The following is a 288,358-nucleotide window of genomic DNA, read 5'->3' as shown; positions in this document are numbered from 1 at the left end:
ATAGATGCTTGGTAACCTGCCCTGTTGTCTACAGTATCTCTTAATAAACGTGAAGATTCTTGGGTAGAACTGACCTGATGAAATGTGGATTAAATGCTCTTTGCATTACTACCTTTAAAATATGAAAACGTGATTGTTAACAGAGAATGGGATTCTATTCTTCTCACATTATCAAAAGATACATGACCTTCACATGTAGCATGTGGGTACATAGCATGTATGTGCTATGTGGGTAATAGCTTAAGAAATGTAACATTTTATACACCCCAACATGAAAGTAGTGGCATGATAAACTCAAACTTTATCCATTCACAGCAGAATGGAGCTATTCTTCTGTGGTGTTCAAATGACTTTCCACAAACTGTTTGATGAAACAAGAGACCAAGTTTTTTTTTCATATTCCAACTCTAGAAGGTGCGGAAACCATAAGGGGTGGGGGAAAGGAAGCTTTGGCCTCCACACGTTAGGTCTCTCTTTCCTTTGAACCTTCCTCCGACAGAGGAGGAGCGCACTAGAACAGCAGCACTCTGTTTCCTCTGTGGTCAACCAGCAGCTACTGGAACCTCATGCCATGCAGGGGCCAGCACTTTAGTTTATATTTAAACAAGCAATAATTCCTCCCCACCACTTCCACGCAATGGAAGGGGGGAAAAAAATAAGACCCAGTCTGTAATTCGCAGGAAGAGATTTTAGAAAAAGCGAACGGGCCGAGGCAAAGAGGTTGTTAAAACATAGAAGAGAAGGAGCCTGTTGAATGGAGCATGAAGGGTGTTGAGTGGTGGGAGCTGTGGGTTAAAAGAGCAAACAAAACATACATCATTGTCTCCGTGAGGTCTCAATCCAGAATTATACTGCACTGCAGCAAAGATTACTCTAGCAGCTTTGTTTATTTTAATGGATTGAAGAGAGTTTTACACACTGGAGCAGTAACTCTCTCATTTTAATCTGGATACACTAAACAAATTAAACCTACTGTTTGAGTGTCAATAGAGAGACTTGAATAGAAGCTTATGGGAACACTGACGTGATAATTAAAATCCTAGCAATAAGCTGCAAAGCCATGCAGGAGTCTTAGCATTGGCATGATGAAACTGAGGTCTGTTTTTACACCAGCCTCAATTGCAGAGTGCAGTGTACAGTGAGGGGGGGATAACACTTTTTTCACGCACAACAAACCTTGCTGCTTACTCAAAGTCCTCTTGTGCAAGGAAGTGGTTTGCAGCTCCATGTGAAAGAGAAGATATTGTTTTCCAGCGCTCTCCCAAGATGCTATTTCAGAATTGTCATCTCAACATAGTTAGCTGAACCTGTCATTTCAGTTACCAGAAATAAGATCATGTGGCCGTGCTTTACGAGAACAAAGGGAGCTGGGAAGGAGGAAATCGCAGCTTGAAAACGAGCTTAGGCTCTTTGGGAGGTTTTAGAGAGTTAGACGTTATTGCACTGTCTGAATAAAATCACATTCAACCTTTTTAAAAGCTAGTCAAAAAAAAAAAAAAAAAAAAAAAAAACAGGCAGCAGTGCACTGCAGTCTTGTCATTCTGTTATACTGTCTGTATTTATTAGGTTCCTCTATAGTAATATTCACAGTTGTACATATGTCAGATGATTAGGGACACACCAGTGCTAGTATTTATTCTCAGAATCTCCTCTTGCTTTGTTATTTCTAAGACTTTATTCATAATTGGAACAGAATGCGATTTTTGCACACATTTCTGATGATAGTTTACCAATTCGACTGCATCAATACAAAGCAATAGAAAGGTCAAATTTAATCATGGACATATTGCATTGTATGGTAATGAAACCAGACAATTTAAAATCCAAAATAGATTTTAATGTCATGTTATGCTGCCTCATACTTACATACAAAAAGACAAATTTGGAATGGAACAAAGTTAGCCTCCTTTCCTCTATTACGACACTGCAGTCCCATTGTGGCATTTATTTACGCAAGAGGGAGGGAGGGGATGGCATTTTTTTTTCATAGTGTAAACTGCGTTGTCAGCGTCAGCTTTTAACAAACGCAAACAAGCTCTGCACATGCTCCTGCTTTTGACTTTGTACCGTCAGACACCTAGACACAAAGAAAATACTGACCTGGTGGCTCAGTGGGTCATGGTGCATCTGTCATCTGAACTTGCTAAGTCACATCAGCATCCTGTTTTTGAATCTACTGCAAGCCTTTGTTGAAACGTTGTTCTACTTGCTCAGTCCCCACCCTTTCTGTTACGATGTTCTTTAAGCTGTTTCAGTAACGCAAAAATGGTAACTAATGGAGAGTTTGAGATTCTATTTAATCTAAATTTCCAATAAACCATTAAAGAAGCTCCACTGAGCCTAACTTAGATGATTTGTGAATTATTTTGGGTATGTTTTAACTGTATTCCTTTATTTTTGTACCGATACCATCCGTCATGTTTGACAGTGCTGTGAATCTGTGCCTGTTAGAAGTAAGGGTGGTCCATTTAAATACTTTGTTCAGGAATTTCTTACATGGGAGCTCTCATCTGCTACTTATAGCTTTATTCACACCATCTTGATGTGTCTCTGAAGGACTGCTTGGCTTCTCCATCTGAAGCTGAGCTTGCAGTGCTGCTAATTGGGGGAGTGTTGCACCATCGACATTCACAAGCTGTTAATGGCTTCCAGTCCACGCTGTTAGCCACTGCCAAGGCTCGACTAATAAGAATCACAGCTTCCCTCTGTTGTCTGGAAATACGGCACCATTTCACTTTAACTTCAAATTCTGTATGGTGCTGGATGGCCGGTCTTTTTCCCATAAATATTCTTCTCACATTTGTGACTGTTTATCTCTGCTGGTGCCAAATAAACCAAAGATACGCTCAGTGGTTATAAAAGCAACCTCGTTAGTAATCTGTGGCATGAACACAGCTGTGTATCAGCTGTATTTTTGTAGCCTGTGGTGCAGTCATGTCAAACCACTGGCATTTATTTTAAAGTTGTGCCAAAGGGACTTGGATTTTAAACACATGCACTTATAAATCTCATCACTGTTTCCTATGGAATACCCTTTATTCAGTGTGAAAACACTTGCAGACTTCTTTTACTATTTAATTGCCTTACCTTTGTGTCTACTCCAGCTGAAAGGGCTATATCCATCTTAATCACTTGTAGTCAGCTGAAGTATGCTCTATTTCTGCAACACACATGCAGCATTTTCAAGGTGTCTTCAGGGCAACACTCAGAGTTTGACATGTCTATTCTTGCAGAAAATAAGAAAATTAGATTAGCCACTTGATAAGCTTTTACACTGCCAAGAATTCTTACATTTTGAGCACAAGTAGAAAGTGGTTAATAAGACACAACCCACAAATCCCTGTAATGTTAGCGTCATGAAGTCTTACTCTTCCAAGAGCTGTTTCACACTGAATTCCTTTGCAATTCTCTCTCTGTAAGTCATCAAAGGAAAGATACTTTTTTCATTTCTGCCTTTCCAAAAGCTTAAAGACCCAGCTGCCAGCAGCCGATGTTTTCAATGCTCAAGCACAAGTGTCACAATGTTGCCTTCTACCTGTCAGTCACATAAGATTAGAGAGACCAGCAAGTTGACATGTTGGACAAACGCAACGTCACAAGACTGAAAGGTTTAACAGATTAGCCTCTTCTCTCGTGGGAAGACCAACACCCCAGGTATCAATCTTCTCTGTGACTGCTCGCTGTAGCCCCGGAGAACTGAGAGCCTGAAACAAATAATACTGTCACCAGCCAAAAGGGACAAATTTTGGTAGGCAGAGTGGGCAGAGGAGGCGACAGAGATGTGATCACGTTTGACAACCTAAAAAATGCTGTCATTGATTCATTTTCGACTCACACCTACAGAGCATATAGCTGTTTTCTTGATAAAATGTACCACTTCTCGACTTTTTATATGTGAACTTTTTTTCACGTTGTGAATCATAGACAGTACAAAAGTGTTTGGGACATATGTGTCCTGAAGTTATTTTATAGTGTAGATAACTACTTTCATGTCCCTATGGCATAAATAATATTGTTGAGACAGTTGTGTATCTACTAGGAAAATTATGCTTGTTTAAAGACTTTTTCTAGTGTGCATGTCCATCAAAGGTCTACAAATACAGGACTACTGTAACCTTTACAGTATAAATAACCCTTGTGTTACACCTACTTTTTTCTTTGCAGAGTGTATCAGAGCCTGCAGTCCCTGCAGCTCTCCCTCCATCCCTCCAAGATATTGAGGAGCTGTCAGAGGCCGTAGAAGGACTGAGCACTGTGGAGGAGGTCATGAAGTACCTAGAACCAGAGCGATGGCAGCTGGATATAGAGGAGCTGTACAAACCCACGTGGCATGTGCTTGGAAAATCATTCATCCAAAACAAGAAGGCCAGAGGTAGGCCAATTTGAATTTGTTTGATGCAACTGCATTAAATACAAAAGCTGCTAAATCAGTGTGATCATTTAGTGCAAAGGAAGGTAATGGTGGAAATAAGATGTAAAATAAGATGTATAAGTGTTAAATATTAAATTAATGAGGTTGTTGATCATCCAGGTAATGGTAAAGCAAAAAGAAAAAAAATTAAGTGCAGAGTTTCTTACTCTACAAGTTCATTTACCCTAGTTTCAGCTTTTTTGGATATTAAATTAATAACAACGACACTACTACAACTACATACTAATGTTTTAATGCCAGCTGATCTGAAATGGTTCTGATTATTTCTTTCGTGTATTTAAGGAGGGGCGGATCTGAATCAGCTAAGGGAAGACGTTCAACTGTACAGCTGCACTCCGCGGAACTTCTCTGTATCCTTGCGTGAGGAGCTGAAAAGGACAGATGCCATTTTTTGGCCTAGCTGCCTCCTGGTGAAGCGCTGTGGTGGAAACTGTGCATGCTGCTCTCACCGCTGCTATGACTGCCAGTGTGTTCCTACCAGAGTCACGAAGAAATACCATGAGGTAAAGATACACTTACAAACACATTCATTATTACACAGCATAAGATGTTACAATCCCTTGTGCCAAGATCCGAGGCAGAACACATTTAGAAGCCCAGTCCAACTCAAACCGACCAGCAGGCTAGCAGTCAGCTACGAACTAGCAAAAAACAAGAAGACACTAGCTAACTAGCCTAGCCAACAGCAGTAGGCAGTATGCGGCACATCATTAGGGTTTTCAAATGGGCACCTCCCTTCACCGATGTTTTGTTATGTTAGGCCCACGACACCTCAAGAAGGCTTAACAGTGATTTCCAGCGTCCTGGACTCACCCCATGCAGCCACCACACAACCATGTGACTTTCAACCACAAAGAGATTAGCATAACGCTTTTTATTGCTATCCACAAAAATACACAGTTGTGTCGGTCGGGTGTCCAAGCTACCTCTTTCCTCGGAAGGGGAGGGATGGAATGAGGATACAACCTCAAGGGTAGGGGAGGGTGGGGGAATAAGAATACAAACCCATGTTAGCGTAGGTGATGGAGACTGAGGATACAGGACTGAACCACGACCAGCACACCCAAACACAAAATCAAACCACCAAACAGTCTTACTGTTTGCCTCGCATAAAAAAAAACATCATACCCGTGGCTCAAAATGAACCACATAGCAACTACTAAAACTACTAAGTGAGCCTTAGATATAGCATGCTCCCCAGCTCATGTGTTTCCTCCTTAGCCACAGCCACTGACTTGCTCGCTCTGCTGCCAGGGACATGTTTACTGCGACCCTTTTCTCCTGCAAATGCCCCTGCGACCCTAGTGAGGATTAAGCGGTATGGGGAATGAGATGAGATAATGTAGTAATTATTGGGAAACCTGTGGTTTTCAAAAAATTAAATAAAAAATCACTTTACATTTATATATATTGCTGCAATTTTAATTCCAGTTAACTTAGAGGTCCATGACAGATTTGTGGTTTTGTCCTGTATATGCAGCCCATCTACTCTGGGTTTTGAAACTCTTTCAACAGAAAACCATAAAACCAATGGTAGGATATTAAGCCAACTTATTAACTTAATAGACAGGAAAAATATTCTTGAAAAGGCATCACATTTACTGTGCATGTCCCTTGATCCCATGTCCATTCCTTCACTTTGACTGATGTTTTCAATTACACATGGCGTTTACTATGCACTGTATATACAATTTGGTGATGCATGAGTTGTTCACAAGCAGGTCAAAAACTTTTACACCTCCTTTACTGTTGCAGTAATTCTCTATGAAAAGCAGTGCGTATAAAATTTTATTTAAGAAGATTCATAATGTTTTTGCAGTCCATCAAAAAAAAAAAAAAAAAAACGTGAATATGTCAACATAACATGTTGACTTTTTGTTTTGCTTTTCTACCACAGGTTCTGCTGTTGAAGCATCGAAGTGGAGCACGAGGCCTGCAGAAGTCCATGACTGATGTTCACTTGGAGCACCATGAAGAGTGTGCCTGTGTGTGTAAAGATGACTGGGACTGACCCCAGACATGTGTAATAGCTGCCAATGGAAGCTCATAGAAATGAACCTCTGCCGCTGTTCTGTATCTCATCCACTTCCACTGGGAGTTAACAAGATTCTCCCTTTATCCTGTTGTCCTTTCACTAATTGGATGAAGCAGAACAGACTGGAATCTAATAAATCTTCTGAGTGGATTTGACTGCTGTGGAATACCAATCACGTGCTCTGAGTGCATTTTAGAGAGACAAAAATTCACTGGAGCAGCTCTGGACTCTTGCTTATGTGCTCTGAAAGACTATTTTCTTCAGCTCCTCAAAGATTTAAAAAACAGACATTGAGGCATATTTGCCTGTTCTTTCTGAGTTTAAGTTAAGTCAGTGTGGGCTGATAGTGTCACAGAAAAGTGGAGCTTCCTTGTTCAAGTACTTTTTTATACCTATAAGTGAGCTGGCTGACTCCCTTGGCTCCTTTGTTATTACCATCAAGGCAAAGAAAGGTGCTTCATGATTAGTTTCCGTTTGCTCCTCTTTTGTCTTACACAGCCATGGATATTTGAAATGCATCACTAATGAGACTGCATTATGTGTAAATATTACATTTACATTTTTTTTTTTCAATACTATTGTGCCTTTCCTACCAAAGATTCTCAAGGACAAGATAAAGGCTGCGCATGAAGTATCAGTTGGGCCTTGCTCATTTTAAGTCTTCATTTGATCTATCTCAGCAATATCCAATCTGCTTGCTTCAGGAATGTCTAGCATTGAGCATTTTTTTTTTTTTTTTTTTTTTTTTTGCATCATTCGAGATTTGTTCATATTAAATATTTATTTGTTTAATGAAAGGGAATTTAGGTCCAAGATGCCTTTTTTTTGCTACTTGTGTCACTGTACAGTAGTATTAGCCAGCATTTTGATTGTTAGTGATTGTTACAATGCAATTTTGTCATGGATGTTTTTTCATGTTCTGTAGGCCATAGTTATTTATCTGTACTTTTGCAACAACTGTTTGTGTATTTTCTTAGTCCTCATCATCAAAAATAAATTCTCCCATTTCTAACTGAACGTGCGGTACCTGGAACTGGAAACAAACACAAGAAACACTAACACACCCTAACAAATCAATTTCCAAAGGTTTTCATACTGAAATATCCAGTGCAGTGTGTTTGCTGCACATGTAAATGTGAAACAGCTCTTATGTCCAAGTACACATAGATTGAATTTGTTCTCTGCATTTAACCCGGTTGTCGTTCAAATTGTTTAACACAAAGCATGAAATTTAATAAGTAGGTAGTAAGTGCTTTGCTCTTTAAAGCGTTTCTCTCAATGTAATCTGCAAGTTATTTTCAGAGAAATCACAACAAACACAAGTAAACACATGAAGACTGATTAATGGCCTGAAAGTGAACATAAAGGTCTTAATACAATAAATAATAAGACAGGAGAACAAAGAGTGCTGGGGGACATCTGGGGGCCTCTCTACTTAACCGTTTGATCCATACTTTCTTAGGTATTGACAGTTATGACAACCAAGCCCACTGCAAGGGTAGTGGGCAGAGGGGCCCAACACATGCAAAACATACACTGTAAATGCCTTCTCTAAATCTTTTGAGAATCACTGGCTTTGTTTTGGTTTTGTTGCAATGTATATAAAGGTATCATCTGCATAGAGTATTAATTACCAATTCAAGTTTTGTTGAACCAGCTTTGACATACCAATGGGACACTATTTTCAGCTGCACCTCTGCCAGGTCAAAATGACAACCTTCATGCTAACATTTACTGTTATTAATCACATCTCTCTGATTTTGAATATTGTGGTACAAACCTTTAGTCCATACCTTTGTGACATCACTACAGAAGTAATGTTTTTTCAAGTTGCAACTTGCCAATAAAACATTGTTTTCTGCAAACTGAGTAAGCCAGTTAAACTATGTGTGAGACAGAGAAAGATAGTGTCAGAGAGAATGATTTAGAAATAATCACTTTCCCTGTTTCCCACACTGTAATTCATTATTTTTGTTTTTTAGTTTCTTTTTAATATTGAAAGAGTTACCTGGATGCAGCATCAAGCACTACTCCCTTAAAACCTGTCGAGATTTGTTCTTTTCTATCCCACAAGCTCCTTATCAGACACAGAGCAGTGTTGTTCATTCTCCCTCTTGGCCATCAGGTCACCCAGGAGGAGGTTCTCATTTGTCCATCTCACACTGCCACCCTGGCCAATTATTCTGATCTAATGTGCACCCTGGCAGGCATCTGTGGTGACGCCAGATGCTACTGCATAAACCCGCCATCTCCCAGTGTGGTTTTTATAATATTAAACAGACTGGCTTCTTCTTTCGGTGCAATGTTTCTTTGCAGAGGAAACCTCATTGCACTGGCACAAGATGTGACACAGCATGGGCAGTTGATGTGGCCCTTGGTGTGTCTGTGTGCGTGCATGGATGTATAATTACAATCCAGCACTTGACACTCAATCTGCTCATCGCCTCTTCTGCTCTGAAACCAAAGCAGCTTCAGGCTTGACGTGACGTGTCGACACCTTATGCAAGTAACAGAATTTAAATTCATTGTGTCTTTGAAGAACACTGCAGCAGACATTTTAAAAGTAAGTTGTAAAAGTACCATGCAAACATAGTAGTGTGAACACTGGTTAACAGGACCACATACACTGCCAGTCAAACAGGTAGTATATATATAACTGAATATTACAAACGATTTCAAGTTTTTGCTTTGACTCCAATAATTCTACCCACATGCACTCGTTCAATGAAATCACACATCTAAACTAAATAAATTGTAGGTTTGACCTTCCCTCTGCATAACCGAATAGCTGAAAAGATTGCGCCTCCTACACCTCCAAACAAATAAATCCATTCCTCTGTGCAGTGCTTCACTGATGTAATACAGTATTTCTCCCTGACATTTCTTTGTCACAGCAAAGTGTAGGGTTGTTTTGGCCCTCAGAGGGAGCTTTCTTACACAAAATTCCTTGTGTGAACTCAGCAGTTGGTTATATTTTAAAATGAGTATAACATTTGTACACTTTATTCATATTTATTCAGGGCAGTGGATAAAAGACCAGGGTCACCCTTTATATAAGAAGCTGCCCCAGAACTGAAGAAGCTTCTCAGATGAATGGTGAAATGTCTTCTCAAAACGCCTTTTGGAAGCGGCCACAGTTTATTCCTTATATTAGTCTGGGTTGTCACAGTGAAGGGTGAAATAGGAGGGGGCTGGAAGGGGCATAAAGAATTGAGGGTTTGATTTTTTTTGTTTGTTTTTCTTTCAGATAAAAGCGTCAGTTTCAGAGATGGACTTATCAAAAGCGGATCGTTAATGCAGTATCCCTAAATACTGTTCTCTTTAATCTGTTTATTTAAAACAAAATCACTGCTAGGAACCGATTAGCATTCTTTAGCATAAGGACACCAGAAAATACATCTAACCCAGCTCACTAAATATACTTTTCTGGCAACCTCACACTGATGACAAGACTGTGACAAGTCACTGATCTGTCGTTTGTGTTTGCGAAGACTCTCAGTCGTCCAGGTCATGGTATATCCAAAAACAAAGTTAGAAAGCTTTATTTTGAGATCTGTCTTTGGCATGTAATCATAGCATCCCACACATTTGACTGTCTGTGCTTGCTCTCTTGGTATCTTTTTGATTGTTTCACAGATTTTTTGCATAAACCCCATCTGCCACTGCTGTCTGTCCAGATTAAAAACCCTCCGGCATTGTCTCATATCTCAACCACCGGCAAAAGCCAATGGCAGCAAAAGCTATGGTCTGCAGTTTTTACTTATTTCTGTCCTTTTCCATTGCTTCTGACTATTACGTTATTACACTGTTGCACTGTTTCATTCCAATGCTCTTGATCGTGTGACATTTTTGTATGTGTGCATTGATTATTCATGATCTCCTTGAAGAAGCTCCCAATAAAAGCGTGGGCTGCACATTGCTCCGAGCATACAATTACTAGAGCTGTGCCTGAATGCTAATGATGGCAACAAGTAACAACAATGAAAGACCGATGAAATGAAATGAAAGATTTTTTTCCCCCAAGTAAACCTGCTACTGTATTGAAAAATGTCCAAGAATCATGGCAGACAATCTCATAAAAACTTATAAATTCAGAACATTTGACCCAGAATAGAAGGTGTTACAATCCTGCACTATTTTTCTTCAAGTTGTGTTATTTCATCTGTAAAATTAATCAGTACAGCCTTTGCAAGGCTCTCACATTGGTAACCATCTATCTCCTGTAACTGGCAACTGACTATAAATTCTACCCTGCAGCCTCTGGATCGATCTCAACTTGGGGTCATTTATAACTGAGCTGGATCTTTGAGCACTGACTGATGGGGAAAATATGGCAGACCCATCCAGATGACATCTCCAGCATCCTTAATTGGTTCACAGCACACGGATGGAAAGGCCAAATTGACGGGCGCATGTTATGTTTTGATAATTATAGGGTGCTACAGAGGCGGTTTTCAGAGAACTCGCTGTTGTTGCTGGGAATGTGAGATCCTTGACTTTAGTGCAGTATTAATCATGGGTCAGGAAATCATTTAGCAAGCAGCACAACAGAGGAGTGCTCTATGTTAAATATACTGTAGGTTGAATCATTTGACAGATGTTTCAGCTTTCATCTCCTCATTACGTCAAACGTTTAACCACTCCACCTCACCACACCAAAATGAAAGGTTTTTACATTTACCCTGAACTCTGTAATACACCATCTATTAAATATCCTGCCATAAATCAAATATGTAAGCAGACAGTATATACAACAATTTTACCTGACTCAGGAATCACAGGCACATTGCACTGTACTTGAATAACAAGTTTGTACAGTAGATATTACACTGAAGTCACTCAATGTAAATTGTACCTGACGGTATCATGTGCCGTGAAAATTGCTCAGCTGATTTCTTTTGAACGCCATACTCCTTCTCCAAACAATTTGAAATTGTGTGTCATACAGCATTTCTCCCACAAAACACACCCACAGGATGTGGTGGCTGTGTTGTAGATAAACCTTTTGGTTGGGACTGATGAGCCCTGACAAGCCTCTCGTAACTGATGCTATTATTCACATCCAGCCGCCCCGCTGACAGCCATAAGGGGACTGCATCCTAAATAGAAGGGAAGGTCAAAAGCCACTTATTCCTGTGTCATCGAGTTAATTGGTAGTGTGTTTTGCTAAAGCCAGGGGTACATTTTGTGGCTATCTAATGATGACTTCAAACTTTTCCCTTTTTTAAACTTTGTTGGGCTTTTTAACAAGTCTGAAGGGTGAAAATGATAATAATAAAAACATATATTGTACATTTCCAGGAAATGAAAGACAAAATATAAGATACTTGACCTTAAGAAAATTTCAAACTCTGACACAGACACACGGTGATTAATTATATTAAGTATGCCTAAACCATGGCGTTTTATACATATGTAACAGAAGAGTATAGCACAAAAAGCGCTGTAATTAGCACTTTTTAGCTTTTTTCATTCAGCGTCTTAGCTTGAGGGCTCTAGCATGCTACTTCCATGGTTAACTGGGAGACTTAAATAGAACAGACATACTGTTAATGTTATTAGTTCCACATGCAATTTTCCTGATAAGCTAAAAGACCTGTAGTTGAAAAGGTTTATCCACTAAAGGTGTATACACATATCTAAATCTGAGTTAAACCATGCCAGAAAATCTGGATAATGTATTAAGCTGAGGTGTCATACCAGGTGAGTGATATGTTGTGGCCACATGGGTGACAGATGTGAGTTCCATATGTCTCTAAGGAGGGGAAGGTCACATAATCTCCCGGGAGCCTGTGAGTAATCATTTAGTTGGAGCTTCATGTGACTGCCAGTGGACCTGGATCCTCACAGTCCTCTGACACTGACAGATATCTACCCAGACTCCCCTTGACATGCTAATGGAGGATGTTATGATCGACTTCGGTGTTAAATTTACCACATAGATGTGGCTAATGTGGGAAGAGGTGAGTCACATATTATGTAAACTGTTTAATAGCCAATGTCAAGACATTTTCATGCATTAACAACAGAATGGGATGATCACTACTGACCTTCAAGATGATAGACTGTATATGAGCATTTGCCGAAATAATTAATATGACAAATTTGACTGCAAGCGACCTATATGACGATGACATCAAAAGCAACACTTTTAGCTACACTTTAGAGACTGGGGTTTGCGTCCTCTGCCCGATCACTACTTCTTCACAGAGCTGACTTATTCCTTTTATATTATCATTTTCATTTTACAGTATGTCATTATTTGGTTAGCCAACTACAAAGTACTGACATTTTAGACTTTGAAAAAATGTGGTTGTGGTTGGGATTAAACATTTCTCCACTAACCATGAGACAAGGGAGATTTGTGATGCTTTGTGATCAATTTTATTTTAGTTTTTGCATACCTCTTGAAAAAGAGAATGATATGGGATCTTTAGTATCTAATCCAAACTATTGTTGACAATGAAATGCTACACAGTTTTGACCCACATTAACTCACCAAATACCCACATTTTACCTGAAATAAACACTACAACAGCAATGTGCAAAAAAATAATTTATAGTGCAAGCACCACAATGCAGTCACTTAGATATATAAAAGTAATAACAGATTCAACTGTACAAAACAGACAGAATTTAATAACATAAACAATAAAATAAGAAGCAAATACTTAAATAATGACAAAAAGGAACAGAGTTCTCTGAAACAAGGTAACAAAAATGGTTTTAAAAAAACAAATATAAAGTTGAGTAATTAGGTCTTAATGTAATTATGAGCAAAAGCTTTAGTGAAAATAAATAAATCAAAATAAACTACCTTAATCCACACATTTGACTTTTTTTTAATGTTACTCTGTTCTTCCTTAATACTCCACCCATTCGTTAAAATCTGTGCAAGATGGCTTTTCTGGAGGCAAAGTCATTTATGACGTCACTGTATGAAATCTGAAGGGCGACTTGTTAACTTGTTGTTAATACTAATCACTGCCAGTCCACTCAGGAGTCCACTCAGGCTTTCTTGTGCCAAGAAATCTGAGCTTGGAAAAGCTCCGCTCTGCAGATGCAACAGTCGCAAGAGAGTGAAGGCTATCCATGTGTCTGCCCATCAGTGGACACAGTGTACAGTAAGAGACACTGGGTACATAAGATGGGATTTCGAGACGGAGGCCTGTAGAGGATGGAGATGGACCTAAGATGAACGCAAACACATTAATGAGGTACTCTGAATAAATCTACTTCCTTTTGGGTGTAATTCTTCCCATACGTAGAAATGAAATGTATACTGTATGGTGAGTTTGTCCTTCACCTGATGCATGTTTAATTTACTCATATAAATTACCAGCAGCAAACAATTTGTGCAAACAACATATCTCAAACTTAGGGGTGTAATGGTGCACATGAGTCACGTTTGCTAGCGTAACAAGCTAGCAAACTGGACCACACTAGTACAGGGTGACGTTTAATGTTTGCTATCAAATGTTCAATGTATGAGGCCAACCCCGACAATCAACTTAGTCACAGTTAAATCTCATTATCGCACAAATACGAACATGTTAGCATCAACATTAAGCTATTTAACTGGCCAGTTAAAAGATACTTTTTTTCTAGTTTTTAACTAGCTAGCTAATTTGCTATTGACGGCTACACAAACCTCTTTGATAAACATTCCATTCCACCGAGACCGATAAACAAACCTTTTCTCCTTTTCCCCTTTCTTCTTCCTTATTACCTTTGCCCCTGAAGGATATGTCCTTTTTTGCGACATTGTTTTGCCTCAACTAACTTACCTGCGCTTTGTATGAGTAGTGCGCACTGCATAGCAGGAGGCACGTTATTGATGGTTTGACATTTAAAGAATGGCTAGGCCTACATCAGCAGCAGCACTCTGTTGACATAAAAATGTGTTTTGTACAACAATATAGCTGTAGTTATTACTCATACCTGCAAAAATAAATAAATTAAGTTAGATTCTTTGTTAATTGCTCTTGGGGGCCCCCTAGTGGCTGTGGGGCCCTAAACAGGCACTTAGTTTGCTTATGCCTTGGGCTGGCTCTGCATTGGCACATGAAAGAGACTAATAGTTTCTAGTCTTTTCGAGTCATCTCTATTTCACCAAACAATGTCCTTTAATAAATTAAGATCATTAGTTCAAGATAGCGTGTGCATATATCACACATTTGTTTTAAAAGGCATCAGGAAATAGATAAAAGACAAAATAAAGCAAGATGTACATAAAATGTAGTAAAATATGTTGTAACTTTTATTCAAGTATGACTTTCAACATTAAAAAGCATAAAAGAGATAAGTGAATCTAATCTTTGCTCCCATCTAAAAAAAAGTTCTCAGAAGGAAACATTGCCCTGAAGTTAAAACTTTGGCATGAAAAATTCTTCCACAAAAAGAGGGCACACGATGTTGAATCAAGAGGAACTGTTTCTAATTGCGTATCTCTTTTTGAAATTATGGTGTTGAAACAAAAGCATGAATTTGAGCTGGATAGACAGGAAGGGTGAAAATTAAATCAAGGATTGTGAGAAAGCTAAGCAGCTTGCTTTGAAGGATGAAAGAGCTGAGCATTAGATCATGAACTGAACACAGCAAGCACAGGAGGCTTTGACCATCAATGAATTATTTTCTTTTCTACATGCCTGGACTTGCCCCATCGCCTCACTTTGAGTCACACACACAAATGGGCCGGGTCAAATGGTTTGAGCATCCTGTTTTCTTTTTTCAACACCGCTTGAAAAGAGGGTCACAGACCACATGTGAGGCACAACACAGGTCCCAGTCAGCAGTCCGCTAAATGTCCCATTCATGGTGAGTTCTTAAAAATCTACACGAGTGATGTGGTTGGTGGGGGAAAAAAAAATACAACGGATCGGGTCAGTTTACCCTCTGGTAACGAAGTCGTACAAATTTAGGAAACCAACCTTGGCTGATGACATGGGGCGTCTTCTTTTCTGCAGACCTTCCAGTCAACACAACATCACTCATAATCACGCAAGGTTACCAGAGAACATCCAGTATCAGTGCATTCATTGCTGATGCCATCAGTGCAAATTTATTTAAAATCAACCAAGCACACTGCACAAACTGGGAAGCTGTTGTTAAATACCCACTTTTCTGTTTAATGAGGCACACAGTAAAGGAGAGCTCTAAATAAGTCAGCCTTTCTCAGCTTCCTCTCCCTGTTAACAACGTAGGCACATATTTCAGAGCTAGTTCTGGGTGAAGCTAAAATAAACTCTCCCATCACATAACCTTATAAACACAGACCAGACAGTGCCCTTATAAGGAAGGGAGAACGATGTATTAACATACCACCTTTTTTCTAAAATGGTGGGTAACATTTATTTTGAAGGGAGACCAAACACAACAACAGATCCCCGCTGTCTGTCTCTGTCTGTTAAACTAATCCAGTTCTGTTCAGTTTTTTTACATTTTGAATAATTTCAGTACATTCGTCCATTTTTTATGTTATTTTATTTTTTTTTTTTTTGTCTTGCTTGGCCGTATGTTTCCCTGCAGTTTATGATCCGTGGTAGCAATTTCTCTACCAATGCCCGGTCTGGTCCTCAGGGGTTCACTTGGCTTTGATCGCCAGATGTGTGCTGTACCTCCAAGCAGTTGTTGGGGAGAGAAGTTTACAGACATTGCAGGTGATGATACAGTGCAGACCTTCAGATTTACTTCCTACTTTTAATTTGTGTTCTTATAATTAAGGAAGAAAAAATGTTTAACAAGCATCTGATTAAAAAAAATCAAGCTTAATGTAACATATTCAACAGTTTCAGAGGTTCAGGGGAAACTGTGCTTTAATAAAAATAACATTTTAATTAACATTACATTATTTGTCATGATAACTGAACAGCTTGTATCAGTCAGTCCCTCCTTATCAGAAAAATAAACAGAACCAGATCAGAAATTTTGATCTAATCCTAAAGTCAGCAAATATCTCTGAAAAGTCCCCCTGTAAATCAGACATCTGTAATATGATATGCCAGATTGATAAAATTCTGACCTCATTCCAATGCATGTACTGGTTAAGTTAATCAGCTCTGTTTGTAGCAGCAGAGTAAACCCTGATTATTTTGTTACTTTGTTACCTAAAACAGATTGTAGTGAATTGTATAGATGTCTAGCAGCACTGAGCAATGAGGCTTATGTGTGGTTTCAGTTATCAATGCATGGTGAATAAGCTAATCTGCCACAACATTAAAACCACTAACAAGAAAAGTAAATAACGTTGATCATTTTGTGAATATAATATTCTACTGGGAAACTTTTGGACCTGGCATTCATGTGCATACTTAGACGTGTAGCACCCACCTAGACCCCAAACTGATCAAGTATCCCCTCCCCTCAACCCATAGGACCCAAAGACCCCCCACTAACAACATTCTATTTCCAGACACCAGAGGACACCCTCAGAAGACCCATGTCCATTCTCTGATGAGTCACAACTGTTTTGGATTCACAAAGGAGACCTACACAATATTAGAAAGATGGTCATAATGTTATGCCTGATCAGTGTATGTGTCTACATGGTCATAAAGGTAAGAAGGTTCATGTCAAGTATTGCAGAAAATTGGAGGAGAATAATGAGTATGGGATATGAAGAGCTCCAAAGGAAATCTTGCATCCTGCTTCAAACAAAAGAAAGAACATGGCTACGTGGGAGGTGACAGACCTTACTGAGTTGTGTTTGATGATACATTCACTCTAGAAATGTAGACTTTGGAAGATCCACTCCCTTAACTGGGACTTAGTTATTGTTAAAGGGTTCAATCCTTCCATCTAATTCAGCTGAGACCTGAATGCTTGCTATTGTTCTGCGTAATGTCTGTGAACACTCCCTGATAGTGGATGTTGGCAATCCATCACTGTCTGTGGCTGGCTTGCTCTCTCAGCTCACTGGGCCGTATTCTTTGAACATGAATATATAAGGACTGCCAAAATGAACGTGTTAAAGCAGATTAGTCCACCACCACGATTAACCTGATTAAAAAAATGAATTAACCCATCTACAGTGCTGAATGACTCTGAATGTCGCTGGCAATGCATTTCAGGCAGCACGATGGCCTTTTCCAAAAAAAAAAGAACGAAAGAAAAACAAGACGGAACAGTTGGCTGACAAATTATTATGTACACTCTACAAGAAGGAGTTTTCTTTTTGCTGAAGCACTTCCATCTTAAATTACCACATTAACGGCAAGCACACGTTAGTCTGGGACTCTGCTAGCACTTTGGCTAATTACGACAAACCAAGACAAAGACAAGTTGGAAATGCTGGCTTGCAAATATCTCTCTGCATCCACTGTACTATGGAAGCCCTTTACTGCCACTTGATGAAAAAAAATATGAGATACTAAGTCAAAATTATGACATACTGAATCAAAATGATGAGATAGCTAAGTCATAATTATGAGATACTAAGTCAAAATAAGTTTGCTGTGTCTTAAAGTAACACTACACTTTGATGTGACGTTTGGGGTTTGTTTGAATAGGTCCAGCTGACCAATAGGCTCCTGTCATAATGTACTTGAACCTAAAGTGATTCCGCTCCATTCTCATCCTTATCTTCTCTGTTGCAGAGAACCTTCTGCATCTCTGCAAGGTACGTGTTTTCAGTGCCGTGGTCTATCCTGACTCTTTGTGGGCATCCACTGTTTTCACTAATGGCATCAATAAAACACCCCACAATAATTCAGTATTGCTGTTGGTTTTGAACGCCCCGAGGCATGTCATCTTTCAAGAGAGGCCAGCTATGCACCTACTAACACATATGCCGTAAGGCTTCAACTTGTCATACCCGTCCACATGCCAAACATTATTTGGACCATGTCTGACATGAATGCGGCGTCCAGACGGTTGTGCGCACAGAGATCGACCCCATTTCTGTATAGTAGTCCCATTAATTGGCGCACAGTTTCCCTGTCTGTGATGAATCCGGCCATCCAACATTTCTGGTGCATCCATCGGTATCCGTGCTGTTTGCCAGATGTTTGCTGCTGTTGGGATATTAAGGAGGTCACCTCTGCTTCATCTGTTTTATTCCATCTCCACCAAAGCTGGGTCATCTGCATGTCCTCTGCAAAGGTTAAAATCTCACGATTTGTAAACCCATGTCTGAAGTAGTCTTCAATGATGAGATCCATTTTCATTTTAGACTAGCTTTAGTGTAGCTACCGTTTCTTTTCGAATTTAGACTTTTGATCTCCTGATTAGCAGGCTATCTCATAATTATGACTTAGCTATCTCATAAGTTTGACAGTATCTCATAATTTATTTCATCAAGTGGTGGAAATGGGCTTCCATACTGTTCTCTGTGAGAGACTGTTCAGCAACATTGTAAATAAGAAGTCGTCAGCTCTCCTCTCAGACAATGTCAACAAGTTAGTTGGTCTTAGTAGCTGCTGAAAGAAGAGAAACAGGGCAACATTAATGAGGAGAAATGTTTGTTTAAAAGTTGTTTTGTTGAATCCGTTGAAGGTGTTTAATAAACATGTTAAGTGCATGTATATTCCCTTCTTTCTTAAGTCCGTCTGCTCATGCAAAATGAAACATGATTAAGAAGATTAAAACTGAATAAAATGTAATCGTGATTAATTGAAATCAATCCACAGTAACCCTGTGATTAATATGATTACAATTTTTAATCATTTGACAGTGGTGTGAAAAAGTGTTGGCCCTGTTCCTGATTTCTTAATTTTTTGCATGTTTGTCACACACCTTTCCAATCAAACTAATATGAATATTATAAATTATAAATGCAGTTTTTTAAATGAAGGTTTTCATTAATAAGGGAAAACAAAATCCAAATCAACAACTGCAATGAACCGTTTGAGATAACTTGCAGTGAATCAGCCCAGTGGAGGAATCTTGGTCCACTCATGTTTGCAGAATTGTTCTAATTCAGACACACTGGAGGTTTTTCAGCATGAACCATGCCACAGCATCTCAATAGTATTCAGTTCAGGACTTTGACTAGGCCTCTCCAAAGTCTTCACTTTGAGACCTCCAGGTCATCACACTACCACCACCAGATTTTACTGTTGGGATAATGTTCTTTTCCTGTTCTGACATGGTCATAAAGGTAAGAAAGTTATTTATACGTAGACCAGATATTGATTAAATGTTTGGATTGCTGCAATCTTAAAGTCAAAAGATGCTATAGCTTTGTTTTAAAAGACAGGCAATATATTAGTATTAAAGAATATTGTCTTCTTGTTGTCTCATGATGTAGAAACTTTTTCAAAAATATTGAAATATGGATGAAAAGGTAAACTGTTACTGCAATTTGTGCAGCAATTACTGTAACAATTGCATCATGTTTTCTTTTCTCAATAATGTGCTGCAGCAGCAGGAGCTCGGCAGAGATGATCATTTCAGCAAATTGATGTCATCCTTTTGTTGCAGGTTGATTTCTCACTGGCCACTGAAAACATTAATCACAACCTCTTGCGATATCTTCAATCAGGATTTCAATATGTGCTGTGATAGAATAACCTTTGATCTCTGAACAACAAAACACGCCCCTCAATCTAAAAGTTTACCTTGTTGTCCCTGCTCCCTTTTCCCCTCAGACTATCGGGCGTTTAACACACTGCACGATTTTTGTGCTATATTAACTACTATACATTTTTTTTTCTAATAAAAACATGTCTTTGAAGTCTGACTCAGATAAGATCAAACACTCTAATATAAAGCCGTTACAGAATTATGAAATGCAGAACGTGTGTGAAAAAGAAAAAAGAAATATCCACCCGCTCCTCTGTCTGAAAAGGCATCAAAGCCTTCTGAGTCCCCCAGGTATTGGCTTGAATAGGTTAAATTAACATGATAGGACTTGTGCATCAATGATGTACCATTGCTGTTGCACAAAAGCCACGTATTTCCAGCAGGCAAACCCTTTGCAAACAAGTCACTCTGTGAAAGCACTGAAATGATTCTGAAATTGCAAAACCATGTTTAAGAGCTTGAGGTTAATGAAGGTCAGAAAAACAAATGGCCAATGTGTTCATGTTAAACAAAAAAAAATCTGTGCTTTTGTTTCTTTGGCAACAAAATATTTTCTATGTGCCAAGCAGCATGGCACAGAAACATTTGACAAGGGGTCAACACTGTCGTCAAGCTCTGGATAATGGCACTGCAAATACAATAAAACATTTTCTAGCAGCGTAATGTGCATTTGCTTTTTGTACTGAGTTAGCTGTTAAATGGATTCTTAAGAGTGGTAAGATGGGTAGCTTGGCACTGATAAGCTGTGTTTAGGCCTGCAGTAATTTATACAGACTATTCAAGGAACAAGTACTGATTACACTGTACATTTTAATATGTTTTTGCTCAGCTTGCACACTGTACATGCACAGCAGTACATGGAGTTGACGGGGCGTAGAGACCATTTCATCTGAGGCAGAGTGTGCCAAGTAACTGCAGCTTAAATGAGGCTGTTTTTATTGGCTTCTTAGCGCTTGGCTCATGGTGAGTTTAGCTTGAGCAGGCATAGCCTGTAGTGTTAAATAGCTTGTGAGGTCCTGACTTTGCTTTCAACTTCAGTGGTGACTGAGGCAGTTTGTATTTATTTTACTCACACAACAAGTATTTATGTACCAACTAACTGATAAAAGCTTCACCTCCACATGTGTCTGAGGTCTAAACAACACTGTATGATGCATTAGCAGCTACTTGTACCCATGCACTCTGCTAATAGATCTCCTTTATATTACTGTGGCAAAAGTAATGGAGATTTTCATTTAAGAAGACCCCACCTCATGTACCTCATTTACAACTTAGTCCATCTGTGTTAAAAAAAGAAAGAAAGAAAAAAAAGCAAGCAAGAAAAAAATCTGTATTTAACGAGGAAATAACTTCAGCAAAGTCAGCTTTATGTGTAAAAGATGTGAACAATGTGTTTACCAAGCCACACTTTTCTAACAATTACAGAAAGCTCAATAGAAAAGTCCCCCGAAGACATTTTGTGGAGTAGCCTGAGGCGAACATTAAACCTTTTCACCTTATCACTGCATGATGCTTGGATGTGATGAATATCAAGGATGAGGGCTCATCGAATCTGTGTCACGGCCTCAGACGGGACAATGATAGTACCTGTACAGCAAATTAAAGTTTGCTTCTGAGAAATGTCTGCCCAGAAGGCTTTTATAGATCCTGGCTATGAGCTAATGAGGTCTTCAAACATCTTTTAGTTGGTTTATATTAATAATCAGTGTGGCAGTGGTTAGCACTATTGCCTCAAAATAAGAAGTTTGCGGGTTTTATTACCATGGGTCTTTCTGTCTGTAGTGTTTTCTCTGTGTCTGCCAGGTTTTGTCCGATGCTCCAGCTTCTTCCCACAGTCCCAAAACATACATGTAAGGTTAACTGCCATTTGAGTGTAAATGATTTGTTTACCTCTATTTGTTAACACTGTGACCTGTCCAAAGTGCCAGTTGGGCTCCAGTCCCCCACAACACTCTACAGGATGAGTGGTTATATTAATCCATGTGTTCTAACTCCAGATTATTGCACATTATTGTTCCCAATATGTGCAATACCAGAAAATAAGAAAAATCAATCCGAGGATCTTTATTTTGTTTTATCTGTAAGGTTCATACATATATATAGTACCGATAGAAGACAGGATAAACGACGCTGACTTCCACCACAAGGACCTACTTTAGTTTACAAGAGTGAGAGAAAAGGTGATATAAATTCTTAAATCAATTCCAAGAGGCTACGGGTAGCCTTTGTGGGGAAGAAAATCCTACTTTGGTAAAAAATCACTATCTTGAGTGCTCCAGGTAACGAATTCCCAGAATACCTCAGTGTCTCAGGAGAGAACTGGCACTGTGTGTGAGCAGTCAAACAAAAGGAACATTAGCGGAGGACAAAGTCAAACAGGTCACTGTCACTTGCCAGGATACCAGTCTCTCCAAGCATCACTCCAGTCGAAAGGGCAGCATGAAGATCTGCGTGGTGCCAGCAGCCATGTATGCACACGCTTACTCTCTGTGTACTACACGGTTAGCTATTACCTATGCCTTGATTAAGTTTGTGTGTGTGTCTGATTAACAAACACAGGCTTAAGCTGCTGTTTGATTCTAAAGTGATTATTAGACACCAAGATCCTTTTAGTAAATTTACTGTTTGTATATTGTTTAAGAGAATCCTGCTTGTGGTGAGACAACAGACTGATGATAGGGCAGAGTTTGTATAAAAATGAACTCTGTGGGAGGAAGCATGCAGGAATTGGTGGTCTGCCACTGCTGGCAGCGCCTCAGAGTGTTTCCACTAGAGATGCCAAATGGTTCCAGGTTGTGCCAAGAGAGCGATGGATCAAGGCGACGGGCCGTGGTATTCCCATGTCTCTGATCACAGAAGGTAGACTCTGCAGGGAAACCTGGGAAAATCCGGAGATGGGAACGGTTTCTGATTTGCTCCTTGAGCAGTTCTCAGACTCACCCGTGCTGCAAACCTCTGCGGTGCATTTTCATTTAGATCAAAGGGCCCAACCCCAATTCCAAGCATGCAAACACAGTGAAACATCTGCAGGAGAATTCATGATATTTCCTCTGAGGATTTTCAAAGTGGACATATTAAAACAAACCCGTCTGCCACACCCATGACCACTGGAGCTCTGACCACTCCATGTCCACATCTGTGCTGGTATGAAAATAACCAAGAATGGCCTTCTTAATCGTGAGAAAATGAGAACAAAGCCTTTTTTCTGTCTTCTTGGTGCACTACATCTTAAACGCAGCAGTACTGCGATAATATATTCATTGCAAAGGCAAGATATAGTCATTAATTGTGTGAGTATTTTACTCACTTTAAATGCCAATCAAATGGCGTTTTTTACATGACATGATCTTCATTATTCTGGCATGTGCTAAAATGTGAACCAGATAATGACAATATTCAAACTATATACAAAACATCTGCAATTATCTCATCCTTCAGACAGATTTCATTTTACATTTTAGGAAAATTATTGTTGAATTTCTAAATTTAAGACTAAATAATTCTAATTGTCATTTTTTTATATATATGTATAGGCCACCATTTCATTCACTTAAAAAGACAGAATCTATCTCTGTAATTACAATAGAAATGAGCCTTAACACAACATTCAGCAAACTCTAGACACTGAATACACTATCTCGACATAATAAATATACCTTGACTCTGCTCGAGTGCATTTCTATTTATTAAAAGGTTTCCTCTGTCTATTGATCAGGGATATCTGCAAACGCCTTGCTGGAATGGCGCAACATCCAGCTTGTCTGTTCAAAGCCCCACCCTTGCTTTGTTGGAGACTGCGTTGCTATGGTAATAGGGATCCTAGCTAACACACAAGGGAGTCAGTCTCTACATATAAGCAGAGTTACTGTATGCAAACGTCTCCCTCAGGCAACACATAAATGAGACTGAAATGCTGCCTGAGGGAATATATTGGCTGACATATACATGACATGAGTAAAGAAATGATTTCATGTCTCTCACTCACATGCACACACACACACAAACAGAAGGGAGTTACCTGTGGAAGGCATCTGCCACCGAATCCTGCCAAGCTCAGTGAGGATCATCAGGCACTTACGCAAGTCTGCATGTGCAACAATTTGTTCAGGGCCACACATTTAATGCTTTAAATTCAGGACAAACAAATGGAAGGCACAAAATTATAAATAGGCCACAATGAAAACTACAGGATGCATTCCCTGCAGTGTAGTAAATAAAAACATTGTTTGAGAAGCAGAGGAGTATGAAGAGCTTAAAGTCGGTGCACGAGTCGTTGTTCATCAGGCGCCTGTCAGGGTCTTTGATCCATTATGTCACACTTTTTATGTCAAAGGCTTTACAGAAGACATTAACATATTTAATATGTGCAGACAGGATCAAACATGCAGGGAGAACTGCCTCAGTTATATGTGAAAAATACTTCCGAACAAAGGCATGGAAATGTGAAGTATCACCACCTCGGACTCTGTTCAAGGACAAGTTTTAGTGTGGATGCCCCTTAAGCATCTTAGTCATATATTGACTCAAACATGAGAAGAGACCAGCTGCTGAGACTATGTGAAGGAAATCCAGCAAGTTATAGCGAAGATAGGTGAAATAATCTTTGGCAATGCAAAGTAAGAATGTGCCAAATCTCAATTTTAATTGAGTCAGTGACCAGTAGGAGCATCTGATACAGCTCCTTAAGTATTTCACATAATAAGCATTCATTTATTCATTCATTTTCTGTAACCCCTTGTCCTCTGGAGGGTCACTGGGGACCCTGGACAGGTTTTGCATCTCAGTGTTGCAAGTCCAGAGAGACAGGCAACCATTTACACTCACACCTACTACCTACTAATTTAGAATCAACCTAACGAGCATGTTTTGCTTTGGATGGTGGGAGGAAGCCAGAGAGAACCCACACAGACACAGGGAGAACATGCAAACCCCACACAGAAAGGCCCCGGTCAACACAGCACCCACAATTTTGGTAGCTTCTTTTTGAACCATATCAAAGTGGAAGATCACTTTGATATGAGGGTTCCCTTAAACCCACACTGCACAATTATCCCTGTTTATTTATACAATATCTTCATATGAGTTTCAATTGGTAACATTTGGGGAGGGAAATAAAAGAGGGTTACCAAGATAATCAGAGTCTGAGACATCCACTAGAAACCAAGTTGGCTCCAAAGTGAAGGACAGGCCTTCACTTTGGAGCCAACTTGGTTTCTAGTTTTAAAAGTAATTCGCTCATACAGTACTTTGCTTTGGTGCATATTGTTTTGTTGCCAGACAAGGTAACTCACTTGTATATTACCATCTGTAAATGTTTGAGAGTGTATTTGTATTTGAAAATTAAAGCCTTTAATGTCACCACAGCATGATCTGGGTTTACCCGATGCTTTAAGCCCACTATCAACATGATGAAGTTTGAGGCAAAAACCAAAGTTGTAGAAGTCAATGGTTATGGCCGGAATTGTATCATCATAAAGAGAATCAAAAGAGATGGGTTCAGCTTTGTCTACACTCACTGGACAGCGTTGTGGTGTTACTGGGTATAACAGCTGAAACACGCTCAATCTGACTGAAACTCCATGGTCTCTGGTCACCACATCACTTCTAGTCTCTTACAATGTGTATGTCGCTTGGTGGGCAAGAAGTGGATTACTTTAAATTTGGATGGGGCCGGCCCAGTATGAACTTCCATCCTCAGATAGTTTGTGTTTCTGTCAAGATCTAAATTCAAGGGATAGATACCATCACAGGTTTTCTTTAACAAGAGAATCAAAAACATGTGAGTGAATATAAAGGGGAGAAATATAGGTTAACTGGCAAATATAGTGAGGAAAAATTGTGAAAGCGGGAAAAGAACATTGGTGTTACTGCTGCCAGCAATCACACCGAGGAACATTTTATCATGACTTTAACATTTGATTGGAATACATGATATTATATTTATGGACCTCACACGGTTCATGCCTCCATAAAAGCTTTATGGAAGGAATTAAATCGTCAGCTACAGGGACAACTGAATGCCAGTTTGGCAGAGAGGAACTCCCAGCTTGGTAATTTAAAAAGAGTGGGTTTATATTTTTGAGATTGCAGCTCCGGTCCCAGACTATATAAATGGTTACCAGGCAACAGCGCTGACAGCAGCTGGACCCAAAGTCTCTCCTGCTGAAACTTCCTGCACAGCGGGATTCAACAGGAGGACATCAAAATCCAAGACAGACATTTAACTAAAACTTAGATGAACACGATCGTCAGACACACAGATAAATACATTTAACTGTTGGCTCTGTCCTTGAGTCAGGAAAATCTGCAACACAGTAGTAGTTAGTGGAATAATTCTACTCTTTGCTTAGAAGAAGACCTTACTTCTTAGTAGAACTTATTAGAACCACAGCAGTCCTGTGAATCCACTAGAAGCCTGCTCCTTATGCAACACTTCTCATTTATTAGTTGCTGTGTTTACAGGGACACGTGTATTCCACTCAATGGGAAAATAATGAAAATAAAGATGATCTTATGTAACCATTTCATTTGGAATACACTGAACTGATTGATAACCACGTAAATGCTCGGTATAACTCTTTCTATCTGGTTGGAATTAATCCACTCTTTCTGTGCATGGTTTGCCCGTGTGAGGTAAACTTCAGTTGTTCCAAATCTCAAATCACTACAGCCTGCATTTTCAGATAATCAGATAAAGCTTCCACAAAGGGAGAAGTTTCAGCAACTGGATAGTTCAGTATCCTAAATAATACATAATACAATCATTTAAATGACTGGTTAAGGCAAAAGGTCTATATGAACCACAGCACCTCTGCTGTGCCCATATTTTTTATCAGGTCACACAAAATAGTCCAATTTGAAGTTTTTACTGTGACAGACGGCCCCAAATGAATCTGGTCCCCGTCTCTAACTTCCAATGTTCCCTTAATTTATCAAAGTACTTTTTTCTTTTGATATGAGGCCATAGCTCAGATATAATGACATCATGCTTCAGATTTTTTTCTCATGGACTTGGCTCTGACATTATACGCTGTTGTGCCTGTGGCTGAGCATTGAGACCTGGAAAATCTGCCCATTAAAATGCCCAGAGATGTTTCAAGCCTCGTTAAAGACCCGCCGTCTGGTCAGGAGATAAATTCCACCCACAGCTTCTTCTTGTCTGTGTTTTCCTCCTTTGCCCTTTGTAATCATGCGCTCTCAGAGAATATGAAAGAGTGCTGATGGTTTGAAGGGGCTTAGGATGCTATTGTGTGTTCCTTACATCATTTCTCTGTGACTCTGCTTAAGCAGAGCTAAGAAGCACAAGTTTTGAAAAGTTTTAGATATTGTAATACTGTTTTCCTGCTATTTTAATTTTTATATTATCCTATTTTTTTTATTTTTAAAATTTTCCATGAAATGACTTTCCAATTAGTTTCAGCTTTCTTTATTCTTATTTTTATTTCCACATGATAAGATTAGAAAATGACAGCAGGGGTTAAACATAAGACATGTTTAAACCCTCGCCCGTGGCTCCAAATACACCATAATGTCAAATAAAATGTGATAATAAAAAAGCCTAGGTATGAATAGTATAATTTGCCATCTGATAGTGAATGCCATTCGTGTGGTATATTTAAACAGCTAAAAACCAGACAGCTAACTTTCTAAATGTGCTTCCAAATGTCTAAGGAACTAAGATGCCAGAAAAAGACAACTGAGGGGAATCGAGGGAAATAGAAACTGGAAAGAGACCCCTTACAAAAGGCTGCCATGCGAGACTTTAATGCTCATTATGACCAACAACCATGATTTTGCTCACAATTGGAGTACCAAAAAGGGATTATTAAAATATTGTGACAGTTTGAGTTTGAGTACAATGCTGTTTATTTTATAGCGGATGTGGGTTTTAGGCGAGCCAGCCAGGTTTCTCTCCCAGCATTAAAGATATTTAACTGAGTCAGTCAGTCGTTTTTGTTCAGTTTTGTTTTGTTTTTATCTCAAACTACGTACAAAGAGTGTCAGCATAAATATATAGACCAATCAATAACACACACAATAAACACACACACTCAAGTCGGGTCAGATACACAAGCATATATTAAGGCAAACCAAAGCAACCCAAATTTCCCCAGCCCCACACAGTCTCAAAGACCAAACCCACGACCCATAAATGTTTTGGTTCAGTTTTGTTTTTCCTGCGTTATTTCAGAATCTGTTGCATGTTGACATCGTTCATTTTATTGATTTTTTACCAACTCTTGTGATTGTGTGATGTGATCGTGTTTTCTTCTGTGTCTTGTTACCCTCTCCTTTCTTGTGTCTTTTGTCTGTTTGTCCTCCCTGATTAGTCACTCAACTGTGTCTCGTTATCCCATCAGTCCCTTTGTGTACATACAGTCCTGTTTCTCTGTCCTTGTCTGTTTATCCGTTTTTCTTGGATGTATAATCTGTTTCGCACCCTGCTTTCTTGTGTACCTCATCCTCCGACTACCCTTTCTTCTCTCGGTTGGATTACCCCTCTGATGGACTTATGTTTTGAACTTAAACTGATTAAACTCTGTAGCAGCTTCTCATACTGGTGCCCCTATTAAAGTTTTATTTGTTTCCTAAACCTTTGAAATAGCGACGTAGTTCATTGTCACTGTAGAGGGTATTAGGCTGTTACGGATTGTAAGCCTGGATGTTTAACATGTATTACTTTTACATCTGTCAATGTAGGCAACAGAAACAGAAAGATCAGAGCCATAAATTCCAACATGTTCCATTTTGCGTTGTATCTTCTTCTCCTTTGTTGTTATTATGGCTCAATACAAGGACAGCTTTGGAAATGTAGTCAAAGATCTTTTAAACACAGGAGCAGACTGGGGCGCAGTGGTGTGGTGGTTAGCACTGATGCCTCACAGAAAGAAGGTTCTGGATTTAGGCTGGGTTTTCTGTTTGGAGTTTCCATGTTCTTCCTGTATGTGGGCACTCCAGCTTCCTCCCACAGTGTGATTGGAGACCTTTCTAGGGTGTACCCGGTGTACCCGGTGCTGGGACAGGCTCCAACCCCCCGAACCCTCCAGAGGACAAGCAGTTACAGAAAATGAAGCCGAGCAAACTGTTATTGTTGAGCTTACACATCCTGTTATTATGTTCAGATCATGTTGTAATAGAATAAGAGAGGTGGTAATTTAACTGTATGGTCATTTTGGACCATACACAAAGTTTGTGGTTCTGTTAAACTTCAATGAATTCAAGAACACTCATTCATTGGGTTGAAATGTGTCGTGTACAACACGACACAATACAACACAAAACACCACAGCCTTCAAAATGAAAACACAGATAAATAAATAATTCTCAAACAAATACTGAATACAACCGATCTTGTGAATTAAGGTTTTATTGCAGGGGAATTATTTCAGAAGGCTTTTGGTTTGACAAGTGTACCTATTCAACTGGCAAGTGAGTGTACATTGAGATGAAAAACATTGTTTAACCTTTTTCACATAAATGGGACATGGTTACTTTCTAAAAATGCACTTTTTTCTAGCTCCTAAGAAAACATTCATCACAAATATTGGAAAATAAGACTAAAATCTACGAAAAGACCTTTAATAGATGTTTTAAATTAATGTACAGGAAAGAGTGGAGGTCATGAAGCGGACAATGGGAAAATAATGAAGGAGACTATTGCTAAATTTAACAGATGAAAAGAAAAAACATAGCAAATGCCTGTGGGAGGAAGACTAAGATGAAGTTCCTCCATCTGTGTTGGTGGCTGGACTCGCGCTGGGAAAGCACCTGTGTGAGACAGAGCCCATTACAAAGTCATTTCCACAGAGAGGAGACCACGAGTGGCCAATTAGGTAATTAGACCATCCTTTTTCTCCATGTCTCCCCTCTGCCTCTTCTCTGCCGCTACAGCCAACTAAGGACTGAAATTCTAAGCTTGAGCAGAGCGCAGTGTAACATCTCTGCCGAAAGGCGCAGCTGGGTGCACAGGCAAAAACAGAAGGGCAGAAGAAAGAGTATGTCATTTGTCTTTGTCAGTACACCATAGGAGTTGTTTACTCTCTTAACCCAAGTCATTACTACAGCAGACTGTGGAGAATAATTATGTTCGGATGCAACGTGCATTTAAAACTGGCCATTTCTTAAAATCAATTACACTTTCTCTTAATATCCAGCATTGTCTTTTATTGATATTAGCTTTTATTGTTTTCTAAGAGTGTTACAGTGTGCATGCAGCAAGTTTAGATACAATACCAATGGAGGGAATGGTATGACACTGATATGTAGCTTTGGCTCCATATGTCCATGCATGTCTTGTGATTCTCATGAAGGAAGCTAACATACAGAGTGGACAGCTACATCCACACACAAAGAGAGCATACATCTATCAGGCATAACATTATTACCACTGACAGAAAGTGAAAAAACACTGACTGATTCATTCATGTAGGTGTTACTTAGACATATTGTTAAGCTTACGCGTCAGGGGAAAAACTGGACTCAACACATACCCGTTGCGGTTGCTCGATTTATTTGTGAGTTCAAATAAGTTGGGGTTAGTGAGTGGATGGCAGGGGAAAAGGCAGGTGAGGCAGGGCTGGGCGCAGGGGCAGGACGACTGGACGATGGCACACTAGAGAATCAACGATGAACTGGCGACATACAGGCAGGATGGGCCCTCATATCCTGCAGACAGGGAGGGGGACTCGATGAGCCTGATGCAGAACAGGTGTAGCTCCAGGTGGAGACAGAGCCGTGCCCAGTCCACAGAGACAAACACAGAGGGGAGGGGGAAAACAGACAGAGGAAACCTGCACATCCTAACACATGTACCACCCACCTAGACCAGACAGGACACCCCCACCCCACAGCAATGACACTCCTTGATGGCAGCAGTCACCCCAGCAGGATGCAGTCTGACACAAACACACATATAAAAACTCTTTAGGAACAACTCAAAAAACAAGACGAACAGCACAAGGTGTTGACCTGGCCTCCAAATTCACTAGATCCCAAACTGATCAAGTATCTATGGGATGATCCCTCCCCTCCCACAGGACCCCATTAACAACTAGCTGTTTCCAGACACCACAGGACACCCTCAGAAGGTTCATGTCCATTCTCTGATGAGTTACAACTGTTTTGGAGTCACAAGGGAGACCTACACACATAGGTCATAATGTTATGACTGATCAGTATATAACTCTATTGTTCACTTACAGAAAGCATTGCATAGTGTACAAAACACTTCTGCAGGAGTCTTGCATGTTTGTTTACTCCCCACAAACAAGTCTTGACATTGAGCAGTTGCCAAGCAACCAACTGAGACACGAAGAAGGTGCTGTCTCTGGCTGATGAATAATCTGTCACATAATCCACCATAAAATTAAATGGTATTTTTAAACATTGGTGAATTTTTGCTCAGTTTAAACAAGGAATAATTTGCCAATTAGATCAGAATAAAATGAGTGCTGTGAGGCTATATTTGCATCTATTGGATGCGTCCAGGCTAAATTCTAATTGTCAAATACTTTTAAAGGTAAGATTCAAGATTCAACTAAAACATATAAAACATGTATGTGAACCTGTCCATACAATAAAGAAGCAAATGCCCACAAAAGAGAAATCTTGCTGATAATCCCTAACACAACAGACAGCCAAATGCCAGAGCTTTAAAGAAAACATCATAACTTAATTCCTGTTGTTTCCATTCATTCTCAAGTGTCGTCCAAGCAATGAACGATTATACTGACAAATCAATGACGCTTACTGAAGCAGACCAATTAAAAGTGACACTGAGCTCCCTAGCTTTTCCTTCTGTTCTGTGAGGTGTATGAAAGAATTAACAGAAGATGAACCTTGTTTTCCCTCATCATTCCTTCTGGGCTCTGTGACACTTAGTGATAAATAATAGAACTCAAATGCAGCCCGAGGGAGCTCTGAGAACACAGCAGCTCCCCAAAAACGGGCATCAGATCAAAGGATTAGCTCTGGAAATCTATGCATCAAGCTAATATAAAGACAGTGTGCTTTGGGTGCGTGCATGTGTGGGTGTGTGATAATCTCAGACCTATAAGTGAGCTGTCGACAGACCATATTAAAATGGCAAATGGTAGGTGTACCTGTCGCAGTAATTGAGTCACAGCTGATTATACTGCGTCGTTGCTGTCAGCTTGTAATCATATTTCACTTAAATGAGATGCAGAGTGCTGGTATTCATGCATGACTGTCTTCCACATACGAGGAGGGTGGAGTTTGTGTAAGTGTATGTGGAGGTAGAGGGGACGGCTGATGGATTATTAACCTTAACCCTAGCTATCTGGGATGCCACTAAACCCAGGATGTAGTCACAATACTAGTGTTATTGTGCACTTTCAGTATAGCGACTCATTCCCTGTAAAAGAAAACACCACAATAAACAGTATGTCAACTGTGTGATATGACTTCTACTGATTTCTCTGATTTCTGATACAGCTCTGGGTCCTGCCACCTGCAGAATTTCTCTGATGACACCAGTGGAGCTCATCACCATCCAGGGTCTGGAGGTGGAAATAGTGGACGGCTACAAGTACCTATGAGTCCACATGAACAACAGACCGGACTGGAGGGACAACAGTGATGCTGTCTACAAGAAGGGCCTGAGTAGACTCTACTCAGGAAGCTCAGGTCTTTCAATGTGCGCGGTGAATTACTTGAGTCTTTCAACCAGTCTGTTGCAGTGAGTGCCTTGTTCTTTGCTGTGGTTTGTTGGGAGAATAATACTGGGAAAAAAGACAAGGCACTCATCTTTTTGTAATACATTACTATACAAGCAATTTCCCTTGTGGATCATTAAATGTACAGTATATATACCGAACATATGTTAAATAGAACTGATCAGTACATCGAACATGTCTATGTCTATGCCTGCCTTGTTATGCCTGCACAAGCTGCTCTCTCAGTATAAAATCTGCAGCATAAATTATTAAGATACAACAAGAAAAATTCAAACTTGGCACGTGAACTTTAAAAGCATTCAAACATTCTTTGCTGTAGAATAGAAATAATAATAAAAAATAATAATTAATAATAAAAATGAATAGTATTTTTTAAACCATTAATGTGTATTGCTAAACTTCATGGTTTGTATATTTTATAACAACGGAGCCTTTCTAGTTCATTCTTCATGTCCTATTCAAGACCTGCCAGACTGTTAGAAAAAAACACAGTTTAAACATGCTCTCACAAAATGTTAGTTCTGTAAGTGAATAAATGCGCCAAGTCTGATGTGAGTCAATATGACACACAAACTAAATTGAAGCTAATTTTTGATTCCATTTGCCACGTTTTACTTTGTGTTGCATTGGCATTACTTTCTACTTCCAGCCTGAAGGAGTCACAGGAGGAAGACAGAAACAGCTGCAACCCATGCTTTCCTCCGTGAATATTTCCACATTGTCAAAATAATTCAGATTGGTATTTAGATGTCCACTTAGATGGGAGTTTCACGTCTGGTGTAAGTCTGGTAAGAAGTGCTTGCCAATGGACTCTGAGTCATCCCTGAGCTAACAGGATGAGATGAAAAAGCATATTGTACAATGTGAGGCTGCTGGGACACTGGTGGTGTCAAGCCTCAGATGAATTTGAATTCTTTCAAATGAATAGTAATTTGGTTTACATTCAAATAATCAGTTGCATTTTTGTATGAAGAAGCACATGTGGATCGCTCCTGAATCATACACTCTGTTGACATATTTCACACCTGAACAGTTAATGGCAGGTCCAGGCTGGATAATAAAGCCAAGCAAAATGTAAATTCAGAATGAATTTCAGTGAAACTACTGGAGATAAGATAGCTTGTCAGGACATTTGCACAAAATTCCACTGGAAGATTCCTTTTGTACTATGTGCTTCAAATGAAATTCAAATGAGCGGTGGATGCCACAAATTCTATGATGTGACGATTCAGGGCACCGTGCTCTGCTGCTAACCATGAGATACATGAAATATGCACACATGATCAAATAAATAGTGAGCGCAATTTCTGTCTCTCTTTTAAGAACTGGTTTGATTGAAAGCCAAGGAGGTACGGTTTAAATCTTCATTTGGAAACTGCAGTGTTCAACACATCGGTCAAAACCAGAGCTGCTGCAATCAAGAGCATAGCTTGTGTGCTTCTGTCTCTTCACATCAGTGCTTTTGTTAAAAGAACAAAGATGTTCCTGTTTCTGTGCGTGCACGAGAAACAAACATAGACAATTAAGGCCTCGCCCCATGGAAATGTTGCCTGCTAGAATCAAATTTTAAACTCAAGTCCTTGCCAGGATGCTAAAAACAACAGCTAAAGAGAGTTCTTACAATGCAATTAAGATATAATTAGTAAAATTACAATGTAGTAAAACTAGCTATTACCAACATGAGATATACACACAGACCAGTATTTGTCAGGGACAATATTTTTAGGGTAACTTACCGGCTCCAAAACAAATACCTTCAACCTAAAAGCATTACGCATTTAGAATTTCTGAGCACAATGCAGTAATCAAATATGGATATGAAGAGACTTACATGTTATTTGTTGATGTGCCACATAAAAGACAATATTTTCTTTTCCAAATGTTAAAAGTGACATAAACAGCTAAAAACAACAACAACAACAACACCACAGCAATTTACAAAAAACCCAGCCTCACCTTGACAGTCTCATAGGAAACTGAGTCGTTCACTGCTATTAGAGAGAGACTGGTTTGTTTGGAATTAATAAACAAGGAGCTCCTAAAATGACCTCATGTTGTAATTACGAAAGACTTTATTACTCAAATTAAGAGGGAAGACTGTTCTCAACGTTTTCTCTTACACTCTTGACAGTTAATAGTTTTTGAATGCACTGAAGAAAAATACAACTTGGAGCCATGACCACTGTGCAAGGGCAACCCAATCTCACTGACGCACATCTTCCTGTTTATAAAAACGCCATCAGTGCAATTGTTTTCATGATCACATCTAATAAATACACAGAAATGTATCTTGGCAACATTTAGTGCTAAATACAAATGCACTCAGTCGTCATTAGGTAACTAAAGCACTAACTAAAGCTGTCCGGCAACATGTTGTTGATTCAGATGTGTGGTCATTACTCAGCTATTCAGATTTTCTTTTGTGTATTCTTTTTGTTTTGTTTCTATTTTAACTTATGTTATACTTCTATTCTCTTTATACTCATCTTTACACTTTACACGCTAAATAAATGGTGATACTTTCTTACCTCACACATCTAAAAACTGAGCGCAGAAAGTAATCACAGAGGCCTCTCCTACGTATTCAACCACCCGCTGTCAAGTCGCATACACATATGGTAAGTCATGTGATATGCATTTAAAAGCTCCCCAAGCTGGTCATTTCTCCATTTAATTTGTATTATGTTGTTATAGTATACATTTTTTATATGAGTAATGGAAAATATCAGTTTAGATCACAAACATAAAGCGGGAGCTATATCCACACAAGTCTGAGTCATCCCTGTATCGTCATAGAATTGTGCAAGAATTATATTGGAGTTGCCAAAAACTGCCCCAAGAAAAAAAATTCTTTCAGACTTCTCTTTTCTTTTCGCTTTTTTGAGGTCAGAGGTCACGAAGAGCGTCAGAACAAAACCCTTGGCCATTTCTTACTTACTTGACCCTGGGTGTGATCACAGACTTAGACTTGCTGTTACCACGAGTGCCATCATTTACATCTAATTAACCGTGCCATTATCAAATTAGTCTAACAGTGGGCTATGCGCGACATGATGATGATACAGATTGCAGTAATGGTGTAAGCTGACAATTAAGTTTTCCTCCTGACAGCGGCAGCAGAAGCGTTTGGATGAACTGAAAGTGCTGGACGCCTTGACTTAAACTAATGCAGTTATGTTTCCACCAGTTTCACAGTGACAGCTACAGCCTGATGCTGGAGATGAGAAGTGTGGGTTTGTCCAAATCCTCCCTGAAGAATGATCACTGATGAAGAATAAAACACTGCCACCAAGTGGAGACATGCTTTACAACGCTGAGCCATATTTCTGTTTTATTATTTTTTTCCTTGCAGCCATTTTGTTCAGAATGAAAACATCACTAACATATGAAAAGTCTGCCCTTAATGTGGCTTTTCTGTCCGCTACTGACAGAGCATCAGGATGTTTGTTTGTCTGACTTTTTCACCTATTTTCTGCCTTATGACGCGCAGACGTGTGAATAAGTGTTTTTGTGTCGGCTGAGCTGTTTTGCTACAGTGACTGACTTCACGTTACAAGAAACAGGCTTAGTCGTTTCCTGTTTTCCCAGTCAATCCCTCTTTGACTCATTGCATAACACCGCAACCTCGGGCCGCCCTGCTCAGCTGACCTCTCTGTCTCCCAGCAGGCCTCCGTGTCTGAAAGGTGTTTGTGTGTGAATGTGGTCTGATGTAGTCAAGTGTGTTCTGGTAGCCTGGGGAAGCAGCTTATTGTGAAACAAGTCTGTTATTTAAGGTTATTTTAGGTAATTGGTCATTATTTAACGGCAATCGTGATTCAACACTGATTGAACACTGATGAACATTTCTGTCCCTGGTGATGTGGTGAGACCATGTGTATGGAGTTTGTGATGATACATTTAGTGGACATTTTAAGCAACAGGTATCTAGTGTGATATCTGATGAAACCGAGCTGTTCGGGAAAGTCACAGACAAGAGGGACTTTCTTCCACATGTACCAAATGACTGTGTGTCATTCAGGGTAAAGTTTTTGAGAAGAGAGTCACTAGCTGTAGTGTATGCAACTATTCACAGCCCTTTGCCAGGGAAATAGAAATAATAACACCGATAAAAATCCTCTCAGAAGATGACACATGATGTTGCCTCACAGTCAGAAGGTTCTGGGTTCGAAAGCCACTAGCTGGCCGAGGCCTTTCCGTGTTCTTCTCTTCAGAGTCTCCGGATGCTGATGAAGTGCCTTAAGAACACATGTATCACAGGTTTGATTCTAAGTTGGCTGAGTGTGAATGGTTGTTTGACAGACTGGCAACATGTCCAGGGTGAACCCTGATCCTCACCCAGTGACAGCTGGGGCAGGCTCCAGTCCCCCTGCAACCCCTGTCTGGAGACGATGGATAGACAATGGATGGACGGCAGATGACACACTGAGCACATTATATATGAGCTACATCTAATACACCCTTAAGAGTTGAGAGAAGGAACAGTGGATTTTTGCAGGAACGGAATGAGTCAAACTCTCTCATTCAGAAACAGAACTGCAGTCTGTTATTCTTTGCCAGTCACAGGAACAACATTTGATTAACCTTAATTTCTCAGATTCCAGACAACAGTTGGTAGAATCTAATATTATTTGCGCAGCTCCACTACAGCGTGTGCTCAGACTGTTTATGAGGGAGAAGTGCCAGGTATGAACCAGGGAAAAAAGGCAAAAGTTCCCTGTCTGGAATCATTTTCAGAAACCGTAAATAATAATGCATCATGCACGCGAATATTCCTATTTGGAGGGGTGCAAATGAGACGCTTTAAAAATAGCATTATTAGCAGTCATCAGTTCCTGCCAAGCCGGTGGAGACAGACACTGAAATGTGACCCTGGTGCTGCAAGTACTTTTGAAATCCCAGTTGCATAGCAACGCATCTCCATCTGCAGTTAGGCTTCTCTCCGCCAAAGCAACAACTGTCATTTTTGCTTCACATGCATTTTTATACAATGAAACTTTTCCAGAGAAAAACATATAAAAAACATTTTTTTTCATACTGCAGGAAATACGCGGTTGTGTCTTCCCTTGTCAGTTATGAGGAATTAATTACCACATATTGCATGCAGCATATGATAGACCTGCACTTTTAACATAGTATTAACCGGTTTTAAATAAAGATAAAAAAAAAAAAAAACATCCCTGATGAAGAGTGACTTATAGTTTTCTGTTAAGCACAGAAGGACATTAATTCACTTATCCATTTTTATAGAGTTAAGCTGATTAATTATGCACTGCAAGCCAGCAGCCAGGTCATCACTTCATGCTTAATTTCTCAGTTGTTGAGTAAACTCTTGATTCTCCTTTAATGAATGAAATCTTATTTCAGACCTCATCTAGTATTCAACATGCAGCCACATAGACATGCTGACTTGCGGTTTAATAACCATTAGTGTTTTAATATCCGCAGAGCATCCTACCTATACACACACACATAAATGATACATCCCTGCATGTTTTTCAGAGACATGTGGCCATAGATGGATGAAGCGAAAGCCATAGACACATACAGAGAATCTAACAGCTGCGCACTGATCACAATCACCAAATTTTATTTAACAATTAGAAAACTCATTGGGGCAATTAGGAAGAGACTATTGGGACAATGAGATTTCTGAATGCCTTGAGACAATTTGTTTCCCCCATTAGGAGTCTAAGAATGCTTTAATGAAATTTGTGGAGTTGCTGTGCAAGCAATTCTTTAAATGTATCTTACACCTGTGTATATATCTACACACACTGTAACACGCACAAACTCAAAACACAAGACAGACAGAGACCACTGAAGATGTAAGACTTAATCATTTACAAATTAATACATAAATAAAAATATTTTTGCCGCTGCTGAGCTTTCTTCAAAGTTTGCTACAGAAGTTGTTTATTACAAGAAAATCTTCAGTTTGTTCTCTTCAGGTACAATATGGCGAGTTTTGTTTTCATTTTTTTTCCACTTGGGAGATAATTCTCCAATTAAACAAGCTGCACATGCCACACAGAATAACAGCCAAAGAGCCTGAAGTACTGAAATAAAGTACTTCAATCTCACTACTATCTCGTGACACTAATTGAAGGGAAACTGGAAACTGTACAAAATTATAGAAAAGCTATACAGAATAAAACAGTATAAACTCAGTCAGTGACTTTTAAACTCAAACCTTGTTTTTTACTTCATGGGACATGCTATGTGTGCTGATAGCAGAATACCATACAAATTTTCATGTACAAAAGTGGAATGTGCACATTGTCCTGTAAGGTGCAAAAACCATAATAATTTTACAAAAATTAAATCCACTTCTATATCCAACACTCTCGGACACTGTTTCCTCATTTAAATGAGTGTTGATTCTGTACGATTACAGCAGCAGTGACACTGTGCCATGCCCACTGGCTAAAAACAAACATCTAATTACATCAACAAAGACATGAAGATATCAAGTCACACATTTGCAGTGATTCACATCTGGTGATGTGCATGATAATTTTATGCTATATTAGAGATTAGTCTCCAAAAAGTCAGCTGAACTGTTAACTTGCTTTTGTGTAATATAACTCAAAAAATCAACACATATTGTGTGTATATATTAGAAGAAATTTATATTTGAAAATGTTTCAGATCTATTCATCTATGTACAGCATGTTAGCATATAAACTTAAGAAGGCCAGATATGCAGTACAGTGCTCATCAGTGACCATACATGGAAAGCCACATGAAAATGTACACACACATGCACATATTCATATTTTATGGACACTCATGGGCCAAGTATCGGCCGAATCCGTATTCTGAGGATCCAGTCTGGCTGAGAGCCCTGTGCCTCTGTCTTGACACACTTTGACATTTTTGCTCCCTGAGGTCATCAGTTTGCTGGCCATGCCTGGATGCTCATCTAGCTCCTGGTATACTGTAGTTGCACTTTTTATAGTTCAGCAAACAAACTGCCGCCCTTGTGTTGCTTACTCTGTCGAGTCTGTGTTTGAGTTCGGTCTCAGAGGTTTCAATGAGTAGCATCCCTTTGAGGATGTTCAAGTGCCTACAGTATGCCATTTCTTGTACGTTGTCAAAGCAAATTTCCTGGCCTTAACTTCAGAGAAAAATAAAATTAACAGCGCCAACTAATGGGTTTCATAGGTCAAAACTATGGTGTAAAGAAAAACAGCAACACATTCTGTAAGGGCAGAGTGAAGGACTTGCAGTACAATGCAGGGTAAATAGCACAGGACAAATCAGAATTCATGCGCTGTGTATGCTTGATACATGACAAACACTCTAGCTGTCATACATATATTATGTTACATTATAGATTCAGATTATGTGAGGTCAGTGCACTGAATCTGTTTGCCATTCTGCAGAGTGGAATCAGATAAAAATCTATGCGCAGAATGTAGTTATGGAGAAATGTTTTTTAAAACTGCAATATTACAAAATAAGATGCTGACGGTATGAACTCCTTTTATAGGACCTTGATAGGAGGACTCTGACAGGGCACAATCTATTTTTTTTAACAACTTTACCTAAATAACAATTCCTTAAGCAAGATCCAGCTTCAAGTTCTGTGCTTCCCTTGGAGGCAGTGTGAAGGAGCAGCTTCAGATTTAATACACATTACTGCTGAGCGTTGCCTTTTTTAAAGGAGGGCATGGCTGTGCACTTGGCTGGAGAGCATGGACTCTATCTATTTTTATCTGGGCCCACAGAAGGGTTTCTGCATGGTAAAACTGCAGAGCAAACAAGTTGTTGCAATTATGCAAGCAAACCATGCAGAAAATCTTTTAACAATCATGCAAATTGTAGTTCCTTTGATTTATTTATTATTTAATTTATTTTCCAGACAGATGGGACACATCAGTGTGACAAGGTAGAGAAGAAGAAAGGCATTTACAAAGACATCTGCTGTTTGAGTTGAACTTGGGAAAATGGTATAATAGATGTAATTTGGGAAGAAAATGAACACACTGCATGATGTGAAATGACAAACTAGTCCGATATCCGGCATATTAGTTTCATCATAGCATTTTGAACTTTTTCTTTAAGCATTTGTCAAAACAGACATTTTCAGGATTTGAGCATCATCAGTATGTATGGCTCGGTGTGACTAAAACGAAATTTTGATGTGTGTCTATTTGTCTGTCTTGGAGAACAAATTACAGGTTACCACAATGCAACAGTATAGTGTAGGCGTGTGTATTGATTGCAGGTGCAGCAATGATGTTCGAGCGCCCTCAAGTGAAAAGTAATGGGAATTACATAGAATCAAAATAAAAACCTGTAAAATGGCTGTTCAAGATTCAAGATCACTTTATTGATCCCCGCAGGGAAATTGTTTCGTCCAAGAGTCTCAAGATAACAGAGAACATAAATGTGACCAGACATAGACATAAGAATGCGAGTCAAGGATAAAAATAAAACAATCTTAAATCTCATATATAAAAATCCACATAATTACATAAATGGAAATATATATAAAAACAGAAAAAAACAAAACAAAACAGAGATGTTGGAAGGTGCAGGTACTCCAATGAAGCAAAAGTTTAAATCAACGCGTTTCTGCTGCTATTGTTTCCTTTAGTTTTTATTTGGTTTCCTTCCTTGCATTAACGAGCGTATGGACTGTATTAAACTGAGTAGAAGATTGTTTTGTTCTAAAACAAAGGACTAATAAATTCTTGAATCCTCCCCCATCTTTGTACCCTACCCCCTAATGTTAGATTATTTTACTGCGGTTTACGATGATGAAAAATTAATGAATGCCTGAATGAATGGAGGTTATATAGTGAAGGGGGGAAGGACATAAATATACAAGTGTATATACACTTTCATAACCTCATATTAGTTCGTTGCATCTTTGGAAAATGCGTAAAATGTTGTTCCCTTTTCAAATCTATCTACCACTACTTGATAAGATCCTCTGGAGCGCAAATCAATTGCCACTAGGAAAATAAGGTTAGTGGCCCTTTAATGCAGTCTTATCCCTATATCCGGGTGTAACCCGCACTACGCATGCGCATAATCGAATCCCTTCTGGCGGGATTGAAAGCGACAACAAACTTTGTAGTTGTAGTGTTTCTCAAAGATGGTTGAGGGTCCGGGATGTACATTAAACGGAGAGAAAATCCGTTCAAAAGTCCAGAAAGGACAGAAACTAAAAGAGGTCAGAGGAAGTTTGACAAGATCAACGGTAAGTTGATATATGTCATGGAGCCTAGCAGAAAAGCAGATTAATAACTTAGCTGCCTACCTGGTTTGGAGGTCTGTTATGAAACACGAGTAAAGACAAATTACGCAGTTTTTAACAAACTTACATGTCTTTACAGAAAAACAACCCAGAGTCAAATGTCTTCCATTGTTTTTATGAATGCCACTACACCGGTGTCGAGACCCTGGGCAAGGAGCTCTTCATGTACTTCGGTCTGAGAGCTTTGAGGTAACGTTAACATAGGCATAACACAGCGAACACAACACTGCTCTTTTTGTAGGGTTATTGATAAAATAAGAACATGATATATAAATGAATTACTTATAAAATAAAAGGCATTACATATACATTCAAAATTAATAGGACCATTTTGAAACCCTGTAACCAATTGTACACATACAGCGTACTAATTACTTAATTAATACTAATAAATACTAATCTTACTTGAATGCTGCCTTGTTTGTTTGTAAATATCTGTCCTGTTAGAGATGCGGATTTATTTCCCCATTGTGGGATGAATAAAGGCATCTTGTCTTATTTTATCTTATATACCAGTAGATTTATTTATGTTTTGAGTGAAAATTCATCTGAAAATTGACAAAAATATCTCAAATGCCCAATATATGCAAAAAAAAAACATTCCAAAATACAATATGTTCTTGGTCAGCAGTGTTATACAACAACGTATAACTGTAACAGCCACAACTACAGCAGTAATGTCAAATAATTAACGACTGATAAAATATAACTGGTCCCTAATTGTAAATCAAAATGCTTCTAATATGAATGTGTTATTTTAATGATTAAATAAATGTTCATCCAAGGCCTTGTGGATTTCTACATATATAACTGTGCTGGTGTGAGCAGGCAGGTAGAGGTTTCGGTGTGACAGTAATAGTTATTACACAGTTGTCTCCATCCACTAAGCCACCTTTCTGTCCTTTTGTTGTCAAGTCGCATGTAACATGCTATCTTTCAAAGGAATTTGTCTTTTCTCTCTCTCACACATCGCATCCTCAAGAGTCCACTTCGGCATGAATGGATCAATGCGTATAAACCCTGCTGAGAGGAAGGATAGAACAGGCGCCGCACCGGTGCTGGAAATACACCTTACCAACGACATTGTGTGCTTCTTTGACAGCACTGTGGAAATAAGGTAATGGGGACACCAGCCTAGCGCAGATAGATTGAGGTGACAGAAGTTCACCTTGGGGTGTGAGTCTCATTCAGCGAGTATGTCCTACATTAGCTTGTGTCTGACGACAGCGGCTATCGTTGCATGAAGAATGCCGCCTTTTGGGCTCGACATTTGTCCCGATCATTGCCTGTGAGATCCTGCTGTAATGTTCTGCAGCCAGACGCACATTTATTTTCACCGTCTGCAACTTTCACCTATGGTGTCCCATCTCATAACAAACTAACCGAAACAGAATAAATGAAAGAAACTATTTTCCGGTGTGCAACCTCAAGAGAGCACCAGTTGACCTCATGGCACACTTGCTGTAAGAGTGGCCATACATTTTCTAAATTCTCCCAAAACTGTGTGCTCGCAGGTTGACAGAGGACTGCGAGCAGAGGGTGAGGGCCATGGAGGACTTGGATGTTTGCTCATCCAAGTTCAGCTTCTCCCGCTCTGAGGAGGCAGTGAGGAGCCAGAGCAGCAGGATGCTCTGTGACGTCCTCCTAGACCAAGCCGTGATGCCGGGAGTCGGCAACATCATTAAAAACGAAGCCCTGTTTGACTCGGGCCTCCACCCAGCCGTGAAGGTACGGAAAAGATGATGGATGGTGTTCAGCAGTGGAATAAAAAAAAAGGGCGGGTAAAAATGCAAGACAACTATCACAGGAATAAACCGTAGTTTAAGCCCTTGTATTACTGAGTGATGCATTGCAATGAGGACAATGAATTTAGGAAAAGACAAACGAGCGCGTTGCGGCAGTGATCAGCTTTCCCTTCTACGCCGCTAGGAAATGGAAATATATTCTGTTTACATGAACGTGCATTGAAAGTCAAGAATAACCTTTTCTGTGAATTATAACATATATTTCTAAAAAAGACATCGTTTAAATTCAAATCCTGATTTGGAAATATTATCGTGTAAAATGTAAAGGGTTGAATGCTTCACAGGGCTCTGAGGGAATATTTTCATTAAGCAAACTATAGAAAAAAAAAAAAGCTGAATTATACAGTGACCTATCCACTGCAGGCATGAGACACTTTGCAGCATAAATACTTCTATTACTCAGCTATTACCAGGGGCTCTGCTCTGCTAGGATGTCTGCTCTCCTTACAAAGTATTACATGGGGTACAGGAATATAGCACACTGGACCAAAACATTAATCTAGGACTTTTGGCCCCTTCTTCTTTTGGGACTATTGAATCTTTATGAGTTTCTCTCCATTACTGAACCCTCAGGTGTCCTGAAAGAGCAACAGGTACTGTTTTTACACACTGTCTGAGACTCAGTGAGGTCTTTACTGCCTTGACTACAATGCAATGTATGTGATTTCTCTCCATTGCATCATTTTAAATCTGTTTTTCCATTCACATGTGTTTTTTTTTTTTTGTTTATATTCTTGTATAATTGATTTGCGAACCGTGAAGCACTATTCCTCTCTGTTTTGGAATGAAGGGTGATACCTTTAAAAAAAGGTGTATTCACCCTCTGGCTGTGAACTCTAACCAACTCTGCTCTTCATTTTCAGGTTCAGCAGTTGACAGACGAGCAGGTGCACCATGTGGTGAAGATGACTCGCGATTTCACTCTTCTGTTTTACAAGGTTAGACGTTTGTATAGCAAATGTTAGTTAAAGTGTGTTTGTCGTAGACCTTGAGCAGCAGCTCATGAATACAGATTTACTTTTAACAACCCATTCAGAGCTACTCGCGAGAATAGATTAACTTAAAATTCTGTGTTGCCAATAAATAAGAGCAAAAGTCAAAGCCCTTCTATCTGGAGAATAGAGAAAACAAATACACCTTTGCATACATAATAGTGATGTAAGGAAATATAGTATTTTCTGTCTGCTCTCTTTATCCTCATCTTTTTATTCATTCTTCTATCAGTGTCGCAAATCCGGCTCTCCACTCCACAAACATTACAAAGTCTACAAGCGTCCCCAGTGCGGTCAGTGCTTTCATGTCATCATAGTCTGTCGTCTCGGAGACAATGGCAGGATGACTTACTTCTGTGAGCGCTGTCAGAACGGAGATCCCAGCAGGGTCGACATCAGGTAGGAACCCTTGTAGAGCTGAGAAGGTGTTGTCTAACACTCTTGCTAGGGCTGCTCCGTTGTTTTCGGAAGCACGTGACACTTAAAGATAGTAAATCTTCCACTATGTCTTTCCTTCAACATGTAAAGTTTGGGTAGAAATGTTCCAGTGACCGGATAAACCGTGAGATTCTCTCCTAACATTACAATGGGAAATCCTAATACACTTTGTTCCAAAAAATGCATCGAAAGCAACGTGGTAAAGCTCGGTGTCACATTTCAAAACCTAGTCTTTGCAGAAGTTCTAAAGCTCTTTAGATAATATGTTCAAATTCAGAGAGGCCATCTTTGCAGGCAGATGGGCTTGGCAGGGAGTGGGAAGTGTTATGGGGGGAAATTAATGCGCATATAAGGCTGTGTTTGCCAGACGGGGCACAGGCTCAACACCTCCTGGGCTGTGTTTGAGCAAAGATTTGCGAGGGGTTAGAGTCTAAAGCTCTTACAACACATTACACAGCTGATAAAGCAATCTGTGAGAAGTTTCCTGAAAGCCGCTGCTTCTTTGCTCCTCGGCGTCTGTTGGCATCGAAGGTTTGCCTTCTTGTCAGACATAGTCAAGCTTCATGTCAGAGCACCAAACATGTACGCTTGGAGCAATTATATGAAACACATTGCATTCTTTCATATCTTCATCCTCTGTTTGAACTGCAAGTGTTTGCCTAGTTAAAGTGTGTATGGTTTTTAACGAGGTTACAGTAATCATTGGTTTGATTGCATGACGCATTTTTAATATATGACGGTTTTAATATACGTTAAATAAATGAATTTATTTGTAGCCCATTCCTCTTGCGATTATAACATGTATTTAACTTTCATAAAACTTTAATAGCATATGATTTTTACATCCTGCAAAAAAATAATATTTGTTAAAAAAATCCTCCCGAGCAAAGAAAACAAACACTGGGAAACTAGTAGCATAAATAAATCCTGGTCATAATCATCATCATTATCATTATCACCCACTCGTCCTTGATGCAAGATTCTCCTCCTGACCTCCCATGTTTCCTTCACTAATATTCTAATTCAAATTCCCCTGTTTTAAACAGCCATTTTAATTGCTGTGAATAATTAATTTTTATCATCCTTTATGTATGTCAGTAAACACAAGAAAGCAAAGTTCCCAATATTAAAAAAAAAACAACCTAATTTGCTTTATTAAATAATACGCTCCAGTGGCGAGGTTGCAGATTTGCTACTGTCCTTTCCCCTCACAGAAACTATTATCACTGAAAATGTAACAAAATGCAGAAGGCTCTTTCTTTCTTTATCCGTTATGTGCTACTGTAGAATCATGGCAGCACAGCAGGGAAGAAGACCCTATCACTACTCTAGGTCACAGAAAATACAATAACACATGCATTTTCTGATGAGTCACAACTGTTTTGGACAAGGGAGACCTACACAATATTAGGAAGGTGGTCATAATGTTATGCCTGATCAGTGTACTTTGAAATATCATCTTACATTTCTTTAAAAATGTCGCTCTAAATCATGCACACTGGACCTTTAAAGAATTCATACGTACAATAGTAACGGCAGCAATTTATATCACATTGCCTGTGAGTAATGTGTTATTTCACAAGAATGAAAATGCACTCGGCCGCCTGTTACGCCAGTTATCAGGCACTCACAGTGCAGTAGATTACTACAGCCTTACAATAGATCCTACTCCCAAGAATTGTTTTGTTGGTCCTGGAGTTTGTGTTTTGTGCTGCTGTTAAACTTTACTGAGTGTAGTGTCAGGGTAGCGTCAGTGGTGAAGAAGGATTGCAGTCGGAATGATTGTGTACATTTACTGACAGATAAACAACAGAACTGAGTGTCAAGTTGTCCCGACTGTGTAGTAAATGTAAGATATTGTTTTTTAATAGATGATTTCTATTATTATGAATATGTGTGTGTACTGTTTGCTCGTCCAGTAAGCTCCCAGTCAGAAACAGTCTGATTGGTTGGGCCTACAATGGCCGAACCAGTGATAACGTGGCTAAGAAGGAGGAAGAGGACTGGGCCTGTCATCTCTGTACACTCATCAACCAGCCAACAGCAAAAGCCTGCGATGCCTGTTTCACTCCAAGACCTGAAGGTAACTGAAATGTTCTTACTTTGTAGTTGTTAACCTTAACAGAGCATAACTGTTAAGAGATCAAATTAAATTAGCTGCTGTTGCTGTTTAGCTAAAAATCCCATCTGCAGCATGACATCGGTGCTTAAAAACGTTTGGCCGAGACAGCAAACCACAAATGTTTCTGCTTTCAAGTAGTTCCAGTAGTTGGGTTTGTATGTTGCAGCGCAGATAACGAGCATGTCTGTCAGCTGGTCATGTTCCTCCAGCTGTCTTGAGCATCATGGATGAGTCAACTAGTGTTTGAATGACATTTCTTCGCTGTCTCCATTTCAACAACTGACCGCGGCTGAATAGTTTCCTTTCATTTTTATTTTATATGCTTAACATGCACTGGAATGTTTGAAATGTAAACTTTTTCAAATTATAGCTGGCAACTGAATAGCTGCACAAGTATCACTCCAGTCTGCCCATGAATCATTATGTGCCAGGCTCTCAGACAGGGGTAAATTGCTCACTATCACAAGGTGGCCTTAGACCGACTCCTGCAGTTGATTCAGATAACATCCCCACTCCAAACAAACATTTCCATGTATCCGGCTGCATTTATAGCATCCTCATGTTTACACTGTTTTTGTTAGAAATTAATTTAGACTACTGCTAGTCTAAAGAAAATATTTCTGACTATAAAGAGACATTTCCTATTCATTTTTGTACCAGAACAAATCCTCTTTGGTCTACTCGTACAATGGTAAAACATTCTCACTGTCAGAATCGGGTGAATACTTTTCACACAGAAGGACTGAGTTTGAACACAGTTGCCCCATTAAAAAAATGTAAAACTATATTTTTAAATTTATAAGTCACCAGTATTTTTTGAGTGTGATAAGTAGTGAATTTTTACAATGCTTGATAAAATCATCTCCAAAGAAAAACTGACACTTCCTCTCAGCGATAGCGTAATTTGCATCTGTGCATGTACATCTTCCACGGTGGACCACTGTGTATCGCTCAACTGAAACAGCCGGTGGTTAAGGGCCTTGCTCAAGGGCACATTGATGGTAGTTTCTGAGGAACTTAAGCATTATATTCACAGCAGTTAACGACTTTCTTGTCAGATCTCATAGTGCATTACCAAAAACACAGACTCATTTTTTGGATGCGAGGGTTTATTTCGGAGAATTTTTCACGAGGGCATCTTTAGAAACACAGATTGCGTGACATACTATTTGACTGCACAGCACAGCAGTATATTGCTTACTGGGATGTTTTATGGCAACCTAACCACTTAAAACTAACAACAACCTGCATTTTATGAGCACAGCCAGTGCATAAGAATGAGCTGCAGCTGCTGAACGTGAATTGAGTTACTCACTCTGGCTCCATCTCCACAGTCCGCAAAGACGACATTAGCACTGAAGCATCACCCTTCACCGCTGATTTGATTAAATACCCCTGCATTCCCTTCAAGAAACCACAAGAGGAGCTCAAAGTCAACTGGAGGTCTGCATTTGGGACGTCCACCCTTGTTTTCTCCGACTTAAGCAAGAAGCCAAAGCCTGTAAACTTGCCGCTCTCCCCTGCCGGCAGTCATTTGAATTCCTTGGCGGCAGAACGAGGTTTATATAAATACAGCGTCTGCCAAGGGACAACAAGCCCCAATTATGCCTCTGGTGGCTGGCAGAAGCAAAGTGCCGAGCTCTCCAATGGGGAATCACTGGCCTCCTACAGTCACCCATCCAAGAAAATGAGAATTGATCACAGTCCCTCTCCCAGTAACAATGCTCAAAATGGAACCCCCAACTCAGGGTGAGTGAATCTCTTACTTGGCTATTCATGAATAAGTTTATAATAAGAGAAGTTTTTTGCAACTTCAGGGAGATGAGAGGGTGGGGAAAAATCCTCTGACTGTGGAATTTTAATGCAACATTGTTATAAAGTAAAAAAGTACAGATAGATAAATAGCCACTGTAGGATACCTGGCATGTACAATTATTACCAACAGCCATCATCACACACTGCTGAAGAAAAGCTTGTTTGCTCGCTAATGAGTGTTGGTGTGACGGGTATTTGTGTTTCATGTTCAAAGTAATAAGACAGTTTTTTCACTTGTGTCAGGATGCGGCGAACAGAAGGGACAAGCCGCACCACCTCCGTATCCTCCAGTCCCAGCGCCCCTTGTTGTGCATCCCATCGTCGCCCAGCTGTCCTCAGAGTGGTCCACAAGGAGGGGGAGAATAAAGGACGACAGTTCTATGCCTGTTCGCTTCCCAGAGAGACCAAGTGCAACTTCTTTGAGGTAGAACTAGAAAGCAACTGGTCGCTTGCTCATTGTCTAGCCTGGTGAATTAATATTTTATCTTGGGTTTTTAGCCCACCCACAAACATTTAAACCAGTTACCAACGTCTTATTTTCACTGTTGCAGTGGGCAGACTTGAACTTCCCTTTTTGTCACCATGGGAAACGCTGTTTAATGAGGACGGTTCTGAAACTAGGACCCAACAATGGCCGGAATTTCTACACCTGCAGCTTTCAAAAGGGTAAACAGTGTGACTTTTTCCAGTGGGCAGAGAATGGACCAGGTGTCTCTATCCTCCCTGGTTGCTGATATGTTCAAGTCATATATTACTTCAAACTGAAACCTTGAATCCCATGCTTATATGAGTGTAAGTGTAAAGTATACATTTACTGGAAAATATCCATTAACTATATGACCTATAGGTCATGTCACCTACTTCTGTTCGCCACAATGTTAATCTAATAGAGTATGTGCGCCTATTTTTTAATGTGTCAATGCCATCATGTGAAAACTGTGATTAAATCTAATAAAGGATCCAAACAGGTCAACCTTCTTTTAAATAACATTTTATTCATGAAATCATCCGCATAAAAATACAGCATGAAGGCTGTTAATTCACATATATATATGTAAAAGAGACAGTCATACACCATTCAAAAGCAATCTACAGATTTCAGCATTGGTGTGCTTGACTCAGAGTTTGTCACCATGTAGTGGAACTGTGTGAGGCCAGGGACCTTGTTACAGGCTGCACCTGTGGAGATAAAGGAGGAAATGAAATGTTAGAACAGAAAAAAGTAAACTTTACAGCCCTTCATCATTATAGCCCCATTTACTTGCGGTACAACATGTGATTTTCATCTGCATGTTCTAACTTAGTGGTATTTCTTCTAACCTTCATCTGTTAGCATCTGTTAATCCATGTGTCTCATTACATTTTGATCTAATTTCCTGTGGTGCAAAGTACAAAGCATGTGTGCAAGTAGCATCAAAGGACACGTAGGGTAAATATATAATACTGAACAGTGTTAGTTGAAGGTTGTGTGGTTTCTAAAGCATTAAAAAACAAAGGTTTCAAACTGTGTCACTGTTGCCATAAGAATAAAACTATGCGCACGGAGCATGTTTTGTTGGAAGACTGTGATTTCAAGGTTGTTGGTGTCTAGTTAAATAGATGGACACAGCATGTTTTAGTGCAACCTTTATTTAAATAGCTGGCTTGCTCATACCTGACCTTTCCTAAGACTATACTATTCCTCGCTTTGAGGAATAATTTTATCTGAAAAAGGGAATTCACAAAATGACATCCTTTTTAGGGCCTAATGTTCATGGTCAGGTTTCGGCAGACATTAAAACTGCCGAAACCTGACCATGAACATTGCTTAATAATTACTTCAAGGTAAGGTCTTTTACGCTGCTTCTAGGCATGTGGCTTCTTTGATCTTGATTCAGTATCACTGATTATCTTTTATCTGGATGATAAGTTATTTTTAATATTTTCTTTTTGTTGCGTGCAAAAAAAAAAGTAGTATTTTTTTCTATTTTGTTCTTTTCTAAGTCTACTACAAAAGTTAACTAGGTTCAACTATAAACTGAAGCATGCTTTGTATGCATTCTGGTGTACTGTGGTCTGGCTACAGTGGGTTTTCTGGTGACTGTTGTATATGTCTACGTATTTTACATGTTGTCAGAGCCCACATCTCTGATGAGTGTCAGTACCTCTGGCAAGGTGCAGTACAGTCTGTATTTGACAACCCAAGCGCTCACCATAGTGACCTGTTGTGTTAGCACAGATGATGGCTCCAAAGAACTCTGAGTAATGCCTCTTGATTCTGGATATGGCCGACTTGCAGGCTGCCGAGGGATCGGCCCCAGCCCTCATCAGCTCCACGGCCAAGTAACTGTTGGCAGGATCACATGGAGTACACATGAGGCAAACTAACAAGTGCTCTCAAGGCCACCAACCAGGATGATGACAGTGATGTGCTTGAAATGATGGCGTATAACGTATAACATAAAAAAAACACTGAATAATGGCGATTTGGAAACTGCCTTGAAATACCTTATGTACTTGTCAGGTGTTCACAAGTGTACAAAATCAGCAAAGAGGGAGAAACGGCTGTAATTTATCATTATTTATAAACGATTTCCTCCTGTCAGTGTTAATACAAAAATACTAATCAGTCAATATACCTGGGTTGCAAGATAAAACGTGGGCAAGGGCAAACACTCTTCAGTCCACAAGTAACAAGCTCTCTTGAAAAACAACCTCCAATAGTTGCAGGAAGTGAGTCAGAGCACAATAATTGAAATAGGCAGCCCTTAGGTGTTGTGTGTGTGACTGAATGTTAAGCTGGGTGCAACTTAAAAGAACACTATGTGCGCTCACCAAACTATCCTGGATAAATAAAGCTTTAAAAAAATAACCCTTCTGAGACCGCCATACTCTCACAGCCTGGAAACAAACAGCAGCTTTAGTGAGATCTCGCTCCTTGTGTGGAATGTATAAATGACAGTTTTGGGGCAACGTACTCATGCCTCCGATCTTTATAACGCTATTTATGCACTTACAGCTTGAGGCTCACACCAGAAGTTAGCTGTTTAAAAACTGCTCACGTCACAAATGTCGATATTCTCTGAGCTATTTATTTCTGTCAAGGAAAAAGCCACATGGTTTCAGTCAACGCGTTGTGTAGAATTTTAAGTGCAGCACTGGAGATGAACGTATATTGATGACAGGAAAATTATTTTATATAAACATCGTAAGCTGTGGAACAAGTGGATGTACCTTATAGAACCATTTATTATTATTATTATTTATGATATTTACCTGAAGTGAAATTTTGCTTTGAGCAATCAATAATACATTTTGAGTAGCTTTTTTATTCTGAACTCAAATATAAATCCTATTTCATATTACTTACTGGACATGCCTTAATAGATGATTTTTTTTTTGGCGATAAATAAAATAAATCACGTACAACTAAAAATTTCCCTTTTGAAATATCCCATCCCATGGTTTGAGGATTTCATTTTCTCCCAGGCAGTAGTGCAGACGGTGACACAAGTTGTTAATTTGTTCGTAAAATGGCTGAGGTACCTGGGTAGAAAGCGCATCATGACGTCTCCATCTCCAGTGGCAGCAGCAGCACCTGCTAAGCTGTCTGCATACGCTCCTGATCCAGCAATAGGAGAGTCTCCAACACGCCTACAGGACAGGACGCATACCCAGGATTAAAATTTAGACCCGGGCCACATATGAAAACACAAAAATGGGGAAAAAGGAAGGGAACATATAAATATATATTTTTTAAATCACACATTAAAGCAGTAGTAGTGAGTGGATGTTAAAGCTTTAAGATTATTGTTAGGCACATATCAGCCAAGGCTCAAAGTCACAAATAACACTGCTTAATGTTTGACAATAGAAACATCTACATACCCTGGAATTTTGTGAGTTAGGCCATTGGTTGATGTACCAGCAGCCAGGTGACCACCATTATCAATAGCAATCATCCCTGGCACAGAAATAAAAACAGCGGTAATAAAACATCATTACATACACCATGTAGTTTCAAGGTACCACAAAAGTCCTAGCAGCTCCAGTTGCACTGATCAATACATGTCTTGCTCACACCCCATTAAAATGGGGGCAAGTAATTAATCCTCATCTTTTTTGATTCGATCTTTTTAGGACAAAAGCAAAAATTCTTCAAAAGACTTCAAAACTGAGCTGTTCCCTTATATCTTGCGGTTTAGTAGGCCTGTCTACGTTCCTTTTTTATTTGGCCTGTTACACTGCCATACATTCTCTCATACCTGTCTACTTTCAGTGAGGAGCTTAAACGCTCAACTATAAAATGCCTGAGGAAAGCTGACTTCAGTGTCAGCCGATAAAAACCTACCGATGGTGTCATGGGAGTGCGTATTAGCATGCTGTGCCCTCTTGTTCCAAGTCTGCGTTGCCTTGGGCCTGTAGGGTCCACAAGTCTTGGAAGAATCTGGATTGACATTCTTTTGACAGGAGATAAAACCACATCACTGTTTGTATAATGTTATCCTGGGCCTCAATTATTAATATAGCACACGAACAAGTCATGCTGATCTGTCAGCACTTTGATTTAATGACATAAAACCATGAGCACCACTGTCACCAAGTTTGTTTAGCACCTAATATAAAGTCATATACAGCAGGGAGTCTTGTATGTCCTTTGGCTGTAAAATGCCAGGTTTTAGTGAGACAAGGACAACCAAGTCTACCTCCTCAAGGAGGGACATTGTGTCTGCATAGAGAGCAAGATTGCCAATAACTGAGTGCACCAGCTTTGGCCTGCAGGGAGGTGTGAAAAGTTCATTCTACCCCTTTGATGTTCCAGGTGAGTGAAGTTCTGCTAAAAAGTGTCAGATTTAGAATTCAACAAACAGCTGCAACGCCCGAGTTTTGAAAACCCATGACAGATGTAGGTTACATCGGAGCTGAGGACTAAAAGGTCTACTTAAAGGTCTTTTAATACTGAATATGAATTGATAACTTTATTTTTACAAGGTGTTCATCTGCAATGCCAATGCATTATTCATAAAGGCAAGTCTGATATATTCCCGTCCATGAATTCCCTTCAGTTATGCAGCTACAGTCTGTCTCCAGTGACCTCAGCAACAATCTGGAGTTTTACTAAATAAGCCTGCCAAAGAAATAATATGCTGAAAATGTAAAATGGTGAATAATTCAATTGTTATGCAGATTTAAGCAGGTACAGCTGCAATTTCTTTAACTCAATCACAACAAAACATAGTTTCGTATTAGACTGTCACGATGGATACGTTTAGTATTCTAACCTTATGTGGATAATACAATCTATGGCAGCAGTAGTCGGTATATGCTTGCCGACCTATACTATATATCCTTTCCTCTTGATTTTAGTTTTATATCATAACTGTTGGAAGTTGTCAGAATTTCAGAACAGCTTTTTAAATGTTGATATATTTTACTTGTGTAAAGAAAATATGAATAGTCTAAGGAATCTTTGATGCTTGGTCTCTTAAAAAACAACTCAACTACTGTTATGTTGACTTTGAACAAGATTCTTAAGTCATTTTGAGTTTCATAGCGCATCTGTCTTTTGCTGGGCAGCCCCAAGTATAAATGGTGTATATTTGATCAGTAGAACCGCGGCTCCTCGCTGAGTGTTGGGGAAGTCAACAGGAGAGTTTTAAAGAACAGCTCCAGCTCTGCTGTAGGCCATCACCTCTACCACAGAAGCTGACTTTTTCCGAAACTACTTTAGTATGCTTGTCAATTTTTCCTTTTATTATCAATCTTTTAGAAGCATCATGCCTTTAGCCAGCACAAGTGAGGAAAAACACACTGTTTGATACACACACACACACACACCTTCCAATAATTAGGTTGGCAGTTGCCCTTCAGCCACTCTGAGAAAATATTCAGAGATTTGTTGGTAGTCAGGTCTTCTGCAATGAAGCCCATGCTTTCAGCAAACATAGTCGCTATAAAGAGAGAAGTAATACTTTCAGGTCAAGTTGCACATTGTACACCACTCCAACTTCAGGTTGTAAGAAAAACAGAGGGTCACACACAGGCATCTCATCTCATTTAGCCTTGGACGAAGGAGTACAAGCTTACCATGTATATGGATTTGAATAGCAGTGACCTTACTACTTCCTACAGGATGATGGTTCAATTACAACGAAAAAGTCGCTGGACATGTTGACATGCAAGCTAAATTATTTGCTAAAAGATACTGACCAGGCTGCAGCAAAACATTTTAATACTGGCCTTCAGTTTCCTTTAACCGTTTTTATTTTCCCCCATTTCTTTTCAGTGCTATCTAGTCCTGCCCTTCATGTTCAGGTCATTCTTCTGTAGCTCTGACCCATGCACTCTGATGACTGATGCTAGTCATTAGAGATTAAGGCTTACAGTACTCTCCGTCTTAAAGGCTTTGGCTGAATGTGAGAAGTAACTCATTGAGTTAATTCATTCAAATACAACATCCTTTTCAGATTCTTCATAACTGCACTGAACTCAAGTTTTTAATAACATAAACTGAGTTTTTTTAATGTAATATTTTATGAGAAATATTCCACACAGACCTGATTGTCCGACCAGCAGTGTATGATCAGTGTGCTCCATCACAGCTCTTGCAACTCCAATGGCATTCTTGATTCTTCTCAGGTCCGCAACTGCACCCACCTCCATTGTATCACTGCACACAAACAGTACACAGAAAACAGACGTTCCTGCTGGATTACTGGACACAAATATTATCAGCATCATCTCCATCCAAAGTACAAAAGGTGCACGTCTCCGGGACCTCTCTTGCCCCTGTCTTGTTCGTAAACAGCTGGAGAATAATACAAATAGAGTACTTTCTTCAATTGAAATTCAGTGTAAGCACGGCGCATCAGACTAACTTACCAAGGACTGTGATGCACAGTTCTTGAAGCCCCAGTGAAACGAATAGCAGAGGGCTGTTTATGTATTTATTTGTGTTTCCTGTAAAAATAGAAATAGGGAAGCCGATCCCTCTTCCCAAAAAGCTCAACCTGCTATGAATGAGTTCCAGTCTCCTGAGCAGGCACCCCCCATAGTACATGAGTCATCCTGATTCTTCAATTGTCTTCCAGAAAATGAAAACTCTGAAATACCATCAATCACAATAATCTGTGTTCATGGGCCAAATGCTGCTGTATAAAAGATATAAAGTATAAGGCATAATTAAAAAAAACTTCATGGGAGATGTGAGAAATACGCACAGTATTATGTTCAGTTTTCTTTGAGACGGTATTATAATGCAGTTGAATCAAAATAGCTGTCTCCCTTTTAGTCTGCCCTTTGTGGTGGTATTACAATAGAAACCATTACACTGGAAGGGTTTTTCAATATTTATCACAAAAAGTAAAGCCTGAAGAATATCCAAAAAGTTTAGTCAACTTTTCCCTGACAGCAAAGAACATTTTTACGGAGCTTGTATTTTTTTGCAGGACTGGTCTATTGGATTACTTAAAACTGCACAGGAGATTAGATACTTGCCGTACAGTATGTCTGCTGGTGATAGTTACGAGATTTTTTATGCAGCTTTATTGGACTGAGTGTGGGAGACTTCTACCCGCAATGTATTCATGAGTATGTAACCAAAAAAGTCAATTGTTTTTTTCTACAAAATGGAAAAAAAGAACATTCTATAATTAAATAGCAAACTGTTTTCCTCTTGTCTTTTTCATTGTTTTTTGTAAGATGACATTTACTTAATCACTTCTGAGAGTGCAAGTGCATTTAAGGACCCAATAATAGCAGGTTTTCAAATCCTAATGAGAACAATTTGCAGGAAAGGTCAACCACTTAAGTCTGTAAATGTTAAAGATACGTGCAACAGATGCAATTTGTAAAAAGTTAAACAATAATTACAATTACAAAAAATCTTACAAACATTTCGTTAAATTCCAATAACATTTCAACGTAATTATGTTGCATAACAAATGTATCTTTCTTTTCTTTTTTTTTTTTACCATACCATCCTCACTTCTAATACCAGACCGGTGTACTGCATGTTCGTGTTTTACCCGTTCATGATCATGGCGTCCAGTGTGGTCTCTCCGCGCTCATCTGGGCTCCCACCGTAGCCTACACTGCCATCGCACTGGTCCATTTCGCAGCGGGCACAGCCTGCCTCCACCGCATCCAACACCGAGCCACCGGACTGCAGGGCACTCCATGCTACAGGCACAATGAATCTTTCAGCATGTGATCAACAATGAAACAAATGCCATACCCATGACAGAAAATACAACCTCTGCCAGTCACATTATTGCAGCAGATGGGAAGGAAAGTGTCTTTCAGTCCAGCAAATCTCTATTTAGCAAAAAGTAGTTGACACAGACACTGCTGACAAAGGCAGCGTGCATTATGATGCAACAAAATCCTGTGTAATACATTTTACACAAGTTAATTCATGATAAATTAGAATCAAAATTTACACTGGGCAGAAACACTGAACAATAATATCTCGATAACACAATCTTGGAGACAGTGGCTTTAAATTGTGTTAAATATGCAGGGTGTGCTACTGAATTCATTAAATCTTTTTGCCAAATTTATAATCTGTGCTGGTGAGTTGCATGAGTGTCTGAGATGACCAGTGCGATGGCTTTTCATTAAACAGGATGCTGACAAGCATTTGGTCACTGATCCCCCAAGGGCCCATAGGGATCAAAATACCAACTGGTAGCACAGCCACCAGCTTGCCACAGAATTCTGAGACCGTTACACTGTGTTCAGTGGGATACTACCAGAAAGTCCTCCTCTTATCTTCTGAGATCTATCTAGCGATCAATTCTATTCAGCTACTAACTTCATCAATGGTAAGTGCTCTTGTCTCAGGATATAATTCTTTTTGTAATACTCTGTTGTTGTTGTTTTTTTTCCTTTCAGAAAAGACTATAGAATGGATGACAAGATTAGTCTGCTGTTATCAGCTGCTTCTGTAAGCCCCCAAAGGAAAAGAGATTTGCATGGGTGGATCAATAGTCCTGACTCACAGACTACACTTTTAAAATGATCACAGCCAAACTGAGAGCCGGGTCCATTTTTTTCCATTTTCATAGAAACCTCAGGGAAAAGGGTGACACATATCTGATGAATGAAAGGGCGTCCACATCTATCAAAATAGTGAGCTTTTTTTAAGTTCACTTTAATCAACTACAAGTCTGAGCTGTTGCTTGTGATGTTTTGAATACAGTTTCTCTTTTTCTGCGTGTGTGTTGAGCACCTGGTGGAAACCCTGTTGACAGATAAGTCACAAGCAACGCTGAAGTATTTTCAATTTCAATTTGAACATGTCCAATGTATCATCCTGCATGAAACCAAATAGTGTGAGGGCAGTTTCAGTTACAAAGCCGAGTCCTGCCCATTTCATATCCCCACCTAAGACCCAATGGACTAACATAATTGCTCAGATAAGCTCTAGTTAGGTCACAAATACAGTGGGGAAAAAACATATTAATAATAATAATGTGTGGGGAAAAATCCAGGAAATACTGCAAGGGGACATATGTATGTTGAATCAGAAATGAACAAAATACTCAAATCAGACAAAAATAAACATTGCAACCAGTACCTTTTCTATTATCATAAATTTATCTTTGACAATTATTCATTCATTTTAAATGCATTTATTTAAATGTCTGAAACCTTTAGGAGACGTCTTGACTTACGATCACAGGACAAATAAGCGCACACTTTTTTTTGAGAACCAGACTATAGTTGATATATTTATTGCTTCATTTATTTTTATAGCAACTCCATGAAACAAAATGTTGTTGTTACCAAAATATGTCATGTCACACTGTAAAGTGTGAGTGCAGATGGCACATTTAACACCCAAAATAACTGCAACTGTTGGGTTTATGTCAAATGTGTGTTACTTATTAACGTAGACTGTAGGCCAATCACTTAGTAAGAAAAAAAAAAAAGAAAGCGGAAGTACAGTATGCAATGTAAAGTTCTTGTGACCTCAACTGTGTAGACAATTATTTAACGTCCTGCACTTATAGTTATGTTCAAACAATCACAATTAAATCACGTACACAGAGAGACTTGTTTTTCTGGTCGGGAAGTAAGGGTATTATATTTATTCACAGTTTTTTAACCAGTGTCACATGACCCATGACTCAATACGCACGAGTCTTTTGAACTAACACATTTGAACACACGGCCGGTTATTAAATGGCCTACCTGCAACTGTTGCATCCTTGAATGGCCAAGTGTTGATAACAAGCGGCAGCGATGCGTATCCGGCTGGAAATACTAACGTTAAAGTGTAAATGAGAAGCGATACAAACATTTTGCCCTGTCGCCGCATGGACTAGACAATTGCACTAATTCATTTCATTGCCAATTTCACGCTGCCGCGACTTGAATGCTTCACCAAAGCGGAAGAAACTAAGCAAATAGCTTATTAAGACAGAATTCGCCTCAGCAGCAACTCGGTTAATGAATCGTTACATTTAAACTTCCTTGTTGTGTCACATGATGAGCGGGCGGTAGCGTCCTTAAAGGAGCAGCACACCTTTTTCAGGGTGGAGGAGAAAGGTACATACGATATAGCTGAAAACATGAAAACAATCGTGTGTATGTTGTAGTTTTTCAAGTATTAAATCAATGCATACCAAACTTTTGTCTCAAACATTTTTAACTCAAAAATATCTTGTTGTCAAGAATAATGTTTATTGATCCAAAGTACCTTCACTATATAACTAAGATTTTTACCCAGACAGATTTAAGTCATTTGCTGTGTTGCTGGGGAATATGAAGAACACACATAGCTAAAGGTTTTATTTTCTCATAAAGCAATGCCCTAAATAGAAGATGACACCTTTCTAAAGTCTTTGTTTTCCCTGCTGTATTATGTTCATAAAAATAAATTGCCTGGTCGTTGCACGCCGTTCACTCATACCTGCTGCCCAACGGAGAGATTATTGGCCTATCAAAGAAGGAACAAATGATGAATGTAAACCTTTAGATTTAACGCTTTGGATTTTGATTACAAGTCACTCATCAAAGTAAAATTCCCTTGGCAAACCGGTTTGGCATCAAGTCATCTGTTAAGTGTCATCTTTAATCATTTAAGCATATAAATCTATCCTAGTGTTCTAGCCGTCCTTTCCTCATCTCCTTCAATTTGCCTCCTGGTACGAAGCAGTTGATTGTGATAGAGTGGAAGAAACAGGTTGTGGTGAAAAGTTTTGGCATACTCTCCAAGCCATACCATATGGCACTGCCTTGACACTACATACCTCATGCTGGGATTTTCTTTCAAGTTCTTGGAATAACATATCCCAGCAGAGGAGGTAAAGTGTCCCTCAGAACAGAAAACCTGATAGAACTGGATCCTCTCATTTTGTACCAAACAAGAACAAAAGCATGGGCCAGGCGAGGAAACTAACAATATAGTCTAACCTTGAGACGTGGACGCCAACAGCATGCCCTCTTTTACATTATTCATATGAAAAATACAATTTTCACTTATATTTTATTCATTGGTTTTCCTTAAACAATGGGAAGTCCTAGTGAGATTTGACAGGTATCTGATGGAGGGAGAATGGATGAGAGAGAAAGAGAGTATTATTATTTTCACATGTGTTATTGATCCAAATTAAAGAACAGCAGCTAAAGGAATCTCTTTTTAATAATAACCTCATCAATCACCAATGTCCTTTTAAGTTCTTTCTTAATGTCCTTCATGACAGTCTATCAACATTGCCAGTAAGGGCGAGTGTGTTTCTGACGGACGATATCTGCCGTCTGACTGGCAGCTGCTGGCAAACACTATAACAGTATACAGCAGGTGTTTCAATTTATAGCCTAGATGGTAGGCCTGCTGGATTTTGGAGGCCAATACAGACAATATAGAATTAGAAAATACAGCAGGGTGACATCAGCTTTTTTTTTTTTTTTTTTTTTTTTTATTACACTGACATGCTTGTAACATGCGTACTGTTTTTAATGAATTCCTCGCCACAATATGCACAGAACAAACATGTTGTATTTGAAAAACAGGCTTTCACATTCTTTCTGTTGGGCAAACTTTATAAAGGAGTCACAGCATAAATGACCAAAAACACAACATCAGAATTTCAGTACTGAAGTTCTGTTTAAATAGCTGGCAAAGAGAGCGTTCTTTGTTTGTGCAACAATAATCAAAAAAAAATCTCCTTTGGGTTGTGTTTGATCCAAGAAAGATGCATCAGACCGAGTAGATTCTCTGAAGACATGGTAGTTTTGAAGTTGGGATGCTTATGAATATAAAAGATGGGAATCTTTTTTTTTTTTTTTTTGGTACAAGTTGAAATGGAGCAGTTTCATCCTTTAACTTGTCTTTTTTTTTTTTTTTTGGAAACACAGTCAGAATCTGTGATTATAAAACTGTGAACACGTAGCAACATTTTGTAATTCATTATTAATTTGTTAAAGAGCATGACCCTCTTTAGAGGGCCTGTTAAATGTTTCCAGTTCTCGCAAAGAACAGAGAATAACTGTGTTTACTTGAGGGAATACCAGGGAATCAGTAAAATTGCTTTTTGTCAGATTTTTCCTTAAACACACCATGCTTTTAAGTCGTCTAACACGGGAAATTAATTTTATTATTATTATCTGAAATGACAGCTTTGTCTATTAGCTGTGTTCTACCTTTGGTTCCAAAACAGATGGTTCGGATGCTTCGTCCGGAGACCTGGCTTTGTAACACAGTTGCCAATGGAGAAGTTCAGTTGGTAGAAGTGACAGGTCTGATAAAAGACATGTCACCTTTCAAAGGCAATAACTGGGCTAAAGTGCCAGTTAGGTAAGCTGTGAGACCAGCTGTCAGACCCAAGAACAAGCAGAAAACTCTCATGGTTGGCATAGTACGGGCGAGTCCTCGGAACAGATCTGTCTTCAGAGAAAACACCACCTAAGTCAAACTTCTGTCAATGAAGTGCTCCCACCAGAAAAGTTGGAAAGATTGAAGGTTTATCCAGTTTTTCCTCTGTAAAGCGTAGCCAAGAAACCCCAATTACCTAGCTTATTGCTAATTTATTTTCCACACCCTCTATGTCAAGTTTAGTAACTGTGCTATTCATATTCAGGCTTTCAACAATTGTTTGAGTAAGTTTTACTTCATTTTTCATGCATAGAAGATGAAAACAGAAAGTTAATACTGCATGACTACATTTATCTATATTTGATTCATCTTCTCTCCTGTCTGTCTATACCTTCTTCCCATTCTACTTCTTTGTCTTAGGCATCTATAAAGCTTGACAACACTATAGAAAAAAATATAAAGAACCTGTGCCAAGTTATAAAAAGGTAGCAATCCATTTTGTTTTTCAGATATGTTCTCAGAAAGAGTCCGTTTCTCTTGCACCTAGTGTCTTATTTAAGACAGAAACTCCTCAGAAATGTTGACAGGAAGAAATACACGACCCCGGCTCTTATTAAGTACAGCCAGGGCTGGGTTTTTCATTACGCTCATGTTTTCAGGCAGCTTTAAAATAAATCACGCAAATGCCTACATTGCATTTCACTGTATGTTAAATCTCTCTTGTCAACACGCTATCCTATATCTTATATCCTATCTTAGACTATATATACTATGCACATATGTTAGCAAAAGCCAATGTCATTCAATAACAGGGCCCTGTTTGAACCAATCCATTGAATAAACATTTATTTTTTAACTTCCTGTCATGTCAGCTCTTGAGATCATTTGAGCAAATCTGCATAGTCAGTCAGCCATCTACAGAGGCTTCAGGAGCTTAGATACAGCTGTATTATTTGTGATTGAATGTTTGAGTCTCCTGCAAACTAAGATTCGATGTCATTCAGTGTTTGCCTTTTCATTTAGTTGAAGCTTGCCGAACAGACTGTCAGACATGCCGGATTAAAGATAAATCCATGTATGCACTTCTAACTGACAGTCAGACTTCTAAGCACCAGGAAGACGCTGCCCAGTTACATGTCATGTACACTGTGCTGCTGCTCAGGGGGAAAAAAGACATGTTTCATAGCAGAGAAGTCTGTACGTGTGGACCACATAATGGTTTGTTGTCATGAGCTAGCACCGTCCGTGGGTGGATGAATGCTTGGGAGAAAGTTAACGGCACAACCGCGTTGTTCATTTTGTCTTGTACAAAAAACAAAACTGTTCTGGCACACTTAAAGAATCAAGAGTTTTTTTTTTGTGTTCAGCACAGGGTCACACAAAGGTACTACAGCTTTCAGATTTTATTCAAGGTAATTGTACAGCGAGCTATTTTAAGGCTCCGCTGAACTTTGTGTTATTTCACTAGCGCCTTAGCTAAAAAGCTTTCCCTTTTTCATCTTTTGAAATACACCTTTTGTGTATATCTATTTCTGTTAACATCTAACATCAGTAAAACATGTTGTCAATAATTTATGTAATTTGTGGAATATGGCACTAACAGGAAGCCGAGGCAAATATTCTCACACATGTACTGCAAAGATAGTAATAGAAAATCTATACTCTTAACCCAGCAAGTGGGCATCTTCAATATATACTGGATTCTCTTGTATACAGTATGTAATCAAATATAATGTACTCTCTTTAAATTCTGCCATCGAATGACAAATGGTACAATAAGCTGTCGTCCCTTTGCAGAACGTAAGACAAATGGCAACAGGAAATTTAGCATTACTGTAATTCATTTTCTGTTACTCTTAAAGGAGATTCATCTCTCAGGAGCCCATTTGAATAAAGTTGAAGAAAGAAGGCCCCCAAGCACATCGATGAAAAAGAATTTAGACTTGTGGATTAAGTCAGACAAAATAAATATATTAAAAGTATCCCTGCAAAGTTACATCTGGGACGAGGCGTCTTAATTCTGTTGTATAGATTTGGGTGCCGCTCATTACGTTTATTGAAGTAAGTCTTCACTTCTCCTTAAGTTGTCACAAGTGATAAATGTAAGCATCCTGGGAAAGGTTTTAGATGCACTTCGCACACCGCAGGTCTATTAAGGTCACTCTGCTGGGAGGCCGGAAAAGGCTGTTCAGACAAAGGCAAGCTGCAGAGCAGTGCTTATCAGTGGCTTTAGTGATCCAGCTAAGTCAATCACAATGTAATTGTGCCTGTGATCCAGAGGATGGGGCTGAAGCATTAACCACACAGTGCTATTCAGCTCTTCTCTTTATGGCACAGTCTGTCTAATAATAATAATTACGCTGCAGCCTTGTACACGCATGACAAGATGGAAGACCACTAGATACTTTCAATCAGATTTCCACTGGCTAAGGTCTGGTTGACAGCCTGCTAATGTGTCGGATCTATTTGAATAATAGCAAAGCAGCTATGAAAGCGTAATAAAAAAAAAAAGGAAAATGATGTTGATGTGGAACTATTCCTCTGGAAATAAAGTGTTGCCAAATAGAAAACTCTAAGGTTTTTCCAGTGTATTGGTTCCAAATGCTGTATAAACCTGATTCCTAAACACATTCACAAGATGCTTTAGGGGGGTTTTGAGATGTCTTTAGTAGAAAAGAACGTCTTGGTGAAGGTATCACAAAACCACAGGTATTGCTCCAGAGATTTAAATTCCTCTTCACGCATAAGAGCCCAAGAAGAGGCTCTTCTTCTTCTTCTTCTTTTTTTTTTTTTTTTTTTTTTGCAGCATTGGCAGGAGCATGTCTGTCTTTCCTTTTTCCCTCTCTCTATTCCCTGCTGCCTGAGACGTCCTGATAAGACACACTAGTGTCTGGGGAGGAGTAACCTCAGCGTGCTGAGGTGGGATTCAAATTGTTTGATGGAGTGACTGATTAACTGTTTTTTATTTATGTTTTTAACTCACTGCTGTTGCTATGGGACAAGTGGCCTTTAAAGTGGTGGCACTGGTTCTCTCACGCTATCTGTCTGTGGGACTAAAGTGTGACACTCCATTATAAAATGCTGAGAATCCACAACTGTTGCTAGTAGCTTAAACCTCAGCACTGTGGTGATCCTAAGACAATTTAAATTGGACTTAATTTAATTCTAATATATCAAGATGTGTTGTTTTGGATTTCAAAATGCAAAGGGACAATTTGTAGCCAATTGATTTTTACTATTTAGTTAATGAAGATTATAGGATGTGACTATAGCAGAGTTAAATTTAAGGACCTCAATGGCGTACAATCTACATAAAACTCAGAGTCAGAATGTCCTTGTAATTTCACCCAACCGTTGGACATTGTCTTTTTTAGCAGTCTTTATTCAGAACGGAGGACAGTTTTCATTAACACCTTTGTCACTCTGGCAGCAGGATCGTGTTCAGCGTTCGTCTTAAAGAGGAAACATGTCATCGATTCACTTGATGAGAGTGGGGGATAAGACGCGCAACAAGGGCACAGAGAAATAACCTATACAGGCTGCATACATGGACGATACTTAGTGAGATTAATCAGTTATTGATTTGGGACCTCTCCCTGGATTTACAGTACGGTGTATGGAATATTACCAGCCTGCATTATTATTTATAGAAGCAGTGCAATAAGAAGGCAAGACAAACACCGGTTTGTTAGAGAAAAGTTGTGCTGCTTTTAGTATTGAAGGTGACACTCACTGCACAAACCTGCACCTTTCTGTGTGTGTTCACAATATTAAAAAACAATAAGTGAGCATTTTTACTGCAAATGACAACATAAAAATCCCCACCTTGTAAATGTTCATCGCTGCCACTACAGTGAAGTGTGAATGCTCACCAGCTGGATATCAGTTTTATTCTTCAGCATAATGTCCTGACACCAGCCTGTTTATAATGTTTTGCATAATCCTTTTTTTTGCTGGAGAAAGCCAATCAGAACATGATATCCATTATTTGCTTAATGTTTGATGAGTTTGGGGTCAAGGACCTTTGTCAATGACTTTGTATCAGTGTGGTTCCGCACTAAAGAAGAAACACTTGGAAACCCTCAGTCGCTGACTCACAGAGGGAATACAGCCTCCCGTCAGGGATTGAGCCAACTACCTTATTAATTAGCCTTTGCAGCTTTAGGCCAACCTGCTAACCCATTTAATGAGTAAATAATTGCTTCTTAGGTCTTATGTCATCATGTCTTTTATTAATATGGAAAGTTATCTCAAAATTACTCTTGAACCCTCGGAGTGCCAAAACAAATTTAGAGCAGCGGAGAATTTGGCCTAAAGATCCGTCTTTGGGCTATAAATCTTGGAGGATTTGTTCCAAAATAAGATAAATTCCAGTTTGATTCCTAAAGGAGTTTTAGAATTGTCTAAAGACTTTTTGACAGGGGATTGTTATCAAATAATTGGAAAAGTACATCCAATTTAAATATCTTTCTAGAACTTGTACAGACAGATAAATGAAACATTCATCTCTTCCAGTTGTTCTGTTTTATCTTCTTGTTTTAACTTACTGGTTGTACACCGCAGGACAAAATAATGTATTCCATTTCCTGAAAATGTTAACGCTTTTAAACAAATACTAAAATCACATGCACAGTGATGAATAGTTTCTTCATCTGGTCCCCAGGGTCAAACTAGTAACATCTCAGTTGACATGTTGTCTTCACTATGAACAATGCCTGAGTGCCGTTTCCCTTTCAGTTTGGAATCAATAACTTGCCTTGGCTTCTTGATCTTTGGCTGTCGCGGAACTGATACATTACAAATCAATGTGGGTATTTTACGAAGTTGATATCTTTATTACGCTTCACTGATGTGAAGTCATTCATTTACGGTGTTTGTATTGACTTGTGTTCTTCAGCAGTTAATCATGTCATGAAGTGGATGTGTAATGTGTGTTTTTATGGAAGGCCCATTTAGCTCTGTACATGATCCACGTGCCACTACCTGGCCCAGCATCGACAAAAAGTCACTGCGTAGCTATTCTTAAGGGTGTGTGAGAGTTTGTTGTTTTTTTCTTGCAAAAACAAATGAAGACGTTAATGGTGTGTAGTAATTTTGTTTCCAGTGAGCTTCTGTTAGCTTTTTCTTTCTGCTTGAATAGTCAGTCTCCTAGAACAGACTGGGTTTTGTTTCAGGAGACTGTGGAAAACAAAAATGCATCACTAACGATTTCACGTGACTTTAACTTGCCTCTTTGGAACGGAGTACTAGTTCTGCTGAAGGGAAGCTAAAATATGCTTTTCACAATAATCGATTCATCACTTTGTTTCTATAAAGCAGACTTAAGTGAGTAACTTCGACATTATTCAAATTGCACAGGCTACACTACTGTCAGTTAAATGAGATTTTAGTGCCAACTGTGTAATGTAGTGTAACGATGCATATCATCAGCTTTATGAAGATCGCTAATCCTTGATAAATAACAATGCACCAGTTCATCAGCACATTAAAATAGCCCTAATTTACTCATTAGCCTCAGTTTGTACTCTACAGCCTCCTCTGCTCAGATTACATGACCTCTTTTCTCTAAACAGAAAATGAATAAGGCCTGGGTATCAGTCGCTTTCATTCACCTCCTTGCTGTATAAAATCTGTGCTTCATTTAGCCAGTGAAGTAATGACCGTCGGTGGGTTTGTAAATAACCCACTTAGAGAAAATGATCCTAGAAAATGTGATAATTAGCAAGAACAATAGCTTGATGCCTGTCTGTAATACTTCAGGGTCCGCTCCCCAACACGGTAAGGGTTAGGGAGTCATTGTTGTGCTGTTAGTGTCTGACTACTGATGCCAGAAACCTACATATGATTATTTTCTTCAGCTGTTTTGACAATGATGTCTTCGATGGACGGAAAAAAAAAGAAGTCTAACAAAAGGATGATTAGAGTTCGTGTCACACGCTTCAAAAAAATATTGCAGCAGCAGTATCTGCTGACAGATAGTTAAATAAAACTCCCAACCAGTCAAGGAATCTTTGGAAATGTTTTAAATATTTATGAGATTTTTTTTTTTGATAAGTGGTCAAAATGTGTGGCAACTTCATTTTGTAATTTCTGTTTTTTAACGTGATTACTTTTCATGAGGAGTGATTTTAAGTTTTAGAGTGATAGGACTTTTTTTTTTTTTGACCTGTTGTCATATTGAATTGTGACAAAAATACAGTTATTTAGGCAGTGGTGAATAAGTACAATAGAGAAATATGTGAAACAGTATTTTTAAGAAGTTCTTTTTTTATTCTCAACCTCCCGAACCCGTGACAGTGCCCAGGTAGTGATAATAATTAAATAGGACGCCTCTCAGCAAGCTGCAGTGCGTTTGTGGACAGTCCCGAACAATAGAAAATGTTTTGCTGCTAGTCATGCTGATGCCTAACAGCTATGACAACGGCTGCTTTGTAACTGACTGGTTATGAAGCAATTTGTCAAGACTCCTGACAACTTCTCGACTACAAATCCTGCAACAGAGAAATGTAAGTGTCAATCCGGCCTTTGAAATAGACAGACAACAATGAGTCAAGATGTATTGCTAAAGACTGTATTTCTGACCAAACCTAGAGGACCGCTGTGATTGTAAGATGGTATTTTTGGTTTAAGCTAAAATATATATAGTAGGATTTCTGTTTGAGGACATGTACCATTTATAAAATATAAAATATTAAACCTTCTCTTGCTCCACTTTCTCAATTGTCAGGTTTCTCTTTCTTCTTCTGTATTATTGTTTTATAGCATTGTTCTTTTATGTAACAAAGAATAACATGAATTAGATATTATACTTTTTAATTCAAAAAGTTGGGACATTTTGTGAAATAGGCTTGCACAAGGCTGGATGAGAAGATAGATATGCAGCAACAGTAGAGCCAGCAGCCTGCCGAGCACAGGCTGGAAACGGCTAGCTTGGTTCTGCCTCGGGGCAACAGGATCCACCCTTGAGCGCATAGTTAAACCGCATATCTTAAAACTGAAAAGTAAACACATCAAATCACTTTTTTTTTTGTGCCACGATGTTTATTTGCCTGCAACTCATGGGGACTTTCGGGCAATAAAACAAATAAGTATGTTAACTTACAACATGTTATTATCTGTTGGTATGGCAAACCGCTAACATCTTTCTGCTTGTAGTCAGCAGCCGTCTTCTACACTATATTGTGTGGAAGAGGAGCCTCCACTAGTGTTGGCACAATGTCCTGTTTAACTGTTAGAAGGCTAATGCCAATTTCTTTCAATTTTCAAACAGGAAACACGCACTTCACAGGTATTAGCTTGAGCTTTTAACCTCAAACTTTTCACTCAAAGAGCTATATTTAAAAAGTGCTGCATAACCCATCGCCTTCCGCTTCAGGCCATCAACTGATCAATTATTCATTATACAGTAAGTACAATAAATGCAGGTCAAGTGGAGTCTTACGGTCCTCTTCTTCAGTAATGGTTGCATTCAATCACTTGTCCTCGTGTTATTGTTACACACAAATTTCCTTTAAATCATGTCTGATTCTAAAAAGCTTTCTGAATTTTCTTTAGACTTCAACAGGATATTTTTTTTATTATTTGAAATGTTTTTGCTTTATATGTTGTTGTCAGAAACTGCAGTTTGACCGTGACATATTTCCAAGATGAAATTGAAGAAAAATGGCCTTTGCATTACTGAGCACAGAGCTCCTGAATACAGACTTGATGCAAGCAAGTGTGGTCTGTCTCTTCCTCAGAGATAACTAAATGACTCAAATGTTTTGTTTCAAAGCCATTTATTTACTTGGCAGCGTGTTTAGATACACTTGGGATGTGAAACTGAAAGGAATTTAGGGCGAAGTAATCAAATCAGCTTCAGTATCTTCTGAGCACTGACCACTGTTACCACTGCTTCCTAGAACACCACCAGTTCAATTGAAGTTAATTAGAATGAATGTTGGAGGAATTATTTGGACGATTGAGACAAATAACCAATTTGTGCACAGCAATTGAATTGTTTTGCTGGCAATAGAGCTTCCAATCAGGGCTGGACACCTCTCCTCTCCCCGCTGACTTCACATACCAAAAGACAATGTATGCTCATTTGCTTTGTAAAGATTTTTTTTTTTTTTTTTTTTTAGCCACACTGATTTCCAAATTCAATTTACGTCCAGTTTCTTGCCAAGTAAAAGAAAAGGTCCTCTGGAGTGCTGAAAGTATTGTAGTCCCTGTTTTGATCATTGTTTTCTTTCAGGTTGGAGAGAGAATTATTGATTTGGATTCAAATGAAGCTGTTGTGAAGGCAAGAGGTCCATTTGTCGAAACTCGCTGGCGTGCGCCTCTCCAGATAATGAGGAAGCACAATGAAGCATGTTAACTCTGTGTTCCGTCATCATCAAAGTCGTCAGCGGCGGCACTTTGATTGGCACCTGTCGTCAAATCAATGGAACTGACTAACATGTATGCCTCGCCATCTGTTTCATTGTCGTGCGGTATGGGTTTTTGAATAAGTGGGAAGAAGCTATGATAATTTTTTTACTCTGTCATTTTTTCATCTGACACTTTCATAGCGTGTTTTGCAGTGCAGCGCTGTGTCATTTCCAGTTCTCCACACAGGAAATAATGCATGGTGTCATGTTGGGGAGAGTGCATAAAATCACATGGATATTTATGTCTCCCTGTGTGCTTTATTCACACACACAGCGGGGCTGCTCTCTCGTGAACCTGCCAAATATAGACCCTCAAATCACCAGGAACTCACGCTACACTTTACTGAATGTGTCCATAGGTAAAAGAGGAGGCATGCCATTGTTTTATGAACCAGGAGTATGTGGCACAGAGATGAAACGCTTGAGTTAGTCTTCCCATGAGGGACTACCCCTTAGATCTTTAATTAGGGCACGGGAAGACTGGAAAATGTAATCAATCCTCTCACCTCTGGGGTTTCTGTAGAGGGAATATGCAATAATGTATACACCCAAGGGACGATATTTTCATCAATATTGCATTTAACAAATATGGTTTTGTTCTTGTGCGTTCACAATATCACAGGTAGAGTTGATTAAGTTTTGACAATGATCAAATCAGTGATCGATTATCAAAACCGAAATTTATTGAAAAGCATCTTATATGGATTGAAGCCGATTACTATTAAGTGAGAGCAACTCAATAATGGTATTGTGCTAATTTATATAGTGGTATTCAGTGCAATCGTTTTAAATGGCTGGGATGCTACAAGCCAGATTTCCTCGCTATTCAACACCCTGTAACAAACATCAGCTGAGGTTAGAACAAGTTTTTTGGAAAGGACACTGAAGGTGTCAGATAGCCACTTGATGTTTATGAGAATACAGCTGGGTTGTGTTACAGCCCCAATTAATGCATGCAGGGGCTTCAGTTTATGCCATGAGACGTTTGGGATAAGTGTAATTTATGGAGTACAGAGAGAACTCGTGCTCTGACACACACAGCGGGGGGTCTTTGAAAGTCAGCGGCATTTTGCTGTGGATGAGCTTTGAACCTCTTTCCCTGAAGCAGGGCAGGAATCAAAAGCTAATGCACCTTATCTACCACAGTGCTCCAAATCCGAAATTGTCTCAAACTGTTCGTTATTCATATCAAATTCCTTGTTGGGTGAGGAGCCCGTCTGACGTGGCAAGAGGTGGCTTCTTGTGATTTTCCTAACTGTGAGAGACATAGGAGAGACGTGTTCCCTCTCAGATTATTGTGAACATATGTCGCTATACCCGTAGTCCTCCAGAGTTGCATGAATTTAGCAGCAATGCTAAATTTAGCTGGGAAACTGGAGTGTGCGTTTTGTTTCTAGCTGGATGCTGTTTGACCCACTGATACCCCCCGCAGAGCAACAAAGATGTTGTTGTTCTTGTCAGATGCTCACAGTACCTAATTAGAGGGGAACTGGGATTGGAGAGAACCAAAACCATTGGCGTAGGTAGTTTAATGGGGGAGAAAAAAACGAAAATATATGAATGTGCACTTCTAAGAATTGTCATGAATATAAATCAAAGAAAACTGATGTGTGAGTCAAAGCATATGTGACAGAACTTCCCATGCAGGTAAAGCAAATTGATAGAGTTCAAGTATGTAACGCTGCTCTCCTTCTGCAGATGTCAAGGCTAACGAGAATCCTATTGTAGGAGCAACATCTCACCATGTAAACACATGCTAAACAGAGAATAGATCTCCAGCGATTTTAAGGAAAGTGACATTGTGGCATGTGTACATACTCACGGGCCCAGAAATGCTTCATTTCTGTTGATCACCATATTAGGAACCATTTATTCAAATAGTGATTGCATGAACTTGAGCCCAAACTTCTTTTGCATTATCTTATGACAAGAAGATGAAACAAAAATAAAGATAATGCCCTCTGATGGCATCAGCTACAATTATCTGTAATGGAGAGAAATAAATTAAATAGCTGCGCAAAAGAAACTGCGAGCAGAACCTATGATCTGTGAAATTCTGAATGTAGCCTTGTGGGATGCAGCTGGTAACCGTTTTTATCTCGATGAGCCTGAGGAGTTAAATAAACTTCATTAAGCCTTTTTCACTTGTACCAGAGCTGAAAGTTACTCCCTCTACACTTTCCCCAACCATAAAATCAGTGCCTTAGTTAAAATAAAACAACCCCAGAAACTGCATTTTAATGTGTTTCCCCCCTCGGCCTGTTTCAGTTCTGTTTGGACGGCTTGAGAATATCTTTGGATAAAATGAGAATAAAACAGTCCACCTTGAGTTTCTTCGGGCTGGCGCCGTGCCTAGCAGCCACAGTCTTCTGTGTTTTTTGTCTTTTGTTTAGATTTGTGTTGTTTGAGGAAAACACATACATATACACCAGTAGTCTGTTATCTAATGAATGTCACAGAGGCCATTTGTTACGGTACATTTAATGTCTAATTGAGCGTTGCAGTATTAAATCACAACACAGTTCGGCAGATTATTGAACATCACTGAGCAGGCAATGTTGTCACTGAGCTACCTAATGCAATTTACTAGTAATTGTAGATTCGTGTTCTGTTTTACCCGCAACAAATATTCCAATGTAAAGCAGGTTTCATAGGCCTCTGACACAAGCTAATATGCACGTTAGACTTGTTAACCTTTCAGATGGTAATCTTAGGATAAGTTTTGCGTGTTAAATCTGGGCTGATGATTACATTTCAACCAGTTACCAAAGAATTAACAGAAACAATTCTAAAAGACTTCAGAATTCAGTTGTTGTTTATTTATTTATTTTTCAGTTTGAAGTACAATAAATATACACCAATGGGTTATAATAGGGTTGCCCAATTTGAGGCCTGCGGGACCAATTATATTTGGCCTACGCCTTGCCCACCGTATAAGTAGTTTTCCCACCATCAGTGGGCGGAATCTGTGCTCGCTTGCTGCACTTGCTCTCATTAATACTATTTATTAGTGCACTTCCACTCCTGACCAGAGAATACAATTGCGATACATTGATGGTAGGGTGGCGCTGTTGAGCTCCTGCCAGCTCAAATCCTGTAAGATGAAGAAGACCAGCGGCCAGTGAGAGGATGCAGATGGAGCCTGGGGATATTTTCATTAGTAGGGACGGAGGGCCACACCGACGTACACGTAAACAAACACGCAAACACACACCTACAGCCAGAATGGCTAGCGAGGCTAACGAGTGTCTACACGGTGGAGAGCGGAGTGGAATGAGGACCATAATTTCCCAACAACAAAATTGCAGGTAGTGAAAATGCAGAGTGGCTAGTAACTTTGGGGAACAACTAGCGACAGTGGCTAGTGAACAAAAAAGTTAATGTCAAGCCCTGATTTTAACAGACTGGTGTTTAGCTGTAGTGGTGTTGTTATTGATATTTTAGTTTAGTTTTCTGTTTACTGTGTGTTCTACTGTAGAACTGTAGACTGACTGATCTGCCAGTTGTCTGCTAACTGGTACAGCGTTACTATGTGTTTTTGTAAGAGTCTCAGTCAACATACTGTAGTATTTACTTCTCTAATGCTTTTATCAGTTAACTGTATGGACTGATAGAGCTTCAGAAGCTGCTCTACTACTCTACCGATGGATGAAGGGTTTGCTGAGGCAACCATGAGACTGATGAGTGCGTCAATAAAGTTGATTGATGTACCTGCCTGATCCAAGTTCAGCTACTGCAATGCATTCTGGGATTTGTAGTATCAATGGTGCTCACACAGAATACTTGGGGGCCAATTCTGATAGATATAATATAATACAAGTGGGCTTGAGTTTGACATGTGTGCCAGAGGGTGACAGGGTTCGACCCAACTTACAACTTACAAAACTAGTACTATTGCATACAAAAATAAGGAAACGAATAAACGATTCAGTTCGGAATCCACTGGGAACAATTTGGGCACCCTTGGGCTTTAACATTCTGATCACCTACAGGTGAAGGGAACAACAAGTTATCATGGAACCTGTCAGTGCAGCAAGTGAAAGATTTGTTGACATGTTAGAAACTGGAAAACGGGCAAGTTGAAGGATTGAAGCGACGCTCTTGATTTGGTGGGAGTGGGGGGGTGCAGTGGTCAGCACCTATCAAAAGTAGTCCAAGGAAGGAAGTGTAGTCGACTGGCAACTGGTGCGTGGGCACACCAGGCTCACTGATGTATGTGGAAGGGTAAGGCCATCCTTTGATCCGCACCGCAACAATTTGTAGATCAAATTGCGTAGCCATAAATCATTCAGGATTTCAGTACTCAGCCCTGTTTGCTGACAAATGTACCTACAATGAGCACAAGCGAACTGGACCACGGAGCTATAGAAGAAGAATGACTTGGTCTGTATCATATATTTTTTTTTAACATCACATGGATAGTCGGGTGCGTTGCTTAGCTGGGAAACACATAGCACCAGGATGCAACAAGCACTCCCTTGCCATTGCTACTGCGGTGTGCTTTTTCTGCATCAATATTCTGGTGGTGGTGCGCATAAAAAACATTCACAAAAAATGCCATCTTTTGCAAAAGGACATTACATACTAATGAGATCCTCTATAAATGTTATACACCTCATGGGGGTGGTGTGCATCCGTTTACTGTATGTACTTATTTCACTTTAACAACAACTTTAGCCCTTGTTATCGTGTCATTTGCTATTTTTTAAGCTACTCTGATCACCCCTGGTTTTGGCAGAGTGTAGCACAAACTGTTATCACATGAATTTTCCCGGGAGGAAAGAAAAAAAATCTTAAACTATTTATTTCACTTCTACCTAGAGTCTCTGAAGTTTCCTAGTCAGGTATCCTGGAGGAAACAAGATGACATAATGTGCTGGTGTCTACCTTCTGGCTAAAGTATTTCATGTTGACAGAAATAACTCCAGCTCTTCCTGGCTGTAGAACTAATGTGTATACTTAAATCAAGCTCCATTTTTTCCTTAAGAAAAATATACTTGTTTTTTCTAGTTATCCAAGTTTCACATTGTATACACACCACAACCCCTTTGGCATCTATGAGAAATTTGAGTATTTTTATCTGAATGCAGTTCTCCAGGGGAGAGAGACTGCTGTGCGCCCACACAAGCCACCCTGACAGCCCTCAAACTAAGCAGCGGCACTGAAGCCGAGATGCACTTCCTCCGTTTGTGTCACTGCAACGCATCTTCTTTAAGGGTCGCGTGGCAAACGGGTCTGCCTCACACACAGGAACACACACAGGGCACGATATCAAGTGCTGATGGTGCGCCTGCAACCAAAAACTGCTGAAAAGTGACCCCAGCTGCGCCCTTGTCACCAACTCAGGGTAACAAGTGAATGGAAATTGGTTTTACCTGAGTCAGGTAATCATTACTAAATGAATTTGCTCCTGAGCCAAGGGTATAAGTGGGATAAATATATATCTCTGAGATGAATACAAATTTCACTTATGTAATGAAAGGCAGGCTTGGTTATTGATTTTGGAGGTTACACTCTGCATGCCTTTCAACACTGGCCTGTTCTACATTAGAATGATGAGTTTTCAATTTGGCAGGTGTTTACATGAAACTGTCAACAATTACAGCTACAGTGAGTTTAATGTTTTGTTATTTTTCTCCGGGCACGCAGGTCCTTCCGTCCAGTGCCAATATGCAAATCATTTTCGTTTCATGCATGCATAATGAGCATAAATGTGAATGTTGATTTTTCCTTCCCGTTGTTTTTGTGCACCGTCATCATCATCATAGCAGACACACATCACCGTCGTCTCCTCTGCCATCATCTGCATTCTAATCATCATTATAATCACAAATATCATAATTATTACGACTCCACGCGTGGCACAATCATTGCTATTGTGGCACACTAATAAAGTGGCAGAGATTCATTTCTCCATGGCTATGACTGTGTTCATTACGCCTCAATAACAGATGGACCCTGTTAACTGCACACGTCTGACGACTGCTGAAGTGTCGGCTTCAGCACACGGAGCAGCTGGGAGGCCATGGCCTGTGTTTCAGAGCTGGTCCGTGCTCTTCAATAATTCAACCCTTCCAGCTGTCTCATATCAGGCCCAAAGCTCCACGGCCTCCAAGCCCACATCAGAATTATACCAAGACTCTGCAGCGTACAGCTATAAACGGACCGTTGCATCAGCGTTGTTCCATGAAAAATCTATATCTTTAACTCAAAAGGTTGCCATATGAAGCCTAATGCACGGAATAACCTCGACCTTTTACTTGAAATAAACTTTCCCGTACACTCTGTTCCATTTAACTCACTTTCTTTATTTAACAAGTGAAGATATTAGTCATTTTCTCTTCAGACTTTTTTTTTTTTGTAAGGAAAGTTATCTTTAATTATTGACTGGTGCCCTGAAGGAGGGTGGTTAAAGACCCTTGAATTTATTTCTTTTTTCTCCTATAGGCTTCCTGCACGAAGAGAATGGATCTATGGATGTGGCATCCTGGTGAGATGAAAGTCTAATTATCTCTTGAGAAAACGAGAGGAAAGGCTTTTTAATTAGGACCCGACCGAATCTGCGCGCTGAGAATTTGTACATTGTGATGGATGGTGTGTGCATCTCCTTAGTGACTGCAGACAGAATAATAATCTGACAAAGGGGAGTGGACTGTGTAAAGCAGGGTGGCCGGTGAATAAGAAACCAGGGGGAGGAAAGTGTTCAGTGGAGAAGGTGGCGCTGAGGGGGTAAATTAGAGGGGTGTGCTCTGGAGTGTAGAGGTTGGGGTAAGACTAAAAGAGGTGTGTGAGGCTCAATCACATGATTCATGAGGCAGTGAAAAAGAAGGGCTTAAGTGCAGGAGAGAAACAGTGCTTAGGAAGGGAGAAGTAAATAAAATAGAGAGGTAGGGGGAAAAAAAGGAGAATTACAGAGAAATAGTGAGCAACAGAGCCTGGAGCTGTAGCCATGATTGGTCCCGTTCCCAGCGCACAGCTGATTGGTTAGCCTTCTCCACACTCCCCTCTCCTTGGCTCTTACCTCCCCTCTCATCTCAGCAGGGGGTCCCACAGTCGCCAAGCCCCTTAATGTTCCCCTCCACTCTTCTGCTGCGTGGCTGGCATTCAGAATGCATAATCACTATATAATCATAATCAATGTCTGTGCATGTGTAGGAGGAGTATAATAGTCGGTGGATTGAAACAGTTCTCGTGTTTTTATTATTTTTTTTTTTTCCTTTTTAACACAGTTAAATAAAAAACAAAAGTGGGTTGGTGTATAGAAAACGTACCTCCTGTGCAACAACCGCACTTGCATGTAAATTTACAAGGAGCGAGAGAACACATGATAACATGATTATGTCTGCACTAACTCGATTATAGGCTTGAAAGAGTGGATGTGAGCTCCGGGTACATTAGGTGTGCCTCAGAATTTGAATGCTTTTGGACGCCAGCCTCGCTTTTGTGTGCTGAGAGCGGCTCAGGAGAAGAGGTGATATTCATCTGTTCAAAAATAAACATGCAAGGTTCCCTGTTAAAACCAGCAGCTTATTGATTTCACTTCTGCAGATTCTGGGAGGCTCAATAATTGCACTCTACTTTTTCTTCATTAAAACTATTTAATAGTCCTCATATCTACAGCAGCGGGCAATCATCACGCCTGATTGATAATTAAGACAACTGAACGAGAAGATGAACCACCCTTGCACTTCAGGGATGTATTTTGACAAGCTGGTCTGGTCATGGGATTATGTTTGTTATGCTGAAGGTAGGAAAACAAATATTCAGACACCGACAGAGCCTGCATAATGAATAAGAATTTCTAAATAAATGTCAGGATGTGGACTAACTACAGGACAGTGAGTTTATGGTTGGGGCCCTCAAGGGATTAGGAGGGTGACTATAAGTCCTTGGGGATAAGGGCTGATTAGTAAACATGGAATCTCCTGTAATTTAATAGTTTCATCATGTCTAATTGTTCGTGTGTTTTGATCTAATGAACACTGTTCAGCCTCTAGCCTTCCTTTGTTAGGTAATAGAATGAAACAGCCTAAAAATGATACAAAAAAAATAAATCTCACGTTTTTGTTTATTCTGTCTTTGCAGGAGTCTTATATTTATTCAGTGCAATCCTAAATCAAACAGCAGATTCACAGGCGAGAGCTGACTCCGAAAACAGGCCGGGAAAGGGAAGCTAACTATGGAAACAAATGATTTGAAAAATTCCGTGGGTTTCTTTACATCCTAATCAAGGCGCTCTCCTTTTCTGCTCTTTTATTCCCGGGTGAGGACACGGTGACCTGCGCATGGCTGTGCAACTCCTCTGAACTCTTGTGAAGACGGATTAGTAGGATTCAGCCTGTCACGGCTTCTTTTGATGAGGCATAACACGATGGTCTCAGTTACCAGTGACTAAAAACGAGACTACTATTCTTTCTCCTGTCAGCGCAGCGATGATATGAGTTACTAAATGAGCAATTTACTCTAGCAAACTATAATTTTTGCTATTTCACGTCTGTATTAACTCAGATGTCCTGAGTCTGCTCCTGCAACAAGGCATTTAACCCCTCAGCATCAATAAGAATGTACAGTAATTAGTAAGCGGCACCATGTGCTCTTTGATGGTGGCTTTTAGCTTCAGATAAAGAAGTTCCAAACATGCCACTAGGGCATTTATGTTATTTCTGCTGTTCCTTATATAAGCTTTATTTTCCTGGATATTATGTCGCAGTGTCTCGGTGTGACAAAATAACTCTCAAACAGTTCCTACCACAGATGTCATTCTTGGACTAAATGTTCCACAGCTAGGGTCTGGTACTTTTACTTCAGTTTAGAAGTACTGGTACTGCACATGAGTTTTTTTTACAACATGCTTCAATGTTGCAACATTTCCAACATTTATCAGTTGTAAAGTTGCAGAGTATGCTAAAAACGAACTTCTACTGTATGACTGAGAGTTTTCATCCCTTTAATTGATTGCGATTGTGATCAATAGCCTACTAAAATGCACAAATACAGTGCATTAGCTGACCAATAACATGGTTCACTGCTGTTCAATGGTCAAATTCTGTTAACAGCCTGGTCAGGAGGTTTTCTATTCACCTGGCCCTAAAAAGCTTGGAAACCGGCGTCTGTTATCTGGCCAGCACATTCCTCTCAGAGGGTATTCGGGATTCGGACAGCAGTTTGGATTAAACCTGTGTCCAATGAGTGTGTTCAGGAGTGGAGGAGGAGATACAGTGGTCCGGTATGGCGAGCAGTGCAACACCTGACATATGGTGCAGGGTGCATGGGTCAGTTGTGGGTGGGCAGCTTTTACAAGACGGCACCAACCTGACGTCTGAAGCTGCAGCCAGTTACGGCTAATTGAGAACCGGTAGGAGACGTGGTCCACTCCAATAACTTTCAAAGCCTTTATCTGGCCAAGATGAGAAGACTGAGCACTCATCCATCTCAGTGAAGCATACTCCATGACACCGCTGACCTGTGCTTCATGGATTGTGACTTGGCTCTTGATGTTCAGTTTAGTGGCCGCTTACCTCAAAGCCTCCGCTCTCTGGCCTGGCCAGATGGAGCTGAAAGAAACCAACAGAATCAGGAAAAAAAATACACAAGCTGTGACATTAAATACTGGGGTCAGGTGAGAGCCATGATCACACAGATACTGGCAAACGAATGAGGGTCACTGCTAACAGAGACGGCTCAATGGGCACAAGGAGCACTACGCAGCGCTATGCACTTCTGGTTGCCAAGCAACTAAATGGGGGAAAACGTTAAAAATAAAAATAGGCGAGCAAAATTACAGTTCTTTGATTGTGCTTTACACAGAGAGTGAAGAGCTGATTAAATACTGTTAATATTACTCACCAGGTAATGTTACTCACCAGGAGTTTTATCCTTCATTTTATTACCACCCAGGTGAAGACAAGTACATTCCCTGAAATATATGCTAATTAAAATTTAAAGTAATAAGCTTAATTAATGACATCATTGGCATAACAGGTCATGCTAAGCCTCATTAGCATAACTGCTCATGGTTAATGTATCATGATTACAGCAGTGCTTAATGAAGCTCGTGCGCCTTTCGCTTCCTTTCTGTCTGACACGAAGTTCAGTGACCATTGCTGGGTAAAATAAAGCTACAATCGTTTGTTCATTTATGCAGTACATGTTATTTTAAACGCTTCAGAATCTGGAAACAATGCGGAAACCAGTGTATCCGTGTTCCCAGGCTGTTGCTGTTAATTTGTAGCCAGAACTGAAATTATGGTAAAAATTCCCTGTGGATGAGGTATTTACATTATTTATATAAGCAGATGTAGCAGCAACATTGTATGGTAACAGCTGAGCATTCAAAATAATCATTTACAGCAACAAATATAAGCAGTCAGTAGCAATATATGCTTTCTACAATAGCCATATATTAAAACAAAACGCCCTGAGTAACTAGCTGTCAACCCTAGGCAGTGAAATGACATGTGGGCGAACAAAAGTTTCACAAAACAGAAATACTCAGCGTAGCACTCGACCAAATGCTGTTAACCACTTTCCTCAACTCCCAACCTGGCAGTAAAATTTCTAGGATTTATCAATCACTGTCCCTTGAGCAAGACAAGTTCCTTCCCTTCCGACACACTCACTCACACAAATGACCAGTCAGAGGAAGTGTACACTGACTTTAGCTGAAAATAGATTTAGATGAACCCGAACTCCCGTAGTCTCAGCCATGGCTAGATGAGCGTGGAATATCTCTGGTATCATGTACGCCGGTCCAGAAGAGTCAGCCATTTCACGGCCTATTTCTCCCTCTCCCAAAACGAAATGGTGACATTCTGCTTTGTCATTGCACCACCACTCATAGCTCAGTAGGCCTCCTGACAAATTAACCCACACCCCAAGAGTCTCTCAGGCTCGTCACTGCTATGAATTTATCATGAGGAATGTCAGTCAGTCGAGCGACAAACTCAGCAGCAGAGATGGCACTTCTTTTCTCGCTGCTTGAGCTTCTCCCTGGAGCACGAAAAAACTTTTGTATCTAACATCACACACAATGCAATCTTTCCACCTATTTTTGGGATTTTTCACATTGTCTGATTGGGCTCATACAGAATAGGAAACAGCAGAAATGATTTTCACTTACAAACTGATTTATTCTTTAAACCTCAAACTTTTTGTCCACATTTGGCTACATGGCTGTAAACACAACACTGGAACATCTTATAATGCTGATGTGGCAAACATTACAGTTAATTTGGATTTCTGTTTATGCTAAATGTTCATCAGCCAATAGCTAACTTTGTCTGCGTAAGGTGCAAGCCAATTAGAATCTAAGAACTTTTCCTGAAAAACATCTACATGCTGTTGCTGAGGTGACAGTGAATTTAAACCAAAACAATAAAACCCAATACACTAACATTCTCAAAAGCTGATTAGCTATCTTTTTATCAGCTTAGCCTACTGATTTACTGTTGTCAGCACTCTAGCTTTATGTAACTATAAGGTTAGAGAGCTAGTAACCTGTGATGTTATAAACAGTGGTCATGAATGGCTAATTTCCTCAGAGAACCTGTCTGTGGGGTGGCACAGTGGCTCAGTGGTTAGCGCTGATGCCTCCCAGCAAGAAGGTTTGAGTCCGCATGTTCTCCCTGTGTTCGCGTGGGTTCTCTCCGGGCACTCCGGTTTCCTCCCACCTTTGGAGGTGGTTAGGCTAATTGGTGACCTTGCACGTGAGTGTGAATGTTTGTTTGTCTCAGTGTTAACCCTGTGATAGGCTGGCGACCTGTCCAGGGTGTACCCCGCCTCTCGCCCGATGCCAGCTGGGATAGGCTCCAGCAACCCCCGCGACCCTAGTGCAGGATTAAGCGGTACCGGAGATGAGATGAGAACCTGTCTGTAAATATGTTTATTTCTGCTGTGAAGTTGGGACATTTTTACCAAGACATTTTAAGTTGTTCGTATATGTTTTGCAAAAGGACAGATCATTTAATGTCAACAATTTGATATTATTGATATTACGTTATTGGTCCGTCTTGTTTGGGATTAAATTGAGTGGTATAAAGTTGCCAAACTAAAATTAGTTTGAAACTCCAGGATTATTGGGATTGACTCGCTTTTGAAGTCAGCTTCAAGTGGCCAATCCAGGAACTGCACTTTTTGTCACTTATCATTGGCTTCATTTTCCAGACTCAAAGGTTTTAGATTTGCATCAATATGTGCATACTGCCATCACACCTTAATTTTAAGTCATGATGTCAATTATTGCTAAGCCAGAGATGTGAGACTTAAGTATATGTGGAATGTACCGACGATGTTTTAACAGAAAACTGATGCCAGTGCTTTGGGAAACCCTCATTCCTGACCATCTTGAAGATGTGTGTTAAAATCATATAAAAACACAGTAGTAAACAGGTAAACCATTATTCTTAATCAGTCCACAAGGTATATGAAACAACAGTACACACAGAGCATCTGTTTTACTGTGTTACTGGATAATAACTCTCACTGAAACTGACCCAATTATGAATTAAACTATAAATACTATAAATTTTCGCTTTGATCACAAATGTGTTGTTTCCCTAGTGCAAAATACAATAACACATCAAGCTGTATTGATATAGAAAAAAATATTTTCAGGATATCTAAAGATGAATTATCAGTTACATAAACATCACAGAGTAACTCTGAATGCACAAATCATAATGAAGTAATGAAAACAATGTGACAGTTTCTATAGGAAGGGGTTTACAAACCCTTTAATCCAGATTAAAAAATTTATCACAGTGATGACAGCACTATTTTAGTTGGACACTAATGTATATGTCACTTTGACTAACCTCACTACTGTGACAGAAAATAGCTTGTGGCCTTGAAATTCCGTCATGTTTTAATTGTATTGGATACAGATCTGTCAGAATCCTTTCAGTGTTGATGAATACACTGAGTCAAACTACACGCCAGAGCGTTTGATTTTGAAAGGCTGTTGAGGAGCTTATCTCAGGATTTAACAGTCACATTTGTTGGCCGAACCTATGCTATTACTTTAATACAAAAACAGAAAGAGATCAGGACCTTTATTTAGACGGCTCATCTCCTCTCTCTGTTTCAAAAGCCTCTGTATCTTCGGAGACAGCGGATGAACCCCCTGTGAGCGCCACTCTCTGCTCTCCCACATGTAAATATTGATCCAAAAGACATGCATGAGAAATCGATTATTCCATTCAAACGCTGGTTCAGGTCAGAAAATATAAACAAGTTTGATTTTCTGCTTCACATAAGAACATTAGGCTTGCTCCAGTGTTATACAAAGTGCAAACTGTCCTCCACATCTTTATTGCACACAATACGCCTTTCTGTGCGCATGTGTCTGAAATTACGCCCATTCATGTGTACTTTTGACTAAATTCATATGAGCTAAATGGTAGAGTTCAGCAAGGTTGGCATTTAAATCTGTAAAGAATTGTTGCTAACGTGGCTGTATCAGAAAATATTGAAATCTTTAAGGTCTGTTCTGTGTCTAGCCGATAAAACATCTTGTTGTTCCTTAAGGCAAAAATGATGTCTTCTATCAAAGATTTGATGGTAGGCAACCTAATAGATGGGCATCTTTTCAGCCTCTTTTCAAGAGAAGGAATGAGAGAGATGATTGTCCAATCACTGCTGAGCATTAGACTGAACAAAGTACCATTGCCATGGGAGACCAATTTCAGCTCAATTATCTCCACTCCCCGCTGCTTTTGCCCTCTGTAGTGCTCAGCCAGGCTACTGTGAAAGTTCTTCTCATCTTGGAAAGATGTTGAAATAATTATTTTTCTTAATAGTAAACTTAAGTTCCCATTGCTCTGCTATTTTTAATGGGACTATTGATTCATCAGCTGCTCTGGCTCCCGCACTGTGCGCCACTTTCCAAAACGTGTCCATCACTATCAGACTTGATCCTGGCTCTATATTCCTGAGACAATTGTATTGACAGTTTGTCTTGGGATTTTGGAGAGAGAAATCAATTGCATGTCGCCTGTCAAGTGTAGATGTGAATGCTTAAGCCTTAAGGGGAGAAGTAACGCACACACCTACTCATACTTGCGTGTTAAGTCGCTGAGCATATGATGATGCTGAAAGCTAAAAAAAAACAAACAAAAAGGCTTCTGCAGGGGTTGGGAATAGTTTAATATTGCTGTGACATGTTGTGGTTTTGTTGTAGGCGATGTGTGGGGGTTCACATTCAGGACACAGACTGGGGTTTTAAGTGAAAAAGAACAGATTCGGTGCACTCCTGTTGGGGCCGGAGATGCAAGTGAGCGGTGGCTGGCGAAACTGGACAGCTCAAGGGAGTGAGTGGCTACCGGCGGTAGGCTAGGAGGCTGACAGTGTGGCAGGCGAGGTAGCGGCTGATGAGGCATGGATGAGTGCAGGGCAGGCTGGAGAAATGCGTGAGCAACAAGCCGGTGGTGGGGAAGAGGCGGACTGGCAAGCAGGCAGAGGCGTAGTGGATCCGGGGCAGAGGGATAACAAAGTATGCAATGTTTCCAAAACTGTTAAAAAAAATGCAAATGGACTTGCAGATTTCTTGAAGGCGTTCCATAACCCATCCAGTAGCTTCTTCAGTTCTAAGGGACTGGTGGAGGGTTGAGGTTTAAATGTGAAACTCTGTGGGTGTAGTCAGTCATCAGGTCATTGCTCGACCTGCGCCTGACCACCACCTATTTCCCCTTTAATAGAAGACTCAACAGGCACAAACACGGCTGTGCGATGCAGTCACCAGTGTCACCCATAGCAGCTGATCTCTACATGGAGGAGGTAGAGGCCAGAGCCCTTAACTGCTTCACAGGAACCACCTCCACCCACTGGTTCAAGCATGTGGATGACACTTAGCTTAACATCCAAACACAGGAGGTGGAACCTTTCACACGGCACACCAAACAGGGGACAGAAACATCAAGTTCATGCAGGAGGACATAAGTGGAGATAGTTTGGCCCCTTTGTAACATTTTTGGATATATTATGAGCTGAAGGACTGGGAACCTTCACAGACAATGTATGCAATGTATAATGAAACACCATGAAAAAAAGGCTAGATGGAAGAACATTAGTTATTAGACAAGCTAAGAGAAACTGATCTGGTGAGACATGGGATGACACAGTTTTTCAACTTTTTTTCCTGCACGCTGCAACATTCTTTGTGAAGTGCAAACTCTCTGCGTGCAGCGTGTCAACAATGGAACCCAATATGTTGTCCCAGCCTTGTGCCTTGAACTCTGCTCAACACCATCGCTGTTCATGGCACCAAATTTGAATGTTGTCGACGAAATGGTTTCTTACCTCGGAGATACAACAAAATGACATTCATGCTTTCATCCGTCATTACCGCTGTTATTATTGCGCTCTTGTCTCGTTTTTAGCTCTCGGCTGTGCAGCGGATTGTGGATGACAATAGGCACAAAATTATGCTGGCTTGCATACTGCAAAATGCAGCCAGATGTAGTGGGACATCCTGGTATTTTTGGAATACTGCACCTGCCATATTGGGACGTACTAATTTTTTTCCTGGCACACTAACTAGTGTAGTACTATGGGTTTCTGAATGCTGACAAAAAAATAAGAGACAGGGAAGCACAGAAGATGCAAGGGGAAAAAACAACGCGAAGGATGAAAAGGAGACACAGCTGAAACTGTGATGTGAATTTTTTCGAGTGCACTGGGATTTGACACCTTTGCTGTGTAAATTCAGTATGCTACAGGAGATGGTGATAATGAAGTTCGATGGATTAAATGTAAACCAAGGAGAGAGCCACAAGAAAGAAATCTACAGAGGAGATTAAAAGAAAAGGCACTGCAAGTAATACAGCTCTGAAGCTGCCTATCTTTACAAAATGATTCTTGCTTCTTAAGGAGACATTTCTGCTTGAACTCCAGCTCTGGATACAATAAAAATATGAGATGGAGAGTCATTGTATACAGTGAGGCGTAAGAGTCAAAAGAAAACAATCTTGTGCGGTGTAGAGGTGTATGTTGACGACTCGCATGGCATCTGTGCATGTGTGGTCTTGGTTTTCTGCACATAATTCCCTGAAACCAATCAGCATCTATTTTGACAATAAGTCTTTATTTTTTTCCTGTCAAACAACCATTAATTCCAGCTTTTCCCTTATAAAAGGATGTGTCACTTTTCTTTGTTCTGTGTGAACTGAACATCTTGAGGATTTGGACAGATAACTTGGGCTTAGGAATCGAAAACTCTCCCTTTTTTACATTAATTAAGTCGTTTTCTAGAATCATTCGACTGTTTTCGAAAAGTTTAACACGGTACGATCAACAAAATGTGATTACGAATGATAATACTGAAATCCTGCCCATCCGCATGTCTGTTAGCGCAGAATTATAGTGTTGACCTCTCGCTGTGAAAACAGAATTATGTTCCACCTGTTTTGTCTCATGAAAGAATTAAAACTACTGTACGAACTGCTCCTTTTTACTTCCCAGTTTCCCCCTGTCACCACAATGAACTCATATAATTATACAGAAGGAAAATTAGTGAAATTGGGAAGATGTTTACATCTCGAAGTAGCTCAATTAATCTCACATTAAGGCAAGCATTTCAATTAGATTTCCTGTAATGTGAGTGTGACTGTAACCAGATTATTCTCCCATATTGAAACAGACTTTATTTTGTCAGCCTTGGTGATTTCAACGCGGCTGTTGTCTAAACAGGAATGATACAAACTACACACTCGGTCTCTTGTTGTCTCAGAAAACCTTTTGAACGAAAGCACAAGCCCACTGTTATCGACAGGCTGACACACTGCAGGATGTAGAGGAGTCGATGAGGGTGAGTTCTGAACATAATAGACGTATATTTCGGAAAATTCTCAGACCCTGGATACCGCCTTGATGAATGGAGGTGTTATTTTTGTCAAGATGTGCTTACGCACGTCTGCAGTGACATGCAACTCACAAGACAGAGGAAATTAATCCTGAATGGATACGTCAGTAATTGAATTGCAGCTCTCGCTCACATTGTCATCATTCGCCAATAATGACAAATAATTGTCAAAAGAGGAACTATGTGGTTAATGAGTGTGCTCCGTGGAGCCAGGAAGCAGAGACCTCTCTTTTCCCTCTGGTTCAGAGACGGTGCCTGGGCTGAACTGTAATGGCCTCCTGTTTGCCTGTCACCAGAGAGGGGAGAGAGGAAGTTGAATTAGATACCATTTCCCATCTCCTTCATTGTTATTTTTGGTCAAATAACACATTGCTCTTCCACTCACAAGCAGGAGCAAAAAGCAGTTGGTTTGTAATCAATCCTATTGGAAGGGGACTGAGGAGGAGGAGGGGGTAGCTCGTTCTGCGCCTGCCGCTGTGCACAAAATGGAATAAATGTGACATTAGGGGCACGGGTATCATTACGTTGATGAATTACGGAAGGTATAACGATTATGGAAATTGTCATCGACCAATCGTTCATCTCAATTTATTGCAGCTCAGTGCCACCGTGGCCCGGCAGACAGAAATGTTATCATGTCAATAGTTCTGAGGGCTGTTATCAATGCCTGCTTCGCTCCCACAATGGCAGAGCAGCGTTCGTCTTCGTACGCCATCTATCGCAGTCCGGAGCTCAATGGCAAAACCCCCTAGATAGTTCGTAAGGTGTAAAGGCAAGTTAATTGAAAAATTGACCGGACACAGTCCTGGAGTGGTCATAGGCTGAGAGGAAGATGTAAAGCTGTCAGTGCTCAGCTGAGTTGATTCCAGCTTGTGAAGGGGTTCAGTCTTTACAGTGTTTCTCTCGGTCTCACTGCTGTCAATCCTGAATTAAAACTGCTCACGGAGGAAATGTAATTGTGTCTAAAAATATTTTGCAAAGTAATAAAACCGTCAGCATAAAAGAGCTCTGCCCTTTTTTCTGTTTACGACAAAAGTGGGATTTCTGATTACATTTCCCAGTTTAACAGTTAAACGGCCCAACCTACAGCAAGTAGAAAAATTAAAAATCAATCACCAAATTACAACGTCAATACTAAACTACAAATTACGCACACAGCATTAACGACATTGTTCTGGTAATTATGTCTTGGAAGACGGAGCAGTTGTAATATAGCAGCGTGCCACAACACGCTGAAGTGACTCCCAGAGAGATCGGTGGAAAGATATTGCTCTGTGCACACCGTCAACAATATCAGGCCACCTCAGGGAGCTTGTTAGTGCTCTGCATGTTTGCAAGTATTATCATAACACACCTACAATAAAGCGAGAGACATTTAAGCTCTTTTACTCACATGACACATCACATTCCCCTTGTTGAGAATATATATGAATATGATTAAACCCTTGACATTCATAATTTGCAGTGCAGTGGTGAAATTGGTAAGCCTCTGAGACAATAAATCATGGTTATGTCAAATGCGCTCATTAGACTTCAATTTATGAAAATTGTGCAGGATATGAAGATTTGCAAAGGTCCAGACTCAATGAAAGCCTGTGATGGAGCCCCTCTGGAGAGTTTTCTAATCGCTGCAGCAGGAATATCGCAGCGTAATGGAGGACATATCTCTTCATTAGCCCTGTGTTGGAGTACAGTAGCGTTCACTCAGGCTTTGATAAACGCAGTGCTGTTTTCTTACCCTGGCACTTTTAGCACACAAAAGTTGCCTACGTTTAACCAAGTCCTCTTGGAGGAAATGTTATTGCTTATTGCATAAAGGCAATAACCAGCTAGGGAGAGCATAATGGTGTACTTAGCTAACATTAGATCAGAATCACTTTTACTTGGACAGCACAAGGAATTCAGGAGTGCAGCAGCCATTGAGGTAAAGCAGGGTTATATTAGAAAATGATCCTGTGCCTGTTTAAACCTGCTTTTTATTGCCTAAACATCAGCCTTAAACCCTCTGCTGCAATACAAACAAATTGTGGCATATATTAGATGTTATAATCTAGTACAGTTCAGACATCTCTGGCACATCAGTGAACCACTGTTGGGAATCTTCCAGCAGTGAAGCTGTATCATCTTTTAATAGTTGTACTGTTGCATGCTCAAATCTGTTGCTTTACTAACAGCACAATTACTGTATTACGGCTATGTCTTAAACACATTTCACATTTCAATAAGCTAACCAAGGAACCGCCCAAAATGTTTTTGTTTTTTTTTTGTTTTTTTTGGTATAGTGGGGGGTGCATTCAGTGACTTTTCCTCTACTTGCTCTCCCTGGACATATGAATGAGTGTGATTGTGCAGCATGACATTTGACCACGTCATGTTATAGTCATAGACTGGTTGGAATGTATGGGTGTTTTCATTTTAAAAATAATTACAATTCCCCCATTTTCCTGGTCAAAAATATTATATTTTTCCTGGGTTGTTGATTGGAGAGCACGCATTGACGTCACTGCCGTCTGGAGCCACGCCCCCCTGAGTGGCAAAAACAAAGTGAAATGTATCAGTAAACACAGCGAGATCGATAGAAATGTGGATTATCAGATCAAATTTAGGATAATTGGACTCCGTCACTTTTTGCCACTCAGCAGCCGTAACCATGGAGACCTCAGCTTGCTGTGACGTCACATGCATGCCCTCTATTTGTATACATGAATATATGTATGTGTGTAAATATATATGCCTCCTTCTCGCGTCGCGGGGAGTGACATTACGTATGCGACAGCCACGTTTTCAGCATGAGAACATCGGAGCAGCAGAGAGATGCACCTAACGCAGGTGATGAGTTCCCCACCACCAAACAAAGGCTGGACTTTGGTGCAAAACCAATAAGTCTTATGTTTTAGAGGGAATGTTGCCTTTATATATATATAATCTTTATATATAACACGTTGTTGTTATATGTTTTGGGGGCTGGGGTGGCTGCTGCTGAATGCAGTTTTTACTTTTTCAAGGTAACTGGCAACACTGGTCTAAGATGTGTTTGAAGTTAAGAGTGGTTTCAATATTTGGCCAGCAGGCCACGTCACTGTGTTGAGTTTGATGTATTAATTTATTAATAATGGTCATGGTTAAAATTTTTAAATTTAGGTAAACAAAACACTACAGTGAAACAATCACTCAACAATCATCTGTACCAGTCCTGTTTGAAGAAAATATTAATACCACAGGGAGGAGCCTTGTTAATATGCAGCTCGTCCTCATCCTCACAAATAAATAATAAGAATTTTACACAGTTAAACATAAGATGGGACACTCCATAAACATCCTGTTGAATCCCCAGTTTTCAGACAACATACCATCACTATACCAAACTTAACAAGTTCCACTTGCTTCTACTGAGATGGAAAGTAAACCAGAGGTATCTTTTGTGGGGGAGTGTGTTTTCAGATTAAGGAGCAATTAAAAAGCGGCCTCTGGTTCTACAAAGCCTGGTTATGAAACACTTTCTGAAAAGTCTTTCTGCAACTTTGTATGCGCAATCATTTAGAGAGAATCTTTTCTTCCTTCTCCCTTAATGGGAGCTTTTTTGTTGTTGTTGTTGTCGAAACAAGTGTCCACAGCTCTTTGAAAAAGTTGCATGGGGACTCAGAAGCAAACACGCCATGGCAGTGTTACACAAGTAGTAAACTTCAGGATTTTATTGCTGAGAGAGTTACTGTGAAAAGCTGCTTTTGCGACTGTTATGGTGGGGAAACAAAACACAACGGTGAGGATAATCCGATAAAGCAATCTCATATTAAAAACACTTAACACTTGATAGAAATGGAATGAAAAGCAGCCAGCACTATAGGCCTATCATTCTCTTTAATATCTTATGTATATATATATATATATATATATATATATATATATATATATATATATATATATATATGGTGCAGTGTAATAAAATGTAACTATACACACACACACACACACACACACACACACATATATATATATACACATATGTAACATTTTATTTCAGAGTTGCTCAAAGAAATGCACAGCTTATTTCCTATTTCAGCTGAAATAGTACTTGTGGAATTGACTTGGACTCAGTTAAGATGGACTTGACACAGTTTCTGTTAAAGCAAGGGAGTTGGATGTGCGGTAATTGCGGAGGGTGCAAGAAGGCACACTCCCTGCAGTTAAGGAGCAGGCGACACACGGGGTAATGTAAGAACTGAGACAGTCCTGACATCGTTGAACCTTTGTAGGCTATGTCAGTGGAGAAGCTGTTTCATGGAAGGCTAAAGTGAAGTTTGGGCTCGCCGTCACTTTTTGCCACTCAGCGGCTGTAACCATGGAGACTTCAGCTTGCTTTGACGTCATGAGCATGCCCTCTATTTGTATACATATATGTGTATATACATATATATATCAGCCAGTTCTTGGTACTGGATATATTGCATGGAAGCAGGTGTAAATAATAATAATAATTACAAATCTGCTTGTTTAAACTTAAACAGGACAATCGCTCAGGTATTTTGTTGTGTACACTAATGTGTGAAGCACAGAGAGAGAGAGAGTCTATTTGCTGGTGTGCTTTGGTGGGAGGCCACAGATGTGGCTGATAATACGGGCTGATGTGTATTGGCCTGACGGATTTATTGGTTTACATTAGTCATACTACACACGTATAGTCATATGTTGTACACGAGTTTCAGCTCACATTATCACGTTGGTAGCCCTCTTTTTTTCTCACTTGTTCAGCCACAAGAAAGTGTTTATTTTGAGTAAATAGAGAAAATATGTGTTTGCGTTTAGCGCTATAGGTCACGCATGAAGCGACAAAGAAAAGAAGGCCACTTTATCAGCAGAATGGTTTGGCTATTATATAGATAGGCAGGACTGTAGGAACCTCGTTAACAGACCATATCAACTATTCCACGTCTTGCTGTACAATTAGGGTCATTTAGGTCAAACTGACAGGGAGGGTCCTGAAAAATAGATTGTATCTCCATTTTACAAGTGTCTCTTTGTATTTTCCATGTTTTCCACATATATATCAGTCATTCATTAATTCCTTCATTCCTTCATTCATTCATTCTACAAAGCAAATCCCTTACTCAAGGTTTCCCTTTTATTATTGCTTTCCCGTAGCACAGTTCGCTCCACTGTGATTCATCTGCCACTACGTACTTTTAAGTGCAGTTTTATAGATTGATGTAGGACACCACCACACGACTCATGAGAGAGAAAAAAAATTATAGCTGATCTGCTTTTATGTAACTATTGGTTAATTTAACAGAAGAAAAACAGTCTTAGCTTTTTACGTGCTGAGAATTGACCGATTCTTCGTCAACAAATGTTATTTCTGAGTAATGCAATGAAAAAGTGGAGCAATTAAACAGAAAAACAAATAAAGTCTTTCTTCTTTTCCTCCACTAAGTTGTAATAGTAGAAAGAGCTGAGCTGCATTTACCCCTCTCCAACCTTCATGGGAATATGCTGTAAAAAAAAAAAAAATCACTTTTAGTCTAGTCACTTCAGTAGTTTTGAAAATGTATTCCAGAGTTGGATTTGGTTTTATTAAGTTATAACGTACGGTGTCACTCTGCATACTTTCTGTCTGATGTCTGCTCAAATTCAACCCTGACAATTACAAAAGTGCGATGTATATGAAGTTGGAAGAAAATGAAGCAGTGCCTTCCCTTCTCCTCTACAGCTTCTGTCTATCTGACTGTCTGTCCGTCCCCCCACACCCAAAACAAAGTGTGTTTTTATCTCTGGAGGTTGTCCTTTTTGCTCACTGTTGAGCCTTTCAAATTAACTGAATGTAGTTCATGAGGTCTTCCACCGCTAGCTTTGATTTGCCACAGGTCTCTTGCCTTTAAGGTTGCCCATCCAGCCAAATAATTTAGAATGACACTGAGCCTGTTCGATATTTCAAAAGGTTTTTCATTTCACTGTAAGTCCCTTTTTTTAACCACATATTGAAAAATCTGAGCTCCATTTCTGCTGGCTTGAAGTAAAGAGTTGTGCATTTTCTTCTAGTGTTTTAAATGAGGAGTCTTGGAAAAAAAATCAAGAAAACACACACACACACACACACACACACAAATATATATCTATATATACTTGTGTTACTCAAAAGTCTAAAGAGCTTTTTATTTGAGACAGCGTGCTATTTTGGTAATTATCTTTCATTTGAGTGAAGATGGTTTTGTGAACGTCTGGTTTCTTGGGTTTTCTACTTCCCTCTTTCGACTCGGTGGTGCTATAGCCACCCGCGACAGTCAATAGATGTTCAGAGAGTAGCCTCAGAAGAAAAACCAAGGCCCTCCCACCCTGTTTCAGAACGTCCTCCGAGGTTTGAAAGCTCTGCAGAGAGGCATCCATCTCTGTCCTCGTTCACTGTAGGTGACTGTGAAATTTTTTAAGCAGCCCTCTGAATAAATCTGAGGTTGATTTACAAACATTTTCTCGTTCATTGAAGTGCTATCGTTTCTTTTTTTACTTTTATTTTTTTTAGGGTCGATATTATATGGTACTGTATTTGTGGATTAAATATTTGCTATTTTCCCATTTTCTTTTCCCTCAGTTTTTAAAAGGGAGAAAAAAAGTACTTCCCTTAAACCTCGCTGTATAACCAAGGGTGAAAGCTGTTTTGTCCCTTTTGGAAGGGATTCATTTCCACATGAAAAGAGAAGTTCTGTCCAATCCCTTTATACATGTCCCTTTAGTTTGCTGAACACAATAGTGGACTAACAAAAGCCAATAGCCTTTACAGTGTGGATATAATGCCCTGCACACATATAGTGAGCACATCTATTGTTGCTTTGGCTTTCTAACAGACGTTGGACAAGACAAGACACAGTTCTGAACACATCAGACTTGCTGTCTGACCCCTTGGGGACAAATTCCTGCATGCATAAGATGAGTAAGGGACTGTATGCATAATTTGTCAATGTTGCTTTTTTATACTGTCCACAGGTCTCTCTGTCCCTGTGGTGTGGCCCATCTGTTTTCTTGAATGATACTGTACATGTAAAACATACAGGGCTGACGAAAGATATGGACTTTTATTCTTTAATGTATGCTATGCTCCTGGGCTTCAGTGGTGAAGTTTCTGGTTCATGTTTTGTGTATTCAGGCACGCACCCTGCACGACATAAGTTGACTGGAGAGCAAATGCAGAAAATAATAAGGTAACATGTTCCTAGTGTGTTGCTACATTTAATTTCAGCGACTATTGCTGACTCGAATCTGCGTATGCGTCTAAAAAAAGGCACTGCTCTGCAGGACGTATAAATCAGGCCCTGCGTTCATGCTGATAAAACTGTGTCCTGTTTAGAAGCTATCAATCTATAATTTGTCTGTGGGTCATTTGTTTGGTACAAAGCACTTCTTTTAATGAATCTCACGTCTCCATCGCATTCAAATAGCAGCCTTAATGGTCTTTTCGCTGTGTACAACGCGCCGTGCTCTTACTCTTTGAATTTGGATGTTAAAAGTGACTGGCCTCCAATAGAGGGCACAGTTGACTGCACGGACACGCACCATGTGTGACTGGGAGAGACGAAAGCCTTGCTGAAGGGCTCCTAAAAGAAAAAAAAAGAAAGAAAAAGGAACACCGAAATCTGAATCAAGGATGGAAACAATATGTGATTTTTAATGGAGGAAGGACTTTTGTGAAAGAGAATGAAGTATTTACTTTGGTTTTAGGATGTGAAGGACTGTTAATCTATCATTAACCCTCTGGTGTAATGAACTTAAAAGAACCTTCATGTGGATGAAATGTGCGAATATGTTGCTTAGTAACTAACTTCCGCTTACGGTCTTGCTGCAGAAAACCCCCCAAGAATATTACAGGAGAGAGAAAAAAGTACTTTGACTTGAAGTAAAGTAAAGGAAGGAGGGATGTTGGCTTTAGCAGCCCTTATAAGAATCCCTCTCCTTTTTATGTTCTTTCTCTCCTCCCTCTCTTTTTTTTTTTGCATGCCCTTGACTGAAGATTGAATGGCAGAGTTGAAGATAGATTGTTGGGCAGTTGCCTTTCATGCAGATAATGCCATTTGATGGAGGCAAGTTTTTGATGTGCTCCGGGTATAATAGAAGAATCAAGCATCGAAGGCTAGGGCTGATTTTTCTTGGAGAAAAGCTGTCCTCAGTGATAACTTCATCACTGCATGTGGTCAGACGTGGGGTAAATTCAGGAAGGGGATTAAAAAAAAATGCCCAGTCAGAACTGCAGTAGTTGGCCCCCTATTGAGCCGTGGGGCCTGCAGACCATGGTTTGAAGGTCTGTGATCTACCATTGGTATTGTTATTCCTTCTCTCTTCTCCCTCCCTCTGAACCAAAATGCCTCAAAATGCCTTTCTAGTGGGATTAGCGGGCTACTGCTTTTGTAATTAATGAAACTCTGCTTTCCGTGGTATATCCTCTAAATGCTATCATTTGAAGCCTATCAGATAGCGTCTCATATGTTTTTCTAAATCACAAAGCCAATACAAAGTAAATGCGGTTTAGGCCAGGACTGAGAATGGCTGCAAGGCAAGCTGTACTAATCTCTGTAACTGGAGCTCATCAAGTTTTCACACTTACAAAGTGCTGAAGACCTTCAATTCTGTCTATGCAATCAGCAACTAAAGCCCTATCAAAGCATGCACATATGGAATTGAATGTTACTGTGAGACACGAGCGACCGAAACTATAGATTAGAATGACATTCCTTTATGGGCTGAACTTAAATTTTGCAGATTTATTGCACATCATGATCTGTTCGGTTAGAGATGGTTGATGGAAAACAGTGTGAATCAAGCTTTACTTGACAGACAGTCCAAAAGCAAACATTTTCATTTGAACGCCAAGTCCTTTAGGCCAGTGTGTTTATCTAACAGCTTAATTAACAGCTTGAATAACCCTTTGCTGCAAGTCTTCTGTGAGAAATAACACATTTATTTACATCAGACCGCTGTTCCCTTTGTCAGACTGAAGGTGAGAAATTCAGATCTGTGCGTTGGCCAATTATCGCTGCGCACACGACCATAGGTAAGCTTAATGAACAGCTTCTCTGTACAAAAGAGGAGTAGAGAGAGCAGGCTGAGGGAAACCAGGCAGGTGGGCTCAGTGGAAGCTGTGGCTCAGAGGAAATCCACCTCTGCTGTCTTATGCTGAATTTCTGGAACACATGTGAAAACTGGCGCTTATTTAATTGGTGGAATGGGCCATTTCAAGATCTAAAACTGTCTAGGTTAGTCCAAGTTTATGACAGATGTCAAAACTGTATATTTATTATTTTTTAATTTGATGAGGGAGGATTTTAGTTGACAGGTGCAACTGTTGCATGTTGCAGCACAGAGGCAGGAGGTCAGAGTGACCTCCTTTATTACGGCCTTACACGTGCATGTGCAACAGAGGCGAGGCAGAGCAAGGCGACGGGATGCGCAGCTTATCAGCTGACAAGTGCATATCGGACAAAAGAGCAGCAGAGCGGCTGGCGAGCCTCCGCATCATCACCGAGTGAGTTTTCTTTTTCTTTTTTTTCCAAAACAGCCTGCACAGCTGCTTGGAGACAGGAAACGTATTTACTGTGTGTTACGTCCTGAACGGGGACAACTGCATTGTTGGGAGTACATTGGCTGAGCGGAGCCGCCGGGAGGACTGAGAAGATTTGTGAACAGAGACACGTTTCACACGGAGCTGGCAGCTGAAGCTCACCGCTTCAAGACGCCACAGCGCAGCAAGTCTGCTTCTTTTTTTTTTTTTTTGCTGTTGCTGTTCCCGAGCCGTGCGGGTCAGCGCGTAATCGAGCCAAGAGGTTTTCTGTGCAGCGGCGAAAGAAGCGTCTGTGAAGAATTAACACTGTGCCAAATTGGACACGCGGTTATTGTGTGAGAAAAGGCACCGCTACGCGCTCTGCCCACTGCTGCTGCCTGCAAGTTTGGACTAAAGCGCACCGCTGGAAGTTTATGTGCCGCTGCCTCGGACGAGATAGCAGGTCAGTGTGGCGCTAGACGTGTTTCCATTTTTTTTTTCTCAGTTGCTCTAAATATAAGCGCTCCGCGTAATTTAAATTAACGACAGAATCGGTGGCCCCTGCTCGGTAATGATGTATAATGTGGTCTGTGCGCTCTATTGCAAGATCCCGGCTCCTTTGACAACATGATTAGCCGAAATCTACCGGGCTCTCTAAGCCCCTTCTCCCACACGTTGGAAAAAAAAAAAAAAGAATTAGATGATGCATACCCTGTGGATTCTTATCACATTTTGCTTTAATGAGTGCAACTGCAAGGTGCAGTGTGCATATCTGAACACACATTTAGGAAATGCCTGTAACCCAAAGTTTAATAATCGAAAAGATGCAGTTTGCAAATATCACCTACTGTCATGAGCTACAATAATCATTTTTTAGGGATCTTTGCAAATGTGCTTTTAGGCAGGGAGGGAAATTAGAAAATATTTAGTTATGGCTTTTTTTTCTTTTTCTTTTTGCCCAGTTGTGATAGTATGAACCTAATCTTAGTAATCTGTATCTCCTTTCACCTCAATGTCCTCCTCAGGACCCCTGACCAAGACCTGACACAGTGGTGTGGCACGGCTCCAAAAAGTGAATTTATCTGTACATAAAATGCTATAATAAAAGCCTGAAAGCTGCACATGTGGTGTAAATCTCCCAGAGAGATAACCCTGTACATCCACCAATAATTCAAGTGTCACATACACTAAACTGTACCAAATGTGTGGTTTGAGCCTCAGGAGGTGGAGAAACTTCATCAGAGCCTCTTATTGATTTGGACAGTGGCCTCTAGGAAGGTTGCGTATTGCACAGCTTTTCAAAGCTTCTTGGGTCACACATGTGTCGACAGGAGCCACGACTATTTGGGGCTGTGTTTTCCTGTATTCGAGAGGAACGCGTTGTTGCTCGACAGCCAAAAGATGGATCTACAATTTTGTAATCTGATTGTATTATTTTAAACGAGCATTACTCCAGGAGTATGAGGAAGTGCTGTTAATTAAACGAAACCGCTTAGACATCAGCTGGTTTATTTCTTCCTTTCATGTCTCTCAGCGATGTAACACAGTGACTTGTCTCAGTGCTTGGCTTGAGCCGGAGAGAAGCGCTGATCTGATTTCACTGTGGCATGGATCAGGCTAAATGCAATCTGCAAACACATGCATCTGAGTCCAAGTGTATCTGTCCAGCTAAATTTATTTATGGCTATTGTCCTGAGTGCTATTGAGGAACTGCAGCAGTTGAGGCCATTTTCTATTTCATATTCCATCTTTGACAAGCACCAGGTTCGTAAAGTAATGCAGATCGTCACCACTTCAGCCTTCGGTGTTGAATTATGCCCTTTAGAAAGCTTGCTGTGTCCCTCCTGCAAATCACAACATGAAAACAATGGCACTGATAGATATAAGGTGGCAGGTGGGTTGTGAAAAATAGTTTCGAAGTGATCGATATTTTCATAATCTTTAACCTTTCGGCTGTGCCATGGGCCACGTAAGAGCAAGCAGCGGCTTCAAATTACCAGGAAAACAGTCCGTCCTTCTTGTGCCAGGCTGTAAATGCATTACAGTGACACTTATTGGGTGATATTGAACATGTGGTTTTGTAGCAGGGCACCGGAACATGACTATAGCTTGCATTATCTTTTCTTTCTTTTCTTTCCTTTTTCTTTTTCCACGTCTGATGATAATTGAATTGGACTTTCCCGAATAAGCTATAACAATCTCTGCGACTAATGTTCTGGTGACTGTCACAGCGTCCTGATAAATGAAGTGTGTTGTGTTTACACTTCTCAGAAACGCACGGCTCCGCGGAGAAAAGCAATAAGCCGCTGTAGCCGTCCAAGGTGGAGTGTGCCATTATGTGGCCGATGATTACACATGTAGCACTGAGATCTTTAGGATTGCTGCTGTGACCCCTTGTTCAGGCTTTAGCCTAATGCCTCGGCATTAAACGTCACCGCCTTTTAAGTCCACTAATCAAAGCAGGTGACCACATTTTCTGATGCAGAGAGTGTAGGAAATTGTCGAGGTAATCTTGTTTATTTTTTCTTTTTAACCACGCTTGGGGCATAAAATCATCTAATTAATTCAGAAATATTAGAAGAGCTGTGTACACAACACAGCCACGCCATGTTCCTATCCTTAAGTAATTTCCCCTTTCATTATTCCTGGGGAGAATTTAATATTCTGTGTGATGAGATCTGCCTCCTTTAGGGATAATGCTAGCTTGAATGCTGGCCCTAAACAGTTTTATAGATTGTTAAGGAGCAATCAAGATGACTCGTCTCCGTCTGTAAAAAATTACTCCTCCAAGATCTGAGATATATAGGGAGAGTCGATGCACAGCCCTGCACCTATAATATCGCACCTTATTACTTGTGGATGCTGAAAGTGGCTCAGAGGATGACCTTAGGAATTATATCGTTTGATATGGCAAACAGCATCAGAGCAAACATGTGAAGGTTAATGCAGCCTGACAAACTAGCCACAGTTCCCTGGGCTCGACGGATCGCCTCCATGTCATATTTACTTTACATAATTCGCTGCCCTCTAATCTGTAACTATTAACACGCCGCCCGCCTGGCTGTTGTCTGCCGCACTCTCTTTCACCTGTTTTCTTTCTATGTACATTTTCCCTTCGCTCCCACGAGAGCAGCCAGACATCATGATAAATAGTTTGCGTGGAAGCAAATCGTGCCACGTTGCGTTCTTTCTGCCTTTACAGATGTAAAAAAAAAAAAAGAAAAAAAAAGAAACGAGCTTTTGCAACGGCGAGGCCACCATCAGCGGACAGCTTTGCATATTTGCTTTAATGACCCGAAGTCAGAGGATTACTTGGGTTTAGCACAGTGATGTGACACCTACAGCAAAGTTTACCCTATTTAAAATTTAAAAAATAATAAATAAATAAATAAAATGAAAAAAGTTGCTTGAGTTTCATGCAAGTTGCCAAATTATTGCTGAAAGTCACCCTAGGATTTGGGAGGGAGTGGATTGCATGCTCTTGAAATGTGCTTAGAGTAGGGATATTTAGTGACAGCACTTGATGCATTACCACTGTGGTCCTTAACTACATTGTATGCTGTACCAGGAAAAAAAAAAGCCATAAAAAAGGTGGTATAAATGTGAGCTGTTTTAGGACTATATATGCTTCATGCAAAATTGCTTTATGTAACAGATTTGTTTTTTTTTTTCTTCTCCCCAGTTCATAAATGTTTAATCAAATTAAAATATGGATGTCTGCAAGTGCTTGAAATAGCGAAGGATATAAATGGATTTTTTTTTATTAAGCTAAAGATTTTACTTAGTCTTAACTGTCTGCTCGGTATAATGTGAAACGTGCCATTTTATTGTGATTGGAAAAGAGACAGGAAGGTTCTCAAGGGAATAGCTGTTGTGCCTGTCTCGTGTTTTTTTTTTCTTGTTTTTTTTTTTTTTGTAGAATGACCTAATGTTTTGTGCATAACATAAACTAACTCTGCATCTCACCACGCGCATAATGTGCGCACGCATCGGAGCTGTTGATTATGTGCGTAGGTGTCTCAGCAGACAAAACGGCCGAGATGGTAATTGTCGGTGTGGACGAAGAAGCCGTCTCCCGTCCGCGTCGGTTAAAATCGAGAAAGGCGAATATCCGAGCATGACAGCTCTTGGTTTTGTTTTGAGCTCTCTGCCCGAAGAAGGCTGAGATGAAAGCCACCTGCGATTAGCCACAGGATGCTGTCCTGCTGGTCCAGCTCTGGGAGCAGCACCACTTCACGCGGTTGTAACCTACAGATTAACATTTATGGCTCAGCATGCTCGGCTGGACTTTCTGGGTCAAGACCAAGTGGCAACATTGAGGAGTGGGCTTGACTTTGTAACAGTACAACTCTCCCTTCATGCTCCGTGCTGAGCATGGTGGGGAGAGCCGAACAGAAACACGCTTAGCTGTGTCACAGGGAGAATAAAATAGAAATGTGTTGTGCGCCTTGCTTGTGAAAATTGCCGTGAGTGAATACCTGTGCCGTTCCTCGTAAAATGAAGACATTATATTCAAAGGTGCTGAATGTGAAAACAGGAATTGTTACATATTTACAGGTTTTTGTATGGCAAATGGACACTGGACACCGTGTATTGTCTGACTCGTATTAAAATGTTGATAGAACATTATTTTTTTTTTTTATTTGAGAACACGTTCACAGTTCTCAAAGTTGCCAAAAATCTGAGGACAAATTTCCCTTGCCATTTTGCGCTACGTGCACAAAGCAATATTAGGCCTGGAGGAGGCTTCCTAGAATAGCTTCGACCTGCCAAGGGCCTCAGGTCTGGTCTTTTGTGGCCCCTGGACAGCCCAGTGGGAAGTTGGGCGTCAGCTATGCTTGTCGATGGAGCCGCTTGATGGCCTCAATAATTCAGTTGACGCGACCTCTGTGATGCTGAAAGCCTCTGGTCTGGCGGGTGACGAAGAGCGATGATGGGGACAAGGCGGAGGCGCTGGTTCATGTGGGAACCCAGCCAGTAACACATTCTGGCTTTTTTTTTTTTTTTTTTTTTTATAGTCAGCAGGGTGAAGTAGAAGAAGAAGAAAATATTGAATATCAGACCATTGAAGAGTGTAAAACCGGTGCCTCAGAGTCAGTGTAATGGTATACAGGTCAGCAGTCTTTGACTTCCAACGGAGCCGTGTATTCAGAAGTCAGCCTTAGCCAATCGCTACGGGCCAGACTTTTCAAATTTCACCCCTGGAAGTAGAGAAACCAATGCAATGTGGTGAATTTTTAGATTGATGTTTCTTTTATAAGGCCTGCAGTCTCTCAGTATTCTGAAAGTGTGCCATTATGACCTACATATGCCTTAATACGCTGACAACTAGAGAATAAAACCCTCCACTCTTTTTATGTATTGTGTGGAACCAAAGACCTTATTGAGAAACACTCTCAGTAGATTAATGTAAGTAAACTGTAACATTTCAGTGTTCTTTTGTTTTCTTTCGACAATTGATACTCTTGGAGTGATTTATTTTGAATAGTTCACGTTGATATGTAACAGTCAAATCTCTGTTTGCTCAGATTTGGTATTTTCCAGCAGTCGCATGCAGCAGCACCGGAGTGTTGCATTCCCATTGCAGTATATTCACCACTGAAGCTTCCCCCTCATACTCTTCAGTCGTCTGCCACTATTATATGATTGCTGTGTATATTCCATCTCCCCCTGCACATTCTGAGAGAGGGAGGGTTAGTTTGTTGTACAATCATGTGAGATGCATTTGAATGACACCCAATGTCAGCACTTTAGAATACCTCTCTGCATTTGAATTTGAATTTTATCTGGTAGCCAGGTTTGTATGCTCCCAGCATTTCAAATGTAGCTTGAGTAATGATTTTCAGCCGCTATCTGTGTGCTCTGTTGATGGACTACAGTACTTCTGCAGATATCCAGATTAGACCATCAAGCAAGACTGATATTTGACTGAGTGCTGGTAATTAAAAAGGCACCGGCGTCTAAATAAATATGATGTCTACAATAATTCTTTTATTTCCCAGCATCAGTCAAGGTCTCCGACACAGTTTCTTTTGTTTACCAGATATCTTGTGGACCGATATGGTTTGAATTTTCTCCTTTCAATCACCCTCTGAGGCATTGTGATTGCTCCGTCACTTCATTACAATGCAGCTGCGGTATCACTACAATTTAATTTATTTCTGTAACAACGGCTCCATCATGGATTTGTCTGTAAACTGCCACAGGTCTGTGGAGTTGAATTTGTTTTGCACGGCGTGGAGTCAATTCATCGTGAGTAAGCATTAGATGACAACTGTCTCAATTAAGTGAATGCACACGAACATCATTACTTCCATAGATCCCCAGTTTGAAATAACACGGCGGTGATGCCAAATTGAGAGAAGAGCAAACACCGTCCTATTGAATTAAGCCTGCCTGGTGTAATTGGGTGTGTGATATGGAAGGGAGCACCTATTTTGATAAGAGCTGGGCTCGGTTTTGTAGCCTCGGATACAGATAAACTCTGTAGCCTGTGTGTATGAATTCACTGAATAACCTGTCATTACCATTTGAGATACAGGCGAATACTGCAGAAGAAACGTGATAAAGTCCTTTTTTATATTCCAATTTTCCACACCTAGCAATTATGTTTAACCAGAAAAAAAAAAAAAAAAAAAAATTGCCTGCGCTTGCGATTTTCCCAATAAAGATTCAATGAATATATAACTCACACAGTCACTGGTGAAGGGTTATTTAGGGGATTTGTAAACATCCATGCTCAGCTTGTTATGTAGTATCCTGGGACTGGGGGCATGTGTTTTTTTATGTTATTCAATTCAAAGATTTATTAACAAAAAGGAAAAAAAAAAAAGAAGAAGCAAACAATAAAATAGTTGGGGTTAGATAGTGACCACTAAGATTTACCACAGACAAATATGGACATAAGACACTCGGCTTTTTTCTTTTCCCATTATTAGTTTTTGATAGTCGCAGTAGCTTTGTTTGTCTGTGTAATGTACTGCAGCTATGGCAAATGAAGCTCCTAGCTCCTTGTGCATGGAATATCTGAAGTGGCTGTATCAGAAATTTGCATCACTTTACCATATTCCATCTGCATCATTCTCTAAGACAAGGGGATGAGCACAGAGCGAGATTTCATCATCTTTCCATAGAGTCTCACTGAGTGTAACAAGCGCATTCGTCACCACAAGTATGCTAAGGATATAGCTGCCTCTAAAATTTAATTGCCGGTAAACGCTGTCGTCATTTTATTTGCTATTTTTCCCCTCTCTTCCTCACTTTCTTTCTTTTAGTCTGGCTCTAAAGAAATGTAATGTTGGATATGCCAAGGTGTCACGGAAAGTTGGCGCCATTTTATCAGGTGCCCCCCAAAATTCACATGTAGGAGGTTCGGCTAATCAAGTGAATTGATATTCTTGATTATGATGTGTGTATTTTTGGGTAATAGCTCCACACTTCACGTTGCAGTGAGGGATTTAGGCATTGAGCCTCAAAAAGAAAGAACACAATCTGGTTCAGATGGCATCCAGAATTCACAGAGTCTGGGCATCGTGCTGCAGACAAACATTTCTGTGTCTCCAAAATCACTGGTGTCAGGGGGAAACAGGCAGCATCTGATGGAACACTGCCCTGGTTCTCCCTCTCCCCTTCTCCAAGTGCCGGGAGGCACAAAAAAAAAAGAACTGAAGAGAAACTGAAAGAGGAGTGAGAGAGAGAGAGGAGCGTCATGGAGGAAAGGGAGAGAGTCTCGACAAGATGAATTATGCAAAGCTGTCAGAGGCGGCTATTGTTGGAGGTGCTGGCTGTGTTAAAGGGAGCCAGCCCTGATCTCCACAAGCTCCATCAACTACTCTCACCGCTCCCCATGGCTGAGAGCCGTCTGATCTGTGCTCCGGCAAATGGCCAACATCAAGATGAGGGAGGGGTGGGGTAAGGAGGGACTGGCCAGCCCGCTTGGTGACAGGTGAATTGTCTTGGAGGGATACACCGGCAACGACAAGTACGCTCTTTATTACCATTATTTACGGAGGTCACCAACAGGGAGATCTGAGCTGATATGTACAGCCATTCTGTGGGAATATAATTACTGAACAAAGGCTTATAGTGAATAGTTGCCTTTTCAGCATTCTGGTAGGCAGGGGCTTGTTTTTCAGATTGCATTGTGTGCTGAAGTCAGAAGTGAGTGCTGGCTCACTTGTAAGCAGGTGTATTTGTTCATTAATGCAAATTTGCATAGAACTTCTTATCATGTCCAAGACATCTTAGACCTAGACATCATCATTTGTTTTTCAAAATGTATCCTTTAATCAGCATCATCCTGAAGCCTGTTGAGAAGGTGCAGCAAGCAAACGGTTGGTCAGCAAATTACTTTTAAGAAAAAAATGAGCGGAAGAGGTGTTGGACCTCTACCCAGACGGTGTCGCTGTTGTTTCTATTGAGTTGATTAGAGATACCGAAGCCATTTTCATCATGAGGTCCTGTGCTTTGATGTACACATATCTAAATAATGACCCAAAGGGAACTTACGCAAGTATAGTACGTGCCCCGGATATTTAAAATTTTTTCTTTAGCTTGTCTCTCTTTTCTTTCTATGGCACCTTGTTAGTAGACCAACCAGTATTGGTTCCACCATTGCCTGACAGTATTGCGGCATAGTTATAGTGTTACAGCCAACCCCGCATGATGATTTGATGGATGAGCTATGCAGAGTGTACGCGTGCGGGGACCAGGCCTCCAGGCTGCTGTGTCTCTGGGAGCTGGGTGGAAGTGTTCATCGTAAAGAGTGTGTAATCAAAATCAGAATTGGAGACATGGCAGAAAGGGCAGCGGTCCATGCTATTCTAAAAATAAGGCCTTTTTAAAGCAGTTTTTTTTTTTTTGGGGGGGGGGCTTTTGTGCATCTATTTAATAGTTGAGAAAGACGGTAATAAGGGTAAGAGAAAGAGATGGGGCAACCAGCTTTAGCCTTCTTTGCATTTGCACTTGCACTGCCTCCCTATCGCATCTTGTGGTGCAAAGTTCTCCTCCTCCCAGACTACAGGACATGATGGCCTGGTGCTAGCTCGTTAACACGCTTCCTCACATTCTGTAAACAAGTACAATTTATAATGTCGTGAGCTGTTCTTTTTAATTTTTAAAAAGGATCCAATTTGTGTCCTCGAAGGCCCCATAGCCACATTTTCTCGGTCACACTATGAATATTGGTTTCCTACGTGAACACAATATTTTCTGATAAGTAAGACCTGTTTTTGATGTTTTGTATTTTTGTATTTTTTTTTAAAACGTATTATTTTTTGGTTGTAGGTAAGGTGTCTTTTTTTTTTTTTTGCACCAGTCAAAATAAAATTTAGCAACACTTGAGTAGGAGTTCAGTGACAGTTACTGGTTTGGTTGCTGTCAATCAAATCTGATTAAACCAGCACAGCACAGTCCTGGTGAGGCAGACTAACAGGACCTCGAAACAGGAGTGTCACAAAATTATTCCTAAAGATATATACATATATATATATATGTATGTATGTATGTATGTATATATATATATATATTATTTCTTAGACGGTCAAAAGCATCTTTTAATTTATTTATTTATTCTTTCATTTGGTAAATGCTCACACTGAATGAACTAGAACCACACATCAAGTGGACTTTGTCCTTGAGGAATGTCACCACTTAATTTTCTGTCGATACTCTGCTCAGTTGATTCATTCATTAATGGTTTCAGTGCTAATCGGATGACTAATCGATTCAGTGTTGAAATTAGTAGAAATCTGCTCTCCATTTTAGCAGCCCCTGCTTGAAGCATCAAAAAATATCCATCTGTATTTTTGGTGAAAAATATACTGAACACATTTGCTTATTTAGCGCAGGAACACACTGGTTGGTTGGACATCTTGAAGAAGAGCTAGCTCTCCCTAGGTCATCCCTTCAGAACACCAAGATGGAGGCATAAAACATCCTTCTTTTTGTTTGATGAATAACGTCCTGACATGAAACAAGTGAATCTCGCTTAGACCCCTGAAACCTCTTGAGCTACCCTGAAGAGCCAATTGACTTGGACTCTTTCCTCCACGCCGTATTATACAGATGGTTTATGGTTTATGCTTCGTAGAAGAGCAGAGGTGTAGGACAGTACCAGGCGTCGAGGGGCCGATGCTCAACTGGCATGGGAGCCGTTGGGACGTGCGAGGAGCTGCGCCGCGTAGATCATGAACTGTCTTTTTCCCTGCCTCAGTGGCTCGCGAGAGGACCTCTGTGTGACACTAATTTTGCAGTGTCGACGGTTCCACTGAGTGGTCATGGGTGACTGACTGTCCTGATTCAACTGCGTGATCAAAGGTAAAAGGGAACAGAGAAGTGAGCGATACAGGAAAAGAAAAATTTTCTGTCAGATTCGAAATGAACTCCAAAAAAATTCTCTTCTCACTTAATCAGACACATCTTCACTTCACTGTGCTTTTGTCCCTTCTTACAGATTGGTGTGCACTTGTGTGTAATCTCAGGAGGGTAACTAGAGGGAGATTTTGCATAATCAAAGCAAGACAGACCGGCTTTTATTCTCTGCTGCTGAACGTAGTCTGGTTCGTACTGTATTGTAGTTAAAACCTTTGAAATTTAAGGCCTGCTGAAACACAATGGAACTCCCTTAAGAGCCCCTGTGACCTTTTGCACATAATTTAAACCACCATGAATGTCTTTCCTGTGTCCCGATAGTGGCCCCATGTGCAGCGCCTGTATACAAGCAGGACACTTGGATGAGCTGTGAAAAAGATGGCATCTCTGGGTCCTCCGAGTAATACGGGGATGTTTATAGAGGGACACGGCTGGTCACTCAAGGGCTTATAGCTGATTAGAACACAAATCTAATTCCTCCTATAGTGCAGGCTTGCGGCTCAGTGGGTAGGACTTGTAGCATTAGCCGTTGTTCAGACGGGGAATCTCTTTACAAGTCTATAAAGAAGAAGGGGATCGTAATCAGGGAGGCTTCTGGGCGTGTCCGCTTGAACTCATCCCATGCATTAATCTGCCAATCTGGACGGCTGTGTACAATTTCCTGAAAGTGATGAGCTGAGAGTGAGACGGCCTGTGGCATCGTAAAAACAAGTGCGTGGGGTGTAGTGTTGAGACTTGAGTGTCAGGGTTACGAGAGAGTGTGTCACTGATTGCATCTCAGCCCATCGGGAAAACAGAATGATATCAAGCAACTCTGAGAAAAGAGGAGGGGGAAAATAAGTTTAAGAGGCCTAGAACAGCTCACAATTTTCATTATCCCCGCATCCTGTACACTTTCTTTTTTCTGTTCATTTTTTTTTTTTATTTTGAAAGTCTCTCTCCAGGGCTGGTGCTATCTTGTGGTGCGATACTATGCTATCCTTCCTTCATTGGAAGGTTTTGATGCTTGATGTGAAACGAAGTAGGTCTCATTTGGGGAAAGAAGGAGTCTGATACTCAAGTCTTACAGCTCAGCCAAGAGAGAAATGAAATTGTGGTAGTGGCTTGTGTGACTGCGTGTGTGTGTGTCAGGAGGCAGTGAAAATGGCTGGTAATAAACACTTCTGACACACCACGGCTCCCATCCACATTCCACTCAAGGTTTTTTTTTTTTCTCTCTCTTTTTTTGTGGATTAGTCACATTCTCATCTCCTTGTCCACATTTTAGAGCACAGCAAGGGGGTCTTCTTTGAATTTTCAACAAGTTGAGGATTTTGAAACACTGATATACGTGTGTGTGTGTGTATATATATATGTGTGTGTATACACATATATATGTTTGAGTGCACAAAGCCAACATCCGCCTAAGCCTGCTGCAGTTCATGTACTCGCCTCGTTCGATGCATTCAGAGAGGCTGGGACACAAATCAGGTCATGAACAGTTTATTATATTTAATGCTTTAACTGTCGTGGGTTGGTGAATCAAAAAGCAGGTTTGCATTTTTTAATTTATTTTATTTATTCATTTATTTTTAGGTGTAAAATACAGCACAAGGTCAACTAGTATTACATTTTACCGTCCTAACACTGTGCGTCAGGACAGTTTCGTTACAATGTAAATCCAATAAAAACTGGTCACTGGACGAGGCTCGGTTTTTAAATGTACTCTTTATTTTCGTGGTTTTAGCGTGGAAATAAAATGTTGTTCACTTTATGATATTGGCAGCAAAACGCTCAGTGATTTAAATGGTAAAACCAAACCTGCCTGAATAAATACTAATGTAGGTTAGTAGGATCATATTATCGACTGTTTCACAGTTTGGATGAACTAAATAACCCTTTAATTCTTCCCTCCCAACGCCACTGGCTGATGAAAATTATAAATATGCATTTTACATTAGAAATGTGCTACTCAGCGTCTTATCGCTGCTGTTTTTGTCTCCAGATGTAGGATTCTGCCAAAGGTGCAGATATGTTTCCTCCTCCTTCCCTCCACCTCTGCTAGTATCTCTTGCCACGCAGGTAGTTTTGTTTTCAGGTCCTGTAAGCTCACGATGAATAATTTTCATTGCAGCCACTTTCAACTGGATAAATGGTTCTTGAGAAAAAATAAATGCTGCTTGCCTGTTTTGTGGATTAATCAGAGTAAGAAATACACCGCTCTAGAAACCACATTTGTGCTAGAACCGTTCAGTGCTGTGAGCACTGCAGCTGAGGTCCCTCCGTTAAATCCATTTTAGTGGAGTAGGTACAGCAATGTAGGACAGATATGTGAAAAAACTCAAGCCCTAACTATCTATATGTAGAAGCCAGAGTTTCAACATGTTATTTTATTCACTCTTCCGTCACATTCTGGTAAATTAAAAATTAATACGGTGGGTATTCATTTTTAATATTAGTCATTTCACGTGTTATTATTGCCCCTGTGTGTATCTGAACTAACAAAGATTAAACATGCATTTAATATTTCAGACTTATAATTTCATGGAAGTCACAATTTACATAAAAAAAGCAAAAACTCGTATACATGTTAAAAAGTCACAATCTGGGGTCATGTGTGACCTAATGACACAAAAAAAAAACAACTCGTATCATGAAAAGCCACCAGTATTTATTAATTCATTCATTCATTAATTTATTTATTTGGTAAACTACCCTGGCTTGTTGAGGAAGGAGAATTTTAAAATGAGATACACTGAGGATGAACTTGATTTTGAAGGCTGAGATGGGCGCAGAAGGAAAGAGGGGCTCTTCTGAGAGGGGAAGTTGTCGAGTTCACGGGTGAGGTTTCAAGGGTGGGGAGGCAGCGCTGGGGGTGGGGCGGTGAGAAGGGGATAAGTGTGTGCTTTTGAAGATGAAGCAGATGGATTAGTGTTATCTGAGCCCCTTGCTTCCTTTCCTCATCTCTCTTTTCCAGGTAGAGTGGGCGGCGGGCTGAATGGACTGAAGAAGTGACCGACAGAAGTTGAGACGTGAAGAAGAGGAGGAGGGTTTGGGGGGGAAATCGGTTACAGGACGAGAATCACAGTCGAAGGAGGGAGAGGAGGGGTAGAAAAAAAAAAGGGGGTGAAATAATCCAGTGGTGAGTGTCTCAGGAGAGCGTCGGTGGTGAAGGGGAGGGAGTTGGATAAACAGCATGCAGGCAGCATGGAAAGGGTGAGGGAGCAGCGGCCTTTCTGCTCGCTGTCCAAGAGCCAGAGGGACAGAGAGAGAGACTGTGACAGAGACAAGGATCGGGAGCGCCGATACACCGCCTCCTCGGCCGACCGGGACGAGGGAGCCTGCCGCGTGCCCACTCAGAAGTCCTACAGCTCCAGCGAGACGCTTCAGGCCTTCGACCATGACCCTTCACGAATGCTGTTCGGAGGCAGAGTCAAGGAGATGGTCCACAAGGAAAGTGTGGAGTACGCCAGGCCAGGTTAGCAAGAACAAATGTCTCCTCCGGTTATCCCACTTTATGATTTTTAAATGTCATTAGCTGATGTTCAGAGGGAGGGGTAGAGGGGTGAGCAGTGAGTCATGACACGAGATGAGTAGAAAACTGGTATATTTAAAGGATATGTTTCATGATTGTGGTTACAAAAAATATATATATGTGTATTAATTTAGAAGTTATTCATCGTATTTTCCTAAATGTGGAAAAGAAACTGCCGATAAATGTGAGAATTCAGTTTGTTAGACTCGAGTAAATACCCAGACACCAAAAACCATTTCCATCCATTTTCATCTGCTGATGTTTTTTAACTGTGTGAGGCTCCATTAGTAAATGAGCATGGATGCAGGGGATTTTGTTGTTTGTTTTTTGGTTGGTTCAAATTTTGTCATCTTCCAGTTTTATCTTCCACTTTATCTGTGCAGTCTTGACGAGAAATGGCAACCCATCAGCGTGCTAGACAATTAAAGCATATCAAACAGACACCAAATTTAGTTGTCCCAAAGTTTCTGAGAAAACTGATTGTGGGTTTGATGCAGTGAGCTACACTGACCTTATAAAATCTTCGTACCCTGCTGGACTATGTTAAAATAATAAGGAAAAATGCTCAGTAAGTAGCCCCCTCCCTTTAATTGGCCATTAGAACCTGCTCTAATTTGTGTAATTAAAAAGTTTGAGCAGTTTGTTCTGTTTTATGGCACTCCTTAGGCTCATAAGATTGCAATCAGAAAATCCATCCATTTCTCCCTTACATTTTCTGGGTGCTAATTGGTGTCCGTTTTGGAATTAATGGGATTATGATGAAGTTGTGGGAAGAAAGCTAGTTTTCTTTATTTCTCTTTAAAATCCAGACATTTAGCGTCAACGGGCATTTCTCATAAAATCACAGTAGATGTCAGATTTAATGTTGTGCCAAGGAAAGAAAAAAAAAAAAAAGCTCATTTAGGATAGCGTATATGCTCGTTGTGCTCCGTGTATGTGGTGGTGTGTGTAATGGCCATTTAAAATGCTGCGCTGAAGATGTATTAATTTAATTTTACTCGTCAGAAGATTCAAATATTTCAGAAGTTGCACAAAATGATGCTACAAAAGAAATTGGATTTTTTTTTCACTTTGCATGAAAAAAAAATGTCCATAAGGTATTATACACATCACCAATACTGTGTAGCATTTTTGTGTATATATTGCACTGACCTGTCAGACCTTGAAATGGTAAAAACAATATTAGACATTAAATACCATAACCCAAATAAAATAAATAAAATAAAAATACATTCTATAGACCCTAATATATTGGTAGTAAAAATTAGTTTGAGGGTGAATACTTGAATAAATATATTTGATGTAAACCTAGACATATTTATCCATTAATTCAAGGACTTCTTGGGGAGCTCAGCATAGGGTATTTTTCTTTATTGGCAACATGCCTGCGTCCTTTAAAAAATAATTATTTTCCAGATGCTGCGGTGCCTTTGAAGGCATCTCAAGTTATTATTTTATGTCCAATGAGCAGTGATTCAAGTAATTCCAAATGAAGCAGAAACTAATTCATGATATGTTTATAATTTGTTATGAAACAGTGTGTCTGAAACACTCCTCTGAAAATGATTAATAAGTAATAAATTAATTATAACATGTTTTTTGTTTTTTTCATCATTAAATGTCCCATAGAAATCGGTAATGTTGTTTTATTATTATTTTATTAAATGTGCAGTGTACAGATTGAAGCTGTGTGATTTGATTTGATTTTGATAAGTGCCAGGCAGCTTGGGATGGTGTTGTTAAAGCTTTTATATAACAATTACCCCTTCCATTGTCACCCTGCCCTCAAACTAAGTGTTTTTTTCTTAAGTAGCCTTGCTCTTGGCCATTAACCACGTTGTTGCTTGGTTTGTTAATTTTACCGCATCTGTCATTCGCAGGGCAGACATTTTCGCTGAGGCAACTTGGGATTTGTGAGCCATCGGCTCGCAGAGGGTTGGCTCTCTGCCCTGAGACCGGCCTCTCCCACCCGCTCAGCAGCTACTCCAGAGGACCGGTCGCCACAGAAAACCATGAACCTGTATCACCGGAACGTACCATGACTCTTTGGGGAACGGGGGCAAAATCTGGGCAGAATTCATGCCTTTCCAGTCGTTCTAACTCGGCGCTCACGCTCACTGACACGGAAATGGACAATAAATCGGACAATGAGATGGGTGAGTAGGGCACACGTTTCGTTCTTTTAACTTAAATCGTCTATTTGTTTGCAGTTCATGCTTCCAGTGCTTTTCAAAGGGGTGAAATCACTATGTGAAAGGACGAAGGGGGAAAAAAAAAAGGGCTGGATTATGGTTTGTGCTGGAGACAAGATCCTGATTGGTGGAAGAAAGTGGGAGCGTGATTGGTGGGGCTGGTATCTGGAGAGCCATTTGCAGCTGTCTTTGTTTGGATCAAAGGCGTGATTCCTTCCCAGAAAAGAATTCGGCCTTCAGATTGAGTAGTTGCTGGTCACCTGGTCCTTCACCACGGGGAGCAGGAGGAGTTTGATAAAGTTTCCCCATGGGCTAGCGTATAATCAAAGATAGCTTTGTGTGCCTTTCTGAGATTTTGCTTAGAATTCTGCATTGGTTGACTGGGCGTACATAATGGCTGATTAAATGGGCACAATGGTTTGAAGTGTAAATGTAAATGCTGGAAACCTGAGATGGCGGATTGCGGATCTCTGTTTGAAGAGGGCAAATCCTTGTTGCGTCAAATGGAGGCGATGCCATAAGATAGTTGTATTGTTGCAAAACGTACACTGTTCTTAAATTTTCACGTTCGTCCCGTTTGTTTTTTTGCCATTACTCCTTGAAAGGTTAGTTTACGGTTGTCAGAATCGTTCCTGTCAGACCTATGGCAGGTTTTCAGCAATCTACTGACGCAATACATTGCATCTGTTCCGCTCAGAGCCGACCTGTCATTAAATTTATCGTCTCAGCTGCATATACTTTGGTGTAAATCTTTAAAATGTATTTTCTGAAGATGATGCCCTGAAAGTGCCCCAGACATTGCACATCATTCATCATCATTATGGTGGGAGCCGTGGCTATTATAACAAATGCAATGTAAAGCTCTAATTATTTTAAGAAACCGATGGCCTCAAAGAGTGGCAGGCGGTTTAAATAATTAGGGTTGATTACACTTCCCTGGCAAGAACATTAAAGAGAGGGTAAAAAGGAAAATGTCTTGTGTTCATGTGCTATCAATTTTTATACTGAAAACATTGGCCACTGTCTGACATTTGAGACAAGTCATTTTCTTAATGGCAGTATTCATCATAGTGAGCTTGTCTCCGGGGGGGAGCTGAGTAAGTCTTTTACCTTTTCAAAATGCCATCAGAATTCAAATCCATGTATTTGTTCCAGTATCTGGCCTCTGCTTCAGCCATATGGACTGTGTATACATTTATGAGTCACTAAAAGCTCAGCGCCAAACTCAGAGGTGCCCGTAAACACAGTCCTTAGCTCCCCGCCCCAGTCATATTTGTTGGTGTGTCTGCCAAGAATGGAACCACATCGCCCGTCATCGCTTTATTCTCCAAGACGACACAGAGTCTGGCTGCTCTTGAGCTTTCGTTGCACCTGCCCTCCGACACTTTAAAGCTGCATGAGCACACACACACGCATTCACACACCACGGTACGCCCCTTTGGCATGCCTCCTCTGGAGTCGCTTTTGGGAGCGCCTCAAGAAGCCGCTCCTGATTGGCTGTGCTTTGTTCGACGTCCCGCTGAGACTCAAAGAAACTCACTATTGCCTCAATTAGTTTCATTATAGGGAAAATAAACACCTTGTCTGCTTTATGCCAGGTGCCGTAGCTCTCAGATACTACAAAAAAACGACATTTATTTTGAGATTAAATGTATTGTTGCTCTGTCTCTTCTTATTACTGCAAACGTTATTTTGTGGTTTTAAAAATTGGAACTATTTTTGGCGCTCAAGTCCTCTTCCATTATTAAAATTTTCAGACGGAGCAAAGAAAAACCTCACCACTGCTCCACCTCTATAGATCTTGGTTCTTTTTTTTTTTTTTTTTTTTGTCAAGAGGCATTGCACTTTTGACTTTCACTATTTAATGAAGCAGCTAAGAGAAATGACCCATCCTAAGTTTTCCATCAAGTGAATATGCATGCAGAAGCTCCGACAAGGGGCCGTTCAGCCCCACTTATTCATAAATGAACTCAATATTTCATTCTAATTCGCTCTGTTCTACAGAGTGTTCGACACAGGCAAGTACCAAAAAGCCTCGGCGCATGCACAGGACGCGGCATCTGCGAACACTAACCTCTGTGATAGAGGGGTCCACCTTTTGAAAGATGGAGCCGGAGGGGCTGAGAGTGGTCAGCTTGTCGGTGCGTGGCTTTTAATGGTCCACTTGGGAGCACACATTGAACAAGAGTGATTGTTTTGTGAAGTGATGCATTTGCATTTTTGCAAATAACATTTAACTGTGCGAGAACTGTAAGAGAGGACAAAGCCAGAAAGGCTGCTGTTAGTTGGGTTATGTGTGCATTAACTAATATTATTATATACTTATTTTGCTGTATAATAGCTTTATTTTTTTTCAGTCATATTCAATATTTACATTATTGTGCCCTCTAACAAGTTTTATCGGTCGTATGATTATTCATGAAGAGGATTTTTTTTTTATTATTGTTAAGTATTAAGAAAGGGGGATAATCTGCCAAGTATTTTAGATTGACTTTGCACTTAAAATAATCCCAAGCCGCCCATAGAATCCCTTGAAAAGAAAATTGATCTATTAAAGCAGTCGTTTCATTGATTTTGCAGTTGTGCGAATGACCATGTGATCCTGAGCAGCCCTTGCACATCGAGAGTAGACGACACCGTCTTGTTACCGGTTATGAACTTGATGCACCATAACTATCTTTTAGTACTTTGCTTCGCTAAGCAGCTGCTCCCCGTTTTCAGTATGTTTGCTTTCCTACCGTGATGTAAACTTTATTTCTGTATATAAATACACTCTCTGAGTTCCTTCATCTCGTGAAGACATAATTTAATATCGTTGCCTACTTGACAGTGAAGAGTTTGCTGTGGACAAACACACCTGCACATAAGCACCTAACACAAACACGCATGCTCACGCTCACTTACCATCTCGTTTTATATTAGCGCGGTGACATCCAGCAGCTGTAAAGTGTTGGGACTTTGTGTCTGTGGGGAACATAACTCAGCTATAAGTGGCAACATGGTTTAAAAAAAAAAAAAAAAAACACATGCAAAAGAACATGTGTGCACTCAGCACTTGAAGCGTGGCAAAATGGAGCTTTAAATGCAGATCTTTAAGGAATTCCTTTGAATTTTTAAAAGCACGTCGATTAGAAGGGAAATAATTACATCCAGCTAAAGCCCCATTTCCACAGCTACGGCACTAGATGGAAACTTAATGTAATAAAATTATTTCAGCAGCATAGTGTAAAAGACATTCACCGAGTCATAAAAATTATTGGAATCACTGGAGCCTTGGTTGAAGTTTTCTGTGAGCAGTTTTTTTTTTAAATAATTTGTCACTAATTATTATGCATATTTATTACACCGAGAAAAGTGTATTTGAAATATCCCTGTAATGCCTATTCAAACACTAATTGGTTTCATTTGGTGACCTTAATTGTGCTGGAAATTGTGTATCTTTCCAACTTCTGAACTACGTGTTTACGCTGATCAGAATGTGGTTCATTTGGCGTGAATGTCGGCGCCGCGCAGGCACGGCGTTTTCAAATGTGGTGTGGAATTCATTTAAATACCTTGAAAAATTGAAAAGGGATTACGGCACTTGGCCCTGCACCTTCACTTTTGTTGACGGGTTGGAATTTTCCCCGAGGAATAAAAGGTGGAATTCAGTTTTGTGAACTCGTTATGATTGAAAATAATTTAAATGTTTGATTTTTGATTGTGTTTACGATTTATCATCCCCAGGTTACATTTAGTGGCGCTCGGAGCCCGTCAGAGTTGACGCGCGCTGAGGACAATAAATGTGTAAATGAAGACGGAAAATGTCCTAATTTCAGAGTAGGAGCTGAAGTTTTCGTCCCCATCCTGCCCTAGCTACATGTTAACTGCATTTCTTTTTTACTGTTCTAACATGATGTCAGTATAGCACAGGTTCAGCTCTTGTTGTGATATAAATATTTAGATGAAGGGTCGTTAGGTCAATGAATTGCTGCTCTGTAAAAGTGAACACAACCATGGAGACTGATTCCTTTTTTCCACTCTAATGTTGACTGCCTGGCTTCAGAAATCAATATTATACCCCTCATAAAACATGAATGACTGCATGAAACAGAAACATAGCATGGCCCAGTTGAGTTGTATTCCTAATAGGGTGTGAAAAAGCTTGCACTTACTTGTTAGGTACTGCAGCTACAGAACTGCAGTACCTCATGACAGCTTTCCTCGGCTGTATAACCCGTTCCACATGGGGTTTATTGTTCAGTAGGAGGGGTTTGATGCCTGCTGACCTCTGGTTACGAGAAAGAGGCTTCCACTGTGATGCCTGTCATCCTTGGTTAAAGAAGCATCATTTGCTCTGGCCTGCGCCTTCTGTCCAGAGTCATTTTTGTGGGGAGAAAGTGTGTTGCTTTGATGTTTTCATGGAGGATGGCCAGTGGTTAAAGCACTTCCTTGTGTGTCTCTTCTGCTCTGTTCTTATCCGGGACTATTTGCGAGGGGATGCGGCAAAAAGGAATTTCAATTTGTCCAAGTCACAGGTCCACACCGCAGTCATACACATTTTACGACCGAGTATAGCTCATGGATTCATTGTGTGAACAGTGCCAGTAAAAGGTTAATTAAATCAGTAGAGGAGTTGTAGCAAAGTGTGCTGTACCACAGCAAGCACCAAAGGCTTTTGGGTGGGAGTATGAAAGCGTATCAGACATCCTCTAACATGCGTCTGTGTGCGCACGCATTCATGTTCTCTCACTTTGTGAGCCTCTCTCCCGCTCCTGTCTCTTTTAGGGAGTTGCGTGCGCACACACCTGCACATCTCACTTTGTTGCTCACACCTTGTTTCTCCGAGATTAGAAAAAACCAAGCAAAAGTGGCGACATTTGCGCGCACACGCTCGCACGTGGGACGTCACGCTGGCGGAGGTGACGCGCCATCTGTCAAACTCCTGCCTCAGATCTGCGCCTTTTATTGTGACAGTGGAATCAGAACATTGATCGTGGCGTGCAGAAATCCTCCCTCACCGCTTTTGTAATTCGACGTGGCACAAGCCGAACAAAAAGAAAAGATAAAAAAAAAAATTTTTATTTTTTTTTTGGTCAAAAGGGCCGGCCATCTGCGATACGTCTGAAGAATAACCCAAAGCTGGCAGAGAACACAGTCGTCATTTGTTAATAGGGGATGGAAAGGTGTCTGAGCCTTATCAAAGGAGGAGGTGTGCTTTGATTGCCATCATTTATTGTCATCACTTCCCTGCTTGCTGGCGCTGTCGCTGGTTAACATTGTTAGTGCTCGGGGTGACAGGGGATGTGAGATTTCAGCGTTGACATGCCGAGGTGCCAAAGCAGGTGCTGTGCTCATCAGTCATGTGGAAAAAAAATTCCTTCCTCTGTTTTGGAGTAATTTAGGGAGCCTCGCGGAGGTCACTGCCCCGTTTTTGTGCGGAGCAAAGGTCGACGACATCTGAAACAGACCTTAGAAACAACTGATTGCTAATACGGGAATTTATCCTTCAGCACCACAGTGCATTGTTACATATCTTTTTATTTTTTTGTGTGTGTGGGTGTGTTTTTGAATGTAGACACATCCTTGTGAACACATTAACGCGACAGCAACACATGGTGAAAAACTTCCAGTCACACCACAGCTACCCCCCACAGAGGAGATGATCTGATTAGACTTTCGAGTGTCTTGCCGTATAAATTTGCATATTAATAAGGAAAAGCAGTTTTTCTTTTGAAAGCGATCACTGTCACTATAATGCTCCAAAGATTCTGCTCCTGCTAACGGCCATGTGGAGACTTTTTTTTTTTTTATCTGCAAAGGAGTGTGTTCTTCTTTTAATGGTGTGATGAAGGTGGCTTGACATAAAGGGGGTGGTTTAGCATGTCTTTCCACAACCAAATTTGGATATCATGGGATGTCAACAACGCAAATAAAATTCAATTTCACTCTCTATTTGCAGAGTTCAAAATAGGCCTGCCCCTAATCATGGCATGACTAATTAATCTGATTATTCCGATTTTTAATACTATTAATCATGCTAAAAAAAATCCTCATTGTCTATGGTTTATTGTCCATTAAAAAAAAGGAAAAGACAGTACATAATTTCTCCCTGACTAATGGTTCTAAACCCAAATATATTCAATAAATGATTGTATGAAACAGAAAAAAAGGAAGATGCTCACATTTAAAAACCTAGGGAGGCAGCAGTTTACAAAGCCAAGAACCACTGTCCATTGTTGATGTCATGTGATTACTTACTTATTTACGTGCAGTGATCAATTAGTCCAGAAGCTGACATTTCATAATTGTGTCCCTAAAACGTCCGGAGTTTCAGTGAATCACTCACGTGTGAAATTGTCAGTTTTGGGTAAATATCTCATGCTCAGTGTGGTGTTGCACAGACTGCAAAGATGCATTTACACCTTAAAAAGCCATTAACGCTCTCCAACATCTATTTTCTGCCACCCGATCGTCGAGTATCAACATTTTCCCTCTCCAACTTAAGTTGCACCTTCTGCAGAGCGTCACACGCCGTACTGCCGTAGCTCGCGTTTGGCTTCGTCTAATCACTTGTGGTTGCCAGCCTGCAGGACATGTTATTACGATTAGGAATTGCTCTGCAGTTGTCAATTACGAGGGCCACTATTTACTGTCCTCAAGAGAAAATGGCTCATTTCATTTCATCACGCAACTTAATTGAGTGATTGTATTACCATGCAATACGGAAATAGTCGGGAATACATTTTATACTCTATGAATATCAATGGATAACAGTGCTTAGCATGTTGACCTGCTTGTTTTGTTTATAATTACATGCATCTCTGGTATCTCCTCTGCAATCAGGAGCCATGAGTGTGTTTCTGAACCCAACAATCCACCTTCAATCTCCTAAGATGTGGAGAGAAAAAAATATCCGCAGGGAGAAAGGGAAGACCTATGTCACTGATAATCAGTTTTCCTATTTATTAATTTAAAACCACACGGAGGGAGTGCAAAGGAAAAACTGATCACTTTCAAAAGACAGATGAACATTGAGGACAACCAAGATATAGTATCTGGCTCTTTTTGTTTCATACGGGCTGAAATGGATTTTCTTTCTTGTTGTAGATCGACACTGGGCGTTCAGATGTTGTCCCCAGACTAGACAAAGCAACCAATTTATTTTGGTTTCATGTCTTCCTTCTTTTACAATCTGCTTTTTTCTCTGCCATCTTGGGACACAGGAATATTTGTTGTATATTGTCATGGTGCAGTGGCGTTAACCTTTGTGCTCCTCGGTGTTGGAAGTTGACAATCAAAAAGTTGGAAGTCAAGGTGATTCTTCTGTTAAATATGCCGCAGGTTCACACTTAAGGACTTTGTTTATTGCGTCCAACGTGTCCTCAACTGATAAATAGATGCAAAAACTTTTGGTTCTTATGAAAGAGGTTTTCTAGGCAGCAGTGGCATATTAATCATAAAGCCATACTGAAACCACTCTCTTCTAAACTGGTCCATTTATTTGACAGAATATAATAACGGAAATATGTGGAAAAAACATTGTGTTAATTGTATTGAGCTGCTCTAATTTTCTTTTTGACACACGCAATTAAAACACACATTTTTACTGCATATTATGCCACTGGATCTTTTCATTTGGCGGTGGAAATGTCTGAGCCTTTCATACACATGAATAAATGTTTCATTACAGGGCCTTGACTTCAGTCACTATTTCAGGATGTTTTCGTCATGTGAGCGTTTCATCTAGTTCCAACAATGCCACAAATCAAAGGGGTTCAGTCTCAATTTACTTTTACTCTATCAAATAGTCTGCAAGATTTGAGTTAATACGGCGAGAGATTTTGATGATGAGTTTGTACACAGGGCATAGCCTGTGATGTGCACAGAAGTATTTAAATATAAATCATAACGGACATGGCTTCTAGTATCTGGGCGCATGTTCCCAACTTTATCATTTTAATTTTAAAACTACTTTGAACCCAGCATTCTTGATGTGCGACCACATGAAGAAATGAGGAGATGAAAATGTCGATCGGCTCACCTGAGTTCCCTTAAATTATAGTGCACTCACAAATATTTTATACCCAGTCTGGCTCTCAGAATATATACAGTACAAGCTGTCAGAGGAAGACCTGCCCACGCTACTCAGGGCTGAAAAAATTCAAACTGTATTTTTATCTTATAAAACCGTCCTAAAAGCTTTTGTTACTATCACCACTATTGAGAAAAAAAAAATAATAATTAAAAATATATAAAAAATGCAAAAGAAATTCTTTATGGTCTGCAGTAAAGCTAAAGCCTATGCATGTCTATGAATTGAATATTTTTTTCTTTTGTATTTTACTTACTAAAGCCTGAATACCACATATGTCAAAGTAGCACCTTTAAAGTTAAATAAATTCATATTTTATATTCTATATTCCACAGCCTTTTCTCAAAACTGTGTTGGTTTGAGGGACTGCACGTCATTTCCTCAAGTGAAGCGGTGTATTGATCAGATTTTTTCATGCTGTTTTTAAAGACATTATAGCCAGTGTGTACATCTGTGGTGCAGATAAAATGACAATTAAGAGCAGCATAAAAATGTCCATAAAATCCAGTCTAGACCCGTTATTGCTGGCATGGGACATTTGCGGCTGAAGCATATTAAGTTTTTGATTTAATCTTGATGTTTTATTTAAGTAGTCTAAAGCTGATATGCGGCACATACCGAAATAGAAACAGAACGGCCGGAGAATATAGACTACTAATGAAATGTCCTGTTGGCTCATGTGGAGACAAGGGCGGGAGGCAGGGTCACCTCTTCGTGTTCGTAGCTCTCTCCACACATCATTCCTTTTTCTGTCACTCCTCATGAGCGCTGAACCGCGAGAGGATCGGCCTAAAATAATCTCGCTCGTTGATATTTGCATGAAATCTTGGCAGTTCTGCTTACTGGAGTAGTGGCTTCAAATCACCTTGTAAGCTGTTCAGGTGACAGGATTTTAAAGCCAGATGTCACTCCCTCCCAAAATTTCCAAGTGTGTTATCCGTGCTTAAAATAGTTTATACGACAGAATAAAATGGATCACAGTTCCATCTGTGGGGCATTATTTTTTTTTTTTTTTTCCCCAAGCCATTTTTGCTTTTCAGGTGGAAAAAAGACCTTCTAGTAAAGGACATACTTCCAGGTATATAAACGGGCTGATTGGAAAGAAGGTGATGGCGCAATGAAATCGGCAGGAACACATATACACCTACGCTCGCTCCCTTTCCTTAAGGGAGAAAGGTCAGTATCCAGAGGAGGAAATGGTGAGCCATTGTTATGATTGATCACACGGCAAGGTCCAGGGAGGACACAGTGTCACTTTCATTGTCAAACTCATTATACGACAGCAGAAGATTCTCCAGCCCTGCTCTCACGTCCTTTAGTAATGTGAAGAAGCCCTTCCACTGCATGCAGAGACGAGACGGGCACGTCGAAGTGCAAAGCCAAGTGAAATATGCTGAACACACACAATACTTTCACACCACACTCTGTAGTGGGGAGAAGGCAGAGCTCCTCGACAAGAAAAGAAGGCATTTTAAATGAGCAGTGCGGCAGTTCTCTCTCGGAATATTAACAGTAGTAACGGACAACTTACAGACAATAAGGAGAGCTGCCAAATCAATTAAAATATAACAAAATTGAAGTCTTGTAGCCAAAGGCAGCATGCACGAGGTTTGGAAGGATATTCTGGTCCTGATTAAAAATGAATGGTATCAGAATACATAAAGCTTTCTGGCCAAGCGCCCAGAGCAAAGCATCCTGAAACTGTGGTCACTTCAGAGGCAGGGGAAAGGCATTAGGTATCCAAGCTATGAAGGGATACTCAAGTAACAGACTGTTCTCGGTTCAATTCATCTAATCACCAATGCAAACCTAAGCACTTTGCAGATATAGATTTGAGGCCAACGATTGATATTGTATACCATGTAAACTGATTCATGCTCAAAGAAAGAAAACACATTCTCATGTAAAAGGGTCTCTTCTTCGCATCCTGCCTCCACCATCCAAGCCGGCCCTTTTATCTCGGTTGAACACAACCCAACACCAACAAACGGAGCATGAAACAGAATCCTTAATTTAGTCGACAAAATCTTATTTTCCCTTCAAAATGCACATCTCTAATATTACAATCCTGGCCCGGTAATAGGTATGACTGTGGTTTGCATAATAAAATTACTGATGAATCAGTAGGGTGCTGACATATTTCTTTACTCTGTTCATCTTGCCTTACATTAGCTGTTTGTGATTTGAGAATAGGTGATTGGATTAGGACAGACTTCAGTGCCCAGCTGTAACGTAGACATTTTCAGGTAAAATAAAACTCAATTTTAATCACAGCTGAAAATCTGTGTTGTTTCACTCATGGTTTCTGCTACAGTGGATCCAGCACGGGGAGTAGAAATAAAATGATGCCCCAGAGAAAGGATCATATGCTGCTCTTTGATATTAATTAAATAATTCAGGGTCACAAAAGGGCAACAAGCTGTTGACTCCTAACTTCTGGACGCTCCTTGTTTTTGGATTGTTTTGCCTCTTCGGTATTGATCCTGCCTAAAGGCTTCCAAGAGAGGTGAGGGCCCGTCTCTGCCAAGAGTAGAGGTCACTCAGACAAATTGGCCAGGTTGTCTTTTAGCAGCTTCAGGGTCAAAGCCCATTCATCTTATTAGACCGATGTATCCTTTTAGAGGCCTCAGCAGCAGGATTAGACAATAGAACAGCGCTGGGGCATTAGATGACAGACCATTTGGCAAATAGGTTAGAGCAGTTTCCACCTATTGTCTTTTTCACATTACCCGGAGGAGCTGTCTGCAGAGTTTTGCATGGCAGCTGGAAAGAGAGATTCACTAAAGATCTGGATGTGATTTTTGTGAAGAACGCCTTTACAAAGGGAATATAGCACAACAATATTTCAACATACAGTATGTCGATTCTCACTGTTGTCAAAGACTTTACATTTGTGCTTAGTGTTTTTCAGATTCAGCCATTTTCACCTGAAGGAACATAACATTTTTTTTTTAAATGAATTCTCTTTTTCACTTCTTTTCATTCTCTTCAAGGGGCCATTTTTCTCCCTGCAAAGCAGAAGCTTTAATATCAGACAAAATAAACACATAAAACCAACTACAAATAATGCTAAGAGTGAATCCTTGCATAAGCTTTTATTAAAACAAAGCACATCAGTGACAGCGTAAGATAAAGCCTGGTCTACATCCTGCCATCATCTACCATGAATATTAGATGATCAATCAGAATTACTTGTCAAATCATTTTAAGTGCTGCAACTAGCATCAGTATACATAGATTTTCTAGAGTGGTATTGAAAAAAAATAGCAAAAAATACACTCTTCAAGAATACACAAAAATACTCCGTTGAGTGTCTTAGATGTCCTGAAGCCCATATTCACATGTAAAGCAGCGGTCTTGAAGATTGTCATTGAAATAAATGTCTGTTAATACACCATCTGTTGCAGAATGAGGTGACACAAGAGAGAGACTGAGGCTATGGCTCACTGACTCAGTTTAATGCAGTTTTTATGTACCGCCAATAACGATTCAAGTTGTTTCAACGGATGTTTTACAGAACTCCAAGTCTAATGAGAGTATCACAATATCTATATATCTGCATTATTACGAACTGGGCACATGCGGCAACATTCTCGGAAAATAAATGCTGCATTAAATTATTGCTGATGTAATCTCTATAAATAGATAGATATGAATGCAGGATGCCAAATCGTCCTCACACTAACGTTGCTGCTAATGCAACATTTCTTGCTACTGCAGCACCACATTAAAAGTTGAGTCTCTATTCAAGACTAGACGACAGTAGTTTTTTCCCACTTTTTGATAGGAGATTAGTTTCAGATGCTGCAGGAAGTAATGGAACGAGGAGCTGCAGCCACAGTGAGCTGTTACATGAAGAGCTGCTGGCAAGAGGCTGTATGCTTCCGACTAATTGGATATGTAGCAACAGCTTTCACTGCACACTTAGCAGCACAAAATTAGATAACGACTGCTTGCAAAATTGTTGCCTCCCTTTATTACTGGAATGACTATACTTTGTTTTGCTGCCTGTGAGCTTTACTATTGACGTGCTGTTACCAGCATTGAAAACAAGGGTAGTTTTTGCTTAAAAATGACTTAAAAATGACTAATAATTATTATTATTATTATTATTATTATTATTATAAATTAACATAGTCAACACAAAATGTATTCAAAAATCTGTTTAAATCCAGAAAGAGCTCTACTACAGAACTAAAGTTTAATTTGATGCGTCGCTCTTTTTTTTTTTTTTTTTTTTAATCATTTGGTATAAAGTGATCAGACCAGCCAGCTGGGCAAACACTCTGCAAAAAGCTCGCTGTCTACAGTTTACTTATGTCATGTTACATGATATCTGGCTGCTGAATCTCACAGTGGTTGCCATTTGGAGCTGAAAATGTGCAGAGATGCCCAGTGCAGATTTAAGACAAGTTAAATTTCCATGTATGTCGGCTGAGGCACTTGTTTCTGGTCAGCTTTAACTTCATGTGTGCGGAGGGAAAAGGATATCTAAACATCGGTGATTGAAGAAATTGTTACTTTGTTCAAATGAAAGCTTAGCCATGTGGAATCACATGGGAGCGTGACTCCACGTTAGTGTGTTGCTTCAGTTTAATTTTATGCTTCAGTACGTGCGGTGACTAAATGCTTGGTGACATATGTTGTCAAAATACTCATATTGACACAGTATTGAGTTGTTTATGTAAGGCTGCACACTGATCCCACCCCAATAATAGCTACAGCGGCGAGCCTCCGTCTTTCAATCATTGCTGCAGTGTAGCCTTTATGTCTGGTATATTTAATACATCGTTGAAGAAAGCCAAACGCGATGTCAAGATGACACACACAGTGCTGCAGTAATTGGATGTCCACCCTCCTCCCTCTGCGCTCCTCAGTATTGTTGAGAGAAAAATATGTTGGCTCTAATTTAAACTCGGCTTCTGACGCTCTATGCTACACTTACCAAAGCCACTAAATTACATTGACATTTTTCACTATAATGGTGTTACTGTGAAATCCTTTTTTTTCCCCCCTTAGTCTTCTCATAAAGACATTACACTAAGGGATCATTTCAAATGTTTTATAAAATGATGATGATTAAAGTATTACACATAGGATTGGCAAAACTATTTTTACGTACCTAGTTTTCCAGTACCAGGAAGATTTCTAGCCACTTCTGTCGGCGCCGGACACCGCCTCGATGATTCATGACCATCTCCAGTCGTACAGATAAAATTTAATGGTCCAATCTACCTGTTTACTCCTCACCTTTGACCCGTTTCCACTGAGCCGTTCCTTGTCTATTTAAGCTGCCTTTCAGTGAAACTACATGTTTTCAGATGACTTGAAGATGCACTGAGGAACAGCCAGGCTTCAAGAGGAGTTTCTTGGAGTTCTCTCTTGAAAGAAGCATGAGGATGACATTTGGGACTTCATTAAAACAGCTTGAGAGAAAATTCTTCATCCACCCTCTGCTGCATGACACAATATATTTACCGTGGCAAAAGAATATTACTCACAAATAATCCACTGCCACCATCTGCCTCGCGCACAAGCCGTTTTGCATCTTCGATAAAGTGCTGGTTGTGTTACTGATGACTCGCTCTGTAACATATTAAATCATCATGTCATTCTGTCCGGGTCTATCACATTTCAACGGGACACAACATTCAGTGTCACTGTGTGTTCTTGGTGATGTTGCGTGGTTGAATTACATGGAAGAGTGCTTTGATAATTGCTTTGAGGAATTCAATGAGGGCATCTAGTGGCTGGAACCGCAGATAAAAGTGAGCTTCCCCCAATTCGTACGCGGCATCGTTTCTTTCCTCCTTTCAGATTGTTTTATGTAAGGGTTTATTTTTGGTAGTAGTAGGGTGTACATCTCGCCCCTGTGCTTAGTTTCCATCCTTACACTCTCAGAGGTAGCTGAAAGCTAAATGAAAGTGCAATAATCGCTACCAAATTGAACATTATGCTAATACTTCCTGGGCGACAACATCAGTTGTGCAGGTGAAGCGCTCTAAGATTATCTCGGAGCAGTACTTTTAGTCTCCATTATACTTCATGAACAACATTCATTTCACCACTGGCTGCATACCAGGGTGGGCTATATTCTCTCCATCATTTAGTTTGTAGATGTTAGTGTTATATGCACCAGGTGCGGGCTGACAACTCAATGAATAATGTGTCTGGTAGTGGGGGAAACTCAGTCAGGGGAAGCCCATTCCCTGGACTCTCCATTAATATCACAGTCCACTCTTTCAGGGGATACTGCTGACATTTTGCTCTCTGTGTAATAGAGACCTAACCTTTAAGCACTGTAAGGAAGGAGTCATTTTTCATCATCCACTGTCCATTCTAAAAAAATTCTCCAAATAGTCTCTTCTATGCATCTGTCCTCATTTCCCCAGTACTGTTTTATACGTTTTTTTCCCTTTTAGGAATGTGCAGCAGCAGCATCCTTTTCAGGCAACAAATGTATGAAATGAAACTACCTCAAGTGAAAATGCAGCTGTCACACTTTCCCAAACAAATACTGAAATACGGTGTGAGTGTACAGGCCACAGTTGATGACTTGGATGGATGACCAGAGTACACATCTCGTTGTGTCCAAGTCTGCCTTAATTCCACAAATCCAGACTCAAGTGTTAAGCCGCCATAAGAAATACTGGCGGATCCCCTGTGTCCTACTTGAAGCTGAGTGGGCTGAAGGAAAGTCATTGTTTCAGCAGCCGGTAATGATGATTAGCCACAATCTGGGGGATCGACTGCACATCGGTCAAACGCGTCGACATCCTCAAAGGAAGAGATGGCCCACCGTCCTAGCTGCGCATACTGAGCAGATTGATCGTGTCTCCTGTGGAGATTTAGAGGAAATCTTTGATGTGTGCGTGGTAATAATGTGCACCGAGTCAGAGTTGGAAGAGCCGGGGCATTTTAGCACATTCTGATGAAATCTTCATATAGAAGATAATTTAGCTTTTTGATGCACTGCAGGACTATAAATACACACGGTGTCATTGAATCTCATTCCGTGCCTGTTTCTGCATCGCACTAGTCCTTTAAACGACTTCGCCCCATTTCACACTGTAACACAAGCGCACTTTTTCATTGTTACCCAACAACTACACAAGCCGTGTCCCTTGTTTCTCGAAACAAAAAAGCAAAAGATGTCTTGGGAGAAGCAGTCACCGAGGTAAAATAATAAATAGGTTGTAAAGAAGAGCAAGAAATAAAATCCAGAAATCCAGCCACCGCTGAGTTCCTGAGGGCTGCTGCTGGTTAAAATTTGTCAGTGCATTTTTTTTTTTTTTTTTTTTTTACAGCAGCTACATGTGATCATAATGTGGTAATTGGATAGCTCATTTATTTCACTTAGGTCTAACTGGAGGTCTCCACACTGAAATTAATTTTGCATGGAAACCTACCTTTGACATGATTGATGATTCGCAGAAAGGTTTCAGGTTGTTCTGCGTGTATTAAGGTGAGCACACTCACACCATTACACTGCAAAAAAAGAAGAAAAAAAAGAAAAAAAATTGCGAGAGTCTAATGCCGCACACAAATTGTGTAATTAAAGTCAATTCTAGAAGATTCCACTGATCAGATGCACCCACTGGCATCATGCTTGGAAATATTCTGCTAATTTGTTCAGACTTTACTGGAAATAGCCTTTATTATAGAAACAATGATAGAATCCAGTAAATCAGGGAAAAGTATAGGGTGTAGTGTTGCCATCAATAATAGATTGGAAACAAGTCTGCACTGATGGAACCTGAGGCCTTTCCTTTGTGGAGGTCTTAGTGCCGTAGCGATGCGTGTGAATAATGCATGGTCCCAGATAGACTCCAGCTCCCTCTCTAGCCCTTCCACTCACTGGCTGGCTTGCTTGCAGGATAGGGCGGCACTTTCCCCAGCAGTGATTGGCTGTGCCTTGAGGGCAGTGGAGGAGATGGGAAATCACCTGCCCCATTTAGCCATGCTGTGCTAGCTGCCTCGGCGCCCCACTGTTCAGACCTTTGTGTCTGCTGCTGGCACTCGACATTAGGACCTCTGGTTAACTTTAGTCTGGGATGCAGTGGCACAGAGCTGTCATTTGGATACTTATTATTGCCCCAGACTTTTTTGAAAGGTAAATCTACTGCACAGCTGCACTCCCGAGGTTCTTCTTTTTTTTTTCACCCTTTTCTTTTTTCCCCGACAGAGCAGGCACTGTGATTGGCAGTAATGCAGTGCCGCAGTTCTGCCACAATCGCGGTTGTTGCTTCTGCTTCTTCCACGACGTTCCTCACCTCGACCCCCACCCACCCACCCCCACCCCCTCGCCCGATCCACCCACCGTCTCCCTTTTCACTGTCTTTTCTTTCCTCTTTCTGCTCGTTTTCTTTCACACAACGACGTATGGTTCTGGTGCGGAAAGCATCCGCCACGTTCTCAATGATCCAGCCTTGAGAACCGAGGGGGCTCTCAGCGTCCTCTCACTCAGGGGTCTCGGTGGGGAGTCCGCTGAAGCTGGGCACCCAGTCCAGCCCCCCATGGAGCGAGAGCCAGGCCACGGCACCACATAATCCATATTCTAAAGGCCAGCTGGACTGAAACCATGGTGCTCAAGGAGAGCAAAGAGATCTACCACCCCCGCCCACATCCCACTCCCCAGTAAACTGAGCACCTCAGACAGCTTTGGCATGTCAAAATTGAAACTGCGCTGAATAGCAGCCATTTAGCAACATCCCTTTAATGGAAATAAGAGTCCGTTTTCCCCCATTCGCTCGAGATTTAAGCATATTATGTGAAGAAAATCCTGGACCATTTCCCATGTTGTTTACCCGGGTGAAATTTACAGCCGCATCTCACTGCGGATACCTTTTTTTTTTTCTCTCGTCTTCTTCACGCCCTCTTTGTTTGCACATGGTGCTGCAGTGAAAACACGATACATTTAGCATCATACATTTTTTTGGGAGGAAGGTGGGGGTGGTGGGGGGGGCTGCTGCGGATGGGTAACTGTGACTGTCAGGGGCAGGTATTGACATTATATAAAAACTCATTGATATTTATTTGTTGAGCAAACTAAACCCAATCAGTCTTCAGTTGCCCCCATTACTGCGAACCTGACCAACGCCTCTGTACACATTGTGGTGTATTCTATATTCCCTTTGTACCCTGTTGTCCATTGCAGTAAATGGTGAAAACCCACTGCGGCTCAGTCTTCATTGACACACGGTTTAGCTCTGTGTTTGTATGTTGGAGTTGTTGCACTCCACACGAGAACGCTGCAAACAACGTGACCAAACATGCACAAGCACTGTACAATAGCAGGATATTGCTATAAGAAAGTACTGTTGAAATCTAATAAATGATCATTTATCTGGCAAGATGATATTGTGAGTATGTCATTAACGTACCCACGTGGCTGTTCCTAGTTTTAATTCTACCACCTCACTAAGGCATACCTTGTGGGAATTCTAACGAGGCCGTTCGTTAGTCCCAAAAGAATTTAAATTGGCATCATCTCCAAGGTGTTCTAAAGTGACTAAAGTAGAAATGCTTCCCATCTTAAAATAGCCTGTCTTACGCAAGGTCTCAAACACCTTTTTTTCTTCAGGATGGATGATGAATATCATCATTTGGGCCACTCAATATGAATTTCACTCAAGACGTCGCAAACTGGGGCACTCGTTGATTACGAGGGCCGCCATCCAAACTCCAAACATATTTCCCCACTCGAGCCTGCAGGCGTGACCGAGCTCTTTGAGTCAACGTGAGGCTGCACTGGGAAAATGTCAAAGAAGCTCTCCCTTGTTCTCAGCCCCAGAGGCATCACTTTTGATGTCCACCTTCAAAGGGGCGTTATCAGTCCTTTGCTGTTTTAGTTGTTGGTCATTAATGAAAGTGGATTATTACAGACTGCTACGCCCACATGATAATTTATAAAATGAAATGCTCAATTGATTTTGCAATGAGATATGAACCACTGCTGCACTGCTGTGTGATTTATTAGCAGAAGTAGTTTACAGAGGGGCAAATTTCTAACAGTTTTTACATTTATTTAAGGACACGTGGGTTGATATTGCAAAGGAACCAGTGAATTGGCAGGGAAGTTCACATAACAGTGTAGATGTATTAAAACTCTACAGTGGCGTACGAGGGAAATGATGCAAAGAAACATGAACAAATAACTTTTCATTTTCAATCATTTAACTATGTATTTTGTGGAATACTCATTAATTTAATTGGCAGCGTATTGGGGTTAGAAGTCTTTTAAGTCAAACGAATTGCCACTTCTGCTAAAAGCTGCTATTATTTGATGTCTGAAAAGAGGGGAGTAGAAGTTGCAATTTCCCGCTAGCATATCTGCTAATACAATCAGCCTGTTCAACCACATATTGATCCAAATGCACTGTAATTAAATGGGCACTCCTGTAGATTTTATACATTCAGGCAGCGAAAAACAAGCCCTACCTGTATCTCTGGAGGAGCTTTCAGATGGTTTAAGAAATAACTTTGATGATGAGCCTTTTGGGCTCAAAGACCAACACAAAGGTTGCAGCAAACCTGTGGTATGTGGTTCAGTGGCCAAGGATGCTCTAAAGAAAGACACTACCCAGGTGCATAATGGGAAATACAGGATCCACGACTTGATATATAATAGTGAGTAAAAGTCTGAATATCTTTTGCTTCATTTTTTTTATCCGCTCTTTTTTAAAGTCTGTCTCTTGTTAGCTCCTCAACTTCATGAAAACGCTGGACTGAATGGCTCCGTGACCTGTTAAAGCTATGTACTGTATTATCATGAGGAAGCTCGGTTCAGAAAAACTGACCTTCATTCTTAACTTTATAGATGTTTTTTTTTTTATTATTAATTTTTGAGTTCAGCTTCTATGAAAGCTGAACATTGAACTGAACTTTAGCTTCCCTTTGTCAACGCATAAAGCACAAGACTGAGAAACTTGCTCACAGTCCCCTAATTGCAGTCTACAAAGTTTTCTGACTCACTCATAGAGGGCAGAGTTTGACGAAATATGCAGAGGTGGAAATGAGTTCGGTAGCTACACAACCTACACGTCTTAATAGGTGTTTCATTGTCTTGTATGCAAACGCTGTATGGCAGGAACGCAGAGATCCAGCACCATCCAGCAGATGGGTGCGGTAATGCTGCTAGCTGTTATTTATATTTCTCTTTATTTAGGCTACATTAAAAAAAATCTTCTAAGAAAGCTAATGAGGGCACGGCCATTTTCAGTTCACAGAGGACTGTGTGAAATCAACCGTTTTCTTTTGATCATGAGCTGCAGTTTGTGAAAGTTTGTCTTGTATCCAAACATTTTGCCTTTTTTTTTTTAACAGGCTGTCAAAAGTAAACAAACAACATTGACAACTAACAAGACGGGGTCAGAACATGCAGGGATGCCGTAGCTTCGCGTTGACGGAGACGGTGCGAGAGCGTGACGTTAATGAATTATTTTTGGTGTCCTCGTTGTTCTGATGTAGGAATCCTCCTGTGATCTGAATACCAAAGCATGCCGTAGCAACGTTTTTTTTTTTTTTTTTTTTTTTGATGCTAAACGTGGCTATATGCTGCTTTTATTGTGCGTCAGTGTGAGCCACATTTACACCGCGGCGTGTTGTAATGAGCTTAAGATATCATGAAATATTGAAATAAAAAGACAGACAAAGGATATTCATTATGTATGTCAGCAAAGCAAAGATGGATAGATTGCGCTTGGATGTGATTAATCAAATAATTTCAAGCTGAAGGAGAGCATCTAAAAGTGGCTATGGAGGTGTGCATGCTAGTAGTCGGTGGTCTCTTACGGAATCACATCCAGGTTTTGTGTCAGAGCCCGTCACTTAATCGTTTTTGGATACCGATCCACATTTTTATGTTTTAACTGAGGCAGCCCACCTCTCTCCCTCCCTCCCTCCTTCCCTCCCTCCCTCTTGTCTTCTGCCGCTGCTTCTTTTGAGGAGTAAACACACACGCAAAGCTCCTCAGCCTATCATCTGTGACCGCCGCTACAGCCAGACAGCGTAACACGATCCATGATAGAGTGGTGCAAATCGCCCAGCGCTCTCGTCTACCATCTCACATAAGGAGGGGGAGAAGCACATGAGATAGGTTGAGTTAAGAAAAAAAAAGGGAAAGAAGAAAGGGAAGGAGGAGGTGACGGAGAGCTGCTGGGAGAGTGCGGCAGCGGTGGCTGGCAACTAGAACGATGCCGGTGTGACTTTCCGGTCCACTAGGTTTTAACCCTTCTGACATCGCTTGAGTGCCATCCATGTGTGAGGGTGATAGTGTGTGGCTTGCGTAGCGGCGATGAGAAGAGGAGGAGATCCAGAGCGTTTGTAAATCCAATACAAAGCAGCATCGCAGCCTGAGAGGTGGACCTTGATACAGTAAAGCCTCTGTGGGGAATTGCTCCAGACATTCTTTAAGGTAACACACCAAGTTCATTGTAATCCTTTTACTATAAATGTACCACGATTAATCCAGATCTGGTTCACATTTCCATTTACTGTGTGTTATCAGTGCTTTTTTTTTTGTCCGGACATCTGTGCTCACAAATGTGGAGTTGAACCACATTACAAATGTCTACAACTTAGATGTGACGAAATAATGTTTAATGCATTACAAGGGCTGTGTAAAGGCAGCTCCTCTCTTAGCCCAGGCCTTATTGTTACTGCAGGAATCTACAGTCTATTGTATTCCTTTCAATCCCCTTGTGGATCTTCTTATGAGGGGGCGGTGTGTTGTATTTAAAATGGTACTGCAGCCTAACACGTGTACATTGATAATACAGTATCTCTCACTTCCTCATGGACCTGATCTGAAGGAATATTTACATTACGGATCAACTGAAAGCACATTTTAGGCTTCAATTGGGTCAGGTTGCTGTATGGTCACCTAAAGCGATTTTGTGCTTAATGTTATTGCTATTTTACCCTGATTAGCTTTTCACTCACATCATCAATACCACCACTTGATTATGTGGAACAAATGAAAGAGAAAGTATTTGAATATTTTATGAAATATAATTTTAGAGGATATTACTTTAAGCTGTCTAAACAGCATCACAACAATAAAACATTATCTTGGTTCATGCTCTTAAAAAAAAAAAAAAAATTCCTCATTCAACATTCAACAAGACATCCATGAAGTATTGTGGGTAATGTATGCAAACAGGTCACAGTAGGTGTTGCTTTTTAGGTGTTGACTTTTTTTCGTTGATTAATCATTTCAGGTTGACGTCAGGGCCTCGGAGACAGAGATGGATTGAAGTGCTTAGCAAACCAATAGCTACAAAGACAAAGAGTAATTGGGGTGTAGTGAGTGGTGGCCAGTGTAAGCAGAGCAGATGCATCAACAGAGGAATAAATCTGAGTGCTACAAAGGGTCATGCAGCGGTGGTCCCGCATATATTCACAGGTGACAGGTAAATACGATGAGGTAAATGCAATGTGGCTTTTCCTCTGCAGGCGATGCAGCTTATGAGGTATAACAATGAATTGTTCCTCGGGCCATGAGGCGATCCGCCGAGCAAATCGTGTGTATTTTTAGCTGCTTGAGTGACTGAGAAATAATTAATCGCATTGTATTTGTTTTAGCATTTTAAAGCTGTGGTGTCGGGGTGCTATTGTTTTGCTGTAGCCGGGTTTCACCTGGAGTAATTGAGGGGGCGGGCACGTAGCTGAGGAGGTGGGTTTGTTGTGGTTCAGCCACCGTCATGTGTGCCGGTGGAAATTACATTGCACAAGTGTGCTCATGTCCCTGGAGAAGGAGGCGAACACACCTTGATGCACGCTGAGTCGCGTCTGCTAGAGGAGAGGTAAAGTTTTAAGCGTTCAGCGCAATCAGAATAGGAGCGATAACTCCATAAATCACAGCGGGCTGATGGACCATCAATACTCCGCACAGGCTTTTGATGCATCGCTTTTCTCTGTGGACGACAGCTGCTCGGCACTCGCATTAACAGTGAGGTCTGAGCAATTTTTGTTTTAATTTTCTTATCTCCTGTTTCACCAGGCAACTCGAGCAGTCTTCTTTTAGTCTTACTGGCAAACGCACACACGAGGACGCCGAGGCCAGCGAGAGCCTGAGCCAACAAAGGCTTTTGTGCATTATGATGTGGTTTCAGGACCAACTGTTCCATAATTTATGTAATGAAAGGATGAACTGTTGTTTAATTTATGTAATTTGTGAATGAGGGGTTTGTTCTTGGTTCGAGCTCAGTGTCCATCCATGACGACCTCTGAATTTAAGCTTAGTTCTTTTATTGTTGTTTTTTAAAAGAAATTAATAGAGAAATTACCTTTAAAGACCTGCACATTTCAATGTAACAAAATGCATAAATGCATAAATTATTACTACGCATTCTTGCTTCTCAAGCCCTGCTCCTGCAACACAGACCACTTGCACATATGCTGCACATCCCCTCATTCATTCACTCATTAGATTACATTCAGTGATTCCATGATTGATTGAAAAGTGCCAGATTCCCCAGGAGACAAAGCTGACATTATTTTTTCCCCTACATTATCTGCATATCCATACTAAAATAATCTTAATAGTTTTTTTTTTGAAAGCATGTGGGTGTGAAATTGTTCACAGAGTAATGTCATCTGGGAGACAGTGAACCCTTGTTTTTAATTAAAACTCAGTCAAATAATGTGTATGAGAAAAGCGGCACACCTGAAAGCTTCAGCCAGTGTCTATTGGGAAGAGTTAATTAAAAAATGAAATACAATTTCAAGGGAGAACTTAAATGTTAGAATTAATAGATTATTGTAATAATAAAGAAAATACAGATGTCAAATGTAGATTCTACTTCTACTTTTTTTGAAGAGGGTATTGATTGCTGTTTTATCGTGGCGATGCTTAAATAACTGTGTTCAAATGTTCTTAAAGGAAAAAACTAGACTTTGTGTTTGAGGGTTGTTGTTCGCCTTGTTGCACAATCAAACTAAACGCAGACTGAAGGCTGATTTCACTTTGAAAACCGCTCAGGCAGGAAATATGTGCAGCAGCTCACAGCTCAAACCACAAACTGCAAAAAAGAAAAAAAAAGGAAAAAATAATTAATTAAAAAAATACTAAATACAATATATATATATATATATATATATATATATATATTGCCAAATGAATTACATTCAAGGATCCTATTGATTTAAAAAGTAGACTAACAGTGTTTGAGTTGCTCTTTGCCATTGTCAGTAAGAGGGACACAATAAAAGAATAAGAGAATAATAGAATTCTAATCGAATGGACCACTTATTTATTCATGCATATTTCCCGTGTCAGAGGTGGAGGAAATATTCCTATACTTAAGAGGCTCTTGTGCATTATTCCTGAATATTGATTCATTCCTGTGCAGGTAGAATTTTGTCGAGTTCAGGCAGAGATAACCTGAACTCTAATTTTGACTATATTTTGTATAACTGTAATTCAGTCCATCACTACACATCGTGTATTATTATAAAGCTGACAATTTCAGACTACACAAAAGGATTCAGCCACCGTCTGATACAGTAGATGTATTTTGATATTTGCACAAAATTCAGAATTTTTGTAAATTCTGAATTGAGCAAAGAGTGACTTAAGTAAAAGTAAAAGAAACAGCACCAGGAATACAGTGGGAGTAAATTCTAAATGTCACAATCCACTTTTTTTTTTCAATTTTGATTGATAGTCAGTTCAAACTACATACTTTGCAGAGTGACTCAAAAATGGCAACACGGCGGCAAAATAGTGGTAATATTTGACTTTAAATTGGATAGTTTGTTCCCAGTTCTACTGACAGACAATAGCTGCAGGGTTCTCTGTGCTTACAAAAGAGGTTTTGGTGTCTTGACCTTTACTTTCTGTGTATTCAGTGTTTGCTCCAGTCTGCTGAACTTGGTGGCGGGGCGGCAACATTATTAAAACAACCGGCTTTTTGTTCAGCGGAAATCAGTGATATTAAAAGTTTAGACGCTGCACTGAGTGTTACACCATCAATGTTTGTGTTTACGCATTGCTCAAAACGCATAACTGCGTACGTGGTTGTCTTGCATTAGTGGCCAGAATTCGTAAGATAATGATCATCCTTCCCTCGTGTAATGGTAATGGGGAAAGGCTGGAGCTCCTGTTCCTCAGCTGTTTACTGCGGACATTTACGGGTATCATTATCCAAACGGTGATGCCAGTGGGTGGCTACCGGAGCTGGAGGTGAAATAAGCCATTTAGCAGCTTTATGATAGCATCCCCCAGCCCGCGCTGTTTTCACATCCAGGGTCAAAGCTTAGCAGCCATCTAATCTCCCTCAGTCTCACAGCTTTCATTAGTGTGTCACTAGATCAATCAAGGCTGCAGCAAGCGCCAAAGTTTCACTCATTTTCAGATGAAAGGACATAATCGAAATACCTGTTTAGAGCATCGTCGCTGTTTGCCGGTTCCCTTCATGTCTACTTTAATCAGCATTTAATATGAATTCCGTTGCACAGTTCACATCTCTGTGAGATTATTAGACAGTTAAGATACAAGGATATTAACTAATATTTCAGGACAGGATATATTCAGTGTTCTTTCATGGTGAAAAGGAACTCGTTAAATGTTGGTCATGGGAAGGCGCTGTTTTGCTTGTCATTGATTTAATTTGTACATGTAAAATTCAAGTGTGTCTTATGGAATATTCAAATATTTACTACAGGTTTGTGAACTCTCCCTCAAGAGCTGTCAGAAGGCAGTGAGACGGTTTCATCCGCCAAATGCCAGCCTGTCACCACGTGGGCATACAATAGGACATGTCAGAAATCCTCGGCCCCTCCTTTGATCCGCCTGCACTTCTCTCATAACCAGAGGCAGTGGACGGGAACAGAGGCAAAGACTGGCTTTTTATCCCCCAATAAAAGGCCACTTAGGCAGATAGTTCTCCCCAGACTCATCAGCTTTGGTCTTTTTTTTTTTCCCTGGCACCACATGAAGGAATTTGTAGAAGAGGGCAAACATTTCATCTAATTAAGGATACCTTTCATATAAGCTCACCTCTCTTCTCCGTAATTTCGCTTTTCACCCGTTTCACCCAGCTCTTCCTCTCTCTCTGTCTCTCCTTCTGTCTTTTCTTATCATCCATCATAGAAAGCCCAAAGGTGCCCTTCGCAGTTACTGTACCTTTTTTGGTTTGCTCTTGATGCCTTTTGAAATCTTTGGCCTACCCCATGCTTTGATGTTGCCTTCAAATGGGTACTAAGCAAAACTTTGAAGTCACGACCTGGATGCGGCCAAGAATGCCCGAACCACTGCAGCAGCTCAACACCTCGCTAAACGTATTGTATGCGAGCTGTAAAGCGCTGCAAATCATTAACGGGCATTGCGATACGAGCGGCAGCATGTAGAAGGATTTTTTTTTTTTTTTTTTTGAGGAATCAGCATTATTTGTTTTGAAAAGTGGAGGGGAGAGGACGTGCGCACTGTCTGACTTTGTTCTATTTCTGGGGGAAAGCTGCTGAAGGATTACTGCAAGTGGCAGAGTATTCATTATTTAGATGGCAGTGGCAGGGTAGGGGAAGGGGTGGTTTCATAAACCACTTGACTGTGGCATGTGTGCAGCTATACCAGACACAAAGACAAAAAAAAAAAAAGTTTCTCTTCCAAAATTTCTTCTCCTAGCGAGGGCACTTGTAGCAGCTCTCTGCCAGAGAGTGCTGAGACAGTTGACACTAACTGAAACTGATGGAGCAAACTCAGATTGATGGAGTTAATGGATGAAATCGTTACGAGTTTTCTACGGGATTGCTCTCTGTATGGGCTTTGAAAGTCATGAAGCTCATCCAGCTGTTTCATGGCGCATGTCAGATGTGGTATTATAGTTTTACATACAGCATCTTTGCTGCTGGTTATTACATTTAAAATGCCCGAGTTGAATATCTGCGTCTGAAAAAAAAAAAAAAAAACCTTTGTTGAGCCTGGCTGATTATGAAATAATGACAGTTTTGTCTCCTTGCCTGGCTCTGTATACCCTCAAAAAAGATGACTGAATATATCTGCAGCGACATTTTGAGATGGCCTGAGAGAAAAATGTGAATCTGAAATGAGAAAGCTGTGACAGTTATGTGTTGCAAAGCGAAAGCTGGCACCCTTTCCCGATATGGAGGGACACCAGCAAGGAATTTTCTCCCGGCGTAACAGTAGCATCTCTATTGGCTGAAGTGTTTACCCTGACAGTTTCCAGCCTGGACGCAGAGAGGGTCCCCTCCGCTGTGATTAATGCACTGCCAGGCTGCCATGGTGGAGGATGTCTCTCGGCGGTCTCCTTCCCCTTTCCAGTACTCCTCCCTTATATTTCACTAATGTGACTTGACAATAAAGAGATTGATAGTGATCATTATGCTGCTCTCAAAGAGTAATGTCACTTCCCAGCATGATCCAGGAAGCTTCTAATTCAACTACTGCTGTGGGGAGCGTATGAGCAGTGATGTTGCATGGAGACTGTACATACAAGTGGCTACAACTGTGTTATGTTAAACCAGAACCAGTGACATTTCAGAATCGCCCCCTCCTGCTGTTATCGCAAACTCCCGAAGCACTGTTTGCATATTTAGCGTCGAGTACAATGCCTCAGGATGACTCTATCCAACTGAAGAGCTTGACACTGCAACTATTATCACGTTAAACAAGGGAATCGGTCTCTTACCTTAACACTTTGCGTGCTATATCACCATTTCAGCAGCACTCCCTCTCCAAATAAAGGTGTTAGGGTCATTTATTTGTTTCCCTCGCTCCAAGTCTTTACAGCTAGTTTGATTTGTTTATCTCTATGTATTTAGCCCCTGGCCCCAATCTTCTGAGAGAGAAAGAGGTTTAGCATTTAAATTGGTTGATCCACCGCACGTTTGCTAAACCTGTTTTTAAAGCATTACATTGATGAAAAGCAGGCGCTAATCCCTGCGGGTGTACGACCTTATCTGACTAAACACCTGACAATGAGATTCTATTGTCACTCTTGGAACACAAAGACTCGGTAAACGTGTCCCTCCATAGTTATTGACCTCTGCTGAATGCTATTGTTGCCTCAGGTGAGTTCACTACAGGTATGATTTACACCGTGAAGTTTTGAGAGAGTGTTGGTTTTGACCGCCAGGCACTTTGAATCCGCTGGAAACTTCACTCTCCCTGCCTCTGCACTCCTCGGGAAGTTGTGCGCCGCTGTTAGCCCGGCTGCCAAACACGTCAGTGCCCAGACCTACCGTACTAGCTCTCAGAGTTTAATCCTGAAATCTCCTGTATGCATTTCTCTTCTGCTTATATTCACACGAACTGATCCTTTAGTATCACACTTTCCATTATATATTTAGCCAGACAAGACATTTAGACATTTAGTCAATATTGTTTCCTATGAATATGTAGGAGGGAGGTGGCCTGCACCTGAATGTGGCAGATGTGATTTCTAACTAAATCATGGGGATTACATTATTGACAGTGCCTTGGACAAACATCAGGATGAGGTCATTGTCTTTCGTTATTTGCGCAAGATCTGAAGATGGCTTTAGAGCAAACAGGGCGTATCTCACTTGTGTTGAATAATTATTTTATGTGGTGAATTATCATAATTCAATATTAAACATCTGATCTTGATATAAGTTTAGTGCTGACGGGGGGAAAGTATGCTGCTGCGTGATTAGCCACAGTATCAGATTGAGTCCAGCCTTACAGATGGGCCGTAAAGTGTATCCTTTGACTGTGTGTACCGCGCGTTTGTTGAGATCTGTTATCTTCTCTCTCGCTGAGCCTTTTCAAACTGCAGCACACTCCTTCAGCTTTTATTAGCACAAGGGCTGTGTGGAAATGGAGTATCCTGTCATAATCCTGCTTCGTTTCCTGCTGCAGAAATTCCAAGTAGTCAAGGGAAAGGGTATTATGAAATAATAAAAACCAACATATGCCGATGGCTGATACCTGATACTGGGAACAAGTGTGACTGCGTACTGTGGTGTCAACATTTGGTTTTGCTGCTGTATCGATACGTCTTTTCACCGTTTAATCTGATCCAGAGTAAAGAATATACAGTGCTCTAATACAATATTAATCCTGGCCAGAAAACCTTTAATACCTTTAATAGGCTGACAACTTATGGTTTTGCTTTGCCATATGCCGCTGCTGCTGCCATCTCTTCTCTCAGATTTCACTTCTCAGCTTCCATTGTCAGTCTCATCTAGGCTTTTTATGATGTTAATTCAGATGGATGTCTTCCAGTGTGAAATGACTCAGCCGGGTGTGAATGCAGACCATCCTTTGCCTCCTACTGCTGCCATTTGGTGAGCGGGAGGAAAAGCATGGGGACCGTCGGAGGAGGCATGAGAAAGCTGGTGTGTTGACGACGCAACTCCCTTATCTAATTGGGGCAATGCAAACATGATTACGCAGGATCTGAAGAACGATCAGCATCTTCCACCTCGGAGACAATTCACAGCCATGTGTGTTCTGCTGTGTGGGAACTGCACCGGATCTGTTTAACCATTGTCGTTTCAAATAGAAATCACGTGACTGCAAAACACACTCCTTTTTCCCATCACGACTCATAACAAATATGTCTTAAATTACGGAATTTAAAAGCGGTTCAAGTGCTATCAGATCTTTTATGGTAGGTGGAACTGAAAGAAGTCATATATACAATTAGCTATTGGAGATATTAGACATAGATAGTTGTGTAAATATCAAAGTATTTTCTTGGCAAAAGAAATGCACCGTTGAGATCATCCATAGAGATATCAACCCTGATCTCTGTACTACTTACTGTTTTGACACGTACATTGTTATACTTAGGCTTTTCATCCATATATTAATATTAACTCATCTTAATTATAGCATCAACAACAACATCTTGTTCTGTAATTCCATAGTTTATTTGTGAGTTAGATTACTTTTGGTTCCATTTGCGAATAAAGACAATTTATTTACAGTATTCTTAAATTGTAAAGCTAGACTATAAGGTAAACTCAGCAGTGAAACTTGATAAAGCCTAAAAAACTGCACTAACTGCTTGGCTTTCTTGCTTAGTCAAAGGGTTTGAAACATTAAAATCTTGACCTTCTGTGAAGATGCATCTGGGGCATCTATGATTTTAGCAAATTCTATGATCCTCTTTAAAAAGGTTTTAGAAAATGCAACAGTTCAAGTATAATTAATTAATTTCTCTGTTGTGAAAGCTGTGCAAATAAGGCTTTGCTTTTGGAATTATATGATAAAAAAAATCCAACTGTCCTGCCATGTCTTTTTCTTACTTAACCTTTTCCAGATAAGACAGCAATGATGTGATGAAAACCCTTTTCAGTCCATATTCACAAAGCACAATATTTGATATCTTGTCTTAATTTAAAAGCCCAAGGTGAGCAATAAGCTAGCTCCCTAGTGTTGAACATTTCCTCCCTTTTAGATGAGTCATGACAAATTCACATCATGTTCCAAGCCGCACACAACCAAATTTGATGCAGTTCAGATGCAGAGGCGTGAGAGAGGTGCTAATTGATGCCTGCTGTGGCATGAAACGCAAATTGCATAGTTTACAAGTACAGCAACCAAACTGCAGACATGCACGGTCCTCTGGTGTCATATGAATTGGCTAAATGGAGAATGTGCACAGTGAAGCATAATGGATGCTACCTGCCATTCTGTTGCTCCAATCATGTTAACATTCTCACAAACACACAGTGCCACCCGCACAGACACACATGCTGTAAGACTATCTTTGAAATCTTGGCCAAATAAATCATCCTATCATTGTTAGGGCAACAATGTTTTAAAACCAAAATGATATTCTGAAACCTCTGATGCAGATTAAATTCCATTACGTAGACAAAAGTTTCCTCATCAGGTTTATTAGTATACTGCAAAGCCATTAAACAGCAATGACTGCATTCACAGCCATTAGGCCAAGTGATTTTTATTTTATTTTATTTTATTTTTTTGCCGCATATGCTATTAGCTGCAGTAAAAAAAAAATACATTTTGCATATCAGACATTTAGTTGATGTTACAATAAGTAGGCATGTAACAGTTCAGCAGCTAGAATGAAAAGATTATCTGCTGCAGAAGCTGAACTTCTGACCTTTTAGGACAGAATTTCTAATGTACAAATCAGTCAACTGTTGGAAAGCATTATCTGTCTGCTGTGCGTTTGATTGTTAAACTTGTTTTCCCCAGTCTTCTTTATTTTCATAAATATTCAATTTATTGCACACTTTTAAAAACGGAGCAGCTTTATGATACTTGCTCTTAGCAGGTGTGCGCAGGCTGAGAGATGCACAGCTTAGCCTTAAGTGTGTCTTATTTCACTGAGCTCTTTATAGAAAAAAGAAAAAAAACATGCTGACACCAAGTTATCATTAGGGCTTATTTTGTTCAACAACGAGATTATATCAAAATGGAGGAAAGAGCATGCCTGGTGAGAAGAAAGATACAAGGTTTTTTAAATTATACAACTGTGCAAAAGAAAAATTTGCTCTTTGCAAGATTTCAGTTCGAAGTGCCTTTTTTAAAAAAAAAAAAAAAATAGAAAATAGCTGCAATTACTACAGATTTCAATGACATTTGTCTGCCTTAAGCCTCATTTGGGATGATAAAAATACTTTTGAAAAATTTAGTCTGAACCGTCACCATTCTACTGAATTTCACAACTGCTGGATGTACTGATAGAATTGTGATGCCACAGGATGGCCAGTGAAATATGTGGTGTGTTTATCCATGTCCAGTGTGTTGACTCATGTAACACTAACACGCAAGACTTTGACTTTTATATGCTATAAGCAAATTTTAGCATGCTAACATGCTAAACATGCTAGGATGGTGAATTTGGAAACATGCTAAAGTGTTAGCTTTAAGAGCAGTTTTCCAGATAGCATGTTAGCATGGTGATGTTAATATTCAAACACTTGGCATAAATGCTAGCATAAAGGTGAAAACTAGCGCTGTTTCACTACTGCTGCTGTTTCATAAATTATAAACTATGCACTTCCTCATATTTTTGCCAGAATTTCACTTGTTTGAAATTGAACAACTGGAACAGAACATTCACTAGCAGACCATAGTTTTTTGTCAAATTTTGACCCGGCTAACTGTAGCTGGTATTTTCTTCTGCTAAATGACTGCTAAATGATGACTTTGATTCGACAGCAGTGTAGTGTTAATCCAAACACTGTGAACACTGTGTAATAGTCCACTCCATTTGCATGTTATGGTGGTTAATATTCTAGTTGCACTAGCTGCGTCTTCTTCAGCCTCTCCTTCCTCTATGGAGTCAATATGGCAGCCACTGAGGGTGAGACATATGTGTTGTTTGCCCAAATATTTTAACCATCATGGTACTCATAGTTCCACGCATGTCCGCATACTTGTTAGTATGAATGCACTTGTGCAAGGATGCGATTTAAGATGAAGATAAATCTACTTCACGTGTGAACTAGACCTTAGTCGATGGTGAACTGATGGTGCTGTAAAAGTGCTCTGAAAATCTACTGTATTTTAATTAGTAGTTCTGTTTATATTACTATCAAAATGTGAAAGGATGTTACCTTCAAGGCTGCCTCATAGATCATTTCTCCTTGGTGCCAAATATTTCTTAAACAAGATATACTGTAGCTCTTTTAAGCCAGCTATTTTTTTTTATACCATTTTGACACTTAATGAATATAAAGTGTTGCTCAACTAGGCTGTGAATGTGTGTGTGTGTGTGTAGAGTCGGGGGGTGGAAACTGTGGTGTGATGTCGGTTGATAAATTGTTGTTATCTGACTTGCTGTGGTGGAAAACTCTCCTAACATATGGATGGAGGATTGGATAAATCCGTTGAAGTAGGTTTAAGGCATTTTAGTGGCCGCATGTTTTGACATCTGGTCTCCTGAGGGTTTTTTTTCTGGCTGAAAGCATTGGCAGGGGGAGCACCAGTAAAAACCATAATAGGTCAGGACTTGTACATCTGATATGCTTCGATAAACATCAACAATCAGCCCCCATATCTCTGTGAATGTAATATATATATTTGAATCTGGATTACATGCTGCCAAGCCTATTACGGTTCATGGGCAACATAAATAGGCTGTGAGACATTCTGCTTTGATAAGTCCCAGCTTATCACCCACACATTCCATCCCCTCAAGTGTCCTTATTCAACAAATCTGGCAATACTTTAGGCAACCTTCAGATGTACTCATTTATGTGAACTTTCCCTTGTTTGTATGGGTATGTGTGTGTGTCCCCGCAATTCCTACTAAAGCAACCCTTGGAGAAACCACAGAGGAGGTATGTATGAGTTAGATGCCTCCTTGACAACACCTTGGAGGTAAAAATCAATGTCTGCCAAACAAAGTGAAATGTTAGGCTGCAGCCGATACATGACAGATGAGGCTTAGTGTGGTATTTTCTAAGGTGAATGAAGACTGGAACGCAGGCAGCCCTGTCTGTTGTTGTCAAGGAAAGCAGCATTAGACGGAATTTGAAGGACAGTACATCTGACTTCCCTGACTTCTTTTATTATTGATTAACATGATGTAGACGTGTGGGAGAGGCCCTCTTCAATAGAAGGGGACGAGGCTCAAAAATTAAGAACGACTGCACAGCAGATTAAACTTTAAAGGCCAGTTTCACTAATGAATTGTGATGCCGGGACACTCAAGGGACCTCCCCTCCAACTGGGGTCGTACAAAAGTACAGTCATCTTGATTAAAATGGATTGGTCCTCAGATGAGAACAGTGTCTCTATTTCATAGCATGACAAAAACTCTGTGATAAGTCACCATGTTTGACAGCTGAACAGCTCATAATTTCAGTCAGTTCACAGAGTTTTAGGTAGATCCTTGTTTCCTCAGGGCGGTGCTCAGGCTATGCAGCTGAATAGTGGCGGTAGAAGCACCATGGTTGGCTTGGCACATTAGTGAGGAAACACTGTGTTGCTACCTCATGCATGATCAGTCTTCACGACTCCAGCAGTGACCTCAGCACAGAGCCGTGGGCCATATCGTGTTGCTGATTGAGCATGCACCAAGCCTCAGAGGTTACGCGGCTTACATCTTAGTTCTTCTTGCCGAGAGAATCAGAGGGTGTTCTGACGAAAAATTCCAAAACATCACTAGTGCTGGAAGGCTTTTCTCAGTGTGTACGAGTGTGTGCGTGAGTGCGCATGTGTACAGGCTGCACATTCTGATGTGTGCTCGGCTGTACAATTTATGTTAACCTTTTGCATATGCCCAATGAGGATATTGCCATCTCCAGTAGCAACCCTGTAACACACAAGTTGGTGAGTGGTACAAGAATAAGCCAATGATTTGTTCTATTATTATTCTTCTCCTGTGCTCTGCTATGTGGCCAGGAGTAATGCAACGGTGGGGTATCAATTCATAGCCTTGGCCTCAGGAAAGCTCTTTGGAAAGCAGAGGGATTTTCAGTCTGTGTGCTGTAGCCCCAGCTCTGAAGGCAGACACTGCAACAAATGCTGGCTTTGAGAATTATATGTGGGAACGTTGGAAGGAGTCAGTAAGGGGAAGACATAATGACATTGTTTGCTCTTTGTAGTTCATTAGATAAAGAGACTTGGGATGACAGTGCATGAATAAATCATGACAAACTAATGTGTACAGTATAGGGTTGCACCATGTATTCATTATTGGTTCCAGCATCTTAAATGTTAGGGAAGGTGGTTTTCTTCCTTGTCTTAACACACGTATGACAAATACAGACAAACACAAGCTTATTTAGATATTATGTCATGTTAGTATTGTGTTATATATATTTTTTAATATAGACAAACGGCTTCAAAGGTGAATTGAGAAAACTTCAGATGTCCTTTTAAATAAAATAATGATGAATTATAAGAAATCTTTTTAATCAGTCAATCGTTCAGTTTTCTTTATTCCAAACCAGCAGTTTGTTGTTGTTTTTTTCATTTAAGTTAAATCCAAACCTTTTTTTTTATTTTGTTATGTTTTGTCTGCCTGTCTTAGCTCCACTTATACTCCACCCACTTTTGAATTAGCTGGGAGTTATTTGAGCTGCAAAACCATTCTTTGGGGTGACATCACAAAGGGTTCGTCCATCATCACATACAGTCAGCAGTAGTGCTCTATAGATAGCTCAATCACAGTGTAAAAATATCAACCTTAAGAGGACGTTAGACATATTTCATTGTCCCATTTGATAGTCAGTGTGGTGTGAAAGAAAGCATGAATCTCCTTCTCCTCAAATTTTCTCACAATTGAAGTGAAAATTAGTCATATCTGCATGTGGAGTGCATCCAGTTGAGAACAATATGCCAACAATTAATCAGGCAAAGATAGACTTTCCAATTTCTAGATGGATACTGCTTCCTTTGTTTGGTCCCTCCACAAACTGAGCGATTTGCACAGGAAATGCAATTATAGCGACCATTGGAAAAGACTGTGCCACTACAACCATGAGTGGTTTGTTTTTTTCCTGCAACCATTTTCTCAAGTGATTGGGGAAGCAAGCTCTAAATGAATGGGGAGGCACATGAATAGTTCTCAGAATACACGTCACATTTCAAGACGGTGGATACAACATTGTTTGTGTAATTGCTAATTCAAATCTATTTTTTAGTCAGAGGAGTGACTCACAGTTCAGCTGAACCGGACAACATTGTTTTGCTGTTTTTTGTTTTTTTTGTGCCGACACTCAGAGGTTTGGTGCAGTTGAAAATAAATTGCTTAATATCCTTCACAGAGCTTCTGGGTGTTTAAAAGCTTCTCTGCTGCAGCCAAGAAGGTCCTAACTAAGGTTTAATTTTTTGCTCTTACTGAAGGCTCAAACCATTCAAGCCACTACGCAATTTAGACAGAGTGCATGACTACTCTCAAAGCCAGTTCGATTCAAGTACGCACCGGAGAAAGATTGAAACTGGCAACTTCCTTTCAAAAGAACGCCAAAACAACTTTTCGAAACAGAGTCACAACAAAGTGCCGAGAAGAGACCCATTTGGAAGAGAGCATGTCTCTCCGGTGTCTCCATTTCCTACTTCCTTGTTGGTAATTTGTTTGTATTATACGTCCTGATACGTGGTAGCTTACTCCACGCTTCCTCTTGCTCCCGGATGAAAAAGGATGGTGCAGTGAAAGGAAGCGTCAGGTAGCTGTTGTTGTTGTTATAACAGCATATTAAAGATGTAAACAAACTGGCAGCCTGAGAATTTGTTGCCAGCATTGCCGTAGCAATGGGGACTGTAAGGTGGGATTTCAGATTTATGCCACATACTTGAGACTGGAGAGGCTGGTTCATTAGGTTCTCAGAGTACCGAGAAAAGTGTGTGGTTGACAGTCGCTATGCCGCTACTGGGGTGTATTTATGAAGCGTCTCTCATCAATATCTTTATATTAGCTACTCATGTGCCTATGTGAAAGATGTAGTGATTAACTCACAGTTCTCACTTCCTCACTTTTAATATTAAAAAAGTGTCTCTGCAGTCCTGTAAAGATGGTTTTGTGCGTGCCGGTCATTGTTCATGACTCATCTGATGACTCACTGAGTTTTCAATGCCATTAGATTACATGCATTTGGGTTATGATGCCACAAAGATGTTAAATGCTGCTTCAAATAAAAGGCATTCACTGCTTATCAAACGCACAGATCTACTTGTAAAGTACTAATTTCGCGTTTGGATATAAATTGCGTGTCGAGGGGAACTTAGTGAGTGGTTGATGAAGTTGTGTAAACACATTTCAAGTAAAAATTTCACAAACTGGCACACTTCCTCGTGTGTGACTGAGCGAGCGTCTTCAGCTTGAAGAAAACGCCGTGCGTTTAATGTCGGCGCTTAAAAGCAGCAACCGTGCCACCCGCGCCAAAGTTAGAAGTGGCAGTGTTTCATCTAGGTGTGAACACGATCTCTCTGGACAAACAAGGAAGCCAAAGCTGTCCACAGATGAATAAATACAACTAAGTGTTTTGTCAGCAGGCTAATTGTCAAAGCAGCTTTTGAGAAGGAGTGTAATTGCTATGTAATCGGAGAGCTGTCAGAAAGAACTGCTAAGCAGCCATCATCTGTATGATGATCTGCCATCTGTAGCAATGTCTGGGGGAGAGAGAGTTGGGGAGAGATGGACATGGTGATGTGAGTCTGCTTATATTCACAGTGCATTTTCAGCAAGTGTATTTGCAAATCATACATTTTAAATGAACGGCAGTCTAGAATATGCCTCACATTTGAATTGATGAATGCGTATTATATATGGGTAAATGGAATGTCTTTTTCCATACTGCAATGATTATGAAATCCTTGAAATATTAGTTACATACTGGTTTCCCTGCTCTGAAATAGCTTAAAAGAAATGTCTGTCTTTGATCAGATAAAAAAAAGAAATCATGAGAGGAGTGGGCAAGCCTGAGAGAGCAGTGGAGGTACTCTGGCAGGAAATATGATGGAATTCACACGGCTCCTTCTTCTCCTTTTTCTTAAAACCCCAAAGTCCCTGAAAATTGCCAACTCTCTTTGCAGACTAAATCCCCAAAACTCACCTAGGGCAAGGTTGTTCTAATGGTCCCGAAGTCCACTGGGTACAGCCCCTCCTTAAACACCACCACCTCACCTTCGGGGCTTCCCAGCGAGAAGCCGCTGTCTGGTTTTCCACTAAAGAATACGGCTGCTGGAGCCTTCAACAAGGCACCAGAGCTTTTCTGCAGGTAAAAAAAAAAACCCTAGTCGCTGATGAGATGAATTTATTGATTTGACATATATAAACATCCAGCAGGGTCCAAATGGCATGTTTTATCACGGAGTTCATCCATTATTCATTTCATATAAAATCAAACAGGGATTTTGTCTGGGGTGTCTCGTTTTGAACGTTTATGTTTACTGAAATTCCAGCTTTGCAGAGTGCTGCATTTTTTTATGTAATTGTAAAAAATATACAATATTATGAGAAGGGGGGAAAAAAAGCAGTGGCCTCTCTTAAGTTCTGTGATCTGTTTTGATGGAATTCTTGTGATGCACACACACTGCAATTTTCCTATTGGCGAAGGGCGAGCCAGTCAAAGCAAATGCCCTTTCAATTCCATTAGCAGTTGCATCAGTTTCTTAATGGAGAGTAAAATGGCATAAGACCTTTTGCAGTACTTACACAATGAATATGAAAAGGCTTTCACCGAGCTCGCCAAGCTTAGGGAGTGCAAAGCGGCTTTTAATTGTGTCCCGACTCGGTGTTGGAACATTATGCGCAGCATTCAAGGCTTGTCAATGCTTTAATCAAAAAACGATATTTTCAAAAGAGGGAACATCATAGAAATCTAATTGGCCTAAACACCAGAGTATCACAGAGTGGCATCAAAAAGTTCAAGAAAATGTAGTGAAATCTGAACTCCGCTTGCAGACATATTTCCAGCGATATCTCTGACATAATTATTTAAAACGGACTCGGCTCTTTTAAAGGGACCCGCCTATCAAGGAAAAAAGACGAGCAGAAAATAGTAGTTTAATGCTGATGGACGTTTTTGGTTCACTACTGGACTGAGTGCACTGTTGTCTTATAAACACAGTTTAATAAGGTTTGTCTTCAGGTCACAAACCTCGAAAAACAGAGTATTAAAAGGAATTAAACCCACACTAGGTTCTGTCCACGCCAAAAATAAATAAATAGAATAAGCAGAGCCATCATAAAGCCCCTTTTGATAGGTGCTGCAAGCATCATTAAGATGGGAATGAGTCTGTCATTTCGCTGCTGTCATGCAGTATTAATCACAGAAGTTCTTGAAAGCATGTTGCTGATGGAGATGATGACAAGCTGACGTTGAGGAATTATGCAAAGGAGGCATCCATCTTGATCTGATTTCAAAGCAAAGCCCCATAAACCACACAGCTGTTTCATCTGCCTTCCTAGTCACTGAGTCTGCACATTAAAGGCCAACTTAATTCCCTGTGTGTCTTGAAGGAAGACAATGCCAGTTTTTCCTAAAGGTTCATTGTTCGGTGGTGGTATTTTATTTAAACACACAGCGCAACACACGCTTTGCAGCCGATAACGTAAATCAAAGTGCTGCGGTGCCATGGCTCACCTCTGTCACTCTCAGAACCTCCAACTTTGGCAGTGAAATACACGGAGGCAGCACCACACTGGACTGCTGCACCGCACGCACTGCATATTACTCATTGAGTTGCATGGAATCGCACTGAGGTTATCGCTTTAGGTTTTCATGTTAGGCAGACCATGTCCCAGGTATAAAACTGTTTATCAGAAATTGGATTCAAACCCACACCTTCAATTGGAGACCAGAAACCACCTCCGCCCTCTTCTACTCAGACATACTGACACCCGCTGTGTGCTGGGAAATGGAGGACATGGTAAAAGTACGTGGTGTTAGGACGCACGCGTGGACGCTACGCAGCCATGGCCGTCAAAACCAGGATTTAAAGGATGAGTCATATGTGAAATAAATCATCCAATTAAAATTCTGATTCTTGAATAAATAAATAAATAAATAATATAAATAACCAAAATAAATAAATTAAAAATAAATCAAACATTTTACCTTTTGATCTTGACCACACAAAGATTAAGAGGATGATATATGTCTTGAACTGAGAAAAACATTTGCATAATTAATCACTCCAAGTCCACATGGAGCCAGGTTTCAGATCTAAATACTTAAAAGGGCAAACTATGTGTTAAGTCATATCTGAAAGGATGCAGGGGCCAGGGGAATTACTTATGTGTTATGATATGAACTGCAGCGGGAATTGATGTTTGCGTATATTTGACCACTTTATTTTGGTTCCGTTGCTTCTCCCTCAGCGTGATATTTAATTTGGTCTAATTGCTGAACGTTATTGAGGATAAAACAATCAATAATATTTTCTCTCTTCTGGAAATGTCCAAAACAGTGGCTGTTCAGGCTGCTGGGGTATTCTAGGTTAACAGTGAACGGTGGCATTGCAGTGTTGTTGCGTGCTTTATAGCCCTGCATACAGTGAGTTTAATTCACTTCATGGGGTTTTTATGTTCCCTCAGTCCATTGTGGAAATGCTGCATGTCGAATCCCACTCCTCTGGAGGTTTGGTGATTTTTGAGAACATTATGCTCAGCATGTCCTCTCACCTAAAAACAGTTCATTTCATTTTACAGTTCAGGCGTTCCTGTCAACGTGTTGATTCGATTGATTCAAGAGCGATCGTGAACTGATGATAGTGAAAGCGCTCACACTCGCCGCTGCGCTTGCTGTGCTGGCACTATTCCTGTCAACTGTAATACACCTGCATTGCACGCTGTATATTTTTATGGGTTTGAAGTTAGCCCAAGTTGCATTCCCACACTCTCAGGGCAAGTGTTACAGCGCTATCAAACTGAACAAGACTTTGAGATCAATATGTAGACATGAAGATAAATGGATACAGATTTGTGCAATACCTGCATGTGTTTGTGTTTGTATTGTATAATGGGAGGCTGGATTTTCTTTTTACAGGGATTGACTCATATGTGGGTGGGATAAAAAGATGATGTTTGCACCGCAGAACAAATCAGTTGTTTTATGTCCTTTACAAGCATGTGCTTTTATTCTATTTTCAGTGGACGCTGCGCTTATTTTAAGAGTAATCTTTTTGAACCTGATAGATATTCAGCTCATTTTTATCTTTAAAGTGATTATTAAGGGAAAAAAATGCGTCTTTTCTGGCTGTCAGCGTCCCACTTAGCTCCTTGTTAGATCATTTTTTTGTTTTTAACCCGTCTAATTGTCCCCTCTACTTAATTTCCGTTCCCCCTCTCTTTGACATTTTACTGTTACACTAGTGCTGATTACATGAAACATTTTTCTGCTGGAAAGTGAAGTGGAGCTTGCGGCTGCTGCAGGCGCGTACAGTGGAATAAAGGCCCAGAGGTGAAGTCAAACCAGCCAGTGTTGGTTGATAATCCACATTTCTATTACCCTACTTAGCACTTTTGTAATAGGGCTCACAGTCTAGCCCATGAGAGGAGTGGGGTGTCTTGTATTCTTTATCACTAAGTCATGGCGCCCTTCTCTTTTTCAAATGCCAGCAGTGCTGCAGCATATCTCGAGTTTTAGGAACTGAACATGGTGGTGTGCTGTGATGAGGGGATCACGTTTGATTGCGTCTGATAAAACTTTAATCACAAAATGGAAGAAAAAGAAAAAAAAACCTTCATCTGCTTGTGATAATTTTGCGTTTATGGACTTTATGGCCACATGCTGTTGCTTTGTAATTGCAGTCAGGAATTAATTAATCCTAGAACGGCCCTCTGCAGTAGCACTGTGCACTCTTGTAACTCCTCATTCTGCTCTGTTCTGTATCCATCTGTTAGTCTACCTACTTGTCCCTGTATAGATGAAATTGATGTTCCAAAAGATTATTCTATTACCTTGACACAAACCTGATAGAAAGAAAGCAGTTGCATTCTCTGCAGTCAGTATTCCTACTTTGCACACTAGAAGAATAATCTTAAAGTGTACCAACAGCCTGCGTGTACAGTAGCCTAAAGGTTTTTACCTCAAAGCGGTGGAAATGATTTCCTGACTCTGAATGGTATTCATGTTCCCTCCGAGCTGTGTGCAACCAAATGGCTCATTTGCCAGTATTGAGCAGCTTGTTTCATGCATTGAAGGGCACAAAGAAATGTGGAGGCACAAAGACAAGGACAAATATTACATGGTAATTAAAAGATCTTTTCAAAATGACTTGACTTGTGTTTAGTCGGTGGAGTTGTTTTTGTGCGTCCATGGCGTAGGGCACTTTTTCATCCTATGCATAGAAAGCAAAGGTTAAATGATGCACTGACCTCCAGCGTTCATATGTTCTAAATTTAGCCTCCTATAGGCTTTATAAACATTACTGCTGCCAACGCAAAAACAACAGAAGCTCCTAAAAGACTCGACCCCCGGATTTCTCAATGCTCGCCAAGCCTCTGTAAGGCTAGAAAGATGATGCCCATTTGGGGCTCATCGGAGCAGATCAGAATTGTCAGCACTGTGGATTTTTACCTTTTAAACAGGGAAGATGGATAGATAATCACCACATGCCATTCTGGGGGCCAATTACACAGCTTTGTGTGAAATTGGAAAACCTGTTCTCTCAGAGCTCTAATGGATGTTCTGGTCATTAGTTATTTGAGAGTCTTCTCTGGCTGTAATCAAACGTGAAACATTGCGTTAAGCGGCCATAAAGGAACAGCTGCCTCTCTAAGTGACCTTCTGTTTAAGAGAACCCAACTGTCGGCCGTGTGGTGTTTTGTGACAATTATTATGTGTATCGCCATAAAAAAGCTCTTATTTCCCGCTTTTTCTGCAGTGGTTGCATCTCGTTTTAATGTCTCGCTCTTGGTTGTATTTACTTTTCTGGGTCTCTTAAGTGTCAGGATGCTGTCATATCTTGCATGTAAGGCAGATGCAAAATCTAGCCCATATGCTGCGTCTCAGCAGACGTATGTCCGATTGCAATTGTAATCAGCAAAACTAAAGTTTGTTCCGTCGGGATTAGGCCACCGTCAAGAATACGTGAACTAATATTGCGACGTCTCTTTCTTTGTGCTCCTCTCCAGGTGACCATCTGTCCAGTCAGCAAGCCCCACCTCCTCTCCCGCCAGCCCCTCCGCCGCACAAGCAGCACCCGTCCATCACTTCCCTGAGCCGCAGCTCGCTGGCCAATCAAAGGAGCCCGAGTCCACCACCCACAGCCGGCCTGGCGGCTGACTTGCAGAGTACGGCGGAATGCGTCCAGCTGCAGGACAGCTGGGTCCTGGGCAGCAATGTGGCCCTGGAGAGCAGGTGAGTGACCCACGGCGACTTAACAGAAAAGCAGGAGAACCCAGGTCCAGATGCTTCTCAGAAAACAAAACGACGGGAAATAAACGAGCAAGTTACAGGCCAAACTGTCTGTTTAAATTCCACTTCCTTTTCACTGTTCTCAGACCGGTTCAGTCTCTAAATCTTAGATATTCTTTTTATTTGAGATTCGGATGGAAGGAAAGACTTACGATTCTGTTTTACTCATTTTATTTCATAGCTTGTTTGCCTCATTTCGGATGCCTCACATCTGCCGGCCTGTCTCATTAATCCTCTGGCACGTTTGATGTATTTGCGACATCAGATATGGGCTTGTATTCTTCACACTCATGCTCAGGGTTATCTATGACTCACTCGGTCACGACTGAACCAGCAGTTTGTTTTGTGTTGACAAATGTGACTTACCAGCTTTATATTTTATGCTGTGCTTCTGTGACTCCGGCACGTCTTTACAAACATTTGAAGGACCTGCACTAAACTCTTAAGCTCTCGCTAGACGATGGGGTTTTTTGTAGCCTTACACAACGAGACGCTTCTAACAGCAGGGGCCGCAGCACACACCCTCATTTTTCAATAGCTTGTGATTGTATTAATGTTTTTAGCGCCACTCCTTCAAACCTGAGAATGTCATAAAACGATAATTCAGTGCAGGATTCTAAACGTGTTTAAAGGTGGCTCGGTTTTTTTCAAGAACCGCACCTCATCAGGTTAAATTATGACGCCACAAATTGTGCCCGACATAATATAGTTCCAGCTGAGTTTGATAAATGCAGCCATAGTTTCTCCTCCGTTGAGAATAATGTTCACTCCTTCTTGTATGCACCTACAATTAAGGGCTGATTACTAGATTGGACAGAGCCACAGTGAGAAGGGGATGATTAGAGTGAAATGTGTGCGTATCAGAGAGCTTGCCAGTTAAAATCAGAGAGGCTATAACTTAACAAGGAACTCGGTAAGCCGGCCCAGTGTTATATCAAAATTTGCTGTGCAAGTTACTACTTTGTCTCATAAGAACCTCTGCCAAGTATTCCTCCTGAAACATCAGTTACATCTTTCTTAATCAGTGAGCTCAAAATATCCTGGCTAATGAAGTGTAGTACATTGCGCTCTGACTCAGAAATGGCCTCGAGTAGATGATTGCATTCTACCTTGATATTTCCCTGGCACACTGTGCCTCTTCTGAAGCTCAGATGAATGTAAACTTTTGAATTTGGTCGGCAGCAGCGTGGAGTAACAACCTCTTATGATCTGACTGAATCAATTGGGATATATGGTGACAGTTTCACTTTCTCGGGAAGACGCGGTGATTGAATACTAACCGCGCCGTGACCTTGAGCTGTCTTAGGTGTATCGACGAAACAATATGTGCACACCTATCATCAGCTGAGGCATAAATCACTATCACCACAGTGGACTCTAAATCAAGTGCTTGTCAGTGGGTGGGAACGAAGAGCCGCTGCGAACCAACGGGGCCAAGAGGGAAGACCGGGTTCAGCACATAATTACAGATGTCAAGAAAACCACCAGGTTGGGAAATGTAAACAGAAGCGCCAGAAAGTATTTATTAGGCTGCCTTCAGGGGGTATTGGGGCAGCAAAGTCCTGGCATAGCACATACGTAGGTGGCCTCAGGTACAGCAGGGGTGTGAATCCTTTTCTGAATCCTGAACAGCGACACTGATTTTATTTCTTATGCAGCACAGTAGACGTGGTCATGCGTGCAGACAGTAAATTATTCTGTACAAGGCAGTCGATTAAGAAAAGCTTCAAGTACAAATCACAATGTTATGATCCTGGTTAATACGTTTCCTGTGCCTCGACGACCTCCTTGAAAATAAAGCACTCATTTGACAGCAATAGGTGCTTTTACAGCAATTAGCAGGAATGAATTATGTGTGTGTAACCTCCTGTAAACGTGTTGGTCTTCAAAGCACGAGCAGGCTAATTTGAGTCTGTATCAACCAGCTTTCACAGTGAATACCTTTCAGTGTTCTTTTAAATGACTGAAGTGCTTCACTGCAACTATATATGTAACTACTGCCTATTAATATATGGCGAGCGAATGAAGTGAATCATATGTCAAAGCCATGTTAAAACACTGGGATTTAGTGGCACTTTACAAAGATGACAAGCCATTTAGCCAGTAGAGAATGTCGAACAAGGTAAACATCTGCGCGTACTGTAACTTTAGAAAAATTCAACCATATCGTGTTAATACACTTCATATAATTCTATGAAATAATTCCACTTCTGGTTTTGTTCTGCTTTATGGTAACCAAGACCACTCAATTCTAAGGGCTCAATTAGTTGGCAAGAGAGCAGTGATCGTTAAAGCATATTCTCAAGTGCTGAGGAGACATTCAGATCTAAAAAGTCTGCAGTACTTTTAATAAACCCCTCAGGTTTCACTTACTCACCACTTGGATTCACTTAAAGGGTCTTTTTTTCTGTGTGTGTGATATTTTCAATTAGAAATATTGTATTTAATTTTTATTATAAAATGAATTGCCATTTCTCTTGAGAGGCCAACCCACATATGAGGTAATTGTTCATGAGAAGTGCTTAATCCTTTGTTTAAAATAGATTTTACTAGTTTAGTTTGATTGAAATTAGTATTTTTCATACCTTTATGGTGAAAGCTATAGGCTCTATGTGTGCTCCACTGAATAAAATGCAGGTAGGAGTATGCCCTCGTATGTATGTCATTTGGAGCTCACTTCAACAGTTTCTTGCACTTAGATTCAATGAGATTCAACTAGAACAGTCGTGATGACATTTCAGAATGAGTCCTTTGAAGGCTTGCCCAGCCATACGTTGCAGTTATAAATGTACTGTCAATCCTCATTGGATTCTAGTGCCAAGGGAGTCCTTTGGTGAAATGAAATTATGTCTCAGCTCTAAAATCATCATGTGCCACAGTGTCCCACAGACATTGCATTTTCCTGATGGAAAATGTGTTAGAATTGTTCTCGGGGGCGAAGAAGAATAGCAGAGGTAATCCAAGCGAGTGCGCGTCTGTGTGTCTGAGAAGAGGTGTTTGTGTGGGGTGCACATGTAAATCATGAGTCAGAAAGTCATGCTTTACACCGGAAAGGGGAAATTTTCCTTTTATTATATATATATACACCAGCTACAGTGTTGTGATTACACCCGAAGTGATTAGTCATGTGTAAAACACCAGCCAACTAGCCTTTTGGAAAGGAGCTTGCAGCGATCGCTGGTTACCTGCCAAAGTGAATGGTGGTGTTGACAAAGTGGTAATCCTCAAGACGTATTTTTTCATTCCTTTTTCTTGGGTGTTTTCCTTTTTATTTATTTTGCCAAAAGCCTTGGTGCCAAGCACACATTTTTTTGTGGTGAATCCAGAGTTCTACAATATTTGCCACTTATTTTAGTCTGCAGTGTAAACTGCTGCTGCAGGCAGTGTGCAGTGTGTCTTTTCCGGATGATTTTTGCCAACACATGTGAAGGCTTTCTTGAACAGATGTACATTGCTAGATGTAATCTCAACAGCTATTCATCTTAAACATATTCACAAATTTGAGTCACAGCAGCAAAAGTACACCAGTCACCAGTACAGTTTGTCATCGAACGCGTCCTCACAGCAACTGTCCCTAAAAGTTGCTCCGTCGTGCTTGTATCATATGCTGTGTGCATAAGAGCTGAGCACTGCTCATGTCAAATCTAATCAAACTCATTAAGTATGATAAACTCTGTGTGCAAAAAGTCTTAGCACTCCGTTGGAGTGAATCAAGATGGCACCATGCTGATCTCTGTGGGCAGGATGGAACAAAAAATGCGCGGTGGCACTCAAATCCATTCACACGGCGCAGAGCTAGCTGTAGCACCTGCTAGCAGGCCCCCTATCGAGAGGGCAGGTGGTGATCCGGAGAAGAGACCATGGCGGTGGCAAGTGTGAAAACAAGTCACCTCAATGCCGAACCACATCTGTCGGCTGTTTTTTTTTTTTTTTTTTAATTTCTTTCCAAGCGGCCTTATTAATCCAGCTCTCACCTTGAAATGCTAATGCTAACGCAGAGCAGGAGCTAATGGACAGATTACATATTCCGAGGGCTTCGATTCACATTGTTTCCCGCGTGCTCTCTCACCACTACAGCTGGAGCTTAGCCATAGACAAATCCACCCACTCACTGTTTAGTCCTTTGTCCTCTGTGAGGATGTTTTCAAATGTCATCATGATGACAAGCAATGTTGAGAGAGCAGAGGAGACCGGGCTGGCTGCTGCTTTTGTGTTACAGGCTTCTCAATGGGACAGACAGGCGTGCACACAAACACACTGCCATCACACTGACGCACAGCCATTCATTTGCTCTCCATCCGTCTCAGTCTCACACTCACTTGATTGTCTCTTTTCCTTCTCCCGCTCCCTCTCCCTCTCTCTCCCTCTCTCGCCCGCACCACATAACATTGCTATCACTCGGGCTGGCTGGATTAGCATAGTAATGTGTCTTGTTGCATCACACTGGCTGTAATCAATTACAGCCGGTCATCCAGTGTCTATAGCTGCAGACACTTACACTGGTCTGCTGTTTGTTAATCATGTCCAACAGCATTTCATCTTTAGACCCCTTCACTCTGCTCTTTAGAAAAAACGAAGGGGCAGACATGAAACCTGTCAGTGCCAGAATTATTTAAAACGGCAAGTGCGATAAATGTCCACTTTGGAATTTGTCTTGGTGTCGCTGTTCACGCAGTTTAACCTTCTCACCTACAAAGCGGATTAATTGAAATATAACAGATTGCTCATTTTAAACCAGAAATTGAAATTTATTTTCAGTTTGGATGCTCTACTCGCCTGTTTTCGGCATCTCATTTGTAGCGCTACGGTGTTACAGATGGTGTGTTTGGTTTAGTTGCCTTGACGGGAATGCCATGCGAACATAATGTGCTCATAGCCTTGTTTAAATAAGAGTCCTCACAGACTTCGCTGCATTTATTTACTGGCAAAACTGTCTTGAGATCATCTCCCCAACTCGCAATAGGTATTCACCTTTCTCAAATAGAGTACATAACCCTACCAACACACGCATGCACAAACACACACGTCCATGTCCTTTTCTGTCTACCTCATCAGATTGCATCCACTTACACTTAACTCCCCAGATAGTGGTGTCTGTTTGCCTGCGTGTCTCGCTGTGCGTCTGCCGCCTCTGACGTTGCGCAAGTTTTGACCTCAATTCATGCCCAACTGCATATTACACAGCCTGCCGCAGCTACAGTACAGATTGTTCCAGACTGAGGGATCTGAACTTCGCCAGGTTGCATATGCCTGGTGCATTGTCATTCCATCAGTGAAATACTGTAACCTTTAAATGGAATCCCTGTCTGATCACGACTGCACATGTCAATCGGGGCATCGAGGAGCCAGACGGTCCAAATCTGACATTTGTTCTTTTAGTCAAAAATTGATCAGAGGAGGTTTAACTGCAGAGATATCCTCACTGGAGATACGAGGCACCTGAAATATCACTGGAAAATGCATAATGCATTATGGTGAGGGTTTGGTAATGTGCCTTCCTTTCACATGCTGTAGTGAACAAATATATGATTAACATCACTCAGCAGAATGTTTTCAGTGCATTTACAGCTTCCCTAAACCATGTTGATCCACTCTTCTTACAATCATAATCGGTAAACCTAGGATTAGTAAGTGTCACAAGGATTTTCAGTCCTAAACGGCCTCAGATTTTTTGCTCAATTAGCGATTCTCAAGCTCTTTAGCAAAGAATCACAGACGGGTTTAAAACTGCCTCCACAAAACTTACATTGAGACTTCACAGATGCCACACTAATAATTGATGAGCAAACACGACTTTATCAGTTTATTGGTGTATTTAAATTAGCAGTTTCCATGGCAACTCGGCCCTTTCGGGATCTACACAACACATAAAACACGACTTGTGTGAAACGCTGTGTAAGACTTTTAACAGAAAGTGCAAGATATGAGAAATCAAGTTTGTGTGTTATGTTTCCCATGTTCCCTGAAATGTAACTAATAAATTTTTAAAGCGGTGTTTTACAGAACTAAAATTCTACTCTTATTCAAGATTTATTTGTTTGCTGCTGCATTACACTCATATTTTATGTCTGGATTATATTGGTTTGTTTTTGTTGTTTTAAACTGTTTGACCTCAGCAACACTTTTAACCTGCTCAACAACAAAAAGGCATTTGGTAATAATCCCACTCTGATTTTTTTTTATTTATTTAAAAAAGTAACAAAGTTTTAGCAATGAAATTCTACAATTGTGAAATGGAAGAAAATTTGCAATGCATGGTCAATCTGTCCAATTTCCCTGGCTGTCCCCATAAGCCGGAAGGCATTTGGGTATTAATCTCTAAGTAGTGGCAAGAGTGGCAACAAGGCTTAATTCATTTACTTAAGAGCTTTTCACGTGGGGTTTAAAAGTTAATAGGACGATCACTCCATAGTGCATTTGATTAAACCCTCTTAATTACCCCAGGTATAATGGGCTATTAGCACAGGCCCAGTTGTAAAAGGGCAAGTGGGAGATTATTGTTTTTATGAGGCACTTCTTGTTCACCTTTTCCAATGTCAGAATTGTACTCGCTATGACATTATAACCTAGCTCCTCCTACGGTGTGATCCACACAGGAGGTAGGATTATTGGGTATATTGGGTTCTTTTACAATTTAACTGTTTAATTTAATTTGATCTCACATGTTGCTAATTGGAGCCAACTGGAGACACAACCAGGAACAAATTGAGGTCTGGTATCTGGCTAAAGAACATTTTGACAAAGTCATACTCATAATATGTTGCAGGAGTCTTAGATCAGCAGTGCTGTCTTGAATCCTAACTAACTCAAAATATAGCCATCACATTGTACAATAATCCGCTCTCCTGTTTTCTTTTTTTCTTTTCCCCTACAGGCACTTTCTTTTTAAAACGGGCACAGGAACAACACCTTTCTTTGGCGCAGCAGCCCCTGGTTACACCATGGCTACGGGGACTGTTTACTCCACACCTGCGCGCCCTTTGCCCAGAAACAGCCTGTCCAGGGGGGCTTTCAAGTTCAAGAAGTCTCCTAAACATTGCTCCTGGAAGTGCACCGCCCTGATCGCTGTGGGCATAGCCGTGGTGCTGTCCATCATTCTCTGCTACTGCATAGGTAAGCCTGAGATCCCTTCTAAAAGACAGTGCAGGAAACCACACCATTTTAATCTTTTCCCCTCTTCACATGCGTACACACCCTAAACTTTAGAGGTTCTGTCCACGTCTCTATTTCTGCCTCAGCCATAGACCACACATCAGTGCCCCCTTTCCTGATCTATTTTGCTGGAAGACACATTAGCCTCATCTGTTCATGGCCATGCTCCCACTAGCCTTTCACCTACAGTTGTCTTTCAAACTTGCAGGCTAAGTCTCCATGATAGTAATTGAAAAAATTCTCTTTACCCTCCTCACACTGCTCCATTTACAAGGCTCAGTCCCTGATCATGTTTGGAGGCATTTCAGCAGGTGAAAATCTAATCTGTAAACTGCTCACATTACCAGATATTCTAGGCTCAAACGACTGAGGGCTTTAACCAAGCATTTCTCGCTGGTTCTTTGTCTGGCAATAGAGGGAGAATTCCGAAACTGAAATCTTGTAATCTGAGCCTTCAATGACAGTATTTTCAGAATGACACGTTGCGTATATTGTGCAGTTTCACACTTTTAGATGCCAGCTCTATGCCCTGCTCTCAAGTCTGTAAATGTGAGACTTATCAAACAGCTAGACAGAATTAAATATACCCCTGACTACATGTTGTTATTGCCTGATGAGGAGGTGCAGCTCTACCTGTCACCTGCCTGCATGAAAACCAGTAGTTTTTGTGCCAGATGCAAAGTACTTTAACGTAACGGATTTTCAGAAGAGAAAGCATAACTCCCATTATCTGCAGTGGCATTAGGCAATCTTTGTACATGTCATGTGGTCAAATGGAACAAATGATAGACAAGCTGCCTGTATGAATGGACACGGCATGCCTCTTAATCTGTACAAGGTTTGATCTCTGCCAGGAGTATTTCTATTCCACTTCCATTTTCCTTTTTGCTGCAATTGCAGATGTCCTGATATGATTCAGTAGCGTCTAACCGACTAAGCGCTCAGTCAGATATGAAGACACGGTCCCATACACGTTCAAGACATTCCCGCCGGTTTCCCTTTGACAGGGGGCTGTGCATCATCCCTGCATTCTGATTCCCAGTTCACAGAACGACGGTCCATTCATGTCCTCTGGGCTTTCTGGTAAAACACAACCATGGAAGGAGGTTGAATCTGCATAGACGGCGATGTCAGACCGAAACACAAGTTCAGGCTGAACTGAACTCTCAAAACAAAGGAAACCCTTGAAATTTAAAGAAGACCTTGGCCCACAAAGCCTTTGTTGTACTCAAACCGAAACTCGCTTATTCTATCAAACAGGAAATGCTTTTATCTCAGCCAGGAAGATAAACTAATGCCCCTCCTTTGAGTATTAAATCCGCAGAGAGGGCTTGGCTTTCGAATTTTGTTGTTGTTGTTTTTTACAGCGTGTGTCAAAGCTGACTTCTTGCTAACCTTTAGAATCTTGACCACAGCAATAAACCCGTTACAGATTCATCTCTCCTCATGCCCTCCCTTGTCATCCAAGCCCTTAATCTTTACACTACGCCTTTCTCCCTGAGCGGATATATAAGTATTCATGCAGCTTGGAGGCAGGGGAAATGTGACACAGTTGTATAAGGAGAAATATGGCGATGTTGGGAAGATCCTATAACCAGTGTTTTATTGCTGAATAGAGAGGGGATAGAGAGGGGTACTCTCTTGGAGTAGAGGTCATAAATGTGGTATATCAATATTCATAATCCGTTTATTGACTTAACCGTTTTGTGACTTGTTGTGCTTCATGATCTTGTAAAATTAGTCTGAACGTGTACATATTGCATGGTTTATCTTTGCTTGTATGTATCTGTTTTTGTTTGTCTCCTCTGAGCTCAGTGTACACGAGGAAAATATGCACAAACAGTTATTTGTTCAGCTGTTGTCACTAACAGTTCCAGCAGATTGGATTCATTTACAACATTTTCATCCCAAAAATCACCAACTTGCTTAATTGTAGACCTGTCGGATGTTTGGGAATTGTATTTCTTTGGCTTGATTCCAGTCTGAGTGTGTGCTTGGTGCTTTAGCCGGCTGGATGCGGGGGACGTGTATGCATGTGTGCGTGAAAGAGAGAGTTAAACAGATGCAGCCCTCTGCCACTTGCCTCAGGTGGCTGAGAGTGTTTCCACCACTTCCTCTCTCTTTCATCCACCGCCAGTTCACCTGCCAGGTGCAATGACTCAAATAGCAGCAATGTGCACTCATACTTTAATACTTTTCTTCTGTCAGCTCGCACAGTCCCATTAGTACAAAGACAAGCTTAAAGACAAATACAGGAACACCTGCATCTGTTATGTTGAAATGGATAGTGTTTGAAGTTAACTGCAAGATATTACTCAGTTTGTAGCTCAGATTAAGATTATATATTTATATATATATCTATGACATGATATTTTATGAACAAATCTAACTTTTATCGTAGAAATATTTGAGGACATTTCGGGCAGAGCAGTCGCAAAAATTGGACCCTGGCAAAGCCACAACAGCAGCTCCTGAAATTCAAATGAGGCAAACCTGCTGAGGTGAGGCTTTTCCGTTCCAGCTCTGCAAACCGGCCTGATTGGAAGGATTTCAGCGATTGTTCGGATATTGGGAGTCCAATCAGGAACGGGTCCAGCTTTGATGCTCTGATTGGATGCGGAAACACCATGTGGATTTTTGGAAGAGCGATGTGCATAAACAACAACCAAATGTGGACGATGTCCTCGATGAGCATGGCTGACTAAATTGTAAAAAGAGGACATCAAACTTCCTTCATTTCTCTTGACAGACAAATATACACTATTGTGTTAGTAATTATCTTAATTGTATCTGTTGCTTTGTGCATACGCGTTTCCAGCTCAGGATAACACTTGTTCCCTGATCCTCGATAAAAAAGACATTTATTTTTAGATTGTCCGTGTTTTTCATTGACAGTTCTCATAAAAATGTTGACATAGCGTGAAGGTTTTAACAAGGCTGTAGCAGAAGAGAGTAGATGGTGCTGCTGCCTCCACTCATGGGTGGAGCAGCGTATTGTCTTGGAGAAGTGACCGCTTCTTCTACTAATCAAACACTAGAAACCTCCAGAGACTTAACACAAAGAGACACGGTGCTTGCTTCGATTGCCACAGTACTGGAAAAAAACTAAACAAGAAACAAAGCCTTTGTTGATTGATGCTGAGGTCGAAATGTTGTCAATCCACTTGAGGTTGACGGAGACACAATTCCAGAGAAAAGCAGCATCTTAGCCAGGTTCTGAGCTGGTACAGCGTATTTCTAGAAGTTCCCTGGGGACATTACTGGGGAGATGTCCAGAATAAAACAATGTTTGTCTCAATAATTTTGAGGCTGTTGAGCTCCAAGTTGCTGCTGGCACTCTGTGACTCCAGATGGGCCACCTCTCTTACTGGTAAATGAACTAATTATTCCTGCTGATGATAGCCATCACAATACTGTCACCTGCATATTTTAACAAGAAGTACTTGCAGAGTTCTACAACGGCTTCTCTTCTAATTTAGTTTCCTAGGTCGCTTAGACGAATGTTATTAATTTGCGTTATGGATCTGCAGCACACTTAGGTCTGTGTTTGTGTGCTTACGCAGAGCTAACAAGGCTGATGTTAACAAGATGTGGGAATTTGCTGTGAGGGCAACCAGGGGGATATTCCTGGGGCAATTTCGCAGTGCAAAAGTGTTGTGCTTCTGTACACTAAACACCATGTACATGTCAGAGTTCAAACAAACGTGTTGTGAACTTACAAATTCAGTCTCCCGTTCATCGCCACCGTAGATGTTCCACGGGGCAAATTTTGACATCAGCGATTAGAAGCTTGCTTTTCCAGCTTCTTGCCCGGGAAGAGAATTGCTCATGGACCATAAATATTAATTGAACTGGCCTAGGCTGCTTGAATAACTTATGCAAATACAAAAATTGAGGGCTATTCACCTCAGAGCAATTTGTTGATGAGGTAAGTAGGGCCTCAGCGAACTAAGAGCAGTGAAGAGGGGATCGAAGGCTCTTGGTTGTTCTGTGGTTCCTCCGATGCATGAGAGCTCGCCGCCGCAGCTTAAGTGACACCCCATTATTAATCCACAGAGTTTAATATGATGTCGACCCACCCCTTGCAGCTATAACTCCTTAAACTCTTCTGGGAAGGCTTTCCACAAGGTTTAGGGGTGTCTTTAAAGGAATTGTTGACCATTCTTGTGAGGTCAGACTCTGATGTTGGACGAGGCCTGGCTCACAGTCTTCATCTAATTCATCCCAAAGGTGTTTTATCAGGAGGTCAGCAGGCCAGTCAAGTTCTTCCACACCAAACTCACTCTTCCATGTCTTTATGGACCTTGCTTTGTGCACTGGTGCACAGTCATGTTGGAACCGGCTAGCCCTTTCTTAGCGTGACTTTTGGTCTGCTGCTTTGTTCCAGCCTAAAATATTATGTTATCATTAGATCTAGAAGACATTCACGATTTCAACGGGATGAATTTGGTGAAGACATGAGCTCACTATGAGTTTCTTATATGTGGTTCTGAGTGAAATGCTTTCTACTGACATCCAAGACACCTAAGGACTCATTTCATTGAATATTATCATTCAGTAACTATTACTAATTACTGTAACATTTGGTGAGATACAGAGTACATCCTTAAACACTTTTTGGATATACCATTACCTGGATGACTGAGAACCTTCACAGACATACAGCCAAATTAGATACATCCGTTAACTTAATAAACCCATGCTGGGACCGGGAGAACATGAAAACTGTTTGCAACTGTTTGTGGATTCAGACCCAGAGCCTTCTTGCTGTGAGAATGATGTCCTGTTTGCAACCAGTGAGCTTAGAGAGTTATTGTCTCAGCATTCATTTGCCAAAGTACCTAATGCACACGTTACAGGTTTTCTCAGGTAGCACCTCAGCCTGCTTTAATTTCTTGCTGTCTGTCATTTTGCAAGAGTGGGTGTCACAGTTTTCCCAGGTGAAGGTTGTTTCACTTTGGGTTAATGCTCCGTGTCCTCAGCTGATCCTCGCAATTTGTGACACAGCTTAGCAGACAGGGTTTTCTCAGGGTTCCTTCGTGGGTAAAAGCCAGAAGACGCTGGTCTGAGAACAGAAAATATTTGCTGTGTCTTTGGATTCGGTGTTGGTAACAAAAGAAAGTATTTTATAGCGGTCTTTGCAGATTATGTCAGGTTGCAGATCTGTCTGGCCATGAATGCGGATTTTTTATTAAATGTAGTAAAAGAGTCAGAACATTTTGAAATATTATCGGTAGAAATGGGAGCTTCTAGTGATATAGCAAATATGGGAAAAAAACGTAGATAGAAAATTGCACTTTTCACGGTGATCTTTTCACATCAGGAGGTACCGTCTGAGAAAATCGGACACGTCAAAACTATTGATGAAGCAGCCAGAAAATCTTTCTCTTACTCGTGTGATTGCTGGTTCACTTCACCTGCAACATAAATGGATTCTGACACCGAGCGTGAAGTTGGCTCAATGTGCCTAGTGCACAAACACTATCAGTCAGGGTTAAATCTGCATTATTTGACTGAAATTCAAGGATGCGCTGCACCTGTTTATTTGATCTACCAAGGACGTGTCATTTGTATTCTCACTAAATGGATGCCAAGTATTTTTTTTTTTATGAATAAGCTTTCAACAATACACACGTATTTTTTAACAAAGCATCTATTGATACACTGTCCATGCTAGTTTCCTCGTCTCTTGTTTAGTCTCCTTCACATTTGATATTCTCTCTGGCCCCGCATCCACCTCTCAAGTTATTTGCCGCAGTCGATATCCATCTTCCCAGAGAACGACGGGTGTTGGAGGAAAGTTGCTCCCGCAGATCAAATGGTCGGAAATCAAGATGCTTCCTCAGCATGTTCCCTGGATGGTGACTTTGAAGGAGATTGGCCCTCTCGCTGCGCTCACAGAAGCACCTCAGTTTCCCAAAACAACAAGAACGTCGTTTGATTGCATCCAATACTGTGACAATGAAGCAGGTTGTCTGAATGAGAGCCAGACACAGTTTAGTTATGTAAGAGAACTAGAGGAGTGCTGCAGCATCATACGCTCACACTTCCCTCTCCTGCTGCGAGTCTCTGTCTCAATGCACTGCTGTACACTTTCTTAAAAGTCTCTCACTTTCTGTCTCTTCCTCTGTCGTACTCTTTTACTCGCGTATCTGAATGTGTGTCCTTCCTGCTTTGTATGAGACTCGGAGTTCAAGACTCTTCCAGTGTAACTCGTCGGCTTGTCTGAAGTGAGAGCTTTGTGTCAAAATGGAAAGTCTGCCTGCTGCTCTCTTTGTTGCGCTTGCTGTTTGTGTGGAGACACTTAAAAACGTTAATGAACAGCACTCCCTAAGGAAACATGCCCCAGCAACAGGGTTACTAAGTATCGATTAAAATGACTTTGTCTGGCCTGTATAGGTGCCGTGTTGACACAAAAGCCACCCATGGCAGAGTAGCCGCTGAAAAGAAAATGGGAAGTAAAATATTGGACGTTAAACTTGTTATTTTCTGCCCGCATTTGGATCCATCCGTTGTGCACTCCCACAGGTCCTTTGTGCCTAAATGGCTTGATTGTTTTTGTGTGGCTGTTTGCTTATTTGTTTACCCATTTCTACAGCCAGCCCACGCAGGTTTTTTTTTTTGTGTGTGTGTGTGTGTACTTCACAGCAATGCACCTTTTCGGCCTCAATTGGCAGCTGCAAGAGTTGGACAACCAGCCGGCTTTTGAAAACGGCGGAGTTGGGAAGACGGGGCCCACTCAGTCGAGCGTAGTGACAGCTCTGGCCGCTGATGGTGAGGAAATAAGAATATTTAATATATGCTAAAACATAACATTAATACTGTTTTCTTGGCTTCAACTTACAATTGTGTTCTGGCGAACCGTCCTGGCATTGCTTCTTAAACATACAGTATATTTCACAGTGTGAAATTTCTATTTCACTGGTTGTCGGATGCACCTGGACTTAGCCTCAAACATCTAAACTTTTCAGAAAATAGCTCACGTATTTACAACACCAAAATACAAATGAAAGAAATCAAGGAGAGGTGCAAAAAAAAAAAAAAAAAAAAACTGCAACGAAAGTATATGGCCTCCACCTTCAGCTCACTGCCCGGCCTTTTAAAATTTACAGGGATCTTTCACCTGCTGAATATTAATTAACTGATTCCAGGCAGCTCTGTACTCCATAATTATAATCTTGGACCATTGTATATTCATCAACAGGCAAGCAGGCCATCTCAGCTCACCTTTACAGCAAAAGCCACCAAATTAATCTCTAAGCACACCGCAGCATTTAGAATGCACGGCCACGGAGGCATTAATTGAGTTGAGTAGGCCAGGCAAAAGCTCAATTGTTTATACTCGCCTAGATTTAAATCCTCATAAGTACTGCTAATTAAGATGGCATGAGGCAGGTTTTGGACTGTTTAAAGGCAATCAATAGCCAGCTATTATTCTCCCTAGAGGTAAACTTGGCTTCCAGTCCTCACTTTGACTGAAGCTAAAGTGACAGGAACTGGCCGCATTACACACACACAACACTGAGGACCCAAATAATGGAGGCCTGGAAAAAACAGATATAGTCACAGCCACAGTGCATGTGGCCTCACACTAAAATACTTCTGAAGAGCAGGGAGCAGCAAAGGTTGTGTTGTTTGTGTTGCAGGGCAACTTCTTTTCATCTCGCTGCATTCTGTCCTCGGCAGAGCCGTAGTTGGCAAGGACAAGAAAATGTTCAGATTTTTCATTCTCAACAATGAATTCTGTTCTTATAATAGCACCTTGCAGGTTGTTCATGTGACTATGAGTCACATTAGAACCCACCGACTCTACATCTTTGTCATGGTAAGGACACAGTTTAAGGATATCATTTGCCAAATTGCTTTGATTTGTTGTTACTGGTCCGGTAAGATAGTGCTCAGTATATCTGACAGATTCCATTTAGACCTTATCTGATATAAAGCCTTTCGCTATGAGTCACCAGGACCAAACAAAAGGTGGGAGATGTGGCCTGTTAGAGCCTTATAAAAAGGCAATTATATCTCATGTTCATGGTCATGTTTTTTTTTTTTTTTTTGGTGAGCAGTGCATCACGGACCACAGGGAACAATTACTTTCAATCCTGTCTTGCTTGGTCACTGCTCATTTAGAATAGATATGACTCTCTTATTGTTATATCCTTGCTTGAATAGAGGAATGAGATTACACTGAAAAAAGAATTTACGGATATCCAGAGATCAAAGACTTACACGATACAAAAGCACAGATTGCATTTTAGATGTGGCGATGAAGGCCTTTGCTGATAGCAACGAAGACTGATCCACACTATAACACCTCAGCTTTGCTGTGTTTATTCCTACGTAAAATCCTATTGATTTTGTGTCTTGCAGGACGGACTAGCGTGCTTCATCAGGAGAACAACTCCATCGATACTGGACAGGTGGACATAGGGAAGAGGGTGGGTCAGAGCGTCCCACCAGGTGTCTTCTGGCGTTCTCAACTTAGCATGGAGCAGCCACGCTTCCTCAAGTTCAACATCTCGGTACAGAAGAATGCTCTGATTGGAGTCTATGGACGAAAGGGCCTTGCTCCGTCTCACACTCAGGTATAAAGTTTGTCTTAAGTAGCTTTTAATGAAGTTAATGTTTTTGAAATTCTGTACATCATGGGAATCTACTCTTTCAGGTGTTATGTTATTTTACCCTTGCATTTGTAAAGTCACATTCACAAATTGTGTCTAATATATGATTTTTTCTCAGGACATGTCTTATAATAATAGACAGAATTATAACTTTGAGCATGTTGAAAGACAAGTAAAATGCTCTTGACGTACATGTTATCCATCTTATCCTCCCCTGGGATTTTGCTCTGCTGCGGTGCAACATTGGTTTATGGGTATTATGACACCAGTGGCTTGGTGGTTAGCACTGATGCCTCCCAGCGAGAGGGGTGAAGTTTGCAGTCTCCCTGTGTCTGGCGTGGGTTCTCCTGTGATAAGCCCTGTGATAGACTGGCGATCCGTCCGGGGTGTACCCTGCCTCTGTCTCAATGACAGCTGGGATAGGCTCCAGCAACCCCATGACCAGCGGATAAGTGGTAGAAGATGAGATGACACCAAAATGTGCACCATAAATGTTGTCCAAAATTTTATTTACAATTACCAATACAGCCTCAGTAATAGTGAAACAGGAAAGAGGGAGAAGACACATCTGAATTGGGTAAACATTATCATGTGACCCCTGTGTTTGATGAAATATGGTAGGTACTTATTACTTAACAAATTGTGCACACAACAGATTGGCACAACATTAAGACCAAGACGACCTCTGCGATTATTACAAATTACTAGAGATCCCCGGGTAATCCCGTGTGAGTACAGCTTTGCTTTGTAACTGACACTACTGGGTCACTTGACTTCCTTTAAGACTCCAGTATCTGGTCTGTGCCTGTGCTGCTCTTCACAAAAGCGTCATTACAAAAGCAAAATAAGAATCTTAAAGGCAAAACTCAGTAATTGACGACTTTTTTATACATATATATATAAACGCTTATTGCCACAGTGGCTGTTGTTTGGGTAAGTTACATAGTCTTGACCTCATCCTGCTTTTAAGAGAGTGCAAGCATAAAATCCAACAAATAAAGACATCCATAATTTTTTTTTTTTTTTTTTTCAAATGTTCTACCCTTTGCTCATCTTAATAAAATTCCATATTGGTTTAGTGTTGGCATCATCATAATATGATGTAATTTAAAAGGAATTACATCATACGGCAGATGCAAAGATGGTGTTTTTATGCTTTAATTTATATGCTTGGTGATTTGTACACCAACACGGAAGAGATGTCTCTTTAGTCCCTCCATTATTTTTATGCCATTTGGTGCAGGACAGGTAGAGTTCATTGGTTCATATTTTCTAATCCGTAAATGGCTGACTGCCCTGTGAAGTAAAGCTGTAAACTGCAAAACACCTTGGTCACTCGCTAAAACAGCCCATTATTATCATTTACATTTTTGAACACATAGGCTTTTACGTCCTCTCTCCTTTGTGAACCTGCCGCGTTTCCACTTCCTCTAAAAGTCTGCCATTTGCAAATTGAAGTGTTTCCAAAATGTCTGATGTGTCACTTGAATGACGTTTCTGGGCATCCGATTGTTCGATGACTCCTGGTGGTGATGGAAGCACTCAGACAATGACCATTTTCCACCACACTTGACTGCAAAAGCTCTTAGCTTCACCTTCTCGACATCCTTCCGTAGTAAAGATGGGCTTCACTCAAGTACAGACAGTTAAGGCCACTCTGTGATGGAAGAAAGTCCAATGCAGGCGACAATAGGTGAGCTGGGTTGCACTTTCAAGATGAAAAACAAAATCAAAGACCAAAGGGTACTAATTAACAAGACACTACATTTATGTCTCAAGCAATTGTTGTACAGACACAGGCTTGTCAATGCTGGACACTGTGTCCATTCTGGCCACTTCTAAATTACATTCTGTTCAGGTACTGGGGGCACAAATCAATGCATTTACTTAACTGAGCATAAAAGACCCCAATGAGAGATATTGACTGCTAGTCGTATTCACAGCTTGGAAGACAAGACAGCATTTAAGTGCAACAGCCTTTCCACCTTTCTCAAATATAGACTTCCTCCATCTCCTATTGAGTGTCTGTCTGTGCTGATACAAACCAGACGAGTTGGAAGAAACAAAGTTTTTTCTTAGGAAGTTGGCATTCAGTTGTAGGGGTTGCACTCAATCTAAAGGCAGAGGAATTTACAGGCTCTGAACATTCCTCCTCTGTCTATGGGGTGTCCGGCAGTCTCTCCACAGTCTCTTCACTGTTATTCACCAGTATTGTTGGATTGAGATGAGTTGGGGGGGACTTTCACACCAGTTAATCGAGATGTATGCACTTGGCCGGGGGGTATTAAGGCTTGTGGGATGAACTGTTTTATTACTTCCCCCTCAAGTCAACAACACAAAGAAGTCAACTTCCGCCAGGTCAATATCCCTAGCCCCAGCCTGCCCCCCTACTCCACTGAAAGGGGTTTAAATCACTGTGTGGACTTCACCTGCCCCTCGCTTAATGCACTCTCCCTTTCCTGACGTGTGCAAGTCAACAGAAAGGTGGCTCGTGTCCATGTTTGCCACATTCCTTTGCATTTTTTTTGTCCCAGTCCTTTAATCATTTGCACGTCTGCTGAGGCTGAATGTTGCATACATCCAGATTTAAAAGTTTATTCAACAAATTGTTTCCATGGCGGGGCATATGTGAATTAATGCAGGTTACAAAAGTTTAAAGTTATATGGTGCACAGTTACACATTCTTTGGCCCATTATTAAAAACATAATTATATTCTGAAATAGCAAAAATATCTTGTGTGTGTTTCTTTACTCTTACTGGAAGCATATTAGGAGCTGTCCTTGACGTGTTCATTCTGAAATTGCATTAGCTGTCTACTTGCTGAGGGAAACCTAATGGTTTAATGCACTGGAACTTTAAATTGAAATACCAATCCATTAAAAATGATGCACTTCTTTTTTTAAATGTGATATTTGTATTTATTATATTATATTAGAATAATATAATATGCCGTTTGTTTGTAAAGGAGTCTGCAATTTTAATTGTAAAATTCTTCTGCTGTGTGTCAGTCAAAAATCAATGCGCCAAACAGTCCATCAAAGCCTTCTGCAAACAGCCTCATCACGGGATTTAAATAGAGGCTCTTTTAAAAAACGGCTACAGTACCGATCTGTATGCATCACACTCCTCAGACTCTGTTCCAGGATGAATCCAACTATAGGCTCAGTACATCTGTGCAGCTAACAACTGCCTTAGCCAGGGGATCTGCTGTCTTCGTGTGTTGTTCTCCTCTGCAGTCTATAGCCTGTTTGGGGATTGTTGGGATGTGTTGCACTGTTTTCTACTGCAGTGCTCCGTACCCTGCAGCTCCAATCAAAATAGGGTTCAGGTGTTGAGCAGGTGCAATGAGAGCAGAAGCACCGCTTTGCTCGTTTCACTTGGCAGGAGTAACTTGTTAGTTCTTGTTTATCCCTTAAATAAATGTTTGTTTGAAAAAAAAAAAAAAAAAAAAAAGATATTTTTATGCAGGCAATGCATTATTGGGTGTCTTCATGTTTACTGTTCAGGGAAGCTACATTTATTAAACTCCAAAGGAAACACACTTTGTCAGTCACATATCTTGTCAATCAAGTCTACCACTGATACTTTTCAAGAAAATGAAAAAAAATGGCACAAATGTCCTTGAGAAGTCATGTTCCCCCCACTCTCATCCTTAGTCTGATACTTGTTATTTGTATTTTGTGTGTGTGCACCAGCAGTGTACATATATGAATTTGTATACACGTCTACATTATTGGTGTTAATTTAACAGATTGTAATAAACACATTGCCAGTGTGTCTGAAGTGCACTCCTATCAGAGATAACAATATATTTTTGGAATTTCTTTCAGTATTTCCCCCAGAGCCATATCACCTCTATCAGTATACAAACACCTCTGCGAACAGCTCCAAATAACTGTCACTGAAAAATCAACATTTCTTTTTCTCGGATATTTACTGCGCAAACAAACCTGTTCTGGCTGTGCCTTGCGTTACAACTTTGCAGAGTTCCTGTCAAGCTGTTAGGGAAATCACTGGCAGCAGACAAAACTTTTTGATCTCTCCTGCGTCTTTGCTGTCTTATTTAATTAAGACTGATGTTAAAATAACAACCGCTGCTTCATCCGCCGGAATCTGTTCTCTGTGCTTTTTTCCAGTATGACTTCGTGGAGCTTTTGGACGGAAGCCGGCTTATCGCCAAAGAGTATCGGACTCTGAGTGAACCAGACACGAGGGCCCGGCTCGATCACCCGGTCACAGTCCACCAGGCTGGATTTATCCAGTACCTGGACTCAGGGGTGTGGCACTTTGCGTTTTATAATGATGGGCGCAGTGTGGAGGCAGTGTCCTATAACACCATCATCCAGGGTATGGAGATGCACGCACATCTGCTTGTATGGTTAATGAGTGTGATTGAAATGATGTGTAATGACATGTTTGGAAGACTTTCATTCCTTTAAACAGCTGTGCCTGCGTGAACTAACACTTAGATTGCTGGGCACTCGGGCTGCCACGCAAACCAGCTGAGCTTTTCAAACTTTGAGCTACCTACGAGGCAGATCTCGGTTTTTATTGGAGGGTTGTAAATTATTGTGCTCAACACTATATTACAAGAGCACACACAGCATTGATCCTTCCCACCTAACAGCCTCTTCAGTGTTCTGGAGTCTGTGAAATTTCCTAGCGGGTTTTGAGGTGGGAAAAACGCTAAGGTTGAGTTAACTTTTGTTTTTTCTATTTCCTTTGGGGAGTTCCATTGATCCGGCCCCTACAAATATGAAGGTATCGATGTGTGAGGTCAAAATTGCCTGGGTCCGACAGAGGCTCAATGAACATCCAATACAAGCTACAGTAATAACAAAAAAGTTGGACCTCTTAGTGCCGATCAAAATGAGGGCCCCAGTCTTTTGGGGGCGCCCTTTATGAGCGATGGTCTGTTGAATGAACACAAGATCTGTCTGTAGGATATGTCAGATTAACTTCAACTCAGAGAGGATTTGAGCTGTAAACACTCAGGAGATTGCATGGCTTGTGTGGGCATGATCAGTCATTCAAAGGGTCGGGCTGGTGGTGAAGCAGTAGAGGAGACGGCACGAAAAGAAAATGTGTCAAGGAAATGGAATTATTTGGTCCAATTTAAAATGCCTGTGTGGCTTTTGCTTAACATGGCTTAGATGGGAACAGTCAGGCTGCAGCATGCTGTTATGGAGGCTTAGACCTTAGTGGGACATGGACAAATAGCTGGAAATGTATGCCATGCCTTATACATGCAGTGCAAATAAAAGATGCTTAGAAGCTAAATCCATTCAGGGGGAAATAAAAAAAAGAAAAAGTTTGGTAGCTTGGTTGTCTTGCAGTACTTCCTTAGCTGTACAGTTGTCAAATGTTCTATTAAGTAGAATCTCAGTTTTGTTCCCATATGACAATCTGATGAGTTATTAATAGTTGGACTTGCACACTACTGTACCCACAGAGTCTGTGACAGAGTGCACACACAACTGCTACGGGAATGGAGAGTGTGTGGCAGGATCGTGTCACTGTTTCCCAGGATTCATAGGACCGTACTGTTCCAGAGGTAATTAGTCACTTTTTTAATAAGCTTAATTAGAAAAAAAAAAATAAAAAATGTTTTTCTTGCCATACGCGCATGATATTTTTCAGATTTCTGTTGACATGTCAGTACGAATGAAGTAAACTGAATTTTGTACGGGACATATTTGCCTCTGTGTTAAATTCATGTCTCATGTGTACGGATTGAGCTGCTAAGATATGTTTGAGGTGAATTTCCTCCTTTCACTGAAAACCATCTGTGAGGTCCTTCGCATTCCGGATTTAGGTTCCTCAGCTCGTCCCTCATCATCTGATTGACTCAAATCTTAAACTGTACACATTGCTGTTCTTGTCAAACTGGCTGCATCTACAGGACCTTTGCTACATACATGAAATGCTCACTGTAGATGAATATCTATACACTAAACGTGCAGTTATATGTCAGAGTAAAATTTGCCTCCCAGACACTGCACACAAACTGCAGTAAGTCTTCTTTTATGTTTCCACACACAGTCAGACGTGTAGTTTCCAAACTTTACGCCAAGCTAAGCTAACAGCTCCAGCTTCTTCTTCAGAGCAGAGTTATTTATTTGTTCTTATTCTTCTCATCTAGCTGCACCAAAGGCTTTTTGTCGTCATTATTGCCTAAATGAATACAACATCATGATTGATTTTGAACTTACACCTGGCGTCTCTCCTTAGCCGCCTGTCCGGTGCTGTGTAGCGGTAATGGCCAGTACACCAGGGGCCGCTGCCAGTGCTACAGCGGCTGGAAGGGCACCGAGTGTGACGTTCCCACCTCACAGTGCATCGATCCACAATGCGGGGGACACGGGCTGTGCGTGGCGGGAAACTGTGTGTGCAACACCGGCCACAAAGGAGCCAACTGTGAGCTAGGTAATGTGAAAAGGAAATCTTCCCTCTGGATTCCAAGAAACAAGATGCAACATATTTCTGTGTGAAGCTCAGGGGGAATTGACACAGTCCATTGGTGAAACAATTGGTGTTTTCAACTCCACTAAGCGGATAATGCTTTGGATGCTGTTATTGATACCATGTGTATAAATTAACTCCCTCTTAGTGTTTAGACCACATCAGGGTACAAGCTGGAACAGGCTGTTTGGTGTCCATTGATGCAGTCACCTACTGAAAGACTCCACAGATGAACACACCTGTTAAAATCGATCAGTCAATGGCATCTGGTGGTCCTCCCCTTACTGAGAAACGGCTGCTTCTTCTTTCCTGTCAGCCAGCTCCACCTCCCCCATCACTTCTGTGCATTTAACTTTATTGATCCACGTACAGACAAAAGGCAATTATCAGCTCAGATTTACATGTGGGACTTGTTGACCTTACATGCGAGAAGCTATCGAGTTCACTTAATGAATATATTGTGGTTTTCTTGATGCAATATGGGAAAGCGTGCATGTTAGGGCTCTGGTTTGATGAATTGCTTCAGGTAAATAATCATTAGCAGTGTCCAAGAAGTCACAGAATTGCTCCGAGCAATCAGGTCTAGAGAAAGAACAAAAACGCTCTTGCAAATGATCCCTTGTTAGTAATGGGTTAATTATGTTGGTCATAATTGCCAATTATTAACCTAGATCAGCAAGTTGATCTGCAAATTGTTAATAATAATTGATTATATCTGTCTAGACGCTAATTGTGTAGCTTTTCCTAGTGCCTATAATGGAGCATAATTATGCCGTCAGCATGTTGGAAGTACCCTATAATATAGCGAGCGGAGCTAGTTGAACATTGGTGGAAAATTACTGTGAGCCACCACCAAACCCTGCAAAAAAAAAAAAAAAAAAAAAATCAGCTGCAGCTCACCAACCATCATCAGACACTCAAGCGTTTCCACTCTTAAAAAATGATTTTTGGCTGGGAGCAGGCTCGAAGTGGCCAGGGGTAAATAAGTAGGTATGATATCCCGTCTAGAAGTGGTAAACTGACATCGCTGTCACCCTCGCTGTGTGTCCCCAGTGGACTGTGTGGATCCGACGTGCTCCGGTCACGGCGCCTGTCATCATGGTGAGTGCCACTGTAACCCTGGCTGGGGAGGGATCAGCTGCGAGATCCTGAAGAGCACTTGTCCAGAGCAGTGCTCCAGTCATGGCACCTTCAACACCGACTCAGGAACCTGCATCTGCGAGGCCAACTGGACAGGGACCGACTGCTCCATAGGTCAGTGCACATTTTATTTCCTCTCCGTCACTACTGCGAAATGCAGAGTTTATACATGTTAAAAAGGAAATGTCAGAAAACATGAAAGATATTTTTCAGAAATCTCAAGGTCACATCTTTAAACTGCTTATTTTGTTTGAGTGCAACCTTAATTAACAAACACATTAAAACCAGAAAATCAAACATTTGAGAAAGTCTAACCAAGTGATATTTAACCTTTTAAGAAAAAAATAAATACCGATACCATTAACAACTTAATGAGAGAGTTAAAGGACATGGTCTTTCATTTATCCTTGCCTTTGCTGTTATCTCCACCCAAAGGTTGCACATGATTCATCTGAAATGTCTTTTCTTTTACTTTTCTCTTTTTGTGAGTTTCTCTAACAAGTAATTGGCCCCACATTTTTCTGTATGTAATCCAAACAAATGACACTCTTGCTGTGCACAGACACTGCAGACATCCAAAACAGCAGATGTATAAGCCTTTATTAACAGGCTGTAAGTTGGAAGTAAAACATCTCACACAGCGCAGTGTGTCTACATGGGGGCGTCTTATTAAAAAAACCTACGGGCTAATTAATTAACTTTGCAATACAAATAAAAATTAAATTATCAGATGTGTGATATATGAAACTCAGGTAATTCGTCATGCCTGCGTTTGAAATCTCATTTAGGGAACAATTTATTTTCTTAAATTAAAATGTCACAATTTGGAATATAGTCTTGGAATGAATCATTAATCAGATTTTTTTTCTCCCATACGTAAGCATGAATGAAAACAAATTATTCATTTGTGATGTCCTGTTGATTCAGCATGATGAATGGAAGCCTCACTGGTTTTTATTCCTCTCACGATGTACACGTGACAGTGATCGAAACATAACGCTTTCGTTTGGCTATGATTACTTGAGCGTTAGTATGCCACTAACAATGAGAATGAAAATGCATCATTTAACCACCTTAATAAGAAGCGACTGGTCCAATCAGAAAGAATTTAGAATCAGATGGAGAGGGGTGGTTCAATCCATTAATAATCGATTGAATAGGAAAATATCAGCGCGTAATAAACGTGTAAACACTTGATCTGATTGTCTCTCTCTGGTTGGAATAAATCCATTCTTCCTGCTCATGTTTATCCAATGTGGAATGAACACTGGTGACGTGACTTGTTTCATGGAGGGACACAAATGTTGAGGGACCAAACAACCAGTTGTTCAAACAAGTGTTTGAAAAGATGAACGAAGCCGAAACTGATGTGAGTGGCAGCCTTGGAAATGTGTCCATCTTGATTCATGTTCTTCTATTGAAGGAATTCAGTGTTGTCACTGTAGTTGGGAGAAACATTCTTCATCTTCTTCTGTTATATTCCTGGCAGATTCAGCTCTCCACAAAGGGTGGATCTATTTCTTATTGATTCTTTGCAGCATGTATATGTGTGTGTGTGTGTGTGTGTGTGTGTGTGTGTGTGTGTGTGTGTGTGTGTGTGTGTGTGTGTGTGTGTGTGTGTGTAGCACAATATCTCATCAGACCACTTTATGATGATTTTATGACGCATCCATCCAGGTGAAGGGTTACTTTGGAATATCTAACCAGAATCATTCAGTCAGCTTCATTCAAACTTTACCAGAACATGTGTGTGAGAAAATGCCATTTGGATGCCATTATGCAACATGTTTCAACTGATAAAGAAAATATTAAAAACAAAATTGGGTAGTGCCACAGCCAATCCAAGCCATTTTGTTGTAAACAAATTCCGTGCCACAGTGGTCAGATAACAGGTATGTTTACATTGCTGTTAGTCTTCTGTCCATCACCTAAAAAAAAAAAAAAAAATGTATCTCTGGGGGGCACTTAGACTTAAGAGCAAGAGAAGAATACAGAAAGGTGGGTGGCATAAGCAGCATATTGTGTAGAATGACAGGTCTGCTGCCAGTAACAGTAAGAGTGGTTGCTGCAGAGGTATCTATAACGATCTGACTTGCCCTGCAGATTGTTGTCAGAGGATAATCAGTTCCCAACAGAGTGATTCCAGACAACATTTCCTCTGAAGAAATGTCAAGGTTCCTAGCTTCCAGGCTAGACCTATTACCAATATAGCCAAGGACAGTATTTCTTATAACTAAGACGATGTGCTCACAATGTTAATAATACAGGCTCTAATTAAGCATAGCAATTCATGTATCCTCAAAAGAACAACATGAAATTCCTGTTAACACAACACAAACACTCTGAAATGCCTCAACAAGTCTTTGTTCCTCTCCAGGCCAGAGTAAGAAGGTAATCTGAACCGACTACAGGAAACAAGCCCAGTACAAATGTTGTCTTTGTTGAGGAGACAGATGTTGACATCTGATAGCCAGGAGTCACTCATGCCTGGGTAGTGTTGTATAACAAACAAAAGGACTGAGGAGAGAGTTCAGTTTAGACTATTAGTCATACTCACTTACTATATTTTGACTTCTTTACTGAGCTATGTTCACCAGAGAAGTTTAGTTAGGAAAACCGTTTGTGATTAGATTGGGTAAAAAGGAACTGATATCTGTTATTAAGCAGCATGTAACATTGTTAACTTGTGTTGATACAAACGGAAATACAAAAAGGCAACTGCTTCATTGTGTTTTGGACTAAGTGAATCAAACTGTGGGTGTGATCACACCTTCAAAGTTGGATAATCAACACTTGTAGCACGTGCCGGTTCTGAACGCAGCATATGTTAACACCAAAGCTCTGACTCCAGGTTACCTTTGTATGACCCAGCTTATGTTCTTCCTGAAAAGCATCAGAAACAAAAAATTAAAGGATTTACAGATTTGTTCAGGGCATTTTCCAAAAAAGCCAGAGTATCCTGTTGCAGCTACAGTTTCCTTGTCTTTTTTTTTTTTCTTTTTTTTTTATTTAGGAGAGATTAGACAATTCTGTATTCCCATCTGCTCGCAGCAGAACCTCTTCATTTGTTACCCGGTTTGTTTTCCAAGGGGTTGTGTTTTGACACAGGTAGGCCACATGTTAGTTCAGAGGCTGGCCCCTCCCATCTGTTATCTGTGGCTGAGAATCAGGTGATTTATGTGCTGCCCCCCCCCCCCCCAGAATAGACTGATTCTCCATGTGTTAAACCAAGAGAGAAATGCATACTAATTCAGACAATTAAAACAAGAAGTTGCAGTTTGTTTCTGTCAGTATAAAAGGGTGTTGAATGCATTTCTCTTGGCTGAGCCTCAATTGGAAATTAAAGCATAAGGAGGCTGAATGGTGCGTTTGAGATGATGGATGCCTGGGCAGACCTTTGGAAACAGCAGGTAGCCAGTTTGGTCGGTGCCCAAGAAGAAAGACTGATTGTGTTGGCAAACGGGTTTTCTTTTTCTCTTTTGTGTCTCACTTTATTTTGTCTTTTAATGAGAAGTAATTTGTTATTCTGTTAAAGCTTTCAGAATTTCAGACACAATCCTCTCACTCAGCAAGATATCTCGGGCTAGTCAATAGCCGAACTGACGAAAGCGTCCTCGGTGCGGCCCGAGAGTTGGGGAGTTTATCCACCTGGGTGGGTGGATTTTTTTTTTTCCTGTCGTAATTAATGCCACGGTTCTTCTTCAATTAAATAAACTTTAATTAACAAGTGCGTAGCGTGGATCGACCGCCCACAACCCCTATCCAGCTCGAGTCAGGGGCATGTTAAAGGCAGATAAACACTTTTGCACTAATGAAAAATTGATTGCATAGATTCTATGGGAAGGAGGTATTCCTTTGGAATCGAATGACTCCCCTCCAGAGGCATGCTTAATATTCTACAGTGTCGGCTCAGCTTAATCAGAACCATCCAAGGTCCCTCAATCGAAGAAAAACTCCATTCAGAGACATTCAGAGAGCTGTTACAGACGTACCTTTAATAAAGGGAAAGGGGATTGAGAGAAGCCAAAGCAGTGGAGCTAAAAAAAAAAAAAAAAAAAAAAGATCAAAATCATTCTTTACTTCATCCATGACTTGTTGTGTTTGGGCAGCAGTGATGCTGGCTAATTTGCTGTCCCTGAAGGCTAGGCCAAGTTCTCAAAAAGTCCCAATCTCTGTTATGAGGCTATTTAATTTTCCTAGAGAATATAATCATTTAAAATTGGAGGACATACTTTGAGCTACTTTCTTGTAGCACACTCAGGGCTGTCACCACGGCAGAGAGCTCTATAGGGCTCTTCTGTTCAAAACCTTTGATAGAAGCTCCCGGTTCCTGCAAATCAACATCCCCCATTCTCACACGAGAGCAGCCACAGCTCGTTGAGCGTTAGCTGTAGCCTGTTACCGTCTCATTTACACACCATCCATGGATCTGATCATTTAAATTTTCTGAAGATTGTGCAGATTCTTCACAGCTGCTCTGCTGTCTCTGATGCTGCACTTGAAGTAAACATGTTGATCTAACATCTCCGAGTCCAGACATAAGAACCTGCTTAAATCCACAACGCTCGCCTCAGTCTGCCAAGACTCAATGCAAATGAGCTTTCTTAATATGTAAAACCTGAAAAGAGGTTGTTTTTTTGCAAGTTTTTAGATACACAGTAATTGCAGTGCTTTATTCCGCTGGGCTTTTTGATTGATGACAGTTGGTTTTTAGTTTTTTTTTTTTTGTTTGTTTTTTGTCTTTTTTTTTCTTTTGTTTTAGTGCTCCAGCACATAGCGATCTATGAAATTGGTCTGATAAAGATTAGTAGCTGCAGTAACAAAAATGACCAAACAAACTGGCTGCTTATACATGTTTGAAAAAAACAAATCTTCTTTCTTCTAATTATCAGAGAAAAAAAAACTGATGTAATTTCAAATGGTTGACGATCTGACTGACACTCTCTAAAATTTGTATCGGAGGAAATTTTACATAAAACAAATCTATAGTGAGTCAAATACCACCCATGTGTCATGTCTTTCTTCAGTGTATTGTGTGGTTGCCACGCCGTGGAGAACGGTTTATGGATGAAATGTCAAGCGCTGAGAATTTAAGAGACTTTATTGTTGCCCACAACCCATAAAAGAAATAACACTATCTATCAAGATTAATATGATACTTTTAGAGGAAGACGAATGCCCTTTTTTCTATTTCTATACTACACGTTGTGTATTGTAGCAATGTGGCAGCAGAATAAAAGTTGACTGGGCTTTACATTTCGTCTGACTCTCAATGCAGTGACATTTTGTATGTGTCTGATTCTGCGCTCATTTAAAAAGAATTGTGTACACGGCAAATCCATCGAGATCCATAAAGCCACAGAACGCAGTAACAGTCTGACATGTGAAATGACTCAAACTTTCTTTTAACAGAAGGCAGTAATTTAGAGATGAAATGTGACCAGACTTTGCTACAATTGCTTCATAGTGTCGACGTTTTTTTTTTTTTTTTTTTTTTTTATAAAGCTGTGTTTAGGAATGGCGCTGAAAGCATGTCTTGTTTACAGTTAAACTTATTGGCCCAGTTTAAGTGGGGGAGCCAACACTTCTCAGCAGACATCAGCGTGTTCTGTGGTGGCAGATGCGTCTATACAAAACACAAAAATACACCAGTGCGGGAGAGAAGCGAAATAATTTACAGAACAGTAGCTACATGTCTCCGTGGCTTTTTGTTTTGAAACAGAGGTGTGTGTGGTTGACTGCGGCCCCCACGGCTCGTGCATCAGCGGTGTGTGTCACTGTGAAGAAGGCTGGACGGGACCAGAATGTGAACAGAGGGACTGTCACCCACGCTGCATCGACCACGGAGTCTGCAGAGAGGGCAAGTGTGACTGCCACCAAGGCTGGACGGGTGAACACTGCACCATCGGTGAGACTCTGTGACACACTGTCCACCTACACACACCACTTGACAGAAGGACTACAGAGAAAATTCATATATGGGCAGGTTTAAAAGTCCCCTTTGGAGTGTGAATGTCAGTTGGAAAGATACGGATCCTGATGCACTTCTGTTGCAGCCTACCGATCAAACAAATACCTCTTCATGACAGGCTAGTTATTTGCCATATTATCTTGTGCATAGAAGTAAACAGTTCTGTTTCTTGCAATTCCGTTTCCAATCATCACTGAACAAAACATGTGGGACAGGATCTCTCTATGTTGTATCTTTTTTCCCCCCTGGATGCTCGTCAGCTACAGCCACAGGTGGATTTTCAGGTGTATTCATCTTCGTGTCTGGCCATCTCTTCCTCCAAATCTCAGGGAAATATTGTCGTTTCTTATGCCACTGGCAGTATGTGTTGCATTTTTATGGATTTAAGCCTTCGACAGCATATAATGTTTCTAAAATGACCACCAAAACCACATATATATGTGTACTATCACATTTTAATTATAGGACAGTTACATTTGGTGATTTCTACTAACATTGTTAGTGGTGAATTTTGGTTCTAGCAGTTGCTTCTTCTTGAAATTCTACAAAATTGTGAAAACATTCATTCCCACTTGAATCAACACGCTACAAAACTCTAACTGTGAAAAGAATAGAGAAAAGGCTGTTTTGACCTGCTGTTGTCTCTTTTTTTTTTCTCCAAATTTTCTGTTTTGCAACACATTAACTTTGTAATTTATATCATGGATTTAGATATTCCACCTTTTAAACTGCTAAAGTGATGCTTCAGTATTAGCGAGTCAAGGGCAGGTATTTAGGGAACCGGAAAGCCACGGGTAGGCCTCTTTGGAATATCATTTTTCTGAAATGGCAGTGCTTCACCTGGCATTAATGAGGATAATGAGTTCTGAGATGTCACTTCCTATTGACCTTTAACTCAAGCGTCCTCGCCACTTCACCTTCTGTCAAAGGTCCTGTAGTTAAACCTTGACACGCCGCGTCAAACAGCATTCCCCCAAGTGTCATCTCCAACCTCTTTATGACGACACATTCCCCGTGAAACAAAGATTCGGCACTTGAAACTCTTGAACCCTAATTATGTATTTACAAGTTCTCTCTTCAGCAATCCCCCCATCCCCAGCGTAAATCCATCTCTGAGGGGAGAGGAGATTGCAGCGAAGGAATTGTTGGACGGGGTCACATTCCTGATCTTATTAATCTTTCCCACCTCAGGGCCGACTGTGCATCATCTATTTTCTTTTTCTTTCCCGGCTCCCGTCACGAAAGTAACTCCTTGCTTTGGACGCAGTGGGGATGAATAGGTAGCGCGTTACCTTTTCTTGGAGAACCGGGAGCTTATTTCGTCTTTCAAACCCTGAATAACTGCCATTTGCACAAAGCGCCTTTTAATCACATTACATGGTCAGAGCTTGAATAGCGGACTTCCTCGGCCATTCTTTTGTCGCAAGCATCTAGATCCTGTTTTATATGCAAGGCTTAACCTATTGTCACTGCTTTCTCAGCAGAGCAGTTTACGACTAAGGTGTTTTTGATTTGTCTTAGTGTACTGCCCGGTGCCCGGTCTCTGCCACGCTCTTGTTAAAATCGCTGAAGTAGAGAAGCATGATAAATTGAAAGAAAAAAAAAATAAAAATGTAGTTTTCTGCTTCACGGTGTATTCATATTAGAATGAGGCTGTGTGCGTCCTGACAAGCAGACAGTGAAATGTTTTGAAGCAGACCCAGATGAAACTGGCTCATGTGATCTGGAAACAAAGAGTGTTACAACACTCTGATATCAAGAGAAACTGTGTTTTTCTTCTTTGCGTTAGCCTGTCTTGCTTTGGCAAAGCACAGCAGATGGAGAGTGTTAACAGTGAATTTTTCACTGAGCACAACTTGCTTCGTTTAGACAAAACACACAGTTTCCATTCAATGCGCTTTTGTGGAATAAATGGCGATTTTTGACTATGGATGCATCCATGGTTGTGATTAATCACACAAAGCTTTAATTAACAGCTTCACACTAAAGTTAAATGGGCTTTTTCTCTTGCTCTAGCTTTAGAATAGAATAGAATAGAATAGAATAGAATAGAATAGAATAGAATAGAATAGAATAGAAAAGTGCCTTTTATTGTCATTATGTAACATTAGTGTAGCGTCGGTGCATAATGAGATTGAAGAGCTTTTCCTTTTCATTGCAGACAGAAACTATATATAGAATAGTGCAAAAGGTACTATTTACAATAGAGTTAAAATACAAAAAATATTGAAAATATATTTAAAAAAAATATGAGAAGAAACGTAAAAATATGTATTTTCCAGTGAAGACAGACAGACACCAGCATCAGTAAAACTGTATTTGCACAGGTTAAAAACAGAATAAACAGAACTGTAGCATGAATCTACTCTACTAAATGTGCAACTTCTTTCTCTTTTGTCTCCCTCTCTTAAGAAATGCTCTTTTCTTTTTGTATTGCTCTGCCTAACCCCTTCTTATATCCATTCTCTTTTCTATTTTATGTCTGTATGCCTGTCTGCCTACCTATCTGTCTCTTTCCAACTCCCTCTTGGCTTACATGTATAGCCCTGGATTCCAGAGTATCAGGTAAAAAATACTTTTCACTATGCTTGAGAATTATATTCTTTTTGCTATTTTTTTTTCCTGATCCAACTGAACACCTTTATTTTTGCTTTAAACAATGTGAACTCTGTTTAAAAAAAAAATTTAAAAAAAATAAAAATAAATGGGTGAGCTCGCAGCTTCCCTGCCTTTCAGTAATTTCAGTCATATCCTGTCACTCATGCTTAGTGTCAGCTATTAAGCTCAATCACCATAACTACTATGATTTACATGCACAGCAGAGAGATAGAAATTAGAGCAGAAGCTAACAACGTGGCGAAGACAAGGATAATCTTAGGGAAAACTTCCTGCAAAGCTTCTTTTGCAAATATTTAAACCAAGTTGGCAGGTACATTAGCTTTACGCCAGCCACCGTTTCCACTTTGTGTGCTCCCTGTGAGTTACAATAAGTAAATGTGTTTGTCAGTCTTAGCTCTCTGCCACCACAGAGATAAGTAATTTTCTTTTCCAAATGTTTCCCTTTCCTCGGTTGTGTAATAGGAGCAGTCAAGATAGGATATAAAGGTAAATTGAACCACTACCCCCTCAAGGGAGATTGTCACGAACAATCCCTCCCTGCTCTTTGTCTTTCCTAGCACGGCGTATATACACCTGTTTTATGTCCGAGTCGATCATAATGTTTCTGCTGTGATCCTGCTCTCCCTCAATATGTCCCCTCATCTCCTGTCCAGTCTCACACCAGACTCCACGGTCCCTTCTCCCCCCACCCCCTGTGTCTGCCAGATTAAACGCCCCGAACTGGTGTGGTTTAGTCATGTTTCAGCTCCCTGTCTTCACCCCCCACTAGAAGGAATGCGATCTGGCAGCAAGTGCACTGTTTTCTGTAAATGTGGAGACTCTAGATCCTCCCTCTTCTTCTCCCCTCTCCCCCTATTTACATATATACTTCCTCTTCCCTTTGATGTTGCTGTTACTTCACATGAGTGTTTCTAACATCTGCAATGGGCTATTCCGGCTCTAATGATTCTGAGGCGAAGGTAATGAATTTCCAAGGCATTGATTTTCAGCCTCTTGAATGGGATTTGAAATTCTGATTCAAATGCAAAAAATGGGGAAACTCTTCATTTTCAACTCACACTATGATTCATGCAACCTTAATGGAAGCCACTTCTTAAGAAAAACATTCAAAGTTTCATTTAAAGCGACCAAAAGAAAATAAAAAAAACACACATTTGCATTATCTCCTACTCTATTAGCAGCACGAAAACATCTTAGCAGGTTTCACCTCCATTTATCCCATGCATTTCCAACTTTCACTGTGGTTGCACATGCTTCTAAAACTCATGTGAAACGACTGCAACTCCTCACAGCCTCCCCCCATCTCCAGTCCTGTCAGAGATGTATCGTACTGTATGTTCACTCAATACTGTCTCTCCTCATTTTTGTCCCCCCTCTGCCCCTGTCCACTCTCAACGCCCCCTTCGCTCTTGTCTTCACACCCACTCCCTGATTTCCTTGATTTACTTGGCTGTCTGACACGAACATGATGTGTTGACAGACGGCTGCCCCGGGCTGTGCAACAACAATGGGAGGTGCGTCCTGGATCAGAATGTCTGGCACTGCATCTGCCAGTCAGGGTGGAGAGGGCTGGGATGCGACGTGGCGACGGAAACGCTCTGCTCAGATGGCAAGGATAACGAGGGAGGTAGGAAAGAAGTTAAAGCCTCAGACAAATTGTCTTTTAGCCTCGGAAAAACTTGCATGTATCTCGGATTGAGCCCGACAAAAAACCTGGCTTTGATGTGGCTCCTTGGTGACAGTACAAACAAACAAAACAAATCAATCATGCATAAAACATGACTGCAAAGAATATGTAAATGTAGTAGCACAGCAGATTGTTAAACAGCGTGATTTGAAATATACAGAAGATTGATTATGAAGTCTATATTTTAATACTCCACAAGCTGGACTTTTAATGAACTCCTTTTAGTCTTGACCGACAGCAGAACTTTTGAGCTTCATATAAGTTACTTTGAAATAGTTCACGTCAGGGCAGGATCTCCACAGTTGATGTAACGAACTTTAGTCCATGTTAGGAGTCATCTGTGTGAGTCCGACGCAGTAACGGAGACGCTCATGTTTCCTGTGTCAAATCTGAACGTGTTGAGGTCAAGCCTATCCTCCCCCGTCTTCACTGTCCTTCCTGTTTTCCAGATGGACTCATTGACTGCATGGACCCAGACTGCTGCACTCAAATATCCTGCCAGGGTCAGACCTACTGTCGCGGCTCTCCTGATCCCGCTGCCATGGCGGGACAAGGCCAGAGTTCAGCCGCCCAGCCCACATCTAAGAGCTTCTACGACCGTGTCAGCTTTTTGATCGGTCCCAGCGGCAGTCACGTGATACCTTGGAATAACCCTTTCAACAGCAGGTAAGCAGCTTAATGACTCGCTGACAGCTCTTTAATTATTTGCATCAAGTTGGTTGTTTGCTGTCTCATTACCAGCCACCTGTGTTAGTGCAGCTACTCCGAAACGTCAAAGAATCTCGCATCTCTTTGTCTTTGCAGTCAAAGTGTCAAGTGTGTTTACACTGGTTCGGCTGTCGCGGCCGTTTTATTTTCTTTACGAGTGAAGATTAAGTAGCTGAAGAGCAAACTTGTTCCTTGTTCAAAACTGCCCTTATCAGTGCAAAAACACAAGCTTTAGTTTGCTTACACCGACATGACAGGACTGGGTTGTTGTTGTAATTGGAAAGGAAAGTACTGCACAAGAGAGCGTTTCCGCTGCTCATGAATGTACCATATGTCTTATCTGAAACTTTTTTAATCATTCAGCGAGCCAGCCATCACACAGTGAATCTAAGACTGGGACACTTAAATAGACTCGTCTTTGATATTAGCTAGAAAGCCCGTCTTGCTTGAGACTGCTCTTCCAACAAAACACATCAAACTGGTGAGTGGGTATTTTTATTTTGTAAATTATCACTGGTTGAAAAATGCTGCTAACACATCTTGTTGTTGTTGTGCGATATATAAATGGGTACATTTACCACTTTGAGGACAAGTTCGTGTTTTTCTTTTTCTTTAGTTCACTACTGTTACACTGTAATGTTATTATCAGCCACAGTTAGACATGGCTACACGGGAGGCACTGTTAATTGTTAATCTGTTGGTCCGTCCACCACTTTGTCTAGACGGAAAACATGCACGTATCCACCACAACATTAAAACCACTGACAGGAGAAGTAAATGACATCTTGTGACAATTCCATGTTGTTCTGGAAAACATTTGACCCATGTGGATGTTACTTAGGTATGTAGCACTCTCATGACAATGGGTGGGGGTGCCTGGGTGCTGGGGTGAAGACCTGGCCTCCAAATCCACTACATCCCAAACTGATCAAGTATCTGTGGGATGATCCACTTACTGCTCTGCTTACTGTTATTTGCTCTGGTAGCATCCTCTGGACTCTTTTTTTTATTATTATTATTTCTGGCAATCCTTAAATCAAATCCTAAAATTAAATTTATTAGATTTGCATAACCATCTAAATAGATTTACCACATAACTGTAGAAATGTGCTTCAAAGACATTGTGAGGTTAATGGACAAGAAGCACGTGACGGTCTTCTTCATCTGGCTGAAGGCGGAGCTTAAGATGTTGATTGACAAGTCAAATGCAAATAGAAAGATCTTAGCCACTGATAACAGCTCCATCAGTGTGCTAACTAAGGAGACAGAGTTATATTTTTCCCTGAAACCTCAGTGAACTCCGTTCGGAATCATGAGTAGGGTTTGTTTTGAGAGTGATGGAGAGGAAAATGATTGCCAAATGTGTGCACAAGGCTTTGGGAATATTTCCTCCAATAGTTTAAAGTAATCCTTATGTAAATAGCATGCTTTACTGAAAATATAGAATGAGGCGATTCCCCCCAGCCGGGTTCTCAGTAATCCTCGTCCTCATTGTCTTGAGCTTACTGTCGATTTCATGTCTGCCAGTGGCATTAGCTCCCTTGTTCAAAATATTCTTTTTTATCTCTGTGTAGAAGTTAGTTTTATAGTCAAAAACAGCCTTTTAGTGTCTCTGCAAACATGCGTACCACTAAATTTGCCAAAATTAATTAACATTTTTTAACTTAACACCATCACAAACACTGCATGTGTAGACATCCTGTTTGAAGGCGTCACAAAAAAAGTAGAATTACTAGTGGCAGAGTTTGGGGACAGATTTAATTTTTTTTTAACATTCATTTGAGGTTATGGAGTGAATAATTTATGGACAGCCTTTGCAGAGTATACATTATAAAAAAACAAAAAAAATCTGTGAGGCACTGGAACAGTGCCAGAGGAGAAGACTTCCAGCAAGACTGGCGACTGTTTCGCCTGGTTGTGGAGTATCTGATGTCGAGCGGTGCAGAAACGGGAAACAGTTAGAGGTCACCCGTGTCCTTCTATATTTTAACAAGCCATTGTGCAAGCTGAGAAAAAGGGAAGCAGATTTCGGTGCGCGCTCGGGTTTCGGAACTCGGGAGTAAACTTGTCCCTCGTATTGCACAGAGAATAAAACATGTGTTGTGGTGTAGTGCCCCCCCTCTCCCCCACCCACCCACTCCTTCGCTCCACAGTAGTCCCCCCAGCCATATCACATGTTCCCAGACAAGTCTCCCACTGGGTTTTCAGATGGTGTTTTTCTACAGCCAGTGTGGGACAATGACAGATAAGGATGCATGAATTATATGATTCATTTCTGGGACTGCAGCAGGTGGCGCGACTTTGCGTTTGTTCGATGGTGGGTGGGTGGGGGCTGGGGTTGGGTTTGCGGAGCATCCGTCTGCCTCTCAAAAGATTAATAGAGACACGGGGAAGAAGGAGTGAACCTTCGCTGGGGCTCTTAAGTGGCCTTGTTCTTTGAGCCAGTAAATAAACGATGGGAGATGGTCGTGCCAGCCACGGAGCGGTGGGGGAAGTAAGAGAGAGGCTGAAGCTGTTGATCATCCCTGTCTCATATACGTAATGACCCGCAGATAAAGTGGCAAAATGGGGTGCTTTTTTGCCCATCGGTGACAAATGCAGAGGGGACGCTTTAAAAAAATTCTGCTCCATGGTTGAGAAGTGGGAGGTGATTAAATGTTGATGGAGAAATATTGCGTTGTCTCTCCCCCGTACCTTCAAACAAAAAAATGACTTTGCGTTTATGAATATAAGAGTGAGAATCAGTGTTAGACAAGCTCCACCTGAAGGCCCTGCAGTCACGTTGAATAATGGCAGAGGATATCTGAGGCTTTAATCATGTATGAATCTCCCGTGTCTGCGATTTATGAAGCAAAAATGGCAAAGAAAATACAGTTTTTTAGGTGAGAGCAGGGGAGTGGATGCTGGCGGTGGAGAGCCTTTTGACCACAAGCAAATCCATTTACCAGCAGGGAAAATCTGAGTGGAGAAAGTGAATGAGTAATGCCTTCCTATGCTAGACTAACTACCATAGAGGTGCCCTGAAGTGAAGCATTTAACCCTCTCTATCTGCTTCAGTGCCATTACTGTTTGGCCAGCAGTGGGAGGTGGGTTATATAAGGCAGCCACCAGGTGGGAATGTTTGTAAAAAAACAACCAAAAAAACGGATGCTGTTGAAAAGATCAGAAAATCTCAGACTTTTTCAAAACAGAAACAAATTTTTCTTCAACACAGCAAAAACCTCCAGAGCTCGGCTCTACACAGTGGAATATTTAGTATTTTTTGTATTCAGATTGCGTTTTCCTTTCACATCTACTTGTTGGTTTCACCTTTCTAAACCACCGTGGCGATTCTTTTCTTTTTTCCGAGCCCCTTTCATTTTTTTCCCCGTGTGACAGTTTGCCTCCAGCATAGCATTTTGTTGTTCTGAATTCCTATAAAGTGCCTCTTGACACGTCAGCCGCTGAGCTTTGCAACTTCTCACATCAAGAGGATATCTGTAACCGAGCTGAAGAGCTCATTCGAACACAATTCTTGTTGATATATTATCTTTCATCACAAGTATCACCACAGACATTTATCATGCCACTGAGCGCATGCCGTTGGTGACAAAAAGCTTTTTTTTTAGAAGAAGAAGAAGAAAAACCACTTGCCGCAATAAACCCGCTTGGATCATACCCTCTTCAAATACAAGTTATGGAATTTATTTTTTTTAATTCAGCAAAGCCAGAATAATAACAATACTGTGAATATTTCACTCCTGAATCTCATCTGATTGCCTCACTGTTGGGTGTACTATACACTCCATTTACCCAGTTGACTTTACTCAGCAGACTCGTAATTTAACTGTAAATCTTGTTGACTAGATAATGTGCTGCATGTTTACACTCTTTGCTTTTATGTACACAATCGTATGTGATGGCCTCACAAACTGAATTGCCCTGAGCGCCGTACGTAACATTGCACGTTGCATCTTGCAACGCTCACAATGAAAGTGTGAGGGGAAAAAAATGCATAATTTTTTTGCGTCCTTGTGGAATATAAATGTTGTAATATAAGTGCAAGATGCTGCAAAATCTTAACGGAGGCCCTCGTCCTCCTGAATTATGGCTTCTTAAAAGCAGTAAACAGACGCTGACAGGGGCTCTGTAAGGTGGAATTTTCATGAGTAACAACCACTGACATGTTTGTGTTCCTAACGGTCAGTAAATCATACCTCTCTGCTCATGCCGCTGGCAAAGGGATGACAGTCGTTAACAGTGCTGATGCCGTGGCCGCTTGTTGATGCCGGCTGGCGCTGTTTGTTTACTTGGCTCTTTCTGTGTTTGTTTGCCCACACAGCTTGGCGTCAGTCATCCGGGGTCAGGTCCTAACGGGAGACGGGACACCGCTGATTGGAGTCAACGTGTCTTTCCTGCACTATCCAGAGTACGGCTACACCATCACGCGGCAGGACGGCATGTAAGGGAGTACCTGTGCACACATGCAGCAGTGGGTGCATGAACCCGTCTGCGTTTACCTACGCTGATTTACATGTCTAAATAAACACAGGCGGCTCAGTCCACTGGATCAACTTTTGCCCTTGCGACAGTTTATGCGAGGCATGTGCTTCTGTGCCCTACACTAGTATGGAAAAATGCAGAGAAAGCTGTCCAACAATGACAGCACTGTCCTGGCAGTTATCCAAAAGGCGCACAAAACAAATGGAAACAGCAGCACATTGTGCCCTAGAACAATTCCTCATGCAAATGTCACAGTCGTGGAGGCCATTTTGAACCAGGCTGTTTAAAATGCATTGAATCAGCAAGGGAAGAATCAATCTGCCCGCGGTGTAGTAAAACATGGGATTACTGTCTGACCTTCTCCTGCTATTACCACAGACGGGTCTTTAATAATGGCAGCGCAAACACATACAAGACAAAAGTATGTCACATATTTCACAGGGAGGGTTCACCTCAGGTAGGAGCTTTATTTCTCAGATGGTCTTCGGAGATTAAAGATCCAGGCTTCTGTTCAAATCCAACAGACAGGCGCCATGTTTATATGTTGCCAGTGTAGAATAAAAGGCTTATTGAGTGGCAGAGAATTGTACAGCTGTTGTTATGAATCACAATCCTTGGGTCCCCAGATAGCTGAGGATTAGCTGATTTCTTCAGATATTCCGCCCTGTAACTCTTCTGACAAGGAGCGTGATAAATGGTCGGGGATAATCACACTTGGTTAGCCAACAGATCCGCTCAGTGTGTTAAGAAGTGGGAGGGGGCAGCATCAAAGCCTGGCCTCTTGCAGCTGTGAGCTCCCCACTGCCCAAAGTGGAGAGAGCTTGAGAGGGAAGCTGTTTTAGGTCAGCTGCACAGCTTGGCTGTTGGCGCGCGCGCTCGCGTGTGTGTGTCATTCTGGATGTGGGTACGTGCATGAGAGACGTGCATAAGCATTCAGATCTGTGTGTGTGTGTGTCTTTGTGCATGTGAATGCATGCAATGTCACCACACAGATGCTTTACCCCCTGGGTAGTGGAGCTAGCCGAATATATAGAGCAGCACATCAAAGGCTCGCCCTTCATTTCCAAACCAGTAACTTTTCCCTGAGTAATGTCGTACTAATTAGAACCAGTTCACCAGAGAAAACTCCCAAGACTCAACACTCAAAACCAAATTCAACCATAAAGTGTCTTCTGACACCACGCCTGATTGAACAAAAGTCATAAATTAGATTCAGTGAATGATAATAACATATGGAATCTGAAAAGAGGGAGCACACTTGATAAGGAAAGTTTTCTCTGCCATTGAAAAGGGATTATCAAGCTAGTCTAGGGATAAATATTTATTAGGCTGCTTTGCACTTGAAGGGAAATTCCAAAAATAATATCAGTCTAGGTCAGTGGTGTCAAACTCATTTTAGTTCGGGGGCCACGTACAGCCCAGATTGATCTCAAACGGGCCAGTAACACAATAGTGTGATAACCTTTAAGTAATGGGAACTCTAGATTTTTTCCATTTGTTTTTAATAAACTATTCTTCAAAAAAAAAAACACATTGCTGTCTGCTGTTCGGTTCTGGGTCTCAGTGTTGTGTTCTGTCCACTGAATAAAACGGTGGACAAATTCACACTTGGCAAATTAATGCTGCAGGCCAGATTTGACCCTCTGGTGGACCACTTTTGCCCCGCGGGCCATATGTTGAACCCGTGGTCTGGATTTTGCCCACCATGCTTGTGAAACTAAATACACATGTACATACATGTAATGAATATGAGATGTGGGAATGTAGCAAGGTTGCTAATACGAGGGGAGAATATTCACCAATATTTTGGGTGCAGTCATATGAATTAATGAATGAATTCTTGATGTAATGTTTGTCCATGTTTCCATTTGTATCACAATATGTTAAGGTTTGACCTCCTGGCCAACGGCGGTGCGTCTCTAACGCTGAGTTACGAACGCTCCCCGTTCCCCACGCTGCACCGCACCGTGTGGCTTCCCTGGAACGTTTTCCACGTGATGGACACAGTGGTGATGAAGCGGGAAGAGAACGACATCCCCAGCTGTTACCTGACTGGCTTGATCCGGCCCAACCCCCTCATCCTGGCCACTCCCCTCTCCACTCTGTACAAGACGTCTCCGGAGGACAGTCCAATCCTCCCCGAGACCCAGGTGAGACAGCTCTGACAGAGGTGACTTTGGGATGAGGCTTTTATGATCAATTGTAAATTTCATCTAATATCTGACTGTTTGGAGTGACTTTAATCATTTGACCCAGGTTTGATCCCAACATTACAGGCTGCAGTGTTGGAAATACACAGACACACAGTAACGATAATGCTGTTATCTTCCTTTTACCATGGGTTTTCTTGCTTCATTTTAAACAGAGTCAGATTTGCCTTTCACTTCGCCTTTGGGCTTTGATTGAATTGAGGCATCTCCCCAAATACTAAGCCATAAATTGTCTCAGAGCAACACTGATAAATTCTGAGGGCACAACGCATGGAGGTTACAATCCTCAGGATTTGGTTTGTATCCATTTGGCCCAAATCAGAATCGAAAATCCCTGAACGCAAAATGTGACTCCGCAGCTTTTGCTGTTTAAACATTTCAGAGTGAAATATTTCGGCGCAGTATTTGAGGGGAGGAAGTCCAAAGTGTTCGGACGTGTTTCTGCATGAATATAGCGGCAGTCTGAGGTGTGAACCTGACCAGGAATTGAGATTTGTCAGTTATTAGGAATGTGGTGTACAGGTATTTTTTTTTTTTTTTCCTGCAGACTCTAATAATGACGAATTAATTTACTGCCTGTGGAGGTAACTCAATTTGTATGTGGAAAATTGTAGTCTGTGCTGTGGGATATATTTGCAGCACAACACAAATTCATAATGTTTGACTGCGCTGCACAGTACTTAACACGATTCACCTCTATGTCTAGCAGCAGGCAGAGTTTCTTTTACACGGCAGCAAAGATTCGTTGCAACCTGCGGGTTAACATACAACATGCAATATTTCAAAATGATATTGTAATACATTACCTTACATGAATAGTATGTGTTATATAGAATGTAGAGTCATTCTCAAGTCATTAAATGCACACTGCTGTTACTTTTGTTAACTGTGTCTATAGCTCACACTGCTTTTGGCATCAGTCTGACAGCTAATTAAAATCACAGGTTCTTCATGAGCAAGTGGCCATACCCGGCAGTGACCTCAACCTGGTCTACCTGAGCTCCAGGGCAGCTGGCTACAAGCCTATTCTGAAGGTGCTCCTGACCCAGGACCGTCTCCCCTTTGGCCTGATGAAGGTCCACCTGATGGTGGCCGTCATGGGCCGTCAGTTCCAGAAGTCTTTCCCAGCCTTCCCCGACCTTTCCTACACCTTCATCTGGGATAAAACAGACGCCTACAATCAGAAGGTCTTCGGCCTGGCAGAGGCTGTGGGTGAGTTCCTGCTGTGAAGCTGCCGACTGAAGATGTTGTGTAAGCACAGGTTCACTGGCAGATGCTCGCGCTGCCTTCAGGCGGTGAACCTTGGATGAACTTTTGAAGATTGATTTTACTTTTTTAAATTGAGGATTATTTAGCGGGGGGACTGATTTTGTTACCGTGCGCAATAAAGATGTAGCAGGTGGTGTGAAATCCTGAAATCCCGCACTGCTGCATTTTTGAAGGCCATTGCTCTTCTGCTGACTTCTTTGTTTTGCATGTATGATATTTCAGCAGCTGTGCGCTGACTAAAATATTGCATATGAGGCAGTCGCCTGGAGAAAAACTCAGCAAGGACTCAATAGTCCCAGCGTTACCCATTGAAAAAATAGTATTTTGACCTGCTCATGTGTAACAGAATACTTTAATTTGTAATGATAATTAAGGTGCACATAATGCACCTTAACAGTGTCCTGAATTAAGATTTTTAGAGCTAAACTATTTTATTTAGAAAGACATATTAAAATACTCCCATTTACACGGTGCAGCAGAAACACCCTGGCTATGAAGAGGACCCATTCGTGTCACGTTTGTGATATTTACTATAAAGTGTTCCATCTGAACCTTTATCGTAAATACTTCACATCACTTTACACGCCATTTCTGTTTTATTCGCGTTTACCCAAGATAAAACAGACAAATGAGAGGAGACCACATGCTCGGTGAGACAAGGAATCCCCCACGGGTCTTCTAAAATCACCGCAGCTGGAGTAAATTACATAGTCAAAGAGGCAGTAGTACAGGCAAGTACAAAAGACACCCACAACGTGTAGCGAATGTGGTATATGCTGCAAGCCTCATTGCTGCTATAAGTGACGAGTTAGGAGGTTGCGGCCACGCTCACCATAGGCATCTGCTGTCGTTACTTTCAGTGTCAGTGGGATACGAATACGAGTCCTGCCTTGATGTGGTGCTCTGGGAGAAGAGGACGGCGGTGCTACAGGGCTACGAACTGGACGCCGCCAACATGGGAGGATGGATGTTAGACAAACACCACATACTGGACATTCAGAATGGTAAGTGCTGCTCGTCTATGCAGGACATGTTTGTGACTGTGGCGCAGAAACAGGCGGCCTCTTTGGGTTACAGTCAGGCGGTCCTCACCCTGAATCACTGCAATAAATACTTGAATCAAAATGAAATATGGTTGGTCATCCCATCTGCAGATAATAGAGGAGAGTTTTGAAGGGCCGATCATTCACAGTAATGACTGAATAAATCAGTGGGTAAGTCACCGGGGTGCAGGGTCCCTATGATTCCACACCACTTGGCTATTTTAGGATAAGGACGGCATTTTGCTGCTCGTGCAGGCTTACGCTTTTGATGAACAGCCGTCATGTTTAATCCTCGCATTAATTGAATAAACTTAATTAATTTTTCGCTCTGTCATCAATCAGATTCCCGTTAATCGGCGAGTACAATCAATGGACATAAGTTTGTCTTTGTCACACCAGCGCAGAGACATAATGAAACTATCAAGCATACATACTGCAAATACACCGCTGGGTGCAGTTACACAAGGTCACACTAAATAATCTGGAGGATTCAGTCAGTACACTATTAAACGGTTTCGGTATATTGGAGGCGGTAATATGACTGCAATTATAAGAAGTATGCCTCAGGGCCTCGGGGTTGTGAGCATTGTCAGTTCGCCACACTGTTGTTTTGACATTAAACCCACTCCGGCTCTCAGACGTTGTTCCAGTTGTCCAACATAATTTGTGTCCCTTTCATCTCAAAAATAGCCGAGGTCGATCCTTAGTTTCACATCTACTTGCTGTCAGATAGAAGTTTATGAATAATGTTTTTTCTAGGAATATATTTTTTTGTCATTTCTTTTTTTTTTTTTTTTTTTGAGGGCATTCAAATCATTTTTAAATGAAATTCAAAGATTCACTTTCATAGCCCTAAAGCTGGTTTCAGACTACAGAAATTTATCAGGCAATTTATCCTCAGATTCAGTCCTCCTGACAATCAGGAGAGAGATGCATAATTTTATCCATAGGGATCTTAAACCTCACCGCTGAGTCTATTAGTATCAAACGTGTTTGATATTTAAAATCGAGATGCTCTCCTAAGAAAGGGGGAGTATCGGCTTCTCATCATTTCTGGCATGCAACTACTGTTGATGGATATTAAAATTTCACCTCCAGTTTTGCTAAACCAAGTGTCTCCCAACCATTTTCTCATCTTCACTCGTTCAGCCTTCTGCTTCATTTTTTTTTTTTTCGACTGCAAAGTATTATGAAGTTACAGCAAGCTGTTGCACCACAGTCTCTGTGTGGGTATGTGCATTCAGCACTCCCCGATCTGGCACGATGCAGGATCTAAACTGTGTCCCGTAGAGTGCCGTGTGCCATTATTTCAAGTCTTGTAATGTGTGCAGTTTTGAGATCAGAGAGAGGAATGTCTGTGAAGTATGTAAATATGGGTATTTAACAGTGCAAGAGTTTTTTTTTAATAAGGACAATTGCATATATTAGCGTAAAAGCTCGGTTTGGCAAATGCAAATCTAATCCAAAATACAGTATATTTAGGAAAAATGGAAGCACATGTTTGTAATAAGTTTTCCCTTTATTAATGTGAAAAATAAACTTTAGAGTTCGTTAGTAGAATCACAGCCTCAAACCATTTAAATGGGACAGTGTTTGGTTCAATATCTGTGTGACGGAACATTTGTTGTAATCTATACTCCCATGGTCATGTCTGCCGTCTCGCTTCATTTACACTTCTGTATAGGCATATATAGTAAATGCCGTTTAAATGCAGTATAGCATGTTTCTGTGCAGACGTAACTGTTGATACTCATCCTCCTGTAAGCCATTATCAGATGAATAAAAACATTTTGGGAGGAGAATGCGCTGAAGAAAAGTAGATAAGCTCAGTTCCTCCGAACAAACTTTTAAATGTGACTTTTTTATTATTATTTTTAAAAGCAGAGCCTGAGACAGAAAGTGTAAAGTCGCACTTCTTGCGCTGCATTGTGTAATGTTAACATGACCATTATGTGCTCATCAGGTGGGTGGGTGGAGGTATCAGTATAAACAATCCCTACGAAAACATCATCAAGCAGTTAGTATGCCTTCCACTCCGAGCTGTGTGAGAGAGAGTTGTGTTGCACACCTACACTCACTCAGAGGTCGCGCTGTTCACCTAACAGGTAGCACAGGCGGCTTTTCTGACTCACTCCTGTTTGCAGCGTTTTGTTTAAGCTGCGACGAAGCCAACTCCTCAAAATATAGCGAAAATACATACAACTATTTATTTTTTGTGCGTTATCAGGCAGCAGGCTAGTCTTCAACAGTTTAGTGTGTATTGCTTCATGATGAATGCTTGCGTCAGTAATGGCAATGTCACCGATGCATTCGGTGTACGTGCAATAGACAAATGAATTGCTTGAAAATGTGGTTTTACATATTGTCATCCAAGTGCAACAGCCGATGCTCAAACGTCTGCAAAGCATCACCAGTAGCTGTACTGAGGCTGAAGTTGCAAATAAGGCTCAGTCTGTGGTTTTCGTATGTGTCCACGGTTCTGATGCTGAATTTGAATCGCCTCCTGTATTTTCTAAATCTCTATTTGCATCATAAAAATGCAGCATAAGCTGACCAAAGGAAATTCTCGAGGTCTCTGTGTGGTACCTCCACCGCCCTGATGTGTTGTAGTTACCTTTACAGGGGTGTTAACATGAGTCCTGGAACGTCCATACAAAGGCTCTGGCATAAAAGTACGAATCTTTTTCAACCCAAACTTTAAATAAACCACTGAGATTATTTTTGTTAGCAGATATTTTGGCTACCAGAAGGAGGTGTGCTTCTAAAGAGCCGTGCTGCTACAAGTCTGTTCTGCTTGCTTTCTGAATATGCTTTTATAGCATCTTCCATGCACACCTCCATTTGGCAGGGGCAACACTGTTCATCCCACAGTACTCAGTGGGTTTGCACAATAATATCATCTATATATTGTTCGCGTACAACGGTCTTCTTGCATCTCAGAGATTGCGCAAGCTGCCTTTTGTCAGAGATGCTTGTGGAAAACATGTCAGAGAGGCTTTGTTCAATCCTTGATGTTACTTTGTCCTGCTTCTTTGTTAAACATTAAAAGAATAGACATAGGAGCCCATTGCCGAACCCAATCTGTCAAGCCATCCAGAACCTGAAGTTTGTGAAGTGTGCAAAAGAACACTGAAATAGGCCTCTAGCCTGACTGCTGCTGGTGCATTGCGTTTTATCCCACCTGTCTCAAAGTATAGCACAGCCACCTCCAAAGCCTTCACTCTGGCAGCAACACAGTTGGAGTTGTAGTCGCTGTGAGGTGCATTTGTGATCAACAGATAGGCTGAGGGTGTGTGATATGCTAATGTGCGCTGCATCCTTTAGATTGAGCTGAACTGTGTATCTGAATTTATCAGGAAATCGGATGTTGCCGTGGATGAGGAATCATCATGTGCTGTGGAGTCTTGTTCTAGTACATGGAAACAGTGGTGACAGAAATAAAACAAGAACCAGATGGTGTCAAGATTTTTTTTTCTTATTCAGTTAATGCTGCAGCCTCCCCAAGGCCTTTTCACACTCTTCACTTGTTCTATTACAACGTCGCCCCAAAAATACATGGCAAAGGCTGTCTAAAATTAAATGGTTCCAAAATAGTTAAGCAAACCAGTGTTGTTCTGTCTCGTTTACCTCCGTTTGAAAGAAGCTCAATCAGTTTGCCAAAGGGTTTCATGTTGTAATCCTTTATTTCTCCCCAAAGACAGTGTGCTCTGAATCACGGTGAAATATTTCTGTTAGCAACTTTGGCAGGCTAGTTAATCCAGAGTTCACATCAAAGTATAAACCCTGTCTGTAATCAGATCTATTTTTTGCCCTCGCACATTCATTTTTATTACAGCGGTTGTGAGGAGACACCTGGTTTTATTCCCTTGCATTTTCTCAATCCAAACTGAATTATTCAGTCTTGCATTCAGCCATTTTTTGACATTTGAGATTTATGGCCCACGTGGGTTTTTAGGCAAGGAAGGCAGTCGATATCCTCGGCCGGCATGAAGATGAATCCAAATATCACTGTTTGCCTTCATTGCTGCTCCAGTATTGATTCTTTAATGCTGTAAACCCTGACTAATGTCCTCACCCAACATGTTAGCGAGCAGTGGTCCTCTGCAGATGCACCGTGGTTTAGCTGCAAATATTTGCTATTGCTCTTTGTTGTGACTCCTGCTTCATTTTTGCACCACTTCCAACATCTGAGGACTTTTTTTCTCATCGTTTCTGGCAAAAGCCTTCAACTTCTCTCGGCCTCCCCCCCAGAGCCTGTCAAACTAGATAAGGCAAATTGCTGGTGTCTGAGCTTTAGTCATGTCCTCCTGCCCCTCCTTTCTTTGTTACAAGTGGATATGCTGTGGCTTGTCTCTATCTGGTGTAACATACTCTGATTCTTCCTGGAGACAGCCAGAGTTTTAGCAATTTGGTGTATTTGGTATCTCTGAGTGTACTTACTGTACAGCTCTTGGATGTGCTGCATTTGAAGCACTGTGAGGTTTTCTGGCCACTTTTAGCCTCCATCAGGATCAGTGGGAGCCTGGCTGGGTGGTATCTCACAGAATGACACAGTGCAAAGGAGAACAAAGAAGGACAGGGTGCAATTAAGACACATTCCCACTCCTCCCCGACCAATCTCTACACTCTCTATGTGTCACCAAGGTGACATTGCTGTGGGCGCTCCAGTTTTTTTTTTTTTTTGTATCAGGTACGGAGGCACGGCCTTGCATTTGTACCATTAATCATCTTTGAAGCTGTGATGTTAGTATTAAAGTGTTTTTTTTTCTTTCTTTCTTTCTTTTCCCACTACACGATTCAAATTGGCCGTTTATCAAACTAATTATTATCTTCTGTAATAATTCGAGGGAATTGATTCAGTTTGAGACAGTTCCATCTCTGTAAACAGATATCTGCCTATGAATATGCAGCACCTGTACGGCCCAGACATGATTTTGGTGCTGGGAGTTTCCAGGTTTCCTTTCGTAGTCCAAGCAGCATTGACCAGTTACGTTGCATAGGCTTACATGCCACATGGAGACCAAGGTAGAGTTTCTTGTCATTCCCTGTCAACATGATGTCATGTTTGTAAAGCAAACACCCTGAACAAAACCTTTGCACTGGTTCTAAACTGTCTGGCTGCAGACCTCGTCTCTCAGCTCAAACTTGCGTTTGGGAACAGGCAGGCTTGGTCCCAGATATGGGTTATGCTTTATTCGTGTGTGCTTTCCACACAGGAAGTCTTCAAACATTTGCCATTGCCCACAGAGACGGAGTGTTCAGTCGATAACCGATTGGCACTGTGAGCGCTGAGAGGAATTATCTTTTCTATATAAAGTCAGAGTTTGTGGAGATGATTTTCTGCATCTTGCTCAGATATTCCTGTAATGACTCCTCTTCTAGTTTTCTATTTTCCACTATATTTTTTTTGATAGAAAATGGCCTTCGTGCTTTGTGCACATTTCATTCACAGTAATTTATTTTCTCTACACATTTCAATTTTGTATTGTTTTCAGCGTCTTTGTGCCATTATTCGAGAAATTGCACGCTGCTCTTAGAGTTTAATGTGTCTGAGTGTTTAGTAATGTGGTAAATGCTGCACGCCGTGCACTTACATTGCATTACGGCTATGTGTTTGCCGGATGGAACGATATTGGAATGAACTTGGAGCAAGAGAGACAACAGATTTTCATAGTTTCTAAAAAAGATTTTTCACACCATGCCAAGAAAAACAGCGACTTCTCTCTTCCACTAACTTTTATACAAATTTGAAACACGCCTCCACACATTCATTTACTAATCAATGAGCAGACACATCCCTAACGGCTGATCTATTCTGCAGCCGCACTTTGACTTGAAATCTCCTCTGCAAAATCTGTCGAGGGAGCGCAAGTTTGTTTCAGCCTGTGCAGAAAAAAAAAACAAAACTGCAAAATTGTGTTTCGGCTTTCTCACATAATAACAGCGCCGGGAAGGTTTGTTTAGAGTTTTGTAATTTTCTTCCAAACATAGAGCAGAGTGAAAGAAAAAAGAAAGCATAAAATATTTATGAATACACGTTTATGGACTTCAAAGCCATTTCAGTCCGGACGCTGTTGGAGTCCCTTTCTGAGCCCTGAGGTTCTGGATAGTCAGAAGCCAAATTCCCATCAGCACAGCTCTCCAGCTGAGACATCAGTAGCTTGATCCTTGCAACAATCATCAGCAGTAATGTGTCATGACCAAGTGTCCTTGAGGGAAGAAAGCAGAACCTTAATCTGCTCTCACTCTAAGCTGACGGCTGCCGTTGTGTGTGTGAGAAAATCAAAGTGAAAAAGTATAGTGTCAATAGTGTGGACTGATGGCAGGGGTTAGCCGATGATTGAGAAGTGTATTTAATCCATTACATTATGCTGTCTAATAGCCTATGGTAAAGCTCGTGTGCGCAGTGTACGGTGATGGGAGTGTAAACAGAGAGGAACACGGTGCCTTGTCAAAATGACCTCAGCCTTTGATTTATTTTTCTTTAAAGCACATCGTCTGCCAAACTACTTGACTGCTGTAGTGCTGCAACCGATCCGTGCCCCACGCACCGCACGGCATGCTGGACGTTATCAACGGCCCCGTCTTTCCTCAGAATGGCGAGAAGATGTCGCACAAATGTACATTAGAATTCCAGTCAGATTACACAGCTTGGTTGTTTTTTGTAGCTATGTTTCTCTGGTGCGGAGTCAACCTTTCAGCTCGCTGAGTGTTTTCATCACACTGTGTGTTTCATTCAGTGAGTCGACGCATGGATCACGGTTCAATTAAAGTCCCAAGGTCGCCCGTTTGATGGCGTCACACATAAAGCATTCCCCCGGACCTATTTGTCTTTGTTAGGGGCTCGTGTATAATGCTCTCGGATACAAAAGACGGATTGGTCAGGTCGTCCTGTCAAGAGTCTCGTCCGACCGTGCTTTCATTGGAATTCGCCCTTCAATCAATTAAATCAGTGAAAGGAACTAATCAGAGAAGGGACAAGCGGTAAGGCTGCACGCTTGATTTCACATACATCGGGAGTTACGATGGCCTTCGGTGTGGGAGAAGGACATTATGTGGCCATTCAGTGGTGTCATAGATCCACTAATTAGGACAGAGGCTGTGTGAATTCACACAAGTTGCTGGATGTGAATAATTAAGCGCTTCCAGCATGCACTTCTTCCCTTTGATGTGCTTTTTTTTTTCTCTTTGAAGAGAGTCCCTCTATATCGACATCCCCCCCCCCCCAAAAAATGTAGTTATATCTGCTTCTTGTTAAAATATTAATCTGTAGTTACTCACCAAATTTGGTGGGTCTTCAGAGAAATGCACTGTTGGAAGAAGGCACTTACATGGCACTGTATTTATGTTTACTCCCTCTTTGTGGCTTGGGGAGAACAGGCTCCCTGTCAAGTTAAAAAGAGCATTATTTTACATGAAATGCACTTGTGGAGGGTTTCCAGGAAACGCATCTATAGCGCTGAGTTGGCTGATGGTCAGCTGTTTGTCCCAGAGCCGCGTCTGCTCCCTGCACTATTTAAATCATGGCCGTAAACCATCATTTCTCACGTTGTGTGAAAAACATATTAGGGACGAGTCCTCAAAAGGCCTTTCACACCTCTGAAATATAACTGACTGGCTGATGGTCAAAGGAGCCACAGTACTTGGGATTACGGTTGAGAGCATCATTTTAGAAAATATGTTCAATTACTCTCTGCCAAGAAAATGCTGATCTACCCTTCTGAAATGCACTCTGATACGTCTGTGTGTGGAGCCCGGAGCAGGAGTCATCAGTTGGTTGGGCTGGAGAAATAAATACAGCACATGAGTCTTTACACCGAGCGAATCACCTCTCAGTGCTGGTCCTGTGCTTAAAACAAAGACGCACGAGTGAAATCAATTATTTGAACTGCTCGGTGTTTCCATTTTATTTCGGTCTGTCTAAAAGCCAGCGACTGGCCATTTGCCAGCGCCTGACATCGGTGAGCCTCTGTGGCCCTTCGTTGTAGCGGTGTGCCCTCCACCATTGGCACAGGTCGGACTCCCGTCTGCGGCTTTTCAACTGATTAAACATGTTGAATCAGTGGGGGAGCACGTCGGTCAGAGAGAGAACTCTGATTGGCTGCTCAGCTCAGCGAGCCAGTGCACCACGAGAGAAACAGAAGTACAAAGGGCACCCAGACGGCTTCTTTTTTGTTTGTTTTTCTCATTTTCCTTCGTCTAATTTGAACATTCAAAGACAGATATTTTCACAACAAAATGATCATTTTGAGTTAATGAACTGTAGACCAACTGTGTCATTCTGGAGAGTTTGAAGCTCGTCCTAGCTACCTATTCTAACAGCGAATAGTAGCCCTTCTGCTTTCTCCTTTTGAATGACGACTATCGACACCTGCTAGTACGATGAGTTATTTCCTCTTATGCAGATGAAGAAGATATGTGCCAGCTGGCCTGTCTTTCTTGAAGCATGTGTGCAACGTCTTGGTCCAACCACAGGTGCCGTGACGTGCTATTCATTGCTAGCAGTTCTTTGATTTAGGTTTGGTGTGTCCGTTACGCTCAGATGTCTGTTCCCTCTCGTGCATCTCAGAACGCATCCTGCTCAAATATAGCGCAGATAATGAGCCCAGCTCTCCACCATCAGTGACAAAATCATGGTTTCACACCTTCAAATGAGCGCTGTTTCATTTTTCAGGTATTCTTTACAAAGGGAGCGGGGAGAACCAGTTCATCTCCCTCCAACCGCCTGTGATTTCCACTGTGATGGGGAACGGACGGCGCAGGAGCATCTCGTGCCCCAGCTGTAACGGGCAGGCCCAAGGCAACAAGCTGTTGGCGCCGGTGGCTCTGGCATGGGGCATCGACGGGAGCTTGTATGTCGGAGACTTCAACTACATCCGTCGCATCTACCCATCTGGCAACGTCACAAGTATCATGGAGCTTAGGTAAGGCCGAGGCCTTGCTGTCACACCTTTCATGGATTAACCTTTTCATTTCTATGAGGGATTTACATAAAAACTCAAAATTAAAGAACAAGAGGTGATTATTTTAGTGTAAGTTCATTTGTAATTATACAGAAAAAAATATGTATTGAACAGATTTTTATGAAAAAAAGAAAAAGAAAAACAACAACAACTACATAACTGAAACTGACTCCAAAAATGCAACATGAGAGTAAAGGGAGAGGAAACTAAAATGGGTGTTTGGGCAGACTTTCAGTCGCACACATCTTCCCTTTACCAATAGAAATATGAAATCTTTTCCCTATCCATCTCCATAATTAGGAAAGACATCCTGTCTTCAGCGTGTAATTGGGATGATTTACGCCCTCATGCCAACTTGGCTTCTCGCAGCAATGACTCTGATTCGGCCAGTTGGCTTATTTTAAAGTGGCAGATGCTGATTAAATGTACATTGGGCCATCATCTTGCATGAGGCACATACATGACGAACATATGAAAACTGCCTTAAAAGCAACGTAGGTCACCACACTGTTGGCAGGTTGTTGTACATCAGGTTTTTATAAGTTCATATTAGGATGAAGAGTGTGCAGCAGAAATCTGTAACGGGTGAAAAAAATGTATTCACCCGCAAATGTAGCTGCACTGGGTTCAAAGTGTGTGTGGACTGAAAGCAGGGAGCTGCAGAGAAGGAGCATGCATCACCAGCAACTCTTCACTAGATAAATCATCTGTTTAAAAAATGTTTATGACTTCTTATGACTATTTTACTCTGTTCACAAGAAGAGGAGCAAAACAACTACATTTAGGACTTGCTTTAGCTTTATGAAATTTAGTCTGGATTTTATTTTGTTTGTCTTCACAGTAGATGGTAATACAGATATAAAATCATTTTATTAAAAAAAAAAACACTATGTTTTTATTGTCTGAGGAAACACTAACTGTTCAATTATTTTATGTTATATTTCAATCATCCAAAGACCCAAGCGGTTCCAGGTTTTGGTATATATCAAGCTGCATGAGTGGGATTCACTGAACGTCTTTCAGCTGCTGTTAGAATAACATCTGTATTTAGATTCTGGCTTCAGTGGTCAGTGTAGCAAGTGGCGCAGAATCAATATTTCAATATGAGCGGTCAGACTGAGAAAAGCAGCAGTAATGTAGGACAGGGTTCTGTCAACACAAGAGAACATGTTTTCCTCTCTGAGGGCTGGAACTTGGCGCCACGGTCCCACCTCTCCACTTTCTGCCGATCGGACTGTCACTGCCTGCCGCCTTCTCTCATGTTGATTCTTCAAGGGGATTGCTTTGATTTTCTGAGTTTTTACCTGTTCGATTATTTTTCCTTCGCCAGACTCTGGGAGAAAAGTGAGGCTTTTTAGATTAATTTTTAGCACTGGCTTTGCTGACTCCTCCTGGTTTCACTGAGGAACAACATAAAAAAGTAGCAACATCAAAAAAAAATATCAGGTTGAGCCTATAAATCATTGCTGTGACAAAAAATAACAACCTTGAAAATGAAAAGCACCCCTTCAACATGTATAAGTTTCATTATCTTGATTCTTTTTCCTCTTTTCCTGCTCTCTCTGTACCTGTCGTAGAAATAAAGACTTTAGACACAGGTAGGTGTGTTATTGTAGTGCATGTTTCATTGTATTCTCTCTGTACAATGTCGTCTTTATAAATATGAATAACTCTCCCTTTTACAGTCTTATTTAGCGTCAGTGATTGCCTTGTGTAATTATAACAGACCAATTATGACTTGATTACATTTAAACACGTCGACTGTCAGAATTATTGTGTGATTATTGACGAAGTGTAAAACTCATTGGAATCCTTTTCAAATTTAAAACGTGTATAAGTGCAAAATTAAAGGTTAAAACAAAAAGAAATGTATACAATTAACGTCTACGTGTATCGCAGGCTAATACCAGAGTGCTGCAATAAACAGTATCATTGTGAAGCTTGTAATTACATTTCCAGCAATAGTGTTTGGCAGATGTTCTCATCCAGAGGGGCTTACGCGACTGCTTTGTATTCATGATTAGGGAAGCGGGTGTCGCATCAAGTGAAGATGCACATTGGCGGCAATTAGGTTGTCCCAGGGATTAACCTGACCCCAAAAGCCAGAGGTGGTCCAGAGTGTAAAATGGAGCAACTTTATTAAGCTCGCTGTCAAGGAGCAATGATTGTGGTTCATCGGGAATTCAGATTTGCCTTATGTCATACGTCCCATGACATTTAAAGATAGAAACCGGAAATTCTGCTATTAAAACGTCTAAGCTATAAGTAAGGTAAAATAAAAGACCAGCAAGAAGCTTCACAATGTTAATATTTATTGTAGCATGCAGGTGTCTCATTTACTGCAGGATGACTGTAAAAGAAAGGGTCACTTAATGTTATTTTGGGCATTAACTCTTATTAGACGTCAGGTTTTATGACTCCATCTTTATCATTTTACAAAGATGTTTCATAGCCACATTTATTTTGCCATCACATTATACACTTGCAAAGCCAACCAGTATTGAGTGAGGCCCCATTAAGCTGGAGCACAACCAGGGAAGCCATGTTTACGACTGCACAGTAAAGCACGCTATTTTTTTTTATGATAACTGCCTCTGATTTGAGCTCTTTAATGATACTTAAGCACCTGCTATGCATTAACTCCGCCTTAATTCAATAGATCTCAAATAAAACGTTTGTCGAAATGCCACCGTCACACAAAATTATCATTTAATTGGCCTTTTTAAGTATAAAATATCAGTCAATCATGTGTGGTAAATGCTTTTGATTCCTAATCTTTGCCATGTTTGCTTTGTGATCCATAAGAGCTACATCCATTATGTGACGGTTCAAAGAAAGCAAATAAGCAGAACCAGATGCCATTAGTTGTTGCACTTTGTTAACATTTTCCAGTCATTTCTGTTATTTCCAAAGGCTTCTCCCCACAGGGGAGTGAGAACAAATGAAATGATCTGGCACACAAATCGTCATTTCTGCTTTGTATACTGGAACCCCACCGCAGTGGAATATCCTGTTAAATTTTGTTTGACTTCCATCACTTCAGGCTTCTCTGTTTTCCACTTTTTCATCCTCAAAGGCTCTGCCCTTTTCCCCCGCCATGGAAATTCTTCACACCGTTTCTCACGGCATTAAAAACAGACATTATTCCCCCTATGTTCATTATCCATGCACATGAGAATGTTGTTACTAATTTTAAGTTGAAGATAAGGTTTGTCTGTTAAGCAGCAACGCAACAGGGAAAAACAAGTTACGCTTAATTAGCAATTTGTGGTGTGTGTTTTAGAAAATAACATTTAGCGTATTATGTGACTGAATGTTGGTATTAACTTTATGCAATTTAATAATCACATTAGTCTCAAGCAAGTTTGCTAACTTCATTCCCCTAAAGCAATGTATGCTAGCATGGAAGAATCCACTCTCTTAATATTTTTAACACTTTTTTGTTAGAGGGAACATCAGACTACATTTAATTAGATCTCAGTCAGGATTTACAGGTAGTTTCAGGTATTGTGAGAGACTGATGCATGAAATCATATTTTAAAGGTAAATAAGCACAGTTAAATGAAAAGCAAGATTTTTTTTGAAGAAAAACACAGTCGATAATCACAGTGCGTAACTGAGCTATTGTCTTGGACTCAGCAACAACCCGGCACACCGGTATTACCTGGCAACTGATCCGGTTACTGGCCAGCTGTACGTGTCAGACACGAACTCCCGGAGGATCTACCGGCCGAAGACACTCACCGGGACCAAGGATCTGCAGTCAAACGCAGAGGTGTTAGCAGGGACCGGAGAACACTGCCTGCCCTTTGATGAGAACCACTGTGGCGATGGAGGCAAAGCTCCAGAGGCCCCCCTCACCGGACCCAAAGGTATCATTTAAAACTAATGAAGATGTTGTACTCTAATGGAAGGGCGGAACACGATGATGGGTTTCTCATTTAGGAGCGGCAACTGCCAGTTTAAAATTCATGTGTGCTTTGGGCTCTGTGCCCACTCCTGATTTTAATGAATGAAATTTCCTTGTGGTTTATGTGTTGAATTAAAAGTACGCTGGACTGTCTACTAAGAAATAACACTTTGTAAATTCTGTGCACTGCTGCTCCCGATGGAAAAGTTCCAAGAAGTATAAAAGATTTTGCATATCTGGATATTTCTGTAAACATAAAATATTATCATGCAAGACTTTGCACAAAGAGTTCTCTGGAAAGTACTCTCCGGGCCTTTCAAGCTTGAAGTAAAGGCTATCAAGGCACAAGTCGATCCTCGCTAGGCGCAACCTTTTGTCCACATTCAAATAGCACACGGCCATTTGTGTCATCTGTGGAACAATTGCTCACTTTTCCATAAATTCTCATGGAAGAAAAGGCTAGGAGGAATTGTTTTGCGCTAGTTGCTGCCCGCTCTGAATGCCAGGTGCAATAGCTCAGCTTCAGCTGGGTGATAAAGGCTTGAGTGAAGGCAATCTGAGGGAGCGACTCTAATGATGGAGTGGGTGGAAGCCGAGACCAGAGAAGAAACAGCAGATGGATGCTTCTTTCTTTTTTTTTTCTTCTCCTCTCAGACGTTTGCTGAACTCTGCTCAAATGTGACACTTTTCATCTGTCTGAGAATCTCAGACTGTCAAATAGCCAGCTCCCAAGGACTCACCGTGGGCTCCCTCAGCTCGTCAATGTTTCAGCAGAAAGCAATCTTGTGTGGACTGAGCCACAGGTCAAACCAAACCACTCACCTTCCACAGAAGCTTTTAAAGACTTCATTGAAAGAAAGAAATAATACTCTGAGGGTAAAAGTGAAGTTGTAGCATATTCGGAACATTTTAATCCCCCCCCCCAAAAAAAAAAAAAAAAAAACTAAAGAACAATCATCCACTTTCCTTGCAACTTCCTGAGATCAGCAGCTCTCAGAAATTGGAACCCAGACCTGCAGCATGTTAAACACAATGTGGAGAATGAAAAACGGTCTCGGTGCATGTGAGGTGTGGCTGAATTCCCATAGGTGCCGGTCTCTATTAAGCAGCACGGTGACACACAGAGTGATGTGGAGGCTGGCGTGGAGTGTTAATGTATTTTCCCAGTTTGGGACAAATGATTATTGCAGCTCCACACTGACTTGGCTGCAACTTACGAGTCTGAGCTGACACTCAATCTTTGGGACAATTTAGTCCACACTTGTCACCAAGGCAACTGCCTGTCGTTCACCTCTTTCATCTAAAACTGTCCAAAGCTGTCATTTCCATTCCCTCGCTTATTTATTTTTGCAAATGGCGCGCAGATTGTTGATGACTGCAGACTTCAAAAATCTCCTCAAAGCAGCACTCATTGACACCCCCACCTCCAGAGGTCCTTTTTAGACAGGCGGGTTACAAGACAGGGCAAGTGCATATATATACCGTATAAATACAGCCTTTCCCACTTCTGCCTGCGAAATTATTTAATACCAGAAAAGCAGCCGTTGAATTATTGATGGCTGTGCTTTTTGCAGTGACCTGAATAATGGGAAGGCAAGCTTGACACATGTATCCATCGTGTTCTGTCCACTGAGTCATGCAAGCAGAGATGCAGCCTATCTTGTGCGTTTTCCCGTTATCACAGGTCTCTCTCTTTTTCTTTTTTTTTTTTCTCACTCTCACCTTATTTCAACAGGCATTGCCGTGGACAAGAACGGGCTGATTTATTTCGTCGACGGCACCACAATCAGAAAGGTGGACCAGAACGGCATCATCTCCACTTTCCTCGGCTCCAATGACTTGACATCGGCTCGCCCCCTGACCTGTGACAACAGCATGGACGTCAACCAGGTGACTTGATGCAGCAGAGCCGGACAGCTGTTAACATAAGCCAGTGGCCTCGCGCAGAGTGTGTTTCAGTGCCGCCTTAAAGCCCCCATCCCTCTAACCCTCTTTCAGTTTGGTCACTCATCAATGACATGCCTTGTTGTGTAACTCCCCTGTGCAATATGCATATCTACACATGCACACGCATACAAGAGCTTCTTTACATGCTGCTCGCTCTGCCCGGAACCTTCTGCAATTAAATTTCAAATTGCAAAAACCGGGCACTTTCTGGGAATTTAAATAATTTCGGCAGAAACTGTATGCGCTCTTCTGACTGCTAATATTTTGTAGTGCGTTAATATCTGGATGTTTTTGTTTAATTCAGTCACATTAAATCAGACCTTTATCATGTGTGCTGGTGGCTTTGGATTGTCCCCTTTGCTTGTGTCTACTTTGTCACGGAGTGATCTTTAAAATGATGACTTTTTATTCATGTTTTTTTAATCCAATTTTTGTTTCATTCAGATCTTCTGTGCTGTGTTGTGTTATCTGCTTGATGCTGTTAGCCTGTAACATTGTTGCTGCTGCCTATCTCAGCAAGGACACACTTAAAAGGAGACGTCTGATTTATCTGGATGCAGATTTCCTGGTCAAACAAATGTCAGCTAAAGAATATCCATTTAAGAGATCTTATCCCAATACGCAGGGGCATTACTGGAATAAACCCCGGATTCCTAGAACTCTAACCATACTAACATAGTGCTCGGCAAAGGAACAACAGTGATGCAGAAATTTTTTTTTTTCTCGACCCAACAAGAGAAGAGGAATTTCTCTGAAAGCACAGGAGGAAAGCATGTGCTAGGTGGAGGATGTGATTTTGTAGGAAGTGGAGACATGAAGTGTTTACTGAAGAGATGAGTTTTCAGGTCACGGCGGATGATATGGAGGGAAGAATAATTACTCAGTTTGGGGGGCTTGTTTTGATGTGGCTGGAGCTGAATTAGTGTTTAGTGTTCCACTAGAAATTCGCCGGATGGAGGACACTTACACCGTACATGATAATGAAGCTGCACCCAGTAGCGGGTTCGCTGCACATAAAACCTTTTCGTTGACAGTACGTGACAATGGCCGGCTTCCTTCAACAAAATTTACTATCTACCTGCGAATGAAGCAACATAAAAGCTGCACCCAGTCCTAACGCACAAGGTTGAAGAATAACAATACCCTTCTTGCAGAGCAGAAGTGCAGATTTTTGTGCTTAACCACTATTGCGGTCCTTTGAGTTTTAAGATCTGACCTAAGATGAATAATGAAGGAAAATACATACTGAAGGGTTTTTTTTTTCATTGTATGAAAATGGATGAGTTCACACAATCCTCTACATCCTCCTTCTACAGAAAGTGAATTCTAAAGTGTCTCTAGCTGTTGAGAATGAAATTGCCGCGAGATCAGGTTCTCCCACCTCTCGCATTTTTTTTGTCGTTTTTAACAAACCAATTTACATTTTAATTAGATTTTTAATGTATTAATGCAGATCAGCTTACAAAAAAGAAACAGCACGTGGCTACAAACAAAACACTGCAAATGTAGATAGTGAAGGACCACAACAGTCAAAACCAAATGACCCTGACAGCAGCTATCACAAATTGTGTCCTATTAAGGGGTTAGAAAATAATAGAATGCATCAACAGAAATAAGAGCTGTGGAACAAAATTAAAGCGTGTTTTTGGCAACAAAGGGACGTGTAAACAGAAGAGAAAGCAGTCAGTGTTTGTGTATGTGTGTGGGTGGGTGGCAAACATGAAAGGGGTGAACATAAGAGAACATGAAGACAAAGGATTAAGCTTGTCACTTTTTGCTAATTAACCAAGTCATTTGGTGCGAGCCAATAAAGGCATGGTTTTGGCGGGGCTGTGTGATCCTCAGGCATCCAAGCTCGGAGAAATGGCTCAGCGCAGTTTAACTAGTGGCAGCCTTAAAGGCAGCACATTTTATTATTAATCACCCTGTGGAAAAGCACAAATCATATGTTTTGACAGTTTTGATGACACGGTTATGTGTTTGCAGGCCAGAGCAGTCATTTGTGCTGGTACAAATAAGCTTTTTTATTCACTGACATATTTCTGACAAGCTGACTTGGCCAGCGTTATAGCTTTGGCTAACATGTGCCTATTATGTACAAGACGTGGTTAATCCTGCTATTGCTTTCAATGTGCTGTTTTGAAAAATGTTTCTTTTGATTAGAAAATAAATAAATTGACAGCTTTATTTGCTTTATTTAATTGACTACCCAGTGCTACATTCGGTCTCGGGTTGTAGCACCTGGTCGTACATTACTTTATTCTGTCCAGTGACTTACAGTATCTATCGTCCTAATTCTTTATATTCATAGATGTGAGATGTGAGGGATTGCAAGCATCAGCACAAGAAGAAGCTATGAGCTAATGTTATATCCCTTAGGTTCTGACATATATATTCACTCTTCCTTTTCTCCCAGCCCTTTAAAGCCATCTAATATTTGCCGTGTTTGAACACTAATGAAAGAAGTGACTGTTCTGCAACTAAAATGTCACATTCTTGATCCCTGTAGCTGGTATACCTCATTTGTTGTGGAATATCCACCGAAATGCCAATAATCATATTTTAACTGTTTAGAATGAACAAAAACAACATCTTTAGGAAAAATACATGGTCTAGTTGAAGCTAGTGAAACCGAGGCAAGCTTCAAAGGAGGCAGGGCTGGGTCTTTGTGTGCTGAATATGAAGGGCGGCTACATGACTAAAATGCAGATGCACGTATGACTTCCTGAACTGCATACTCTTACAACACTGTAAGTTTCTCTCTGCCTACTGATCTCAGGCAACTGTGTAAATCTGGTATCTGCTTTGCCGCAATGTACGTGTGCATGTGGCCCAAAAATTCATCTTCAGTTTACTCCATCAGACTTGCTAGTCAGATGGTCGAACAGCTTAAGAGACGCCCTTCCCCCGACACATTTCCAAAGTGGGATTAGGAAATGGTGCATCTGACCATTTTTGTAACTTTTTGAAGCCAATAATCGTCATTCACATATAGCTCTGTGGAGGTGAGAAAGAAGTCAGGATTTGTACTTTTCTCTAGCTCTTTTTTTCTCATTCTTGATGCAACATTTTCTAAGAGAGTGTAACACCTTAAATGTGTACTGGAACGGCCTGTCTGAAAGTTTGCGTCAGTATACAAATTTTTAAGGAATTTTCCGTCTGCTTCCTCTCAATCATGGCTGCCTTGTCATTAGTTGCGCTAATCCAGTGATGTCTTGTTTTTTAGGTAATTTTGGAGTGGCCCACAGACCTAGCTGTCAGCCCCATGGACAACTCACTCTATGTTCTGGACAACAATATAGTGCTGCGCATTACAGAGAACGGTCAAGTGAGCATTGCAGCTGGCCGACCTATTCACTGCCCATTAGCTGGACTGGAGCGAGGAACGGCTGGTGGTCAAAGGGCGCAGTTAACCCCTCTTGAATCTGCTGTTTCTATTGCCATATCTTACCATGGTGCCATCTACATAGCAGAGACAGATGAGAGAAAGATGAGCAGGATCCGGAAGGTTTCTGTGGATGGTGAGATAACACATTTGGCCGGGTCTCCCTCCGACTGCGACTGCAAGAATGATGCCAATTGCGACTGTTACCAGACAGGGGACGGCTATGCCAAAGATGCAAGGCTCAATGCTCCATCTTCTTTAGTGGCAGCTCCAGATGGAACGCTCTACGTGGCAGACCTAGGCAACATCCGCATCCGGGCCATCTCTAGAAACGGGCCAACGTTGACTTCGAGTGCCAGCACATATGAGGTGGCTTCCCCTGATGCCCAGGAGCTGTATATGTTTGACAGCAATGGTACCCACCAACACACGGCAAGCCTGCTCACTGGCGACTTGAAATATACATTCAGCTACAGCACCGAGAACGACATCACAGCTGTCACTGATAGCAGTGGCAACACTCTGAGAATCCGTAGAGATCCTAATCGCATGCCGGTGCGTATCGTCGCACCTGACAACCAGGTGATCTGGCTGACAATGGGAACCAATGGTGGGCTGAAAACTCTCACAGCACAGGGTCAGGAGCTAGTGCTTCTCACTTACCACGGTAATAATGGCCTGCTGGCGACAAAGACATCAGAGATTGGCTGGACAACTTTCTACGAGTAAGTGTAATGGAGATTGGCAGGATCATTGTGTGGAAATGTTTATATCAGGTGCCAAAGTCCTATCGATTTACGTTGCAATTCGTTAAGGCCTTCTCAATCTGGAAACTAACCATAGCAAATTAAAACGAAATTAAAACACACATCCTACTTTTTGCATACTAACACAAATTATGTAAACAAATGTGCTTTGCATTCTGGTAAATACATTATGTTTAGTAAGAGGAAAAGTATTCCCTGCTTCTCATTCTATTCTGCTGAATAGGCAGTGTGGTGCTTTAAATGTTTTTTTTGTTTTGTTTTTTTTTTTTTTAGTTTGAGCTCAACAGCAACTACACCACCAATATTTATACCATTTTTATTTGAAACTAAAAAACCTCAGATGTTGAGCTATAGGCACGGAAATGTGTGCTACGTGTGTGCTTGCATGCGTTTAAACCTGTGCATGCTCTTTTTTTCTAGTCACACATTTCAGTAAGTTTACTCTATAATTGGTACTTACCTGAAAACTGCTCTAGGGTGCACACTTAATTGAAACCTAATTATAAAATTTGCCTCAGATCTTTAAAGTAGCCCAGTTAGACTTTAATAACTCAATGTCCTTAAAGTGTATTACATTGCTTTTATTTTTACTTGATTAAACCACGTGTTTTGTGTTTAATAACAGTACGTGGTTATAAAGTTAAAAAAGTAAAGTTGAACAGAAACACCTACTATATTTCTTGATAACAAGCTATGTGGGCTTTCTGTCATTACCACACTTTGTTTTGGTTGCATGGCCTCTCAGTGATTGGATTTTTCTCCCTTGTGTAATTTGCTGTCATGTCACATTATGCCATGAATGATATCCTGACTATAACTAAAAAAGCAAAGCATTCAGTTGAGATTATAATGACACATCAATCATCCAAATAATTGAATTCATTACAAGTCTGTGGTATTTTTTTTTATATGAAACTGATAGCTGATGAGATGTGTCACTCACCCACATTAAATATTTGGACTTTCCCTGGGGTTTGAACAGGCACCCCTTCACTTTCCGCTCTGAAAATTGAACATATACAAAAAGGAAAATGTGACATTTTAATTACAAGAAAGTCGATGGTCTTACTCAACCAGTGTGAAAGAGATGATAATTGAATGCACTGTAGCACTGAGGGCGCTCATACATATCAATGGTTTGTCATCTGATGCTCTTTTTGTCAAACAGCTATGACAGTGAAGGGCGGCTAATGAATGTGACGTTCCCCACTGGAATGGTGAATAACTTGTACACAGACATATACAGTGCTTTAACGGTGGACATTGAAAGCTCCATGACAGAAGAAGAACTCAGCATCACAACGAATACCTCAACCATTCGTGCCTTCTACACTCTGGCTCAGGGTAAGGCCTCTGTCTGACTCGGGCAGCTATTTCGTAAGCGGTTATTTGTCATTGTTTCAAGGGGTTGACGGGGCAGCGTTGAGTAAGCTTAAATCGTGTATTATTACAGCTCAGAAGGTCTGACAGACAACAGTGTAAATGATTACTCTCTCAATGTGTGGGTTTGGGTGTCAGGGAGACGCATCAACCTTGTAACTAAGTGGTTTCTACTCTCTGCCAGAGCCAGATGGTCCAGTTATTTCTGAGCATCATTCAACTTCATTCTTTTCATCAGAAAATTGTCTAATTTGAAACACTAAGCATTTTAGGCGCAATTACATTAAATCAATAATCACCCCAGGAGACCATCAATTAAAATAATTGCGGTGGTGTTAACTGTTTACCCCTGTGTTCTCAGTTTCTCGTATATGTTTACCGTCAACAGACCAGTGTAGAAGTAGCTATCAAGTGGGCTTCGACAACTCGCTGAGGATTACCTATGCCAACGGTATGGACACCCACTACCAGACTGAGCCCCACATCCTGGCAGGCGCTGCCAACCCAACGGTAGCCAGACGCAACATGAGCTTGCCAGGGGAGAGTGGGCAAAACTTGGTTGAGTGGCGCTTTCGCAAAGAACAAACCAGAGGAAAAGTTAGCGTGTTTGGACGCAAGTTGAGGGTATGCAATTTTTTATTCTCTTTTTCTTGTGGCACATGCAAATCATGAGTAATGTGTATGCACAATTTTTTATTTTATTCTTTTTTTTTCAATGGACTTCGTTATCTTAGTGAGGAATATAATATGGCAATACTGCGGCCAGGGATCAATAATAAATTGTGGCTGTGTCACTATCCTTAGAATAACCTTGGGAAAATATTTCTACACTCCTTTCCTTCCATTTATATTTATGAGTCACAAAATATATTGGTATTGTAGCACTGTATGTAAGTCCACCTCTTCTAAGTCCTGCTTCCAGCCCTCTGACACAGATGTTTGATTTATGATACTTCTTGAACTTAGCTTGGGTGGTTACATTGCCTCACAGTAATTTTCGTCTCCACTAAATTTAGGAGGTTGTGATTTAAGTGTACCTGAACAATCGCCAGAGTGTCTCTCAGTTTAATGAGTCTCGTGAAGGGGGCGTTAATCTCTGTGACAACTGTAGTGAAAATCTCTGTGAAGCTTAAAGAGCCATCTAAACAAAAAAAGGAAGTGATATCAACACTGAGAATTTCCTCTTGAAACTGCACCGTCGTGTAATTTGTAAGCATTATTTATTAATCATAAACTATCATCTCTAGCAGCGAGAGCTGTTATAGATTTTTTTGTCTAACCCGTTCTGAAATCTTTCCCACAGGTGAACGGACGGAACATTCTTTCTGTCGATTATGATCGCACCCTGAGGACAGAGAAGATTTATGATGACCACAGGAAATTCCTCTTAAAGATTATATATGACACCGCAGGCCACCCAGTCCTCTGGGTGCCCAGCAGTAAGCTACTGCCAGTAAATGTGAGCCGCACAAGCAGTGGGCAAATCAGTGGTCTGCAGAGAGGTCCCACCACTGAGAGGCTAGAGTATGATAGCCAAGGCCGCCTGATTTCCAGGGTGTTTGCTGATGGGAAGATATGGAGTTACACCTACCTAGAGCAGGTGAGAAAATAACATGACCAGGGGAAGAAATATGTAAGAAATATTGTACTGCAGGCTGGTCTTTATCGCCACAGGGTGAATTAAGACCTCAACAGGTCCGGTAAAGGTCACCCTGAACAGGCTACCTTTGCAATAATCCCCAAATCCAGTTTTCTACCTCTACATATTACTGTGTAATAAACAGAGGTTGTCTTTGCTAACTTAAAACGTACAAGCATAGTTTACAAGTTGTGTACATAAAAATGTGGTTGGAATCTGGTGCTACTACCTGTCCAGTGATCACATCTCTGTTATACAGTGATATGTAAACACACTGTGATTTATACATTGGCTTTTTTTACACTATGTAAGGGTTAACCAAGGAAATAAGGTGTCAAAATTATTTAACATGACCATCGCTGCCATGGTATCATATGGTGTCATATTTGACACCAGTTCTGCTGTAACACCCCAAACTACATTGTGCATAGTAAATTACTGCCACAAGACTGCCAATAAATATTTGCTTTAAGCTGACATTATGTTTAATAGTGTTCATGAGGTCTAGTAGTAACAAGTAAAGAAATTAATACATTTAAAATGGTAGCTGAAGCCTACAGAGACTGGAAACCTAACACCTAACTGTTTCTACCGGCTAAGGGTATAGTTGTGTTGCTTGGCAAGAAGTGATAGTACAATTGTCACATATTTAATGGCTGCAATTACTTTGTTTTCTATTCATATGTGCTACGCTTTTACTGCCAGATGAAAATGTACCGGTGTTCAGGAAAATGCTGGAGTATTTTGTCCATTCTTTTCAGGTAGTCTGCAGGTCAGTCTCTGGCTTTAGAACAACAACCTAGAATACACAATGACTAAACAATTGATTTGGGAGAATATAATCACATTTTTCTGCTCTTATTGCTCTTAGATGCCTAATAGATTCATTCTCATTCATGCAAAGTATACACAAGCCGTAATAAGTCATCAAAAATCATAGGACTGCCAATCTGTGTCTTCTGCTGTTACATGTCCAACAACAAAAGAGCAGCCCTCTGCTGTTTTTGTAGTGTTTTTTAGATTGCACAGAGATGCTCGGCTACAAAAACATGCAGAGATTTTCTCAGCCATTCCTGGCTGCATCCTTTCATTGCGTGACCTGGAGAGGCTATGTCAACACTCTGACATAAGTAACACAGGGGGCTCTGGGAGCACAAGGAACCTCAATGTAGTAACGGATGACTGGGCCTGACATTTTAACAGAAAGGGTGGTAAACCTTTGGTAGACAGGCCACACTATGAACTGCATATATTGTGAATTAATTAAACAAGCCTCTCTTGGTAATGGGAGAAGGTTAGAAGTACACACTGCTCATGTCAGATAGATTTGTACGGTATGTTTACCGTACTAGACAATCATTTGCTAGTGAACATTTTTAAAAGAATAAAAAATTTTCCACACTCTCCTCTAATTAACATTCAGTATCATTAGGTATAGTTTTTGACAGCACAATTGGTAGCTGCTATCTCAACATTGACAGCTAATGTTGTTTTTCAGCTTCCCCATTTCTCCATTTTTGAAAACAGGAAATCTCTGCACTTTACCTGCACTCACCCTGTAACTCATGAATGGCTTTCTCTTTTGCTCTTTTCCCTATAGTCCATGGTTCTCCTGCTCCACAGTCAGCGCCAGTACATATTTGATTTTGATGCCCTGGACAGGCTTTCTGCTGTCACCATGCCAAGCGTAGCCCGCTACACCATGCAGACCATCCGTTCAGTCGGTTATTACAGGAACCTTTATCACCCCCCAGAGAGCAATGCCTCAGTAGCTGTAGACTACAGCGAAGATGGCCTCCTACTGAGAGTAGCCCACCTCGGCACAGGCCGCAGAGTCCTGTACAGGTACCGTCGCCAGAATAAACTGTCAGAGATCTTGTACGACAGCACAAGGGTCAGCTTCACCTACGACGAGACAGCGGGTGTGCTAAAGACTGTCAACCTGCAGAATGAAGGTTTCATCTGCTCCATTCGTTATCGTCAAGTTGGTCCCCTGGTTGACCGGCAGATTTTCCGGTTCAGTGAGGATGGCATGGTCAATGCACGCTTTGACTACACTTACGACAGCAGCCTGCGTGTCACCAGTGTTCAAGGAGTCATCAACGAAACACCACTACCCATCGACCTTTACCAGTTTGATGATATCTCAGGAAAGGTTGAGCAGTTTGGAAAATTTGGGGTGATTTACTATGACATAAATCAGATCATATCCACCGCGGTCATGACATACACCAAGCACTTTGATGCACATGGACGTATCAAGGAGATCCAGTATGAAATATTTCGTTCCCTCATGTACTGGATTACTTTCCAGTATGATGATGTGGGCAGAGTCACCAAGCGAGAGATCAAGATTGGCCCCTTCGCCAATACAACCAAATACAGTTATGAGTATGATGTGGATGGCCAGCTCCAGACTGTGTACTTGAATGAAAAAGTTATGTGGCGCTATACATATGACCTTAATGGAAATCTGCACCTGTTAAATGCAGGAAACAGTGCTAGGCTCCTGCCTTTGCGTTACGACTTGAGGGACCGCATCACCCGCCTCGGAGATATCCAGTATAGAATGGATGAAGATGGTTTCCTCCGTCAGAGGGGAGCAGAAATATTTGAGTATAATTCCAAGGGACTCTTGGTGCGGGTTTACAGCAAGAGCAGTGGCTGGACAATTCAGTATCGTTACGATGGACTTGGACGCAGAGTATCAACCAAGACAAGCTTGGGCCAACACCTGCAGTACTTTTATGCAGATCTGAGCTATCCAGCCAGGATAACACATGTATACAACCATTCGAGTTCAGAAATCACTTCGCTCTACTATGACCTCCAAGGTCACCTGTTTGCTATGGAGATCAGCAGTGGAGAGGAGTTCTACATTGCTTGTGATAACACTGGCACACCTCTGGCGGTTTTCACCAGTAACGGCCTCCTGGTCAAACAGCTCCAATACACGGCATATGGCGAGGTCTACTTTGACTCTAACCCAGACTTCCAGCTTGTACTCGGGTTTCATGGAGGACTGTACGATCCCCTGACCAAACTGCTGCACTTCGGGGAGCAGGACTACGATATAATGTCTGGGAGGTGGACTATTCCAGATGTCTCTACTTGGAAACAAGTTGGCAAAGAGCCAGCTCCTTTTAATTTGTACATGTTCAGAAATAACAACCCCATAAGTAAAGTCCATGAAGTGAGAGAATATGTTGCAGGTAAGAAATTCTAGAAACACTGGTTATGATTATTATTATTAGCAAGTAATGCTTATGTTGGTCTGCACGTACATTTTATTTATGAATAATTTCATCTGTGATCATCAGGAAACAATTCAGCATCTGTTGCAGTTTCTCATATTTTTCATAGGCAGTCTCTAGACTTGCATTATCTTTCTATCAACCAGAAAAAGCAGCAAATGTTTCCATCAGTTTTACTTGAAAATGATCAGTGGCCAGTTAATTTTCTGTACAATCAATAAATCAATGAGGCTCTTACTTTGCAATAAGTGTCAAATTCAGGAGTTCAGAGTTCAAGACCCCTTGTTTTAAACAAACATGTCAATATACAGTATTTTACCTTTTTTTTTTTCTTTAGATGTGAACAGCTGGCTTGTAACCTTTGGCTTTCATCTTCACAACACCATTCCTGGGTTTCCTGTCCCAAAGTTTGACCTAAGTATGCCGTCCTATGAACTGGGGAAGAGTCAACTCTGGGATGATCTGCCGGTGGGTAAAATTAAATATCGCTCACATATAACTGAACACAAAAGCAAAATGACAAACTAATGCTAGTACAGAGAACCAGAAAAACACATATTTTTTTCCATTGTTTTCCTCTTACCTCAGTATTATGAAGCTTGCCATCTCTTAATTGGACCACTGCAATATATTTCACAGAATATCAGTTTAATTGGGACATATCTACATAATAATGAACACGTAACAAGAAAACGTCTTCTCTAGCTTGTTTTTGTTACAAGCTGAACACATTTTAATACTGTCTAATTTTATATGGTCTATCTTTGAATTTTATTATGCTAGATATCTTTGGTCTAAGGCCTTAACACAAAAAGTGTAAAAAACTGTCATTTGGGATTTATCTACTTTTTGCTTAAGAACACAGCTTGAAAACACCATTATCTTGGATGGGGGAGAAAACTCTCTGAAGCAGAGCAGTAGATGGTTCTAAATGGCCTGCAGAGTCAGGTTCTGCCATGTTCAAGCGTTAACGTTTCACTGCACTTCTCCTACAGTCTATCTCTGGGGTCCAGCAGGAAGTAACCAGACAAGCACACTCTCTCTTGTCATTCGAGCGTCTGCCAGAGGTCCATCTCAGTCGAGGTCGAAGAGGTGAAAAGTCTTGGCTGTGGTTCTCAGCTGCAATGTCTCCCGTCGGAAGAGCCGTCATGTTTGCCATCTACAAGGGCAGCGTCCACACTCACACACTTAACGTGGCCAGTGAGGACTGTATCAAGGTTGCAACCATCCTCAACAACGCTTTCTATCTGGAAGACCTCCACTTCACAATAGAAGGGCGGGACACACACTACTTTGTCAAGCCGGGCCTTCCAGATGCAGACCTTGCTGCATTGCACCTAACTAGTGGACACAAGACTCTGGAGAATGGTGTCAATGTGACTGTTTCCCAGTCCACCACAGTCATGGACAGTCGGACTCGGCGTTTCGCAGATGTGGAGATTCGTACTGGTGCTCTTGCGTTCCACATCCGCTATGGATCCACGGTGGATGAGGAGAAAGCGCGGGTCGTCGAGCTCGCACGTCAGCGCGCCCTGGCAGGAGCGTGGGCAAGAGAGCAGCAGCGAGTGCGAGATGGCGAGGAAGGGGTTCGCCCCTGGACAGAAGGCGAAAAGAGGCAGCTTCTGAGTAGCGGAAAGGTTTTGGGATATGATGGGTACTATGTGCTTTCCATCGAGCAGTACCCAGAGTTAGCTGACAGCACTAATAACATCCACTTTCTTCGGCAAAGTGAAATTGGGAAAAGGTAACAATACGAGGTGCATTTTCTGCCAAAGAGACTTTGTTTTGGTAGAGAGGTACTAGCCGATGAAATGAAAAGCAACTGTACATAACAGTTGCTTATATGTACCCTGAGTGTCAGTGTGTTTTTGTTTAAAAAAAAAAAAAAAAAAAGAAAAAAGAAAAATAAAGTGATCAAAAGCAATGCTGTGCATTGTGACCTAGAGACTACAGAGTACATGTACATCTACACCAAGCCTTAACATGGCAATTACAGGTCAGTTCCTCTGTAGCACAAGCCTTTTGGACTCTGGACTCTGAAGCAGAGGAATAGTGGTGTCTTTGAAGAATCCGTGAGGTAATTTAAGTGTTTTTTTGTTTGTTTTTTAAGTTTTCATCAAGAAATGTCTGGCTCAACAGAGTATTATAAAAGCAAAGGAAATGTTTACATTATGCATATCTGCACTTCTCTAGAAGTAAGAGACTCATGGGTTCACAGTCCTAGAGCAAGCAGTGTCCTTGAGCAAATATTTGTTTTTAATCAGACTTCTGATGTTCGAAATATCCTCACCAAACAACCACTAATGTATACCAGATTTAGCACTGTAAACATCAAAACATCAAACCGTCTTATTCTCTTTGAGATGCTTTTAAACGGAAAAGAAGAAACATGTACCCAATATTCTTTGTTGGAAAAAAAAGGACAGCAAAAGTATGAAGAACTTTGTCGGGGGGGATAAGGCACAGCCGTGTCTTGGATAGCACAGGGACACCATGTTTTGTAAATTATGCAAGAGTTTTATGGTGTTTTTTTAAGAAACTGAATCAATGTCTGTATTAGTCATATTAACAGTAATTTATGTTGTGTTTATACATAAATAAAGTTCAGCTGATTTTGATTTTATTCTTTTTATTTTAAGTGATTTTTCAGACATGGATTCTTTTTTTTTTGTTGTTGGTCTTTTTTCTTTTTCTTTTTTTAAGCTACGTTCCTACCAGTATGGCTAATGTGGGGCTTCTTCACAATGCTCTGTTTAAGTAATTAACAGAAACCTGTGCATGTAGTGACAAGTATTTACAAGTGGTGATGTATCTATAACATGCAGTCGACTATTACTTCCACTAAATTTAATGTTTATTGGGCATAATGCCTTTTGACTTGGCTTCCTGTCCAATGAATATTTCATCAACACAAATATTTCATGAACCCATCTCACATAAACAAGGTTACAGTGGTTTCAAATATAGATCACATCCATGTTCTCGGTAGGTATAATTTTTTTGAATGTTAAATGCACTCATGGATTAAAAAAAAAAGATATTTGGGTTCTTTTGGGTGTGTTGTTTTTTTAAGAACTGGAAGAAAGTTCTGCCTTTTTTATCTTACAAATCAAATGTTCACTTTTAAAACACATTTCAGAATTACATTAATGATTAAAACAGATCTGAGCAACAAAGCCAGAGAAGACAAATGAAGCTTTACTTTGAAGTCAGACTCTTGAAGCTGTTTTGAAGTATATAAACTATACTTGTTTTGTTTTTTTTAAAGCTGCAATAAACCTGAAATGCGAGCAGTTGGCATCAAACGTTACAAAGGGTTTTAGGTACCGGAACAATTACAATGATCAGACATAACATTATGACCCCTGACAGGAGTTAACAACGTTTGGACCTGGGATTCATTCATGTGGATGTTACTTAAACATGTAGCACCCACCTAGACCAGACCAGACACCCCCACTTCATAGCAATGACACTCCTTGATGGCAGCAGCCATCCCCAGCAGGATGTAGCCTGACACACACACACAAAAACACTTTAGGAACAACTCAGAAAACATGACGAACAGCACAAGGTGTTGACCTGGCCTTCAAATTCACTAGATCCCAAACTGATCAAGTGTCTGTGGGATGATCCACAGAGACCCCTCCTCTCAACTCATAGGACCCAAAGGCCCTCCTCCGGTAACCAGACACAACAGGACACCCTCAGAAGGTCCATGTCCATTATCTGAGGAGTCACAACAGTTTTGAAGTCACAAGGGAGACCTACACAATATTAGGACATAGGTCATAATGTTATGCCTGATCAGTGTAGATCTTAATTTCTTTGAATTACACTGAGGTTGATATTTTTTCACTGATCATGCTAAGAGCTACTCATCAAAGCAACGACTGGCTCTGATGATGGAATGCATAATTCGAAAAACATAAGAAAGTGGTTTCTTTTTCATAAACTTCAAACAGCCTTTTGAACTGAGTGGGAGCAGGATAGTCTTTGCTCTTTTATGCCGTTGTTTTTGACCTTGTCTCTGGTGGTCCAACATCCCCCATATTCTTTACACATTGTTTTTTTTATTTCAAATGTTTCATGACATATACAGCTCAACAAAGGTGCTTGTATTTGAACGCTGCCCCGCACAAAATCTGAAAAACATGCCTTCTCTTTTCTTTTCAGACTCCCTTAGGGTATGCCACCCTCCTTCAGTATATAATGAAATGTTTTATTAAAGCTCCCCTGTGAAGTATTGTCTCATGCGCCTTCACACGGAAATTAGGGCAAACTCATATGAACCCCCATTTTTTTATACATCCATGCTTAGAGACCAAAGAGACCCTGCTGGAAAAACATCCAAAATCAAACTCAGCTACGCCAAAAAAGAAGAAGAAAAAAAAACATTCTCCTAAAAGTCCTCTGATGCTCCCTAGTGGTACAAAGTGCATAGTTCAGAAAGTCCTCCAAATGCACACATTATAAAAGCAGCCGTCATTGTTCTCTGAAAATGTTGTTCCTTTGAGCGCCAGCTTCAAATAATCCAGTCAAATTCTGGTGATTACAGAGCCAGATGTTCACAGAAGAAAAAAAAAATCACTTCAGGTTAATTTAAAGAGACATCAAATGGAATAGTTAAACTAGTAATATTAAAATGAACCGCAGTGCTGCTGCAGTATCAGACTGTGACCGCGCCATGCACTGCCAAAGCAACAGTGCGGCATATCACTACGCAGCACATCTAGACCTACTTCAAAGGCTTATATTAAAGAGATGGCACGACTTTGGAAGAACATCAAAGACCCCAAATCATTGTGCAATAGCCACATCAGAGCAGCAGAAAAAAAGTCATCATGTTTCATGATTCAATAAAGCCTTTTTTTTCTTCTACACGAAGGTAGCTATACGGTATCACAATGCAAAACATGAAACTGAATTTACAATCTGCATGTCCCATCTTGAAAACATAACCCTAAAGCACTGAAGAGAATGATATGAGCTTCAGTTTGATGTTGTATGGCTTGAGCATATTTAAGTTGGAGATTTTAACTTAAGAGGCACGGTAACTCTATAAGGCATGGGAAAGAACAAGAATAAATTTTGCCCTGTGATTCAAATGCACTGCACCTAGCGATTTAGTGTTGGCAAGATTAGAGTCTGGCTCTGCGATTTAAAGGCAACATATAGCTGAAAGTATGGAAAGCTGCAGTATTTTATACTGAATGAGTTACAGAAGTGATGCAGCAATAGATTGAGCTTACACATATATATATATATATATATATATATATGCTAGCCACTGGTTTTAGATTTTTTCAAGCTCACAGTGTGGATACGATTTCATTACTACACACCGTGTGGACTTTCTCTTTGATACAGGACCTGCAGAGATAAAAATTCATTTCATGGACATAACAGAAATCGAACCTCATATTTTTTTTTTTTTTTTTGCACAATTTCCAAAACACATACATTTTTAGGTTGCTGAGCTTAATTGAATCTACTAAATCATATTCAAAATAACTACTAAATTAACTAATTACTCATTTTCACATAACAGATACAACCACTACTCTATGTGCAAATGTTGTACACAGGGGTGACAAGATGTAGGATGAAACGAGGGGCAATGTGTGAACTACAGCTCTTCCGAGGGACTTTGTTTTCTGCGATCACTGAATAATTACTTTATAATTTCCACTAACAAGGATTTCTTATGGAGACAACAACCATCTTGTGATTTTCCCTCCCACTTTTACACTTTACTTAGCTGTGTGTATCTGCAACTAGAAACTGCTGCAATAATGTGATATGCCTACACAGAGTCACGGACGCACCATCGGGATAAGAAGAAGAAAATTAGAGGGACCCCTCCACACACACACACACATCTCCCCGATGGCTATCTTTAGTCAAATCTTTCTATGAAAACCATAAATTGCCTAAACATATGTACGCCACAAGTTAGTGCAAATTGCAATCTAAATATTCTATAAATATATATATATACTTTTATTACAATTTGAGATTTTAATAAAGGTTTGCGTTTGATTATAACTGACTATTATTTATTAGGTCTAATCACCTCATCAGTTGTTTATGTAAAGCTCTATTTATCACAGTGGTCACAGAAAACATAATCCTGCCAAGATCATAAGCATTCAAATAAGAGGAAAATTCCATGTGTAATGGGGTGACTAAAACAAAAGGCTTCCTGTAAATGTATTGGTTTTCTTTAGCAATAAATATGTTTGATGGGTTGAAAATACAAAAAGATTACCTCTGAAGTAGAGACGAAAGCACGTCTAATGGGAAGGTGGATACTAAAAGCACACACATCGCAGGAAACTAACTGCAGAGTTCAAGGACTCAGGAGGTAGGTGAAAGAAAACTGTTTAACAAAAGTAAGCCATATCCCCTGCTTTCTTTTAATCAGTGACCGCAGACCTTGGAGACAACCCACAATGACACGTGTCCTATCATTGAGATGAACAGGTTTGTTAAAGCTTCAAACATCTACAGCAAGAGTCTCGTGCCGTATCCGGCTATGTCGTCCACTGTGCTCCCTCTGCACTAGCATCCCATTCATCTCAGCTAAATGGGAACAAGAACAAAGCATTTTGGGCTCTGCTTCTGCTCTTCTTGTTCCGTCTGCAACCCTATAATGGCACGCTTGTACCATGTCCCAATTCAGAAATAGCTGCTTGTTATCATCCCTCTGATCTTCTGAGGACCGTTGCACACACTGATGGGACTCTACTTGATAAGTCCACAAAGAGAGTCGTAAAAAAAAGCAAGGGAGTTAATGATCTGGTAGAGATTTAGAGGGAGCGGACTCCTGCTTCTTAGTTTTACACTGATGAAACTGGGTTAAGGGTTGTTCAAAAAGGAAATTACCTGTTGTGACTGTCAGTGTGTTCCAGTGTGGCCCGTGTGCTAGGGGGCAAGGAGCCCTTCATTATTTTCAACAGACCGTACCAAAAACTGTGAACGGGGACGAACAAATATTTCCCATGTGCCGTGTATGAAACCTGATATTACAGGCCTAGCAAGAATGACATTTTCAGCTTCAAACAAGCAGTGGACAGAAACACGCTCCAGCTCTAGAGGTACGTATATCACTTTTTTCCAACATACACGGAAAACATAAATAAAAACCCAACGTGAGTGTGCTTTACAGATACATTATGTGCATTCCACGTTCTCCAACCTAACCTTGGATACACACATTTCCAATGATGTTTGTTAGGGAAAATGAAATATTAACCAAGCTGCAAATATTTACAGATGAGTCCAGTGACCTAATGGGAGGCACCAGCTATCTCAGGAAAACACACTGTTGCACTTACGAAAAAATACACTGAGTTCAGGACTTTGCAGTAAATACATTTTCTGAAAAATGGTCTATAGGTTAGTCAGTAGAGTTTATATTAACATACCAAACTTTAACTCGTATTCAAAAAAGACCAGATGTGCTTGAGAAATCAAGTACCTCATACACGTGTGGACACAGAAAGTTTCAACGCAAAAACAACTAATTCTTAGCAATGTTGGCAGTCAGGTCATTTATCAGTGATGACAATATGTACGTAAGAGGTCCTTACGTAACTAGTACAATTTGACAGACATTTACAGAAAAACATGAGGTCCTCAAGTGCAAACACTGAACATGCCCTGTGACCGAGACATCAACATCCAAACCGAAATTTCCTGAATATGACTCATATGGAGAAGGCCACAAGCGGTGGAATACACTCCACGAGGCCAAAATCTTGTAATATACATGATATCAGACAATACTGTTATTTAGGCCATTTTCATCGAAGCAAATTGGATTCATTTGTTGTTTTTCCTCATTTAATAATTTAATAATTTGAAAAAGGGCCCAGTGACCTTCCTTTAAGCAGAACACAAGGTCCAGAAGGTAGCTCAGGATAAAGGTAAACAATGGCTCCATGGGGCAAATAGAGGCGGGCCGGATGACAACGTATGCTCATGACTGATTGGATAAGATATGTATTTAAAAACGTGGAGTGGGATGAACACAGTTTTAGTAAACAGTGGTCGAAGAAGAAGAAGAAGAAGAAGAAGACATCTTTGCTGCAACTGATCTGGATAAGTCATGAGTGGATGTCCGTACTTTGAGAAGAGGCATTTGTACGTTTGAATTGTCACTTGAGGATGTTTTTTGCATATCCTTAAATTTATTTTTCACTTTCATTAAGGCTTGCAAATTACTAATCCTGACGATGGGAAACACCAAGTATTAAAAGGCTTTTTCTCTTCGTACTGCAGGTTATTCAAAAATAAACCTCCCAAAACAGAGGAGGACGACGATGCCTCTCAGGCAGGGGTTAACAAGGCAAGCAAAGGAGGAATCATCTATGGAGACTACCTGCAGGTAGAAGACACCACTGATTGCACGTATCCATCTCCGTACTAGGTCGTGTGAAAGAAAGATAAGTAGTGAATGTCTAAGTCAAGTGGTTTCTTTCTTTCCGACCCTCAGCTCGATAAAATAGTCTCAGCCCAGGTACTGCAAAGTGAACTAAAGGGCAACAAGATCCATGATGAGCACCTCTTCATTGTCACACATCAAGGTAAAATTAGCTTTACATTGTTTAAGCTTTTTGTCTCCTCCTCTCGGGGAAATGAAACTGCTGCTTTTAATCTTGTATTCAGCCTTTAACATTGATTTAATTTAAAATGAATGTGCTTTTCAGTCCTTCAACTTTTGTGTAGTGCAGATAGATAGATAGATAGATAGATAGATAGATAGATAGATAGATAGATAGATAGATAGATAGATAGATAGATAGATAGATAGATAGATAGATAGATAGATACTGTGTTTACCTTCTACTGCAGTATTAAAATGTCAGTGATGCTTAATCTTTTTGTTTCATTTCAGCCTATGAACTGTGGTTCAAACAGATTTTGTTTGAACTTGATTCTGTGCGAGAGATCTTCATCAGTGGACATGTAAGTCATTAAGGGACAGAGGGGCTTGTTTTTCATGTGTGAGGTTCAACAAGACAGAGGGTAAATTTGCACAAATCAAAAGCAAAAAATATATATATGTTCTAGCTAAGAGAAGAACACACTAAAAAAAAGATTCTTTTAGACATGTGTATTGAATATACATCGCATTGACTCCATTAAAAATGAAATGAAACAGTCTGTTTTAGGAGTTGAGTCATGAAATAATAATAATAATTCGGTTCATCGCCCAGGCTGATCACACATTGCAGGCTGTAAAAATAATGATCCAAAACATCAAGATCCAATTCAGCAACTATAATTGTGTTAAGCTGTACGTGGAATCTTTCCTGTGATTAGCGTTTACTTTCCTAACATTTCCCATTCCTCCAGGTCCGAGATGAACGCAATATGCTCAAAGTCAACACTCGTATCCACAGGATCGTAATGATCTTCAGACTGCTGGTCGACCAGTTTGCCGTCTTGGAAACAATGACAGCCTTGGATTTTTTTGACTTTAGGTAAACTCATAAATAACTCCTGGGCCTCTCTGGGCCTCTTCAGCTCTAAAAATTTTATAAGATGCCCTCCTCCATGATTGTGCAGTCTAGCTGAGCTGTGTGCATGCATGCTTACTTGAATTTCTGTTTGTGTGTGTGTAGGGAATACCTGTCTCCAGCCTCTGGCTTCCAAAGCCTTCAGTTTCGTCTCTTGGAAAACAAAATTGGTGTCCCAGACAACCTGAGGGTCCCATACAACCGACGCCATTACAGAGACAATTTCAAAGGTCATGACAGTGAACTGCTGCTTGGCACTGAACAGGAGCCCACACTCTTAAAGCTGGTCGAGGTATGTCTGGCAACCACCTGCACAAGGTTATCAATACTTTGATTTAAAGTAGGGATACTATAAATATCAATCCCAGCTTTGTTGTTTCTTTCTCGTAAAATGTTAACCTGCTACTATAAAATTTGTGAAATACCACGGGCTTTTATTTCAGGAGTGGCTTGAGAGAACTCCTGGTTTGGAGGTGGATGGATTCAATTTCTGGGAAAGGCTGGAAATCAATATATTTGATGGGATGAATCAGGAGAAGGAAAAAATCGAGGTAGGAGATGTCTCCAGCTTCCAGAACAAACTTTCTTTGCTTTCCCTGGAGTGCACAGATGATTGACAGACACTGTATTTTTATTTGCGGGTGTTTTTTTTTTTCTTTTCCTCTCTTCTAAAAGAAAATGCCAGACACTGAAGAGAAGGAGGAACTGATGGCTGAGCTGGTCAAACAGAGAGAGCTCTTCACATCTCTGTTTGATGAAAAGCGTCATGACCACCTCGTCAGCAAAGGTCAGTGTGTAATCAGAGGTCAGCATCCTCTAGGCTTTATTATATTTGTTTACAGCTTAGATGTGACTCAGAGTTCTCAGTGGTATGCGCTTTCCTTTTTAAACTCTCCTTTTTAAAATTTCTTATTCAAGTCATTTATTTTTTCCTTTTGCAAACAAGGCGAGAGGCGGGTCTCTTACAAGGCTCTGCAAGGTGCTCTGATGATTTACTTCTACAGGTAAGCGTAGTCTTTCTTCACCATTAATTGTAGAGTGGAACACCGCTGATACTGTAATCTGTTAGATTTCCTTCCTTTTCTCATATTTATGCATTTTTACACCTTAGTGGTGTGCACAGCTTCACTGGGACATCTTGCTTAAGAACACCTCGGCGTTACTTCCTGAGGCAGTGCGCTCATTTATTCACAAGTCCCTTCAGTGAAACCCTGTAAATGTTGTATCCAAGTCATGTGACACCTACAGAAGATACTGTAAAACATTAGCAGTTTAACAAAAGGTGTGATAAACAGGGGTTTTAATACCTGTCATGTCACATGAGACTCATTACAAGCCTGACTCAAACAAGTCATCCTGCCTTTACTGGAAGGTGATAATTGTTGTATGTTTTTAGGTTTGAGGATGTCATAGATTTTCATTAAATCATATTAAATCTACTCTTACCCTCCTTTTAGGGAAGAGCCAAGGTTCCAGGTTCCCTTCCAGCTGCTCACATCCCTCATGGATATTGACACACTCATGACAAAATGGAGATGTAAGTGTTGTAGCCGCTCCGTCACCTTCTCTATAGTCTGAGCAGGAAGCAGAAAAAGTTGGGAGAAACAGGGTAGTGATGCTTTCATAGTTTGCCTAAGGGCAGAGTTGGACTACCAAGGGAGTTAAGAAGTTACTAGAATCCTACCTTCTACATCATTTTATCAATCCACCTTATTCCCATGAAATTATACTGATTTCGGTCTCAGTCATGTCTAAACAGCTTAAATAAAAGCCACACAGCAAAACCTCGCTCATACCCCACTGGATATTTCTGTTTTTTTTTTCTCAAGATAATCACGTGTGCATGGTACATCGCATGATTGGCAGTAAAGCTGGAACAGGGGGCTCATCTGGCTACCACTACCTGAGATCTACTGTCAGGTATGATTCTTTAAACTGGAAATCATTCATTTCACACGGCTGGTATCATAAACACACCAGAGTTAATTTAGATAAGGACAGAAAGGTGCTACTCTGCATATCTAAATTAACCTGTCACTTCCACCTGAAATGCACAAGGACGAAATGCTTAATTTTTCTGTGAAAAGAAAATGTGTGCAGCAATTTAACTTTCGATCAATTTGTAACATATGCTTAGAAACTAAAAAATGATTCTCTTTCCATTTAGTGACCGCTACAAAGTGTTTGTGGATCTGTTCAACCTGGCAACTTTCCTGGTGCCTCGCACCTGGGTGCCCAAGCTGAATCCCAATGTTCATACCTTTCTCTACATGGCCGAGTGCTGCGACAGCTCCTACTGCAGCAGTGAAGACTCAGACTAGAGTGCGACACATCATCTGTCCTGGCACTGGGTCATTTTCTCAGCTGCAAAGTCTGACTGGTGTGTGGGTGAATACAAGGTTATTAAAGAAACTCATTTTATAGATGTCGCCTCAGCCACATAAAGGTACTTAAGAAAGCCCAGCCGTATGTTTTCCCACTTTTAAGGAGAGCCTTAAATATATCCCACTACATTCAAACACATTAGCATATAATATGATAGTATTCTGACACGTAAATACAGAAAAATACTAAATGAAAAGTAACAATTATGTTTGTATATTTAAATATTTACCAAGCAAGAGAAACAAAAAAAAAGCTACACAATACGAGCACATTTTATTCTAATCTTTACTGTGAATCACAAAGTACTGCAAATGGCTGCTCAGATGCTCAGTTATTTTAATTAACTGAACTAAACTGAAACCAAACCGATCGATCGGTGATTGCTGTGATCAGGCCTTACGTGCGGGAATCATCAACGTGGAGGAGGTGTCAGAGAGAGAGTAATTTAGTCATTTACTGGGACGTGACTTTGGTGAAATAAGCAAAAAAGAAAGAAAGAAAAAATGACCACGAACCTCAAACACATTAGTATCTTAAACAGAACCATTTGCACAGCATAACTGTCACACTATAAAATATATATTACCATAACTGTGTATATAATGTTGTATCTGTTATGGATATGTTTTGTATAGTATTGTATATGGTATTAATTTTGGTACATATTTATGCAGTGATTAATGTGATCTGTATAGATAGTCATATTACACATAGCATGTATCTACCTTATGTATTTAATAAGATACATATTTTGTACAGTGAAACTATTATTGCGGTTTTGCAGTAGTGTGTGTGTTTTATTGATGTAATCCAACACGTATCATGGTATGAAGTGATTTATTTTGTTTTAGTGCTGCAAGATAGTGACATATCAATAAAAAAATTATTTAAAGTGACAGATTTCAATTTTTGCATTGGTAAACATACAAACAAACACATGTGATGGCTCGGACTGAGATTTACACAAAAACAGCTGCCACGTGATCGGCAATACCTAGGAAGACAAAAGAGAGAAGCATTATTAATCCCTGAGGGTATACTGGATGGAGCAGCACGCACACATACACCAAATGAAAATGATATATAAACAAAAAAAAGACAAGAGGCAAAGATCAAGCTTACCACAGATGTTGCCGCCAATTTTTATATAAACATAACCTGCGTTCCCCCAGCTTGTTCCCCAGGAGTTTTGCACTATCCAGTATGGAATATCCCCTAAGACATACAACGTGCATTTAAAGACTGAATTATTTACAGGGCAAAGGAGCACTAGTTGTGTTTGTGTGTGTGTACTGCACACACTTTAGACTGTTACATAATCATTCATATCGTTGTGTAATACCCAGAGAACACAAGTGCATGTGTGAAATAATTGATGTTGAGAAATATAAAATGCCAATGTGGGCAAACAATGTCAAGAAATGTACTAATACCACATAGTGATTGAAAAAATACAGTTTCAAAGCTTCATTACTTCGCACAAATATTTTTACACACACTACTCAGAACTGGGACACACAGAAACATGGTGTAACCTTGTTACATAAACAGAACTTCCGGGAATGTGAGGAGAAAGACTTTTCCACTCCATGCTAAAGAGGACTAACAGGATCCAAGGCTTCGAGGTGAAATCCCAAAGCTGCACATGATACTTTTCACATCTAATGTTATGCTTTCAATTCATGAGCCTGCAGCTCGAACACGTAAGACCGACGCCATGATCGGTGTCCCTGAATGAGGTGAGACTGCATGTGTCTCATTCAGTCCTTGAATGAGGTGAGACTGATTGTGTCTCACTCAGTTCCTGAATGAAGTGAGACTGAATGAGACACATTATTAAATTGTTGAGGAAATTATGAAACAAACACACAGGAAAAAACCCACCCTGTTAGCAGATTAATGATGTAAGGATTAAACATTAACTTAATGGCTCGATAAAATATTTCCCACTCTGTCTCCTTTTCTTTTACTTGAGGGTGTGTCTTTCATTCATTTAATGCCTGTCTGATTAAAGCTGATTAAGACGGGCGTATTTATAACATTAAATTGCCTGGTTGCAGCTAAATTACTTTTACAGTGCCTGGAATTGCAAAATTTATCAACCTAAATGAGCAAGTATTCAAGTCAAATATGAAGACCCTTTTTTTTTTTTTTTTTTTTTTTAACTATTATTCCCTCGCAGTCAAGTGTAGTGGCAAGAGGTACCAGTAGTGTCGTATCCAACGATCAGAACAGCATGGTTAGCTCTGTGGCTGGAGCAGTGATGCTGGATGATGCCTCCCAGGTAATCCTGCCAGCTGATAGCATCCACAATAGCAGCCAGAGGACCATTCTCTGCTAGATGACCCATCATTGCCTCCTCTTGACCACTGAAGAAGAGTAACAGGAAAACGTTTTCTTGATCTTTTGATTAAAGTCATTCATTGTCCCACAATATACTTCAAAATCATGATAGTTGGATTAAGCTTAATTAAGATGTGGTGATTTTCTCTTAAATTCAACATTCAATAATTTATGTTTTTTTGAAGACTCTCCTTTTCTGCGTTCCTCCTCAATTCTTCTGTCCTATCACTACATTACGTTTTCTAAGAATTGCACATTTTCTCATTTCTTTCTTTCATTCTCTGTTGCACATATGCAGCCCCCACTCTGTCACCCATTCTGTTCCTTCCCAGATGATTCTCCCTGGGGATATTTCCCCTGCCAGACTCATTACATATGGTCCAGGGAGCCCATGCCTGTGCCAAATCTGCACTGAATGAAGCCAATTGTCTCCCCATTCATATTGAGGTGGTGTCTTGTGCAGCTGAAACTTCATGACCATGTTTTTTTTTCTTTTGCTACATAGCAATAGTGATGTGGTTTAACCAGAAGGTTAAGACTTTCTCATGACACCTGAGTCTCCACCCTGCTGGAACATCCAATTCAAGTTGGTTGATACACTCAATGACTCAGCCTTTCACAAGGCTGTGGCAAGTAAACGGAACAGTCTTATACTGGATCAGTAGATAGCGGCTGAGAGTTGAACAGGAATTTAAGTAGTAGGCATGTCATGTACTAAGACTAGCATTTCTTAATTATAAGTATTAAGAAAACATAAGAATTATTGGACAAAGAAATTGTAAAAAAAAAAAAAAAAAAAAAAAAGGTCAGAAAAAAAATAATAAAAAACTAAATAAAGAAATGTAGCAGTAAACCAGAAAGCAGCTAATTTAGAAGACTCCTCTAATGCAACAAAAATGATTTCTTTAAGCGCAGTACAGAAACTAATTAATCAGAGGCATTTTTTTATTATTATTTATATTTAAAGTGGCTAGAGTTGGGTCACATTTGATTCCATCACAATGTTGTTTTCATCTGTATGCGGCATAGTATCAAACAGCAGCGGCACCCTGTGATTCTGACTCAAGTTACTGCTTTAACACATCAAAGGTGTATTCTGAGGCATTTATTGCAGCAGCACTGAATGAGCTGAAGTTGCCCAACAGTATAAACACCAGACAAGAGACTTTTGCAATTGTCCAAACATGCCAGAAATGAAAGCACCATTGAGTTTCCCTAAATCCTGTCTTGACATGAGATAACTGACTCTTGCTCTCAGTTTGATATGAAAGGATTTTAGGGTGGAGACTCTTGGTTCCGATATTCCTTATTTTTATAGTCACTATAGGCTGGTCCCTTCAAGGTTTCAATTAGGTTGCATTATGTCTTGATGTTGTTTGGATACCACTTTTTGTCTCCATTTCTTAACATAAAGAGCGGATAGGTTACAAAGCAATTAAAAATAGGAGGTTAACCGTTTAACTTAACTGATTTGTGAAGGAAAAATTCATCTGGACTTTACGTATGTCTATGGTTGAAAGCCAACGATCTGCTCAATCTTTTGACGGCACTTTTGGCCGGTGGAAGAAGACCACTGATAAACACCTCATATTAAAGAAGCAGAGCATGTTCAGTAGATCAATAAAGCCCCATTTCAGAAATTGTGATTGTTGTTTCACAATCTCATCTGTCCCTACATGCTCTATGATGTTTTTTACAGCTAGGTGTGCACCCATAATATAATTCTTTCTGTCACATCACAGCCCCTCTGGTAAGCGGTATATTTAGGTGTTCTAAATGCATTTGCCTTTTATATCTCTACAGGACCTAGCCTTTAGCCTTTTGCTTCCATAACTACATTCTGTCCTCACACCGCTGTGTCGAAGATGACAAGTTTTCCAGGTCATGACAAAGATTCAGCGTCCTACAACAGCAGCGCAGATCTGTCCTCAAGTTAACCGCTTCACTCTCCCTTTTGCAGCTGTCCTAGGCTTTGTCCTACTAAGCACCGGTTGATGAGCCACTCTGCCTGGATAGCAGTGCAGGCCAGCCAGTGGCATCACAAATCTCCGGCCTCTCCGGGCTCTGGCTATCCTCCCATTTCCTTGGCAAGTGATGTATTCTTCTTCTTTGCACCAAGAGAGTTCCGGAGATGATTGCTACTTGCAGATTTATTGCCAGGCGGGCAGCTCTCCTGTTTCTTAGTAGTCTTGTTAGTGCTAATTTGCCATGTGTTAGCATTCTCTGTCCCACTGTTCTGAGTCCATGGTGAAAGAGGCTTTTGCTGTTTGAGGCTATTTTTGCATAGTACTCAGAAATAATAATATGGTGGAGGCCTTGTGTGTCCTTCACATAATAAAATTGGTTATGTTGCCCATAATTTTGGCAGGAACAAAATAAGAATATTAACTAATAATAATCCAAGAAAAGCAGAGAGAAGAAAGCAAATTATACAAATACTGTGATTAAAAACAAGCATTTAAAAAATATTTAAAAATGAAAATCTAATAATAATTACAGTATAGCAAATAAGACTTTGTGAGTTATATTTAACAAAGTGCAGTATACAAAACTACAGAAAATAAATTATTTATTAATTACAAATTGAAAACTTGATAATAATGGAAAATCTGTTAATCAGAGAAGAAGCCATAGAAAAATACTTAATGAAAAACATAACAAGAATCACTGTACATGAACTGAATATTGGTTCTGTTCAACATTACACAAAAGAAGATCCTATTCCTTTTAAATCAAGGTAACCTTTGGGCTGAAACAACCCTGAGTCAAGGACCCCTGTGTTACTGAGCTACCCAAGTCTGTGTTGACAGAGTAAACATTATGATTATCATTGCATAGGACCAGTCCTATCCTCCCCCTGTCCTTGGTGCTTTATGAAAAACAAATAAACATTCCATGTGCTTTTCCCAAATATAATGTTCATTTTAAACCTTTATTAGTCAAAGATAACTTGCAAAAATGCCAGTCTTACCTGAAGTCATATGTATTAAAGTTCTTCACAGCAACGCCAGCATGTGACTGGGAGAAAAAATGGCAGATTCCCATTTTGGCCTTGTAGGGATACTCTGAATGAGGCACCAGCTTCACCCTGGTCTACAGAGAAAAGGGTTTGTGTTACATAATATACATAACACGTCCTCAAACTCCCTTTTACATAAAACTATGTTTGACTAACTGTGTTATTTTCACACCAGTCGTTATTTTTTCTATAAGTAATTATTTATTAATTACAGGCATACACATTAAGTGTGTTTATTTTACCTTGCTACTCGCTGTAAACCTTTTGGAAGAAACTTTTTCACTTTTTTCAAATCAGCTAATGATATACAAAAAAAAATTAAACATACACGATTTAACCAATTCAGAGCCTGTGATGTGGAGCCTCCATTACAGCCCGCGTTGTTGTAGGAGCAGTCGAGAACCTGCTGCACACTGAGCTGCTCCAGCTGCGCGCCTCCTATAGCATGAACAGACTGTATGGCACCAACCACGCTAAATGCCCAACAACTCCCACACTGCAAAGGTAAAATTATTGCGATTAGAAGAAAAAAACACTCTTATCTCACTTTATACAGAAGGGGAAAAAACATTATTTGATCCCCTCCACAAATCATTTTATAATTAAGACATATAGTCAAGGCAAAAGACTTATTTTCCACTGATTACTGGAAATGAATGACCTGTCCCTGTGCGACCTTGCTATACAACAAATACCTTTCACAAATTCAAATGTAAGTATCACTGGCCGTGGGCTACCCTGCCTCTCATCTGGTGACAGCTGGGAAGGGCTCCAGACCCCTGTAACCCTACTGAGGATAAGCACTAGCAGAAGATGAGATAACTAAATATCACGACCGTTAATATTAGACCAACACAAAATTTAGATTAAAAAAAAAAATCTATATTTCTTTAACACAGCATGTAAGTAAGAGCAGCCTGTAAGAGTTTTTAAAGACCTTCGGTACGATAATCTTAAGTGAGCTGGATGCTGTAGGTGACATATGATAAAGTGAGATGATCTGACCAGGCTGAACGAAGGATGACTAATTGTTTTCTGCTGCCATCTACTGACAGAAAATCATCAGATATACCATCCTACGTCTCAAAATTGAATTTCTGCTGCAACTAATGTCTTAACTTTAAGACAGACAAAAATGCTTTTTACACTATACTGCTACTATACTATGTTTTTTGTGATGGGTGGACTTATACAGTGCATCATTATGTAAGACATTTTTTTTTCTTTTTAAACAGACAAATCTATTTCTCCAAACAGCATCAAACAGCTGTGGTTCACTTGCTCAGCATAAATTCCCATAAATGTGATGAGAACCTGAGCTCCCTGTGTAAAAATCCAATATGTTGTTGTTCAATATGCTTCCATGGCTTCAAATCAATACTGAAACCAAAATCATTATTGCTTGGACTGGAGATAAGTATGCGCTGAGCACACAAAATATTAGGGCCATCTGCTCCTCCCTTTTAAACCAATGAAACACACTCAAGTCATACACAAGAAAAGAAAAAACTGAATCAAGAAGAATATATCAAATTTAAGTCACTTGATATTTTGTGTCTTTGTGCGTGGTACTTCATTTTATTTTCTATTTATCTATCCGCTGTGGAAAGTCAACCCAGCAGGTCTACAGCCAGAGCCAGTCGGGAAGGATATCTTTGGAGAAAAACTGCAACAGAGCCGAGTGGTAGGTGAGTGCAGTCATTTACAGATTCTCCCCGGAGCGCTAAGCCTTACTTGAATTCAAGAGAGTGAAATATATGTTATTATGCTGCCGTTTTTCCTACATGGGTTATGTCTCTCCCTTAGGACAAAAGTTTTACAGTGAGAATATCATCCCCGACAGCAATCTGACTGACTAAAGAGATAAAGGACAAAAAGAGCAAAAAATGACCCTTCAGCGAGGACGAGCAAGAACTCCATCTCACTAACCCTCTCACCTTTATGTACCCAGGTCCATTCTGCTCCCTGAACACAATTCTCAAAGGCTTAGTTTGTCATTTTCCCCCTGCTTCTCCTTGACCATTATTAAAGTCCCCCTCCACTCAAATATGTGTTTTGTTCATTGCTACTTCACGTGAATGTTTGACCTTCAGTTTGACATTACAAAACTGTCTCCCAGTGTATCTGCTGAAGGAGAAAGTCTCTTTGTGCTCAGTTTAATTGTGCACTCACACACTCCTTAGATGTCACCATTTCCAAGTTAGGAGGTGTTTTTGGTTTTAGTTGGTGTGTTCATGTGAATGTAGGAACAACATGGATGTAACGAACATCATGTGCTGTACTTTGTATTTTCCCTCCACCACTAGGGGGACAGGTGGACACGCCCCTTGCAAGTGACACAGCGGTAATGATTGCCAAGTATATTTGTATATAAGCGTTATTTTTTCTGTTACTAGTTACATGAATTAGCATAGTAGTTTAGTTTGGAAGCAAATCACGGTCCAGAGAGCGAGCTGATGTTTTGTGAAAACATGCAGCCTCCGTTGGTGCACACTCATCTTGAATTCAGTAAAGCAGGAGACACCCTGAGTGTTGTAGCTAAAGTTGTTGAAAAAAAAAATAACTGCATACTGGTGTTTTGTGAAACTTTCCATGAGGGAGAAGGACTGAATGGAAGAAACTGGGTGTTTTTGTGCGTCTCAAAACAACTTTGAGAAATGCATTTCCTCTGTACCTCTGAGGCATGAAAATATTTATCACTAGGCATCATACATTTTCTGTCTAGTAAGACATGAAACAAGCAAAAGGAAACACCTACAAAAATATGACTGACTGGTGATGATTTGTTGAATATGCATGGTCCTACACATAGTTTAGTGTACACTGTCAGTCAAGTCAGCTCAGTGTGCTGTACTGCTTTCCATTAAATGGCTTGATAAAAAATCTACTTTCTTTGAATACAAGCCAACTGTGACTCTATACATAATATACACTTCTACCTATACAGTATATCTATCATCTGTGTGTGTAAACCTTACTGCCAGTTGGTTCTGGACTGGTGCAACCATTGCTTTGTCCCTCCAGTCAAATTTGGCCGGGAGCCCCTCTGCACTTGGTCCAGAGAACAGAGAAGCTCTGTCATTCACTGCTCGCAGATAGAGATCTGTGGACAAGAACCCCAGTTCCAAGTCATTCCTGGACCCAAACATGCATGTAAGGAATAACCCTGCAGATTCAGTCCTCCAATAGGTAAGGGGATCATTTAGATTCAAAACAACCCACAAATCAAATTTAGAACACGTGAACACTTTTCACTTGATGCAGCTATTTCTAACTATTAATGGAAATGCATCTTAATCTGTTTATTTAACTGCACAGTGAATTCACTGAACGAAAACAAATGACGTGCACCTAATTCAGTTCTGCAAACCCACTTAAAACATGACAAAATTTTCCACTTACCTTTGAATTCCTCCTGTGAAAGGTCTGAGAACTGGTTGATGCCGTACTCGGCTGACTGTGGGTCTGTGGAAAATGAGTTCAGGAATGTGTGCCGCTGTGTGGCATTCTGCAATAACACAGATGACACAATGGTTGCAGTAAAGTTAACGGAAAAGGCAGAAAGGCAGAAAATAAATAAATAAACAATAAAATCCCAGGAAAATATAGATGTAAGAGAATCTGAAGAACAATCCAGTAGTTACTGTCATTGGATACTGGAAAGTAAGTACATTTCTCATGTACTATATTTGTACTTCCGCTTCATCATATTTACCACATAAAATCCAGTACATTTAAAGCATTTAAAAATTTAAAAAATCTTTGAAGATTCAAATCATACACTCAGCATTATGGTTAAACTATAGCTTAACCTTGTTAAAATTAGCCAACTACAACACGGTGCCGCAATAATGTATCAATTATTCCCACTGTGGGATAAATTAAAGGATTATCCTATATTATTAATAATAATAATAATAATAATAATAATAATAATAATAATAATAATAATAAAGCAATTTGAAAAAATAAACTGCAGCAGTTAAGATGTATTAAAGATCACAAATTACAACTATGAGTAAATAAGTGTAACTGACTAATATATTTTGTAATTTAGTTTTAGCTAAACATTAGCTTGTGCCAGCCACAATAAGGCAAGGGTCATGTCAAATTGAGCAAATATTGTGTTGTGCTTATTTTTTATCTAATGCTTTATGAAAGCAACATCTTTGTTTTTAGGAGTTGTATCGGTTCTTAACCTAATCCATTTTGCTGATAACGTGTAAGTTTAAAGGCAAGAATTTCCCTTGAAAGGGACTACATTTTAAATGCTCCAATTACTTTTTACTTAATCTCATAATAAATAAATCACATAGATATTTCCTGATATTGTATATCATTATGAAATTAATATAAAATTAGTTTTCTTATTTATCTATTATTGATTTTAAAAAAAAAGATACACCTCCTTAATTGGCAATGAGTGGGCGTGGCTTCATTTGACGCACGCTACGGTTTGTTTTCAGAATGTATTAAAAGTCTGTGAAAAGTTTTTACCCTCTTCTCTGTCTCTGTCTCCATTTTTTTATTTTTTTTATTTCCTACCTGAAAGTATTGTTGACGACGGTTAAATTCCTCGCTGCTGACTTCATACTTGCGGTGAAACTTCTCTCTGAACGAGCCGAAATCAACTGTAAAGTCATTCAACTTACGAGCTTCCCCCGAGCTGACATTTTGATAACACTCAGGAGAGACGAGTGTCCCGACAGCGAGTATAACAACTGTAAAAACCTGGCGAACCCTCATTTGAGGAAGAAGTGGTAGTTTTTAAACATGAAGAGGTTAAAAAGGAAACGCGTGAATGTTTAGAAGTTTACGGAAAAGGTGCAGGACAGTGCGTGGAGCGCACGCGCGGTGATCAAGAGGCGTTCCCTTGGAAACAGAAAGTAAAGTACAGAAAACAGACGAAACAAAAACAACAGTTTAAAATAATATTTCAATATAAGCTCTTATAGGAAATGTTTGTTGCTTATTTTGTTATTGCTTATTTTCCCTAATTTATTAGTTCTTAATGCAATTTTAAAGTGTTGTTATGTAACATTATTTATGTTATAAAATAAAGAAATGAGCAAATCAATTGTATGTTCATACAATTCAAAAAGTGATGTAGCCTAAGGACAGTTGTTTTGTTTTGTTTTGTTTTTTTATCTGTATTTCTTACTGTTGTCTTCCATTTTTGTTTTAAAAAAATCCATTTAGTTACTGCGAAATACTTAATGACTTCAAATATATGCAAAAAATAAATGAATTATTTTTAATAGATGCTAGTGTTTAATTCTGGAAAAAATTGAAACTAACAAGGACGTTTAAAAAATATTTTCAACTAAATTATTCCTAAGTCACTATTGTAATGAGTTCAAATTTATGCAAAGATGCTCAAAATATTTATTAATCACAACTATTCCAAATTAAATGCTGCATTTCAGCACTAAATTTGATATTTGTATATATTTGCATCGCATTTTTTTAATGCTATTGTGAGGGTGTAAAAAGAAGTCACACTGGATGTGAAACAGGTATGTAAGTTTAAAATTTATATAACTTGTGACCACCCACTCACAGGGCAGAATAACATTGGAGTAGCTGCACTCGGGCACAGTAGCAGCTGCAGAGCATTTTTTCCAGCCTGTACTTTGACAGGACGAGCCAACCAGTCGGTACACTGGGAGAAAAAAAAAAAAAAAAAACGCAGGCTACTCTCGTGCTTTTTGGAGTGGCATCTGATCCTGCCTTCACCATACCCAAAGCTCTTCTGTAACGTGCGAGAGGAAATAATGTCAGACCAAGCAGAGGAACTCACCAACAAGCCCTTCGCGGCCCAGTTGTCCAATGTTTACCTCAGCATCTTGGCACTGTTCTGCTTTAAGCTCTTTGTTAAGATCTCTCTCAACTTGCTTACATACTTCTACATTGTCAGAGGAAACCGTAAAGAGGCTGCCAGGATATCAGCAGAGTTCTATGATTATGGTCAACAGCACAGTGAGTACTATTAGACACTTAAACGAAGTTGTTTTTCTTTGCTGAAGGTGGTTTATTTGTCTTAGATATGATGAAGGCAAATTCAGTGACAGCAATACCAATGTGTTTACCCCGCACCCCAAGCAACATGTTTGTCCTCCGCTGTATAAGGTCAGAGGTTTCCAATAAAATCAAATGAACGAACTCCACACTCTTACAATTCCTGTTTACAAATGAGCTATAAATTCTGCATTGCTAATCCAATGAGTATTAAAGCCATTAATTGTGTTCCCATTAACACATACTCTAGATATGAACGATAACCTACTTTTCTTTCATTAGCTTAATAGCTCCTTATAAATCTTGAGCTGTACATTCGGTATTAAACGAAGACACTGTTGGCCCAGCAGCTCTTTCTCTCTAATGTATTAATAGAACACAGTCATGATATCCCCCCACCCCCCATCCCCCCGTCCTCCCACCATCCCCCACCTGCATCCTGCCCTAGTTTCCATTCCCAGCTATGCAGTCCACCCTTTCACACCCAGACAAGCGACCAAAACAACACTCCACATTCTCAGGGACAGGCGCTTCGAAGATTCACATTCTGGGCGAGGAGAGACGCGGCGACAACATAATCTGTAGCTATCATTCATGGGGATGTTTAATTTAAAGTGTATGCACTCCATGGAATACTAATTAGCTAAGCTCGGGGTATTAGTCATGGTGCTGTAGATATGGTCTTCCTTGTTCTAAGAATTCCGTTTGATGTCTCTAGCTGGTCCTTTGTGCTCGTATTTCAAATTAACGTCATTCAAGGAAAATAGGCTGCATGAATAAAATAGCATGAATTTAATAGAAATCATAAGTCTATGATTATCTTTCACTTTTAAATCAAATGGAGGAAGAGGATAATGATGACGAAAACGTGTGGAACGCATCGGCTGTTATTCTGGACATTGACTCAGGTGTACTTAATGGGATTTTTTTCCTGCATTAAACCACAGCCGGTTTCTCAAGTTTACATTAATTTGTCATTTGAATAGAGTGTGATAGTGCTCAGTTTAATGCATCGGGAATTTTCAAGCACCGTTAGTCACATAACCATATGCTGCTCTGTGCATTAACTCCTGGGGCATGAAGTGTATAAATGTGGCCTAAAAAGGTAAAATATCAATTTGGAAAATTCAACTCGTGAAATGAATTTCACGGGGTAGCTGTAATGGACCAAGGATGATGATAATATAGCTTATGATAAATACTTTAGGATTTGAGGATGAAAATCATTTCATCGTAACATCAAATCAACAATGTTTTCACTGGCACATAAAGTTGAATAGTAGGTGATCGTACAAGATAAGTTCCGGTGCTTCTGTGTCACTGGTACAAAAAGGTATATAGACTACCTGTGTGTTTAATGTACTGCAGAGGTCGTTTTTCAATATTATCTTCTTGCACAGTGTGTAACTTCTTCTGCTCTGTCTGTGACTGTAAAAAAAAAAAAAAAAAAAAAATCTGGAGAAAAGAATGTGGTAAATATTAATAAAGCCAGAGTAAGCACTGAATTCTTCTTTCTTACACAGGATCCTGGGCAGACCGCTCACCCCTGCATGATGCTGCCTGTCAGGGACGCCTTCTGGCACTGAGAACCCTCATTTTACAGGTTAGGACTAGACAATCCACCAGGACGGTTGTGTTCATTAACATCTGCACAGATACTGTATGTCAAGTTAACTGCAGGCAAAAGTGTTTTTCGGTCAGAGACACAGGTATTTTTTTTTTTTTTTTTAATGTTAACTGCACAAATCACTCTAATATCGGCAATAAAAACATGGAGAAATGTGGTGATGGAGAAATTGGAAGTTCAGTCAAGTGTTACACTTCCTAAGTATTTTGAGGTAACACTTTTGCACAATCAAAACTTGACCCACCGTGACGTTCCTCCATGTCATGCTCAGATCATCTGTTGTCAAATTGATTATTGATCAAATTTGTATAGAATTGCTACCTGATTCAAGATTACACCATAGTATACTTACTCAATGTGTCCCAAGAATTTTTTTTTTTACTGGTATATTCAGTAGACCCATAGTACATCAATTATTGATGACTTTGTGGACTGTGATGTTACACACAGCTGCAGCTGCTTGTTCCAACTGTTCAACTACTTCTTGAACACTAGTGTTTGCAGAAATGTTTAAATGCTCAATTACTAAATATCATTATGTGAATTAATTGATTTGAATGCCATGCAATGATATATAATCACTGTATGATGTGAGGGGGGTTTAAAGAGCTGTTGATTAATAGAGTCTACTAATATGTTTGCAAAGAAAAACTGGGAACAATCTCCATTTGGTGTTTTTATTTTCTTGTAGATGAAGAACTTTAAGCTGCAAAGCCCAATGAATTCCTTGTTCAAGTCAGGCAAATTCATGAGAAAGCTGTGATATCATTACAGGATTTCACATGGTGGTTTATCAGCCCTTTAGTCGCCTTACGTTGGATCTACACTTTAATTAGCAGGCTTATTAATCAGCTGTTGTTGAGATGAGACTTCACAGCACAGTTTGTCGATTACTGACATTAATGCCGTGGAGGATGAGTCTGTTTTAAAGGGGGAGATAAACCTTATTAGTGTTCTTGCAATTGCTTGTGTTCACCAACAGAGGTTGACAAAGGTCACAAACTGTTTAATGCTGCCTGAAATGTCTGCCGACGTTAAATATGTGTGGCTGTTTGATTCTGTTTCCAGGGTCACAATGTCAATGTTCTGACTATAGACCACGTGACGCCCCTTCACGAGGCCTGTCTTGGAGACCATGTTGCTTGTGCCAGAGCTCTCATCGACGCAGGAGCAAATGTAAGTCGCATACTGGCCTGGTGACTCTTTAATACTGCAAAGCTGCACAGGTCAAATGTAATTTCCAAGGCTGGGAAAATCTGGGTGGATATAACAAATGAGCAATGCGTCGCTCTCCATCTAAAGTCACCAAAGAGCTATTAAGCCGTCGTTCCCCTTCAACTGTCTCCCCAGGCTGTTGCAATTAGTCAGCTTGCATGGTTAAACAGGGCCTAAAAATAACAATAAAAAGAAAATGTGTTTACAGGTCAATGCTTCTACAATTGATGGAGTCACCCCTCTGTTCAATGCCTGTACAGTGGGCAGTGTCGCATGCACTGAAATTCTTTTGGAAAATGGAGCAAAATCCCAGAGTCTTGTGTACCATCCTTCACCGATACATGAAGCGACCAGCAAAGGTACATAAAGACGAAAAAAATCGAAACAACTCTGCATGGGAAAATGCATGAACTAAAATTTAGGATTTGTCTTACAACTACACAGTTTTGTGTGAACATGCAAGCATGCTAAATATAAACATGCGGTTTCAGCCAATAAATCTGTGGAGGTTCACAGACATACAGGTCATGAGATATCTAAAAACAGAACTGGACTTGTTTGGGTTTTCTTGAAGACGCGTCATCAGTTCTGAATGACTGAAGGGGAGGATTTTATTTGATGAAACTACAGGTGGCATGCACTTGAATGCAGTACAACTAGGGTCTGTTAGCAACCCAAAAAAAGAAATGATCTAAACTCCCAGGCAGTCACTCAGAAGTGAAGAAGCCATTTTTATAATGGTGAAACAAGAAAACTCAAGTCAGCCCACTTGTCTTGTTTTAACTTTGAGTTGTGCTAGTTGATGTACAATTTAAGTCGATATCTGTCATTTTGAATTACGTTGTTATATAACTTTCCTAGTTATAGGTTACACGCGATCTCATCTTCCAACCTGTATTTGTGTCTTTTGCTGCACTATAAAGCCCCTTCCAACAAACCTGCACTGTGAAAAACAGCTTTAAATATAAATCCCAACACGACCGGAGAGCTGCACAGCTTGGAGAATTATCTCGCACTGTCACTTACTGATTACTGTCCTCACGCTCCATTACTTCCAGGTCATTACGGTTGTGTGGAGGCTCTGGTGACTTGGGGGGCAGATGTGGACATGGACATCCCTCACCTGGGCACAGCTCTCTATACGGCATGCGTCTGCCAAGAGCTGGAGTGTGCCAGGAAACTCCTGAGGGAAGGTCAGCTCGCAGCACTGTGACGATCATTACGTCTCCATACATACAGGCACTTATTCTATATGAACACACACTCGCACAAACATGTGTTGTATAACGCAAAAATACATATAGCAAATATGTGAGTTTAAAATCCAGACCCCAAGAAGCATTTAAACCTTCCCATTTAAACTGAAGCTATATACGTATTAAAATAACTTAAGGTAAAGACTAAACTGCACTAGACTAAATTAAACTGCAAACCATTGTCTTAACTGGTAGTAAATAGCCTTAGTAAACAAGCAGAACAATTGAAGAAATTTAAATAAATAATAATAATGATAAAAATGATAATTTCTGGACAATGCAGTGGGTAGACAGGCATGTCACGTTAATTTACAAATGTTAATGTAAAATGTACATCACATAGTAATACCAACACTAACTGATTATATTTAACAATGAATGCATTTGAATGTGCAAACATTTGTCACTGTGCTGTGTCTGTGGGTTATCAACTTGTATTCCATACAGGTGCAAATGTACAGAAAGGCAAATCCATGGATTCGCCCTTACATGCAGCCGCAGAAAAAGACTGCACGGCCGTAGTGAAGCTGCTGTTGGACTTTGGCGCAGATATCAACGCCAGGAACACAGAGTTTCAGAGGCCAGTAGACGTGGCTCCACCCAGCAGTCTAACAGAGGGCTTCCTTCTGCTCTACGAAGGTATGAGTTGAGTCTCTGACCTTTGTTGCACTCCGATCATGAATTCGACATCAATCTTAAATAATTCCTCATCATCTCATTTTCAAAGCTACACCACGTCTACTGAGCCAGCTGTGTCGTCAGTGCATCAGAAACTGCGTCGGCCGCGACAGACTCCACCTTCTCTCTCACCTTCCCCTGCCAAACAGGATCAAGAGCTACCTGCAGTACCACTGACAGGCACAGCAGTCCCAGCGTCTGCCTAAGTGGGACTCCCAGAATTAAGCCTTTGACACCAACAGCACATTAACTCCACGAACTTGTCCTAACTTTCATTTTAGCTACCAGTCACCACAGTGAGAGCAATTAATTTGAATTAGCCACAGAGGGGCCACTGAGTAGCTGACAGTACCAAGCTGTGCTGAGCTGGCCTGTTTCCCATGTGTGGACCTGGATGAATGTGAAGCTGCTAAAATGAGCTTCCAGGCTTAGTGTTGCCTGGATTCATTACAGAGAAAAAAGTACATCATGCATATTATTTAATTTTCTTCTTCTGTGGTGTTTAGAAAATGCCTTAACAGTTTAAACAGCTACCCGAGAGTGATGCACTTTAAAAACTTTACATGAGATCATGATATCATATAAATGCACATTATATGTAAGGAATATAGAAGGAGTATTGTTGTTGTTTCACGTTTTCTATCTAATTCCCTGCTAGGTTATTAAAATTGGTTTGGAAACACAATGTATTTGAAATGTTTTTGCTTTTGCAACACACATACTGTTGGTGGCTGTGTTACTGGGGAAAACAAATTTGACCCATTTTAGATTTCTGAGCACTAGCAACTGCTGAGGCCAAACTAAATGGAAAATCTCAGATGTAAAGTATGAGCAAATGCACACCAGATGTTTATTTCTATTGCTGAGACAAACGCTAATGCCACAATTGCTCCTAATTAGTATGGATAAGATAGTCCGAACAGAAGTAGCAGGTTGGAAATATTCCTATTTTTTATTAATTTAATTTTCAGTACTTCAATCCTCTAGAGGGCAGCAAAGCCCTGTGGTTGTGTGTGTGCTTCCACAGCAACCAGACGACGAGCTTCAGTTGTCATGGAAACATAAACAAAAAGTGTCTAGAGTGGCTCGAAAATAAGAGCAAAGGCAGGTTGATCACAGATCAGTAACATTACTGGTTTGCAACATGCATGACGCCCAGTGTCCCAAAAAGACAGGCCTGCCGTCAGAAACCGTGAAGTGGCTGCAAAGCCTCCACATGTCCTTTTATCCGAGGAATGTGCGCAGGTGAGGCGGTTACTTTGGAGGGGGGCGGGACAAACAAAACGCAAACCTCTCACAACTACAACACGACTGTTGCTAGCTAATTTACTGGTTTTGCTGTTCGCAAGAGCAAAGATAACTACTGAGTAAAATTTTTTGTCAAGTTATTCACGGTTTGACAAGTGTTAAACTGCCTTGATGATTAGCATTAGCTAGCTATATGGATTATTAGTAATTTGAATGCATTTATCACAAAAGTAAACAGAATGTCTAATATAAATAAAATCAACAACTACACCTGTAAAACCGCATGCTAGCGTTTCACTATTGTTCATTTTGAAACAGAAGTACAAAATAGTTTCTTCTTTAACATTTTGATGGAGCATTGCTTCACTATATGTGATTTGTTTATTTTACCTGGAAAGGGACCCATTGTAGTTTCAGTGACAGTAGTCTTTCAGTGTCACACAGAACATATGCAGTTGGACAATGATATTGACGTGCAGAATAATCAAGGATTGTAAATAAAACAATATATCAATAAAATAATCATTTTAAAAAAGGCCAGAGGACCCTATGGGATTGGTTTTCAAAGAATGACAGCACTAAATATAGTAAATCAAGGATTTACGATACTTTCTATTGCTGCCCTTCTTAAAGTAAATTCCACTGGTGGAGACAGTATACTAAGGCTTTTATCTCTATTTTTCATTTCCAGGGATTTCTCCAGCGGGTACCTTATGGCAGAGATATTTTCTCATTATTACCCCCAAGACTTCTCAATGCATTCATACGACAAAGGAACATCACTTTCTGCCAAGCAGTGGAACTGGAGCCAGATACAGCGGGTAAGAGGAGGAATCCAAAAATATAATGAGCCGTGAAGGAATACTTCTTTACTCAGTTCAGCTGGCATACGAGTACATTCTGAAGGTAAATTTTGGCATGCCAGACTGTTTCATTTTCTCCAACTTGTTTTTGGCCATTGAATTAGCATAACAAGTTATTCTACCAAATTATTTTATATATTATTCTATATAGTCCAGGTTTGAGTCCAGCTCGGGCCTTTCTGGGGGAGTTTGCATGTTCTCCCTGTGTCTGTGTGGCGTTTCTCTGGGTACTCTGGTCTCCTCCAGAGATGCTTATTAGGTTGCTTGGTGACTTTAGGTGTGAGTGCGAATGGTTGTTTGTCTATGCGTTGGCCCTGTGATAGACTGGAGACCTGTCCAGGGTGTACCCCACATCTCGCCAAATGACAGCAGGGATAGACTCCAGCAACCCCCGCGACCCAGTGAGGATAAGTGGTAGTAGAAGATGACATGAGATGAGATGATATTATGCTATATAATTATTACTACAAAGAACATATAGACTTAGACAGAATTTAATGATTAATAAGGGAAATTTGTCACCATAGCTTTGTTGCATATTAAAGTAAACACAAGAAAGATAAAATAAAATGAGATTAAAGTAAAATAAAAATAAAAAGTGTAGTCAAAAAATTTACAGAATTAGAATTATGAAAAAACATACAAAAATAGTTGGCAAAAACTGTGTCCAATACGGTTGTTTGGCCAGTTGCATAGCAACAGCGGCATGGATTGTGTTATCGCATGGTGTTTCTCTCTCGTTTCTCTCGCAGCAGGGATCCAAAAATATTAAATTAAAAATAACAAAATAATAATACTAAAATAATATATACTGTAGTGGAGTACCACTGTGGCATTCATGTTACCTGCAAGTGGAATCTGAATCATGTGTCAAGATGTGGTTTCCTTCTTTGTTTAAGTGTTCACTTAAAGTTTTTCTAGTCCTTGCAGAAGCAGAATTTGCACTTAATGAAAGAAGCCATTTATGGAACAGTTCATTGTAAACCAGGAGCAGCTGAGCTGTTGGTGCAGCAGGTTTACGGTATTTTAACTAATCATAGGTAAGGCCTCTTACCTCTGTATGTAATGTCCCTTAAACTGATTTAAGTAGATGGTAGATTGAATACAAGTGTACTGTTACTTTGCCACAAGTTTCATTGTCAGATTTTTGTTAATACTGATGTGGGGAGAAGAAAAGCTATCACAATTTTTCACCTCTTCTCAGTCCCAGTGATGTTCAGGGTCAAGAGTTAGACTTCACCGACCAAGAGTACCAGAGCCTCCTACCCTCTCTGGCTCGCTCCACAGCGTCAAAATCCATCAAGAACAATCTGACAATCACAGAGATCATGGCCAAGCCTGACGTAAGCACAAATCAGATGAAGGCAGAAGTCATCCTCTTCAAACACCTGGTGCACAAACGTGCAGAGAAGGTTCTCAATCCTGGTGGGTCTTCTATAGGGAATTGAGACTTCATCTGCATGTCAGATTGAGTTACAATAACACCTTTCACATTGTTTATTGTAATAACAATAATTGTAAACCCATGTTAAGCATGTTAAATTGAAAGTGAGTGAGTGAGTGATAAGTGCATCATTTGCTGCATGGATTGTTTCTAATTTATAAACTAATTTATAATTTGACCATTTTGCTTGGGTGTGATTACAGAACGTTTTAAAGTGAAGTCCAATCGAAGGCAGCTGACAGCCAAATATCTCTTACCATCTAGCCAGGGTCATGACAGCCCTGCATTGGGAGTCACAACATCAAGTATGCCCCAAGTATTTTCTCTCCACATATACAGATTCTGCAAACATGCTCAAATGCATCATTTTAGATGCAGGGCACATTTGAGTAAAAGATGACAGCGATGATGAAAATGCGGAAAGTAGCTGACTGCAATTTTACTCTCCTCCAAGGATCATTTATTCTGCCTGTGTTTCAATGGTTATTTCAAGAGCTATAGAATTAAACATTGAATGCATCTGCCATGCTATTGCTAGCTGCTTATTAAAAACATTTGAAGTTATAACACAGAGGCCATGCACAAATGGTTATATTTCACTGTGAATTCATACTGTAAATTATTGAAGAGTTTGGCTGCTCTTTCCCTTGGGGCTGAATAACTTGTTTGATTTATCATTGTAGCTGTAGCTGCTTTTCACCCATCTATATTCCATTTTCCAGAGCTGCACACTTTGTCAACATGGAGTGGAGTTTCCTTTAAGGAGATAACAGTGCATCAGCCTGCCAGACACTCACAGGTTAACAATTAAAGAAACCAAATGCATAACAGTCCTCTGTCATTGCATAATGGGTGTGTCACTTGATGTATCTTATGTGGTCATAGTTCTGTAAATTGTAGCTTGTTTGTAACTATTATGTGACACAAGCATTTAGAGTACCTTCTGAAAGTCAAATGACTCATTGTTTGTAGTGGTTTATATAATATTACAGAGTACTTGTCAATATGTTTGGGCTGTGTCTGTGTGTACCAGCAGGTGGCAGCATTGTATCGTTCTCCTCAGTGGATTTTGCAAGTAGCTGTACCTGCACCATTGAGAAAAAGAGGACATTAATCAGTGTGGGCACTGTATATATTGTCCTGCACATCTGTTTGTGTTGTTATCAACACAATTGAGTAAAATCTTATCACTGCGACAAAGACACAACATCTTTTACCATCCTTCTTTCTTTATTTGCCATTAATGTTGCAATTTTTGTCACCCTTGACTGAAAAATGGATTTTACTTTTGCCTTAGCAAAACAAGCTATGCTACGTTTGATTTTGTACAGGTATTGGAACAAGTTCTTATTTCTGGTGCCAAACCCATTGAGATTGATACAGTGTACAGCACGATTGAGCTGTGAGGCTAGTGAAAAACGGACGACGGGATGATAAGTGTTTCTGGCTGACTGCCTAGCTTCTCATGTGGCCTAAGAGCCTGGGCTTTTAATACAGAGATATGACGATGCTGCAGTGACATGACACACCGACTATTAGCTGCAGATGACCATGAAATTTATTGCTGCAATAGAAACACACTAGAATTTACCACAATCGTTTGCATGGATTGACTGCAAATAAAATGTGGCAGCATACAACAGCATTCTATAAACTTTTTTTTGTCAGAGTAAATGTCAACATCTGACATTTGAACAGCCCATAATGTAGCTCATTGTTTCAGTGACAGCAACCCATCCTGTTTCCATGGTAGTCAATGGTCGGTAAAGCCTCTTTCCCTGCCTCCCTCAGTGAAGCTGAAAACCTGACCTCGTTAATCTTTCAGTATCTTTTGATTTCCCTCAGCTTGACTAGGCGTGAACACACATCGGCACTTAAAGATGGAACGCGCCGTCGCCTGTTGATCTCTGCAGGGCGACGAGCGAAGGAATTTCACATTCACTGCTTTACACTGAAAGATCCATACAGCAAGATAAAGCTTGAGTCAGAAGTAAGTGATGTACCGTGTCTTCCTTTTTATGATGCAAAATGAGAAGGGGTATTTTACATAAAAAGCAATGTACGGGGTGAGAGGTTGACGTTTATATTTATTCTACATCAACGCACTTCTTCTGCTGAGCAATATCTAAGGCCTGGTTGCTAAGGCAACTAGCAAGCCCATATTGGAGAGCGACCAGGACACACTAATAAGCTTACTTACGTGGTTCCTTGGCTCCTTCTGTTGGTCATAAGCACAGGCAGTGGCCATACGATTTCAAGCTGCATGAGCATGGATACTATTCAGTTTCATTAACACATACTTGAATTCACATATAAAATACATCTGTGATGAAAATTGAAGATGCCAGATAAATTATGTTAGAAACCAACGGTGCCTGAAATGCCCTAAGAAAGTGTTTCACCATCTGCTGATTTTTCCAATCAGCACCATGGCACCCAGTGTGAAGGAATCTCTAGTGGCGAAGGGATGGAGCAGGAGGAGGAAGGGGTCAGCGCTTTGTTGGAAGCACAGACAGGAACACGACTAGCCACGGGGATATTGTGAGGCTTTGCAAGCGGAGGATTCCCCTAGAAAAAAAAAAAAAAATGCCCTCCCCCATTCCCCCCAGCAAATCTCTCACCCTTATTATCAAAGCCACAGTAAGCTAGTGTGTGGCCGTGTTATCCAGGTCAGGGGTGGGGCACCTTGTGTGTCTGTATGTCAGCATCACCACACATCTGTGTGAGGAGTCATGGTGTACGAGTGTTCGTTCATCATCCACTAATGAACTGTTTTTATTTATTCACATACTTTCAATTTCTGCACAATGTATGAGTCACTCACAAGTGCAAATGAATATTATTTTTATATGAAACATGCAAACAATGCCATTTAAACAAATATCAGACATTTTCCTTGAAAGTGGATTTGGCCTAGTGGATATTGTAGTTTTTAAAATCGTTGAGAGTCGAATGCAGTACTGTAGTTTAAAGACTAAACTAATTAATTTAATTTCAGCGACTTGGCCTTAGCAAAAGAAAGTAAATACCACATCATACAAAGAGAAAGGTCTTTCAAAAACAACAGAGGGAAATGCCTCGCACGCTACACTGTTTTTAGAATAGACTCCAGTATGGTGACAGCTCAACAATAACTCAGCACAATGAATAACTAAAACCAGTATGACAGGAGGTAGGTAGCTGAGGTCATTATCTTACCACTACTGGTTTTTCTAAATGACAACAAAAGCCAACCCCCTGTAATGACCCTATCAGTCCAGTGGTTACACACACCATGTACTAAAACTGTTATTCTGTATGTATCAGCTTCAGCACCAACATTATCCGCTCAGTTCCAGTGGCTATCGTTTGATGTACACAGAGAATCTCCACACAGGAGCACAGAAATCACACAGCAGATTAGTGGTGTAGGCCCCTGTCAGCTTTATACTTTTGCAGAAGCTTCGACACATAAGTATGAGCAAATCTTAAGAACTACCCACAACAGAAGAGTATTAGGGTCACCTAGGAGGGAAAACAAAAATTAGAGGAGGAAAAATTAGATTTTTTTTTTTTTTTGCGTCGTGCACTGTGACTTTGAGAAAAAAGTCAAAAATTCAAGAAAAAAGTCAAAAGTAGAAAGTAGACCTTTAAACTGGCAGTACCATATGTGTGTGGTACCACCAATACTTCACGGAAAAGTATTGGGGCTTAATTAATAATTGATATTAAGAATTTAAAATTGTATTGTGATATTTTTTCTGTTATATTGCTGATATATTGATCGGTGCCATGTCATGTGGTGTGGATATTGTTACACATTGTTGCCTTGTCTGCTGAAGGAGGGATGTAAACTCCAAGGCTCAGGAGCGTGTCTCTATTTGCCCGTAGAGTCCTGAATCCGAGCACAGATGTGCTGTGGTTTGGGATGTCACAACAAGCGCACAGTTTATACAAACCGGTGGTACCATCTGTACTCATGGTGAACGCGAGGTCTTTGGCAGGATGAATAAACTGTGTGCGCTTGCACTTTAATGATCCACAAGGGAAATGACTTGGTCACAGTAGTTTTGTTGCACATAAAAGTAAACTCTCTTAAAAAACACAAGAAAGATGTGGATCTCAAGAAAGATGAGAAATGTGTACTTTGTAGTTCAGACTCGGGCAATAACACATCCAGGTATTTGGACTGTGCTTGGTCAGATGTGTACTGGAGACCATGTCAGTATGCATGACACCCAGTTTCAAATACCATACATGCAAAGAGTTTCACATGCCACCATTTTGTTACCTCGCTTAGTTAACAGTGACTTAAAAGACAGTTATTTAAATATTTTTAAAGTTTAAATGTGCAAATTAGGAATTTTATGATTTATTCACAAACTACTGTCCAAATCTGCATTTTTTTGTTTGTTTGTTTGTTTGTTTTTGTTTTTTTAACACAGTTCAAAAATCTTTTTTTTTTTCTTTTTGCCCCAGCTGAAATGGTTTTATCCAAAAACTGTACAGTGAATGCCACCAGAATGCCGTCAGAGTAAATTGTAAAGGACTCAGCCTGTGGATTGTGTACTTAGTGAGAATCACTAAGCAGCCATGTCCTATTCATATCTCTCCGGGTGTTTCCTGACTGCCACAGCTTTCTTGATGATGAGGTAGAGATCAACCATCAGGTAAGGTACAAGACCCTTGGACGCAGAGATTCTCAGAATTTGCTGACCATGATGAAACATACCTGGGCTGAGGAACTGAGAGCCTTTTTGGCCAGCGAGGTCTAGCTGATCTGATACGATCAGATGTGAACTTCAGTCAAGTTGAAACACTGCACAGGTAAGGTAGAGCTGACTGGGACAAGACCTTTTTGGGAGTGTGCATGCACAACCCATGGAGGGAATGTAATGAAATCACAAGCCTCCATTTCATAAAATAGGGAACGCATTCAAAAACACATATCAGCCAACTCATTTTTGGAAATGTGTTAGAGTGTTAGGAAATGTGCAGCAGTGACTGTCCTGCACAAAGGATGGCTCAAAGTTTAAAAGCAGCAGATCATCAGAACAAGATGTGTTACAGTGAGAGGTTATGATCAAGAACCCAAATGCAGGACAAAAGAAGCCGGCTAGTGTTAACAAAACAACACTAGAAGCAAGTGAAACTCGATCACTAAGCCCAATTATTGCGGCACACAGCACTAATATCAGCCTCATCTTCATCTTAAAATCAGTCACAACAATTGCATTCATCCATTTATTTGATGATTACTGAGATATTTCAGTTTGGACCATGGTGGACTACCTCACTGTTGATAGCCCCTTCCATCCAGCCATGCTCATTTGATTAATAAAATGCTATGCTCCTACATTTAACCACAAAGAGGCGTTCAGTGGATAGAGGGTAGTTAAGATGGCCTGTAAACTATGAGAGGCTAATTGAATTATTAATTAAATGTGTTACATTAAGGAATTGTGTTTTGACGGTGATATATTATTACAACATAAGAATAATTACCAGAAACATCGACCATCATAGAAATGATGGTGCTTTTCTTCTTATGGCTTATGAAATAAGCTGTCTGAGGCAGAGGAAGTTATGTCAGTGTATCTGTGTATTCATATTATTCTCAGAACTCTTTGCTTGCTTTCTTCTCTATTGCCTACCAGCTCTCTTCTGCAGAAGACCCCCCCCCCCCCCCCCCCCCCCCACCCCCACACACACACACACACCCCATCCCCCCAGGATCATGGAAGTTTCATCTAATCCACCTGTCTGATCAGCTATCCATCCACCCATCTGTCCATGCTCACATCAAGTCAGATTTTATTTACACAACAGTTTAATGTACCCCTTCCAATTATTCCTCTGTGCCTCCTGTCTGTCCATCCGTCCCTCTATCTGTCCATATTTTAGCAGAGTAATTTGGCTGCCATCGTCATCTGCCGTTTCTCTATTTTTTCTACCTTTATAAACGCTTTTATTTGACATGTTTTAGTAATTTATTTCACATTACTTCTCTGAGGACTGTTTTATCTTATTAAAGGATTTTGTGACCATGAAATGAAATGTGCTTTACAAATAAAAAATTATTCTTATTATAATGGGAGTGGGCATTGGAGAAACCTGCACGTTATGATCTGCTGTTTGGAAATTAAAAGGGTGCAACACAAAAAGTGGCAAGCAGCGTCAAGAGTTGCAATTCATACAGGTGCAGTGATGGTACCAAGTTGAACTAATCGGCAACACAATTGAGGCTACGACTACAGGCGATTGACATATGAAACAAAGAGGGTATATTTGAGTTGATGGTAAGAAAAGCTGGCTTCATCCACGCTACAATATTTTTATGCTGAGTTTGTTTCACTGAGAAATAAACAGTGAAACAAATCCAACATACAGGAGAAATATACAGGGTTACCTGGGTTACCATGGTAACCAGAGCTTTGATTGTCGACTAGCAACCAACTGCCACACTGTTTTGTTTTGAGACACAATATTTCACATGGCATTAAACATGCAAGTCTTCTTTTACAATCTTTAACTATTTACACACTCAGGGAGTTTACCAACAGTTGTCATTTCTAGGACGTGTAAAGCTGTAAATCTATTAAAGGTTTTTAATTAGAGCACAAGCTGCAAAATTTCAAGCCATCATACATCAAATAATCTTTTGATTTGAATCCCAAAATTCCAAAAGCTGGAAAGCAGCTTTGCCTCTTGTCTACACATGCGCGGTGCATTTATTTTATAGGAATCCAGTGACACCTCCTTGGTGATTGTATAATTGAATCTGTATGACTAATACGATTAAGAGAATCCCATTTTGAAATCAGATGCCCCCCCTCCCTTATTCAAGGAGAGATTGAGTTAATGCAGTAGAGCCAGTGCCGCGAGGGTAGGGGGGTTTGATGGACTTTACCATTCTGACTGAGAATCAGGGGTGCTGAGGGTGGGCAAGGCCAGTGATGGTGACCAACATTTAGGATCACGCCTGGCTACATGACCCAGTCTGAAGGTCTAGACTGCAGCTCAGCCTTTACCCCAGTTCTGCTTTCAGTGTAATAATTCCACATTCTCCACACACCTGCCTTTTTCATCTGCATACCCCTTTGTCACACATGCACTCTCCTGCCTACCATAGAGACCACCCTCTGCTCAATCCAGCCCCCCTCCTCCCGCCTTCTCCTCCTTCTCCACCGGGGACCAGGGAGGTTTTCAGCACTTGCCACGGCAGCTCACAATGAACAGTACCACAAAGACTCAGTGATCCCTCGCATCGCCCAGACACTTGACAGAAACCTCAACTGACAGGCAATCCCAGCGTTCAGTAGGGACATCTAGAGCAAGTGGGAAAGTGAGGCAGGAGATACAAAGAGGAAGTGCTTTGTGGATTACTCCAAAAATAAATAAGGTTTTAAGCCTGCAACTGAAACCCACAATTGTCTTTTAACGTAAATCTAGTCGCTCTAAGAACAACATCTGCACGATGGAAGAAGACATGGATGAGGGACAGACCCAGAAAGGTAAGAAAGTCTTTCATTGCATGTTTGTATGGATTTTTTTTTTTTTTTTTTTTTTTTTTTTTAGTAAATTTGACATGGATTTTTTGACAGGGTGTCAGTGGCGTCCCTGCAGAGACAAATGCACAAAAGTTATCCTTTCCCTCTCTGAATAGGGGAGCAGCTGTTTGGGGTAATTCCTTTGTCCACTGAGTATCAGCACTCTGCTGAAAAGTGCACGTCTGTATGTGCTGTTTGGGTCGACAGAGGGGTGTGAACTGCTCCAGCGAGGGCTGCACTGCCTTTGTTTGCCTGATAAGGCTTTCATGCTTGTCATGACGACTGAGAGGGAAACATGAAGAGTAAAGAACCAAAGCAAGCATCTACACTCATTAATCCATCAGCTCTCGGGTCCTGTCCTTTGTGTACAAATACCCAGATGTTGTATCTTGCACCAGTGCTTTGCGACATTCACTGTGGATTTGATGCAGGCTTTCCTTTCATGCATTTAAGACGGGCAGTGTTTGCTTTGTGCAAAGTGGAACTGCTATTTATACATCACCCCTGCACTACTTTTTTCTCTGCATGAATGATTCAGTGTGCGGTTGGTACTCTTTAAAGCAAAGCAGAGTATTTTTGTGTATATCCAGACTTGACCGATGTGACTGAAGTCGTTATTTTTAAGAAATCTGACATGACATGTAAACAAAGGTGGGCGCGATGCTCCCTCTCAGCTGTGCTTCATGTGACAGACATGGCTTCACATGTTTGTGTTTTCCTCCACTCCCGCCTCTCCTCCCTGCACACTAGTGCTTCTCACAGGCACACACACAGGCTGTAACAGTTGCCATGGCAGTGGCCGAGTGTGGTTATTATCTACTCTCTCTTCACCCACTCCTGCTGATGACATTTCAGCAGCACAGGAATAGTTCACTGTGTCTGAGAGTGTGGGAGGCAGAAAGACAAAAAGAGATGCAGAAGCAGATATTGAGTAAAAGAAGGGACAGTAAGAGGAGGTGAGACTGAGAGAGTTGGTGCTGGAAATCTTACCTAAAGATTTGGTCCAAAGCTTTTTAGTTGCCATGACTATGTGTACAGCATTCCTGCTTGGAGAGCAAAGTCAGTCAGCCTTGACCGTTATCTAAAATGTCCAACCCAACTGAAGGATGCAACCAAGCATTTGTTCATTCATTTGAGCTTGGACTGTTATTACATAATACAAACTCATGTACGAGCCAAAGTCCAGCTCAGCGTTTTGTTTTTTTCTGAACATCTAACAGATTGTAAAAAGGGGGTTACAGGTTTATTCAAGTACACCCAGAGATGGTTAGCACAAGATATTTCAGAGATACAGTTGAGTATTTTTTTTCCCGTTGCAGGTGATGTAACTGTTTTGCCAATGCAACTTGTTAGAAAGAGATTATAAGTCAAGGAAGAAGAATAGAGAGAATAGGGTCAGTCACAGCAGGAACATCCAACACTGTATAATCTCCCAATATCCAAAAACAGCTGCTTCTGGAGAGCTACGACTGTTCCACTACCACCTGTGTGACAAGCGTTTATGAAGTTGTGTCCATGCGTCAGTACACAAATAAGCAAACATTTGTTCTTGACCAGCAGCGTCATGTATTCTTTTGCCGTCTTTTGCCCCGTACTTTTAAATCATACGTCTTAAGCTGTTGTTTATTTTTCGTGTACCTCCATCAGATTACGTCATATCTGTTATGCATGTCACAAATATTATCTCAAACGATGTGTAAAGACTAAATAAAAGTGCAGTGTGAGTGTCTTTCACAGTATTGTATGGCAGAAGAGCTAAAGTACAGGAATACAAACAGCCACGTCCTATAAAAGGCTATTTGATTTGGAAGATTTGCGTTTGATTTCCTTGTGAGTGAAAATATGTACACTCACTGGATTTAAAGACAAGCTCCCTCTACTTTCCAGGCTCTCATTTCTCTGGAGATTTACCAAAATTGATAAAATTGCCATAAGGATAAGGCCTAGTCACCTAATTTAGTGCATCTGTAATCACATGATTGACTTGACAGCACATCTGCTGGTTGTTGAAGACAACAGATGCCTGGAATGTTTGAGGCTATATGAACATTAAAGTCACCGTGTCACATTTAGTTCCATTTCGCTTTAATTTCATGCCTATCACTCTGTTAATGCTGCAAACGTTTATAAGAATCACTGCTCGTATTCAGGTTAAAGCCCATATCCTACAATATGCTTTATAAAGCAAGAATAAAAGAATGCAGCAAGTGTTAAGCATAACATGAAAAAGTTCCAGGCTAACAGGCCACTGTTGTTGTGATGTTGGCCCAGAGCAAAGTTTTGTCCATAAAAGATCAAGTCAGAAGTTAAGTAGAAACTGGTGACTGGTAAAAAATAAATAAATATCTGCCTGGCATTGCAATTTTGAAACTTATAAATGTCAACATTGCTTCAGTTTGAAAATGTGACTGTTCTGAGATTTATAAGTTATTCTATAAAATGTTTATATATTACATATTTATGACATTCCACATCATTTGGCTTGTGTAACAGGCTGCAGAGATCATCCAAGTTAGCAACAAATTAAATAATAGGTACTTCTACCTCTGACGGGGTGCAGGTGTCAACGAGTGCAGTCGCAGCACGCTAATGCCCTTCTGTCTTCCTCTTCTGAGGCTGCAAATCTGAGATTATGAGTCAGATGCACCAGGTGGGCTCTGCTCACTTCAGCGGCTAGCCAAATATAGGAGAGCACTCTATGTTCCAAAGTGGCCATCGGCAACAGGGAGCAAACCAACGCCCTACAGCAACAACCAGGTTCTTACTATTAGTGCAGAAACAATTCAAGTTTTCCAAAGACATTCCATGCAAATAATAAATGGTTGATACAAGAATAGACTAAACAGCATTCTGGAGATAACTCCTGCACTCAATATTTTTAATGGCCGACTGAAAAAAACGAGAAAGGCACACCTGTTAGCGTTGCCCAAGCCAAAAATCTACTCTGCAAGGCACCGCTTGTCCTTCTGCTTGATCAGTTTGATCAGGATACTGACTTGGCGAGCGGTTACACGTTTCTCATTGATGTTTTCCCCCAATCAGATGAATTTCTGTCAAATGGCAACACAGAAAAAAACCCCAACAACATCAAGACTTTTGTTTTTTAAACGGTTCACTGAGTTCAGAGCTCCCACAACAAATGTCAAATTTGCATTCAGGGTAGGCATGTTGGATTTAGAGGAAGCTGCTGTGAACGTGGGTTTGGGGGTTAGGCTGGTTGTTTGCCAGTATATAGGACCACATTCTGAGTTATTTTTGTAGATATTATTCATTTGAAGCGTTCGTTCATTCCTTCTTATTTAAACAGCAGTATCCTCTAGGGTTTGTTATTTTGCGTTAAAGAGCAGCTAACTCTGAGAGAACTCGATTAGTATAGACCTCAGCTGAGAGTCGAGTGATGGCCTGGGTGCTGTTACGAGACTTAATAGCTTCACCTCAGAGCACAGTATCAGTTCTCACTGCTCTCCTCCTCATTGTTCTGACCGTTAGCTTGCACCCGGCCCAGAAGAAGTCAAGGGAGTTCCACCAATTGTTCCTATAACATTTATTGGAGCTATTAGTGGAGAACGTCTCAGGCTTTTCTTATTGTTCCCAGGAATGACGTCCTGGTATAGATTTTAGATATGACTTAACAGGTGTTTAAAATCTAACTGCAAAGATGATACTGTTGTTATTGAAGAGTGTGGTGCTTTTGCTTTAGTCTGTTTACATTTTTGAATTTACTTGTTTAGGCTCAAGACAGATTTGAAATCGCTAGTTTAAGAAGATTAAATAATTTAAAATTACTACTGATCTATTGTTATTGAGCTGTGACTTAAATCTGTGGTGCTGACTGCTTCTAATGTGGGCCATCGAGATATTTAGGCTCACTTCATCCTGGAAAAAGGAAACAACCTCCACGGCTAAAATGGAGAAATTGAAAAACATGCCTTATCTTTTCTGCGGAGTTTTTGACATTTGGCCCTCAGTTCCTGGAAAGACAAAAGACACATCCCAGCTCAGCAGTTACATAGTCATGTTCAGGCTATTACATCTCGAGAAAAAAAAAAAAAAAAAGTAGAAGAGGAAATCAGTAGCTGAGCTTTTTGGACCTGGCCTGTAATCCGTACTCTCTGCCTGGAGGGGTTATGGCGAGTAATGTGTTTCATTCACTATTGTCCCACTGAATTTGTTGACATACAGTAAGTGGGTCACGGCTCTGAAGTACCCGGCCTATTCTCAGATTTTGCACTGCGGTTGACATGGCAACCATGCTGGTTGATTAAACATGCGCAGAGGAGATGGGAGGCATGGAAAAAAAAAAAACTGTGCTCGCTAAAGGGGAAGGGGGGCTGCATTAAGAGGAACAAGGAAAGCAAGGAGACGAGTATACGCCCATTACCCTCAGACTGACACAGACACACCATCCCCCCACTGAGATCTCTCTCTCTCTCTCTCTCTCTCTCTGAGCGCGCTCACTGCCACCCCACCCCCATTCAAAACTCTTAACGAGGAACTCATAACTGGGAGCTCTATGCGCAAGAGAGATGCCGTGTACGTGAAGTCAGTCAACGTGCACCACACAGAAAATTAGTTTCCTAATTTCTCCATCACTTCCTTTAATTATTTTTTGTTAATTTCCTCTTCTAATACAACATCTTATTATTTCCCCTGAGGTTCTAAGTGGTACTATATCCCCTCAAAAAGAAAATAAATTACCAAAGTGCCAACAAAGATTATTATTGTGAGGTAATGTCTTAAAACATTAAATTCAATTAAATTAAATTGTCAGTTATGGATAATTTTGCCAACTGTGGATGGATATGTCAGTAAAAGAAAACAAGAAATATTCAAAAAGTATATGCAAGAGAAGTATTAGGAAGTATTTAGTGATGATTTTAAAAAGAAAGCTTTTTAGGCCTGAACTCCACCAGACTGACATTTTCTCCAGTGCAAATATTTTTGCTGTGTACTCCTGAGAAGGCAGGTGTTTATAGCCCAGATTACACTGTTGCCAACATATTCTTTACTGTTTCAGTTTCTCTCTCATGTCTTTTCTAAAAGACACAGAGGATAATGATAAAAGTGGTTTTGCTCATTTGTCTCGAACTAAGACACAACATGTGACACCGCATAAGTTTTCCTTTAATTTTTTAAAAATATTTAAGTAACTCAATTCAACAAAAGAAAAAAATGTTTCTAGTTTGTAAAAAAAAAAGGGTCAGTATTTGAAATTGAGTGTAATATTGGTTTAATTTCTTAGCTACATTCAAGCAAATGCTTTAATAATATTTTAATAGCTAAATAGTTAGCAGTGTAAAAATGTAAACAAATAATATCATAAGCAAAATATAAACAAAAATTTGTCCGAACCGGCCAAAGAGCCATATTTTGTTTGAAGGACGTCATTTAGATGTAAACGTTATTTAAGGACAACCTCACCTCCTGTGAAAGTTGACTGGCGGGGTGAGAATACGTGTGTGTGTGTGTGTGTGTGTGTGTGTGTGTGTGTGTGTGTCTTGCCTGTTGGACATGACACTGACAGATGGAGGAGAAGTGGGAGGTGGGAGGGGCCTTGGGAGGGGGTCATCCTTTCTCTTTGTATTAAGGAGACGCCTTCTGTTGATTGGGCTACGGTGTTTGGGGTCACATAAGCTTTGCTTTCCCCCTTTTTAAAAACAAACACACACGGGCTTTGTTGCGTGGAGGATAAAACTGAAATGAAAATCTAAAATCCCGTCTCTTTGTTCAACATTGAATCAAATGAATCCCTGTGAATTAATATTTGTAATCCTGGTCTTTGAAAGGTGCTCACTTAAAAATGTTAAGCGGAAAGAAATTATCATATGTCTTAATGTTTAAATATGTTATTTTGAAAAACATATAATTTTAAAGATGTTTAAGATCACATCTTTAGATATGTTCAAGAAAAGTAATAAAAAAATAAAATAAAAACCTGCATTTTAAATGTTTCCACAATGAAATCTATTGCATCATAATAAATCGCTTGGCCAATAGCAACTAAGAGGACACCAAATTCACTGTCATTGATGCAGCTGAACCATTTAAATCAGCTTACTTCGACGAAATTCCCAACTTGACTGTCAGTGGGTACTTAAAAGAGGAGTAGTACTACACCTAGCCAGATCAATTCAAATACACGCGACCCCTCATCAAGCAGGAGATCTTTTAGTTTTATTGCAGGTAACGTTGGGCTAAGCAGAGAGCATGAATAATTAATGTCCAGGGATTGTGCTCTGCTGCTCTGTGCCACTTCTAAATTATGGATCAAGCATCCAGTAGTTCTAAGAGTCACTATGCACCACCATTTTTCCCCAGCTCTGTCTTGCAGTCAGTTAAGATCAATGGAGGGAGGAAATGAGCTCCATGAACTGCTATGAGAGGAAGTTTAGTTTAATGCAGAGACGGTGATAAGAAGCAGCTGATGTCCTGTGGCTGGACAGAGACAAATCAAAAGTTTAAGAAGAAGATAAGAAAGAATAAAGCCAGACAGTTGTAACTGTAAAATAGCTATTATATTTACATAAATCACAAAGACTTTACACTATGCTGCACTAATTTTATCCTGTCATGTTCCCCTCTCTTTACTGAGTGCCAGGAGTTTCCCCTTCCACAAAATTAAGAGCAGACAACCAATAAAACATCACTCTTGTTACAGCCACTCACTAATACTGTCATCCCACCCAATAGCTTTATCTTTTTCGCCTGTTTCCATGGGAACAACACTTCTGTTCAGTCAAGTCATGTAGACCACATCATGTTTTTTTATAGCTTTCCAACTGTAAAATGAACTAGTTCCGTTATTTAGGTGTGAAAGAGGCAGCGCGGACACTGCGATTGCTGATGAGATTGGCACTATTGTACGTCAGGGAAAAGCCGATTACATTTGAAATGAAGAACGGGAAGATTTGCTGGTAGAAATGTAAATAATGCAAAGGTGATAAACCTTGATTGAGGCCACGACATAAATCATTTACATTAGCACACATCTCTCTTCATTTCTAGCAGTGGCTACAGCACCAGAACTCACCAGTGTGTCTCAGAGTGGACTGGATGTATTTGCTTAGCTGTTTAATGGAGTTCACTTCCGGTGGCTTCAGAAAGTTCTCAGTTTACCACGCAAGAGGCTAACTTTGAGAATTAATATGAAATTTGTCTGTTAGAGAGTACTTCAGATGAATGAGCAGTTGATTCTTACTCTGGCTTAAAGCGGCTAAATGTGACTGGTCTCTGTCTCTCACTCTTATCTTGTCAATAAACACCACTGCATCAATAAATCCTGTCACTGCCTGCTTCCTGAAACGATAAGGCAACTCCAGATAATGAGTCTGAAGGAAGAAGTGCTGACAGAATCACTCTCTGAGCTAGACAGTATAGAAGGCAAACACATGCAACAATACTACTTCAGAAGTAACAGATCCATGACTTTTAAGGCTTATAACATCACCACAGAAAGACAATACTCTGACCGATTCTTCTTGAATCTATTGTTATGAAGGTGAAGGTAAGTGAAAACCTTGCATGGAAGTCCGAAATGTTTCCGGTGCCGTATAGCAATACTGGCCTGTTTTTGTCTACCAAATTCCAAAACTGCATTTTATCTCCTGGCACTGCCCTATCCAAGCTAAAGGGTCCAAAGAAAGTCTGATATCTTGTGGCAACCCCCCCCCCCAACCCCTATTTTTATGAGCATTATCCCGAAGACAAAAACATCCGCATGTGTGTGTGTCACTTTTTACTTGAGACTATGGATTTGAATTGTAAACATTTAGCCGTTTCATCACCCATGGAAGAGGCAGCATCACCTTTACTGGCAGAGAGGCCCTATGAGTCACATGAACTAAGGTGTGAATTGTCATGAAACCACCTGTGAGCAGATATCTGGTGGCACTGTAAGTACCTGATGGTCCAAATGGCTCCAAAAGGTGAGGTGTGCCATGAATCTGATGTCTCTCGTCAGGTGAGCCAGTGGGGGTGTTGGAGAATGCTACAGACAGATGAATTCACAGTCCCACTAATCTGTTCAGTAGGGCAGGCTCCAGTTTGACACAACCTCCAAGGCTGAACAATGAAGCCAGGGTGGAAGTGCCAAAACCTGCAGCTCCTCTATTCACCACTTGAGGCTCGGTCAATACCTATAAACCTCCAACTTGGTACAAAAACAGTTTTGGTTTCTGTAGCTTATTTCCCCAGTGCTGACAACCTTATGGGGGGTATATTTTCCAGATCTCAAGCCCTGCTTAAGTTATTTAAAGGCCTAAGGTTATGTATAATCCAGAGTGACAGGTGGATGCCCTCACAGACCGCCAGCTGTCTGCTTGGATGTTACCCATCCATCTAGGTTCCACTTCTCTGATCACTTTTATATTAGTGTCAGGTGGAGTCGAGCTTCAAAAATGCTCTTCAGGAAACTAATGGGTGACGTCAGTGAGGGTTTAGTATATTATGACGTATGCTACTCTGATCTCTCAACAAGGGAAAGGAAGCATTTAGATGAAAATATATACGTGTGCCACCTTTTTAGACCTTTTACTTGAGCTAGTATTGGTCATAATTCAAAGTGTGCACCACAGCCAGAATATAAAACACGAAGCAGGGCACAGAATCATGTCAAAAAACATTGATTAAAAAATGAGTTATTGATCTTTTCAAAGCTGCAGATTCTAAAAACTGCAAAGGTCACTGGGAAACTGCGAATCAACCTTTTTGTGGACAAAACTGCTTTAGAAAAATAAAGCAGGGAGGCAGAAAAGACATTCTACAGTCTAGCACAGGATTACACCAACGAGGATGTAGATAATCTAGGGGAGCCTGGGCGAGGGTGGGAGCTGCAGCAACCGTCTGAGAGCTCACAGACCAGCAGGCGGACCAGCTACTTGGTATTCCACTCAGGTCCAGATCTGAGTCAGAAGCAGAGAGTTGAGTAGGAGAGATATTGCTCTGACTCCTGCTTTGCAACACAACTGAATACAATTCAATAACCACAAAACAATGGTACTGAAAACATCCTGAAATCTTTTGTCATCTTCACAACTGAAAGAGCAAACACAGAGTCTCTTTCAGGAAGGAAGACACCAGTGTCAATGCAGATAATCAAGAGGCGTGATCATTTTGTAATTGATTAAGAGGAATTCTTGGAAGTCATAAACATCGGTCTACAATGACATGCATGTATTGACTGAAACTGAGGAGATAAGAAGAAGTCACCAACTGATTCAGATCAGTCTGGCGTCATAAAAAATGTGTGGTTAACATACCTATGTTATACTGTATACAACTCTGGATTTATGTTGTCTTGTCTGACAAATCACTCACTCAGACGTCCAAAAGCACACACAAATACAACCACACGGAGACTCATAAATCTAAGCAACTCATATATACACACTTGCAAGTATGTGCAGACACAGCTTCTTAGCAATCTGTGCAACCGGAGATTGAAGCCGGACTCGAGCGGTTATTAGTCACCTTAAGGGCCTGCGGGCCTCCAGGAAGCTGTGCAAGAAGAATGGGGTTAAAGGTCAGAATCACAACATAAAGCTTGGGCTAAGGGTTTTCATGCTGCACAAAATGTCAGCATCTTCTGTAGGGCTGAACAACTGACACAACGACTATGGTCACAACAGCCCAAAAATGCCTGATAGCTGAATGCATGAAGGCGAAGTGGCCATTAAATACCTTACATCATATTGAAGTTCTCTTAATGCACAAAAAACTTAGTTGCAGATGTAGTTTTATATTGCTTTTGACTTTGTATGGCTGCTACCTTGGCCAGGACTCTCTCGTAAAAACTCAGTCTTTTTAATCTCAGCGGGACTCCCTGGTTAAATAAAGCTTAATTAAATTACATAAATAAATAAAATATTATTGAGCAGGAAGACTATTGCAGTCAATGTTAGTCAAGTTCTTGTACTTTGTTCCACTGTGCATGCCTCCCAACTGTGCTTTGAATGTTGGTGATTCTCAAGAAACGTAATGGAAGAACACCGTACGACATGCAAATGCATTTGCCCACTGGCAATGAATAATTTACAGTTCAGCAAAACAGAGAGAATCCTGTTTTAAATTGTGTCACTCGACACCAAACTGAAAATTTTAGTTGTTTCTTTTTGTCTTTGATGTCGTCTTCGCCGAATAACTGATTGATCTCTTTGTATTCAGGATGCCTTGAATGCTGCATCAAATGCCTGGGTGGGATTCCATACCCGTCCCTCATAGCCACCATCTTGCTGTATGCGGGCGTGGCCCTTTTCTGCGGCTGCGGACATGAAGCCTTATCTGGAACTGTTACCATCCTCCAGAACTACTTTGAGGTGGTGAGGAGCCCCGTGGATACACTGGATGTCTTTGCCATGTGAGTAGGAAAGGTTCCGACTTGATTTGAACGTTGAACAGAACAGTTGGAGAAAGCACTGTGCATACTCTCAAGGGGGGAAGGTACACTCTTCAACACAGAATATATAGCCAGTTTTCAGTGGTTCTCTATCTATTCTGCAGGATTGACATCATCAAGTATGTGATCTACGGCATTGCTTCGGCTTTCTTCGTCTACGGCATCTTGCTGATGGTGGAGGGATTCTTTACCAGTGGAGCCATTAAAGACCTGTATGGAGACTTCAAGATCACCACCTGTGGACGCTGTGTCAGCGCTTGGGTAGGGCCACCATTTTAATGTGTATTACCTAAAAGTTTCACCTTAAATGTTGGATCTGGTTATTTTCACAGATACTACGGTGGGTGAGCTGCAACTGTTGCTGCACTTATTTGGAAAGTATTTGGTAATCACACAGGCTCAATGTCAGGTCAGGTGGAGTAGGAAAATGTTTCAGTATTTGGCATTTACCTTGAGATTTTGTGACAATAACTTTTCCACTAGTATTTTTTCATATTAAACAAAAGTTAGGGCAAAAACGAACATTTTAGACCAAATACGATTACAATTAACTTTGTAAATTTCCTGAAAAACACAGTGTGTAATTATACTGCAATAACAGACAAACAGAACTTGAAACACGCTGATAAGGAGCATAACTGAGGCAATGCGAACAAGGTGATCTCTGGGATGTAATTGATCTAAAGAAATCTAAAGCTCCTCAGGGACAGGAAATGAGCTATGTTATGGTATGTGTGGGCACTGGGTTCATTAATCTTGTGGTTGTCGAGATGGGCAAGAGGACAGCAGAGCATACTGATGCTGACTTATAAGCTAAAGGATATCACATTTACAAAATACAGGTTATCTTTGTAAAGTTCACAGTCTCACAACATACGGTTTGTAAATTTCAACGCATCTGTTTCCATTTGTAGACTTGCCTTTGTAGCACTTGGGTGCTTGAACTGCAGTAATGCTCTGATTGATCCTTTTATTTTAATGTTTGAATTAATTGAATACATCTTTCATGCATACTTGACTTAAGTTACCTCCAAGGGGAAAACAAACAATTGAATTTGAAGAACCAGACACACTTTTGATTTACCAGTCAATTCAAATTCATCATTCAAAATTGGGTACTGACTAAAAGACACAGATTGTGGACATAATTTGATTTGTGGGGCTCTGTAGGGCCACTGCTTCGCATTTGGATCATAAGGGGCTAGTTAAGACGGTTTGTGCATCTGATGAGGATGGGTGCAGGGCATCTCCCATTTGAGGTTTTCCTGGCACCACTAGTTGGGAGGAGACTCTGGGGCAGACCCAATTTTCTCATTTGGCCAGGTACACCTTGATATAACAGGAACCTAGTCTAACTCAGGTAAGATGACAGAAATAGATGTCTGGAACTGAATCCTACAATGTCCTTAGACATGACAGTGAATTAATTGTACATGACTATATGGGAAACATATATGGGAAGTCTAACTTGTAATCTTCAATTTAACCAAAACTGTTAAATCAAAACACTAAAAACACCAATCAAGTACATAACATTGATCATCTTGTGACAATTCAAAGTTCTGCTGGGGAACTTCTGGACCTGACATTCATTCATGTGGATGTCACTTAGATATCAACCACCTAGACCAGACCAGACACCCCGACTCCTTAGCAATGACACTCCTTGATGGCAGCAGCCATCCCCAGCAGGATGCAGCCTGACACAGACACAGACACAGACAAACAAATGGTTTAGGAACAACTAAAAAACATGTTGACCTGGTCTCCAAATTCACTAGATCCCAAACTGATCAGGTATCTGTGGGATGATCCATTGAGGCCCCTCCCCTCAACTTATAAGACCCAAAGGCCCCCACTAACAACATTCTGTTTCCAGACACCACAGGACACCCTCAGAAGATCCATGTCCATTCTGTGACGAGTCACAACTGTCTGATCTGTTTTCCTCTGCTCCTCTTTCAGTTCATCATGCTGACATACATCTTCATGCTGGCTTGGCTTGGAGTGACTGCCTTTACTTCCGTCCCTGTCTTCATATATTTCAACATCTGGAATATTTGCCAAAATACCACTGTGCTGGAGGGGGCTTCACTCTGCCTGGACCCACGCCAATATGGTACGGATGGATGTTCTCAATTTCTTCGTCCCCCATTCTGTGTCCTGCTCAGATCTCCATTGCGCTCCAACATCTGAAGCTGTTCTTTCCTAACTCACCAAAGCAAAAACACAAGTGTGTTTCTGTAAAAGTCTCTTGACCAATGACTAACTGAGTCATGTCAGTCTTCATCCTATGGATAACTGATGGTGGTGTTTGTAAAGCTATGCATATAAAGAAATTAACTCCTAATGTGACTAACTTAAAACATTTAACACTGAACAGGCCCAATCACTGTTTCACAATACAACATATCAACGCTGTTTCTTTTGAAATGGCCACAGTGATACACATTAACATCATAGTAAACCAAGATGGAAGTCTATCATATCAGTAGGCCTGGCTCTTTATTTTCAATTAGTTCCACTTCCTTCAGTCCATTAGCCACAAGTAGCCACTGATACTGCTTCTGTGTCAACAAACATTTGTGCTGCCACCATGACATTAAAGGCCTTATGTCATCTCTGTGACTATGTGTACAGTACAGCTGTATTACAGTGGTGTGTTGGTACATTTTTTGGTTGCATTTTCTGCCAGTTTCTTCTTCTTTTTTTTTTTTTTTTTTTTTTACTGCAGATCACTCTACTCTTGCATTTTTAATGGTTTATTAATATGTCAACTTTTGACAGGTATTGTGCCAATTGCTGAGGTGAAAACTGTGTGTGTTGGATCAGAGAGATTCTTCAAGATGTGCGAATCCACTGAGGTATTGTAGACGTAACTATTAGCTCAAACAATGTTCATGGCTATATATAATAATAATTCAACATCTTGGATGTTGTGAAAATTCCATGTAGATGGGTTTCTACCATTGGATAAATAATGTTCCTAAAACAAACTGCAGGGTGCTCACCACTACCCACCATTACACCAAGCACACACACCCATAGATGCTATTACAACTAATAAAGTGCGTTTGAAGAAAGTGTTTACTCATATGATCTGGTGTAGCTTCTTGAATCCAAGTTTATATAGTGCATGCACCAGTCTGCTGTAAATTTGATTACAGTATGACGCAACATACGGTGGTAACTGAACTACATGCATCTGGAAACAGAATCCACCTTGAATCTTAGCAGAGTTTGCCTGCATACAAAATAAAAAAAAAAGAGAAGTGAAACCATTTTATAGACACTAAATAAGCATTTATATATATATGTGTGTGTATGTATGTGTATATATATATATATGTGTGTGTGTGTATGTATGTGTATATATATAATTAATCGTATAATAACCAGGTATTGTGACATATTTATGGAGGTATGAACTCAATGTATAAACTCTATTTACATGTACAAGTTTGAACAGCAAAGATGTCCGGAAAGTGCTGCAGACTAACCTGTGATTTGATTTTGATGCAGCTGGACATGACATTCCACCTGTTCATTTGTGCCCTCGCTGGAGCAGGAGCTGCTGTTATTGCTATGGTGAGTCACCAATGAGACCAATGACCAGCATTCCTTAAAAGACATCGATAAATCCTGTTGAATTAGATGCAGACACCACAGACAACACCTATATGTTTTAAACTAATGCTATTTCTATTTTTTTTCCCTGACTTTGGTGTTGGCAAAAAAGAGTATCTTTCACATCTTCAGTGTTTGTGAAAATGGAGGTAACGGAGTAGAAAGTGTAACTGGGAAACGAGCTGCGTCTTGTTGTGGCTGGTTGTGTTTGCGTGTGAGAGAATAGCTGTGGATAGGGGAGAAGGCATTTTGGCGCAGTGGAAAAGACAGGGTTTGTCTCCCTCCCTCTTTCGGAGGCGCTGGGCATGTCATGCCGTTGTCATGGAAACAGGGAGAAGAAAGGCTCCGAGATTGTTGCAAACATCACTCAGTAATTCGCGAGGAGCCATTTTCTGAGAAACAGAAAGTGTTTGCTAGTCAGAGATGATAGTGCAAATTGCATGGAGCTCCTTTGACTCTTTATTTATTTTTATTTTTTTTCCAGCTGCTGGCAAAGATAATTAATCATACCCAGATCCATGCCAATAATGAGCTGAAAAATAATTTGAAGCCACAATTAGTGGCAATTGTGTTCAAAAATACATCCAACTCAAATATTATCTGAAACTGGAATACGGTTAAATTAATGTTGAAGTTTTCAGTGTTTCTATCTCAATCATCTGAGCTGTCTTTCTGCAGTTTTTAATCAAGGAGGAGTGTAGCAATGAAACTCATTCCTTGTGAAAAGAGAAGCAGTGTTACAACCTCAGTCATTAAAGCACAATACATTCATTATAACCTTAGCTGCCATGGTAACGCAAGTCCAGGACTACAGTTAGCATCATGCTGCCACCTGCTGGATCAGTTCTTTTCTCATTTAGAGGGCTAGACAACCCCCAAACCACAAAGTACTAAGATAATTACTAAACTGCCAAATCTAAAATAATGTTATTCTATTGTATCTTGAGAATAATCCCAAATTATTTGGATTATGCTTTTAAAGTGTCACTTGTTGCATTTACACAGACACTAGTATTTCACTAATAATAACAGGACAGACCTGCCCAAGTGGAAGAAATCTTCAATCAGATGGGGAGAGTCGTTTTAAACCTTTGATAATCTGATCAATGGTAACATTTTACAAACACTTGAGGAAATTCTTTTTCTGGCTGTTAGTCCCACGTGGCAAGCAAGCAGGTGTTGAAACGAGTGTTGAAAGATGAATGAAGTCAGTACAGATGAAAACGCTGTAAATAGCAGCACGTTGCCTCATGCTATTTCCTAATTTCCCCTCACAGATCCATTACTTGATGGTGCTGTCTGCCAACTGGGCCTACGTGAAGGACGCCTGCCGGATGCAGAAGTACGAGGACATCAAGTCAAAGGAGGAGCAGGAGCTTCACGACATCCACTCCACTCGCTCCAAGGAGCGTCTCAACGCCTACACATAAAGCCCAGCGTGAGGCCTGGCCCTGCCACTCCGGCCTCTCTCCCTCTCTCTCTCTTCTTGCTTTCTATCTGTCTCTCTCTACCATCCCCTCCCGAGGGGGGGCGGGTGGCGCCTAGGGCCCTCGCCACTGCTGATGTCACTGGTGCGTCATATGACAATGTGGTCTGCGGAGGGTGCGTCACACAAAACCTCCTCAGTCACAAACAGCATTTCAGATGAAAAAAAAAAGCCCCTTTACCTCTCTCATGGATGGTGTTATGGTTCTCATTATGGCAGTTGTATTATTCTTGAATAAGAGTTGTTTAGTGCTGATAGTAGTTTTAGTGTAGTTTGTAGAACCAGAAGTAGCAGTAGTATTTCTGCTTTTTAATTATTATTATTTTTTTCTTTTTTACTTTACATAATTTTATGTATAGTTGTTTTAATTTTTCTTGAACTTTATTTGATACTAAGTGTCATTTTTGCTCTCATGCATAATTTATTTTTTTGTTGCTGATTTCCAAGGGGGTCAACAGGGGCTTCAAAGGGTTTTCAAGCACATCTCTCATGTCGTGTGTCTGGAGATTCCATGTTCAACAACTATGTACTGTATGTGAATGGGTGGTTAGTTTTGAAAGTATTTTAAATCTCACAACACCACTATGAAGCAGTGGAAGCCTTTTAAGGCCTTTTCCATGCCAGTATTTATTCCCAGGGATTACAACCACTTTCTCACGAAAGCAATCGGTTTTTCTATTTGAAGTTATACAAGAGCAAGACAACACGATAATAAATACCAAATCAAGACTGAAGCAAATATATGCTAGACGTGCCAAGCCTGTTAAACAGGAAACATGTTAGAGAAGGGACTAGCCGATTAAAGCTGAAATTTGGGGTTCTTTTATGATAATCTTGACATTTTAATGTATTTAAGGCTTTGAATGATTCAATTGTCTAGCCACAAAAGCACATGCAAACATGCGTTCATAATCCATTTTTTTCAAAAGTGGATCTTTATGAAGACGTAACTCCTGTCTTTTTTTTTTTTGTTGTTGTTTTTTTGCAGAGCTCTGCACTGTATATACGAATAATGAAAGCATACCTATACGTTAAGCACTGACATTCAAGGACAATTCATGTGAGAATAAAATCAGTCCACTCTGCATCTATCAACAGAAAAGAATGAAAAATTGTCAGCGTGATGGTGTTAATAGGTGGAATTATCAGATGTGAGTGTGTGTCAACGCCATTTTGTCCCCATGCCAGTAACCTTATCGCTTACACATCCTGATGCCATACGACTTTACACAGGTGGCCTATCAGTTCATTGCCTGGCGACTTTTGTTTGTCAGTAGTTCTCCAAGCTAGTTTATTGCACTTATTTGACCATTTCTGTGCTCTCTCTCTCTCTCTCTCTCTCTCTCCCTCTCTCTTTCTCTCTCTCTCTCTCTGTCATCTCTCTCTCTCTCATCTCTAGATGTAAGCGCATTGGTGTTCAACTCAAAGTTGGATAACTGTACTGTTAGTAAAGACTGTGAATTTAGGTGTTTTTCGTGGCATGGACATGCATTAATATAGTCTTATTGACTCAAAAGTTACTTTAATCCACCTCCTTATTTTCTACACTTCTGACTGTCTTGCTGGACCAACCCATTGTTTATATGTGCAGTACTAAACCTCCCACGCTTATGCTACTAATATTAGACTGTAGTCTTTGAGTTGTGTCTATTTAGTTTGTGATGAGCTTTCAACCATGTCTTAAAGCCAATACTTGTACCAACATTGCTTACTCTGTAATGATCTAAAAAAAAAAAAAAAAAAACAATGCTTTCAGCTTTCTCCTCGTATTAGTCTTTTGTACTTTCACTACCGATGCTTAGTAGCAGGCTTTAAATCAAATCTGTTTTGTACATTCATGTGCCAACAGCTTGAAGTGGCTTATTTGACCTGTATGATCAAATTTGCTTGCATAAATAAAATTCACTTGTGTACTTGTTAATAAATACTAAAGGTGTCTTGTGTCCTTTTTGTTTTGAACCAGTACTTCTGTTCATATTATAGGATGGAACAGCTACTGTATGAACCAATATAGCAAGGCCATTAACTTTAAGGTCACTTCTAAAATATGGTCAAGACATGTTTGACATTAGAAAGGTGGACTGATTTAGAAGCATGCAGTTTGCCAAGTGGAAATATACTCTGTTACTACATAATACCACTAGATGTCTCCCTTTCCCGCCTGAACAAATAAATACAGGCAATAAAAAAATACAAAGATCAATCTTAATAATCAGTGACATTATTAAAAAGCACAAAGATCAATCCCAGTAAAATGATAAATTTCTAAAGGCCTTCACACTTAGTTAGAGCATAAATTTGTATCTGCAATTCTTTTACAATTTCACCACCACAAGGTTATATTTCAAATTAGACAAATTTGTCTACTTACAGTATAGCCCTGTGTTGATTCAATTGTGTGTCGGTAAAGTCTCAAAATGGATTTTGGAACAAAAGAAATGACAAGCAGAAAATGTTCATGCGTTAGAACAGCACATGTATTGACACTGAAGCCGGTCTTTTAAAAAGAAACTACTAGAAGATACTGTGCAGAAAATAGGAAAGGTTTACATAATGTATTAGACAGCTTGAGTTTGGCCTCCTACCCAAAGCCACTGATCCACCCAGCAATAAATCATATTCAGGATTACATTTTGCACCCTGGTGCCAGACAGAACTCCCTCACACATCTTAAATATGGCCTCTAGCTGTATAATACATTTACATTTACAAGAAATGTCCTGAGAGTCACTGCACTGGAATTCAAGAAAAAAAAAAAAATAAATAATGCAGTCTTCTTATTTTAAAATCAAGCTGGCATCAAACGGTCCAACCTCATGGCCTTCAGAAAATAAATACTATACGTGCTTGGTCCAAGCTATACAGAGGGAAATAAAACAGAACAAAAAGAACGAATGTATATACAAATATAAAACAATGTATAAAACAAAAGGAGCGAAATTAATACAGCTGACGGCCATGTTGCTAACTGAATGGATTAACGGAAGGAGTGGCTCATCACGTGAAAGACACCTCTCCAGAATTAGCTCGAGGGCGCCATCTTGAAGAGACTGATCGTGCCACACTGGCTGGGCTTGCGTGACCTTTTCGAACTAAAGAAAATCCCTCACTAATTCCCAAACCCCTCCCCCTCTCGGTCAATCTGACAGGTCACCTGTACTGTAATTAGATCCTCAGCCTGTGTACCACTGGCGCTTATGGAAAGCTCTTTTCATTATTTTGCATTTGTTTTTTGGGAAGAATAAATCCTCAGGCTCCAAATGAATCCTGATGTCTTTTTTCCTGATATCTCCTCGACGTGAGCATTTTGGGTGCATTTGGGTGACATCATGCGTCGACTTTTCTGTCTGCATGTATTCCTATGCTGCCTGAGTATGGCTCGTCCCTTCTGTCCATCCCAGTGTACCTGTGTTGCCCATGGACGTACTGAAGGAGCTGGAAGCAGGTAAATTGAACTTGAATTGTGCTCAATCAAATTGCAGTTGGTTTATTGTATAAATTTAAAAGATGAACAGCAATTTCACAACATTTTGAAGAATGTACCTATGTAGGTCACCTACTCTATAATGTCACTTGGGTAAAAAAAAAAAATAGTAAAAACAAACTCCTACCACCTTGGTGTGTTCTTAAGGTTGTGATGAGTTTATTTATTCTTAGTTCTGAATCGTTTTAGTGACTTCAGGGAGACTGAAGACACATCTGAATTAACATAAAATGTTAAGGTGCTCGAACCACATGTGTGTTATCAGTGTTATGTCCACAGACGGTAAACAGTAAGGGCTTGTGTTACATTAAGTGAAAATTTTATCAAGCAAGCAAGTGAAAATTTTATCAAGCAAGCAAGATTCATCACAGTGCAAATTGTACATGGTGTACTAACTTGCGCCGACATAATATATGTTCCCTGACAAGGTACCAATCCATTTAACCCTGACAAAGACCTAATAAGTCCAATTAGCACTGAACACTATTGTGTGATACATCTAAAGACAAGAAGAAGGTCTGATGTATTTCAATGTATGCCTATAAAACTAACTAAGAAAAAGTAACAGAGAGATGGCTGTACCACTGAAAACAGAAATCGAATTATATGAATTTTGGTTATTCATCAAAATTGCCTTTGACTCCACTTTAAAGAACCCATGAGCCTGAAACCACATAGAGCAAGCATAAACAACACTAAAACAGGCAGCTAAAATCTAAGCTCAAATTAGTTTGAAATAATGTTAATGCTAATTGTAAAATAATATATATATATATTTTTATTTTTTTTACAAACCATGACCATGACTATAATTGATTGATTGAAGTTATTCCATATCTTGTAGCCCACACAATCACTCACTATAAATGATGACGTAGACAAGCTCTGACCTTGTCATCCAGGAAGTGTCCTTCAGGTGGACCACAGTCATGTCAGAAAATGCAACCCACATGATGGACAGTCTGAATGAACGGACCGATGTTTGGATAGGCAACAAATGAATAGACATATATACATTCTAGAGCTCAATAATTAACAATCATTGGTTCATGTGAATGGACACATCCGGTTGTTCCAGTGTTTAAGTGGTACTCTTGGTAAAAGCTGACAACATGTCCATAAATACCTATAACTTATTCATTTATGATTTTCAGATCTGTGCTCTGCAATGACCAAGACATGTCTGATATTCCTGTCAATGTTCCTGTGGATACGGTCAAACTTCGCATAGAGAAAACCGCAGTGCGGCGAATCCCGACAGAAGCTTTTTACTACCTGGTGGACCTACGGTACCTTTGGATTACCTACAACTCCATAACCTCAGTGGATACTGGAAGTTTCTACAATCTAAAAGTGCTTCATGAGCTGAGGCTGGATGGAAATTTGATCTCCATGTTCCCATGGGAGTCTCTCAAAGAGATGCCCAGGCTGAGGACACTGGATCTCCACAATAACAGAATTAATACTGTTCCCAATGAGGCGATCCCCTACCTCCTGAACATTACTTACTTGGATCTATCCAGCAACAAATTAACCACCCTGCCCTCTGATCTCATGGATATATGGCCACCCTTTAATGGAGCACCTGTCTCTTCTAATGCTTCCCAGAAAGTTGTGTTAGGTAAGGACAAAATATCCCATTTGGCTGGATTTTTACAGGATATTAAGGCCAAGACACTTTTAGGGTTCTTTGTAATTACCTCAGGAACATCATTTCATCACCTATTGATCTCACCAGACCGGTAATTCTGATTTAGTGGTAGCAACTGCCAGGAGACTGGCAAATTAGCTTATTCAAAGAGTGTCAGAGTTGACACTTTACATGTTTTTAATGTTCTGATTAACTGTAGAATACTATAGAATAATTAACACAATACATCATGACACCAACATCCTCAGATTGTATGCAATAGTGAAGTCATACAATTAACGTATATTCACATATATTATACAAACAAACAAAAAAACAACTAAGATGTACAATACAACTGAGCAAAAGGAGCACATGTTGAGGATGCAAGATGATGCTTTGACCTAACCAAATAATAATTACCTACCAGACACTTAAGTTTAAGTAGACAATATAAAGTACTGACCAGCTTATACACATTGTTCTTGATTGAAGATAGGTTATTTGCCTTGTAACTAAAGGGACATTGCACTTTGGAATGAGAACAAGGACTCCATTCTAATGTATTCTAAGCTACTATAAGTCAATCCATAGTTCAAACAGTCACCAGAAGTAAAGCTGAGCAACTAAAGAGAATAAAATGGTAGTATCCCAGTCAGAAAATGAGGTCTTAATTACAGGAAATTATTGCACAAACCTATCTCATACTTAATAGTATGTTTCTTATACTGGAATCTTTGATACTACCTTAAAATAAAGGAATCTAAAGCTGATAAACTTGGAGTGAAGCCATAACTTTTGCAGGGGGCATTTGACTGTCATTAGCAGTCACCGTTTAGGATGGGTTGTTGTCCCAAGTCCCACGACCAATATTGTCTGGGCCAAAGTTCAGGGTCATGATCAATCAAACCGCCACCATTGTGTACTCATAAGCATTGGTCGAAACTGTGTTTCAGTATGAAATGCGGTAGAAAGGAAATTATGTATCTGACATTTAACTTGGACCTTATGACAGCTCCATGGAAGAATATAATTATACAGTGCTGTTCAAATCATTCTGAACTCAATACATCCAACTGAAATGACCTTCTGGGTATCCAGAAGTTCATCCATCAGTGATGGATGGTGTATGTAGCTGTATAATGAATCAGTTGTGCAAAAATCTAGAAACCTCAACAACGCTGGACATATTGACAAACAGGAGTTAACACAGACTGCATATGTGCAGTGGTATGATTCATTCTCCTAGTACATACTGGTTACTACTACTATGCTACTGAAAGTTGACAGTTGACTTTGTTAAACTAAACCTGTGTGCAATGTACAAGGTTTAATTGAACTTGCAGCTTCATTTTAAGCTCTTGCAAGTTTTAAGTCCTACTGGAACCAATGTAAACAGTAAATAGGTCAAATGTCAGTTCTATCCTAAGTGACAGAGCAATGATCACATTATGTTTGTGACAGTTTAGTCACCTGTAAATGTAATCACACTTTTTAAATACCATTTTCTCTTTTCAAATTGGGTGAATTTTGAAAATAAATAAATAAATGACAAAAAATGCCACATAACTCAATGCATGTTTACGGCATCTGTGTAGCAGCTTGGACCGCTGGAGGGATATTATTAATAGGCTATATGAGGGCAAGCTAGCTTATCCATGTGGTGTGCTCTGGTGTTCCCGAAGGAGAAACGGGATTAGGTGGCAAGAAAAAAACAGGAAACAGCCTGTACACAAACAGATGACAGACTCTATGGAGCATCGTACATGTGAGGCGATATCCGTTAGTGCCAAATCATGAATAAGAACAGAAGTTACAGAGGGAAACATCGTGGTTGGGACTAAAAAAATCCAGTGCATTGCATGCAACTTCATTTCCAGTTTCTAACATCATGTGCAAATATATAGTATTAGTTTAAACTTGATATTTGGATTACAAAGTGTTTTGTAGTATATTGTTATTTACGGTAACAACAAAGCTAATGGAAAAAGAACACTACCACAGTTTGGAGGAAGCTCAGAGACAGCTTAGGTGCTTTGCAACTGTTAAGACAAACTAATCGGGATAAAGGGCTTTAGTACTGACTGGTGCATGTGGTCACCTATTATGTGAACCAGGTATTTACACCAGGTTGTATGACAAAGTCCATAACTGCTTAATGATAACTCCCCCTTCCTTAGCACTTGAATTCGATCATCCTGCCTGCAAAAAGAAAAAGGGTAAATTAAAAGAAATATAAGCTCAAGTGTTTTTCATAAAATAGCAGATGACTTATGCTAGAACTTTGTCATTTTTCAAATTTCCAATCCAATTCAATTCAGTTCAATTCAATTTTTGAAACCTCCAGAGCAAGCCTGAGGACGACCCCCTTTTAACAGGAAGAAACCTCATCAGTAGAGCAAGAGAAACCAGACAAACAAACTTCTGTCATATATACACATATCAAGCTGAAGGAAACAAGTAGAATCTAATAATACAAGATATAGCTGATGATCTTATATGACAGTTTTGAGAGTACTAGACAAAACATCATCTCAACATGTCCTCCATGATTAACACAAATACCTTATAGTAACATAGTCTTTAAGTCCATGGCATTTGGCACAGCAACTGTCTGAAACGACAATTAATAACTGTAATCAATCTTTGCATTTTCAGGCCTCCAAGACAACCCCTGGTTCTGTGACTGCAAAATCTCCAAACTGATTGAGATTTCCAAAATGGTTGACACACCAGTGATTTTGATGGATCTATTCCTCGCCTGTGCTGCACCTGAGAATCTGGCAGGTGTCGTTTTTCAACGTGCTGAACTTGACAACTGTGTAAAGCCAACAGTGATGACATCTGCAACCAAGATCACATCTCCTTTGGGCAGCAATGTACTCCTGCGATGTGACACCACCGGGTTTCCAACACCAAGTCTACATTGGGCTAAGTCAGATGGCTCACCAGTCAACAATACAGGTATAATATGACAAATTTTAGTAAGCAAAATCAATGGTGTTCCTTGTTTAGTAACCTTGACAAAGACCTAATCCTTATCATGTTCTTCATTATATAGTCCAGGAGTCACCAAGTGATGGGGTTCGGTGGTCCATCATGAGCTTGCATGGAATATTGTACAAAGATGCTGGGAACTACAGCTGCAAAGCTAAAAATGATGCTGGCAGTGCAAAAGCCACCATTTCTGTTTCGATTGCGGGTGCTATCAGCACCACCATCCCTCCACTAAGGACTGACATTGGAACTGCACGAACCAGCCAAGGCACAACATTTATTCCCCCAGCAGATGTTACTGAATCACCCTCCATCATGTCCACAGTCCTTCCAAGAACTTCAACATTACCCGCTAGGAAGCAAAAAACTACTCCCAGCAGTGGCTTACAGAAAGGCACGTTCAAGCAAACAAAAAATCAGCAAGGAGGTAATGGCAGAAATCTTGCAGCAGATGAAAAGAGCAAGAAAAGTGATCCGTCAAAGTCTGTAAAAGACCTTAAGACTGTAGAAGAAACAGTTGACAGTGCAGTGTTGCTGTGGGCAGCAGATGGGTTACCAAATGATGCCCCACTCACCGTTGTATATTCACCCTATGGTGAGGATGACGCTAAGAGAACACTGGAGACGAAGGCTGGCAGTGGTAAAGTGCTCCTAGATGGACTGTCATCTGGGATGAGGTACTCAGTTTGCCTCGTAGCAAAAGGTAGTGCCGCTTCAAAAGACCCTTGCATTGACTTCTACACACTGGACAACGTAGAGGATGGTGGGCAGAACCAGCTTTTCATGATCATAAGTGGGATTGCCTGTGCTTTGGTTTTGCCTCTTATTGCTCTGTTGCTGTACAAAATCCTCGCTCTCTACTGCAAGGGACGTAACACCAATGTCGATGAAGAGGAGCTGGAAAAAGAAAGCTATGTCAAGTTTGAGACCATTTCAATGAAACAAAGAACTCTGAACTCTCGCCCAACTGAGCTTTGGGCCAGGAGACCGACTCATGATTCAGAGCGAATGCTCCTATGTTCGAGGTCAAGCATCGACTCCCAGATGACCTATAAGAGTGACAGTTCCCGATCTGAATATCTCTGCTGATGCAACAAACCAAGGCCAGTGCCCACATTATAAGAAATATTCTCAATATGCCTTTCATGTCGCTAAACTACGAAATTATTTGTAGATCTTTATGAATGTCTATGCATTTTTTTTCTGATCTGTGGGCTGGAAGGAATGAATTTGTTATACAGAATGGTGTAGCACGTTTATTCTGCACTTTCCATCACCTTTTCATTTGTAGACATTCATGTAGTGACTTGGAAACGTATAGTTATGAAAACATTCATTGGTTGTTGTACAAAAGAATGTGTGTTAAAAATCAAATCAGACTTTTTATCCATGTCCTTATGTTCTGGAGCCTTACATTTAAAGAAGGAAGGTAAGTAGTTTTCACTATACCACAGCACTTTGTGGGACTTAATCATAAATACCACCATACAAAGAGCCTGTCAGTTAAATGCGTATGGTGTCTGATGATATTTTTGATGCCAAAGTTGCAAAGTGTCAGATGTGAATATTGTGGTGGTGTCAGAGAAGAGCCATAATACTCCCCCATCACATTAACAACATTATTGTTGCTTTAAAGCATTGCCTTACTGGACCATGAAGTACTGTCAGTGTGTTTGATAGAATACAGTGTCCCGTGATTCATATTGCCACTTTATGATTATATGTACATAACTGTCTATAAATGGAGTTGTACTCTTGTTTTTAATAAAGTGAACAAATGTTGACTTCTATCTGTTGTGTAACACATTAAGTTATTTAAGTAGAAAAATGTCAAACGTCCTCGTGCCCTGGGTAAGTCACTGCTCCAAAAGTGGCTCCCAATGGTACCTTGATATTGTAATTGTACAGTTCTTTGAATACAAAATGTTATTAAAGCCCAGGTGTAAGTGTAAAGCATCTGCATTTTGTCAAAAAACATTACAAGGTGCACTTTCAGTGCATACAAAAAAAGTATTCATGAATACCTGCAGGTTGAAAATCACAGGAAATTCACTAACTCCCTTGAGCATTAAAAAATCCCACTTTTCATGCTACAATATACATTTTTCTAAGTTGGTGTCACTTTTGTGACAATCTCAGAATTTTCTACCAACAATGGATTGTATGGTTTATGAGGTTTTGAGATGAAAAGCGAAGAGCAGGTCTGCTCATCCAGAAAATCAATAGGTCACAGTTGCGGTGCTCTCTGAAGATTTGAACAGACATGGCAGTGAACCCAGATGAAATGATAGGTGGACCTAGAAAACGGTTTGTATGGATATCTATGTGCTACCAGCTGCA

At 40.5% G+C, this 288,358-nt stretch overlaps 10 protein-coding genes and 1 long non-coding RNA gene across 22 annotated transcripts in view; 8 read left to right on the top strand and 3 right to left on the bottom strand.

Annotated features, from left to right (window-relative positions):
• pdgfc (platelet derived growth factor c) overlaps window positions 1–7,484 on the top strand; it is a 41,305-nt gene extending 33,821 nt beyond the window's left edge. The window contains exons 4-6 of the mRNA XM_047584337.1: window positions 4,165–4,372; window positions 4,715–4,935; window positions 6,330–7,484. Coding sequence (XP_047440293.1) covers window positions 4,165–4,372; window positions 4,715–4,935; window positions 6,330–6,443 — 543 coding nt within the window. The 3' untranslated portion in view covers window positions 6,444–7,484. The remainder of the gene's footprint in view (window positions 1–4,164; window positions 4,373–4,714; window positions 4,936–6,329) is intronic.
• A 34,243-nt stretch (window positions 7,485–41,727) lies between these two features.
• Window positions 41,728–50,096, top strand: neil3 (nei-like DNA glycosylase 3). Its single transcript, XM_047585946.1, has 10 exons — window positions 41,728–41,894; window positions 42,031–42,140; window positions 42,934–43,068; window positions 43,466–43,679; window positions 44,620–44,694; window positions 44,981–45,147; window positions 47,106–47,269; window positions 48,643–49,057; window positions 49,367–49,547; window positions 49,675–50,096. Exons 1-10 carry the CDS (start codon window positions 41,790–41,792, stop codon window positions 49,855–49,857), a joined length of 1,749 nt encoding a protein of 582 aa, XP_047441902.1. The 5' UTR covers window positions 41,728–41,789; the 3' UTR covers window positions 49,858–50,096.
• Window positions 50,097–50,098: 2 nt separating this feature from the next.
• Window positions 50,099–59,580, bottom strand: aga (aspartylglucosaminidase). Its single transcript, XM_047585947.1, has 9 exons — window positions 59,300–59,580; window positions 57,130–57,283; window positions 55,660–55,772; window positions 54,941–55,053; window positions 53,454–53,562; window positions 52,991–53,066; window positions 52,649–52,756; window positions 51,316–51,449; window positions 50,099–50,302 (listed from the first exon to the last, which is right to left on the bottom strand). Exons 1-9 carry the CDS (start codon window positions 59,424–59,426, stop codon window positions 50,202–50,204), a joined length of 1,035 nt encoding a protein of 344 aa, XP_047441903.1. The 5' UTR covers window positions 59,427–59,580; the 3' UTR covers window positions 50,099–50,201.
• A 13,897-nt stretch (window positions 59,581–73,477) lies between these two features.
• On the top strand, window positions 73,478–226,297 carry si:dkey-237h12.3 (teneurin-3). 8 transcript variants are annotated; one of them, XM_047584946.1, is made up of 32 exons: window positions 73,478–73,644; window positions 76,784–76,826; window positions 110,036–110,536; window positions 112,474–112,749; window positions 154,357–154,582; window positions 161,514–161,752; window positions 168,440–168,565; window positions 170,162–170,376; window positions 174,550–174,760; window positions 175,866–175,967; window positions 176,645–176,839; window positions 177,929–178,129; window positions 183,738–183,923; window positions 186,531–186,551; window positions 187,068–187,091; window positions 188,086–188,232; window positions 188,742–188,958; window positions 193,322–193,441; window positions 195,371–195,632; window positions 196,637–196,904; window positions 197,822–197,965; window positions 206,679–206,928; window positions 208,545–208,565; window positions 210,607–210,839; window positions 212,613–212,767; window positions 216,051–216,934; window positions 218,145–218,320; window positions 218,745–218,980; window positions 219,660–219,956; window positions 221,596–223,207; window positions 223,587–223,717; window positions 224,245–226,297. In XM_047584946.1, the coding sequence occupies exons 3-32, from the start codon at window positions 110,266–110,268 to the stop codon at window positions 224,995–224,997; spliced, it is 8,199 nt and encodes a 2,732-aa protein (XP_047440902.1). In that variant the 5' UTR covers window positions 73,478–73,644; window positions 76,784–76,826; window positions 110,036–110,265; the 3' UTR covers window positions 224,998–226,297. The 8 variants fall into 8 exon arrangements, with proteins under 8 accessions (XP_047440902.1, XP_047440901.1, XP_047440907.1 ...); XM_047584945.1 differs by lacking the exons at window positions 73,478–73,644; window positions 76,784–76,826 and adding an exon at window positions 96,618–97,171; XM_047584951.1 differs by lacking the exons at window positions 73,478–73,644; window positions 76,784–76,826; window positions 168,440–168,565 and adding an exon at window positions 96,618–97,171.
• On the bottom strand, window positions 206,936–218,129 carry LOC125007974. Its single transcript, XR_007112823.1, has 4 exons — window positions 217,920–218,129; window positions 212,600–212,739; window positions 210,632–210,724; window positions 206,936–208,298 (listed from the first exon to the last, which is right to left on the bottom strand). It is a non-coding gene; the product is annotated as an uncharacterized LOC125007974 (long non-coding RNA).
• A 4,936-nt stretch (window positions 226,298–231,233) lies between the features above and the next one.
• Window positions 231,234–236,057, top strand: tdo2a (tryptophan 2,3-dioxygenase a). Its single transcript, XM_047585788.1, has 12 exons — window positions 231,234–231,397; window positions 231,536–231,641; window positions 231,750–231,840; window positions 232,152–232,222; window positions 232,613–232,740; window positions 232,882–233,068; window positions 233,220–233,327; window positions 233,452–233,563; window positions 233,723–233,780; window positions 234,234–234,313; window positions 234,606–234,696; window positions 234,944–236,057. Exons 1-12 carry the CDS (start codon window positions 231,363–231,365, stop codon window positions 235,095–235,097), a joined length of 1,221 nt encoding a protein of 406 aa, XP_047441744.1. The 5' UTR covers window positions 231,234–231,362; the 3' UTR covers window positions 235,098–236,057.
• On the bottom strand, window positions 235,982–245,380 carry ctso (cathepsin O). 2 transcript variants are annotated; one of them, XM_047585789.1, is made up of 8 exons: window positions 245,069–245,380; window positions 243,926–244,031; window positions 243,502–243,626; window positions 240,852–241,019; window positions 240,476–240,597; window positions 237,367–237,530; window positions 236,284–236,376; window positions 235,982–236,155 (listed from the first exon to the last, which is right to left on the bottom strand). In XM_047585789.1, exons 1-8 carry the CDS (start codon window positions 245,267–245,269, stop codon window positions 236,121–236,123), a joined length of 1,014 nt encoding a protein of 337 aa, XP_047441745.1. In that variant the 5' UTR covers window positions 245,270–245,380; the 3' UTR covers window positions 235,982–236,120. The 2 variants fall into 2 exon arrangements, with proteins under 2 accessions (XP_047441745.1, XP_047441746.1); XM_047585790.1 differs by having other exon boundaries at window positions 245,176–245,341.
• Window positions 245,381–246,140: 760 nt separating this feature from the next.
• asb5a (ankyrin repeat and SOCS box containing 5a) lies at window positions 246,141–252,002 on the top strand. 2 transcript variants are annotated; one of them, XM_047584439.1, is made up of 7 exons: window positions 246,141–246,502; window positions 248,065–248,144; window positions 249,237–249,344; window positions 249,592–249,742; window positions 250,442–250,576; window positions 251,087–251,278; window positions 251,367–252,002. In XM_047584439.1, exons 1-7 carry the CDS (start codon window positions 246,298–246,300, stop codon window positions 251,492–251,494), a joined length of 999 nt encoding a protein of 332 aa, XP_047440395.1. In that variant the 5' UTR covers window positions 246,141–246,297; the 3' UTR covers window positions 251,495–252,002. The 2 variants fall into 2 exon arrangements, with proteins under 2 accessions (XP_047440395.1, XP_047440396.1); XM_047584440.1 differs by lacking the exon at window positions 246,141–246,502 and adding an exon at window positions 247,011–247,449.
• Window positions 252,003–252,361: 359 nt separating this feature from the next.
• Window positions 252,362–255,702, top strand: spata4 (spermatogenesis associated 4). Of its 3 annotated transcripts, none has more exons than XM_047585503.1 (6): window positions 252,362–252,562; window positions 253,257–253,386; window positions 254,359–254,468; window positions 254,633–254,853; window positions 255,076–255,177; window positions 255,595–255,702. In XM_047585503.1, the coding sequence occupies exons 1-6, from the start codon at window positions 252,462–252,464 to the stop codon at window positions 255,681–255,683; spliced, it is 753 nt and encodes a 250-aa protein (XP_047441459.1). In that variant the 5' UTR covers window positions 252,362–252,461; the 3' UTR covers window positions 255,684–255,702. The 3 variants fall into 3 exon arrangements, 2 of the variants coding, with proteins under 2 accessions (XP_047441459.1, XP_047441458.1); XR_007112870.1 differs by having other exon boundaries at window positions 252,364–252,562; window positions 254,350–254,468; window positions 254,633–254,771; XM_047585502.1 differs by having other exon boundaries at window positions 252,364–252,562; window positions 254,350–254,468.
• A 6,335-nt stretch (window positions 255,703–262,037) lies between these two features.
• gpm6aa (glycoprotein M6Aa) lies at window positions 262,038–279,834 on the top strand. The gene is made up of 7 exons (XM_047584997.1): window positions 262,038–262,365; window positions 272,563–272,755; window positions 272,899–273,055; window positions 274,760–274,913; window positions 275,582–275,658; window positions 276,317–276,382; window positions 277,699–279,834. The coding sequence occupies exons 1-7, from the start codon at window positions 262,329–262,331 to the stop codon at window positions 277,849–277,851; spliced, it is 837 nt and encodes a 278-aa protein (XP_047440953.1). The 5' UTR covers window positions 262,038–262,328; the 3' UTR covers window positions 277,852–279,834.
• A 1,247-nt stretch (window positions 279,835–281,081) lies between these two features.
• lrit3a (info leucine-rich repeat, immunoglobulin-like and transmembrane domains 3a) lies at window positions 281,082–287,808 on the top strand. The gene is made up of 4 exons (XM_047585352.1): window positions 281,082–281,352; window positions 282,546–283,012; window positions 285,680–285,985; window positions 286,083–287,808. Exons 1-4 carry the CDS (start codon window positions 281,237–281,239, stop codon window positions 287,105–287,107), a joined length of 1,914 nt encoding a protein of 637 aa, XP_047441308.1. The 5' UTR covers window positions 281,082–281,236; the 3' UTR covers window positions 287,108–287,808.
• The last annotated feature ends 550 nt before the right edge of the window (window positions 287,809–288,358 follow it).

The sequence above is a fragment of the Mugil cephalus genome, chromosome 5 (assembly GCF_022458985.1).
Source record: "Mugil cephalus isolate CIBA_MC_2020 chromosome 5, CIBA_Mcephalus_1.1, whole genome shotgun sequence".
In the NCBI taxonomy this organism is placed as follows: Eukaryota; Metazoa; Chordata; class Actinopteri; order Mugiliformes; family Mugilidae; genus Mugil; species Mugil cephalus.
The sequence above is the reverse complement of the archived record's forward strand: the minus strand, read 5'-3'. Positions and strand labels throughout refer to the sequence as shown.

Excerpts from the sequence above, each read along its gene's own strand:
- neil3 (XM_047585946.1), top strand. The coding sequence starts at position 41,790 with ATGGTTGAGGGTCCGGGATGTACATTAAACGGAGAGAAAATCCGTTCA. Across the intron at positions 41,895-42,030 it reads GAAGTTTGACAAGATCAACG|AAAAACAACCCAGAGTCAAA; the intron begins GTAAGTTGATAT and ends ATGTCTTTACAG. Across the intron at positions 49,548-49,674 it reads CCAAGTGCAACTTCTTTGAG|TGGGCAGACTTGAACTTCCC; the intron begins GTAGAACTAGAA and ends TCACTGTTGCAG.
- aga (XM_047585947.1), bottom strand. The coding sequence starts at position 59,426 with ATGCGGCGACAGGGCAAAATGTTTGTATCGCTTCTCATTTACACTTTA. Across the intron at positions 55,773-57,129 it reads GACGCCATGATCATGAACGG|TGATACAATGGAGGTGGGTG; the intron begins GTAAAACACGAA and ends GTTTGTGTGCAG. Across the intron at positions 55,054-55,659 it reads ACTGCTGGTCGGACAATCAG|CGACTATGTTTGCTGAAAGC; the intron begins GTCTGTGTGGAA and ends CTCTCTTTATAG.
- si:dkey-237h12.3 (XM_047584946.1), top strand. The coding sequence starts at position 110,266 with ATGGAAAGGGTGAGGGAGCAGCGGCCTTTCTGCTCGCTGTCCAAGAGC. Across the intron at positions 187,092-188,085 it reads AGTCAAGATAGGATATAAAG|ACGGCTGCCCCGGGCTGTGC; the intron begins GTAAATTGAACC and ends ATGTGTTGACAG. Across the intron at positions 218,981-219,659 it reads TGTTTGGACGCAAGTTGAGG|GTGAACGGACGGAACATTCT; the intron begins GTATGCAATTTT and ends TCTTTCCCACAG.
- tdo2a (XM_047585788.1), top strand. The coding sequence starts at position 231,363 with ATGAGTGGATGTCCGTACTTTGAGAAGAGGCATTT. Across the intron at positions 232,223-232,612 it reads AGATCTTCATCAGTGGACAT|GTCCGAGATGAACGCAATAT; the intron begins GTAAGTCATTAA and ends CCATTCCTCCAG. Across the intron at positions 233,328-233,451 it reads AGGAGAAGGAAAAAATCGAG|AAAATGCCAGACACTGAAGA; the intron begins GTAGGAGATGTC and ends CTCTTCTAAAAG.
- ctso (XM_047585789.1), bottom strand. The coding sequence starts at position 245,269 with ATGAGGGTTCGCCAGGTTTTTACAGTTGTTATACTCGCTGTCGGGACA. Across the intron at positions 244,032-245,068 it reads GTCGTCAACAATACTTTCAG|AATGCCACACAGCGGCACAC; the intron begins GTAGGAAATAAA and ends GTGTTATTGCAG. Across the intron at positions 240,598-240,851 it reads CTCTGAATTGGTTAAATCGT|ACCAGGGTGAAGCTGGTGCC; the intron begins GTATGTTTAATT and ends TTTTCTCTGTAG.
- asb5a (XM_047584439.1), top strand. The coding sequence starts at position 246,298 with ATGTCAGACCAAGCAGAGGAACTCACCAACAAGCCCTTCGCGGCCCAG. Across the intron at positions 248,145-249,236 it reads TGAGAACCCTCATTTTACAG|GGTCACAATGTCAATGTTCT; the intron begins GTTAGGACTAGA and ends TTCTGTTTCCAG. Across the intron at positions 249,345-249,591 it reads TCATCGACGCAGGAGCAAAT|GTCAATGCTTCTACAATTGA; the intron begins GTAAGTCGCATA and ends ATGTGTTTACAG.
- spata4 (XM_047585502.1), top strand. The coding sequence starts at position 252,462 with ATGCATGACGCCCAGTGTCCCAAAAAGACAGGCCTGCCGTCAGAAACC. Across the intron at positions 254,854-255,075 it reads AGAGAAGGTTCTCAATCCTG|AACGTTTTAAAGTGAAGTCC; the intron begins GTGGGTCTTCTA and ends GTGTGATTACAG. Across the intron at positions 255,178-255,594 it reads ATTGGGAGTCACAACATCAA|AGCTGCACACTTTGTCAACA; the intron begins GTATGCCCCAAG and ends TCCATTTTCCAG.
- gpm6aa (XM_047584997.1), top strand. The coding sequence starts at position 262,329 with ATGGAAGAAGACATGGATGAGGGACAGACCCAGAAAG. Across the intron at positions 272,756-272,898 it reads ACACTGGATGTCTTTGCCAT|GATTGACATCATCAAGTATG; the intron begins GTGAGTAGGAAA and ends TCTATTCTGCAG. Across the intron at positions 274,914-275,581 it reads CCTGGACCCACGCCAATATG|GTATTGTGCCAATTGCTGAG; the intron begins GTACGGATGGAT and ends AACTTTTGACAG.
- lrit3a (XM_047585352.1), top strand. The coding sequence starts at position 281,237 with ATGCGTCGACTTTTCTGTCTGCATGTATTCCTATGCTGCCTGAGTATG. Across the intron at positions 281,353-282,545 it reads ACTGAAGGAGCTGGAAGCAG|ATCTGTGCTCTGCAATGACC; the intron begins GTAAATTGAACT and ends TATGATTTTCAG. Across the intron at positions 285,986-286,082 it reads CTCACCAGTCAACAATACAG|TCCAGGAGTCACCAAGTGAT; the intron begins GTATAATATGAC and ends TTCATTATATAG.